At 44.9% G+C, this 288358-nt stretch overlaps 8 protein-coding genes and 1 long non-coding RNA gene across 13 annotated transcripts; 4 read left to right on the forward strand and 5 right to left on the reverse strand.

Moving 5' to 3' along the window:
* Positions 1 to 43263: 43263 nt before the first annotated feature.
* rab4b (RAB4B, member RAS oncogene family) lies at positions 43264 to 57054 on the forward strand. The gene is made up of 8 exons (XM_029714549.1): positions 43264 to 43496; positions 51455 to 51535; positions 52106 to 52220; positions 52342 to 52404; positions 53373 to 53527; positions 53762 to 53857; positions 55590 to 55766; positions 55849 to 57054. Exons 1-7 carry the CDS (start codon positions 43481 to 43483, stop codon positions 55703 to 55705), a joined length of 642 nt encoding a protein of 213 aa, XP_029570409.1. The 5' UTR covers positions 43264 to 43480; the 3' UTR covers positions 55706 to 55766; positions 55849 to 57054.
* A 1562-nt stretch (positions 57055 to 58616) lies between these two features.
* On the reverse strand, positions 58617 to 63972 carry ap2s1 (adaptor related protein complex 2 subunit sigma 1). Of its 2 annotated transcripts, XM_029714550.1 has the most exons (5): positions 63803 to 63969; positions 62691 to 62840; positions 62174 to 62287; positions 60848 to 60907; positions 58617 to 60187 (listed from the first exon to the last, which is right to left on the reverse strand). In XM_029714550.1, the coding sequence occupies exons 1-5, from the start codon at positions 63803 to 63805 to the stop codon at positions 60086 to 60088; spliced, it is 429 nt and encodes a 142-aa protein (XP_029570410.1). In that variant the 5' UTR covers positions 63806 to 63969; the 3' UTR covers positions 58617 to 60085. The 2 variants fall into 2 exon arrangements, with proteins under 2 accessions (XP_029570410.1, XP_029570411.1); XM_029714551.1 differs by lacking the exon at positions 62174 to 62287 and having other exon boundaries at positions 63803 to 63972.
* A 5965-nt stretch (positions 63973 to 69937) lies between these two features.
* On the forward strand, positions 69938 to 155450 carry LOC115162991 (rho GTPase-activating protein 35). 2 transcript variants are annotated; one of them, XM_029714547.1, is made up of 7 exons: positions 69938 to 70594; positions 129247 to 133062; positions 136429 to 136567; positions 144333 to 144410; positions 148100 to 148231; positions 150694 to 150799; positions 151152 to 155450. In XM_029714547.1, the coding sequence occupies exons 2-7, from the start codon at positions 129346 to 129348 to the stop codon at positions 151597 to 151599; spliced, it is 4620 nt and encodes a 1539-aa protein (XP_029570407.1). In that variant the 5' UTR covers positions 69938 to 70594; positions 129247 to 129345; the 3' UTR covers positions 151600 to 155450. The 2 variants fall into 2 exon arrangements, with proteins under 2 accessions (XP_029570407.1, XP_029570408.1); XM_029714548.1 differs by lacking the exon at positions 69938 to 70594 and adding an exon at positions 123225 to 123357.
* Positions 145354 to 146912, forward strand: LOC115162994 (uncharacterized). The gene is made up of 2 exons (XR_003869673.1): positions 145354 to 145929; positions 145981 to 146912. It is a non-coding gene; the product is annotated as an uncharacterized LOC115162994 (long non-coding RNA).
* Positions 155451 to 179187: 23737 nt separating the features above from the next.
* On the reverse strand, positions 179188 to 180340 carry LOC115163956 (golgin subfamily A member 6-like protein 2). The gene is made up of 2 exons (XM_029716138.1): positions 179822 to 180340; positions 179188 to 179666 (listed from the first exon to the last, which is right to left on the reverse strand). Exons 1-2 carry the CDS (start codon positions 180176 to 180178, stop codon positions 179304 to 179306), a joined length of 720 nt encoding a protein of 239 aa, XP_029571998.1. The 5' UTR covers positions 180179 to 180340; the 3' UTR covers positions 179188 to 179303.
* Positions 180262 to 181531, reverse strand: LOC115162787 (stress response protein NST1-like). Its single transcript, XM_029714213.1, has 3 exons — positions 181354 to 181531; positions 180313 to 181151; positions 180262 to 180275 (listed from the first exon to the last, which is right to left on the reverse strand). The coding sequence occupies exons 2-3, from the start codon at positions 181145 to 181147 to the stop codon at positions 180262 to 180264; spliced, it is 849 nt and encodes a 282-aa protein (XP_029570073.1). The 5' UTR covers positions 181148 to 181151; positions 181354 to 181531.
* Positions 181532 to 194058: 12527 nt separating this feature from the next.
* npas1 (neuronal PAS domain protein 1) lies at positions 194059 to 233513 on the forward strand. Of its 3 annotated transcripts, none has more exons than XM_029714553.1 (12): positions 194059 to 194525; positions 205482 to 205648; positions 207061 to 207299; positions 220351 to 220418; positions 221857 to 221946; positions 225079 to 225253; positions 225346 to 225464; positions 226003 to 226199; positions 226393 to 226499; positions 226664 to 226811; positions 230407 to 230519; positions 230794 to 233513. In XM_029714553.1, exons 2-12 carry the CDS (start codon positions 205554 to 205556, stop codon positions 231786 to 231788), a joined length of 2346 nt encoding a protein of 781 aa, XP_029570413.1. In that variant the 5' UTR covers positions 194059 to 194525; positions 205482 to 205553; the 3' UTR covers positions 231789 to 233513. The 3 variants fall into 3 exon arrangements, with proteins under 3 accessions (XP_029570413.1, XP_029570412.1, XP_029570414.1); XM_029714552.1 differs by having other exon boundaries at positions 194059 to 194499; XM_029714554.1 differs by having other exon boundaries at positions 194059 to 194499; positions 225346 to 225458.
* A 10003-nt stretch (positions 233514 to 243516) lies between these two features.
* LOC115162996 (transmembrane protein 160) lies at positions 243517 to 245913 on the reverse strand. The gene is made up of 4 exons (XM_029714555.1): positions 245463 to 245913; positions 245266 to 245290; positions 244891 to 244983; positions 243517 to 244751 (listed from the first exon to the last, which is right to left on the reverse strand). The coding sequence occupies exons 1-4, from the start codon at positions 245676 to 245678 to the stop codon at positions 244447 to 244449; spliced, it is 639 nt and encodes a 212-aa protein (XP_029570415.1). The 5' UTR covers positions 245679 to 245913; the 3' UTR covers positions 243517 to 244446.
* A 4152-nt stretch (positions 245914 to 250065) lies between these two features.
* On the reverse strand, positions 250066 to 278896 carry LOC115162998 (uncharacterized). Its single transcript, XM_029714556.1, has 6 exons — positions 278589 to 278896; positions 276290 to 277814; positions 261936 to 262055; positions 258764 to 258900; positions 252353 to 252420; positions 250066 to 252225 (listed from the first exon to the last, which is right to left on the reverse strand). The coding sequence occupies exons 2-6, from the start codon at positions 277559 to 277561 to the stop codon at positions 252173 to 252175; spliced, it is 1650 nt and encodes a 549-aa protein (XP_029570416.1). The 5' UTR covers positions 277562 to 277814; positions 278589 to 278896; the 3' UTR covers positions 250066 to 252172.
* Between the last annotated feature and the right edge of the window lie 9462 nt (positions 278897 to 288358).

The raw sequence follows: 288358 nt of genomic DNA on the forward strand, positions 1-288358 counted from the left end.
AGTTCAAATAAATATCAAGATGAACACATACCACGCTGCACCTTGGTCTACTCCTTTAGACGATCGTTACAATAAGACAATAATCACTAACCAAAACAGCAATAGACAAGACATATTGACATTAGGGAGAGGCATGTGTAGCCGAGTCATCATAGGGTCCAATGAGTAGCAATAGGTGAGTCAGGGAGCCAATTCAGTAGTCGCTACTACGCTAGGCGAGCTGGAGACACAACGATTCAGACAGCTAGCGGCCGGAGTTAGAAGATGGGCCTTCGGTGACGTCGCAACGCAACGTGTTGGCAGTAAAGGGTCCAGGCCAATTGGCAAAAGAGGTATTGTAGCCCAAGAATTAGCTGGTGGCCCTTCTCGGCTAGTCGGGATATGGGCCTAGCTCGAAGCTAGCTCAAGGCTAACTGGTGCTTGCTTCGGGACAGAGACGTTAGCCAGGAATAGCCACTTGGATTGCAGCTAGCTAGCTGCGATGATCTGGTGTAAAGGTTCAGAGCTTGCGGTAGGAATCCGGAGATGTGGTAGAGAAAAAGCAGTCCGATATGCTCTGGGTTGATATTGCGCTGTGCAGACTGGCAGGTGTTGACCGGTCTGAGGCTGGCGTCCGAGTTAACGGTGAAGACCGCTAGCAGTGGCTAACTGACTACCAGCTAGTAGCTAGTTAGCTGTCTAGCTTCTGATGGGGGTTCCAGTTCTAAAGTATAAAAATAGCAGATCCGTTCCCCATTGGGTGAGGCGGGTTGCAGGAGAGTATGTTCAGTCCGTAGATGGAAAGTGAGATTAAAATATATACAAAATATATACGAGAAAAAAACAAAGGAAAACTATATTTACACGAGACACGGCGGGACAGGACAAAACACACATCTTGGAACAACCTGTGAGAATTAATAGGGAAAGTTGGAGCAGAGAAAGGAGAGGAGAAGGATTTATTCCATTATGTTTCATTCAAACATGACCAAAATCAATTATTTGGATTGTTATATCATTGGAGAATCTTTAGAGGAGTTACTAATAAAGTTTATAGAAAAGCTCATAAAGAGGTTACATAGGAAGAGGGAAGAGGGTGAAATTGGGCATATATAGAGAAAGAGAAAGAGAAAGAGAGGGAGAGAGCAAGAGAGAGAGGGAGAGAGAGAGAGAGAGAGACAGCGAGAGAGAGAGAGAGATGGACAGTCGGGAGAGAGATTGAAGGCTTCCACTCCCCAGCCCCCTAATTACTCTCATTAGCATCTGACTTCCTGGTGTACGCACGCAGGCCACCGTGACCTTGGCCTTTGAAATGTAGACCTGCGTCGTCTCGTCTGAGGAGGGGAGGGAGGACCTGGGGGAACAACTGGGCTCTCTGTTAAACCAAGCTGTGGACGTCTGAGACAGTGTGCGTGCGTGCATAGGTGCGTACGTGTGTGTAGCGGCCAGCGTGTGCACTTGTTCGTGGGTGTGAGCGGGTTCATGGTGACCCCTCTGACGTAAATCTGATACACTGACACAGACTCTGTTTTCATGCTCGCTAGATAATACTCTGATGGTCTGAGACAACGATTAGACATCTTGGAGCAACAGTCTGTGTCCTTTACTACGATACCTATAACTCATTCATGCTTCTCCATCTGCGTTGCTTGCTGTTTGGGGTTTTTATCCTCGGTTTCTGTATAGCAGTTTGTGACATCTGCTGAGGTGAAAAGGGCTTCATAAATACATTTGATTGATTGATTCTATTCTATTTGTTCGCCGGACTCTGAGGTACATTGGGTTCATACGGCATAAAGTTGGAGGTTCATGTCTGGCTTCATAAACATGAAAGGGAAGAAGAGCAGCTGAGAGAGAAATTGGTCCCCTTTGCCCTGTGCTGAGACGACCAGCTGTCTAGAGACATCCATGATCCTTTCCTTGTGTTTCAGCCCAGCACAAAACACGGCTCAGCACCGGAGGTTCCCCATAGTACACAACATCCATCTCTCTCTGTCTTGCTCTCTCTCTCTCCTGGGAAAACAATGATCCAGTGTCCTCACTGACCTGTAAATCCACAGCAGTTATCCTGCTGGTTATGGGGAATCTCTACCGTTTCACTATTTTACACTCTCGTCCCTCTATCTCTCCCTTTCATTTGGGCCTACTCTGGTTCTCTCCATCCGTCCAGGCAGCATTGACAGTGTTTACTCAGTGACTATATTCACCAGCTGGTCCTAACATCACTCAGGACCTATAGATAGCCTGCCTCCTTTTAACTAGCAGTGCGGTCTCCATTCCCAAAACAGCTGATCTGACAATACACACACACACACACACGCGCGCACGCACACACACACACACATACACACACAGTGTATACAGTACACTGACTCCAATAAAACACACAACCTCGACTTGTCAGTACGGTAAAACCGGTTTTATATTGGCTACCATGTCAACCCTTTTCTGTTTTGGTGCTGTATGTGTTGATTTTTGATTGACAGTGGGATTGAGCTGAGTGTTTTGGGATGGAAAGTCAGCAGTACTGTGCGCTAATCGTACTGCATACTATTTCGAATGTACTGTTTAGTAAAAACTCCTTCAGTAAGCAACAAATATCATCATACTAGGCTCACCCATCCTGAGAATGAGTCATCTCATGCGCAATTGCGATGATTCCCGCCGTTGGTTCATTTGGGTACAGCGGGTCCCCTTGTCTCATTATCAGCTGATTATCAGCTGTTGTCAAACACACGTGGCTCTGGGAAGGCAATTTTCTTCCTCAAAAGTGTGCGGCGAATTCTACTAGATGAAAATCTGAAATTAGTCAAACGTCCTGGCTTTAACTAGATACTAGATTTTTCGAAATTTCGCATACCTAAAATGCCTACTATTTAGAACACAAGTATGGGTATACGGACTCGTCCACAGACACACCCAGATGGATTTAAACTGAGTGTACAAAACATGCTCCTTCCATGACATGACTGACCAGGTGAATCCAAGTGAAAGCTATTGTACCTTATTGATGTCACTTGTTAAATCCACTTCCATCAGTGTGTAGATGAAGAGGAAGGATTTTTAAGCCTTGAGACAATTGAGACATGGATTGTATATGTGTGCCATTCAGAGGGTGAATGGGCAAGCCCAAAGACTGAAGTGCCTTTGAACGGTGCATGGTAGTAGGTGTCAGGGGCAGCGGTTTGAGCATTTCAAGAACTGCAACACTGCTGGGTTTTTCGCGCTCAACAGTTTCCCGTGTGCATCAATAATGGTCCACCACCCAAAGGACATCCAGTCAACTTAACACAACTATAGGAAGCATTGGAGCCAACACGGGCCAGCATCCCTGTGGAACGCTTTCTACACATTGAAGAGTCCATGCCCCAACTAATTGAGGCTGTTCTGAGGGCAAAAGGGGGTGCAACTCAATATTAGGAAGGTGTTCCTAATGTCTTGTACATTCAGTGTATATTTAAGTTAGAATCCATATTTGGTGAAACTGACACGACTGTTTGGGATATTACTAAAACAAAGTTACTTCAAACAACGAACACAGTTTTTCCCCCTAGAGCAGCAGAGTAGCGCGGAAACAATGTACCGCACTGTCGAACGCTCCTCTCCTCCGTGTCGCCAACAAAACAAAAAGGCTCTGGGGCCAACGGTGGCGCTGTTTCACCAAATACAGATTCTAGTTTGAAACACCTTCACTCAGTGTGTGTGGAGTGACGAGGTCAAGTGACGTGACCAATGCTCCAGTGACCAGAGGGCAGGTCTGCTGTGTGTGGTGTGGGTGTCTGCGTGTGTGTTTTGCATGCATGCCCATGTGTTTCTTTGTGTGCATGCACGTGCGTGATGTTTGTGGACTTGTTTTTCTGCTTGTGTGTATCCGTCTCTCTGTTGTTTGTCTGTGTGTCTGTAGGCTGGTATGAATAGGCCTGGTGAGGTTGTTCGGGTGGGTGGTGTCTTGGGGTGGGCTATGTAACTAGCTACAGAGTGGAGGGGATGAGGCGGGGCGAGGGATGGGGTTGGATGTACAATGTGTCTCCATGCTGCGACATGTCGGCTGGAGCAAGGCCCCGTGTTCATCTGCATCCATGATTCCTAGCATCAATGGGGCTCTTTCAGAGACAGAAGCACACTGTGTGCCATTCGTCAACCTACTGCCCACTCCTTTCCACTGACCTCTCCCTTCTCACTGCCCCACTCAGTTAGCCTCTTAAGTGCACTGTCCGTACCGATGCCCGATGCATCCACCCACTGCACTCCCCCCAACCCCACAAACTCCCACCAAAAAACTGAAAAACACATTGTCAGAAAAATATTTAATTAAATTATCCCATTCACATGTCGACTTCACTACCCATACAAACACATATCGTTTATAGTAAAACCCCTGCATTTGCTTCATTTATTAAATAGATGGCTCTGGTATATAGCACACTACATGCATTCAACGTTTAAAACACATCATGCCCTAACAGGTATAATGAGAGCCTTCTCGGCTGCCCCTCACACACACACACACACACACACACACACACACACACACACACACACACACACACACACACACACACAGTCCCGAGAGTAGAAATACACACTCATATCGTTTATAAATGTAGAAAGATAAACAAACTAGACACCCCCAGAGATAGCGACAGACACACTGTATCCTAATTTGAAACACAAACACAAACACTCACTCTCTTTCTCCCTCTGTCTCAAACACATTTGTATGCATTACACTGTCTGGTTCTGGGTGGAAATAACCCCCCAGGGGAGGTGGAAAGTGGGATATGCATGCCTTTCAGGTCGAGTTCTCAGGTGAACTCTGTTAGTGTGTCTCCAACACAAAGGCAGGACTTTTTCAGGAGCCTGTTTGTAGAAGGAGGCCTGCATGCAACGCCATGTAGACAGTGTCATCACTCAGCCATCTGCTTGGATGGAGCCCAAATGGGCACTTAACCCATCCTGGCTCTCTACTGGTCAGTGTAGGGAGGTTTCTGTGTAGGGAGGTCTCTGTGTAGGTAGGTCTCTGTGTAGGTAGGTCTCTGTGTAGGTAGGTCTCTGTGTAGGGAGGTCTCTGTGTAGGGAGGTCTCTGTGTAGGGAGGTCTCTGTGTAGGTAGGTCTCTGTGTAGGTAGGTCTCTGTGTAGGGAGGTCTCTGTGTAGGGAGGTCTCTGTGTAGGGAGGTCTCTGTGTAGGGAGGTCTCTGTGTAGGTAGGTCTCTGTGTAGGTAGGTCTCTGTGTAGTGAGGTCTTTGTGTGGACGTCTATGGGGAGGTGAGGGGGGGGGGTCTGCTGTTGAGGAAGTGGGGAACGTTTCATAAACCTCAGGCTTGGTTTTAACAAACCAAAATGACTGCTGTACATAGGAGATATTCAGTAATGCAGTGTTGGAAGCACTATCTGTCAAAAATAAAAAATTGCAACAGTTTTAACTCGGCTGGCTGGGTGTTTGTCTGTGTGGAAACGGAGAGGAGGCAGCACAGACTCTCTTTTATGGGCGTCAGGTAGCCTAGCAGTTAAGAGCGTTGGGCCAGTAACTGAAACGTCGCTGGTTCAAATCCCAGAGCTGACCAGGTGAAAAATCTGTTGATGTGCCCTTGAGCAAGGCACTTAACCCTAATTGCTCCTGTAAGTCACTCTGGATAAGAGCTTCTGCTAAATGACTGGTTGTTGACAGGCACCGGGGGCTTTGGACGGATGGCTCAGGGATGACATAATAACGGGACGCAGGGTGACCCGCTGATGGACTCCCAGGACAGCTCAAGGCAGGACGCTCACCTTATGGGGAGGGGGAGGACATTATCGTAAATCTCCCGACAATAACGAATGCCCTGTCACATACGCCCGTGTGAAATATATTCCCCTGCCCCAGAAACAGTTTGAAGCTTTGACGTCACGGTTCTTTTAAGACAGACACTGCAGAAAGGGAGAGATTGGTAGTATCAGGACAGATTCGATTGCAGAGAGGGCAGCTGATGCCTCTCTGGTTGTTGTTTTGAAAAAACATACCAGCATACTTGCCCTAGCAGATCTTTACATCTGCTATTGACTGCAAGTCTTTATGGGCTGTTATGGTGTCTCTGCCCTTGGACTTTGGTACAGTGAGGGGAGAAGGGGCTCCTGCTCAGGAGTATAGTTTATATAAGCTAGATAAGCCTCTTCTACTTGCAGGGTAGGGGAAAGCTCCTGGGTATTCCACCCCGTCTATCAGTAGGGTGGAGCCCTCTGTCTCTGAGAGGGTGGCTTGGTGCTGAACATTCTATGGATTGGTCAAAGCAGAGAAGTTTCAAGTTTTATTAGTCGTACGTATGGGATACGCATGGTATACATCGAAATGAAATGCTTACTTGCAGGTTCCTTCCAGACGATGCAAACAACAATGAGAAATAATAAAATATAAGAATACAAACAGAGTAAATGGCAGTAGAATACAATAAACATATTAGCATAAGTATAATACAGGAAGGCACAATGTATAATGCAACATGTATACGTGTATTGCTTAAGAGGGGATGGGGGCAAGTATATACATTGAATATATAATAGGAGTCTGGTAGCAGCAGTTGTGATGTGTGTGTAGCATTTACATTTTAGTCATTTAGCAGACGCTCTTATCCAGAGCGACTTACAGTAGTGAATGCATACATTTCATATATTTTTTTTTTTTCCGTACTACTCCCCCATGGGAATCGAACCCACAACCCTGGCATTGTAAACACCATGCTCTACCAACTGAGCCACATGGGACTGTATATGTGTGTGTGTGTGTGTGTGTGTGTGTGTGTGTGTGTGTGTGTGTGTGTGTGTGTGTGTGTGTGTGTGTGTGTGTGTGTGTGTGTGTGTGTGTGTGTGTGTGTGTGTGTGTGTGTGTGTGTGTGTGTGTGCATGATTGAGTGCATGTGTACTAGGGTGCGGAGAATCAGAGCAGGTGGTCAGTCCAGTTCAAGTGTCCGACAGTAGGGGAGAGAACAGCTCGTGGCTGGAGGTTGTGTGGGGTCCTTGATGATGCTGCTTGCCTTCCTCAGGCAGCGTTTCGAGTAGATGTTCTGGATGAGTGGAAGCACGGTCCCAGTCGTGTACTGGGACGCCTTCACCACCCACTGGAGGGCCTTGCGGTTGTGGATGGAGAAATTTCCCATACAAGGCCATGATGTGACTGGTCATGACACAGTGGTAGTATTTGGAGAGGATCCAGGGCGGCATGCCAAATTTCTTCAGCCGCCTTGGGAAGTAGAGACGCTGTTGCGGCCTCTTGACAAGAGTGGTGGTGTTGTTGGTCCATGATGATGATGACAAGTCCCTGGTGATGTGGACGCCGAGGAACTTAAATCTCGAGACTCTCTCTGCTGCGTTCCCGTTTATGTGTTTCCTGAAGTCAACTATCAATTTGTTTTGCTGACGTTGAATGCTCAAAGATTCATCCACCCAGGACTCATCCATGAACATGGAGGAATGTACGTCATCAGTCACAGGCTTCATTAGGAAACGTGTTGATGATGTTGTACAGTACCCACAATTACAATCCGGACATACCCCAACCAAAAACCCTGGATAAACGGAGATATCCGTTACCATGCTGAGAGCCCGTACTGCAACATTCAATGTCAGCAGAACGAACCCAATGACTCGGCGGCGCGTACAAAGCAAGCAGACACGAGCTCCGCAAGTCCATTTGGGACGTAAAAGGACAGTAGAGACTCAAAGTTGCATGGATGTTCGATAACTCAGACTCGAGTCGCATGTGGCAAGGACTATAGACTATCACAGACAACAAAGGTAAATCCCTCCCTGATAACAAGTCATCTTTTGCTCTACAGTCAGTCTATCAGTGGTCTGTTGTGAACCTAAACATTTCTCTTTTTTCCCCTCTTGCAAGAGACACAGGTGTGTTCTCGTGTTCGTGTGGTCAGCCAGTATGTTGCTCACGTGTGATCTAGAGTTTGTGCTCAGACAGAATACACAGGGGAGGGTAAATGAGGGATGTTCCGGTTCCTGTTGTGTTTTCTTGGTCTAGCATGTGCTTTCTTCTGAAACCTGTGATCACAATCGCACTTCCGTTTCTCTAAATAACGTTTGAGTAGTATGAATAAAATGGAGGATGACAGCCTTTGCTTTCAACTTTGTTTTCATCATCATCATCATCATTTTCATCAATGTGTGATAACTAAATGGTTGATGTCATCTGATTTGTCAAAATGTGATACAGTATTTGCCCATATCTTTGAAAGTGTATTTTTTTTTTAAATCTGTAACATAAAGCTTATTGAAGAACACCAGGAATTCAACAACATTGGCTGGGCTGGTTCTTATTTAAAGAATTGGAGTGAGAATCCCATGAGAACTGGGCATGTCTCAATCAGACGTCTGTCCAATCGCCTATTAAGTGTCATACATGAACACAGAACGTGCAAACGCACACACATACACACAGTCCAGTCCCACTGCTCCACTATGTGACTTGTTGTTGCCACTGAAAAACAGAGTTCCTCTCATATTACACTCCGACATCTGCCACGTTAGACACAGATTGTAAGAAGAAGGGTGTTCTTTACACGCACGCACGCACGCACGCACGCACACACACACACACACACACACACACACACACACACACACACACACACACACACACACACACACATCCCTCTCACCCCTGCTGTCTGTGGGCCTCTCTGTTTTGGAAAGAGATATTGGACCTCCTCATACACTCACAGCGACCCTGTCTATATATCAGGAGAGACAGAGGGTTGGGCTGGGGGAGTGAGATTCTCCTCTGCTTCTCTTTACGTTTCTTATTCCAGACACTTCCACACAATGTCGGTCAATTCAGAGAGATTGTATTATTCCCTTAATCCATGTTTATTATTATTTCCCCTAGTCAGCGTTTATTCCCTACACACAACTAGAACTGAAGTGACCTCAACTCTGTGGCATGGGTGAAACTGGGAGGTAGTAGAATAGTTAGTGTGAAATTGCGTTCCCATGGTGAATGAAGCATGGTTGTATTCTCTCTGTATCCGGGTCAACATCTCAACATGAATTCAATCTGCCACTTAAGTGTAATTAAAGAGCATATCGAAAGGCCCAGTTGAAAGAAGTTATTACACTGAGGAAATTAGATTTCTGTGTTTATACCACAAGCTCGTAGAAAGACCACAGGGGTTTGTTTTACGCTATAATTGACTCGAGCCTGAAAGATTTCCTCTCCCTCTCTTCCCTACATCAATTAATCAGCGGGCCCCTCTATGCCAAACACACACACACACACACACACACACACACACACACACACACACACACACACACACACACACACACACACACACACACACACACACACACACACACGCACTCACACGCACTCACGCACACTTCAAAAGAGACAGACGCAGACTCAACCACGCATACACACACACATTCCTGTGCTGATATGAATGCCGGGCATTGATGCGTCTCCCTTTGAGGCCTGTTCCCAGTGTAAGTGTTGTACTGAGCAGGTAAACGGTAGTAGGTAAGCCGATCTGTCCCCTGGGCCCTCTCCCCTCTCCCAGACACACACATCGCTGCTATTGTTCCCGCTCCATGTTTTCCCATGTCTCCTTGCTTCCTGGGCCCCTCCGCTACCTGCCGGCACATTCCAGCCTGTCCATCTCAGCCCTTTGTGTGTTCTCTCTCTCTTTATCGCTCTCTCTCTCTCTATCTCTCTTTTTACTAACGACATGCCACTGACTTTGAGTAAAGCCAGAGTTTCTACCTATGAGGATGACTCAAAACTATACACGTCAGCTACTACAGCGACTGAAATGACTGCAACACTTAACAAAGAGCTGCAGTTAGTTTCAGAGTGGGTGGCAAGGAATAAGTTAGCCCTAATTATTTCTAAAACTAAAAGCATCGTATGTGGAACAAAACACTCACGAAACCCTAAACCTCAACTAAATCTTGTAATAAATAATGTGGAAATTGAGCAAGTTGAGTTGACTAAACTGCTTGGAGTAACACTAGATTGTAAACTGTCATGGTCAAAACATATTGATGCAGTAGTATCTAAGATGGGGAGAAGTCTGTCCATAATGAAGCACTGCTCTACCTTCTTAACAACACTATCAACAAGGCAGGTCCTACAGGCCCTAGTTTTGTCGCACATTGACTACTGTTCAGTCGTGTGGTTAGATGCCACAAAAAAGGACTTAGGAAAATTGCAATTGGCTCAGAACAGGGCAGCACGGCTGGCCCTTGGATGTACACAGAGAGCTAATATTAATAATATGCATGTCAATCTCTCCTGGCTGAAAGTGGAGGAGAGATTGACTTCATCACTACTTTTATTTATGAGAGGTATTGAACATGTTTAATGCACTGAGCTGTCTGTCTAAACTACTGGCACACAGCTCGGACACCCATTCATACCCCACAAGACATGCCACAAGAGGTCTCTTCACAGTCCCTAAATCCAGAACAGATTATGGGGGGCACACAGTACTACATAGAGCCATGACTACATGGAACTCTATTCCACATCAAGTAACTGACGCAAGCAGTAAAATTAGATTTAAAAAACAGATAAAAAAAACACCTTATGGAACAGCGGGGACTTTGAAGCAACACAAACATTGGCACAGACACATTCACACACACACACACACACACACACACACACATACACACATACACACACAGAGATATGTGGTATTGGTGGAGTAAGGGCCTGAGGGCACACAGTGTGTTGTGAAATCTGTGAATGTATTGTAATGTTTTAAAATTGTATAAACTGCCTTAATTTTGCTGGACCCCAGGAAGAGTAGCAGCTGCTTTGGCAGCAGCTAATGGGGATCCATAATAAATACAAAACTACAATTCTCTCCTTCCATCACACATTACACGTGCTTGGATTTCAAACACCGCTCCGGAAAGCTTTAAACTGTGGCCACCTCCCTGCTCAACCACATGGTCATCATGACCTGCAGTCAGACAAAAATAAGGCCACTTTCTTTGGATGTTTCATCAAATTATAAAAGTAAAAACAGATCCAGAATGATTTGTGCAGTAGTGATATGAGACATCCGGGAGAGGATGTCCAATACACCCACAACAACCTTTCCCAAATGACCTTACTCTGATGAACTTCCATGAATTGACTTTCTTCCATCATCTTCAAAATCCGCGTTAACCCCTGATCTCTGCTCTGAGAGAGGTAGGGGGGAAGTAGGAGAGATATATAGAAAGAGAAAGAGGTGGAAATATGGAAAGGAAGAAAGAAAGAAGAAGAGAGAGCGAGAGAAGGGAACTGGGACAGATGTCACTATTTAGGATCTGCCTGCCCTTCCTGTAGTCCTTAATGAAGTACTTAGTGAACCCCCCACTCACTAGTTTGAAGGTTTAAAGCCATTTTCACCCCTACCCCAATAACCCTCCACCCATCCACCCTGAGGCTCTTTCCCCCCTCCTAGTACCCCTTCTCTAATCTCCTCTTCCCTGCTCTAGTGCCAGTGATGGGTGGTCCTCTTTAAGGGTCAGGGGTCAGCCCCAGTGGTGTGTGGGAAACATGCTGCGGTGCTGTGAGGAAGTGGTGCAGGCAGCCCGGTTTACTCCCTGAACCTCCAGAGTTTGTTTAATTGGGCTCTCAGGGTCAGTGGAACACGGGCGGGGCGGCTGGTGTCTGTTACAGTTGTGATTTATTGGACCAATTTCTTCTCCAAATGTGCGTTTGTTTGGGTAGGGCCGAGTCAGAGCAGACTGTCTTAGGCTGGGGGCTCAACGGCGTCGCCATAGGATGATATGAGCACACATGTATGTATGCGTGTGTTTGTGTGTGAGAGAGAGAGAGAGAGAGAGAGAGAGAGAGAGAGTCTGTGTGTCTGTGTGTCTGTGTGTCTGTGTGTAAGGACTGACAGGTGCTTACCTATTACATGCCCACCTATTTACACACACAGCCAGCCAGCCAGCCAGCCAGCCAGCCAGCCAGCCAGCCAGCCAGCCAGCCAGCCAGCCAGCCAGCCAGCCAGCCAGCCAGCCAGACAGACAGACAGACAGACAGACAGACAGACAGACAGACAGACAGACGCACACAAGCATGCACATAAACACACCTTTTACCTTTTTTTTAATTGCATAACACAAGCCACTTTGAAGGCCCACTCTTCTTAGGCCTGATGTCAAAGGATTTTTATTTTATTTAACCTTTATTTAACTAGGCAAGTCAGTTAAAGATCAAATTCTTATCTACAATGACGGCCTACCAGAAGGCAAAAGGCCTCCTACGGGGACGACTGCTGGGATAAAAGAAATAAAAATAAGAATAAGAATTATAGGACACAACACACATCACGACAAGAGAGACACCACAACACTACATGAAGAGAGACCAAAGATGACAACATAGCATGGCAGCAACACATGAAAACACAGCATGGTAGCAACACAACATGACAACAACATGGCAGCAACACAGATTCATGCATCGATGCACAGATGGCACACATACATTGAGGAGTGTTTAGTACAGTACACTCTCATCCTTAGCACACAGACTTATGACAGAGGGTACGGGACTCAACATGTAGTGGGATACATAATCAGACACTAGATTGATGACCTGGTTCAGACAGAACGGCCTCTAATGTAGGGCTCTTCACCTCTTCCGTTCGCATACACATAATAACTATGTCAGTGTTATGTGTATTACTCTATACGTCAGTTTTCCATTGGAAACACGAGATGGAATGTGGTTTGTGTACTTTTGTTTTAGACCTGAGAGGCATAAATGGAAAATGTACCGATGGAAAACTTTGTGGGATCCTCTCATTCCAAAGCAAATAGTCTGATAACTGACAACGGCATATATGAAATAGGTGGTGCTTATATTTGTCCTGTTTCCCTGCATGTACAAGTGAGTAACCTGTACGAGTAGGAGATGGAAATGTGTTTTTTTGCATATCCCCGCTGAGAGTGGGGTCACGGCGACCGATCAGCCATTATTGACAGGGACCATGGAGCAATTAGGGTTAAGTGCCTTGTGCAGGGGCAGATTTTTCACCTTGTCAGTTCGGGGATTCAAACTAGCAATCTTTCGGTTACTGGCTCAACGCTCTACACACTAAGCTAACTGTAGCACATATGTAGTGTTCTTAATGTTCTTAAGTTTTTATACTGTATATTGAGAAGAATGGCAAACTTAATTATACATACTGTAGATGATCATAGAGTCAGAAGTTGGGCACTGACTTCTGCAGTCACACATATAGTGGCTTGCTAAAGTTTTCACCCCCTTGGCATTTTTCTTATTTTGTTGCCTTACAACCTGGAATTAAAATAGATTTTTTGGGGGGGGGTTGTATCATTTGATTTTACACAACATGCCTACCACTTTGAAGATGCAAAATATGTTTTATTGTGAAACAAACAGGAAATAAGACAAAAAAGCATGAGCGTGCATAACTATTCACACCCCCAAAGTCAATACTTTGTAGAGCCACCCTTTGCAGCAATTACAGCTGCAAGTCTCTTGGGGTATGTCTCTATAAGCTTGGCACATCTAGCCACTGGGATTTTTGCTAATTCTTCAAGGCAAAACTGCTCCAGCTCCTTCAAGTTGGATGGGTTCTGCTGGTGTACAGCAATATTTAAGTCATACCACAGATTCTCAATTGGATTGAGGTCTGGGCTTTGACTAGGCTATTCCAAGACATTTAAATGTTTACCCTTAAACCACTCGAGTATTGCTTTAGCAGTATGCTTAGGGTCATTGTCCTGCTGGAAGGTGAACCTCCGTCCCAGTATCAAATCTCTGGAAGACTGAAACAGGTTTCCCTTAAGAATTTCCCTGTATTTAGCGTCATCCATCATTCCTTCAATTCTGAACAGTTTCCCAGTCCCTGTCGATGAAAAACATACTCACAGCATGATGCCGCCACCACCATGCTTCACTGTGGGGATGGTGTTCTCGGGGTGATGAGAGTTGTTGGATTTGCGCCAGACATAGTGTTTTCCTTGATGGTCAAAAAGCTCAATTTTAGCCTCATCTGACCAGAGTACCTTCTTCCATATGTTTGGGGAGTCTTCCACATGCCTTTTGCCAAACACCAAATGTGTTTGCTTATTTTTTTCTTTAAGCAATGGCTTTTTTTCTGGCCAGCTCTGTGGAGTGTACGGCTTAAAGTGGTCCTGTGGACAGATACTCCAATCTCCACTGTGGAGCTTTGCAGCTCCTTCAGGGTTATCTTTGGTCTCTTTGTTGCCTCTCTGATTAATGCCCTCCTTGCCTGGTCCCTGAGTTTTGGTGGGTAGTCTTCTCTTGGCAGGTTTGTTGTGGGGCCATATTCTTTAAATATTTTAATAATGGATTTAATTGTTCTCCGTGGGATGTTCAAAGTTTTGGATATTTTTTTATAACCCAACCCTCATCTCTACTTCTCCACAACTTTGTCCCTGACCTGTTTGGAGAGCTCCTTGGTCTTCATGGTCCCACTTGCTTGGTGGTACCCCTTGCTTAGTGGTGTTGCAGACTCTGGGGCCTTTCAGAACAGGTGTATATATAGTAAGATCATGTGATAGATCATGTGACACTTAGATTGCACACAGATGGGCTTTATTTGACTAATTATGTGACTTCTGAAGGTAATTGGTTGCATCAGATCTTATTTAGGGGCTTCATAGCAAAGGGGGTGAAGTTATTTTTTTCATTTCACTTTTTGTGTATGTCCATTACATGAAATCCAAATAAAAATCAATTTAAATGACAGGTTGTAATGCAACAAAATAGGAAAAACGCAAAGGAGATGAATACTTTTGCAAGGCACTGTAAAAAAAATGGTGCCTTATAGGCCTAATATTAGCTGCTCAATGCTATCACACAGCACCCAGCAAGCACAGAACCATATGTTTCTTTTTTATTTCTTATATTTTTCTTTCACCTTTATTTAACCAGGTAGGCCAGTTGAGAACAAGTTCTCATTTACAACTGCGACCTGGCCAAGATAAAGCAAAGCAGTGCGACAAAAACAACAACACAGAGTTACACATAAACAAACATACAGTCAATAACACAATTTAAATAATCTATGAACAGTGTGTGCAAATGTAGAAGAGTAAGGAGGTAAGGCAATAAATAGGCCATTACAATTAAGCATTAACACTAGAGTGATAGATGTGCAGCTGATGATGTGCAAGTAGAGATACTGGGGTGGATCGGAGAATCACCAGAAGCAAGAGCGACATCACTGATATATACAGAGAAAAGAGTCGGCCCGAGAATTGAACCCTGTGGCACCCCCATAGAGACTGCCAGAGGTCTGGACAACAGGCCCTCCGATTTGACACACTGAACTCTATCTGAGAAGTAGTTGGTGAACCAGGCGAGGCAGTCATTTGAAAAACCAAGGCTATTGAGTCTGCAGATAAGAATGCGATGATTGACAGAGTCGAAAGCCTTGGCCAGGTCGATGAAGACGGCTGCAGTGAATAAAGCAGTGAATAAAACAAACATAGGGAGGAGGCTTCTGATGTTAACATGCATGAAACCAAGGCTTTTAAGGTTACAGAAGTCAACAAATGAGAGCGCCTGGGAAATGGGAGTGGTGCTGGGGATGCAGGTCCTGGGTTAACCTCTACATCACCAGAGGAACAGAGGAGGAGTAGGCTAAGGGTACGGCTAAAGGCTATAAGAACTGGTCGTCTAGTGCATTCGGAACAGAGAGTAAAAGGAGCAGATTTCTGGGCGTGGAAGAATAGATTCAAGGCATAATGTACAGACAAGGATATGGTAGAATGTGAGTACAGTGGAGGTATACCTAGGCATTGAGTGACGATGAGAGAGAGGTTTTGTCTCTAGAGGCACCAGTTAAGCCAGGTGAGGTCACCGCATGTGTGGGGGGTGGGACAAAAGGGCTATCTAAGGCATATTGGGCAGGGCTGGGGGCTCTACAGTGAAATAAGACAATAATCACTAACCAAAGCAGCAATAGAAAAGGCATATTGACATTAGGGAGAGGCATAATATAGCCGAGTGATCATAGGGTCCAATGAGTAGCAGTAGGTGAGTCAGGGAGCCTATTCAGTAGTCGCTACTATGCTAGGTGAGCTGGAGACACGGCGATTCAGACAGCTAGCGGATCGGGGCCAGCAGATGGGCCTTTGGCGACGTCGCAACGGAAGAGCCTGTTGAAACCACCTCGAGCGATTACATCGGCAGATCAGTCGTGATGGATCGGCGGGGCTCCGTGTCAGCAGTAAAGGGTCCAGGCCAACTGGCAAAAGAGCTAATGTAGCCCAAGAATTAGCTGCTGGACCTTCTCGGCTATCCGGGAGATGGGCCTAGCTCGAGGCTAGCTCAAGGCTAACTGATGCTTTCTTCGGGAGAGACGTTAGCCAGGAGTAGTTACTCGGATTGCAGCTAGCTAGCTTGCTTGTTCAGAGCTTGCGGTAGGAATCCGGAGATGTGGTAGAGAAAAAAAACAGTCCGATATGCTCTGGGTTGATATTGTGCTGTGCAGACTGGCAGGTATTTACCGAGCTGAGGCTGGCTGGTGTCTGAGTTAACGGTGATGACCGCTAGCAGTGGCTAACTGACTACCAGCTAGTAGCTAGTTTGCTGTCTAGCTTCTGATGGGAGTTCCGGTTCTAAAGTATAAAAATAGCAGATCCGTACCCCATTGGGTGAGGCGGGTTGCAGGAGAGTATATTCAGTTCGTAGATAGAAAGTGAGATTAAAATATATACAAAATCTATACGAAAAAAACGAGGAAGAAAACGATATTTACATGGGATGAGACGGGTCAAGACGGGACAAGACAAAACACACGTCCGACTGCTACGCCATCTTGGATACAGTTTCTGTAGGATAGTTGCCCGTGGTTTAAAGTACTTAAGTAAAAATACTTTAAAGTACTACATAGGTCATTTTTTTCTGTACTATTTATATTATTGCCAACTTTTACTTTTACTTCTCTACATTCCTGTCATGCCCTGATCTGTTTCACCTGTTTTTGTGCTTGTCTCCACCCCCCTCCAGGTGTCACCCATTTTCCCCATTATCCCCTGTGTATTTATACCTGTGTTCTCTGTTTGTCTGTTGCCAGTTCATTTTGTTCGTAGGACCTACCAGCATTTTGTTTCCCTGCACCCACCTGTTCCTTGCTCCTGTTTTCTAGTTTCTCGGTCTGACCATTCTGCCTGCCCTGACCCTGAGCCTGCCTTTTGTCCTGTACCTTTGCCCCACTACTCTGGATTACCGACCTCTGCCTGCCCTGACCCTGAGCCTGCCTGCCACCCTGTACCTTTGCCCCACTACTCTGGATTACCGACCTCTGCCTGACCTGACCCTGAGCCCGCATGCTGTCCTGTACCTTACAACCTCTATGGATTAATGACCCCTGCCTGCCTTGACCTGTCGTTTGCCTGCCTCTGTTTGAGGAATAAATGTTTGTTTCTTCAACACTGTCTGCACCTGGGTCATACCTTAAAACGTAATACATTCCTAAAGAAAATAATGTACTTTTTACTCCATACATTTTCCCTGACACCCAAAAGTACTCATTACATTTTGACAGGAAAACGGTTCAATTCACACACTTACCAAGAGAACATCCCTGGTCATCCCTGCTGCTTCTGATCTGGCGGACTCACTAAACACAAATGGTTTGTTTGTAAATTATGTCTGAGTGTTGGAGTGTGTCCATGGCTTTCTGTAAATTAATAAAATATTACAAATAAATGTGCCTTCTGGTTTGCTTAATATAAGCAATTTGAAATTATTTATACTTTGACTTTTGATACTTAAGTATATTTTAGCAATTACATTTACTTTTGATACTTAAGTATATTTTAAAACAAATACTTTTTGACTTTTACTCAAGTAGTATTTTACTGGGTGACTTTCAGAAACAACTCTAAGGGTTAAGTTTAGGTATAAACTACGAGTGGTTAAGGTTAGGGCAACGGTTTGGGGATAGCTTAAAACAAAATAATTAAAAACAAAGCACTGTTTCCGTTAAGTTTCATCAAGTATTCTCCCTATTTGCTAGAGAATTGTGAACTGCATATATTTTTGATACCTAAAGTGGTCCTAAAATTCAAAATCAAATAGCTGAATAATTCATGGTATGACCCCCCCATGGCATGCTAGCTCCATCCTTGTGGCGCAGTGGACTAATTCCATGGATACAGAACAAAAAATGTGAGGTTTGAATCTCACTGAAGACTTGCCACAATAAAAAAAAAGTATTTGTTTGCATGATTAATGCCTAAGCAAATACATTTCCAGTGGTAATATCTGTGCTTAGAGTTCAAAACAGTTAACCTAAGCCAGCAGTGTTATTAAAAGTCTTATTCAAACATGTTCTCAGAACATTATTTAATAACCTTCAACTAACCTATAATTCCCATTCTCAGAATGTTAATAAAACCTCCCAGGAACCCTTTCAGGGAACCAGAGTAAAACAGAACCTCCCTGCAACCTAGAATTAATGTTTACAGAACAGGCAAAATGTTCACTTACATTCTCAGAACATTTAAAAACATAACATTTTACCGGTCAGGAAACTTATGTCTTCGTTCCCAGAACGGGCTCCTGAGTGGCGCGGTGGTCTAAGGCACTGCATCTCAGTGCAAGAGGCGTCCCTGGATCGAATCCAGGCTGCATCACATCCAGCCGTGATTGGGAGTCCCGGAGGGCGGCGCTCAGTTGGCCCAGTGTTATCCAGGTTTGACCGGGGTAGGCCGTCATTGTAAATAAGAATTTGACTTGCCTAGTTATATTAAAAAAAACAAAGAAACAATGGGAAACCCAAAACATATGTCCCCACAACTTCCAAGGAACCAAATGTGCTAGCTGGGAATTCTAGTGATGAGTTATTTTAGCACTGAATTGTACTGTGGATTGCCTATGTGATAATAAACTATGGATTACACTGCCAAGTTTACACGAGGTGAATCTTAGAAACAGAGCCTGTGTCCCAAATGGGACCCTATTCCCCATGAAGGACACTACTTTTGACCAGAGTCCTGGGGAATAGGGTGCCATTTGGGACACACTCAGTCACCCTAGGCCAAGTAAAGGATTTCCTGAATCTCACTGTTTGATTCTCCAGAATGTAGAGGCCAACACAGAGAAACCGGATTATCTCCAAAACCCTAAACAACAGCAACCATGTTGAAGAGATCTTATCTGGACCACGTGACAGCTCTCAGTCACATTTCTCTCAGTGTTTGTTATGTTTCCATAGCACTCGGGTTGAATTACCACCAATATGTTACCTCGTGTTCTCTCTCTCTCTCAGTCAGACACATCATTTACAGTAAAGTAGCCGGATTCAGAGGCTATTTAGCTTCTAACGAGGCGGGAGGTTGGAAGGGCTTCTAGTGTAAGAGGGGGGATTGTGACATCATGGAAAAGTAAAGCATGTGTCATTGTAGACCCCAGGTGAGCTCTTTGATTAAGAGATTACAGAGGAAATTAAAGGTTTTCACACACACACATACAGTACATGGCCAGATATGATTGGGTCCTGACAGCGTGTATGTGTGTGTGTGTGTATGTGTGTGTTTGTGTGTGTGTGCCCGTGGTGGAGCTGTAGAGGGGAAGGCAGGTCGTTGGGGTTGCCTGCCCTGGCCTCCTGACAGTCTCTGCTCATTTTCATGAATGAGGAAGGCTTATTCAGCACAGCTACAGGCAAACCAACCCAAAATAAGCCCCCTCCTACCACACACATACACACACGCACGCACGCGTGCACACGCACGCACGCACACACACGCGCACACACGCAGTCAGGACCCAATCATATCTGGCCATGTACTGTATGTGTGTGTGTGAAAACCTTTAATTTCCTCTGTAATCTCTTACTCAAAGAGCTGAATTTGCTCTCAACTGAGATTTCACCTCACAACTCAGACGTTTTCCAGCTGAGTTGGATTTTCCATCATCTAAAAATGTGATTCTAACATCCTCCTCGGCCACCCTGTAGGGGCATGCTAGATCCTAGTTGGTTGAAGGGAGGATTACATTCCCATTGACTTCCTGGTCCTCTGGACACAGGAACGTGATTACCAGATTGGCCAGTCTAAAGGGCCACAGATGTGGCCCCCAGGATCCTATTGTGTACCAGGCTCTGGGGACGACTGGAGGATCTATCTCCCTCAGTATGGGGGCGGTACACCACTTTAACAGCGCTATTGTCTACAGGGTCAAGAAATGATAGACACAATGTGTGTGTGTGTGTGTGTGTGTGTGTGTGTGTGTGTGTGTGTGTGTGTGTGTGTGTGTGTGCGCGTGCGTGCTGTTGTCATTGTAACAGAAATATAAAACAAATGGCACTTTCTGACTTGGGATTAAAATGACTCCCCTTCACCTCTACCCGGTTTCTAAACCGGTCACCTCCGGTTTAGAACCTAATCCTTCTGTCCCATTGTGTCCTTTCACCTCCTCTCCCACCCCATGGAGGACAGCCTCTCAGAGTGGTGTCCTGTGCTAATCTAGTCCCAGGCTCTCAGGGTCTACTGTTTGGTGTGGGATTTAAGGCAATGTGTCAGTCAGCGCCACTCTGGCCCTTCAAACAATCCCTAATTGTTGTTCGAGTAAGGATAGTAGTGATGGAGTGGAAGACGGGGGGCTGGAAGAGGTTTTAACTTTTAATTGAACCTAGACGACATGATTGTGCCTTGTTTGCTGAGGGGACCTGAGGCTCAGAGAGGGGCAGTGAGAGAGGAGGAAGCTAAACGAAGGGGAGGGAACAGAGAGTCGGCAAACAGACAGACAGTCTCACTCCCACTGAGAGGGACGCAGACAAAGGCCCTTTTTAAACAACAAAACATTCACAAGAGTTATCAACAACAAAATTCCCACGGACACACATAAAGATGTAGAAGGAGTAGAATTGCCATGTTGAATAGGCAACTGCATAGCTACTGTAGTGATTCTATTTCTATGGAGACAGACACGTGAGGGACAGAGCAGACCAGACAGTCTCTGTGTGTGGAGATAAAGAGTCACATCTGGGGCCAAGGCTCTCCCCCAAACATAGACAGACAAGGTCCCATTCAAATAATGCCTCATTCACTCCCTGCCACCAAGTTTCAACATGCTCCCCTACCTGTGTGTGTGTGTGTGTGTGTGTGTGTGTGTGTGTGTGTGTGTGTGTGTGTGTGTGTGTGTGTGTGTGTGTGTGTGTGTGTGTGTGTGTGTGTGTGTGTGTGTGTGTGTGTGTGTGTGTGTGCGCGTGCGTGCGTCTCCCTGCATGCACGTGCATGGGTGGAATAGACATTAGAAACAGTAATTGGGCAACAAAGCCAGGCTTGCTGATGAGAGACAAGGTGAGAAAACCAAGGCAGGGATGCATGGAAAACAACCACACACGTAAACACACAAACACACACAGACACACACACACCACACATACACCTGAAACACCCACACATCTTTGTGTCTAGAATAACAGGGGAAAGACCATGACACATCTGTTGGTGCTATTATTACTAATAACAGTTTTTTTTTAAATACACACAAACACAGTACTCAGAAGAAAGGGAAGAAAGAAAAGAGATTTGGACGGGGTAGAATGGTGGCAAGTTGGAAAGTGTATGAAGAGAGCCTTTGAAGAGATGTGGGATGAGTACACAATTAGATAGGCTTTTAGGGAGTGAAGGGGGGGGATGGGCCACACACTTCCCTTTGTCCAAGCAGGCAGAGGGGAGCAGGTGTGGAGGTGGTGCACCTGGGGGACTGTGTCATAGCTCGCCTGAGACTGACCTGTGACCTGTGGCTGGAATAGAAAGGTCACAAAAGCAGAATTAGCAGTAAAAACAGCATAAGGAAAAATGTGATCCCTTCAGCAGTTATCTTTCAGGATCAGTCCACAGCTTCGTGTCACTGTGAGAACTGCTTTGTATGGCTATGAGAAAAGTGCTATCCGTTTGATGGACGTCTTCGCATCGAGTTGACAAGCTCTCGTTAGCATTCTTTAGATCAGGGCTCTCCAAAACCCTGTTCCTGGAGAGCTACCCTCCTGTAGGTATTCGCTTCAACCCCAGTTGTAACTAACCTGCTTTAGTCTATCAACCAGCTAATTATTAGAATCAGGTGCGCTAGGTTAGAGTTGGAGTGTAAACCTACAGGAGGGTAGCTCTCCAGGAACAGGGTTGGAGAGCCCCTGTACTAGATAGCTATGACGCCACGTTCTAGAATGATGGGTGGTTGTCTGGTCCCGTATCATGCCTCGTGTGATGCATCGTTTCCTCTTCAATGAGACCAGGACATGATCTGGTCTAGCTCATCCAAATGTTACACTGAACAACCGCCGTCCACTGTTCTGAACAGCTCTCCCTGGTGAGGTATAGGTAGTTCCCCAGAGCGGGTGTCGTCATGGTGAGTGAGTGTGCAGAAGTATGGCCTACATGTGGACACATGGACTCTGTGGTCAGTGAAGTCATCCCTCATGGCCCTGACATCATCCTCAGGGGACGACTGTTTTCTCTCTCTGACACTGCCGCAGGCTAAGTCTCTAGGACATGCACACACAGGGCAAAGCACATACTTTTAGACTGAGACGTAGAGACGCAGGCAAATGTGCACATCCATCTCTAGGCTTACGTTTAATTTCCCAGACGGAGTCTGTTTCACTGACCTAGATTACCTCCTGGACTGCTACTGTCCGTCTGAAAAATGGATGATTTGGACATTACTCCATCATTCATGGGGAAGACAATACTATAGCTTGGAAACAAACTATAGCTGAAATCATGGCTTTGTTTAACCTCACGCGCTTCTATTTCTTCCTGTTATGCAAATGTAGATGATTGACTGTCTAGTATAAAGTCTAAAATGGTTATGCAAGTACATAAGACGGTGCTACAATCGGGTAATTACGGGATTAGGATTTCTGTGTGGAGAGGAGGACTTCTCGGGCGTACTGACAAGTGACGGAGAAGATAGAGGGTGGGTGACAGAGGGTAAGGTGTATACCGTGCCTGGGGGGGGGCACCTGAAACTCCCCTGTGCTTCTCTCAGAGTGTGAGAGGTGAACCCTTGAGCTGCAGGTGTTAGTGTGGCAAATAGAGGATCAGAGGTAATCCCTGAGAGAGAGAGAGAGAGAGAGAGCGAGAGAGAGAGAGAGAGAATAAGAAAGCTTTAGAGACTAACGCTACAGAGTTTGTGGAAAATGTCAATTGTTGAGATTGTTTTTCCACTTCGTGTACGTGCAGTTTGGTGCATGAGTGAGAAGGTAGATTCTAGAACTGAAGGTGCTGAAAGATTGAGTGACATTGACGCTTGCATAATATTCCATAAGAAATATGAGCATTTCTGAAAGTTTGCTATGATGGAGGGAGTAAAAATAAAGCAATGCCTGGACACGAAACAGACAAGAGTTGAGTAGACCGCGAAACAGTCTGCGTTACATTTGGGCTGCCTTGGCCCTTGGGCCACCCTTTCACTCAGTGCCCCAGGGACCTGCCAGTTGAGATATTTTCCTTTGCAAACCCACAGTGTTCATGAATTCCACACATTTTGAATGACATCATGCAAAGATGCCTCAACGAGTTACATCCAGCATAGGCCTACACATATGTCGATTGTGTCATAGGGCTGAGGCAAGAATATGATTCATGGTTTTAATTGAAGGCACGTTTTTCTCTTCATAGTGCTTTTTATGGTGCTTTTCATTCTTGATCCCTGCTATATGATTGTCTTGCAATGTGCAATGACTTACGCAATGGTGCATCACGTCAACCCTATCTTGTGGAAATATGAATTGAGAAATAATGTGCTTCAACTATCCTGCAGTTTGTTACTTCTTAAAGGTTTTTAAGGTCAGAAAAACAGCACAGAGACAATTGATGCTAACTGCGGCGGTGGCTAATAGAAGTGTCTATGCTCATTCTGTGTAGTCTCCAGCTACATACTGTATACCACTGTGTTCTCTGTTAGCTTATTACGTAATGCTATAGTAGGCCATGCAGATTGGGGGGAAACCTAGCAACCGGAACATAAAACAACTCAACCAACACGAGTAGGGGGTCTGCCAACCACACTGTGTTTTCTTTCAGGATGTGGCTGTCATCACTTTTCCCTCATTGTTTCTCTTCCTGTCCCCAAACATTCTCCATCCTTCCTACCTCTTTCTTTATCTTCATGTTTCTCTCTCCCGTGACCAGATATCCACAAAGTACCTGTCAGCTACCTCAGCATGTTCTTTTACAGACTTAGCACACGTATACTAAGCGTACACATTAGTGTGCATATTGCGTCTGTCCATGAAACATAGATTAGTCCATGTCTCTGTCCCTTTCACCTCTAAATCGTTCTCTTTCTTTAAGAACACAAACACATTGTAATCAGTGTAAAGGTGGTGTAACCAAAACACTTCAACAGCAAAAAACGACTGCCCCCCCCCCCCCCCCACTCCCTCTCCTTTTCCCAGGGTGTGGTGTGACAGTGTGAAAATAGGAAAAAGAGAAGGAGGAAGGGAGGAGGGGGTTAGTGTGGAGGTGAAGAACGGTGAGTTTCCAGGCTGTAACTCATCCCTGATCAAGTAGGAGGCTACCGAAGGACAGATAGCGATCTGGGACTGAAGGGGTCAATGGATTCTTTCCACTAGACATGGCCTGGCCTGTCCATACCCTTAACCCCCTCACCTCAGCCTCCCTCCCTCCGTCCCCACAGCCCCAGGCTCCCAGGGTAACCCAGCCAACTGGCCAGAGAGAGGATGTGATAAACATGTGTCACGTTTAAGCATACAGGCCCTGCTTAGCACTCTGACGTCCACTCACAGTGTTACCATGGCGTTGGGCGGTGGTGAGAGGGGGCGGGGCTGTTACCATTTTAGGTTTCAGTAGATTCATATGGGATCATGTCTCTGTGTCGCTCAGCGGTTACTGAGTTCCACTGCAGAACCTCCTGCTGTCCCTAAGCTGCCATATTGTATGCATTTACACGTTTCATGAATACGTCAATGGAATGGTACCAACACATCCTCTGAGAGCAACTTCTCCCAACCATCCAGGAACAGTTTGGTGACGAACAATGCCTTTTCCAGCGTGATGGACGAGACTGAATTTATGACCAAAATTATCCTATTTACACTGCAGTCAATTTTGACACTAGAATAAATGTTTTTGACTCATATCGATGCCACATTGGCCGTTTTCAAAGGGATGTCTTGTTTTTTAGGGGAAGTCGTGCTTTAACAATTATCAATCCATACCATTCTTTATTCATGGCTGTGTTCTTAGGCAAAATAGTGAGCCCACTCCCTTGGCTGAGAAGCAACCCCACACATGAATGGTCTCAGGATGCTTTACTGTTGGCATGACACAGGACTGATGGTAGCGCTCACCTTGTCTTCTCCGGACAAGCTTTTTTCCGGATGCCCCAAACAATCGGAAAGGAGATTCATCAGAGAAAATTACTTTACGCCAGTCCTCAGCAGTCCAATCCCTGTACGTTTTGCAGAATATCAGTCTGTCCCTGATGTTTTTCCTGGAGAGAAGGGGCTTCTTTGCTGCCCTTCTTGACACCAGGCCATCCTCCAAAAGTCTTCGCCTCACTGTGCATGCAGATGCACTCACACTTGCCTGCTGCCATTCCTGAGCAAGCTCTGTACTGGTGGTGCCCCGATCCCGCAGCTGAATCAACTTTAGGAGATGGTCCTGGCTCTTGCTTGGACTTTCTTGGGCGCCCTGAAGCCTTCTTCACAACAATTGAACTACTCTCCTTGAAGTTCTTGATGATCCGATAAATGGTTGATTTTAGGTACAATCTTACTGGCAGCAATATCCTTGCCTGTGAAGCACTCTTTGTGCAAAGCAATGATGACGGCACCTGTTTCCTTGCAGGTAACCATGGTTGACAGAGGAAGAATAATGATTCCAAGCACCACCCTCCTTTTGAAGCTTCCAGCCTGTTATTCAAACTCAATCAGCATGACAGAGTGATCTCCAGCCTTGTCCTCGTCAACACTCATACCTGTGTTAACGAGAGAATCACTGACATGATGTCAGCTGGTCCTTTTGTGGCAGGGCTGAAATGCAGTAGAAATGTTTTTGGGGGGATTCAGTTCATTTACATGGCAAATAGAGACTGCAATTAATTGCAATACATCTGATCACGCTTCATAACATTCTGGAGTATATGCAAATTGCCATCATACAAACTGAGGCAGCAGACTTTATGAAAATTTATATTTGTGTCAAAACTTTTGGCCACGACTGTACACTGTTTGTATTCAACCATATTTCCAGTCACCTTGCCATGGTTAAATGCGGTGGGTCGCGCTTTCAGTTTTGGGCTAATCCTCTATCTACGGTTTCTGGTTTGAGTATTAATAGTGACAGTGGGAACAAAATCCCCTACACACTTCCTGATGAACTCAGTCACCGTGTCTGTGTATACATCAATGTTATTCTCAGAGGCTACCCGGAACATATCCCAGTCTGCGTGATCAAAACAATCTTGAAGCACGGATTCTGATTGGTCAGACCAGCGTTGAATAGACCTTAGCACGGGTACTTCCTGTTTGAGTTTCTGTCAATAGGAACTGTGGTTTGCCTGTCCTGCTGAAGGAGCCTATCATGCAGAATAGGTGGTTGGAGTTCGTTGGTCCCCAGTAGTGGTGAGTTTTTATTTTTTATTTAACCTTTATTTAACTAGGCAAGTCAGTTAAAAACAAATTCTTATTTACAATGACGCCCTACAACGGCCAAACCCGGACGACGCTGGGAAAATTGTGCGCCGCCCTATGGGACTCCCAATCACGGCCAGATGTGATACAACCTGGATTCGAACCAGGGACTGTAGTGACGCCTCTTGCACTGAGAGTGAGTGCCTTAGACCACTACCAGTAGGGCTCCCAAGTGAGTCTACCAGTAGCTTGAGCATAGACTGCCGGTTATGTCTCTGGTTATGTATATCATCATTATCGCTATCACCACTAGGATAGCCCACATTACCTAATTACCTAACTAGCTACCTAGCTATCTCGCTGGCTAACGTTAGCCTACCACAATACAACTCGGATTTGGCTTGGAAACATGATAACATCTCAAAAGAAGGCCCTAACTAAGATTGAGGGGACCACTGTATTTTAGCTAGCTAACATTAGCTTTGCTAGCTATTTTTGACTAACTTTGCTAGTAACAGTAATGGCAACATTGCCATCTCTCTAAAGTAAATTTGACGACATCATAATATGGCAAAATGACTTAACAATATCATTGTATTTCCATGCCACTCTAAGTTAGTGTAATTTAAACAGTTACGTCATTAGCCTCTGAGGTGCAACCCCTGTCTAGGGCACAAATTTGGTTGCAGCTATGGGGGTACTAGCTAACTCATGTCTGACTGCAACAGTGTACTAACTTGCAGAAACAAATTCAAACCATCCCAGGACCATAGCAAAACATGTCGCAGTTGGTTGCATAGAGTAAGGGTGTTACCGGCCTGAATCTAATCCAATCTGGAGCCAGTCAGTCTACATAGAATTAGCTTCCAAACGAGATGATGTAATTTCTCGATGTATGTTTATAATTGATAGCTGTTGACCCTGTTTTCTCTCTCCCTCGACTCAAATGAAAAGGACATGCCATCTTGAGGCCTCTGATAGTGACCCGAATTACTGCTCTGATGACACAGACAGCGTCATCAACAACGACCGGTAATGTGTGTTATGTGAAAGTTGTATTCAAAAGTACCCGGCGTGATAAACTAGTATGCTAATTCCCCAGCCAAGCAGACACAACTAGTAGAGTCATTTTGGTTGTGAAGTGCGTAAACAAAAGTTTTGGCCGTCTATATCACCCTGTCACAGGCTCTCCCAGTCAACATCACCTCATGCGATTGCCTGTTGCAGATGTTCGAGAGATGTCCAATTTGCAGCCAAACATGCAGCATAGAGAAGACCAGCAAAGGGGCCCTCGTCAGCATCATGCAGATATGACCTCACTGTGAGCATTCCTATGAATGGAACAGTCAGCCACATGTTGACAAGTATGAATACCTGGGATAGGATAAAGTAATCCTTCTAACCCCCCCCCCAAAGATTTAGATGCACTATTGTAAAGTGGTTGTTCCACTGGATATCATAAGGTGAATGCACCAATTTGTAAGTCGCTCTGGATAAGAGCGTCTGCTAAATGACTTAAATGTAAATGTAAATGTATCTGGCCAGCAGCCTTCACCTGTCAGCGGCAACAGCTTTCACAAGCTCACTACTTGTACAAATAAAAGAAGGTAAACCACTTCATTACTTCGACACATTTGATAACCCAATTGTAAAAAAATGTATGTAAACTGACATTATTTGTTGCTTATTTTCGACTTCGTAGATACATATAATGTTCAGAGCATAACCTAGCCTGGTGGAACCAGCCTGATCGAAGTGAATTACAAAGGTGAACGCAGCGACCATGTTGGTTCCACCAGGCTAATCATAACCACCACTGACAAGGCCGCAGGGCCAGACGGATTACCAGGATGTTTACTCAGAGCATGCGCAGACCAACTGAAAAGTGTATTCACTGACATTTTCAACCTCTCCCTGTCTGAGTCTGAAATACCAACATATTTCAACCAGACCACCATAGTCCTTGTGCCCAAGAAAGCGAAGGTAACCTGCCTAAATGATTACCGCCCCATAGCACTCACGTCGGTAGCCATGAAGTGCTTTTAAAGGCTGGTCATGGCTCTCATCGACACCATTATCCCGAAAACCCTAGACCCACTCCAATTCACATACCGCCCCAACAGATCCACAGATGACGCAATCTCAATCGCACTCCACACTGCCCTTTCACACCTGAACAAAAGAAACACCTATTTGAGACTGCTTTTCATTGATTATAGCTCAGCGTTCAACACCATAGTGCCCACAAAGCTCAACACTAAGCTAAGTATTCTGGTATTAAAAACCTCCCTCTGCAACTGGATCCTGGACTTCTTGACGGGCCGCCCCCAGGTGGTAAGGGTAGGCAACAACACATGTGCCAAGCTGATCCTGAACACGGGGGCCCCTCAGGGGTGCGTGGTTAGTTCCCTCCTGTACTCCCTGTTCACCCACGACTGCGTGATCAAGCACAACTCCAACACCATCATTAAGTTTGCTAACGACACAACAATGGTAGGCCTGATCACCGACAACGATGAGACAGCCTATAGGGAGGAGGTCAGAGACCTGGCAGTGTGGTGCCAGGCCAACAACCTCTCCCTCAACGTGAGCAAGACAAAGGAGCTGATTGTGGAATACAGGAACAGGAGGGCTGAACACACCCCCATTCACATCGACGGGTGTCCACATCACCAACAAACTATCATGATCCAAACACACCAAGACAGTCGTGAAGAAGGTACGACAAAACGGGCACGACAAAACCTATTCCTCAGGAGACTGAAAAGATTTGGCATGGGTCCCCAGATCCTCAAAAGGTTCTACAGCTGCACCATCGAGAGCATCCTGACTGGTTGCATCACTGCCTGGTATGGCAACTGCTTGGCATCTGACGATAAGGCGCTACAGAGGGTTGTGCGTACGGCCCAGTACATCACTGGGGCCAAGCTTCCTGCCATCCAGGACCTGTATAATAGGCAGTGTCAGAGAAAGGCCCAAAAAATGGTCAAAGACTCCAGTCACCCAACATAGACTATTCTCTCTGCTACCGACACGGGAAGCGGTACCGGAGCGCCAAGTCTAGGTCCAAAAGGCTCCTTAGCAGCTTCTACCCCCAAGCCATAAAACTGCTGAACAATGAATCAAATGGCCACCCAGACTATTTACATTGACACGCCACCACCCCCTTTGCTTTTACACTGCTGATACTTGCTGTTTATTATCTATGCATAGCTACTTTACCCCATCTACATAAAATAAAATGTTATTTGTCACATGCGCCGAATACAACAGGTGTAGACCTTACAGTGAAATGCTTACTTACAAGCCCTTAACCGACAATGCAGTTTTAAGAAAAATAAGTGTCAAGTAAAAAATAGATAAGTAAAACATTTTAAATAAAACAAACAAATAATTAAACAGCAGCAGTAAAATAACAATAGCGAGGCTTTATACAGGGGGTACCGGTACAGAGTCAATGTGTGGGGGAACCGATTAGTCAAGGTAATTGAGGTAATATGTACATAGAGTTAAAGTGACTTTAACAGCAGCAGTGTAAAAGAGGGGTCTGGGAAGCCCTTTGATTAGCTGTTCAGGAGTCTTATGGCATGGGGGTAGAAACTGTTAAGAAGCCTTTTGGACCTAGACTTGGCGCTCCGGTACCGCTTGCCGTGCGGTAGCAGAGAGAACACTCTATGACTAAGGTGGCTGGAGTCTGACAATTTTCAGGGCCTTCCTCTGACACCACCAGGCATAAATGTCCTTATTAAGTAAATATTTTCTCAACTCTATTTCTTGAACTGCATTGTTGGTTAAGGGCTTGGAAGTAAGCATTTCACGGTAAGGCCTACACCTGTTGTTTTCAGCGCATGTGACAAATACAATTTGATTCGATTTTTTGATAATGTAATGAGTGCTCTGTGTGTGTGTGTGTGTGTGTGTGTGTGTGTGTGTGTGTGTGTGTGTGTGTGTGTGTGTGTGTGTGTGCGTGTGCGTGTGCGTGTGCGTGTGCGTGAGACCAACCAGTATCTTTGATGAGGGGCCAGGAGCTGATCTACGCTGCTATGTCTGTCAAGGGGGCTCTGGCAAACACCTCACCTCCAGTCTCACCTCTTGCCTGCTCACCAACAGTCATCGATGGTGAGAACAGAATTAGGTAGGTTTAGTTAAACTTGTTCAAACTTCAACATAGTATACAGTGAAGGAAAAAAGTATTTGATCCCCTGCTGATTTTGTATGTTTGCCCACTGACAAAGAAATGATCAGTCTATAATTTTAATGGTAGGTTTATTTGAACAGTGAGAGACAGAATAACAACAAAAAAATCCAGAAAAACGCATGTCAAAAATGTTATAAAATTATTTGCATTTTAATGAGGGAAATAAGTATTTGACGCCTCTGCAAAACATGACTTAATACTTGGTGGCAAAACCCTTGTTGGCAATAACAGAGGTCAGACGTTTCTTGTAGTTGGCCACCAGGTTCGCACACATCTCAGGAGGGATTTTGTCCCACTCCTCCTTGCAGATCTTCTCCAAGTCATTAAGGTTTCGAGGCTGACGTTTGGCAACTCGAATCTTCAGCTCCCTCCACAGATTTTCTATGGGATTAAGGTCTGGAGACTGGCTAGGCCACTCCAGGACCTTAATGTGCTTCTTCTTGAGCCACTCCTTTGTTGCCTTGGCCATGTGTTTTGGGTCATTGTCATGATGGAATACCCATCCACGACCCATTTTCAATGCCCTGGCTGAGGGAAGGAGGTTCTCACCCAAGATTTGACGGTACATGGCCCCGTCCATCGACCCTTTGATGCGAAGAAGTTGTCCTGTCCCCTTAGCTGAAAAACACCCCCAAAGCATAATGTTTCCACCTCTATGTTTGACGGTGGGGATTGTGTTCTTGGGGTCATAGGCAGCATTCCTCCTCCTCCAAACACGGCGAGTTGAGTTGATGCCAAAGAGCTCCATTTTGGTCTCATCTGACCACAACACTTTCACCCAGTTGTCTTCTGAATCATTCAGATGTTCATTGGCAAACTTCAGACGGGCATGTGTATGTGCTTTCTTGAGCAGGGGGACCTTTCGGGCCTGTATAAAAGACACCTGGGAGCCAGACATTTTTCTGATTGAGAGGGGGTCAAATACTTATTTCCCTCATTAAAATGCAAATCAATTTATAACATTTTTGAAATGCATTTTTCTGGATTTTTTTGTTGTTATTCTGTCTCTCACTGTTCAAATAAACCTACCATTAAAATTATAGGCTGATCATTTCTTTGTCAGTGGGCAAACGTACAAAATCAGCAGGGGATCAAATACTTTTTTCCCCCACTGTATGTTTGTGTCAGATATCACCTATCCCGAACTGCCACTGGTAATGGAACAGCGACTGCGTGTATGTATCTCTCATGAGATGCAGAGAGACCTGGCACTCAACACATCCACAATAAGGTGATTACTAATAAACACAGTACAACACCAATGTCCAGTAATAGCAACACCCTTTACATTCCATGTCAATGGTGAACTCTGCTTCAACTCTGCCTATTTCTACAGATGGACTGGAGATGCTTTTGCCAGACGGCGGCTTCAGTCGTTTGATAGGGAGACCATAATTGGGTAGGTTTTATCTGACCTGTTCAAACTTCAACATAGTACCTGTGTGTGTCAGATATGACCTATCCTAACTGCCATTGGTAAATAGAACAGTGACTGTGTGTACATGTTCACATAAACGGGCTTGATACTGATGTCTCTGAATGGAGAGAGACCTGGCACTCGGAATAAACATTTTTCTAGACACGACCGTTTACTTGTATTGTCTTTTTTCCTTATTGAATTGAATGGTATCAGTCAATATGGGGAGAGAAAAACCCTGTGTATTCTGTACCAGGATCAGGGAACTGTTGTATACGGAACACCACATAGGAAGATATGACCGCTCTGACATGTTTGCCAAGGTAGCCCCATTACCACCTGACAAAATGTCGATAGGCACAGTGTCTGTATCAGCTGGGAATGACAATGAAAGATGAAAGGTGCACATTGTTATACAGTATTAGCAGAACACTGCTTCTATGGCATTATGTAAAGGGTTGATTATTCTACATGGACCTGTTACTACATTTGAAAGTTATCAAAACACTTAGTTTAGAATATCTACATAAATTGCGCAGTTGCATTCTTCTCATTATTCTGTAGGCTATTGACCTATTCAAAGCTTCCTCCGGCATCTCACCGTGCATCTGCCTGTAGTTATTGAAGTCAACCTGCAGGAGTTTTTTGTTGTGATTGAGTAGGGGGAAACAGCTGCAGGCAAGGTTCTGACAGATGGTTTTGTCTTGGTGGTGGCAAGGACTCACCCAGGAAACACCCTCATCAAACCACACCCCCAAGCCAACTCACGTTTGGCTTTGCAGTTCCACTTTAAATGTCTTGATGTGTTGGTTAGCGATAAAGAACAACAACTTTTTGTGACAGATTATGTTTCTCTATCTTTTCTCGTTCAAGTTCATTTCATTCCCCTAAGCGTACCTATTAAGCCCACCAAAATCTATGTTGAGATATTACTAACATATACTGCCCTACTTTCTTGTGAGATTGGGGGATATAAAATGTAAGATTAAGATCTCATGTGAACTTTTATGACTTTCCTTCCAGCATTTTTTTGATAACAAATATTTGATAACATGTGTGAAAAGTCCGGACTAGGCTCAATGGTTACTGAACGCACTCTTCAATCAAGACATGATTAGTTGAATCAGGTGTTATTACTTGTTTAGAACACAAACCTACACACACACGCACACCGTCCATTTGTGGATAAGATGCCATGCACAAAGACCATAACACACACAACTTTCAATGAAATATTTGAACGCTGATTCACATTTTCTGTGCTGCTATTCTTGTTAATTAGTTCAACTTGTCTTCCTAAAGCCTGTCTGAATACAGTTTCAAATCTCCCTCTCTACTGGTGTATTATAAAGCTACAGGTGGTTCACAAAAAAATGCAATCACCTGCATGAATGAAGGACAACAATATGACAAATCCCCCACCCAAAAATGCATGAGGAGTCACCCAATAGCACAGAATCATCTAGAATTTCATTGTATGCTGTAGTGTTAAGATTTCCCTTCCCCGGAACTAAGGGGCCTAGCCTAAACCCTGAAAATCAGCCCCAGACCATGATTCCTCCTCCACCAAACTTTACAGTTGACACTATGCGTTCTACTGCATCCACCAAACCCAGACTCCAAAGAACGGGTTTCCACTGCTCCAGAGTCCACTGTCTGCGAGCTTTACACCACTCCAGCCGACGCTTGGCAATGCACATGGTGATATTAGGTTTGTGTGCGGCTGCTCGGCCATGGAAACCCATTTCATGAAGCTCCTGAGGAACGTTGCTTCCAGAGGCAGTTTGGAACTCGGTAGTGAATGTTGCAACCGAGGACAGACGATTTTTATGCACTACGCGCTTCAGCACTTGGCAGTCCCATTCTGAAAGCGTGTGTGACCTACCACTTCGCGGCTGAGCCGTTGTTGCTCCTAGAAGTTTCCACTTCACAATAACAGCACTTACCGTTGACCGGGGCAGCTCTAGCAGGGCAGAAATTTGAAGAACTGATCTGTTGGAAAGGTGGTATCCTATGACGGTCCCATGTTGAAAGTCACTGAGCTTTTCAGTACGGGCCATTCTACTGCCAATGTTTGTCTATGGAGATCGCATGGCTGTTTGCTCGATATTATACACCTGTCAGCAACGGGTGTGGCTGATATAGCTGAATCTAAATACTTTTGGCCATGTAGTGTATTTCTGTATTTCATATTCAATATATTTCTAAAAACATGTTTTCCTTTGTCATTATGGGGTATTGTTTGTAGATGGGTGAGAGAAAAAAATATTTTATCCATTTTGAATTCAGGCTGTAACACAATAAAATGTGAAATACGTTAAGGGGTGTGAATACTTTCTGAAGGCATTTACATGGGGTTAATTGGAACAACAGTGATTTATGGTGAAAAAGACAATAGAAAAGACTACTCATAAAATATTTGGTTTGGGGTATAAATATACATTTCAGACTACAATATTATTACATTTACATATTTTAGCAGACACTCTTATCCAGAGCAACTTACAGTAGTGAATGTATACATTCCATACATTTATTATTTTTTTTTTCCATACTGGTCCCCCGTGGGAATTGAACCCACAACCCTGGCGTTGCAAACACCATGCTCTACCAACTGAGCCACACGGGACCAACACCCTGAACAATATTTATTTATTACCATTTACATTCTGTGCAGAGGGGGTGCTATTGTGTTATTGTCCCCTTTCATTTAAGCCCACTTAGGATAAATGTCAAATTTACAAAAATGGCATCTATGTTTAACAATGCAGGTTTATTTAACAGGAAAATAAGACAAAATGCATTCAAAGATGTAACCTGGGAATGCCTGAACAAGATCATACTACTGTTTACATACAGTAGTATGATTTGATATGTTTTCTTATTTTTCTTACAATTTTTATCCTGTTTTAGCATATAAGAAATGCTTGGAAAGATCAGAGGTTGGACCTAAGCAAGTGTTTAAATACTTCCCTACACATATAGAATATAAACAGTAGTATTATCTTGTTGTAGTTCACCAAGTTATGTTGCTACAGTGTGACTTTGACATACAGACATGACTGCTAGCATGAAAAACCCATATTTTTAATTGCCAATAAATAGTAATTAATGAATGTCCATGAAATATTGTCATGTCCTGACCATAGAAAGATGTTATTTTCCTTGGTAGAGTAGGTCAGGGCGTGACAGAGTTTTTTTCCCTCTGTTTTCTATTTCTATGTTTAGGTTCTAGTTTTGTATTTCTATGTCGGGGTTTTGTTTGGGATGATCTCCAATTAGAGGCAGCTGGTCCTCGTTGTCTCTAATTGGAGATCATACTTAAGTAGGGGTTTTTCCCACCTGGGTTTTGTGGGTGATTAATTTTGAGTAGTGTATGTTTCACCTCTGCGTCACGGTTTGTTGTTTTCGTCTTTCAGTTTATTTATGTATTGCATAGTTTCACAGTATAAATAAAATGTGGAATGACACACACGCTGCACTTTGGTCTACTCCTTTCGACAGCTGTGACAAATATGCTAATGCTAATATATCCACGAGTCACTTAATTTTACATTAAGTATGAACACTTATCTGAGAAGGTACTAAACATATCTGAAAAATGTGTTTATCTGAGGGTAGCCTCAACACCTGAAAATGTTTGTTTTATTCTTTTTTATTTGAATCCAAAGATGGAAGTGAGCTTAATGGGTACGTGGACTTAATAGGTACACTTACACTTTCCGGGCTGTATCACAACCGACCGTGGTTGGGAGTCCCATAGGGCGGCGCACAATTGGCCCAGCATCGTCCAGGTTAGGGTTTGGCCAGTGTAGGCCGTCATTGTAAATAAGAATTTGTTCTTAACTGCCTTGCCTACTTAAATAAAAGTTAAATAAATACAAATAAAAATAAACTTACCCTATCAAATTTGTCATTTGGTTTGTGTGTTGTCTTTACCACTGTTTACCCTGTACACCATTGTCCTTGATGCCTATGAGGCCACCTTAACCCTCACCTCAATGCCCTCTTGGACCCATCGCCCGGCCATGTCCTAGGATCACTGGGCTTACTGAACCAGAAGGGAAAGCAGGAACTTCGGGTGAGACTGAGAGACAGCAATAACACCCGCTGTTTACACTGTAAATTACAATGCCTCATGTGTTTCTTTGTTCTTGTAGTGGTGTTATAGTTATAGTCTTGTAGTGGTGTTATAGTGTTATAGTTATAGTCTTGTAGTGGTGTTTTCACTTAACACAAGTCTACATATTCAGTGGATTATCATCTATTAAGAGCTGCTATTCAGTTGACCATTAACAGCCCCCCAAAACACATGAAAGGATCCAAAAGAAAAATATAAGGAATAGATAAAAGGCCAGGCAGTCAGCGGTAGCAAAATAAACATCACGCCTTTTCCTGCTTACTGAAATACAATAGGTCTACGGGTAGGTTCCGATGCCTTGCTTATATTCTGGAACAACAGCCCGCATAGTTTCTTCCTGTTGTGACTATAACGAAATGGCACTTTTAGAATATGACCTTCACTCCAAAAGTCAGATTCTCAAAATAGAAGCAAGTTTCTCAAACCAGCTTCTCCAATCAGATGGGGGGGGGCAGTATGAGGGCATAACCAGAACCCTACCTATTCTGATCCTATTCCGATCTTGTTGCTACAGCAGGGTCCCATGAGCAGCTCTGGCAGTGCAGAGCTTCCTACCACTGACTTCAAACATAAACCACCTCTAATCTTTTATTCCACCTTTATTTAACCAGGAAGTCTTATTGAGATTAAGGAGATAAAGAATCTATTTTCTAAAGGAGACCTTTATAAAGTGGTGATAAACTCTGTGTATAGGAAAGAGAGGTGACGCGGAAGCTAAGGCCTTTCCAGTCTTAACCCCTCAGTGGTAAAATGGTAGGCTCATAGAGAAAGGGTAAAGGGTTGAACTAGAAATGGATGACAGCAGATTTACAGTATATTCCAAATACAGGCTTTTCCCTTCACTCTCCAATTTACAGTGACCCACGGAATGACTTTCAAGCATGCTCGCACGCTCTTTACTTTCCAGCATTTCTTCTTCAAAGCCTAATACTGTATCTCTCTTTGTTATGGTGTAATTTTCCCCTCATGTTTCTATGCTCCTCCGTAGCCTGAGGAGTCTGTGTCAGTCAGTGTGGCTAGGAGAGCACAGACACTCGGCAGCAGCAGAGTTGGATGAAGCTAAGCGGAGTAGATAGGCTACTAGATGCCATGGCATGCGCCACACAGACCCACAGTGTTACACAAGCAGAAGGCTCTGTAAATACACCCCCTCAGAGCAACTCAGAGCAGCTCTGTTCTCTCACCACTCATGGCGTAGTGTCTCCTCTCACTACTCTGACAGAAAATAGGTTTGAATTGAGTCATTATGTTCCTTTCCACACTGCCTCCAGAAAGCTCAGAGCTTTGTCAATGCTTTCAATAAACAGTACTTGCAATGTATGTACATATACAAAGTACATATCATCACAGCTACTTATTCAAGAACCACTTTGTCTCTCTTTAAATAGCAGGTGTTTCACTTTGTTCCTGGGATGACTAATGAAATGTATACCTTGTTGTTTATAGCCATGTCTGCCAAGTATTCTGTGATGCTCACCTGGGTTGATTGACTGTGGTTCTACAGTGGAAAATGACTCATTGTTGTTAACACCATAGATCTTGTGTGACTGTCTGAGCCTGAAGGGGGCCTCCCAGCTAGCACATAATGTTCTGAGAACCACATGTTTCTTAGAGCTTGATGAGAGTGTGGTTGTCCTATGGTTATTTCGCATACAGCCTTCCAACAATTTTGAATGGTGCAGGATGGTTGCTTGGATTTGGAACATTCTCAGCACATTTAAAGAACTTGACAAAATAATGTTTTTTTTTTGTATTTCATTACTTTAACAGAATGTTTCCTAAAAGTTAAAACATGGTTATATTTAATGTAATTTTTGGTAATGTTCTATGAATGTTCTCCAACTGGTGTGACAATGGGCATGATCTCAAATAGTTCAGAGAACGTTAAGAAACAACATTCTCCTATGGGAATTTCAATACTTCAGCATAACATATCCACCAGGTTTCCTCATGGTTCTATTTAAAGTAATGTTCTCAAATTATTCAGAGAATGTTAAGAAACAACGTTCTTCTGTGGGAATTTCAATACTTCAGCATAATGCTTCCTACAGGTTTCCCCATGGTTTTATTTAAAGTCAGGTTCTCACAGTGGCGTGTATTCATGGATGCCAAGAGAAGCCGGGCTTCCCCAAATATTTGACCTGTGTTTTCGTAATTTTCCATCAATTCCCAAGTGGCTGAATCTCACCGGAGAAATCATCCGAGCAAGGGAAACAGTGCACCTCAGTCTCAGTATGTGTATAAAATAATTTCATAATCAGTGTTGAGTTCAACTGTGGGTTGTCCTGGTGCAGCAAAACGCCCCCCAAAGGAGGCCAGTTTGGATTTGGCTTCACACCAATCAAATCACATCCTAAGCAAAACCTCATCTTTGTCAGACAAACGTGTCTGTTTCTGGTCTATTTGTGTTGATGTCCTTCAGTAGCTTGCTTGCTAAATTTGCCCTCTCCTAAGTCATGGATGGAGATGGGGATTTGGACTTGTGGTTTTGACTAATTCTCTGTACAGGCCAATGATTATAACGGTGATTCTGATCTAACCATAAATTCATATACTGTGCTACTGGCCTGAGACAATTGAAGTTCAATATGTAGACTAGATGTAGCTTAGTAGGCTCAAATTAACTAGCTAGCTAATTTAGCTGGTTCATTTTTGCCCATTCGAGGAAGTTTGGCTGGCAGGTAGCCTATGAAAACTAAAACTAAAAGCGTACTGTATAACAGAGCCATAGACCGTTTTGCCAACATGAAAGAGAGGAGGATGGCATTGGCATACTTCTATTTTTTTTAAACTTGTGCACGCACACACACACACACACACACACACACACACACAGAAATCAGTACCATGGACAGCCTCATGATATTTAGCAACATTGATTGGACTAAATTGTTTTTGTTATCTTAAAGTTTGTTTTCAGAGTATTAAAGTAAGCATATTCCGCCACTGTGTGACTGTTGTCTTTTTGTTGTCATTACCTTATTTTATATCACGGTGGCGTATGAACAAATGGGTTACAGAGCAAACAACTCATATATCACAACATAGGTTGTAATATGGCTATTTTATTGGCTTGGCTAGGCTTCCCAGTGATCTTACCCACGCACCGCTACTGTGTTCTCAGAACGTTCAGAGAACGTTAAGAAACAACGTTCTTCTGTGGGAATTTCAGTACTTCAGCATAACGTTATCTGCAGGTTTCCTCATGATTCTATTTAAAGTAATGTTCTCAAAACATTAAGAAAATGTTTCATAAAAAAACACAAGAAAACATTAGTAATGTTCAAAGAAAGTTCTAAGACTGTTATTGAAAAACATATACATTCCGTTCTCAGCGTCGACAAAACTCTCGCTATTCTCTATGTTGTTAAGTGTGTTCAGGTGTATCGGCCGCAGCTACTAATTGTCCACACCTGACCTTAATGAGTGCTTGTTTCCTTTTAAATGGGGTCTGTTTGAATAGATGAACAGTTTTGTATGAGTAAAAAAAACATGGCATGCTAGCTCCATCCTGGTGGCGCAGGGGACTAATTCCATGGATAGAGAACAGAATTAGTCCACTGATGCCGTACCACAATGAAAAATAAATGTGTTTGCATGATTAATGCCTAAGCAAATTAGTTTCCATGTGCCCTACCTACGCTTGGAGTTACAAACAGAACGTTAATAAAACCTCCCAGGAAAACTTTCAGAGAACCATAGTAAAACGTTCTCCGAACCTCCCTGCAACCTAAACATGTACGTTCCCAGAACATGCAAAATGTTCACTTCCATTCCCAGAACGTTTAAAAAACATTCCGTTTGAAATGGTCAGGAAACTTATAGGGGCCTATGATTTCTTAATCTGGCCCTGGAGACAGCATTGAGATAGGAGAACAGGGACTGGGAGAGAGAAGATAAGAGACAGGGTGTGTAGTAGACCTCCAGATGTTAGTGGATCACAGAAGAAGAAAAAAACATACTGTACCTTTGTTTCCCTCCAACCACACCTCAGACAGTGTGTAGTCGAGTAGAGACCCCTTAAGAAAACATCCGTTCCCCCACACGACATTGTGCCTTGCGCTTCCTTCTCTCTTTAATGTCAGTGAAAAGGCCTTTTAAACAGGGCTAGGGAGGCCGGGGGGGATCTGACAGGGCAGAACAAAGGCAGGGAGGAACCAGGGGAGACAGTGGTGGTGGAGGGCTCTCTCATTTATCACCTGTTGCCCTTGGGCGGTCCTCCCCTCCATACTGTGCTTTGAATGTGTGTGTGTGTGTGTGTGTGTGTGTGTGTGTGTGTGGGGGGGGGGGGGGGGGGGGGGGGGGGGTGTTCTAGACAGTATGGCAAGGTGATGAATGAGAACGCAGGCATTCTTCATCCAAACCTCAAAAGACTCTGCATTGTTGAACTTTTTCAAAAGAGAGGAAGAGTCAACTTGCTTGCCAGCCCCTGCAAGTCCCCATACCGAACACCGTCCTAACACACAACCAGACTTCCTGGTGAAATAAAGGTAACAGAAAGACTAAAAGACACTACCTAAACACACTTACCCACAAACCTATGGGACACTATACAGACTGGGCATATCATGTACTAGAGAATGGCTACTCAGATAGATATCACCAAAGAAAACACTGAGCAGTTTTTATTATGTTTATGTTCTATGCTAAAATAGTATAAACTTAAACAGTTGTATTAACGCAGGTTTAATGCCATGTCATATCAAATTATATTTAATGTCATTTCATGTCTTCGCAGGCCTGACAATGATTGGTCTAATAATTCTCAGACCGAGCGCAATAGACTTCAGGCACAAACCTTTATCTGTGCCTGCCATCGCGTGGCCAGCGGTTGCATCTACATGCAACGCAGAGCTGCGAACGCTCACGCATTGGCTGCGAGACACGCATTTGACCCTCTTCTCACACGCTCACACGCCACACCTTATATCTCATGCATTGAAAAGTACTGATTTGATTTGTCTAAATCCATTGTATAGTGCGTTAACTTTTTCAACTGTATACTGCTCCAACTCGTGTTCAAATCGGAGCATCTGCGACTGCAATTTAACATCCCGCGCGGAACCTGTATCATTGTCCTATGTTGCCACAGCAGTGTGAACTGCGGCACATTAAAGCATATGATTGGTCTAGTTATGTAACGGACCAAGGGGATTGCGTGAGCATTTTACAGAAACGCCCCTCAAGATTAGAGTGGCGCTGAACGGAGAGAGAACGTTCTCCACTAAATGTATAAAACTGTAATAAGAGCAGCACGGTAGCGCTGTTTTTTTGTACAATGTTGTCAACCAAATGAGGTTGCTGTTACTCCCGTCCCTATTGCAGAATGCAGCCTTTTGACAGCATGTACTAAAGTCGATTTAATCCACACTTGCATTAGTCCCTTCGTTTGGTGATTGGCATTTAGGCTTTGACAACCACATAGCAGCAGACAGACCTGCAGTCTGTTTTGGCAGGGAAGTTTGGTAGGGTGACCTGATTTTCCCCAAACGTGCAGTATTTTATTGTTCCACTTCTTCCCAGTTTTTCCAGTGTCTGATATACCTACTTGTGTCTTTGAAAATGAATTATATGAGGCTATTTATTTTTGCAGCCAATCGTGGACATTTTTGAATAAGCCCTTCAAATAAACATTGGATATGAATTGCTCCAGGCCATTTTAGTATTGTGCACGTGCTAGCTAGAGATGGTAGGGGGACTCACAAATCATAAACAGATAACATATTTTGTCTATGTAGAGTAAGATGATGTCAAGGATCTTCAACTAGTAGGGATATACCACCTGAATATTGATATTCATTTTTTAAAGATTGGGTGATTGACAAATGAATTGTTATAACAAGAACATTTATAAACACCCATTGGGAGACATGGATCAGGGGTGGCCAACCCTCCTGGAGAGCAAGTAGGATTTTCTTCCAGTCCTGTTTTAAAGAGATGGTTCACCAAAATTACAAATACAAAATGTTTGTGTCCTTACCTTGAAAGTAGTCTATGGTCAAGGAGACTGCAATCTATGATGTGGTTATCCACTGCCATCGACCATTAATATGAGTATTCCTGAGCATTCCTGCTGACCTTCCCACTGTTTCTCCTATTTGCCCGTCTCCCCATCTAATTTAGTTACTGTCTGAATAAAGTGTCAATCCACCTAAAAAAAATGTTTAATAAAATATTAGCATACTTTAAATTTCATCCCCCAAAAATGTCAAAGTTACAAAGTTGTCAAATGAGTGTTCATTTAATGTTCAAAGCATTCTGAATACACCTGACATGTGGTTTTTTGTCCTTGTCATGGACCTAAGCCATGTCAAAATACATAGAATTGCAGGAATTTAGCTTTAAAACAGTGCAATTTTCCTGGGGGGAAAACTTTCTTCAAAAGTTCCCAGACCTGGCAACGGCTGCAGTGTAGTGAATCACTAATAATAATAGCTGTCCTTAGATTAAATTCTTGACCAATTTGTTAAGTGACTGGATTCAATATACCTTCGTTACTCACCAAAATAAAGTGAAGAATGCAGAGGAAGATGGGCCAAGGGGGAGGTATCCTAAGAGAAGTGGTGTGAGTAATAGATCTGTACCAGTACAGAGTGATAAACCAACAACTGATATATGTTTCAGTAAGATTTTTAGCATTTATAACAATGGTTATCAACTGTACTGCAGGGATGGAACGTAAGTTGCAGAAAATTGAGGTTATGGCGGCAGCTGCAGAGATGTATTTGGGTGTGTGAGACTTGACGTCAGAAGAGTTACATGGTGTGTTAAGTGGCTGTTGGCCTGAAGTAGGACTAAATATTGGAGTATGGTGTTGATTTATTTATTTTGTATATTTAAAAAAATAGTGAGTGTAGTGTTAGATGGCAGTTCATATTTTATATATTTTTTCAAGCAATGTTATACTCCAGTCTAGTAGGTGGCGGTAATGCACATTTGTTGGGATGCCAACCGCTTTTAAACCTCATCGAAGAATACGTTGTGTTGTTGGAGGGAGGAAAGGAAGCGGTGTGGTGAAGTCAAAAATCTAAAAAGAGGAGTAATTGCTACATTAGAAAACAACGCAACATCATTTACATACGGTACGAAGAAATCAACGAAGAAAAGCCATCAGAAGTCCATCGTTTTTAAAGCGGGGGCCGACATGTCTGAAACATACGGTACGTTTAGTTAGCCTGTTAGCTAGCCGAAGATGGTGGAGAAATGAAGATAGTTGACTCAGGCCGCTTACCGTTGAACAAAAAGGATCAGTTCCGGTCTACTTAACGGGGTGGGTATCCCATAGAATAGCAGCTGGAGCTGGTCTACTTAGTTCATTAAACCAGAAAAAGACAGTGAGTGAAGTGTCTCGCTTTCTCTTCCGTCTTGGAGCTAGCTACGTGTGTAACTTCTACTTGTACCTGCTGGGATCAGGATGCTTGTTTGCAAATGCATTCAGAACCGTAATTTCCACTACGTATCTTGAAATCAACACTGTGTCGTGTCACCACTGTCTCGTAGCCAGAAGGAGTGGGTAGAGAGTAGCGGGGTGTGCTTCCTAAAATTGTCAAGAAGTAGTTTTGGTACACAACATCGAGTATTTTGTATTGGTTTCACTCCCAGAGGGAGTTGTCCCAAAGTTAGTCAATAAGTCACTTTTATATTGAAATATTACCAACAAAAAATTGGTATAGCTAATTTGGGTGGCTAGTTTACGGCAGTAAATTTAGTCATAGCTAGAAGCTGTATTTGCAGTCCTTTGGCTTAATTTAACAGACCTTTTGATTTAGCTAGTTAGTCATGTGTCCTTGGGATTTCAAAGTTGGAAGTGGTGGGGTTTGCTAACTTCTCAATTGATTCATTTTTGCGAACTACCGGGCTCTCCAACCCTGTTCCTGGAGAGCCACCATCCTGTAGGTTTTCACTTCAACTCTAATCTAGCGCACTTGGTTCTAATAATTAGCTGGTTGATCAACTTAATCCGGTTAGTTTTGAAGCGAAAAGCTACTGGAGGGTAGCTCTCCAGGAACAGGGTTGGAGAGCCTTGATCTGATGCATTTGCAATGACACCACTGCCCCGAGGTGCAGATAACAGCATCCTCGTCACCTTCATAACTACCTTGCTATATGAGATCATATCTGGAAATCATATAAACATTTCAAACAAGACTTGTATACTGTTTGCATGTGACTTCCTCTGAACTTTAACAAAGATGTCTTTGAGTTACATGCACACAATAATGCGATTATTGTGGCTAGTCAGATTAATATAATAGCTAGTTCGATTAAAACTATTACATGCTTTGCAAGCAGAACGATTTCCATAATAATCCTGTTTTACATGAATACATCTGAAATCGGCTATTTTTTGGGGGGGAAGCATATTTGATTCTCGGTTCGAACATGAACAGTTTGTATGTGGAAACTACTTCTAAGGCTACTTTTAAACTACTGCTAAATTGTTCTGAACACACTTCACCCTCGCTAAAGAGGAAGGCTCGTTTGGCTGGTGCTTGCACTTGCTCAGATCAAATACACCGCTGGAACGCTGATTTAAGGTGTTAATGTGTCCTAATAATTTGAAAGATTGCTTAGAAAACCAGGTGTTTTAGTCGTTGTATGCTTACTTCGATTTGGACCGTACACCGATTTTAAGATAAGTAGAGTAAGGTGTTTACATGACTATTGCATCATCTGCCTACTGCCATAATCAGTTTAATATCAAATGATTAATGTGCATGTAAACATACTCATTTTTAAGAGGTTTAAAAGCCTGACTGTTAAGAACTGTAGAAATCCCAAAACAAACATCTTGTTTTTTTGTGCATGCAGGTACGCTTGCTTGACTTGTCAGCTAGAATGGGGATTCTATTAATTCTATTCCACATTAATCTAATATCCTGAATGTTAACTCTTCTCATGTCACGTTTTAAACGACAATGTAACCTACATATTTTAAAATCAAAACAAGCTAGGGGTTTGTTGGTCCATTACATGGCCAATTCCATGGGGGCCAATCAAAGACATTTACGTTGGTGTTACTAACAAACAATCTTGTTTTTCTACTTTTATTTTTTTAAATTATATTTTATAATTTTTGGAACTTTCTACCCCCCTTTGTTTTGTTTGTGATATCCAATTGGTAGTTAGTCGTGACCCATCGCTGCAACTCCCGTACGGACTCCGGAGAGGCGAAGGTCGAGAGCTATGCGTCCTCTGAAACACGACCCCCGCTAAGCCGCACTGCTTCATAACACCCTGCTCGCTTAACCCGGACGCCAGCCGCACCAATGTGTAGGAGGAAACACCGTACAGCTGGCGACCAAAATCAGCGTGCATCCACCCGGCCGCCACAAGAAATCGCTAGAGTGCAATGGGACATCCCAGCCGGCCAAACCCTCCCCTAACCCGGACGGCGCTGGGCCAATTGTGCGTCTCTTCGTGGGTCTCCGGTCGCAACGCAGCCCGGGATCGAACCCGGATCTGTAGTGATGCCTCTGACACTGCGATGCAGTGCCTTAAACCGCGCTTGTTATTCTCACCAATGGAAAAAAATTACGTTTTATCTTCCTTTCACCACTGTCTTGGAATCTTTACGCTGAAGTATACATTTGAACCTTGTAAACATGCTTTGGACATGCTGTCTAATGGTAGCCAAGTGTTCTACTGTAGCCAGACCTATTCATTTTCTTATGCTGTGGCGAATGGATTGTTTTTTGTTTGTGTAACAGCACACCTTGGATACTCACCCTTCTCCTGTTGCAGCAGGAGTGTCTCTCCATCTGTCTCCCTCACTCGATAATTATATAGTCTCTCTTTTGCTCTCTCTCTGAAATGCTACACCAGCAGGTCAACATTAGAGGTGAAGTGCTCTACACTAATGGTATATAGAGCACAGCTGTAATTGATTTTACTCATGGGCTTTTTTCCCCCCTTCTAAGTACTAGAAGGGATAAAGGAAAGGAGGGCAGGACAACAGAGTCACAGGGGAGACACGTGACTACACAAAGCAGACTGTAGCAGAAGCGGCGTCCGCTAATTCACGTTGGCTCTCAGTGAAGTATTGTGCCTACTGTACTTTATTCTTTACCTAAACACAAAACGCATCACACAGTCTCTTGGTTAGGGGACTGGCTGACTTGGTGTGTACACTACAAGCCCAGCACAGTAAGATATTATATGGCTTAGCTCAAGAGGTAACACAGGGGTCTGATTCAGAGCAGGTAAAGAACAGGTGGATGTGTGTGTGTGGTCACTGGTCAGGCTGTTATTCCTACCAAATCCCGCCTGCTGTTTACTATAGCTTATACCCAACAAAATACTTGTGTTTATTATGGTGTAAATACAATATGACTCAACTATTCCCTTCCGGGGTAAGGCCTAGACAGGCTTTTCCATCGGTCACATTCACACACAGGTTGTCTTTGATAAGTGTTTCTGTTGAGAGACAGAAAACAAGGTGTGATAAGGCTTGTAGTGGGTACCTACCTTGCCATGAATGTGTCCTCACGGTTATGTTGCTTGAGTAAACCACACGCGCTAGCAGAAATAGGCCGTGGTTGATTTATGGGTTGGAGAATGGCTGGCTGCAGGAGAACTTAATGTGTTTAAATGTCACAGAAGAACAAAGGAGCGATCTCAGCCCCAGCTCTTTCCTTTCATCAGTGGGAGTCGAGTCATTTACTCGAGTTACAATATTGACTATTTGACTGGCCTGCTTTGTAGCCTAGCTGATTAGCCTACTAGCAGCAGAGCGGTCAACAGCATGCAATCTGCAAGTCAGTCAGAAAGTTGAGGTGAAGAGTCGGGCACTGACAGAGTTGGAAATGTAATTGAAATACAGTACCAGTCAAAAGTTTGGACACACCTACTCATTCAAGGGTTTTTCTTAATTTTTACTATTTTTTTTACATTGTAGAATAATAGTGAAGACATCAAAACTATGAAATAACACATGGAATCATGTAGTAACCAAAAAAGTGTTAAATCAAAATATATTTTATATTTGAGATTCTTCAAATAGCCACCCCTTGCCTTGATGACAGCTTTGCACACTCTTGGCATTCTCTCAACCAGCTTCACCTGGAATGCTTTTCCAATAGTCTTGAAGGAGTTCCCACATATGCTGAGCACTTGTTGGCAGCTTTTCCTTCACTCTGCGGTCCAAACCATCTCAATTGGGTTGAGGTTGGGTGATTTTGTGGAGGCCAGGTCATCTGATGCAGCACTCCATCACTCTCTTTGATCAAATAGCCCTTACACAGCCTGGAGGTGTGTTGGGTCATTGTCCTGTTGAAAAACAAATGCTAGTCCCACTGAGCAAAAACCACATGGGATGGCGTAATGCTGCAAAATGCTGTGGTAGCCATGCCTTAAATTCTTACAAAATCACCGACAGTGTCACCAGCAAACCACCATCACACCTCCTCCCCGGTGGGAACCACACATGCGGAGATAATCCGTTCCCCTACTCTGTCTCACACAAAGACACAGCGGTTGGAACCAAAAATCTCAAATTTGGACTCATCAGACCAAAGGACCGATTTCCACCGGTCAAATGTCCATTGCTCGTGTTTCTTGGCCCAAGCAAGTCTCTTCTTCTTATTGGTGTCCTTTAGTAGTGGTTTCTTTGCAGCAATCTGAGGTGCAGATATTCTAATGAACATATCCTCTGCAGCAGAGGTAACTCTGGGTCTTCCTTTCCTGTGGCGGTCCTCATCATAGCGCTTGATGGCTTTTGCGACTGCACTTCAAGAAACATTCCAAAGTTCTTGAAATGTTCTGCATTGACTGACCTTCACGTCTTAAAGGTAATGATGTACTGTCTTTTCTCTTTGCTTATTTGAGCTGTTCTTGCCATAATATGGACTTGGTCTTTTACCAAATATGGCTATCTTCTGTATACCACCCCTACCTTGTCACAACACAACTGATTAGCTCAAATGCATTAAGACGGAAAGACATGCATTCCAGGTGACTACATCATGAAGCTGGTTGAGAGAATGCCAAGAGTGTGCACAGCTGTTATCAAGGCAAAGGGAGCTACTTTGAAGAATATCAAATATAAAATATATTTTGATTTGTTTAACACTTCTTTTTTTGTTGTTGGTTACTGCATGATTCCATATGTGTTATTTCATAGTTTTGATGTCTTCACTATTATTCTACAACATTAAAATAAAAACCCTGGAATGAGTAGGTGTGTCTAAACTTTTGACTGTTACTGTAGTCTCCTAGTAAATGCAACCACTAGCCTTGAAACTCAGTGAGGGGACTGTGTGTTTCTCCTGCAGCTTGACTCACGTGTGTGTGTGTGAGAGAGGGGGAGAGAGAGAGAGAGACTTGTGCATCCTTCACTCTATAGTACTGCTGCCCCTTTCCACACACAGCCAGCCTCTCCCTCTTCAATTCCCCATTGTTCCCTGTATGGCTTGGTGGAACCCTGGCCTACGCATGCAAATGGCCCCTGGCCTATCTGTGGTCACGGCACAAAGGCCGTCTTTGGACCGCTCTCTGTCCCACACGTCAGGGCCTCAGCCAGACGGTCATGTGCGTAGGATGGGTCAAGTACCAGACCCGGTCCAACACACCACTAGATCTGTGCAGCTGCCCAGTGTAACCCATCTGTGTTGTGCAGATGTACTCGGCCGGTCGGCTATACATAGACTGTTTGTGAATAGACTGCCTGACTTGCTGTTTTTAAAGCACATTTTCTACAGTTCTACACATTTCTGCCATGGTTTATGCTGTGTTGTAATGCTATCTGAGTGACTCAAACACGATAACAAAATCAATGGGGGCCCCCATGCCATGACATTTTTAGGAATTTTAGATTTTAGGTTGTCTCGTTTTTATTTAGTTGTTTGTTAGTTCTCAAAGATGATCTTATAAAACAAATATACGGTTGAAGTCGGAAGTTTACATACACTTAGGTTGGAGTCATTAAAACTCGGTTTTTAAACCACTCGACACATTTCTTGTTAACAAACTATAGTTTTGGCATGTCAGTCAGGACATCTACCTTGTGCATGACAAAAGTAATTGTTCCAACAATTGTTTACAGACAGATTATTTCACTTATAATTCACTGTATCCCAATTCCAGTGGGTCAGAAGTTTACATACACTAAGTTGACTGTGCCTTTTAAACAGCTTGGAAAATTCCAGAAAATGATGTCATGGCTATAGAAGCTTCTGATAGGCTAATTGACATAATTTGAGTCAATTGGAGGTGTAGCTGTGGATGTATTTCAAGGCCTACCTTCAAACTCAGTGCCTCTTTGCTTGACATCATAGGAAAATCAAAATAAATCAGCCAAGACTTCTGAAAAAAAATTGATGACCTCCACAAGTCTGGTTCATCCTTGGGAGCAATTTCCAAACGCCTGAAGGTACCACACTCATCTGTACAAACAATAGTACGCATGTATAAACACCATGGGACCACGCAGCCATCATACCGCTCAGGAAGAAGACTCATTCTGTCTCCTAGAGATGAACGTACTTTGGTGCGAGAAGTGCAAATCAATCCCAGAACAACAGCAAAGGACCTTGTGAAAATGCTGGAGGAAACCGATACAAAAGTATCTATAGCCACAGTAAAATGAGTCCTATATAGACATAACCTGAAAGGCCGCTCAGCAAGGAAGAAGCCACTGCTTCAAAACCGCCATTAAATAAGCCAGTCTACGGTTTGCAACTGCACATGGGGACAAAGATCATACTTTTTGGAGAAATGTCTTGTGGTCTGATGAAACAAAAAAAGAACTGTTTGGTCATAATGACCATCGTTATGTTTGGAGGAAAAAGGGGGAGGCTTGCAAGCCGACGAACACCATCCCAAACGTGAAGCATGGTGGTGGCAGCATCATTTTTGCTTTGCTGCAGGAGGGACTGGTGCACTTCACAAAATAGATGGCATCATGAGGAGGAAAATGATGTGGATATATTGAAGCAACATCTCAAGACATCAGTCAGGAAGTTAAATGAGTCTTCCAAATGGACAATGACCCCAAGCATACTTCCAAAGTTGTGGCAAAATGGCTTAAGGACAACAAAGTCAAGGTATTGGAGTGGCCATCACAATGCCCTGACCTCAATCCTATAGAAAATTTGTGGGCAGAACTGAAAAAGCGTGTGCGAGCAAGGAGGCCTACAAACTTGACTCAGTTACACCAGCTCTGTCAGGAGGAATGGGCCAAAATTCACCCAATTGCTTGTGGAAGGCTACCAGAAACGTTTGATCCAAATAAATACAATCTGAAATAATTCATTCTCTCTAATATTGTTCTGACATTTCACATTCTTAAAATAAAGTGGGGATCCTAACTGACCTAAGACAGGGAATTTTTAGTAGGATTAAATGTCAGGAATTATGAAAAACACGTTAGCCAAATACATTTAAACTCTGTATGTAAACTTCCGACTTCAACTGTATAGACAGTCACAGGGAGAGTGTTTTTAAAAGTATTATTTAAAAAAAAAAATGTTTGTGGTTGCCATAATTTGAATATAGGGGAAACTACATCTGAATGTCAGTGGAACACTCAGGCTAGTTGCATGGAGCTCACCTGGCTAGGAGCCTGTCTGTCTAGTCAGGGGTTGCGCTGCAACATTGAGTCATCGAGCCCTTTGGTCATATTGGTGAGGGTGGTATGAGGTCAGAGGCTGGGAGACTGTTTGGGCAGGGCTCCTGGATGCTATCGCTGTCACTCAGCGTCCACTCCGAGACAAGCCACACCATACAGATAAGCTTGGCTTTTTATTGGGGGAAATCCACATTAATTCCAAAGCCTGAGGAGACCGACCGGATGATACAACTCAATCTCTCTCATAGCGAGGAGTGATGACCTATGGGATTACATCTCTCAGTGGTTGACAACACGACCTCTCATTGTTCATTTTAGAAGTCTCTTTTACCTCCATCCTTTTTAACAAGTCGCTTTGCAAATTAGCATCAATGTTAACACGCCATCACACTCACACGCAGGTAGCGATTAGCCAGCTAATTTGGGACCGTTGGCAACTCGGTGACAGTGAGCAGCTCACGATCACAGGGCGACTTAAGGATTGGTCTCAAGTTCAACAGTTTGAGCCGCTGGCGTTGTATTGATTTCTGTCCCCGCTCTCTCTCATTTCAGACTTCCTGTTTAAGTTCCTGGTCATTGGTAGTGCTGGGGCAGGGAAATCTTGCCTCCTGCACCAGTTCATTGAGACAAAGTGTAAGTAGTGCCGATGCTGGTTGCCCCTTGTCCTGCAAATAAACAACATCCACATGCATCGTTTATGTACAATAATATAGAAACGTTATACGCATCTCTGCACACTAACACACACACGCGCTCATGTAGAGGATGTCCACGCACAATGATGTGTAAATGAGATAAAGACCTCTAACTCCCAGTCCTGTCAGTAGCGTGAGAGAAGGGCTTTGACTGTGTTAATCTCTGGACCTGGGAGAGGCCTCCTTAACCCTCTGGTATGCTGATGAGACTTCTGAAGAGGCTTCTGAAGCTAACTGTTCTGGTCTTTTAAACAAGCACCACGCATCAGCACAATATAGATCAGCTCTGGGAATTAACCAGGAAATGTTTCTGTGAAGTCTTGGCAACTTAGGCCTAATAACTAGGCAGTCACACCTACTCTTTAGTCAAGGTTGTCTTTCACAAACCAGCCATCTGTAAAAACAGACATTTTAATAAAAGATGAGACATAAACAAACAGTGCGGTGATGATTGTGGCTTCTTTCCCGAATTTTTCTCTCTTTTTTTTTTTTGTCTCTGCCTGTGCAGTCAAGCAGGACTCCAACCACACCATCGGGGTCGAGTTTGGGTCCAGGGTGGTCAACGTCGGGGGTAAGACGGTTAAACTACAGATCTGGGACACAGCCGGACAGGAGCGCTTCAGGTAAAGATCTCCCATTGGTTACCCTGAGTGCCGTTACCGCTGACCCGTGCTCTCATTGGTTGACAGATTGTATTCTGGTTCTGTGATTGGTTAACAGTGTCTTCTGTCTGCCCTCCCCCAGGTCTGTGACTCGTAGCTACTACCGTGGAGCGGCAGGGGCTCTGCTCGTCTATGACATCACAAGGTAGGTGAACCAATGATCGTCCCATGACGAAAGCACACTGGTTTTACAGGCCACTTGTACACACACACACACAGGCATGGGAGTTAGCATAGAGCACGGAGAGACCGACTAGAGATGTTGAATTTCAACAGGCCTATGGAGAGTCTGTCAGGAGCACAAGACACTCTGAGTCAGAGATGGAGACATTTGTATGGCAGCACCAAGCCAAGAGTTTTTATTTAATAAGCCCAGAGTTGCCATGGCACTGCCTGTCTCATAATCAAGATAGAGTGAATGGTGTACTGTCAGGTGAGCTTTAATAAAGTGCGTGATGCAGAATGACAGGGCCTGTAATAAAGTGGCGTCTCCAGACAGGCGGCAGGCAGCCCGGAAAGCAAAACTCCATTAGCCAGAGTGTCAACCGAGCGAGAGAGAAGAGAGCAGGGAGGGAGGAGAATATGAGGAGAGGGAGAGATGGAAGCGTGTGGCGTGAGAGGGCTACACCGAGGCAGAAGAGGGGTCGTCATCCCTTACCTCTATGCTGACGTCATGGTTAAGCCGCCTTGCTGTGGGACATTAGTCTACACCCTTCTGCTCATTGTTCTCACGTCGCCATGGACACCAGCATGCTGTCACCATGGTGATCGGGGACTTCGCAACAACAACAAAAATGGAATGTGTGACGTGGTATCGGACTCCATCTGTCCTTGAGGAGTGGAAAGGGAGGGATGACGTTTCATATTTCCCTTCTCATTTGGAGCAAAAAGAACATTAGCCCACCGAGAGAGGTTGAAAAACTGCTAATATTCTCAACCTATCATCTCCCCCCCCTCATCCAAGTACTTCTTGTATTTGACATCTGATGCTGTCATGAGCACGCAGTTCACAACTCTGCTTTTTCAAAAGTAACGTCCCATTCCCTATTGAACATGCCTTTCCTAAGGAGACGTGATTTGAATCAGTTCTCCCCTCCTGTGTCTTTCCTCTAGCCGGGAGACGTACAACGCCCTGACCAACTGGCTGACAGACGCACGGACGCTGGCCAGCCCCAACATCGTCATCATCCTGTGCGGGAATAAGAAGGACCTGGACGCGGACCGAGAGGTCACCTTCCTCGAGGCGTCCCGCTTCGCACAGGAGAACGGTAACTGTCTTGTCTGTCCATCTCTCGCCCTCCTCTCCTCAGGCCGTTTCCCTGGCTCTCATTTCACAACGGTCTCTCACCCTTTCCGCACTCCATCGCTCCCCTTTTTTCCTTTCTCCCCTTTTTAGTCAACTCTCTAATCTCAGATAGTTGTAATTTCCCCTAGTTTTTAAACCTGTATTAGTTTCATAGGGATTAGAGTATCGAGTTGACTGACTGTGTTGACTGTTACAGAGCTGATGTTCCTGGAGACCAGCGCTCTGACAGGGGAGAATGTGGAGGAGGCCTTCCTCAAAACTGCCCGGAACATCCTCAACAAGATAGAGTCAGGTAAACAAACAGTTTACTTATGAGGTTTGTGTGTGCTAAGAAGGTGTATCCGTTTGCTTTTCAATCTTACTATCAAACAAGTTCAATGTGTGTGGTTTTGGGATGTCACATGTTGTTTACACCTAGCTATATGTGTGTGCTCTGTGTGCCTTTGTCTTTCTTGGTTTCATGTACGCTGAAGAAAAATATAAATGCAACAGTTTCATTTTTGCTACTGAGCTACAGTTCATATAAGGAACATCAGTCAATTGAAATAAATTCATTAGGCCTTAATCTATGGATGTCACTTGACTGGGAATACAGATATGCACCTGTTGGTCACAGATGCCTTAAAAAATTAAATAAAAAGTAGGGGTGTGGATCAGAAAAGCAGTCAGTATCTGGTGTGACCACCATTTGCCTCCTTCTCAGAGTTGATCAGGCTGTTGATTCTGGCCTGTGGAATGTTGTCCCAATCCTCTTCAATGGATGTGCGAAGTTGCTGGATATTGGCAGGAACTGGAACACGCTGTTGATCCAGAGCATCCCAAACATGCTCAATGGGTGACATATCTGCTGAGTATGCAGGCCATGGAAGAACTGGGACATTTTCAGCTTCCAGGAATTGTGTACAGATGCATGCAACATGGGGCCTCAGCATTATCGTGCTGAAACTTGAGGTATTTTAGCATGAAGATGAGTCCCAGTCTGTAATCCCCACATGTTTTAAGATGACCACCATCATCCCTGTTGTTAAGAACTCTAAGGCTTCATGCCACAATGACTCCCACCTAGTAGCACTCACTTCAGTAATCATGAAGTTCTTTGAGGGGCTGGTTATGGCATACATCAACACCACCATCCCAGACACCCTGGCCTAGACCCTCTCCAATTTGCATACCGCCCCAACAGATCCATAGATGATACATCCTCAATTGCTCTCCACACTGCCCTCGCCCACCTAGATAAGAGGAATACCTAATGCCTGATAGGTGGAGTCCTGCAGAGATGGTTGTCCTTCTGGAAGGTTCTCCCGTCTCCACAGAGGAACTCTGGAGCCATGTCAGAGTGACCATCAGGTTCTTGGTCACCTCCCTGACCAAGGTCCTTCTCCCCCCGATTGCCAACTTTCGTCGGGCGGCCAGCTCTAGTCTTGGTGGTTCCAAACTTCTTTCATTTAAGAATGATGGAGGCCACTATGTTCTTGGGGAACTTCAATGTTTTGGTAGCCTTCCCCAGATCTATGTTTCAACACAATCCTGTCTTGGAGCTCTACGGACAATTCCTTCGACCTCATGGCTTGGTTTAGGCAGGTGTGTGTGCCTTTCCAAATCATGTCCAATCAATTGAATTTACCACATGTGGACTCCAAGTTGTAGAAACATCTCAAGGATGATCAATGGAAACAGGATGCACCTTAGCTCAATTTCGAGTCTCATAGCAAAGGGTCTGAATTATTATGTAAATAAAGTTTATTTTTTATTTTTAAATTTATGTGCAAAAATGTCAACCTGTTTTCGCTTATATAATCCATTTTAGAATAAGGCGGTAACATAAACAAAATGTGGAAAAAGTCAATGGGTCTGAATACTTTCCGTAGTCACTGTATGTGTGTTCACATCCAGGCTGTATCACATCCGGCCGTGATTGGGAGTCCTATAGGGCGTCGTTGTAAATAAGAATTTGTTCTTAACTGACTTGCCAAGTTAAATAAAGGTTGAAAAAAAAATCTAATGCGCCTTGCCTCTGTCAGGTGAGTTGGACCCAGAACGGATGGGTTCAGGTATCCAGTATGGAGATTCTTCTCTGAGGCAGCTGAGACAGCCCAGAGGTTCCACCGCACAGACCAAGCAGCAGTGTAACTGCTAGGGGCCGGACACCACCCTCACTCTTCAGCCCCACTCCTACACGCACAGGACGTGCCCTAAAGGTCAGTAGACTGCCATGCTTCGATTAAATGTGTCTTTCGAGAATAATTGATCAGAATGTATTAACATTTCTCTCCCTCTCAGCTCTAGGCGTTTTGGGATGTGCAGGACTCTTCCCCTTATCCCTTCTGAAACCACTTACACACGTACTGCATACCTTGACCAGTCGCCATGGAGATGACCTGCAACTCATGACCATTGGTAAGAGACTATACTTCCTGCCAAGGGAGGTTACCCAGGCTCCTGGGTCCTAGGCTGGGAAACCCTGTGGTGTGAACTGTGCTGGGATCATAAGAAGAAGAGTCCATACCTGGGATGACTGTCAGGGTCAGGGGTTATGTGTAGGGGATTTCCTGTTTTTACCCTCCCATTGTGGTTTTTATCAACACATGCTTGCACACACACACACACACACACACACACACACCACCTGTAACAAAGTCCATGAAGGATGAAATGCAAACTTCCTCATTCATACGCAGCCTGTTAGACTGCACTATCAGGTTGCTTGATGATTGAAGTTCTTATGTTTTACCCATCACAACGGGAGCACTCCCCGTTCTTATGTTTTTATGAGTTGATTTTGAACCTTTGTTTGCACTGTACTTCTTATCAAGCCTGCTTGCAAACCTAAGTCTCCCCAACCCGAACTTGACTGCTCTGCAACCCCAAAAAGAGCCATTTACCCACAACACCCAAGCATGAGCAGATATTGGGTCAGTTGTGAATGCTTCCTCAGTTATTGTCCGACCATTCCCCTTGATTGTTCTCCTGGCTTCAGATGTACACTTGTAACTGATTCCACCGGTCTAAATGTTACCACATGTAACTCGACCTTGGGTATAAATGGTATTGATTCTAATCTAATGGACAAGTTGTCCAAGGTTTGTTTTCAGTTCATGCAATTTATCAAGTGGAGTACTGGCCTTAGAGGAACGTTTCTTGACATTGTGGATGTATACTGTCCCCTCAAACTCCCCCCAGTCCACATGTTTCTAAACTGTCATTACTAGCACCTCTCAAAGGGAAATCAATTCACTCCATGAGGCAATCAGAAAGGCCTGCGGGTCGTGTCCAAAGCACAAGGGTGAGTAAGGTTTCAGTTCAGTCTTATGGTTTTCCAAAGGACCCCAATGACCACTTGTTATTCCCCATTATCAGCTGCATATCTACTGCTTGCCTTTGCCATGTAAAAGGCTACGCTCTTGTCTCGTTCTCTGGCTCTATCGCGCCCCTGGAGAGGAATACCTGGGATAGGATAAAGTAATCCTTCTACCCCCCCCCCCCCCCCCCCCTTAAAAGATTTAGATGCACTATTGTAAAGTGGTTGTTCCACTGGATATCATAAGGTGAATGCACCAATTTGTAAGTCGCTCTGGATAAGAGCGTCTGCTAAATGACTTAAATGTAAATGTTATCTCTGAGAATTGTACCCCCATCTTGGCCCTCTTCATTTCTCTGCTGCTCTGTTCACGTGTAAAGACCGGAAGCTAGACTGGTTTCGCTGTCACTAGTGGGAAATATTCAGGTTACAGGGCCAGGCTGCTGTCTAAGAGTCAACTGCGCTTGTTGTTTTTACATGTCTTACACATGAAGTCTTGCCTCATCCACCTATCATTTTCTGGCTGTCGTTTAGAATTTCAGGCCCCATGTAGCCTTACCTAATTCTTAAGCAATGCTACTGTTTGCACTCCACTAAGAGCAGGTCGTTACACTGAACCAGCGTAGAGAAGATGGCTATCAAAATGCCACTGTGACGTCATCCTGAGAAAGAATGGTCCCATTTTGTGTTTTAAAAAGTCTGCTTTTGTTATTTTTGTTTCTCTTTTGCAAGTGCACTTTTTATTGAGATTTGTTTATATACTGTATCCATAGAATTGTAAGATTTGTATTAATTGAAAAATATGCTGTAATTAAAAAGAGCAATTGGAGTTAAGTCATTCCTTACTGAAGAACAACTGAGGTTATGTCCTTTCTCTCAGTGTTGACTGACCAGCCAGCTGTTCTATTAACCCTCTCCAGGGTTGTAGTAAAATGATTCCCTCTGCAATTTCATGTTGACCCATTTGTCTGCTGCCGTTGTAGGGACGATGTAACACTTGGGAGATTACGGTGACTTCCTGAGCCCGTGCGCAGACCAGACTGACCGCCATGTCTCACTCCATGCCGCTCGGCCCTAATACCATTGAACCCTGGTCTCAATAATGCATTGTGTATGCCGAGTATTCCATTGGCTGCATCGTAAGAACTTAATCCCATGGCCATCAGCCTATTATCATCTTCAGTCTCCTGTCATTTCTCGACTCGGAGCAGAAACTCAGTTGTTGCTTAGTAACCAATGTGATGGAATCATTTTAAGAACTACTGTACATGGTTATTTTTGGCAGGGAAGGGTTGCTTGTTCATTTTAAAGGTCTATTCTAAATAAACTTGGCTTTTTAAATGTGGTGAATTTGGTTTGAGGATCATGTCTTTTTAAATATGTCCACACGCGTTCATTGGTTCAACCTGGTTGCCTGTCCGCCATGGAAGCCAGACCACATGGAGACAGAGTACGGTTAGTGTATCAGGGAAGACTTCATGCTAGTCTACATGGTGAAAGCTTTGAGTGTCTGAATTTCTGTTTTGTGGGTCAGTGGAGTAACAGGCAGAGTGAGTTAATGTATCTGAAGTGGATATATTGATCACTGAGGCTGCTAGAATGACCTCAGAGGGCAGATTCCAGAACGTGAAGGCTATGCTGGATTAATACCACTAGATGGTGATATCACTACAAAAATGGATGTGTTTCCAATGTACTTATGTTCATCACAACAACAAAAAAATACATCTACAGTATAAAAAGCACAAGATATTTGTAACACTTTATTTAGTACTTAGATTTTTTTTGTATATACACTGACTGGAATAAAATGACTGGATAGTTTACCAACAGGAGACAGTAACACCTAAACTCACACCTTCCATCAATCTCACATGACAGAGGAGGAGAAGCAGTACATCTCTCACTATAGCCCCAAAAAACAAAACATTTAACAGACCATAAGTGATATGTTGGGAGGTGCAAGACTGGACATGGTTACAATGAGAAGTGGTACAAGGTGGCATCACAGACCTAGATAAGTACCTCTGGAGTTTGGCCTCTGGTTGATGTTAGAAACCCATTTTTTGTCGTATCAATGAGGTGACCAGCGAATATTAATGGAATGTCCCCCAATTCAGATCTGTGTATTGACGAGGCAGGCAGGAGAAGCTGGGGAAAGGCCTGGAATGGACGACAATGGTTTCACACTATATATGTACACCATACAAAACAAACTTCACAGTACTGCTTTATGTAAAATATATCACTAGATTCCTTATCAGTAATTTTTTTCTGTTGAGTTTCCTTTAACTTAAAGTAGTGTGTATTTAAATTTGAACACATCTGGGTGTGACTAACAAGCACCATATGTGGAGTGGAGACGCATTGTCTGATATACAACCTGACATGATATTAAGTTAAGACCAGAGAATCTCCTATTTAATATCACAGTAGATGCGACCCTTTACAGGTTGCCATTACCAGACCTCTCAACAGCACTCTTAGTAAGTGCACTCCATTGAACTGTGAACCACCACCCGAGGTCAATGGATTCAATGGGCATTCGTAGTGGTTTAGTCACTCTGCAGCTCAAACTGATTCTCCCAGGCAGAAGTACGGTGCAAAGTAGACAGGGATATCACAGGCTGTTTACAAGGGTTTTCTTGTTAGCTACTTTAGTGCCGCTCTGGGGTTGCCAGAACAGTGCATCCTTGTTATCCTCTCTCTCTCCACTAGTATAGGTGGGATACACAGGTGAATAACTGGCAACCCTAGTCTGCCGTAAGTGCAGCCTCCAGCTTGAGACAGGGAATAGAGAACATTTATTTTCAGTGGTGCGTACAGCTGTATGCTGTGCTGTAAATGTACTCATCCAGATGATTTTACTTGAACTGGTGGTTAAGAAATGAAATGTTAAGGGCCATATATCTGCCACGCATCACCAAAATAGTCTTTATGGGGCATAATCAGGAGGTTGAAAAACTCTTATTGTTGCAAATAGAAATGTAATGTGTAGAGCTGACTAGATTCCCAATTCTGCATGACAGAAATTGATGTCTGTTCAACACCATGCATTTCTATCTGAACCTTCTGTGACTTTGCAGCTTCGTGAATAAGCCCCTGGTTTCTGTAAGGGGTGGAGCCTGCTCCGTGGAGGCTGGCAAATGAGAGGGGTCCATTCCAGAGTGACATTGATGGGGGTAGGTGATGGACTGTTCAAGATGGCTGCTCTGTTGGCTACTCGAGGGACTGGAGCATTAGCAGCTGCTTGAGGACCTTGGTCTGGCTCGTCTCTCTGATCTCCCCTGCCAGGAACATCTCGTCCACCACCGTGTACACCTGGGACACAACAGGTAGAAGCGGGTTAGGACACAGGTCAGAGGTCAGCCTACTGCACCACGCAAACTCCCTGTACACACTTGCATGTATGCACCCCCCCCCCCACAGCTTTAAAAACAGAAGCGTTGGAGAACTGTACAGATCCTTCAGAGTCATCTTCACCCCATTATGTAAGTGGTCTTTCTAGCTGTGCGTAGGCCTTGCTGCTGTGGCACTACATCTAATAGAGAGGGGGTTGATGTTGAGATGAGCTGATGTTTGCCATCATGTCGCTTTCTGTTTTCTTTGACTCAGAAGAAAATCGCAGAGCGCAGCAACTTCCACCGTGGGCCGCGCTTCTTTAAGTTTCAGCGAGTGGGCGAATATTCAGAAATACCTTACGTAATTGACACAATAACTGCTTAAAGGGCAGTCAGGAGAGTCTTAATTGCTTAGCATTTCCTGTAGAGGAAAACCAATCGCCGCCAAACTAGTGTGGATGAGCCTAATTGACTGTTGTAATTATGCGTCCCATCCTTGTTGCCATGGCACCCCCCCATTGCAAGGAAAGAAAATACATTGAAATTGTATCTTCACCTCCCCTGGGTTTCTTCCGCTCCTTTCTGTCTTTCCTCTTAGCACTGAGTGTGTTTGGTTTTAAAATTAAAGCAACACTTTTACCTTGTAGAAGTTGAACACCAGGTCCAACTCGCATACGTTGTGGAAATACTCATTCAACACCTAAAAAAAGGGGGAAAAGGAAGAGGTCAGGTTTTGTTACATTAACAATTTAGTCTAATTCATAGCTAGGATACAGTGTAATCCATAGTACAAGGCTCTGGTCTGAAGTAGTGCACTAGCCTATATAGGGAATCATTTGAGATGAAGCCTTGGTCATTTAAGGGCCTGAGGAAGTCCAGCATTCCAGGACACGGTGCTCTTGAACAGTGTCGGAAATCTCAGCTGTTTTCCTTCACAGCCACATTCCGCCTGTCCCTCGGACGGGGAGAACAGTGCGAGCTGTTCTGCTGTTTCCCCTCGACCCGGGAGGAATGCCACCCAGGGAATATGAACAAAGAACACCAGAGATTCCCCCCCACTTTGTTTTGGTCTTTTGCAGCGAGGCAACATACTCTTTAGGGGGCGTATTACACTGGGTAAGAATGCATAGAAAATAGAGCCCCACAGTGGAGGTGTCATAATACCTATAAGACCTGGCGGTCAAACAGGGAAATGGTTCCAATAATTTCCCCACAGGGGATTTTAGGAACACTTAAAATAAGGGCTGTGTTTCGTGTAGGCTTACCCCAGAGTGACATTTTGATGAAGTACATTTCTCTCTGACAAGGTGACTTTTCAATATATTCAGCTCTATTTACTCAGATTCAAAAATGCTAATTGGCATCAAAGTAGACATCATGCAAAACTACAAATTTCTACATGTCATCTCTAGCTGACACCTTTGCTAACTGGTATTGTCAATTTTAAACTTGCACCAGACAGTTAACAGAATTGTCCATTTAAAGAAATGTTGCCAATTTATTTGTGTCTAAATTGAGATAGTTAATCCAGAGATTTGCCTCGATTCAGCAGTCTCGTCCAGATCGTCATGGCATTTGTAGTTCTTTACGATAGCCACGTTAGCATTTCATTTTTCTTCTTTATAGTTGAATATATTGATAAGTCATTGTCCTAGAGAGATTTACAGTTATCAAAAATCTCCTATGAGAAATGAATGGTGGAAAAACAAATGGAACCATTTCTGTCTGACCGCTCCGTTTCCCGGGTATTACGACTCATGCTGTGGTACTCCGTATTCCGAAGAGCTGTAGGAGCACATCGTTACGATAGTTTACTAATAAAATATGCCTAATCATTCAGCTATTAAGGTGGAAATTTGATTAGCCCACATTCCTTCACGTAACCAGCCGAAGAGTCATTGACCTAAAACAGCTCCCACATTGTATGGCATCATAATAAAACAGTCTATGCGTTCGTGTCAGATACCTCCACAAAGTTGTGAATGCCCTCCAGGTATGCCAGGTTGTTGTCCGTCACATCCACACAGATACAGAAGTACAGACCTGCATAGCGCCTATAGATGATCTTGAAGTTCCTGAACTGGAGACAGACAAGCATCTCAATGTGGTTTTGATTTTTCATCTAAGAATAATTACAGTAGAATTGAAATTGACTTGCAAGCAGTACTTTTCCCCATTTACAGTGAAATATTAAACTTGGTTAACCAATTAGTGCTACAGCATATCAGTAGAAAGTATAGCCTTTTATCCACCGTCTCTTCAGTGTCACAATGTATACTACAATTTAGGCCTACGTCACTGTAAAGCCAAATAAACTGTTGGCCAAATGCAGCTCCAGACCTTGAGTTATAGTCCCTGGTTGCTTCCAGCCATTCTAGAATGGCCAGATAGTGACAACGAAACCAATTGCCAGAAACCAATAGCCTACATTAGGGCACACACCAATGCACAGACGTGGCATCATGCAAATCCTTCTGCCTTACCTCCACAAAGTTGGTGTGCTTGGCATCACGGACAGTCACCACAGCATGTACCTCCTCAATCAGCTTCTGTTTCTCGTCGTCATCGAACTGCATGTACCACTTGGCCAGTCGGGTCTTCCCTGCTCGGTTCTGAATCAGGATGAAGCGGATCTGTATGACAGGGGAGGAGAGAAAATGAAGCGTGAGAAATGTTCTGCAGTCTAGTACAGGGGATCTCCAACCCTGTTCCTGGAGAACTACCCTCCTGTAAGTTTTCACTCCAACCCCAGTTGTAACTAACCTGGTTCAGTTTATCAACAAGCTATTTATTAGAATCAGGTGTGTTAGATTAGGGTTGAGTGACTCTCTGGGAACGGGGTTAGAGAGCCCTGATATAGTAACGTAGCTAGTTACATCCCTGCTATAGTAACGTGGCTAGTTACATCCCAATATTGTCTACTCGGCATAAAACGTTAGCCAAGCTAGCCTAGGCCTTAATGTAATGTAGTTATAGAACTTGATTTCGCCGTTTCTCTTGTCAGAGAGTCATAGGAGTTCTACACACCTCATTTCCATTTGAACATTCTGAAACCTTGAACCCTCGCTAGCCTTGTCATGGATATGCCTTCTCAGATCTAACTATGGCTTCACTGGACGTTATCAGCACTCCTATGCATCATCAGTTTCACCTCATACTATAAAGCCCAACAGTGCATTTCTGAGCATGGCTGGTTGGTTAAGAGTGTGCAGACGGATGTGCATTCCTTTACAACACCTAGATTACTAGCTAACGTTAGCTAGCCACGCCCTGTCAGGTAAAGATATATAGCTAGCTAGTTATGTTAGATAGCTAGCGTTAACTAGCTGGGTGGCTAACTCGTCTAACGTTACTGCTGACATAAATGCAAGCCAGGCAGTTGCATCGTAAAACAAAGTCGGGGGCCGGATATAGCTAATTGATTCATTTAAATCAATAGGTTTGTTTAATTCGAATATATAACGTTATCTAGCTGGCTATGATTTCTAGGCGTCTCATACATTTCACATGAGACTGGCGAACGACATTAGCTAGCTAGCTAGCTAACGTTAGAGCAAAGCAATTGGCCACAAAATGTACCCAATTGCAAACATACCATTGTCTTTTCTTTGAGTCGGTTGTTTTAAACGATATCAATTCCCGTAGCCTGGTGATTATATATATGATTTTACATAAATTCTCAAAATGATAGGATTGTTTTGACGACTGATTGCCCGCTATCTTCACGAGCAGGATGTACAGGAAGGGTGCAAGGCATTGTGGGAAATGTCGTTTTATTAGACCAGTAAAATCGTTAGATAAAAAGTAAAGAAAATTGTATTTCCCTACTAGAACCAGCATGCACCCCTCTCTGCCTTCTTGTGTCAGCTGCGGATTCGTGTGGTCTTGTCACATGAATATTTGGTTTAGGTTTGACCAATCAAGCAACAAAAAAAGTCAGAAAGGGAAAGTGCAAATTAAGCAGTATTAATCATACAGGCACTTTGACTTATTATTGTAACTTATGGCACATTACATTTTGTTGACATCACTTCAAGTATGTTGATAAAGTATCACTTCAAGCTAAGTGATATGGTTTTTGTGAGTTGTCGTAAGCTAGGAGGAATTCAATTATCTAAAATAAAATGGAAAATTGCGTTATAGTGTAGGTCGTCATTGTAAATAAGAATTATTTCTTAGCTGACTTGCTTTGTTCAATAAAGATAATAAAATATCTTAATAAAAAATAAAATATTATAGGCTGCCACTGTGCTTGACTATGAAAAGGAAAAAAGAAACAGATATATAATCAATATGTCTCATATAATTTTGACCTATTGCCTTATCATTGATTTCTGTTGACCCTATTAAACCCGAGGGAAGAAACCATGCTACTTTTACATTTTTCCATAGTCCAAATGAAACATACATTACAAACTCTCCGACATCATGCCTTCAACCACAAGGCCTATTTGCAGGGTGTAACATTGGCTATTATACAGGAAGATTGGGGCACAACACTAAATCTCAGCAAAAACAACAAAACACATGTTGTCTTTCAGCGCCTGTGACTTTCACACCGAAGGCAGGGATACCCTTTTCTTCCCAACCCCACACCAAGAAGTGACAAAATGGAGGGTCAGCCATTTGTGTTACATCACTTTGGCTGTTTTCTGCAAAGTCAGGGCCCATGAGTTTGTTAACTGGTCTGGTGGGTAGTCGATCCACTGCAGAACATTGTCCAGACAGTTTGGACAGCTCCTCTGTGCCGTGCGTTGGGCCAGGGAGGCCGAAGGGGGGAGGGCGGTTGATTGTCAGGGATTGCACAACTGTGAGTGGGAGGAATGTGCATGCCCCTGGGACCCAGAAATATTTCAGCTGCATAGAGAGAGAGTTGAGGTGGGATAGAGAGAGAAAAGGGGGGGAAACCAAGTAGAAAACAGTTCTTCTCTCGTTAGGCTGCTTTGCTGTGTTGTTTTCCAATGCTGTTGTGGCTTTAAATGAATAGGAGAGTATGAAACAGCTCAGAGCATTTCCCAAATGTCATACTTTGGTTAAAAACCGAACAACGTTCAGAAAGGTCTTGGTCAGAGAGATCGGTATAGTTGGGCCAGCTTGTCGTAGTGAGTGGCCAGTAGTAGTTCAGTAGTAGAGGAGAAAATGTAAAACAGGGACAGATTATGACTGAAACTTTGACCCCTGCTAATCTTGCTCTGTGTGACTGAGGTCATGTAAATATTGCTGTGAACTCACTGGCTAATATGATTGGACCGCAAGCAGCTTGTTGACTCGGAGTGCTGTACTTTCAACTTTGTGTTTAAAGGGAGGATGTTCACCTATCATAAAACATTAATACACAGATCAAGAGTAACTGGTAGAGTATGTGGACTGTTTAGAATTTTTAGCAAAGTAATTATGATAAAATGTTCTGCCAATAAAGCAATAAAGTTATCCAACCCTATTGGATGTTACTTTGTATGGGTGAACCACCCCGAAGAATACATAAGGATTTAGTCACAGCCTGATTCAGACTACATGTTGTTAGGTGTGTGTGTGGGGGGGTGTTCTCAGACCTTGCGGGGGGCCTCGCAAAACTGCGGTGTGTGTGTGTGTGTGTGCGTGTGTGTGCGTGTGTGTGTGTGTGTGTGTGTATCACAGGAGGTTGGTGGCATCTTAATTTGTGGTAATGGCTGGAGAGTAATTAGTGGAATGGTATCAAATACATCAAACACATAGTTTCCATGTGTTGGATGCCATTCCATTTGCCCCGTTCCAGCCATTATTATGAGCCGTCCTCCCCTTAGCAGCCTCCACTGTTGTGTGTGTGTGAGAGCGAGTCAGAGAGAGAGAGAGAGAGATTCAATGTGTGACAAAGTCCCCAAGCCACTAAACATCTGTTTGAGTTGTAGAACAACAATCATATTTAGCTTGCAATACATCATTTATCTCTCTGTGGAATCTCTATCTTTAACTTTCATGTGTTTGTGGTTTTATATTGTCAAGTCATATCCTCTTGGAGAAGGCAATATCATTTAAATCAGGACTATAATCAGGACTACTGAATTCTTCTCAGGTGAAAAGTTATCTCCAACAATTCAATAAACAGCCATATGAGTGATGTGGCATGAGTAAGTCTAGAGGACCGGGAATGAGCTTTGAGATTATTGATTTTCTGAATGGCTAAAAAAATAATACTCTCTCTCCCATTCTCCCTGTGTGCTGGATGAGATATATGATTCGTTAATATTGGAAAGGAAGATATGGGAGTGTCGTACATTAATTATTTGTGCATGGAAGTCAGTGAAGCCAGTAAGTTAGGCATTTGTTGCATTTTATATAAAATACATCAAATGCAATACAAGTATGCTATTTACTAGTTTGGAGAGAGAACTGAGTGTACTTGTGTGGTGAAGGCATAGCTGACATGACATTGTGAAAATGGTTTATGTCTATAATTGCCAGACATGGATACATCTGTTCTCCTGCGAGAATTGGGGTCAATTCCAGGAAATGGATTCAAATGCAATGAATTTAAAAAAAGACATACTAATTTGCTGGAAGTGTTTTTCTCCAGTTCTTGCAAGTTGCATCTAATTTCATGTCCTAAATTGCCTTTACCTATTTTTTGTGTTATTCTACCAATTAAGGGTATGTGCAGTTAAAGGGGCAATCAGCAGTTGAAACAATAACAAAGTGTTTTCCCAACCCCTGTTTTGGTCCAAAGCTGATGGATGAGGCTGGAGAAATGTTACCACTCTAAAATTCATAGACAGAGCTATGGATGCAAGGACTGACCATCCATGATATCAAAATCATACACTTAGTATACCCAACATTTGGAACACGTTCCTAATATTGAGTTGCACTCCAATTTTGCCCTCAGAACAGCCTTAATTCATCAGGGCATGGACTCTATAAGGTGTCAAAAGCATTCCACAGGGATGCTGGCCCATGTTGACGCCAATGCTTCCCACAGTTGTGTCAAGTTGGCTTGATGTCCTTTGGGTCGTGGACCCTTTTTGATACACATGGGAAACTGTTGAGTGTGAAAAACCCAGAAGCGTTGCAGATCTCGACACAAACTGGTGTGCCTTTCAAGGAGCAGGACTCTAACCCGGAAGCTTATAAGAAATCCCGCTATGCCCTCCGACGAACCATCAAACAGGCAAAGCATCAATACAGGACTAAGATCGAATCGTACAACACCATCTCCGACGCTCGTCGGATGTGGTAGGGCTTGCAAACTATTACAGACTACAAAGGGAAGCATAGCCAAGAGCTGCCCAGTGACACAAGCCTACCAGACGAGCTAAATTACTTCTATGCTCGCTACGAGGCAAGTAACACTGAAACATGCATGAGAGCATCAGCTGTTCCGGACGACTGTGTGATCACGCTCTTCGCAGCCGATGTGAGTAAGACCTTTAAACATATCAACATTCACAAGGACGCAGGGCTAGGCGGAATACCAGGACGTGTTCTCCGAGCATGCGCTGACCAGCTGGCAAGTGTCTTCACTGACATTTTCAACCTTTCCTTTTCTGAGTCTGGAATACCAACATGTTTCAAGCAAACCATCATAGTCCCTGTGCATAAGAACAATAAGGTAGCATGCCTAAATGACTACCGACCCGTAGCACTCACGTCTGTAGCCATGAAATGCTTTGAAAGGGGCTGATCATGGCTCACATCAACACCATTATCCCAGAAACCCTAGACCCACTCCAATTTGCATACCGCCCTAACAGATCCACAGATGATGCAATCTCAATTGCATTCCACACTGCCCTTTCCCACCTGGACAAAAGGAACACCTATGTGAGAATGCTATTCATTGACAACAGCTCAGCATTCAACACCATAGTGCCCTCAAAGCTCATCACTAAGCTAAGGACCCTGAGACTAAACACCTCCCTCTGCAACGGGATCCTGGGCTTCCTGACGGGCCGTCCCCAGGTGGTAAGGGTAGGTAACAACACATCTGCCACGCTGAACATCAACATGGGGGCCCCTCAGGGGTGTGTGTTCAGTCCCCTCCTGCACTCCCTGATCACTCATGATTGTACAGCCAGGCACAACTCCAACACCATCATTAAGTTTGCTGATGACACAACAGTGGTAGGCCTGATAACCGACAATGACGAGACAGCCTATAGAGAGGAGGTCAGAGACCTCGCCGTGTGGTGCCAGGACAACAACCTCTCCCTCAACGTAACCAAGACAAAGGAGATGATTGTGGACTACAGGAAAAGGAGGACCGAGCACGCTCCCATTCTCATCGTCGGGGCTGTAGTTGAGCAGGTTGAGAGCTTCAAGTTCCTTGGTGTCCACATCACCAACAAACTAACAAGGTCCAAGCACACCAAGACAGTCATGAAAAGGGCACGACAACACCCATTCCCCCTCAGGAAACTGAAAAGATTTGACATGGGTCCTCAGATCCTCAAAAGGTTCTACAGCTGCACCAGCGAGAGCATCCTGACTGGTTGCATCACTGGTAACTGCTCGGCCTCTGACCGCAAGGCACTACAGAGGGTAGTGCATACGGCCCAGTACATCACTCGGGCCAAGCTTCCTGTCATCCAGGACTTCTATACCAGGCGGTGTCAGAGGAAGGCCCTAAACATTTTCAAAGACTCCAGCCACCCTAGTCATAGACTATTCTCTCTGCTACCGCATGGCAAGCGATACCGAAGTCTAGGTCCAAGAGGCTTCTAAACAGCTTCTACCCCCAAGCCATAAGACACCTGAACATCTAATCAAATGGATACCTACACTATTTCCATTGCCCCTCCCCCCCTCTTTTACACTGCTGCTACTCTCTGTTATTATCTATGCATAGTCACTTTAATGACTTTACCTACGTGTAGATATTACCTCAATTACCTCGACACTGGTGCCCCCGCACATTGACTCTGTACCGGTACCTCCTGTATTTAGCCTTACTATTGTTATTTTACTGCTGCTCTTCAAGAATTTTTTGCTTTTATTTCTTATTCTTATTTTTTTTTGGTATTTAAAAAAACAAAAAAATATATAAACTACATTGTTGGTTAGGGCTTGTAAGTAAGCATTTCACTGTAAGGTCTGTTGTATTTGGCGCATGTGACAAATACAATTTGCCTGGCCCCTACTACCATACCATTCGAAGGCACTTAAATATTTTCACCCTCTGAATGGCACACATACACAATCCAAGTCTCAACTGTCTCAAGGCTTAAATATCCATCTTTAACCCCATCTCCTCCTCTTCATCTACACTGATTGAAGTGGATTTAACAAGTGACATCAATAAGTGTTCATAGCTTTCACCTGGATATGTCAAGGAAAGAGCAGGTGTTCTTAATGTTTTGTATGCTCAGTGTAATTTGACCATGTTTTGAGTTAGTGTTTGTTTACAATTACTTTGTTTACAAACATTGTAGTAAAACAAGCTTATATGTTGCGTTCTGATGGGGTATGACAGTTAAACTAAGTTCGTGAGGCATTTATAAGCTATATTCTTCAAGAGTTCATGGGAGCATCATTCATTTGTGTCCAAAAACTGGTCCAAAAACTATTGCAGATTGCCCCTTTAAATTGAAGAGTATAATTAATACAGCAAAATAAAACGAAGTAGGATGAATAACATTAACTATTAGGAGAATAAAAGCAATTATGTTATTTAGAAACAGAATGTCTGTGTGTTGTAATTGTGTCCAAGCGCCGCTGGGCGAGACTACGCTGTGGTAGGCTACAGCTCCCTCTCTCTATTCTCCGAATAGGACAGAGGAGGAGAGAGGCTGTATTCCGGAGAAGGGCCGGGCCGCCATTATTGGGAAGCTGTAAAAAATACACTTACACACTGTCATACATTTGGACAGTCTGGGAAGTGATACTCATAGGAAACACAACATATAGGGTTGCTATTGTTAAACGAGCACTGCGCATCACCTAACACGGCATATTCTGTGTACGCGTATGGGCAGACGTGTATATTGGACACAACAAAGGAAATAACAATTGGTCAAAACAACGTGGTGAACCAAGAGGCAAACACAACGACTCAAGCCGTTCTAACGCCCCCTCTTTCCTAACGCGAACATTCAGCGGACAAGAAACTGAAGTTCGACTGCATTTTTCGAGATAATTTAGAGAATTTAGTTGTGTGCAAAGGGAAGAGGAGGAACTCAACATGCAGATGGTACCGAAAACTTAATACGCTACTTGTGAAAATTGAGACTTGATTTCAGGGGAAAGAAATATACCAAGTGTCCAAAAGGGAAATATTTATGTGACTGTTAGAGGAGTAGAATTTCCTCTCTTTATTAATTCTATTCTCGAGACGTTGGGAGTGCTGTTTTAGCGAGTTGCGACGGAGGACATTGGAGAGAAAGGAGTGAACGAGAGAAGAGGGAGGAATGCTATGGTATGTACCAGTTCATTTTGCCAATGTTTTATTTGGCTAAACGGGTTTAAAATGAAAACAATTTACTTAAACTGATTATGATGGTGTGGCAATGAAAACAATGTTCCGTATAACAGTTATTTCCCAAGGTTAAATGGGTAGTAGGAGTGAAGTGGGGGTAATAAAAAGTGAATCTCGTTCAGACAAAAAAAATGTGCAGCAAACGGGTCTGCAATCTTTCTGTGTGGAATGGGGTTTGTCAGGCCAGGCCAAGCTCTTCTGGGAGATTTTCCCCTCTTGCACAAAACCAAAAATCACCTCTTAATTCATGTGCCCAAATAAAACGAATGTCATTCTGCAATAGATGGTTGTCAAAGGGTGATTTATCTGTGTCAATTACGTTCCAATTATGTTCCATCGTTTTTCCTTCATTTGTTCACAATTACATGTGAATGGACAGAAGGGAGCATTCATGGACAAAAATGTCTGGATCAATTTGGAAACATAAGGTCCCCATGCCATGCGTAATAGCCCTATGTTATGGGCAGAGAACGTGTAAATGTTTTTTTGACGTATAACAAATAAAATCCAATCTTTTTGTTGGCTACATTACATCGCCCAACAATCTGCTGTCATTTCCCCTCTATTCAAGGATAATTTTGGACTAGTGGTCAGTCAAGGCCCCATGTCATAAGATAGCTCTGGACGCATAGCATTCGTTAGTTACTGCGTAATAAGTTATTGGCTAGACTATCCTATAGATATTTCGACATTTTATTTTATGAATGCAAGTAGGTACACAGTAGCCCACTAGTTGGGACCGCTGGAGTGCAAGGCATGTTTTTAATCCGTCAACATGTTTTGACATTTGTTTCCTACAGAAACTGAACCGTTTCTTGAGGACGTTTTTATAGCCTTACACATCGAAATGTTATGACCTTTTAAAAAAAAATAATCTAGGCTACAATTCCCAATCCTACGAAGTTGCATGTCCCGAGTTCTTGAGTTTCTGTTTTCAGTGAACACGAATTTTGAACTTCAAAATGGAATGTTCATATAGACTGCGCACCATATCGATCATTGTTTCAGTGACGCGAGTTGCACCATTGTGTATCTAAGTGCCTTACAGAAGCAAATGTTGCGTCCAGTAATGTAGCTACACAAATAGGATGACGTTGCCATTTAATTTAAAGGCATTAATTTGTGTTTGCACTCACGAGAAACGCTTTTGCTGAGATTGCAAGTCCGCATTGTGGCCACTCCTATGTTACAGTGCACGTTGAATCGTGGAATACGCTATCCAAGATCGCTCAACGTTGTAGAGTTCAGTGGATTTGTGACGGTTTTCCTCTACGTTATAAAGGTTCTCTGACATGTTGACAAACAGCCACGGTTTGCTTGCCGTCCCTGTTCTCCACTCTGTCAAATTGTCACTGTTGTATTTCTGTCTGCCAGTAATCAAGTTCGAGACGGTCTTGTATTTAGACACACTTCTAGTTTTACGAGTTTTGGTGAAGTGTAGGCTATTGGGGCCTAGAGATTTTCTGGTTGCAAAACGACAATCTCTTTGCCTTTTAGAGGTCTGAGTCAAGTCTGACTGTTTTGTAGTAATTCAGCCGTGTTTGTTATTAGGGGATTTCATTCGTTTCGTTTTAATGAATAGTCAGATGGTTATGTAACATTATACAGGCCTGCGCGTTTGAGGAATTTGGTGACCACGGATAATTGAGTTGAAATGAGTCCACGTTCCTCAGCTAAGGTCACGCAGTCAAAAGTTTATCAAACCATGACGTGTGTTTGGTGAGTTTGCCCATTGCGGAGTTATTAAAAAAATGTATATATATGCTGATCAGTGGAGGCTGGTGGGAGGAGCTATAGGAGGAGGGCTCATTGTAATGATTGGAATTAATTACATGGAATTGATCAAACACATGGAAACCACGTTTGACTTTGTTCCAATAATTCCATTCCAGCCATTACAATGAGCCCGTCCTCCTATAGCTCCTCCCACCAGCCTCCTCTACAGCCTACCTATTCCTATTCATACAGCCATTCTATGTCTATTGGAGTACTGTATTAGTCATCTCATTATTATGCTGCTTCAGATGAATCAGCAAGTATGACAATACCATTATTACTATTCCTATTCATACAGCCATTCTATGTCTATTGGAGTACTGTATTAGTCATCTCATTATTATGCTGCTTCAGATGAATCAGCAAGTATGACAATACCATTATGGAGTTGTTGGTTTGGGTGCCAAAGGCTGGACTTTCCTAACATGACCCACCCCACACACACAGCCTTGGCCTACACTTCCACTATAGCCTCTCTCCTTCCTAGTGCTTCCAGGCCGTTTGACTAATGAAATAGTAGGCTCCCTTGTCTCTCAGCCCTGCTTCTGCAGATAGTAGGATCTAACTAGACGGCCTACCACCCAGGGTCTGTGATATGAAGCGCCTGCTAAGAAAGCAGTGCAGGAAGGGTTTGGCCTGCTCTGCTCTGTGCTGGGGGCCCTGAGAGGAGCCAGAGCAGGAATAATAATTATAATATTTTATGTTTAAAAAATGTTATATTGCTTTTAATTACAAACAAGAATCTCAGTCTCTTTGAATACAAAAATGGATGGATGGAGGGAGGGAGGGAGGGATTGAGCTCTCATTCCTCGCTCTGTGTGGAGAGGAGCAGAGAGGGTGTTCAGGTTTTATTTGAGGAGGAGAAAGTTACACAAAGGTCAAAAGAGGAAGTACAGTGCCTTCAGGAAATATTCACACCCCTTGACTTTTTCCACATTTTGTTGTGTTACAGCCTAAATTTATAATGGATGAAAAAATGTGTTACTGGCTTACACAAAATACCCCATAATGTCAAAGTGGAATTATGAGTCAATAAGGATTCAACCCCTTTGTTATGTCAAGCCTAAATAAATTCAGGAGTACAAATCTTCTTAACAAGTCACATAATAAGTTACATGGGATCACTCTGTGCGCAATAATAGTGTTTAACGTGATATTTGAATGACTACCTCATCTCTGTACCCCACACAATTATCTGCAAGGTCCTTCAGTCGAGCAGTGAATTTCAAACACAGATTCAACCAAAAAGACCAGGGAGGTTTTCCAATGACTCGCAAAGAAGGGCACCTATTGGTAGATGGGTAAAAATAAAAAAGCAGACATTAAATATCCCTTTGAGCACGGTGAACTTATTAATTCCACTTTGGATGGTGTATCAATACACCCAGTCACTACAAAGATACAGGTGTCCTTTCTAATTCAGTTGCTGGAGAGGAAGTAAACCTCTCAGGGATTTCACCATGATGCCAATGATGACTTTAAAACAGATACAGAGTTTAATACAGTTGAAGTCGGAAGTTTACATACACTTAGGTTGGAGTCATTAAAACTCGTTTTTCAACCACTCCATTTCTTGTTAACAAACTATAGTTTTGGCAAGTCGGTTAGGACATCTACTTTGTGCATGACACAAGTCATTTATCCAACAATTGTTTACAGACAGATTATTTCACTTATAATTCACTGTATCACAATTCCAGTGGGTCAGAGTTTACATACACTAAGTTGACTGTGCCTTTAAACAGCTTGGAAAATTCCAGAAAATGATGTCATGCCTTTAGAAGATTCTGATAGGCTAATCATTTGAGTCAATTGGATGTGTACCTGTGGATTTATTTCAAGGCCTACCTTCAAACTCAGTGCCTCTTTGCTTGACATCATGGGAAAATAAAAAGAAATCAGCCAAAACCTCAGAAATCAATTGTAGACCTCCACAAGTCTGGTTCATCCTTGGGAGCAATTTCCAAATGCCTGAAGGTACCACGTTCATCTGTACAAACAATAGTATGCAAGTATAAACACCATGGGACCACGCAGCCGTCATACCGCTCAGGAAGGAAACGCATTCTGTCTCCTAGAGATGAACGTGCTTTGGTGCGAAAAGTGCAAATCAATCCCAGAAGAACAGAAAAGGACCTTGTGAAGATGCTGGAGGAAACCGATACAAAAGTATCTATATCCACAGTGAAACGAGTCCTATATCGACATAACCTGAAAGACCGGTCAGCAAGGAAGAAGCCACTGCTCCAAAACCGCCATAAAAAAGCCAGACTACTGTTTGCAACTGCACATAGGGACAAAGATCGTACTTTTTGGAGAAATGTCCTCTGGTCTGATGAAACAAATATAGAACTGTTTGGCCATTATGACCATCATTATGTTTGGAGGAAAAAGGGGGAGGCTTGCAAGCCGAAGAACACCATCCCAACCGTGAAGCACGGGGGTGGCAGCATCATGTTGTGGGGGTGCTTTGCTGCAGAGGGACTGGTGCACTTCACAAAATAGATGGCATCATGAGGTAGGAAAATTATGTGGATTTATTGACGCAACATCTCAAGACATCAGGAAGTTAAAGCTTGGTCGCAAATGGGTCTTCCAAATGGACAATGACCCCAAGCATACTTCCAAAGTTGTGGCAAAATGGCTTAAGGACAACAAAGTCAAGGTATTGGAGTGGCCATCACAAAGCCCTGACCTCAATCCTATAGATAATTTGTGGGCAGAACTGAAAAAGCGTGTGCGAGCAAGGAGGCCTACAAACCTGACTCAGTTACACCAGCTCTGTCAGGAGGAATGGGCCAAAATTCACCCAACTTATTGTGGGAAGCTTGTGGAAGGCTACTCGAAATGTTTGACCCAAGTTAAACAATTTAAAGGCAATGGTACCAACTACTAATTGAGTGTATGTAAACTTTTGACCCACTGGGAATGCGATGGAAGAAATAAATGCTGAAATAAATCATTCTCTACTATTATTCTGACATTTCACATTCTTAAAATAAAGTGGTGATCCTAACTGACCTAAAACAGGGCCTTTTTACTGGGATTAAATGTCAGGAATTGTGAAAAACGGAGTTTAAATGTACTTGTCTAAGGTGTATGTAAACTTCCGACTTCACCTGTAGCTGTGATAGGAGAACACTGAGGATGTATCAACAATATTATAGTTACTCCACAATACTAACCTAATTGATAGTGATAAGCCTGTGCAGAATAAACGTGCATCCAGTTTGCAACAAGGCACTAAAAATGTGGCAAAGCAATTCACTTTTTTGTCCTGAATACAAAGTGTTGTGTTTGGGGCAAATCCAATACAACACTTTTTTAAAAATGTAACTAGGCAAGTCAGTTAAGAACAAATTATTTTTTACAATGATGGACTACCCCGGCCAAACCTGGACAACACTGGGCCAATTGTGGGACTCCCAATCACGGCCAGTTGTGATACAGCATGGAATCAAACAAGGGTCTGTAGTGATGCCTCTAGCAATGAGATGCAGTGTCTTAGGCCACTGCGCCACCCGGGAGCCCTTACTGAGTACCACTCGCCATATTTTCAAGCATAGTGGTGGCTGCGTCATGTTATGAGTATGCTTGTCATCGGCAAGGACTAGGGAGTTTTTTAGGATTAAAAATAAACAGAATAGAGCTGAGCACTGGTAAAATCCTAGAGGGAAACCGTTTAGACTTAAATCTACTTGAACATCTATGGCAAGACTTGAAAATGGTTGTCTAGCAATGATCAACAACCAATTTGACAGAGCTTGAAGATTTAAAAAAAAAAGAATAATGGGTAAATATTTTACAATCCCGGTGTGCAAGGCTCTTAAAGACTGACCCAAAAAGACTCACAGCCGTAATCGTTGCCAACGGTGGTTCTGACATGTATTGACTCAGGGAATACTTATGTGAATTACATATTTGTGTATTTCATTTTCGATACATTTGCTAAAAGTTCTAAAAACATGTTTTCACTTTCTCATTATTGGGTGTTTTGTGTAGATGGGTGAGAAAAAGCTGAGGTGTATGAATACTTTCTGAAGGCACTGTAGCAGAGTCTCCATACCAGATCATTGGTTTTACCAGAGATGTATGTGTCGATTTTGCTTTCTCTTGAGGCAAATTCAAGAACCTGTTCCAGATAGAGTAAAGGTGGACATGTAGAATCATTTTCTGGTATGTTGGTCTTTGATTTTCTGCTATATTGGAAAATGGATGACTGAATATTTCCTTGATCTCAATCAAGTTCATAGAAAATACTTTTCTCAATGGACACTGCACAAACCCATGTATCAGACTCATGCAATTGCCACCAATGGCATGGAGCGGCTATATGTAACTACTCTAAACACTTTACCAGTATTTAAATTGTACAAAATCCTTATCATAAAACATGTATTTTTTGTATGGTATTTTACCCGCTTTTTCTCATCAATTTCTGATCTTGTCTCATCGCTGCAACTCCACAACAGGCTCGGGAAAGGCGAAGGTGGAGTCATGCGTCCTTCGAAACATGACCCACCTATCCGCGCTCCTTAACACCTGCCAGCTTAACGTGGATTGGGAGTCCTTACTCGACTGGCGACCGGGGTCAGCCCACAGGCACCCGGCCCGCCACAAGGAGTCGCTGGAGTACGATGAGTCATGTAAAGCCCCACTGGCCAAATCCTCCCCTAACCCGGACGATACTAGGCCAATTGTGCGCCACTCGGGAGGCCCCTACATTCTACATTTTATCCATTTATCGATCAACTCTTCTCAGTAAGGGTCACAAGCTATATTACTCCGGTGAATTCAACGACACTCTTTTTGTTAGTTGCTCTTCCACTGAACCGATCACAAACACACTTTTGGTTTGTCACTCAGCTAGCCTGCCTGTCCGCTCCCAGGTAATGTATTAGCAGTCAGGACCTCCTGGTCTCAGCCTGATTGGGCCCTTTGCAGCGCAGTCACACCTCACCAGGAAGCCTCATCCCTCACTAATAGCTGTGCCATTTGCTCGAGCAGCAGGCCCTCCGCTCTGCTGTACCCGATCACCCTTGCCCCTCCCTGGGCCGCAGGTTGTGCCGCGAGTCCCTGGTCTGCCGCCTCATCCACACACAGCGGAGGGCCCAGGCCATGTCATAGACACCAAGTCCGGGACATACTGATTTGGGTCGATACAGTGATTTTTTTTATGCGAGACCTCACACGTTTCAGGGGAAAAGAGCATCAGAGGTCTTCAACTTCTCTAGGAGCAAGAGCACCACTCCACCTCTCATCATCGTCCTGTTTATTAGCAGGTCCTGACCCTCACAATACACCTGTAATAGATTCAGGAGAGTTATGACCATTAAGGCTTATACTATAAATGCTGTAAATCACGAGGTCCACTAGTTCTGAAACCTCATTTCCCCATCTACTAGCCCTCACAGCCATGCACACCCAGTCCTGTTGGTTCTAACAATGACCAATCAATGGGGTCTAACATCTATTGTCCAGCCTTCGGTATAGACTAACATTAATTAGCTGAATTGTGGGCAGAACACTATCAGCAGAATCAATACACACACTTAATGTATTGTAAAACCCTTAACTATATCCAACAGTAGCCGTGCGACATCTCATTAAGTGATGATGAGGACACAGACTCTAGTTCTTCAAACCACTTTGCTACTGAATGAAATAGTAGATTTTCACCTGTTCATTCACAGATCTCACATCGCTGCCGGCCAGCCACAGAGCGGGAGCTGTTAAATCGGCCCTGTGTCTTACTTGGAAAAGTGATGTTGAAAAGTTTGATTGAAAGTGGAAGCCTGTGTTTGATGGAGAAAGGAGCTAATTATAGGCAGCAGCTTTAGAATTTGTTGGCCAGATTACAGTGGCTCGCTTCTGAATGACTGCCTTGTTTGAGACCCGAGTATAAGGCAGGGGAACGGCATTAAGGAACGATTGTATCTGCACCATTAGAAAGTGTGCTTGTGTTGCGAGGTTGTTTTCTCCGCGTTTCTTTCCCCCCTCCATCATTGCCGATTCATGGATGACGATAGCTTGTTACAAAGGTTCTCCAGGTTCTTGTGCTGGTCCACAATCAGTTTGATCTCTGTCTTTGAGTGGTCAAGGCCAGAGTTGGGGGAGGAAAAACGGATCCCATTGCAGCATAGAGGACAATATCTCCTCAGGGTTTTATGGGGTTGAGTGATAATTGGTCCTGTCCTGCAGAAGCCTATATAACCAATGTTTCCTAGAAATCTTTGTGTCCACCCATAAGTGTGTAAAACATTTCAGAGGACATCAATCAATAATAAAGGGTATGCAAGGTCTCTTATCGGTCACAAATCCCCATCCCTCCCTGAATTGCAAAGATGGTATATGCCCACATTACAAATACTGCGAATGGAGCATGCCAGTGAAAGGTATGGGTGAGTTCTTGTGTGAATGGGGGTTATCAGCCTTTGTGAGGGCAGTTTGAATTGCCCGCCATGTCCTGGGTGACAAAAGGGGGCCATGATGTTTGGATGAATGGTGACCATGGAGATGAAGGCCCAGGATGTGGGCCACTGTTCGCTGCAGTGCTCCTCGAGACAAGATACAATTGGAGCAGAGGGAGAAAGGGGAATGAAGGCGATTAGAAACGAGAGCAAGAGAAAAAGGACGGATGAAACAAGAGAGGGAAAGAGACCAAGAGAGAATGCAGGATTTAATAAACAAGGAAAAATAACAAGAAAGAGGGAATTCAAAAGGAGTAACAAGAAGGAATGAGATGGTGAGCGAGGGGGAAAAAGTGACTGACAGAGAGAGAAATGCACATTTAGTGAGCTGTTCCAATGATGTAAGGCACAGTTGGCCTTTCAGGCTGTGTTCCTGGTATGTGTCCTCAGTTCTGTGCTAAGGGATCAGCAATCAATGGCAACTGTCAGTAACCCTGCTCTCTGGCTATTTGCCACAGGGGATTACTAAGCAACATTCAGCTGTGGCTATGAGTAATGCTGGCGAATAAGATGAGGGCTCTGAACTTTAATGGGCAGGATCAGCGATGTAGACATCCAATGGGAGTTCTCTAACGTCCTCTTTTCTGAAGCATTTTTTGGCCTACAGCAGTGAATGATTGACAGCAAATGCAACCTAAAGTATATCTCAGCGTAAATCGGTACAGTTCCAGTATATCTTATTGGGGCTCAGGAGCCTCTGTCTGTGGTTGTGAGCGACTGAGTGAGTCAGCTGTTTTATCTGGGGCACTTTGTTTCTGAGAGGATAGAGACCCACAGAAGCACAGTAGAGTGCGAGATCATGGGAAGAGCTCCCAGCCAGAGGAACTCTGATGCTTTCCACCCACACAGAGTTAGCAGGCTAACCCGGAGCACTTCTGTGTGTTTGATTGTGTCTGTGTGTTCACACGTGTGTGTCTACCTACCTGCATGTGCATAAATGCATCTTTCTGCATGTAGCCAATGTGTCCATATTTTTCTATAAGATGGTACTTTGCTTTGCAAAGGTGTGTGTGTGTGTTTGAAGATACAGACCCCTGTAGTGTTGTTTTACCCCTCTTTCTTCTTCATTTCTCCAGTCCTCTCCATCTATTTCCTGTGTGTGAGTCTGTCATGTTGTTGTTCGACTCTCACTGGAGATTCTCCGCAACGGAGCCCCTGGGTTTCCTCCAGGAAGCCCACCTAAGGGGGCCAGGTGAGGAGGGTAGGACGAGGGGGAGTCAACAGCAGAGGGTAGGGACCTAATTGAGGAGTTGAGGATAGTTGCTCTCTCCTCTCCTTTTATCTGCAATGGGTTAAATACAGTGTTTCCCTTCGGATTTTTTTCAGCCGCGGGGGCAAAGTTAGGGTGGGGGAGGTTGGAGAGGCGCGGAAGTGGGCGTGGCCAATGCCGCTGTTTCCAACCAAAATTTTAGAGGCCCTCCCCTTGACCGCAGAGACAAAATATTTCTGTTTTAAAACAAATTTCTGCAATTCTACACATCAATTTGCAATGGGGCGTAAACATTTCAGTTTTATAGTTAGTTTCCTGCAATTCTACACATTTTGTCATGGGGCTGAGAGAAAACAATTCGGTTTCATAGCTAATTTCCTGCAATTCTACACATTTTGCCATAGCATAAGAGGACAGCATAAGCCATCTGAATGACTCAAACATGATAACAAAATCATGCCATGACATTTTTTGAATTTGTGATTCTCCCTGACTGTCTAGTATTTTTATTTTGGTGATTGTTACTTCTCAAAGAGGATTTTATTTGAAAAACTACATTTCTCCAATATCGTTTCTACATACTTTATATCTGGTTTGAGTTGTTTTTAGGTTTACACTGAAAACATTTGACCATCCCACCGCTACTAAATTAATATAGAGAAAACACTGGAATGAGGCCTTCATTTCCCAGATTTGGGACCGTTCCCCTGGTGTCTGTACTATGTGCTTTCTGAATTTGGGGACCCTTCTAGAACATGACCTTTACTGATGTTTAGTTTGTATTACCTGTACCCGGCATCTGTGGGAATCCAGTTTCTCCTATGTACAGTCTTTATTCTAACTGTCTGGTACAACCCTACACCTGCAGCACGGAGAGCGAGCGAGAACTGTTCCACTTCCACCATATTCTAATTAAAGATGAAAGGTTTAATCACAGACTGATAAGCTGCCGGGAGAGGAGGGAAAAGAGCCCACAGACGACTGGAGGCCTTAAACAGACACTCTTCTGACCTTAGCGCTTCTTTCCATCTCTCTCCCCCCATTTGTCTCCCTCCCTCCATCACTCCCCATCTTCTCAGATAATCGTGGCGCTACATTAGTGTCAGCAGTGGCTCTGGACAGTGGAAGGGCACCACCTTGTCACAAGGCGTTAGTGTGGGATGCCATTTTGGGGAGTTCCCTTTACCACCTCTCCATTGGCCCAGGCAGACGGGGAGGAAATGGGCACACACAGGTTTCCTATCACACCAAGCGTGCAATCATGTTTTATGTCTTAAGGTCATTTCCGCGTTAAAGGACACATGAGCACCAACATGTGACGTTTATAGGAGCGTGTCAAATGAAAGATACATTTTCCATCCCAAAAATGTGGAATAAGCAAAGGCTTTGATTTCTGGTCACACAGATGGAAAAGGGGTCTTTAAAAAAAACATAAACTAAAAAAGTCTTACTGTATTAGAAACACATCAAAACAATGTTGAAGTAAAGGACCCTGCCAACTAATGTCAACATTAATATTTAATTTTGCAGAAATAATTTTCCTTCTGGAAGTTTTAAGAAACATTGCCTAGTTTAACCCCTGTGCGGCCTCGGGACGGACATCCAGCGAAAAATCCTATCGCCATTAGCATAACAAAATGTAATAATTGTTTTAAAAAAAATTTTTTTTCAAATTATATCGTTTTATAGATACACCTCTCCTGAATCGAACCACGTTGTCCGATTTCAAAAAGGCTTTACAGCAAAAGCAAAACATTAGATTATGTTAGAGGAGTATATCGTAAAAGTAGCCACATAGCCATTTTCCGACCAACCACATGCATCACAAATAACCAAAAAACAGCTAAATGCAGCACTAACCTTTTACAAACGTCATCAGATGACACTCCTAGGACATCATGTTACACAATACATGCATTCTTTTGTTCGATAAAGTTCATATTTATATATAAAAACAGCATTTTACATCGGTGCGTAACGTTGACTAACTATTTTCCCTCAAATGCATCCGATGAAACAACGCTACAATTTACTAAATTACTATTCGAAAACATTTTTAAAATGTAATATTGTCATTCTAAGATTTATAGATGAATATCTCTTGAAAGCACCTGTAATGCCAGATTTAAAAATAACTTTACTGGGTAATCACACTTTGCGATAAAAGGGGATGCGATACTCAGAACAATAGGCTAGCAATACTGGTCAGCGCCATCTTGGAACAATCGTATATCAAATCTAGTCTTGTATACTATTGTCAATAATCCCTTACCTTTGATTATCTTCATCCTTAGGCACTTCCAGGAATCCCAGGTCCACAACAAATGTATTTTCGTTTGAAAAAGTTCATCCTTTATGTTCCATTAGCTTGTTGTTGTTAGCGCGTTCTGAAGGCTGCACCAAAAGTTCCGACGTGCGCGGGGCTACTCTTTCAACAAAATGCATTTTTTTCTTATTTAGGTTCGTTCAAACATGTCAAATGTTGTATAACATAAATCTTTAGTGCGTTTTTCAACTCGAGCTCCAATAAGATTCGAGGGGGACGATTGCATTGCGTTTCAAAACGTTTCGAAAGGGGAGGGTAGCTAGGGACGCCGGCGTCATAATGGGGATGGCCCTCTCCGTGTGACCACGTTCCACAGCCTCTCATTCAGTCAGTTTTCACAGTAGAAGGCTCAAATCACTTTGTAAAGACTGGGGACATCTAGTGGAAGCAATAGGAAGTGCTCAATGAACCATAGCTCACGGCGTGATTAATAGGCAACGTGATGAAGTTGAGTCCGCAATTCAGAATTCCACTTCCTGTTTCGATCTGTCTCGGGGTTTTGACTGCCATATGAGTTCTGTTATACTCACAGACACCATTCAAACAGTTTTAGAAACGTTAGGGTGTTTTCTATCCACAAGTATTAATTATATGCATATCCTAGCTTCTGAGTTTGAGTAGTAGGCCGTTTAAAATGGGCACACATTTTTTTCCAAATGCGCTGTGGCGCCCCCTATCCTAGGCGACCGTCAAGAGGCTAAGAAATATTGTCATAACGTTAGCTTGTTAACTGAGCAAGGCAGTCACACACACTTCCTATGAAACGGATGGGCTGGTAAATGCAGCACAAGGCACACAACTCTTATTCAAAGACTGTACATGTGGAGATGGGCGGAAACTGCTTCTCCAATAGAAATCCCGATCACACTTGGTGACGTCATGGTGACGTTGGCTAGCTAAGCTCATGAGCAGAAATATGTCATCGGGTCTACCGGTCGTCTCGCGCCGAACTGAGCACGTGCTGGCCGTCAAATCGAATGTAGTTTTTGACTAATGAAAACGTGTCTGCTTATCACTTTCACGAGGTTGGAGTCATAACATGTTCAACTACTTAAGATATTGGCTCGACTCTAGATTTTGCCTTTAGATTCCGAGAAAATTAACAGCTAAGGAAGAATTTTTCACGTCTCTCATTGACTTCCCAAATCCCGGCCTGGCCTGGTCTGTTTCGCAATTGTTCCCAGAAGTCTTGCAGTGTTACGCTTCTGGGTTTAGAAACTCTGTGACTTAGCTAGCTTGGTAAAGCATTAATTATCTAGCAAGATGATGAAGAAATTACTTAAATTCACTCAGCTTACAAGCAGCTGCTTCATCATTTTTTTTTTTGAATCCATTGTGATTTAATTATAATGTTTATAGCTATGCTATTTATTTAGTTGTGGCCATCGGGCTATTATCAACAAGGACTTGCTACAAATTCTAACTAGCTATCATTAGCATTAGAACAGCCCTATGTGGCAGTGTGGAAATGACCTCAAGTGTTGTGCAGGAAATGCAGAAATGTATGAATGCTGCAAATAATTTTGGTTGAATTGAACAGTTTAAAACAGAGTGGAGAAAGAACCATTTGAAAATACTTCAAATGTATGTGTTGCACCCTAGGGTCACGCACTACTCATAAAGCAAATGTACAACTTTTATTATTAAAAAACATAAAATACCGTCATATCGTCCAAATATATTTTTTAAATACTCTGATATGATATGTTGGCCATATCGCCCAGCCCTAGTGTCTGACCCTTAATTTCTTTCCTTCATGAGGTAGACCTACCAATTTAGCTATAGTGCTTTTACTGATAACAATTTTGTTTGTGAATTAAGTGATTCAAATGCATCACTCTATTACCAAATCGGTAACAGAGTGACGAAAAATCATTAACAGAATGACAGCAATTGAATTAGCCACAATGGGAAATCATCATAATAATAATAATACAAGAATAATCTAAGTGAATAAAATAGAAAAATAGTTTTAAAAAACAAAACATATCTAACCATATCATGAAAGAAACAAAGTCTAGGAGGGAACAGTACATTGTTTGCTGCCTCCAGCCTTTTAGGGGATGAACTGTTTCAGTTTCACTGACCCAATATCTGAGGACAAAACATACGGAAAGGGCAGTAATTGGGAATCTCTACACAATCTAGCTAGCTATGCAGTCCCGTTACGTGGCTTAAGCTAGCTTATCTATTTATACAGGCCTACTTACTTAGTTATCAAGCCATATAGGCCGTCATTGTGAAATACGAATTTGTTCTTAACTGACTTGCCTAGTTAAATAAAGGTTAAATAAAAATTAAATATAGCTAGCTTGCTAAGTCCTTTAGCTAGCTAGAGCCTAAACGGACACGGAGCCTTGTACTGTAGCTAGCTAGCTGCTGGAAGGATGTCATGTTATCGCCTGGACAAGTGGGTGGGTGGCAGACCTTTCCCCCAACGTTTTATTTTCAGCTTTGGTGGCTACAGTTATTGGGATTAGCTACCAAGAAATGTGACTCCCTAAACTACCCATTTAATCAATCTTGAACGACTGTAAGCATTTCTCTTAATTGTCAATCAAAATGTATTTGGCATCGATCAAGTGAGCAGGCAGGTGTAACAGTGTAGGTTCCGTCCCTCTCTTCGCCCCAACCCGGGCTCGAACCAGGGACCCTTGCACACATCAACAACTGACACCCAGCGAAGCATCGTTACCCATCACGCCACAAAAGCCGCGGCCCTTGCAATGCAAGGGGAAACCCTACTTCAAGTCTCAGAGCGAGTGACGTCACCGATTGAAACGCTATTAGCGCGCACCACCGCTAACTAACTAGCCATTTCACATCGGTTACACTGGCAAGCTGTAAATCTCACTTAATTGTGGGTTATTATGGGATTGGGGCAGGCTGCAGGAGGCCGAGCAGGCTACTACTCCCCATTGTTTTCACTGTGTAATTTTGACCGTCAACTACGGGCTGAAAAAGTTTTTAAGGGGGTTTATCTGCCATCCTCTGTGCAACATTTTTGCTCATCTGGCTGAGGCTAACATCATCGTTGTTGTTGTGCATGGGCAACTGAGGGAGAGAGAGCCTACCTTTTTGGTTGTTTGATCAATAGGACTACATTTCCCAGAAGTAAGTCTCCCATGGTATTTTATATATTCGCAAAAAAACATTCAGGTTTCTTCTTGTGACTTTTTCTACTGCTTTCTAAACAAAGTCACGCTGTTCTGCTGCCTGTAAACAGTCCATTGCAGTGCAGCAGTAATTGCAAAGTGAATGGCACATGCCTGTATGGCATGGCCTATTTGCATGATAGGCCTACTCTAGCTGTGATTGGTTATGGCGCACCAGTCTGTATGAGTCCTGACCTGGACAACACTGACACGTTTTTATTTACCGCAGTGTCTTAATTGCCCAAACACACGGCAGGTTCCCTATTCATATAACTGCAGAATTTTCACAAATACCCGACTCAACGTAATTTCAAAACATTCCATGAATGTATGAAAACATGAAAAATAGCGTATCTACAATGCATTCGGAAAGTATTCAGACCCCTTGACATTTTCCACATTTTGGTACGTTACAGCCTTATTCTAAAATGGATTCAATTGTTTTTTCCCCTCAATCTACACACAATATCCCATAATGACAAAGCAAAAACAGTTTTTCTTTAAATTTTTGTAAATTTATTAAAAACAAAACATTTATAATATCACATTTTCATAAGTATTCAGACCCTTTACTCAGTACTTTGTTGAAGCACCTTTGGCAATGTTTACAGCTTCAAGTCTTCTTGGGTATGATGCTACAAGCTTGGCACCTGTATTTGGGGAGTTTCTCCCATTCTTCTCTGCAGATCCTCTCAAGCTCTGTCAGGTTGGATGGGCAGCACAACTATTTTCAGGTCTCCAGAGATGTTCGATCAGGTTCAAGTCCGGGCTCTGGCTGGACCACTCAAGGACATTTAGAGACTTGTCCCGAAGCCACTCCTGCGTTGTCTTGGCTCTGTGCTTAGTGTCGTTGTCCTGTTGGTAGGTGAACCTTCGCCCCAGTCTGAGGTCCTGAGCGCTCTGGAGCAGAATTTCATGAAGTTTCATCTCAGGACATTTCTCCGTTCATCTTTCCCTCAATCCTGACTAGTCTCCCAGTCCCTGCCGCTGAGAAACATCCCCACAGCATGATGCTGCCACCACTATGCTTCACCGTAGGGATGGTGCCGTGTTTCCTCCGACGTGTCATTCAGGCCAAAGAGTTCAGTCTTGGTTTCATCAGACCAGAGAATCTTGTTTTTCATGGTCTGAGTCTTTAGGTGCCTTCTGGCAAACTTCAAGTGGGCTGTCATGGGCCTTTTACTGAGGAGTGGCTTCCGTCTGGCTACTCTACCATAAAGAGCTGATTGGTGGAGTGCTGCAGAGATGGTTGTCCTTCTGGAAGGTTCTCCTATCAACACAGAGGAACACTGGCGCTTTGTCAGAATGAACATCGGGTTCTTGGTCACCTCCCTGACCAAGGCCCTTCTCCCCCGATTGCACAGTTTGGGCGGGTGGCCAAAAAGCTCTAGGAAGAGTCTTGGTGGTTCCAAACTTCTTCCATTTAAGGAGGTCACTGTGTTCTTGGGGACCTTCAATGCTGCAAAACATTTTCGGTACCCTTCCCCAGATCTGTGCCTTGACACAATTCTGTTTCGGAGCTCTACGGACAATTCCTTCGACCTCATGGCTTGGTTTTTGCTCTGGCATGCACTGTCAACTTTAGGACCTTTTCTATAGACAGATGTGTGTGCCTTTCCACATCATGTCCAGTCAATTGAATTAACCACAGGTGGACTCCAATTAAGTTGTAGAAACATCTCAAGGATAATCAATGAAAACAGGATGCACCTGAGCTCAATTTTGAGTCTCATAGCAAAGGGTCTGAATACTTATGTAAAAATATATTTTGTTTTATATATATATATATAAATTGTTTTATATATATATATTTCCATGAAATTCAAAAAAAACGGTTTTAGCTTTGTCATTACGGGCTATTGTGTAGATTGGTTGATGATTAAAAAAATGTATTTAATATATTTTAGTATAAGTTTGTAATGTAACAAGATGTGGAAAAAGTCAAGGTTTCTGAATACTTTTCCGATGCACTGTAAAGTATGTGCTTGCTTGTCACAAAAATAAAAGCGGCATATTCTTCCCAAGCTGCACTATGCAGAAATCGCTCTGCCATTACCTGGTTGCTAAAATTCTAATAGTTAGCCTAATTTCAGTGTATGTGACAAAATAGCCTAGTATATTGTAGAGAATCATTGTAACATAGTCATTGAAATATATTTTCCATAACCAATAATATTGTATTTTCATCAGTTTGAAGCTGGTGTACAAAACCGAAAGTAAAAGATGCAAAAACTATACTTAACAGGAAGCATAGTCGACATAGAACAGATCTACAGCTTCTTAGACTTGCTTTCTATGAGAATGACAGATCTATAACTGACATTTCTATGTGAATTTGCTCGGGTCGCCCAAAAAGTAAAATATTGCGACTTTAATAGGATTTGATGGTGCTAAATCTGTGTCAGCTCCTCTTTTGTGGCCTGCTTTAAAAGCTCAAATAGTCAGAACGGCCCTGAGATTATCTGGAAGGGCGTTCTATGTGCGTGGGAGGAAAAGACACTGTCCCCCATTGTGCGGCGCTGGGTCCTTGGGGTATGAGGCAGTTTGGACGTAGGGTGCGTGTAGTAGTCAGAAACCACAGTTGCAGTAGAGCATAGTACAGTAGAGTACTTTCAAGAACAGTAGAGAATAGTTCAGTAGAGTACAGAAGAGTAGAGCACACGAGTAGAGTACAGTATAATGTAATAAACGCTATTGTACTGTACTCTACTTTTCTTTACTGTAATGTACTATGCTCTACTGTACTGCACTCTACTCCTGTACTGTACTCTATTGTGCTATACTGTGATGCCCAAACTTGTGAAACATAGACATCTATGATTGGTACAGATTTTGTCCGGTCTGGACCAAGCAAATTTGGTCTTGTTTGGGTTGGAGGTCATTAGAATTATAGCCAGTGTGTAGAATAATACCATCAGGATATTCTATTTTTACACCTTTTGTGTACCTATTCAGGATACATCACCATGAAAGGATGACATTCATACTATAAATGAAATGTGCAACAATATCAGAGATTTTACTGAGTCGCAGTTTATATAAGGAAATCAGTCTATTGAAATAAATAAATTAGGCCCTAATCTATGGATTTCACATGAATGGGAATATATATATAAGGTAACAATACCTTTAAAAAAAAGGTAGGGGCGTGGATCAGAAAACCAATCAGTATCTGGTGTCACCACCATTTGCCTCATGCAGCGCGACATCTCCTTCACATAGAGTTGATCAGGCTGTTGATTGTGGCCTGTGGAATGTTGTCCCACTCCTCTTCAATGGAGGTGCGAAGTTGCTGGATATTGGCAGAAACTGGAACACGCTGTCATACACGTTGATCCAGAGCATCCTAAACTTGCTCAATGGGTGATATGTCTGGTGTTGTATGCAGGCCATGGAAGAACTGGGACATTTTCAGCTTCCAGGAATTGTGTATGGTTCCTTGTGACATGGGGCTGTGCATTATCATGCTGAAACATGAGGTGATGGAGGCGGATGAAGGACACGACAATGGGCCTCAGGATCTCGTCACGGTATCTCTGTGCGTTCAAATTGCCATCGAAAAAATGCAATTGTGTTAATTTTCTGTAACTTATGCCTGCCCATACCACAACCCCACTGCCACCCTGGGGCACTCTGTTCACGAAGTTGACATAAGCAAACCACTCGCCCACACAACTCCATACACGCTGTCTGCCATCTGCCCGGTACAGTTGAAACCGGGATGCATCCGTGAAGAGGGCACTTCTCCAGCCTGCCAGTGTTTTCTGGCAATCGTTCTGGTGGACATTCCTGCAGTCAGCATGCCAATTGCATGCTCCCTGTCAGGTGGATTAGTTATCTTTGCAAAGGAGAAATGCTCACTAACAGTGATGTTAACAAATTTGTGGGAGAAATAAGCTTTTTGTGGATATGGGATATTTCTGGGATCTTTTATTTCAGTTCATGAAACGTGGGACCAACACTTTACATGTTGTGTTTATATTTTTGTTCAGTGTAATTATGTATTTCTGTATAGTACAGATCAAGGACCCATGATGGCATTCTTTTACCTTCATTCTGTTACTGGTGTTGATCCACTTCCCTACTTGTAGTTCTTAAACCAAAATAGGTTATTTCAAACTCAAGGTGTCGTTATACAGTTGAAGTCGGAAGTTTACATACACCTTGGCCAAATGCATTTAAACTCAGTTTTTCACAATTCCTGACATTTAGTCCCAGTAAAAAGGCCCTGTTTTAGGTCAGTTAGGATCACCACTCTATTTTAAGAATGTGAAATGTCAGAATAATAGTAGAGAGAATGATTTCTTTCAGCTTTTATTTCTTTCATCACATTCCAAGTATGTCAGAAGTTTACATACACTTAATTAGTATTTGGTAGCATTGCCTTTAAATTGTTTAACTTGGGTCAAATGTTTTGGGTAGCCTTCTTCAAGCTTCCCACAATAAGTTGGGTGAATTTTGGCCCATTCCGCCTGACAGAGCTTGTGTAACTGAGTCAGGTTTGTAGGCCTCCTTGCTCGCACACGCTTTTTCAGTTCTGCCAAACAAATTTTCTATAGGATTGAGGTCAGGGCTTTGTGATGGCCACTCCAATACCTTGACTTTGTTGTCCTTAAGCCATTTTGCCACAACTTTGGAAGTATGCTTGGGGTCATTGTCCATTTGGAAGACCCATTTGCGACCAAGCTTTAACTTCCTGACTGATGTCTTGAGATGTTGCTTCAATATACCCACATAATTTTCCTTCCTCGTGATGCCATCTATTTTGTGAAGTGCACCAATACCTCCTGCAGCAAAGCACCCCCACAACATGATGCTGCCACCCCCGTGCTTCACGGTTGGGATGGTGTTCTTCGGGCTTGCAAGCCTCCCCTTTTTTCCTCCAAACATAATGATGGTCGTTATGGCCAAACAGTTCTATTTTTGTTTCATCAGACCAGAGGACATTTCTCCAAAAAGTACGATCTTTGTCCCCATGTGCAGTTGCAAACCGTAGTCTGGCTTTTTTATGGCGGTTTTGGAGCAGTGGCTTCTTCCTTGCTGAGCGGCCTTTCAGGTTATGTCGATATAGGACTTGTTTTACTGTGGGTATAGATACTTTTGTACCTGTTTCCTCCAGCATCTTCACAAGGTTGTTTGCTGTTGTTCTGGGATTGATTTGCACTTTTCGCACCAAAGTACGGTCATCTCTAGGAGACAGAACGCGTCTCTTTCCTGAGCGGTATGATGGCTGCGTGGTCCCATGGTGTTTATACTCGCGTACTATTGATTGTACAGATGAACGTGGTACCTTCAGGCGTTTGGAAATTGCTCCCAAGGATGAACCAGACTTGTGGAGGTCTACAATTATTTTTCTGAGGTCTTGGCTGATTTCTTTTGATTTTCCCATGATGTCAAGCAAAGAGGCACTGAGTTTGAAGGTAGGCCTTGAAATACATCCACAGGTACACCTCCAATTGACTCAAATTATGTCAATTAGCCTAACATAAGCTTCTGAAGCCATGACATCATTTTCTGGAATTTTCCAAGCTGTTTAAAGGCACAGTCAACTTAGTGTATGAACACTGACCCACTGGAATTGTGATACAATGAATTATAAGTGAAATAATTTGTCTGTAAACAATTGTTGGATAAATGACTTGTGTAATGCACAAAGTAGATGTCCTAACCGACTTGCCAAAACTATAGTTTGTTAACAAGAAATTTGTGGAGTGGTTGAAAAACTAGTTTTAATGACTCCAACCTAAGTGTATGTAAACTTCCGACTTCAACTGTAGCTGATGCTCGATTCTTTCTGCAGACATCTTTGTCTTAATTCAGAGTAGATATTGGTCACATAAAAAACAGAGGGAGATTTTACTGTTATTCTGTTACCAAACTTTGCATTTGCACCGTTCCTCAAGTGAATGTGTTTTAGTAGAATGTTCAGTGGCAATTGTTAAAGGTAGACGTCTGCATATAGGTGTATGGTTTGTTAAACTTTGCAATCAGAGGATTTTGCTTGCCGTACATTCTAAAGTGAAAATGGGAGTCATCGTCACTCTGTAACCGTGGAATTGCCCCTAACACACATACAATGAGGGAAACAAGTTTTTGATCCCCTGCTGATTTTGTACGTTTGCCCACTGACAAAGAAATGATCAGTCTATAATTGTAATGGTAGGTTTATTTGAACAGTGAGAGACAGAATAACAACCAAAAAATCCAGAAAAACGCATGTTAAAAATGTTATAAATTGATTTGCATTTTAATGAGGGAAATAAGTATTTGACCCCCTCTCAATCAGAAAGATTTCTGGCTCCCAGGTGTCTTTTATACAGGTAATGAGCTGAGATTAGGAGCACACTCTTAAAGGGAGTGCACCTAATCTCAGCTTGTTACCTGTATAAAAGACACCTGTCCACAGAAGCAATCAATCAGATTCCAAACTCTCCACCATGGCCAAGACCAAAGAGCTCTCCAAGGATGTCAGGGACAAAATTGTAGACCTACACAAGGCTGGAATGGGCTACAAGACCATCGCCAAGCAGCTTGGTGAGAAGGTGACAACAGTTGGTGCGATTATTCGCAAATGGAAGAAACACAAAAGAACTGCCAATCTCCCTCTGCCTGGGGCTCCATGCAAGATCTCACCTCGTGGAGTTGCAATGATCATGAGAACGGTGAGGAATCAGCCCAGAACTACACGGGAGGATCTTGTCAATGATCTCCAGGCAGCTGGGACCATAGTCACCAAGAAAACAATTGGTAATACACTACGCCGTGAAGGACTGAAATCCTGCAGCGCCCGCAAGGTCCGCCTGCTCAAGAAAGCACATATGCATGCCCGTCTGAAGTTTGCCAATGAACATCTGAATGATTCAGAGGACAACTGGGTGAAAGTGTTGTGGTCAGATGAGACCAAAATGGAGCTCTTTGGCGTCAACTCAACTCGCTGTGTTTGGAGGAGGAGGAATGCTGCCTATGACCCCAAGAACATCATCCCCACCGTCAAACATGGAGGTGGAAACATTATGCTTTGGGGGTGTTTTTCTGCTAAGGGGACAGGACAACTTCACCGCATCAAAGGGACGATGGACGGGCCATGTACCGTCAAATCTTGGGTGAGAACCTCCTTCCCTCAGCCAGGGCATTGAAAAGGGGTCGTGGATGGGTATTCCAGCATGACAATGACCCAAAACACACGGCCAAGGCAACAAAGGAGTGGCTCAAGAAGAAGCACATTAAGGTCCTGGAGTGGCCTAGCCAGTCTCCAGACCTTAATCCCATAGAAAATCTGTGGAGGGAGCTGAAGGTTCGAGTTGCCAAACGTCAGCCTCAAAACCTTAATGACTTGGAGAAGATCTGCAAAGAGGAGTGGGACAAAATCCCTCCTGAGATGTGTGCGAACCTGGTGGCCAACTACAAGAAACGTCTGACCTCTGTGATTGCCAACAAGGGTTTTGCCACCAAGTACTAAGTCATGTTTTGCAGAGGGTTCAAATACTTATTTCCCTCATTAAAATGCAAATCAATTTATAACATTTTTGACATGCGTTTTTCTGGATTTTTTTGTTGTTATTCTGTCTCTCACTGTTCAAATAAACCTACCATTAAAATTATAGACTGATCATTTCTTTGTCAGTGGGCAAACGTACAAAATCATCAGGGGATGAAATACTTTTTTCCCTCACGATAAGTGCACACACACAAAAATAACATTTAGCGAATAGTGGTGTGCATGTGAGGATCTATTTGTAACTGGAAGCTTGCTCAATGCACTTTAACCTTCCAAATTATTACCTATTTAGGGATGGATCATTTTTTTACCTAGTGGATTTCATCGCGGAGCACAGATACTCAGGGATTGGACACTGATATGTTGTCAATGAAGTCCAGGGACAGCTGGATTTTTGTTTTAAAGCAATCATAAGTACGTCTAGGTAGCACAGGTGACAGTGGCCGCAACCCATTACACACACACACACACACACACACACACACACACACACACACACACAGCTTTACCACTGACCCATCTTTACCTTCCCCCACCCTCTTACTGCTCCATAATGTATCGCTCAGAGTTGTTATGGCTGTTACATGACTGTGTGACAGAGGACATCATATCCTTTTTAAGGGTAGAAGATAAGGTGGATGTTCTTAGCCATTCTTTAGCATAGCGGTCGACACATCCACATCCCTTATCTCTCCCGGTTCCAGGCCAGGCCCAGGGCTGGCGGACCTCTGCTTGAGGATGGCTTGCCAGGCGTTATCGATCGGACCAACACGTCTTGCCATCCCGCCACCACTTAGCTAATGATGTCAGTGCTATCACCGTGCAGCAGGGAAAACGGTCATAAAACCGCAAGCGCCGCCGCCCGGAAGATGGATGGGGCGCTCCGCGGACAGGAGTCATGTGCTGCTCGACTACGCCCGCTTCAAACTGTCTCTCTCTCTTCTCTCTCATCTCTTTCCTCTCCCCTTTCTCCTCTCTCGCCCTCGCGCTTTAGTGTCTCTCAGACCATCCTGTGCAAATACCCTGTATTAGAAGTCTCTTCTTTGTTGATATGTTCAAGAATACATTTTGAATGATAGCTGTGAGATACAGTGTAGTGGCAACAAATAACACGTTGTCACGTCAAATCCATTATTACCCCAAGGAAGTAACCCTAACAGGCCTATGCTTTAGGCTAGCTGTGGTGTTGGGGAGGTGACGCGGCTCATCTATTGAGGGAAATTATCTTTCGGTACCCCGATTTCCCAGGATGCAGCAGGACTCCCAGGGTCCAAAGCTCTTACGTCACAGTTCATTTCCTGTGTAGTTTGGAGGATTTGGAGCGCCACCATTTTGTAACGGCCCTGTGAAAACTGAAGAAATTGTGACTTGGTTGATGGAGCAAGTAAAACATCACATTAGCGAGTAGATACTAGGTCAAAGGCTAAAGGCAGATAATGTCAGGACCGTCTTTTGCAAGTGGTTCATCATTGGAGTTCACCCCCATGCCAGGGAGGGCACCTAGTTGAACTGAAACTCAGATATAGACATTGGGTACAGATTAATATAATAGCTAGTTCGATTAAATCGTTTACAACCTTTGCAAGAACGATTTCATCCTTTTACATGGACATTGTTTACATGGACACATCTGAAATCAGGCTACTTGATGGCACTCTTATAAATGCAGAAAATCGGCGATCAGAATAAATGTCATGCCACAGTGACCATGTTATTTAAAGGAAGCTGATTTGTTTCTGAGTTCGGACATAACACGTTTTTATGTGAACTATTTCTAAGACGCATACTTTCCGTTTTTCCAAACTCATTTCACTTACACAAAAGAGGGAGGCCGGAACTCCGATTTTAAGGGGTTTACATGTCCTAATCGTTTGAAAGATTGCTCAGAAAACCAGGCGTTTTAATCGGCGTATGCTTATTCCGATTTTGACCTAATGTCGATTTTAAGATAAGCCGAGTAAGGTGTTTACATGACTAATGCCATACTCGGCCTACTGCCATACTTAGTTTAGCAAATTATTAGTGTGCATGTAAACATACTCATTGTCTGGTTCAAGGGAGGAAAAGGACCAGAACTCTGTTGTCTCTATTTGAGGTTATTTTCCACCATGTTGGTCATGTATAAGTCACAGATATAAAAGGGGGAAACATGGCTGAAGAATGAAAACATTCCTGTGGGACGGTTGTTTTGAAATGTGGAGGGGGCTGTTCAGGGCGCTAGCAAGCTTCCACGCAATGGATTGGATTAGTCACGGCCATGCAGGGGAACTAAACGGAGGCCTTGTCACCCAATCAGGTTAAAGGTGGTTCAGAATGCTGTCCGTCTGGTTGGGATGAGCCAGGCCTGTTGTTCTATTCCACTGTGACTGACTGGTTTGGTGACGGGAGGGTGTGATGACGAGAGAGGGAGGTATGGGGTGTTGACATAAACATGTCTGGTTTGTCACGTTGCTTTGAGTGTAGGTCAGTTGCCTGTTTGTGTGGAGGTTTTATATTCATGTTTTTTTTGTGACTTGCCTGCCCTTGAACCAGAGATTGCTTGAATTATATACTGCTCAAAAAAATAAAGGGAACACTTAAACAACACATCCTAGATCTGAATGAAAGAAATAATCTTATTAAATACTTTTTTCTTTACATAGTTGAACGTGCTGACAACAAAATCACACAAAAATAATCAATGGAAATCCAATTTATCAACCCATGGAGGTCTGGATTTGGAGTCACACTCAAAATTAAAGTGGAAAACCACACTACAGGCTGATCCAACTTTGATGTAATGTCCTTAAAACAAGTCAAAATGAGGCTCAGTAGTGTGTGTGGCCTCCACGTGCCTGTATGACCTCCCTACAATGCCTGGGCATGCTCCTGATGAGGTGGCGGATGGTCTCCTGAGGGATCTCCTCCCAGACCTGGACTAAAGCATCCGCCAACTCCTGGACAGTCTGTGGTGCAACGTGGCGTTGGTGGATGGAGTGAGACATGATGTCCCAGATGTGCTCAATTGGATTCAGGTCTGGGGAACGGGCGGGCCAGTCCATAGCATCAATACCTACCTCTTGCAGGAACTGCTGACACACTCTAGCCACATGAGGTCTAGCATTGTCTTGCATTAGGAGGAACCCAGGGCCAACCGCACCAGCATATGGTCTCACAAGGGGTCTGAGGATCTCATCTCGGTACCTAATGGCAGTCAAGCTACCTCTGGCGAGCACATGGAGGGCTGTGCGGCCCCCCAAAGAAATGCCACCCCACACCATGACTGACCCACCGCCAAACCGGTCATGCTGGAGGATGTTGCAGGCAACAGAACGTTCTCCACGGCGTCTCCAGACTCTGTCACGTCTGTCACGTGCTCAGTGTGAACCTGCTTTCGTCTGTGAAGAGCACAAGGCGCCAGTGGCGAATTTGCCAATCTTGGTGTTCTCTGGCAAATGCCAAACGTTCTGCATGGTGTTGGGCTGTAAGCACAACCCCCACCTGTGGACGTCGGGCCCTCATACCACCCTCATTAATTCTGTTTCTGACCGTTTGAGCAGACACATGCACATTTGTGGCCTGCTGGAGGTCATTTTGCAGGGCTCTGGCAGTGCTTCTCCTGCTCCTCCTTGCACAAAGGCGGAGGTAGCGGTCCTGCTGCTGGGTTGTTGCCCTCCTACGGCCTCCTCCACGTCTCCTGATATACTGGCCTGTCTCCTGGTAGCGCCTCCATGCTCTGGACACTACACTGACAGACACAGCAAACCTTCTTGCCACAGCTCGCATTGATGTGCCATCCTGGATGAGCTGCACTACCTGAGCCACTTGTGTGGGTTCTAGACTCCGTCTCATTCTACCACTAGAGTGAAAGCACCGCCAGCATTCAAATGTGACCAAAACATCAGCCAGGAATCATAGGAACTGAGAAGTGGTCTGTGGTCCCCACCTGCAGAACCACTCCTTTATTGGGGGATGTCTTGCTAATTGCCTATAATTTCCACCTGTTGTCTATTCCATTTGCACAACAGCATGTGAAATGTATTGTCAATCAGTGTTGCTTCCTAAGTGGACAGTTTAATTTCACAGAAGCGTGATTGACTTGGAGTTACATTGTGTTGTTTAAGTGTTCCCTTTATTTTTTTGAGCAGTGTATATTGGTGCACATAGTGCCTTCGGAAAGTATTCAGACCCCTTGACTTTTCCCACATTTTGTTACGTTACAGCCTTATTCTTAAAAGGATTAAATAAAAATTAAAATCCTCATCAATCTACATACAACACCCCATAATGACGAAGACAAAATGGGTTTTTAGACATTTTTGCAAATTTGTAACAAATAAGAAACTGAAATACCTTATGTAAATAAATATTCAGACCTTTTGCTATGAGACTCAAAATTAAGCTCAGGTGCATCCTGTTTCCATTCATCATCCTAGAGATGTTTCTACAACTTGATTGGAGTCCACCTGTGGTAAATGAAATTGATTAGATATGATTTGGAAAGGCACACACCTGTCTATATAAGGTCCCATAGTTGACAGTGCATGTCAGAGCAGAAACCAAGCCATGAGGTCGAAGGAATTGACTGTAGAGCTCCGAGAGAGGATTGCATCAAGTCATAGATCTGGGGAAGGGTACCAAAACATTTCTGTAGCATTGAAGGTCCCCGAGAAAAACAGTGGCCTCCATCATTCTTAAATGGAAGAAGTTTGGAACCACCAAGACTCTTCCTAGAGCTGGTCGTCCGGCCAAACTGAGCAATCGGGGGAGAAGGGCCTTGGTCAGGAAGGTGACCAAGTACCCGATGGTCACTCTGATAGAGCTCTAGAGTTCCTCTGTGGAGATGGAGGAGACTTCCAGAAGGACAGCCATCTCTGCAGCACTCCACCAATCAGGCCTTTATGGTAGATTGACCAGACGGAAGCATCCTCAGTAAAAGGCACATGACAGCCCGCTTGGAGTTTGCCAAAAGACACCTAAAGGACTCTCAGGTCATGAGAACCAAGATTCTCTGGTCTGATGAAACCAAAATTGAACTCTTTGGCCTGAATGCCAAGCCTCAGGTCTGGAGGAAGCCTGTTACCATCCCTACGGTGAAGCATGGTGGTGGCAGCATCATGCTGTGGGGATGTTTTTCAGTGGCAGGGACTGGGAGACTAGTCAGGATTGAGAGAAAGATGAATGGGGAAAAGTACAGAGAGATCCTTGATGAAAACAGGACATCAGACTGGGGTGACGGTTCACCTTCCAACAGGTCAATGACCCTAAGCACACAGCCAAGACTACACAGGAGTGGCTTCGGGACAAGTCTCTAAATGTTCTAGAGTGGTCCAGCCAGAGCCCAGACTTAAACCCGATCAAACATCTCTGGAGAGACCTGAAAATAGCTGTGTAGAAAGTAACACTCCCCATCCAACCTGACAGAGCTTGAGAGGATCTGCAGAGAACAATGGGAGAAACTCCCTAAATACAGCTTGTAGCATCACACCCAAGAATGTCTAAAAACCTGTTTTTGCTTTGTCATTGTGGGGTTTTGTGTGTAGATTGATGAGGGGGAAAAAACTATTTGATCCATTTTAGTATTGGGCTGTAACCTAACAAATTGTGGAAAAAGTAAAGGGGTCTGAATACTTTCCGAAGGCCCTCTGTACATACTCAGATACACACAGCATTTTACACTCAGTTTTACACTGATAATAGAGGGCCATTGAGTGCACAAAGTTACATACTCGTGCTATGTCATCTTTACATCCTATAGTGCCCACTACCAGAAAGTCCCACTATGTTGCCATAGCAGAACAGTTTCTGGGAAATTGTGCAATGCTTAGTACACACACATCCAACTTATGTAGCTCTGAGCCCAATAACACATCCATGGGGCCTCTCCCACCATCACTTGGGGTCAGAGTTCGTAGGAGACATGGACGGATGATATCATGGCCCCCTTGGGATTTGGCAGTCCTCATGGGTCGGGATGTAATTCCGGAATAAGGGCGGGAAGTGGTGGTGGAGGGGGAGGAGCAGCTTGCTGTTTCTCAGAGTTTGTCAGGTTTGGGCTGCGCTCTAAAGGCGTCGGCATGCTTCAGTTCGGCTGGCGACTAGCCGAAGTCGGCTAGGCGAACTGAACGGGTGTACTCGCAAACTCCCTTAAAAGACATTCGCTTGAAAAACTTGAAAAAAGTGGCAATAGTACTGTTTGTGCATTTTGAGACACAGTTGCATCCAAACAGTCGGAATTAATCTAAGATGACTCAAGAAATCTGTCATTAATTTTGACGTTTCAGCCGAGGAGATCTTAGTCGTTTGGTGCAGTATTTCTAAATGAAAAAATGTGCATGAAAACGAGTCGTCTCTCGTTGAACGGCAACAAAGACTTTACTGAAGAATCCCTACTGTTGACCAATAGCGGATGAAGGGGCGTAGACTTGCCTCACACTTTTTTGTGTGTGTGCCTGAACAACCAATAAAAACCTTAACAAAGACTAAAACAAACAAAAATGTCATCATAATATATGCACAAACTCTTACAAACTGTTTCAGCTGAACTGTGTGTGTGTGTGTGTGTGTGTGTGTGTGTGTGTGTGTGTGTGTGTGTGTGAGAGACGGGTGGAGAGAGTGTCTGTAGGGATATTTGACGTAATGAGCATTTGCGTTTTGTGCAGACCCTCTGCTTCTTACTGGGATCCTATAACCTCTAACCCCTGACCTCTAAGGCCCAGACGAGCAGTGATGACTAGATGGCCATGCTAGAAAACAAAAAGTATAATAAAAAGTCCAAGGGCACATACTATTTGTTCTTGGTTGAGGGTTTGAGTTAGTAAATGTTAGCGAAAGGGACGGGGTTCGGATTTGCCATGAAACGCGTGCTTAGGAAGCCACCCGTGTCTCACTCCTCCTCTATGACGTAATTGACCCGATTCCAGGACTATGTCTGCACAGCTTGGTCTGCAGTTTGTTTGTTTGTTCTTTTATCATCTATATTCTGTTGTGTTGTTTGGAGGGTGGGGGAGTTGTTGTTTTGCATGCTGCAGGGGATGTTGATGGCTCAGACTGCTGTAGGGCTGAAAGAGACTGTGGGGCTGTGGGCTGTGCTCTAGGGGCTGGCTGATGTACTATGGTAAATAATGCAACGTAATCACAGCTGGGAGAGAGAGCGAGAGAGAGAGAACGCAGGTGTGCTGTAAAATCCTGCGGCGCAGGACACAAACTGAAAAAGGACAAGCGAGCGAGGGAAGGAACGCAAGGAGAAAACTGATTATACACGTCAAACCTTCACACACACACACACACACACACACACACACACACACACACACACACACACACACACACACACACACACACACACACACACACACCATCAGTGTGTTGTATCCTGGGGCTTAAGACAGGATTTGATAGAGCTGTTATTACTATCTCCTGGATGTGTTTGTCTCTCAAATTCAGCTCATAGAGACAAGGCGGAGGAGAAGCGAGGGATGGGGTTTTGTCCTCTAATCTGGCGGCAGATCGGGACTGATGGACTTCAGCAGAATGGCTTCAGCAAGTTACTGTTCCAGCAATGGGCAAATCCCTCCTATCAGAGATGATCTCTCCCCTCCAAGTCCCTCTCTCTTTCTCTTTACTACATAGTCAGCCTCTGACATTATCTCTCCATCTCTACCTCGCCTTTGTTCCGCTCTCTCCCTTTCTCATCTCTGCCTCTAGTTGAGTCTTTATCTCTATCTCATTCCACTCACGCGTTCTCATTCCCACCTCTCTCTGTTTTTATTTCTTCCTTTTTGTATTTGGGCCTGTGTGGTGTTAGTGATGTCTCTTTCAGCCAAATATCTCTCTGGGCCATTTCTTCTCTTCTCTCCATGGCAGGAAATGCTTCCATTTGAGAGGTTGAAATGGAACTTCACAGATGAAGTTATGTGGATTCATACAGTCTTCTCATCAGTCCTACTAACTCTTGTCTTCTCATCCAGTCAGTGAGTGTTGAACTACGGTTAAAGGGATACTTCGGGATTTTGGCAATGAGGCCCTTTATCCACTTCCCCAGAGTCAGATGAACTAGTGGATACTATTTTTAGCATTTTGGTAGATAGACTTCCAGTCATTGCGCTAACGCTAGTTAGCATTGGATAGCGAAATTACATATAACTTACTTCATACTGGACATAGCGACATAGAAATGGTATCCACAAGTTCAGGGAGGTAGATAAAGTCCTGAAGTATCCCGTTAACAGGACATACCAGTTTCTGAGGCGGTGGCAATCTTGCCAGGCCCAGTGGTATAATCCATTGATGAAGTAACATCCTGTCTCGGTGACGGAGGTACTACCTGTGTTTAGGCGAGGGTGTGTGTGTGTGTGTGTGTGTGTGTGCCTGTGTGTACATGTTTTAATTTCCAAGCTGGCCTGAGGGAGGGAATGTGGCCTGGCGTGGCAAACACGCTGAAGCAAAACTTCCCCTCTGACCCCCTGATGTCTGAACAGCGCCTTTCGAACGCCGGCAGCCACATAAAGCCGACACGGCCACGGCTCCAGGGTGAAATATGGCAGCTGACGTCAGACGTCCAACCCCGCTGGCCTGCTGTTCCCTCTGCGCCTTTAACAGCCACCAGCCAGCTAATTCCAGGTAGCACAGACAGAGGTTCCTAGTTGTGATAACGACACAAACTGCTTGTTTCTCCGATGTCACAGGTTATCAACCACCTTTCGTCAATGGTGACATTAAATGGGTGGTTGTTTCTTTGGCGGTGAGTAGTAGCCTCAGCCTTGGTTGTCAAATATGACATTGTGTAGACGGTGTCATTATAAAGGCTGTTACTGCTTGTTATTGGTAAGAGGGAGGTTGCCAGGGACGACCCGCCATGTTGCGCACATCCACGCCCCCTGTTGTCTTGTCGAAGTGTCTGCCTGCTCCGAAAGCAGCCGCCTGAGCATGAAGCTAATCTCCTTGGCATATAAAGGACACGCAGAAGGAATTTGTGTAGCTTGCCACTGGAAGAAAAGGAAGAATGACGAAATCTTTTGAGCAGGTTGACAGATAAGGCTCTTCTCCTTTCTGTGTGGCGGTTTTAAGCCACATTAAGCTGCTTAATTAGTCATAATCTACAGGCCCCAGGCTGAGGCGGAACTAATGAAGTTGAAAGACGCAAATCCCATCCCACCATCACCGGCGTTGCCGCCCGCCCGCCGCCTGGAATTGGACATGACTGGAGGAGAGATGGAGAGACCCAAGAAGGAGGGAGGGAGGGAGGAAGAGGAGGGAGCGGGGACAGCACAAGGAGATAGAATGTGTAGGTGGAGTGAGAGGATGAATAAAATGGTCATGGTTTTGATAGGATAGTTGTCCCATTGGCTATTTAGGCACCACACCAAACCTTGTATGACCATTTCAGGCCCGCTATATGTACATGCTTTTGTGTCGGGGTCTGTGTGTGTATTAGGAGTGATATGTGTACTGTATAGGCCGTTAACCCTTTCTGTGTTGTGAGTGATCCTGCCCTGGGGTTGTGGCTGCCCTGCTCTCCCCTCCCCCCATGGTGGAAGTGCTTCTCCTGTTAGTGACACACTTCCTGCCTTTCCCGTCTGACCCAAAGGCTGCCATGGCCCTGCCCACTGGTGTGTGAGTGTTTGTCCTGTTCTCCTTTCCCTGGGGCTGCTCTCTCCTCTATCTCTACCCACTGTAGGCCTAACTAGGTCTCAGTCCATAGTCCCCTCTATCCCCTCCCCCACTGTGTATCATAAGGACTGTAGTCTTTACTTTCCCTCCCTCAACGCTTTCTATAGCAAAGAGGCTACATCCTAACATCCCAAACGGTCAATGAAGGATAAAGATGGGAAACGTAGGATGGAGGATGCAAAAATGTACTGTCGGTCTGCCCATTCCTCGTCCTTCATTCCCTCTTCCCCTACAGACCTTGATTGCCTCACTTGAGACCCACTAGTTGCAACGAATGGTCTTATAAATGATCATAACAAGCTCTGCAGCGACCGTCTGTTTTCTTGTGTGGCGTTTGTGACTTAGCCGTTATTCTTAGAACCGCAATCACTTTGTCTCAGACGAGTGGCCTCTGCGCTCGCTCCAAACATACCTCAGCTGTCCGAGAGAGATTTCAGTCGTCCATTTGAGTTTCATCGTCAGAATGAATGCAGAGCTTTGGTGGAGAGATGACCTCCCACATTTCTTTCTTAGGCCCTCTTTTTCTCTCTAGCTACCCGTCCTCCTCTCTTCCGTCTCTTCCGTGCACCACCTATCCAACTCTCTCTCTGCCTCTCTCGCTCTCTCTCCCCTTCTCTCTTTCTCCCTCTCGTTTTAAGGATGGAGACCATTCCCACTGTTCCATAATTAAGCAAAAAGGCCCGATGGGTCGTTGTATATGGCCAATATACCACGGCTAAGGGCTGTTCTTATGCACGACACAACACGGAGTGCCTGGACACAGCCCTTAGCCGTGGTATATTGGCCATATATCACAAACCCCCGAGGTGTCTTATTGCTATTATAAACTGGTTACCAACGTAATTAGAGCTGTAAAAATGTGTTTTGTCATACCCGTGGTATACCACGGCTGTCAGCCAATTAGCATTCAGGACTCGAACCACCCAGTTTATAATATCACATAACCACTCATTGAAGCATAGAGGGCTGCTGTATTGTGGTCTTACTTGATTAGACTCATTACTGTGTGTGATGCGGGAGGCTGCTTTGCTTTGCTGCTGAATGTGCCGTTCCACCGAGAGGAGAGGAGGAGAGCAATGACCTCTACTCCTTCGGAGGGGGAAGATGGCTCTGTGTGTTTAGAAATGCTTAGGTGGACAAAAGCCATATCTTCCACAAACACAACACCTGGTAGCCTGCCTCCTTCCCTTTTTATTCATTGACTCGGTGTGTGCGCGCGTGTCTCAGGGTGAAATGCACATGTGCAATTGCTTTGTACAAGAGAGAACACCCTTCAGTTCTTATTACATGGTAATGCGTTCTCTTTTACGTGACAGACACACGCACACGCACACACTGAATCCCTGCACTGCAGGACTTTAATACATGCATGGGGAGGTTTCCTGGCTTTTCTTTTAAGTAAAAATAAAAAAAGATTAAAAAAATGTTTTATTGTCACGTACACCAGTGAAATGTGTTGTTTTACAGGGTCAGCCATAGTATTACGGCACCCCTGCCTTGCTTAAAACCTCTCTGGGGTATGTGGGACGATTTCGTCCCACCTACGTAACAGCGACTGAAATTCCAGTGGCGCGATTTTTGAATCGTTAGAAATACTATTACTTCAATTTCTCAAACATATGACTATTTTACAGCTATTTAAAGACAAGAATCTCGTTAATCTAACCCCACTGTCCGATTTCAAAAAGGCTTTACAACGAAAGCAAAACATTAGATTATGTCAGCAGAGTGCCCAGCCAGAAAAAATCAGACAGCCATTTTTCAAGCTAGCATATCATGTCACATAAACCCAAACCACAGCTAAATGCAGCACTAACCTTTGATGATCTTCATCAGATGACACACCTAGGACATTGTGTTATACAATACATGCATGTCTGTTCAATCAAGTTCATATTTATATCAAAAAACAGCTTTTTGCATTAGCATGTGACGTTCAGAAAACGCATAACCCCCGCAAACTTCCGGTGAATTTACTAACAGTTTGCTAAATTACTCACGATAAACGTTCACAAAAAGCATAACAATTATTTTAAGAATTATAGATACATTACTCCTCTATGCACTCGATATGTCCGATTTTAAAATAGCTTTTCGGATGAAGCACATTTTGCAATAATCTAAGTACATAGCCCGGCATTACAGGGCTAGCTATTTAGATACCCACCCAGGTCAGCCTCCACCAAAATCACATTTCCTATAAGAAAAATGTTCTTACCTTGCTTGTTCTTCATCAGAATACACTGCCAGGACTTCTACTTCAATAACAAATGTTGGTTTGGTCCCAAATAATCCATCGTTATATCCAAACAGCGACGTTTTGTTCGTGAGTTCTAGAATGCTTCTTCACGGTCCCGCGCATGGCGCATTGGCGTGTCAAAAATGTCTAAATATTCCATTACCGTACTTCGAAGCATGTCAACCGCTGTTTAAAACCAATTTTTATGCCATTTAACTCGTAGATTAGTGATAATATTCCGACCGGGAGTATGCATTGAGCCTAAACAGCCGAATAAAATTTCTCCTCAGAAGCGACTCGTGCACGCGCCTCATTCAAAGGTCCTCGGAGCAGCCACTTACAAAAGGTGATAATGTGTTTCAGCCTGAGGCTCCCTCGTAAACCTTCAGGTTTTTCGCGGGTTCTGAGAGCCTATTGGAGCCCTGGGAATTGTCACGTTACAGCTAAGATCCTTACTTTTCAATAAAAAGATGCAAGACGCACGACTACTTGTCAGACAGGGTACTTCCTGCTTGAAACCTTGTCAGGTTTTTGCCTGCCATAGGAGTTCTGTTATACTCACAGACACCATTCAAACAGTTTTAGAAAATTCAGAGTGTTTTCTATCCAAACCTGAACAATAATATGCATATTCTAGCTTCTGAGTTGGTGTAGGAGGCAGTTAAAAATGGGAACATATTTTTTCCAAAATTCTCAATACTGCCCCCTAGCCTTAAGGAGACATCGATTTTTCAACTTGTCGGCTCGGGTATTCGAACTAGCAACCTTTCGGTTACTGGCCCAATGGTCTAACCGCTGGGCTACCTGCCACCCTAAACTATTGAGGGACGGGCCAGGTCTTCCTCTGTGTGAAGAGAAATACCAGCATCACATTAGCCTGTTACTTTGTTAAACACCATGTTAAACACCATACACACAGTTGAACACCATGTTAAACACCGTACACACAGTTAAACACCATATACGCAGTTAAAAACAATGTTAAACACCTTACACAGAGTTAAACACCATACACACAGTTAAACACCATACACACAGTTAAACACCATGTTAAACACCTTATACACAGTTAAACACCATACACACAGTTAAACACCATACACACAGTTAAACACCATACACACAGTTAAACACCATACACACAGTTAAACACCATGTTAAACACCTTACACACAGTTAAACACCATACACACAGTTAAACACCATACACACAGTTAAACACCATACACACAGTTAAACACCATGATAAACACCTTACACACAGTTAAACACCATACACACAGTTAAAAACCATGTTAAACACCATACACACTGTTAAACACCGTACACACAGTTAAAAACCATGTTAAACACCATACACACAGTTAAAAACCATGTTAAACACCTTACACACAGTTAAACACCATACACACTGTTAAACACCGTACACACAGTTTAAAAACCATGTTAAACACCTTACACACAGTAAAACACCTTACACAGAGTTAAACACCATACACACAGTTAAACACCATACACACAGTTAAACACCATGTTAAACACCTTATACACAGTTAAACACCATACACACAGTTAAACACCATACACACAGTTAAACACCATACACACAGTTAAACACCATGTTAAACACCTTACACACAGTTAAACACCATACACACAGTTAAACACCATACACACAGTTAAACACCATGTTAAACACCTTACACACAGTTAAACACCATACACACAGTTAAACACCATACACACAGTTAAACACCATACACACAGTTAAACACCATGATAAACACCTTACACACAGTTAAACACCATACACACAGTTAAAAACCATGTTAAACACCATACACACTGTTAAACACCGTACACACAGTTAAAAACCATGTTAAACACCATACACACAGTTAAAAACCATGTTAAACACCTTACACACAGTTAAACACCATACACACTGTTAAACACCGTACACACAGTTTAAAAACCATGTTAAACACCTTACACACAGTAAAACACCTTACACAGAGTTAAACACCATACACACAGTTAAACACCATACACACAGTTAAACACCATGTTAAACACCTTATACACAGTTAAACACCATACACACAGTTAAACACCATACACACAGTTAAACACCATACACACAGTTAAACACCATACACACAGTTAAACACCATGTTAAACACCTTACACACAGTTAAACACCATACACACAGTTAAACACCATACACACAGTTAAACACCATACACACAGTTAAACACCATGATAAACACCTTACACACAGTTAAACACCATACACACAGTTAAAAACCATGTTAAACACCATACACACTGTTAAACACCGTACACACAGTTAAAAACCATGTTAAACACCATACACACAGTTAAAAACCATGTTAAACACCTTACACACAGTTAAACACCATACACACTGTTAAACACCGTACACACAGTTTAAAAACCATGTTAAACACCTTACACACAGTAAAACACCTTACACACGGTTAAAAACCATACACAGTTAAAAACCATAGAACATGTTAAACACCATGCACAAAGTTAAACACCATACACACAGTTAAACACCATGTACCATGTTAAACACTTTTTTTTACCTTTATTTAACTTGGCAAGTCAGTTAAGAACAAATTCTTATTTTCAATGACAGCCTAGGAACAGTGCCTTATTCAGGGGCAGAACGACATATTTGTACCTTGTCAGCTCGGGGATTCAAACTTGCAACCTTTCAGTTACTAGCCCAATGCTCTAACCACTAGGCTAACCACTAGGCTACACCATACACCATGTTAAACACAGTTAAACACCATACACAATGTTAAACACCATGTTAAACACAGTTAAACACCATGTTAAACACAGTTAAACACCATACACAATGTTAAACACCATGTTAAACACCATACACCATGTTAAACACAGTTAAACACCAAACACCATGTTAAACACCATGTTAAACACCATGTTAAACACCATACACCATGTTAAACACAGTTAAACACCATACACAATGTTAAACACCATGTTAAACACCATGTTAAACACAGTTAAACACCATACACCATGTTAAACACAGTTAAACACCAAACACCATGTTAAACACCATGTTAAACACAGTTAAACACCATACACCATGTTAAACACAGTTAAACACCATACACAATGTTAAACACCATGTTAAACACAGTTAAACACCATGTTAAACACAGTTAAACACCATACACAATGTTAAACACCATGTTAAACACAGTTAAACACCATGTTAAACACAGTTAAATACCACCATACACAATGTTAAACACCATGTTAAACACCATGTTAAACACAGTTAAACACCATACACAATGTTAAACACCATGTTAAACACAGTTAAACACCATGTTAAACACAGTTAAATACCACCATACACAATGTTAAACACCATGTTAAACACAGTTAAATACCACCATACACAATGTTAAACACCATGTTAAACACAGTTCAACACCATACACAATGTTAAACACCATGTTAAACACAGTTAAACACCATGTTAAACACAGTTAAACACCATACACAATGTTAAACACCATGTTAAACACAGTTAAACACCATGTTAAACACAGTTAAATACCACCATACACAATGTTAAACACCATGCTAAACACCATGTTAAACACAGTTAAACACCATGCACACTTTATGCCCAGGACGCATCGGACATACAGGGCTTTCGGAAAGTATTTAGACCTCTTGACTTTTTCTAAATTTTGTTACAGCCTTTTTTTCAAATTTATAAATTTTGTAAAAATCCCTCATCAATCTATCTCATAATGACAAAGCAAAAACCGTTTTTTAGAAATGTTTGCTTATTTATTAAAAATAAAACAACTAATATCACATTTACGTAAGTATTCAGACTCTTTACTCAGTACTTTGTTGAATCACCTTCGGCAGGGATTACAGCCTCTATTCTTATTGGGTATGATGCTACAAGCTAGGCACACCTGTATTTGGAGAGTTTCTCTCATTCTTCTCTGCAGATCCTCTCAAGCTCTGTCAGGTTGGATGGGGAGTGTTATTTTCTACACAGCTATTTTCAGGTCTCTCCAGAGATGTTTGATCGGGTTCAAGTCTGGGCTCTGGCTGGACCACTCAAGGACATTCAGAGACTTGTCCTGAAGTTACTCCTGCTTTGTCTCGGCTGTGTGCTTAGGGTTGTTGTCCTGTTGGAAGGTGAACCTTCACCCCAGTCTGAGGTCCTGAGCGCTCTGAAGCAGGTTTTCATCAAGGATCTCTCTGTACTTTGCTCCGTTCATCTTTGCCTCGATCCAGACTAGTCTCCCAGTCCCTGATGCTGAAAAACATCCCCTTAGCATGATGCTGCTACCACCATGCTTCACTGTAGGGATGGTGCCAGGTTTCCTCCAGATGTAACTCTTTGTATTCAGCCCAAAGAGTTCAATCTTGGTTTCATCAGACCAGAGAATCTTGTTTCTTATGGTCTGAGAGTCTTTAGGTGCCTTTTTGGAACACTCCAAGCTGGGTGTCATGTGCCTTTTACTGAAGAGTGGCTTCTGTCTGGCCACTCTACCATAAAGCCCTGATTGGTGGAGTGCTGCAGAGATGGTTGTCCTTCTGGATGATTCTCCCATCTCCACAGAGGAACTCTAGAGCTCTGTCAGAGGGACCATCAGGTTCTTGGTCACCTCCCTGACCAAGGCCTTTCTCCTCCGATTGCTCAGTTTGGCCGGGCGGCCAGCTTTAGGAAGAGTCTTGGTGGTTCCAAACTTCTTCCATTTAAGAATGATGGAGGCCACTGTGTTCTTGGGGACCTTCAATGCTGCAGAATTGTTTTGGTACCCTTCCCCAGATCTGTTTTTTGCTCTGACATGCACTGTCAACTGTGGGACCTAGGCAGGTGTGTGCCTTTCCAAATCATGTCCAATCAATTGAATTTACCACAGGTGGACTCCAAGATGCAAAAACATCTCTAGGATGATCAATGGAAACAGGATGCACCTGAGCTTAATTTTGAGTCTCATACCAAACGGTCTGAATACTTATGTAAATGTTATTTCAGTTTTTTGTCAAGAAATCTAAAAACCTGTTTTCGCTCTGTCATAAAATGTTTTGATCACAAAGCCATCCACACTACTTTTGACCACCAATGTCTGGCTAACATAGACAGGTTATCACTGTCTTGTCTGTGACCCTGCTTACTAAGTCCAGTTCATATCAGGGGAAATGAGAGAGACTCTAGGGTCAGGTTGACAGGTGATGGGGTAAGGTATAGTGAGTGCTATTGGCTAGACTGAGAAGTCAAAGCAGTGTTACAGATGGGTCACATATATTCCGGAGTGTCTCAGAGTTCTCCCAGAACCTCATTGGTGTTACAAAGGTGTATTTTGGAGAAAGTAGGGAGATTATCCTTTTGATCTCCCTTTCTTATCCCTCCCTCATCTTTCTCTCCCCATTTTGGTTTCCTTCCTCTCTTCCCTTTCCCTTCATCCTCTGTCTCCTAGTTCCTTCCTTTGTTTCAGCTTCCCCCTCTCCCTTTTTGTAATTCCCCCCCCCCCTTTTTACTTCTCCGTCTCGGTTTGTCTGTCTGTCGCTTCCGTGTACAGTCAGATAGGGGGGAGAACGCACACACCCGCACACACCCGGAAGGCTGAAATAAAGAAGCCGCTTATCTTCCCCACCAGAGACTCAGTTCATGCGATCGCATGCAAATGAATAATATATGTCTCCCCGCCCCCTTTCCACACACACACACACACCACACACGCCCCACTGCGCTAGCTCTGTGGGAGCGAATGCACACACACAGGCTGTGCCTTGTGCTTGTGTGTGCTGTATGCTAAGCTCTGTGCATGTGTGATGCTGTATGCTGTACTGTGTCTTCCCAGCACTCTGACTCCTGTCACTATGAGGGGGATGCACTGTCTCCAGAGGCAGGCAGGGTGATGAATGGGAGTGTTGTCACAGTTGTCAGGTCCAGCTTCCTTTTGTGTGTGTGTGTGTGTGTGTGTGTGTGTGTGTGTGTGTGTGTGTGTGTGTGTGTGTGTGTGTGTGTGTGTGTGTGTGTGTGTGTGTGTGTGTGTGTGTGTGTGTGTGTGTGTGTGCGGGCATGCATGTCTTAAAGTGTGTTATGTACTGTATGTTTGTGGGGGGAGTTTCTCTTGGCAAATATGAATTGTGTGAGAATGTGAGCACGCTTCTGTGTGAGGGTTTGTGCCTTCACGTGCTGCCTTGTATGTAGTGTATGTGTGCCTCCCTGCCCGTGCTCGTGTGACGTCCCGTTCTGTCGCAGTCACACCTATAGTAGCATGTGACGGACGGCCTGTGGTCACGACCGCTGGATCAAATGAATGCTCTGTCCACTTGCGTGAGTAATGTAGGCAGGGATGGGGGAGAGATGGACCCCTGTCTCTCTCTCTCTGTCACACGTCTGTGAGTGAAGGAACCTTAAAAAGTGCCGTCATGGCAAGTGACAGTATGTCTACACACACATTGAGAAAAGGTAGTATGCATACATTTGCCCTACGGAGGCGGCATGATTAATGGCTGACGTGAAATGGGTGCATCTCCTGTTTTTACATGTCTTTTCTTTTTTTTTTTTTTACAACTGTTTGACGCTTGTATTCAATTAGCATCAGAACTGCTTCAAGAGAGGAGAATGAAACTCCTGTTTCTGTGGTCTCCCTCCTCTCCGACATTCTGTAGATCACTCTGGATCAGACTACGGAAGGAATGTTTCTCAACACTTTGGAACTGTGGCTGAGAGTCTGTCTGTCCTATCTCCGTTCGTCTGTCTGTCTGTATGCTTGTTTGTGTCTGCCTTGTCGGCCGGTCAACTGTGTCTATGGGTTAGTCCTGTCTGTGTAACCTTTCACTGGGCTGTAGGAACCTGTCTGTCTGTAACCTGTCACTGGGCTGTCGGAACCTGTCTGTCTGTAACCTGTCACTGGGCTGTCGGAACCTGTCTGTCTGTAACCTGTCACTGGGCTGTCGGAACCTGTCTGTCTGTAACCTGTCACTGGGCTGTCGGAACCTGTCTGTCTGTAACCTGTCACTGGGCTGTCGGAACCTGTCTGTCTGTAACCTGTCACTGGGCTGTAGGAACCTGGTCTGTCTGTAACCTGTCACTGGGCTGTCGGAACCTGTCTGTCTGTAACCTGTCACTGGGCTGTCGGAACCTGTCTGTCTGTAACCTGTCACTGGGCTGTCGGAACCTGTCTGTCTGTAACCTGTCACTGAGCTGTCGGAACCTGTCTGTCTGTAACCTGTCACTGGGCTGTCGGAACCTGTCTGTCTGTAACCTGTCACTGGGCTGTCGGAACCTGTCTGTCTGTAACCTGTCACTGGGCTGTCGGAACCTGTCTGTCTGTAACCTGTCACTGGGCTGTCGGAACCTGTCTGTCTGTAACCTGTCACTGGGCTGTAGGAACCTGTCTGTCTGTAACCTGTCACTGGGCTGTCGGAACCTGTCTGTCTGTAACCTGTCACTGGGCTGTCGGAACCTGTCTGTCTGTAACCTGTCACTGGGCTGTAGGAACCTGTCTGTCTGTAACCTGTCACTGGGCTGTCGGAACCTGTCTGTCTGTAACCTGTCACTGGGCTGTCGGAACCTGTCTGTCTGTAACCTGTCACTGGGCTGTAGGAACCTGTCTGTCTGTAACCTGTCACTGGGCTGTCGGAACCTGTCTGTCTGTAACCTGTCACTGGGCTGTCGGAACCTGTCTGTCTGTAACCTGTCACTGGGCTGTCGGAACCTGTCTGTCTGTAACCTGTCACTGGGCTGTAGGAACCTGGTCTGTCTGTAACCTGTCACTGGGCTGTCGGAACCTGTCTGTCTGTAACCTGTCACTGGGCTGTAGGAACCTGGTCTGTCTGTAACCTGTCACTGGGCTGTCGGAACCTGTCTGTCTGTAACCTGTCACTGGGCTCTAGGAACCTGTCTGTCTGTAACCTGTCAATTTGGTGTGGGAACCTGTCTGTCTGTAACCGGTCAGTGGTGTGTAGGAACCTCTGTCTGTAAGTCTGGTGTAGGACTCCATGTTAACAGGCCTGTTCCAGGGGCCTCTCTCACACCAGGTCTAATTATCGCGACTCGACACCTCTCCAAATTAGAGCCAGGCAGAGACACGGTACCTGCTTTGGTTCTTTGAATTATATAACGAAAAATGGTTGTCCGCATTTCATTTTCCACAGCCAAAAACGCGCCCTTGTTTGCCTATTCAATTGTTCAGCTTGGCGCCTTCAAGTTGTGAGTGTCACACAGGGAAAGAGATACGCATTCCCAGTCATTGTACAACAGTCTTAATGCAGTTGAGGGAAAACACACATTTGAAAGAAGTTTTGATGGCCACCGTTAAGATTTATAGTGTTACTCGTAGGCTACACTTATTTCTCAAACCCAAGACATTACTAGGCTAAAAATGAGTCATTTTAGCAGTGGCATGTTTATGCGCATTATCGCTCGCCAATGAATAACCTTGGTTTAATGTTTATATTTAACTAGGCAAGTCAGTTAAGAACAAAATCTTATTTACAATGACAGCCTACCCAGACAACTTGTGCAGTTGTGCTACAGCCTGGATTCAAACCAGGGTGTCTATAGTGACACCTCAAGCACTTAGATGCAGTGCCTTAGACCGCTGCGCCACTCGGGAGCCCAGTGTAACAGGCTACATTATATTCACAGTATATAATTCTTGGTTGGCTGAGTGCCAGTGGCAAGTTTTTTTGTTGTTGTTGTTGGGACATTCAAGTCATCAATATGTTAGCCTCGTGTTTAGACTTTTTACAGTTTGTGATTAGCTCAATGGGGTAAATGCAGATGGGCAACCCTCAGCATATTTATAGCCAGTATGCTGCATCAGATGGCCTACATCAGGTGCTAATGCTTATTGCTAATTGGCAAACCTGCTTGATGTTAATACGGACCAATATGTTATTGGGCTCATTTCCGGAGGGGGGAATGATATTGTAGGTATCAGCACAATTATATTTTCATACATTTTGGAGTCAAATGACCTTGTATCATCTAGGTCCCTCCGTTACCTGTAGTTTGCTGGGATATGTGCTTTTATCAGTATTTTATTGTTTAGGCTATTCTAACCCCCCCCCACCCCCCTCCCTCAAATCCCAATTTAACCACAGTGTGTGTGTGTACATACTCCGGGAGACTGTGCATGCCCCTGGGGATAAGGACTTGATTGAACACATACAGGGCTGGCTTTAAATGCTTTGGCTGTTGGTGTCTTTGCACATGGTACACGCCTTAACTGACATCTGTCTGCGTATCAGGTAGATGCTTTGTTCGTGGTAAGACGCCCTTGTTCTCTGAAAACACTACAGTCTGTTATGAAGAATAAAGCCAGCACTGTATTATTATTATATATATTTTTTAAATGCTGCGTATTTTGACCTTCCTGGGCGAAACAGTGCTTTAGCTAACCCCATTATAATATGCCTATTGGAGTGGAATCAATGGGACTGGGGGGCATAGCTACCCGTGTTAGTGCCTGGCCTGGGGATAAGGCTGTGCTTCTCTTTGCTTTTTAGGGAATCTAAATGGGAATCTGTGGGTGGACGTGGCTTGATGAGGTGCATGGCACACACAGAGACTGACAGACCGGCTGATAGCTATTGGCTACTCCGAGTAATTGACTGCTGAAATGGGCCAATAGGCACAGGAGGAAATGTATAGGCTCCCGACCTGCTGGATATTTATTGCAATAAGGCAACATTTTCTTACCGTTTAGTTTATCTTGCCTCAGCTGTTCTGTTGGTCCAGATATATGGGTTTATTTTTTTGCCACGGTCACTTATTTCAATCAAAATGTTTGGGATTTCTTTGAGTGTTTTATTTCGCTTAGATCTTTCACGTCTGTCTAAGGTTTCTAGTTGTTTTTCTCAGGCTGGAGACCTCAACACTAGAGGAATGGCCCTCGTGGGATATGGGCCAGCCACATTCTGCTGGTTACCACACCGTTTACCATAGCCACTAAAACATAGTTGGAGCATTCTAGGAACGTTGAGATAGCATATAAGAACATTTCACTGATGTTAGGGAAGTAAAGTTGTGTTAGAACGGGTGTTGTAACTGTTTTTTCGGTCTCTAGGGAAGACTTCCATTGGCTTCTCACCACTCTCTTTCTCTCTTTCGCCCAGTTCCTTTGAAAACCTTCTTTCTCCCGTTCTTTCCTCCTTCCTTCTTCTCTCATTCATGGCATTTGGTCTCCAGAGTGCAGTGGGAGCGAAGGTTTATCTGGCTTAATTCGTTTATTTGATTCTTTCCGGTCCTTTTCCCTCAGAGTAGATTTTATCACATTTAGTTGTTTTTTCCCCCCTCCTACGGCTGGCGTTGTGAATGAACTCGCTCAAGGTTGTTTGGTCAGTGTGGCTGCAAGTCTTACAAAGAGCTTGCACATATTTTCCTTATCTCAGAGAAAAATCTAGAAGTTGTTGACTGTCTCCAACCCAACACCCCCCTCCACTCCCTCTGTTCTCAAATCCCCATGGAGACAGAGGAGAGAGGGAGAGCGAAAGAGAGAGAGAACCTTAAGTCCCCTGGCGCAGAGCAGACAGCCGCAGCATAATCCTTTTTTTCCACCACATGACAATCACAATAATGACCTTAGCCAGGGCTCATCGATAGAGAGATAGAACCAGACAATGGCAGGGAGTTTTAGGGGGGTGTTTGTGTGCTTGGGGGGGGGGGTCTTTGACAGCACTTTGGCCTCTCCAATATCTGAGCTCCTGGATTAGAGGGCTTATAGGTGGAGGCCCAGGTGTGTGTGTGACATCACATCAACGACAAGAGTATCGGCGTGTTGTTGCATTACTGGCTGCGGAGGATGCAGTTGGATCTGTGTTTGTTTGGTTAGTGGAGTACAGGATAGAAATTGATCTTTATTTTGGCTGACCAAGAATCTTCAAACTTGAATCCTGGAGACTCTGGCCTTTCTGACCTCCATGAGGCTTTACACAATGTTTGAAATGTGTGTATGACCCCGCCCCCCCCCCCCCCCCCGGCGTCCATCCAACGACAACATTATTTTCCATTCCAGAAGCCTTTGATGTCATAGTAGGCTCTGCTGATTGGTTGGTGATTCAAGATGAGAACCCTGGGAAATGAGGTAACGGGGAGCAGCGGTGCCAGTCATGAGGCACAGACTGGGTTTGAGGGGGATAGGAGATGAGGGGAAAGGAGGGAGGAGAGGGGGTTGGCATTTGCGTGCTGCCTCCAAGCGAAGGAATTCAACAGGAGGGGTTCAAAACCACACGGATCAACACAACCAAGGCTGCTGTAAAATAATGTTTTTCATGCCGTTCCCCGTCCTCTCTCCCCTTCCGTCTTCTGAGACTGGCCACGAAGACAGGCCAGAGTGAGCCTGCTTGGCTGAGGAATGAAGAGGGAGGCTGGGTGGTGATGGGGGTGGTGTCTACGCTTCACTGGTTTAACACCCCTACCTCTTCTGCTCCATAGTAACCCTTGGCAGAGGAGTGTGGGTTTTTGCACAGACACTGTGGAACGGCTCCATGGGTGCTGGTGGCCTCCAACTGCCATAGTCATGAGGGGAGAGGATGGGATAGGAGATATTTGATTGATTTGGGCCTGATAATTGTACAATTCACACAACATTAGGTGTTTGTATCGCCTGGTCCAAGATCTGTTTGTGCTTTTGCCTACTCTATTGTAATTGGCAAGCCAAACATGGCATGACAAAATTCATAAGGATTTGCCAAGACAGCAGGAACAGACTGGCACCGAGGCTAGTTTTTGTTCTTGTGGTGTTAGTCCCTGACCTGTCCATAACAGTGAAAGCCTCCCTTAACACCCCCACCCAACCCCACACCAGAGATGACCCTTAACCTCAGCGAACAACATTCCTCTGAGTGTGTTGTTGGAGGCTGAGTCAGCTGGGCAGTGGACAGGGCCGAAGTGAACCCTAGCCCTCGACCGGCAGACGGAGAAGAAGCAGTCTCAGAGAGCAGAGGAGGCAGGAAGCAGGGCAGAGGCAGAGCCTCTAATGGCCGTGCTCGTCTCTTCTGTCTGGGGGCTCGTTTTAAAATGGATGAGTAAGCGTAACCCTCCAACCTCTGGACTGCTGTCTGCCCCAGGGCCTGTCAGCTTCCTCCTGTGTCTGCTCACGCTGGAGGGGAGAACAAACCGCAACAGAGTGGAGAAAAACGCGCACAAACACACACACACACACACACACACACACACACACACACACACACACACACACACACACACACTGGAGAGCGAGTTAGGCTGCAGGAGAAACCCACGTAGTGCCCCCTTGTTCTGGGTTTCAAGCTCAGTTGTTTCAGGTCTGGTTTCTTTGACATGAACCAAGAAGAGGATGCCATTTTAGCGAGGGGTTATTAAAGCAGGGAAATGGGCTGTTTATCTGTTTGCCTTTTAGTTCCTCCTACATGAATCACACTTTGGGGAGAGAGGGAAAGGACAAGAGAGATGAGAAAAGCTCTCAGAAGAAAATGAGTGGGGTGGGGGGTGGGGGGGAATCTGCAGCCATCTGCCTTTGCACCAAGAGTTGGTTACTGTGGCAACAAGTAAAAAGTCATTATCGCTAATTGACACTATGGCAGGTTCAGGTGTTTTCATTTGTATCGTTTGCCTTTCCCACCGCAGAGTGACTCACCGTCTTCTTTGGCTCCTCTCCTCCATAAATATGTTTTTTCAATTTTTTTCATCCCTCACTTTCTGTGCGCGGTGTGTATCATTTGGCAGCGCAGAGTGATTTAGGGCGTTGGTCCCTCTCGTCGCTGTCTGTGAGGTCCCTCGCCCCACTGCCTCGTCAATGTTATTAAACACACACGCAGAGAGAGAGAGAGAGAGAGAGAGAGAGAGAGAGAGAGAGAGAGAGAGAGAGAGAGAGAGAGAGAGAGAGAGAGAGAGAGAGAGAGAGAGAGAGAGAGAGAGAGAGAGAGAGAGAGAGAGAGAGAGAGAGAGGACACCGGTTCCTGGTTCAGGAGCTTTCCTCAACATCGGGGCTTGTCAGCGCATGAGCACTAAGTAGCCCTGTGTTTCCATTAACCAAACGCTAAGTATTTACCAGAAGCCTTTGTTAACCCTCCTCCTCACTTTGTCTTCCTATTTTTTCCTTCCTCATTTAGTCTTCCTCTGTGTTTTTGTTCGCTTTCTTTGTGCAGTTCCTCTTGCTCTCTTTCCCTCTCCATCCTATGTCCTGCTCCCTGTAGCCTGTGTCTGGTACATCATGTATTGGGCCTGCCCTTGCTGTGTATCAGAAAGCTTCTAACACCTAGTGTTGTGGACTGGCTTTATTACTCCTGCAGCAGGCTCCATTAGTCCTGTGTAGAGTGGAGGGAATGGAGTAGGGATTGGAGTGGAAGTGGTGCCTCTATTGCTTCCTGTTCCATTGACGGCAAGAGGTAACACAGGATGGCAGTGGTCCAGGCTACCATGTTGGCGCCCATAGCTGTCTCATACAACAACAAAAAAAAACATTTGATATGAACGTACCATATGTATGACGTCACCGTGCGGTGTTGTCACATGCAACATGTTAATTTATTCTGCTGTACTCGTTCCCTCCTCGCTCTCTCTCTCTCTCTTTCTCTCTCCCTCCATCCCTCGTTCCTGTCATATTCTGTTTTAATTGGTCTCAGGATTCAGTAGTGCATGAACGTTTCTTGGTGGAGGAGAAAAAAACACTTTATCTAAAACGCTCCCATTTTAAGTAGAGGGCATGATAGTTAATGTGGGGGCTTGTGTGTGAGCGGGTGTGAATCGCTGGTATCTTTGAGCATATGGCGTGCCATGAGTTTGTATGTGTGAATCTGTGTGTGTGTGTGTGTGTGTGTGTGTGTGTGTGTGAAGGCCATCTGTCACCTAGCTGTAGGTACAGAGCTCTCTCATTGGTGTTACTCTTTAAAACCTCCCCCAGGACTTCCCAACACATGTTTGGTTCCCACAAATGGTTGTGGGTTCAAAGTCCAGACGAGTTACTGCTTGGTAAGACTCCCAACATAGATAGCCTGCTGTGGTGAATATGAGTGGACACTTTGTGAAAACTGTCTACCGATACAAGTCACTCTGGTAGGAGTGCAGTCTGTTAATCATAATGATTATAAGAAATAACAGCAAAAAACTATTTTCAGCAGTTTTGTCTTCTCGAACCAGCTGGGAAATGCCCCTGACAGCTCTCATTAGCCCTGACTCTGGTTCAGTTTCACATCTCTGCTGCTAATAGTTTGGGTTACCATTTAGATATGGATCAGCAGGTGTGAGGTAAGCGATTAACAGTGGTTCTGATGTAAGCAGAGCCTCAGTGTTGTGGGGGTTATAGAGGTATGCCCCCTCTACAACACCTGTGTTGTCAGACCAATTACACAAGCAATTAGCCTGCAAAGCTCTGACAGTCATGTGGGCGACTGGCATCTGGATGGGGAGATATAGCTACCCCAAAGGAGGAGGGGGATGCTGGGATATTTACCTCTCTCTCTCTCTCTCGCTCTTGTCCCCATTTTGTTTTCTGTGTGGCTATGTGAGTGTGAAAGCTGAGTGCCTGTGTGTATTACCAGTTATCTGTGCCTGTCTGTCTGTGTGGCACATGGCTTGTTTGCGCTCCGTGTATTGCGTGTGACTGGGAGAATGGCTGTATACGGTGTCTCTTCACACCGCGTTCAGCTGACAACCCCTTTGCTCCAGAGTGAGTTCAGATGTGTGCTGATGCAAGCTCAGCGTGTCTGCTGGTCTGACAGGGACTGGGGCTGTAAGGTTAGGCAGGAAGACGCACAGCTCTGCTGGGAGAGACACCTACAAATGACTCTCTGTCCTGGGGGGTGTCTGACCTGCTGACGTGGCAGCTGCTGTTGTTGTAGCTCAAACCTGTTTTACCGTGTCGACAATGGGCAATTTGAGTGTTTTGTTTTAAATGCACAGTGACCCAGAGGATCTTGGGTAGCATGTTTAGCGGGCGCGGTATGCAGTGGGTTAATGTCGGCTGCGGGTCGTTGTAGGGAGTCGCGTCGTAGCTATGCCAACGCTTTTGCCCCGGCACTCCTCCACTCACACACCTCGTGCGTGTGGTCGGAGAGAGGGAAGGCTCATCACTGTAGAATGTGTCGTCTGTGTGTGTGTGTGTGTGTGTGTGTGTGTGTGTGTGTGTGTGTGTGTGTGTGTGTGTGTGTGTGTGTGTGTGTGTGGGTCTGTGGGATTAATAGCTGTCGCCGTGCATGTTCCTGACGCGTTAATTTTAGTTGTTATCGAAGAGGCCCCCCTGATGCTGTGGAAGGGTTCAACTCTGTGACGCCATTTTGATCTGCCCCACTCAGCCTCTCCCTCATTCTCCCCCCTCTCTCTCTCTCTCTCTCTCTCTCTCTCTCTCTCTCTCTCTCTCTCTCTCTCTCTCTCTCTCTAGTAGGCTCTTATCCCTCTTCCTCCCTCTCTGCTCCTCTGTGTCAACCATCAGTGACACCTTCCTTTTCCTCTATCCCTCACCCTCTTCTTCCTGCTGTGCAACAGTCATTCTCTTCCCCCCTCGTCCTTCTAGCCACCTCTCTCTATCTTTAACCAAACATGAATGATCTTTTTCTCTTTTTCTCTTTCCTTTTTATCTCCTGATCTGAAACAAAGCAATCCCCCCCTTGCCGTATTTCCCGCTCTCCTTCCACCTCTCGCTATATAAGAACACAGTGGCTTGCCCTAACACCAACTCTATCTCTGATGCCCCAGGCAGGGAGGAAAAGGAAATGACCTCGCAGTGTGGTGCCTTGTGTGACAGGGCATGGCAGGGTAAAGCCCAGTGAAATAGCTGCTGGACTTTGGCCTGGAAAAGGTCACACCGTACTCGGCTAGTAAACAAGCTGCTAGCTGGGAGAAAAGCCACTGCAGAGAGCTCCACAGAGAACCCTGCCAGGATTTGATGTACTACAGGCTTGTTTTATTAAGGAGTGTTAAAGCATTACAGATATTTTGTGTGTGTGTGTGTGTGTGTGTGTGTGTGTTATCCAGTGGTTTGACAGAGCATCCTAAGGGGATTTGGGGAGCGTATCTCTGGCTTGATGTTCCGTGTTACGTGAGCAGAGCATCAGATCATACTAATACATACTGCGATCCAGGAAATGTGAAGATGCAAAGAACCCTGGTAATCCAGTGTGTGTGTGTGTGTGTGTGTGTGTGTGTGTGTGTGTGTGTGTGTGTGTGTGTGTGTGTGTGTAATCCCACTGAGATCTGACTATCCCGCCTGGATTACTGCCCCTGTGATGTGGGTGCCCTGCGTGTGTGTGTGTGTGCACTGCAGTGTGTTATGTCTCTCTCGCTCTGTGTGTGTGTGTGTGTGTGTGTGTGTGTGTGTGTGTGTGTGTGTGTGTGTGTGTGTATATGTTGGTTAAGATAACATCAATACACTAGTACAGTGGTGACCTCTGGAATTTGTGAATACATGACCTGTGCTGAGTTTTAGTGGTACATGTTTGTTTACTAGGAACAATTTATGTGTGTGATATATATGGAAATGTCTGTGGTTTGTTTTAGTGTTTGCGTCTATAAACTGCATTACTGATAGTAAGTGTTAGTGTAAACTTCCTGTTGGTAAATGGAATACGGATTCATTGCATTAGTGAAAGAGGGTAATGAGTTATTTGTGCTTGCGTCACTGTATTAATGTATTACAGTGCATGTGTTTGTGTTGCACTGCATAAGTGTGTGTGTGTAGAGAATCCATGACCATTATGTTTGCAGATTAAGAGGCGACACAGGGAGTACATTCTCTGCTCTGGTTATGCAGAGCTGTCATCACCGACACACACTCTGAATTTTTCATCTCTCCCTTCTCTCCACACCCCTTCTGTTCTTCCCTCCGTCCATTCTCTGTCAGAGAGCCTCGCCTCGGCAGGAAGTGGTGTCCGTGTGAGAGTTCTCTTCCCTTATGCCCTCACTAATGGAAGGCAGGTCTCCTGAGAAAGAGAGAAGGAAGACGAAGAGAGAGCGAGAAAGAGGAGGGGATAAGATGAGAGCGAGAGTGGTATGGAGGGGATGAGGGAGAGCAAATAAAATAAATAGATATTGTCAGGGAGAAATCGAGGGCGGGAGAAGGAAGCTGAGACAGGATGGATGGATATCAAATCAAACTTTATTTGTCACATGCGCCGATTACAGAAAGCTTGGCCACAGTGATGTTCTGGGCCGTATGCACTACCCTCTGTAGCCGAGCAGTTGCCATACTAGGCGGTGATGCTACCGGTTAGGAGGCTCTCGATGGTGCCGCTGTAGAACCTTTTGAGGATTTGAGAACCCATGCCAAATCTTTTCAGTCTCCTGAGGGGGAAAAGGTTTTGTCGTGCCCTCTTCACGACTGTCTTGGTGTGTATGGACCATGACAGTTTGTTGGTGATGTGGACACCAAGGAACTTGAAACTCTCGACCCGCTCCACAACAGCCCCGTCGATGTTAATGGGGGCCAATTTGGCTGTTAGCAGTGCATTAGAGCAGGCTCAGGGAGAGAGAGAGAGAGAGAGAGAGAGAGATGGGCCCAGACAATGCATCATTCTCAGTAATGGGGGTTTACCTCCTGTTGTAGCACTCTGTCATCACCATCACAGAGCTTATGATTATTTTATCAACTATGGTATTGACAATGACAGCCCCCGGATATATGGAAACAGCGGCAGCTCTTTCTCAGAAACCACTGCGAGAGAGTTTTCTCTTACATGTTTCCTTTATATATAGTCTAGTGTGAAATATCGGAATCTCAGTCAGTGTGCACAGTGAAGTATTTTTTCCCCCTCTTAACAATCAGGCACAGCTCATAAAGATGTATGCCTTGCATACATAGGCTTAGACTAACATTGTCTTAGTTTTCATGGCGGTTGGTTCTCAGGGCTATGGGTTGTTTGACAGGCCTCAGGAGACCCGCTGTGCTCAGAGTCAGGCCTTGTTGACGGTCTCTGGCTGAAGCCCTGTAATGAACCATTGGAATGCTTGGCCCTCTGGCTAGTTAAGGCTGTCTCTCCCCCTGCCACCCTCTGACACGTGTGTTAGTAAACTTCACGCCCTGGTGGCCGCTCTCCAGTGCCCGGTCCCTATCGTTCCTGTGCTTCTGATTATGGAAGAAGTGATGCGCCTCGCCAGGCATAGCCCAACCCTCATCCCCGAGGGGAGGAGATCAGCTCACATGACCCAGCGCCCCACTCCCCCGCCCCCGGCCGACCCATTCCCTCATCCATGTATTTCTGGGTCGGAGGTAGATAGAATGCAGGCCCTAACCTATCCCCTTCAGCCAGGAGCTAGCGGTGAGTGTGGCAGGACATGCACACTATTCACACAGAGAGGGCCTCAGGCTGCACTGGAACACTGTCTCTGGCTGGACAAACCGAGGCCGGTTAGTATTTAGCTAGCACTGTACATTCTGTCCTTTACAGATAGCTTGGTAATCTGTCTTGTGGTAGATACTCTCGCAGGTAAGGTTAAGGCAAAAGCCTCAAGACAATAGTTTGGTTTATTTCGTAGTTGCTATTTAACCAGTAACAGTTTCTGCATTTTTTTTTTTAATGGTAATGGTCGTTATTTTGTCGGTTAGCATGCTAATGTGTCAGTGGCGATTTTCCTTTATCTCTGTGCTATTAACTGTGTCACAACAGTTTAGATGGAATGCTGCTTGTTCTAGTTCTTATTTCACCTGTCACTAGAACAGCCTGGAAAACAGGAAAAACTGTTTTGTTTGGCATTCTTCCCAAGGTTTTTGCTGAAAATATTGCTGAAATACCCGCTCTCAAGTATTGTGGCAGTTATAAACACGCGGGCAAACACACACACACACAAACCCGCACACACGCACTCCTTTTGGCTACCGAGGAAGCGCTTGGAAACGTACAGCTGGGATAAGTCAAGTAGATGTTAGCAGCATGTCTCCAGCGTCTGCTGAACAGTTGGGATGGCTGGTCCTACAGACCTGAGGGGAAACTATAGGAGAGGTCCCTTCATTTACACCAGTGACTCGCTCAATTCAGTTTGAGGCCATGTTAAACCGAGTCAATACATCTGACCCAAATGAGTGCATGATGATTAGTGCCTCGATCTCTCTCTCTCTGTGTGTGTGTGTGTGTGTGTGTGTGTGTGTGTGTGTGTGTGTGTGTGTGTGTGTGTGTGTGTGTGTGTGTACGGTTAGCCCAATCTGTGGTAACTGCAGCTGTCATAGTTATTTGTTAATGTAGCCTTTTCCACGGCACTCCAGTATTTTGCTACTGGTCATTTCCATGTAAAAGGACCCATGAGCACCAACATGTGAAGTGTAAAGGAGCGTGTCAAATGAAAGCTAAGAGTCTATGTTTTAGAAATTAAGAAATATATATATATGCATTTTTCAACCATTTTCCATCCCAAAAATGTTAACTATTTAGCTATTAGCATGCTTTATTGTCATGTCTGATTTTCTAAAATACCTTTCCACCAACACTCGTGTATTACCGCAGATGGCCAACACGTAGTTAATATGGGTGTGCAGTTCATGAAACCAATGCTGCTTACTCTGGTTGTAAGACCTCTCAAGTGCACAAAGTAAAAAATAAAAAAAATATTCTTACAATAGCCTAATTGACAAGTAACTCCTATGCTGTCAAGATACTCCTCTCCCCTATTTGACCTAGATAGTTTGTGTATGTATTGATATGTAGGCTACGTGTGCCTTTTAAACCCTTTCTTGATGTAGTTCTGTCCTTGAGCTGTTCTTGTCTATTAAAGTTCTGTATTATTTCATGTTTCATGTTTTGCGTGGACCCCAGGAAAAATAGCTGCTGCTTTTGCAACAGCTAATGGGCATCCTAATTAAATACCAAGATCACCCCTGAATACTGAATATTTGAACCTTACAAATAGATAAACATCTTAGTTAACTACCTTACCTTAGCCATTTGATCCCTGGTTCATTGAAGGAGTGAATTATTTTATAAAGACAAGAAGTAATTTGTTGTAATTGTAATGTTGTAGGGTGGCCAACCATCCTCCTGGAGAGTCCAGGAGAGCTAATGGGAGTGCAGGCTTTTGCTCCAGCCCTGCTCAAACACACCACATTGTAAAAGAAGTCAGCTTCTCAGTAGGATCTTGATAAGCTGATTCTGGTGTGTTTGAGCAGGGTTGGATCAAAAGCCTGCACACCCAGTAGCTTTCCAGATGAAGGGTTGACGAACCACATGTGTTTTATATCAGTGCAGTATTTTACTTTGTGGGGGTTAAGTGCCTTGCTCAAGGCCACAACGGCAGGAGGTATAATACATGGAATCAGAGACCAGCAGTCTTCCATTGTCAATAGCAGTAATAGTAATGAAGGTAAAAAAAAAATGGAAGTGGTTCCTTGCAGCATACAACACAATTATCAGTCACCTTTTTGGCCCATGGTGTTAGACAACTTTTTTGGGGGCGGGGACAAGTGGCAAAGGTCAAAGTGGCAAAAGGTCAATGTAAAGCCCTGCGCTGTACTCCACTGAACTCTACTTAGCTGTACTGTGCTGTACTTTGACGTCCAAACTTATACATAGACGTCTATGATTGGTTCGGACCAACCAAATTCGGTCTTGTTTAGGGGCAGAGCTCATTTCAAATAATAGCCAGTGTGTACAATAATACCCAAAGGAGGATATTGCACATTTATACCTTTGGGTAGGATACATCACCTGAAGAGAATGACATTCATATCCATAATCATGCCTTTCTGTGTATTACAGACCAGGGACCCATGATGAAATTCAGTTATCACAATTCCGTTACCGGGTGTAAATCCACTTCACTTACTGTAGTTCAATATCCAAAAGAGATTTTTTTCAAAGTCAATGTGTCATGTCATAGCTGACACCCCATTGTTTCTGCCGACATCGTTGAATCTTAATTCGGAGAAGATATTTAAGAGTTTTTGGAAAACGTGGAAACAAAAAACTGATGGAGATTTTACCAAAATTCTGTTTCCGAACTTTGCAGCTGCACAGTTCTTTCAGTAAATGTGTTTGTAAAATGTTCAGTGTCAATTGTTAAAAGCGGTCCTTGTGCATAGTTGTATGGTTTGTTGAATGGTTTTTGTATGGCATACATTTGAAGTGAGAAATCTGAGTCTCGGCTCAATTCCGTTTTTGTGGAACTGCCCTACAATAAAACATGCCATAGCAACACTCTCGCATAGCGACACCATTTTCAGATCACAACCCTGTTTATATTTAGCGTAGCCTGCCTTCTTTGCTTCACGGTGTTATGTGCCACCTGTTTACCACAGTGGGACAGGTCAGCCCAGGAATTGTCATCAGTGTACTATTATCAGTGGTAACGTAACACGGGGGACTGATAAATACTGTACATCTAATGAACTAACGTTTGTCTATGTGACGGGTACTCGTGCCTCTGATCTGAACCAGGTCGGCGAGTAAGTAGACAGGCAGCGAGGATGAAAGCAGGGGGAGCCTTGTTGTCCTTCAGCCTATCATTCGGCTCAGCTCAAAGCAGGTCACAGGCCAGTTTAATATGTAACTAATTGAGACGATGATCTCTGTAGTCTGGTCAGGACCCGGTCAGTGTTGAGGTAAAGGTTTCAGTTAACCCCGCTGATGATGACGGCGTTATACTGAAGGTCATATAAAACTGGAATGGTTATGGCTCTTTATTCCACCTGGAATGCGTTTGTCTATGCTCTCAATTTCTATGCCCTGTCAGTATTGTCGAACATTCTATCAACTGAGCACGGCCCTGCAGTGGGCATGGCTCAAAGTCAATGTATGCCGGATCTGTGAAAATGTGGTTGGAGGCTCCGTATGGAGGGTGTGACGCAATTGCGGAGGCGCACAGAAGCCAAATTGAGTTCCGTACCGCATCGCTGTGTGCCTCCCACATTTTGTAACGTTGCGGAGGGCACCGTATAGCTCCGCATTGACACGATTGGTCAACGGTAGATGGGGTGGGAGGTCCAGTATGAACACAAAATCACTTCCTTGACAACTTCCTTCACAACAGTCCCTGCCAAAATGTCTGAAACCCTACCCTTCAAAGAATATCTTAAATAAGACATCTGTCTTATCCCCCCCATAAAAATACAAATAAATTCACTTGTCTTTTCCTACTAGCACTGACTTTGCTGATAGCTACTTTATTGAGGAAAAATGTACTTACTACGACTGTGATGTGGTTGTCTCACCTAGTTATCTTATATATGTAATCCGCAGTAGGGGGAAACGGAACCACTGGCCGCCCCACCACCATTGTTATTGTTTGTTGAGCTGAGGAGTGTTGTCCTACATGGTCCCCAAAAAATTGCAGTGTCTATATTGTGCTCTTCTATCTCGCATGCAATGATGTCAGAGGGGGAAAAACAGTGTTCGTTGTTTTCCGTAACTTCTTTGTTGTTGTAATATCGGACGTGGTTGTTTCACCATTAAGGATTCCAGCTTTAAGATGAATGCACTACAACTGTAAGTCGCTCTGGATAAGAGTGTCTGCAAAATGTGTGTTGTCCTGCTCTCTCCCACTCTCCTCTGTGCTGTTTGTTCTATGTGAAGGGCTCATTGATCTCCGGGCTAATCACTGCCAGCCAGCCCAGAGCCCTGCAGCAGGATGTAGGACCATGAATTAACCATGGCTGCCCAGGTCTTATCACCAACCAGCTCTCTATCGACCTGCAGCCCAGGCGAAGGCTCCACACTCAGCCTCCCTTCGTTACAGAGACTGGTTGTCCTGGATCTCTCAGCCAGCCCCCTTTTGATGCATTTTTTCATACATGTTTTACTCTGCAAATATAAAAATAATATATATTGATCTCTTTTGAGCTGCCACTTGGTTATGCACCTAGTGTAGTAGGTGTGCGTTGCTGTAGTGTTACAGTAAACAGAGTCTGGGTAGATAGAACTTGCTTTCCACTAACTTTTGAATCCCCCATTTTATTGTCCCCTTTCTACTATTAAACCTACAATCGTCCTACCTGTGGTCGGGGTGTGTATATATTATCTACAGTGTTTGGATTCTCTCTCTCTCTCTCTCTCTCTCTCTCTCTCTCCCTCTCTCCTCTTTGTTCTGTCTTCACACTGACTCTCTATGACTAACTCAATTCAGTGAGTATTAAGTATTCTCCAAACCCTGCCTCAAAAGCCCCATTCATTCATCATTAACAGTGGTTTTAATGTGTTTACTAAATACATAGACGAATTAACATGAACTGGGTGTGGGTTCTTTTTACTGTACACAGCTGTGTTTAGTGCTTTGGGGCTTTGTCTAGTGGTTTTCTTGTTCACTACAAGCCTGTCTGTTTAGAAAGGGCCCGTCTATCAAAATGGTATGAATGTTATCTCCCTCCTTCAGTTCTACCAATAGGAGCTTTATTTATGGTTTGTAGGCCTGTGTTCTGCCAATAGGAGCTTTATTTATGGTTTGTAGGCCTGTGTTCTGCCAATAGAGTCTGTTGTGTAGTGGTGAAAGTGCTTGCTCTGACAACAGTGTGTGGGGCTTGGAAAGAAACATCTGCAAGTGATATCTCCAGACAGTGTGATGCCAAATTGAACAGCTATTACATCTAGGTAAATGTTACGAGACATGCAATTTGAGATCATAATTAGTGATGCTACATCAGCCAGTCCAATTTGTCCGCTGGAGTCTTTTTTTTCAGGAACCAGAAGAAAATGTGTTTTTTGTAGTTTTTTTTTTTTTTTATGGAGAGGAAAGCAGCCAACATTCAATGCAGCCTTTTGAAAGGCAGTTGGGCTTCCCTAGTTGCCCAATTAGTCTCTCTCCTCTCTACGTATGTGGATTTGTGTGTTAGTGAGAACTGTATCATCACGTCTTGTAGAACTGCTGCTGGCTTAAAGACAACACTGTTAGATGTGAGATAATTATGTATCCTCACATAAGATCCTGTTCTGCTGTTTTGAAACGTACAAAGCAGGGAAGAATGTAGCAAACAAGCCTCAGGAAACGACTTTTAGTATGGCGGGTAGTAGTATGTCAAAAAGAGTTTAAATGTGAAGGAATGCATCAGTTAATAGTTACTGACTGTACTGCAGTTGTCTTAAGTAAGTTGTAGCATTCCAACAGCTTTGCTTCTGACCTCAATCTCTTCAGGAAACATTCAGCGAATGAAACGGGATCACAGATTAAACATTATTAACATCACACAGCAACGATGTGGGAATTTTAAATGAGACATGGAACAGCCTACACATAATGAATTGAATAATGACAATGAATATTTCCACAGTCTTTTATATTATTTATTCAAAAAATCTATCTTTCTCTCCTTCTCTTGTAGAGTCGGACCCAAGGCCAGTAAGAATCTTTGCATGGAAAGACCGTCCTGCAGCCTCCTCCCTAGAGCTTGTGGGCATGGCAGGATGAGTGTCTGTGTTCGATGATGATGGCAAAAAAGCAAGATGCAAAGGCGCCCACCTACAACCTGGTCGTGGTGGGCCTGTCCGGCACAGAGAAAGAGAAGGGGCAGTGTGGCGTGGGCAAGTCCTGCCTGTGCAACCGCTTCGTCCGTCCCAGCGCCGATGACTTTTACCTGGACCATACCTCCGTGCTAAGCACCAGCGACTTCGGAGGACGCGTGGTGAACAATGACCACTTCCTGTTCTGGGGGGAAACGGGGCGGGTGCTGGAGGAGGGGCCAGAGTGCAGGATGCATGTGGTGGAACAGACAGAATTCATTGATGACCAGACGTTCCAGCCGCACCGTTCCACAGCCCTCCAGCCTTACATCAAGAGAGCAGCTTCCAACAAGCTGGCCTCTGCAGAAAAGCTGATGTACTTCTGCACAGACCAGCTTGGGCTGGAGCAGGACTTTGAGCAGAAGCAGATGCCCGAGGGGAAGCTGATGGTGGATGGCTTCCTCCTCTGTGTGGACGTCAGCAGGGGCATGAACCGCAACTTTGACGAACAGATGAAGTTCATCACTAATCTCTACAACCAGCTAGCCAAGAACAAGAAGCCAGTGGTTCTGGTGCTTACCAAGTGCGACGAGGGGGTGGAGCGCTACATCAAGGACTCGCACACCTTCGCCCTGGCCAAGAAGAACCTCCAGGTGGTGGAGACGTCAGCACGCTCCAACGTCAACGTAGACCTGGCCTTCCTCACCCTGGTGCAGCTGATAGACAAGGGCCGGGGCAAACCCAAGATCATCCCCTACTTTGAGGCCTTGAAGCAGCAGAGCCAGCAGATCGCCTCAGCTAAAGACCACTACGAATGGCAGGTCAGCCGCATCGTGAAGAACCACAATGAGACGTGGCCCAACATAAACCGGCGCATGCAGACCTCCCCAGAGTACAAGGAGTATGTCTTCCTGGAGGGCACGGCCAAAGCCAAGAAGCTCTTCCAGCAGCACGTCCACAGGCTCAAACAGGAGCACATTGAGCGAAGGCGGAAGGTCTATCTCAGCACCCTGCCTCAGGCACTGGTTTCCCTAGTCCCTGAGCTGGATGAGATCGACCACCTGAGCTGGTCCGGGGTCCAGAAGGTTCTGGAGACCAAGCGGGACTTCTCCCATTGGTTCGTTGTGTTGGACGACACCCCCTGGGAGACCACGCCACACATAGACAACATGGAGGACGAGAGGATTCCAGAGGATCTCCTGGAGACGCCTGTGGCCGAGACGATTTACGAGAGCCACCTGGAGCACCTGAGAAACGAGCGCAAAAAGGCGGAGATGAAGTGGGAGTTCAAGGAAAAGCTCAGTGCCTCTCCCTTTATCACAGCAGGCAAGCCCTGGGAGGAGGCACGCAGCTTCATCATGAATGAAGACTTCTATCAGTGGCTCGAGGAACAAGAGTACCTAGACATCTACAACAGGCACCAGAAGGAGATCATCGACCGAGCCAAGGAGGACTTCCAGGAGCTACTGCTGGAGTACTCAGAGCTCTTCTATGAGCTGGAGGTAGACGCCAAGCCAAGTAAGGAGAAGATGGGGGCCATACAGGAGGTGTTGGGGGAGGAGCAAAGGTTCAAGGCCCTGCAGAAGTTACAGGCAGAGAGGGACGCTTTGGTGCTCAAGCATATCCACTTTGTCTACCACCCCACCAAGGAGACCTGCCCAAATAGCCCCCACTGTGTGGACTGTAAGATCGAACAGGTTCTAGCCTCCAAGTTCCCCACTCGATACTCCTTCTTTGATAGCCATAAACCGGGTGACGGTAACGCAGATCGGATTAACCTGGTCATTCTGGGTAAAGACGGCCTGGGGAGAGAACTGGCCAATGAGATCAGGGCTTTGTGCACTAATGACGACCGGTACGTGCTGGATGGGAAAATGTATGAGTTGTCCCTCCGGCCCATAGAGGGCAACGTTCGGCTGCCGGTCAATTCCTTCCACACACCTACCTTCACCCCCCATGGCGTCCTGTGTCTCTACAACTCTAAGGAGTCACTATCCTACATTGTGGAGAGCATTGAAAAGCTCAGAGAGTCCACGCTAGGCCGAAGGGAAAACAGTCTATTTCAGCTGCCCATGAACCTTCTCCTAGTCACCAAACGGGGAGTAGGGTCCGTCAGGGACATTGGGGGGGAGACGGCCCACACACTTATCCTCCAGGGGCAGCAGGTGGCTGGGAAGCTACAGTGTGGTTACCTAGACCCCGCCTCCCCTGGGGTGGGCTATGGACGCAATGTGAACGAAAAACAGATCAACCAGGTGTTAAAAGGTCTGTTAGAATGCCGTAGGCCCCCTGGGAGCATAGGCAGCAGCTCCCCTCCTTTACCCCCTTCTTTCAGAGACTCTCACTCCCAGCCCATCCCCGAGACAGACCTGCGGATAGTCATGTGCCTGATGTGTGGGGACGATTATGACGTGGAGCAGCTCCTTTCGCCTCTCCTGCTGCCCCAGCACTGTCGGCCGGCCTCCAGCCTGAGCAGTGGAACGTCCGTGCTCCTAGAGCTCACAGTGGGGGCTCAGAGGCACACCATCGACCTCTCCCTGCTCTCCTTCCACTCCTCATTTGCCCTACGGAAAAGCCGGCTGGTGCACGGCTACATCGCTGTGTATTCGGCCAGGCGCAAGGCGTCCATGGAGACCCTGTGTGCGTTCCTGTGCGAGGTGCAGGACATCATCCCCGTGCAGCTGCTGGCGGTGGGGGAGAGTCAGGCTGAGCTGTCGGACTCTGAAGCGGCCAGGGAGCAGGTGAGCCAGGGGGAGGAGCTGGCCCGGGAGATCGAGGCCAGGTTTAACACAGTAGTGTGTGGGCCCGGAGGGGTGGTGGGAGGCCTGCACAGGATAGACCTCTTCCAGCCCTTCCTGAAGGAGGTTGTGGAGAAACGCACCATAGTGGAGGCCACACACATGTACGATAATGTAGCAGAGGCCTGCACCACTGAGAGCATGAGCCCGGCCCGCTGCAATTCCCCCAGCCCCATTAACACCCTGCTAGACTCTGAGGAGGATGTGGAGCCCTCGCCCCCCTACCCCGATGGTACCCCCACCTCCCACCTGGGGGGTTTCAAGCTCCCTGACCTGGAGTCCAGCGACGCCTTCTCGGTCATCTCCGAGATCAGCACCTTCGAAAGCAAGCTCAACAACAAGGTGCCCCCGCAGGTAAGGCCCAAGCCCCCCGTACGGAAAGTCAACCTGGGGCCCTACATGGACCAGCAAGGGACCAACCGCCGCTCCTTACCCCCTGCTGTCACCTGGGCGCCGGGCAGCGACGGTGGCTATGACCCCTCGGACTACGCCGAGCCTGTGGATGCCGTGATCAAACAGCGGCCCACGGAGGAGGAGAGCATCTACTCGGTTCCCCACGACAGCACTCAGGGCAAGATCATCACCATCCGCAACGCCAACAAGCATTCTAACGGTGGGGGCAATGGCTCGGATAGCGAGGCTGACAGCAGCTCCCTGGAGCGGAGGCGGAAGATGTCTGCTCTGGGGGTGAAGCCGCGGCTGTACCGCGACCGCTCGAAACGCCTGGGCAAGTTCAGCAGCTTCCGCACTAGCTTCTCTATCGGCAGTGATGACGAGCTGGGGCCACCGAAGGCACCAGAGGAGCTGGGCGGGGCGCACAAGGGGGACAACTCTATTAACGAGGAGGGTGAGGACCCCAAGAGGAGGAACATCCTCAGAAGCCTGCGCAGAAACACCAAGGTATGTGCCCCAGGGTGGGTGGGTGCGTGTGTGTTTGTGTGTCTGTTTGTGTATCGTTCATCAATACGGTCACATCAGATTGCATACTTTCAGTTTTTATTCTTCATACCGGTCACATATTGTACATAGAGAAAGAGATAAGAAAGAGATTCATTGAGATTTCCCCCTATGAATGACTTAATCTTTTTTAATGTATTTATTTATTTAACTAGGAAAGTCAAATTCTTATTTACAATGATGGCCTACACCGTCCAATGCTGGGCCAATTGTGCGTCGCCCTATGGGACTCCCAATCCCGGCCGGTTGTGATATAGCCTGGAATCGAACCAGGGTGTCTGTAGTGACGCCTCAAGCATGCAGTGCCTTAGACCGCTGCGCCACTCGGGCACAATCTCTATTAAGCTATTATAGACTACTTAATAAGTTTCATCTGTTTAATAGTGTTGTCTTCACTTACCACCGTTATAAAAGTTACTTAGCAGCAGTGTTTCTATTGCATTGTTCAGTGTTTATTGCTGTGTTTTTCCTCACCTGTGTGCGTATATGAGCTGTGCTCAGAATAATTAGCACTGTGCTCTAAATGTGTTGCCAAAGGGAGGCTTCTGTGCTTGTCTCTCTGATCACTGGAGCCCATCTGATTTGAGTCTGACAGGCTATAGAGGGTCTAGGTTTCCTTCCAGGCTCTTTAAATCGGTTCTGCCTTCTCTCGCTCTGTGGTCCTACTTTTCTCCTGCGCCGCTGGAGTCCTCCAAACTAGCCCAATCATGGCCCGGAAGCAGAGGGAAACTTCGGCTATTGATCTCATCCAGCTTGGAGAAACTGTTTAATGTGTTTCCCTGAATGTACATGTGTTTATGTGTGTGGTGCTGTCATTATTTCACAAATGGACAAAGTTCTCAAACTTTAACCCATGCTGACATAGCTCATTATAATCTGACACAAACACCATTAAAACTGAAGTTACATTTTTGCCAGTTTAGTTTTCCATTTCTTTCACTGGTCACCTGAATGAGGGCATTAACGAGAGTAAAAAGGACAGAATTATTTTACCGCCCCCTCTCCCCCCTCCACACTGTCTCTCTGTACAGCCGTTGTGTTTGATCTCAGATAAAAGCATCCCTAGCTCTAACCCACTCACTCATCCCAAATTACAAACCTGTTACTGCTACAGCCCTAGTTGCAGTCCCATAGGCTGGCTAGTTTTTAAAACGCTCTCTTCAGTAAGTAGATCTGTGCAGAGTAAACCCAACAGGTTTATGACATGCCCTGTTCACAGGTGGGCTGTCTCTCTAATCCAGAGAGTTCCCTGTTGCATCAGTGCATGAAGTCAGACCTGCCCTAAGAGCGTGATAGGGGGCAGTCTCACTGAATAAAGTGAATAGAGAGTGATTGGCAGCTGAGTGGTCCAACTGTGCGGCATGTTTTCAGCAGTGCTCTAGTGCTGCAGAAAAACATGCCCAGAGACTAGTGAGACATGCCCTGGGTTTATTTTCTCCTCCTCCCACACGTTCTCCTTCCCTTCCTCATTCCCCGACTCTGCCTCTCTTTACCTCCCTGCTGATGAAGAGGGATTGAGGGAATATAGGACTCAGACATGGGCATCAGCCTCACTTTGCCCTCCCTCCCCTCTCTTGCGCACTCTGCACCCTCCCTCTCCTCAGACACTCTGCAGTGAAACATTTGACCCAGCGCAGTCAGTCGTATCTGCCTGCCATAGTTCCCGTTCACACAGAAAGGCTGACATAAGTGCCACCTAAGTGGGAGCGAAGGCAGTGTATATGATTAGACTGGCTGGGAGAGAGACACAAACCACCCTGTCGCTGTGTGTCTGCATGCCTGGCTGTGGGTGATAATTACCATTGGTGTCAGTAGGGAGGACAGGTGATTTATGTTTTCACACACAGTGATGATGTCCCTCGACGGCATAAACTCTATAAGAGTGTTTTGTTTTATATATCCTGAATGATGCCGCGTAACATCACACATCTAGAGAGAATTAGTTGGCGGAACCAGTATAGGGGGAAATTAATTTAACCACCCAAAACAAATAAAACAAAACTGCCTAATGGGACTAAGCTAGCTACTCCCCTTACTGCAGAGCACAGCCATCGGGCTGATCTGGGGCCTGTACCCTCGCTCCACTTACATTAGAGTCTTTATTACTTAATGGGAGCCAAAACAAGGTCATCGGGTTCCCAGATCAGCTGTCTCTCTATTGATGAGGGTCACCATAGAACCAGCTGTAGCCTAGCGTGCCCTTAGGGCACCACACATGTGGGTCATTATAATCAACAAAGAGTGTCACTGTAAGTCTGACCTGAGGTCAGGGTAGAACCAGCCAGTTCTGTCTCTGCCTGGCTGCCGTTAGGCCTCAGCAGTGAGTACACAGTGGAAACAAACTAACCCTCTCTCCCTGTTCATATACATTCACCTCAGACTGTGGCTGGCTGACTTGCCAGAGGTCTCTCTCTATCTTGTTCTTTCTCTTCTCTCTTCGCTCTCGCTCTGTCCACCGGGAGGGGGGGCGTATTGCAATGCGTAATTGGCTAAAGAGGTGGCGCTGTTCTCAAATCAGTTAAACGAAAGGAGAGACAGATTGCAAGGACGGGGCCTCATAAAACAAGAACAATAAGGCAGGCGAGAAAAGCAGCGTTTTGGGGGTTGTGACTGTAGCCAGGGGAATGTAGGGTGGTGGGCAGGGCGGTGGCGGTGCGTAAAGTAATGGAGCGGGGTAACCGGAGCAGATCGGCCGGACAAGGGCGGCTAGGCTCACCCCGAGTGTCATGCAGCTCCGCTCCGCTCTGCTCTCTGCCTGACAGTCCTCCGGCCCCAGTCCCTAGCCAACCATGGAGCTCTGCCTCAGTTCTCAGCTCAGTCTGTCTGAAAGGCTTGAATGGCACAGAAGTAGCTGTAGTGGCTTACAATATAGAATTGAATTCTGATAACAGCAGTAAGTTAGGGACCTCTTAGAAACTCTGAATGTTTTCCGGGTTGGGGTAATTCCCGAGGGATGCGGTGTCATGGAAAGGGAGAGGAACGAGAGTGCGGAGGATAAAGAAAACATAGAGAGGTAAAAAAGTGGAACGGAGACGTGTATCACGCACACAGCTCGAGACAGGAATGTATGATTCTTATCAGCTTAGGCCTTGAGAAGAGTCTGCTGCAAGGAATGCGTATGTGGGTTGTGTTGTGTTGGCTGATGCAGCCGATGCCCATGTCAAGAATGAAAGTATGGTGATGTGTGTGTTAATATTGTGCCCGTGTCTATGCTCTGAAAATCAATCCATGTCTCGGATGGATAATGAACAGAAGCGAAAACGCTGCTCTCCTCGTTCTCATCGATCTCTCCCTCCGTCCCTCTCTCAGAAACCGCGGCCCAAGCCCAGGCATTCCATATCCAAAGTAGAAAGCAACTACTTTGGCGTGCCGTTGGCCAACGTGGTGACACCTGACCGACCCATCCCGCTCTTCATCGACAAGTGCATCCGATATATTGAGGCAACAGGTAAGCTTACACGTATTACACAGAGGCTACAATTGTTGTTTTGAGTGGATGCTATTGATTACTGAGACTGTGGAGATCTATACAAAGGTCACAAGCAGTTTCTGACCTCAGTATCAGCAAGGTCTCGCTCTCTCTCTCGTTCTCTCTCTCTCGCTCTCGCTCTCTCCCTCTCTCTCTCGCTCTCTCTCTCGCTCTCTCCCCTTTTCACAGTTTTCACTTTCAGCCCACGTACCTCTACCTTTCCGTTCTATTCCTCTCCCTCTCCTAAGAATCCCCAGTCAGTGATTTATCAGTAGTTTCTGGTGGGACTGTGGTTCTCCCCAGAGGAAGCTTCTGTAGTTTTCTCTAAGTCAGAGCTGTTCCTGTGATAAGAGAGCAGGATGTGTCTCTCTTTTCCCCCCCTCTGCTTCTCTCTCTCTGTTGGAGTTGTTCTGCTTTTCGTGTTTGCCTGTGGCGCTGTAGGTGGCCTTAGTGACAGTCAGCAGCGGCCCTGGTCAAAAGTAGTGCACTATATAGGGAATAGGTTACCATTTGGGAAGCGGCCTCTGTGTTGTGTTGGACACCTCCTAATAACAGTGTTCGTGGTGCTGTGTGGTCTGCATTAGTTCTGTACAAGGGAGAGTTTTATGCAGTGCTTCTGGGTTAGTGTGTGTTTGCGTGGGCGCGCATGCGCGTGCACATTGATGTGTGAGAGAGTTTGAAAGGGTGTGTTCGTGTGTGTGTGTGGAGCAGGTTGACTGTCTCTCTGTTTGTGTGTGTATCTCCCTCCCTCTGTGTGTGTCTCTCTCTCTCTCTCTCTCTGTGTCTCTCTCTCTCTGTCTCCCTGTGGAACGGGGTGCACAGATGGGCCTGGGCTCAGTTAACCCTGTTGCCACGCTCTGCCCTAATGGTCCTCATGCTACCTCTGCCCTGGGCCCACAAAGGGCACGTCGCTCAGCCTAACACCAGCTGTTACTCAAGCACCCTAGGAGACGTGTGTGTGTGTGTGTGTGTGTGTGTGTGTGTGTGTGTGTGTGTGTGTGTGTGTGTGTGTGTGTGTGTGTGTGTGTGTGTGTGTGTGTGTGTGTGTGTGTGTGTGTGTGTGTCGGGAAGGTGGTTGAAGTGACAGGTCTGAATACACAGGGGCATTATTATATGAAACACCTTTGATTCTCAAGCAGAAAAAATGCTTCCATGAAGCAAATGAGTGCATTCGGTGTAGAATGCACAGTGGAGATCACAGTATTCTGCGTGTTGTTGTGTTTGTGTGTGGATGCCAAAGCAATGACGTGCCTTATTGACATTTTTGGCAGTGCATTCCTGGGCAAGCTCTTGTCGGATTAAACCATTCCCACACACGGATTAAAGTCAGACGCATCTGTGCTGCTGTATGTGGGTAAAGGGAGCGGAGATACGCATTTGAGTCAGGGCACCAGTGAGGCTCTCGCTGCCACCCTCGCCCACCTGAGTGCATTTAGCTACCACAAGGGGCATAGTGTAGTGGGACACACACCACCTCCTTGGTTTCTCTCCTGCCTGCCTCCGTCTCTTTTCCCCTAATCCACCATTTCCTCTCCTCTCTTCCCCTGCAGATTCCCTCATGTCCTCCTTTGCCCCTCTCTCCATCTAGTCTCTTTCTTTCACCACTCCTCTCTTCCCACTGTCCTCATAGTTTTCCTATACCCCCGTCTCTTTTCCTTGCCCCCTCTGCCCCCGCCTTTCGCTGCCTCTGTCTCGCGCTGCCTCTGTCTCGCGCTGCCTCTGTCTCGCCCTGCCTCTGTCTCGCCCTGCCTCTGTGTCTCGCCCTGCCTCTGTGTCTCGCCCTGCCTCTGTGTCTCGCCCTGCCTCTGTGTCTCGCCCTGCCTCTGTCTCGCGCTGCCTCTGTCTCACGCTGCCTCTGTCTCGCCCTGCCTCTGTGTCTCGCCCTGCCTCTGTCTCGCGCTGCCTCTGTCTCGCTCTGTCTCGCCCTGCCTCTGTGTCTCGCCCTGTCTCTGTGTCTCGCCCTGCCTCTGTGTCTCGCCCTGCCTCTGTCTCGCGCTGCCTCTGTCTCGCCCTGCCTCTGTCTCGCTCTGCCTCTGTGTCTCGCCCTGCCTCTGTGTCTCGCCCTGCCTCTGTGTCGTGCTGCCTCCTTGCCGCACTGCCTCTGTGTCGCGCTGCCTCTGTCTCGCGCTGCCTCTGTCTCGCCCTGCATCTCTCTGTCTCTGTCTCTCTCTCTCTCTCTCTCTCTCTCTCTCTCTCTCTCTCTCTCACACTCTCTCTTGCTCTCTCTCTGTCTTTGTCTGTGTTCAGAGGCAGTGGGGCAGTGGTAATCCTCGGGTCCGATAGCTCCCTCCTTCAGATCGATATCGCAGAGCAGGAAATTAGATCAACCTTTGGGCTCAGCTCTTTTCTCTGTGTGCACCAGGAGGGAGAAGGGACCCACTGCGGCAACACAACACACAGCCTTTCACCACAACCTCCGATTACACTCTCGCTACGGAGTCAGTACACAAACGCAAACAAATAAAAGGCATGCGCAAAAATACGTACACACGCAAACACGCTCAGGTGGCGACACACCCAAATGCTTTACACGAGAAGCATTAGAAACACTTCACAATGTCAAACACACTCACACACTGACATGCACACTCCGACTCAAACTTAAATGTGCCGTCCAGATTTATTTAAGTCATGGAGGCTATTTAAGGGTGTTGTTGCCAACGTGACATACATTTTTTTTGTTCATTACGGCATCCTGACATTCAATGGTGCCCCTCTCTCGTCTGTCTGTCTGTCTGTCTGTCTGTCTGTCTGTCTGTCTGTCTGTCTGTCTGTCTGTCTGTCTGTCTGTCTGTCTGTCTGTGGAGTGAGAGTTTTTGCTTTTCACAGCAGTTGTCATGAATTGGAACGATGAATGAGTGTTGGGAAGCGAGAGAGAGCTGTTCACACAGGTTTAATGCTTATCATGGATGTATGTGTTTGGGACGTCACTTAATGGTGTCGATGTTATTCTGTAGATGGAAGAGAAATGGGTGAGATTAGGGGAAGAAAATGTCATGCGAATATAATATTGTCATGATTATGTGATAAGATGGGATAGTCCTGTAGAAGCAAGAGATGATCGCTCAGACAGGATGTAGGTTACCTGTACACAGGAAGTGCTCGTGTTTGGTTTGACACCGGTCGCTGCAGATGAAAGGAAACCGGTCCAGAGCTGCTCTCAGAACAAAGAAGGTGATGGAAGTTAACCTCTACATCACGCTCTCTGACCTCTGAATTTCTTCTGCCATCCTCCCCCATGTCTATATCTCTCTCCCCCTCCCTCCCCTGTCCTTGTTGCCTCACTCTGGCTCTCTATGGTACGAGCGTGAAGGTAGCATGCCAGAGTAGGGCTGTGGCGGTCATTACATTTTGTCAGCCGGTGATTGTCATGCCTACACCATAACAATATATCCATGATTTATTTTTAGACCTGCCTCCATTTGCTTCATGGAGGCAGGTCTAAAAAAAAACATGATATGAAGGAGGACAGAATAGCATATTCTGAGTCGTCTTTGTTAGGCCCTGATCTGGTTATGCCATATGGTTGTGGGCTACACTAGTTGATTTGCCTATAATTTCCAGGGCATTATTTTATAGTAAGAAGAATACATTTGAACATAGCTGAATCAAATGTAAATTATATTTTTCAGAAATAATTTCCATGGGAGTGTGCACATGCGGCTATCCTGTGTTGAGTGGTTAACAAAGAAACAGGTCCTTCTATAAGCTTAATTTAAATATTTATGCAACTTTAGTTGTGATACAAACATTAGGCTATATGTTTTGATTTGTAATACATTATAAAGTTACATAAAAGACATGAGCTCTGCTATGTTTCTTGCACAGGCTGCACACACTTCATCAGTCTCTCATTCACAATTTGACAAGCACTTCATTAAGGCCAGATCTTTCTTCAAGATTTGTTCAAACGTTCATAGATGACCAGCAGGGTCAAATAATAATCACAGTGGTTGTAGGTCAGGTCAGTGCCTCAGGAGTAAATGTCAGTTGGCTTTTCATAGCAAACATTCAAAGGTCGACACAGCAGGGGAGGAAGAGGAGGGGAGAGTCGAAAACAGCAGGTCCGGGAAAAGGTACAACGTTTGGTGAACAGGTCAGGGATCCATAGCCGCAGGCAGAAAATTTGAAATTGGAGCTGCAGCACATCCAGGTGGACGGTCCTGGAGACTGGCGCAGCCAGGAGTCGTCAGGCTAGGTAGTAATTACACCAGATAGGACAGACTGACCCTAGCCCCCCGGCACATAGACTATTGCAGCATAGATACTGAGACGGGGGGTTCGGGAGGCACTGTGGCTCCATCCGACGCTACGCCCGGACAGAGGGAGGTGTATACCAAACATTAGGAACACCTGCCCCCCAGAACAGCCTCAATTTGCCAGGGCATTGACTCTGCAAGGTGTCGAAAGAATTCCACACGGATGCTGGCCCATGTTGACTCCAATGCTTCCCACAGTCGCATCAAGTTTGCTGGACGTCCTTTGGGTGGTGGACCATTCTTGATACCCACTAGAAACTGTCGAGCGTGAAAAATCCAGTAGCGTTGCAGTTCTTGACACAATCTGGCTGTTGCGGTGACCGTATTACCGCCACACCGGCGGTCACAAGTCATGAAGGCAGTCAAATTCACGGTAATTAGGCTTCTCTAAGTTCTGAAGCTGCTGATAGTCATTAGTAGCCTACCAAACTTGCTAACTATCTGGTACTCATCACTCTAATGTCCCTCTAATCACTCTGACGTCAATGCAAATGTATTTGAAAATCTAATCAAACACCTCATGAGAGCCCATGTTGCGCACCATTTATGTAGGCTATGCACTTGCGAGCTAAAACAGAGGGAGAGCGACTAATAAAAAGAGGAGGATCCCATCAGCTTCTATAGGCTAGGCCTAACATATTTATTTCTCAACTTTCCTAATATTAAGCACATTGCTTATATTTACAACAGGAGAATAGCCTACCTGGCTGGCATGAAAATGAACCACGGGGAAAAGCGTCCTCCATTCGCTATTTAAGTGCATAGATGACATGTTTCAATACAGGTGCATGATAATGGTCCATTCTAAATCAAAACAAATGTGGCACATATATTATTTAGTACATGTAAAGAGAAGATTAAATCAAGAATAGTCTGATGGGTGACAATATTAGCCTGTCACTTGTGAATGATATATTATCACTTGTGAATGATGCGATAAGAAACTATGCCTTTTTTTTTGCGACTTGTTCAAATCATAGCCGCACACCTCATGTAGGCTGGCCCATAGGCCAATGTTTTAATAAGGTTTGTATCACAACTAAAGTGGCCAAATAACTTCTTAAAATTAAGCACATTAATCCGCTTTACAAGGGGTGTAGAGCCTAATTGGCATATATAACCAGCGAGTGAGTTTCAAGTTTTAGAAATTTATACCATGAAAATGCATGCATAATTTGCGGTCACTTTTGATAATGCTGTTTTCCGCTAATGGAACGTTCACGCTTATAGCCTACTACCATGTACGCATTGCTGTGCTTATAATGTGAATAAATAGCCTAATAGTTTATCAACATTTTAAACTAAACTTTCTAATCTGTTGCGTCAGCCCCATTGCCTAAAAAAGTTTTTTTTAAGCTAGTGGTTGTATTAATTTGGGATCTATCGCATCCCACAACTGTCCCAGACTGTTTGGAATAATTATTTATTGCACAGAATAGGATAGGGACTTTTGTACTATGGGGTATAGTAGATTGACATTAGCTAGTGCTTTTGCTTTTTGTTAGGCCTACTCATCTTGTTGGCTGACGAAAAGTAAATGTGAACAGTTCATTCAATATCTTCAATACGCAGCTCGGAATTGGATAAGGACGCGCTCAGTTGCGTCCCCCGATGTGTCTGTCTTCACTTGTAGCCTGTGAGAAAGACTTGATCACGTGACGGAGAGCCGTGGGAGTGAGAGATGCTTCGGATTGCGCAGCACACTCAGGGAGAAGGGCACAACGCAGCACTCCGGGCCGCAAAAGACATGGATTATTTTAGGGTGACATTACAGCCACAAAGGGGATACCGCGTGAAATTCGAGGAATTATCAAGTGCTTGTTAAATTGTGAATGATAGACTATTGGAGTGTGTACAGCCTGTGCAAAAAAACAAAGCAGAGCTCATCCCTTTCAAGTTACTTTTTTTCAAATCATCATTAGTCTCATCATGCAGCCTTACAATGTATTAGATCCTCCTCTTTTTAATAGAGGCCATCAAACCTCTCATTTCTCACGCAATTGCATAGCATACCCTATAGAAATGTTGAGCAACTTTGGGCTATAGAAACACTTATTTCATTCCATGCATCAAGCAGCTATGAGGAGCTGTCTCTCGCTGCGCAACAGGTGATCCTATTCCGCTCAAACTCTGAATGACAGGGCTCTAATTAAGTGTTTGATTGATTTGATTGTATTTGCATTGATGTCAGAGTGATTAGAGGGACAATAGAGCCCTGAGTACCAGGCCATTAACGACAGGCCATTAGCGACTGGCCGTTAGCCAGTTTGGTAGGCTACTAATGACCAGCAGCAGCATCAGAGCGGAGTTTTGGAGAAGACTAGTTACCCGTGACTCCAGCGGTCACGCGGAATTTGATTGCGGTCGTGACTCGTGACTCTGTTCATGCCTCGGGACTGCCGGTGTGGCGGTAACCATAACAGCCCTACGCCAGGGTCGTGGGTCCGGTTCCTGCTGGGGCCACTAATGCGAAAGTGTTTGCACTCACTGTTGTAAGTCGCTTTGGATAAAAGCCTCTGCTAAATGGCATGTATTATTATGTAGTATATCTCTTCCTCCTCTCCTTTTGTTATTCTCTTCTATTTCTCTCTTCCTCCACGCACTCCATGTCTCCCCTCCGTTTCCCTCTGTCTCCCTCCTCCCCCCTCTATCTCTCTCCATCCCTTGTTCCCCTGGAGTCTGGCTAGAAAAGCTTTTGTGGATAATTGATCAGCAGAAGGAGGGGATCGATGCCGCTCGTCTTGACAGAGAGCCTCCTTTCCTACCATCTCTCCCTGTGTCTGGATTTGTCTTTGTCTCCCTCCCTCCTTGTCTTCCTCCCTCCCTCTCTCTCACTCTCTCTCACTCACTGTCTGTCCACACCCTTGTCCTCTCCATGTCTGTGGTAAAGGCATGGATTGCAGAGAGAGGAGAAGATGATGAGCAAAGAGGGGAGGAGAAAGAGAGGGATGATGAACAAATGGGACCAGAGTTCATTAAGTCATGTTTATGGATCTTGAACTATAGAAGCCCCACCGGAACACTTTCTGCTAGCCTGCACTGATGCTTTATAAGTTTCATTGATAGTGCTTATGTTCTGTCTCGGTGGGGGGGGGGGGGGGGGGGGGGGGGGGGGGGGGGGGGGGGGGACACAAGGCCAGGCCACCAATGGTCTCCACTGTCATTACTACACAATCTCTGCATAGAACACTGCTTCTAACAGCACTCTCTATTGGAAGTCCTTACACAGAGGCTATAGGAGGACTTGTGTTGTTGTTGATGTCTGTGTGTGTGTGTTCTGACTGTGAGTTGGATGGATGAAAAATGTTATGCTAATAGTAAAGTGTACTGTTGTGGATAAAGTGTACTGAATCTCTCTTCTCTCCGCTTTTTTTCTCTCTCATCTCTCTCTCGATCCTCTCTCTCGCTGCTCTCTCTCTCTTGCTGCTCTCTCTCTCTCGCTGCTCTCTCTCTCTCTCTCCTGTCTCCTCTCTCTCTTCTCTCAGGTATCACTACTGAAGGGATCTACAGGGTGAGTGGAAACAAGTCAGAGATGGAGAGCATGCAGAGGCAGTTTGACCAGGGTGAGACACCAGAACCTCTCTTTTGACCGTAGACATTGAATACAAAACCCACACACACCAACAATAGAAATTGTTAACAGTATGTTACAAATTACACTCTGTGGCCAGTTTATTAGGTACACCTACATCTCGTTCACGAAGATGGTTTGCTCCTACAGACAGTGAGTCACGTGGCCGTGGCTTGCTATATAAAGCAGGCAGACATCGAGGCATTCAGTTACTGTTTGATTGAATGTTAGAATGGGCAAAACAAGTGACCTCAGTGACTGAGTGTGGTATGTATCTCAGAAATGGCCATCCTCCTGGGCTTTTCACACACGACAGTGTCTAGGGCAGGGTTTCCCAAACTCGGTCCTCGGGACCCCAAGGGTTGCACGCTTAAGTTTTTTGCCCTAGCACAAGCTGATTCAAATAATCAACTAGTCATCAAGTTTTGATCATTTGAATCAGCTGTGTAAGTGCTAGGCTAAAAAAACGAAACGTGCAACCCTGCACGCTGGTCTAGGGTTACTGAGAATGACGCGCCAAACAGAAAACATCCAGTCAGGGGCAGTCCTGTGGGTGAAAACAGCTCGTTGATGATAGGTCGAAGGAGAATGGCAAGAATCTTGCAAACTAACAAGCAGGCCACAGGCAACTAACGGCGCAGTACAACAGTGGTGTGCAGAACGCCATTTCGTAAACGCACAACTCAGCGGTCCTTGTCACCGATGAGCTATTGCAGCAGACGACCACACCGGGTTCCACTCCTATCAGCTAAAAACAAGAAGAAGCTGCTCCAGTGGGCACGTGATCACCAACACTGGACAATTGAGGAGTGGAAAAACATTGTCTTGTCCGACGAATCCTGGTTCCTGTTGCGTCATGCTGATGGCAGAGTCAGGATTTGGCGTAAGCAGCATGAGTCCATGGTCCCATCCTGGTGTAATGGTGTGGGAAATTGAGCAATGTTTCCATGCCCCGAAGAATTCAGGTTGTTCTGGAGGAAAAAGGGGGGACTGACCCGGTACTTGATGGGTGTACCTAGTACACTGGCCACTGAGTGTAATTATTGTAGGGTTGTCAGACCCCATGCCACCTGTAGTCAGTGTCTACATGTACACATACTGACCTATGCACACACACAAACTCACCAATACACAGAAACACACTCCCATACCTAGGCACAAACAGGCCACAGCGGTGCAGTGTTAGTGTGTTGTATCTATCCAGAAGCCTGTTGTCCAATGGATTCACCTAATTAACCTGGGAGCATCTGTAGCATTGATCTACAGGAAGGAGAGGCCTTCCTCCGTAGCGTAGCTTCTGTGTGTGTGTCCATGAGTATGTGTGGTGTGGGCCGTTAATTACCTCCAGATTGGTTTGGTTAATGAAGCATGCTTGCTGGTATATACCACTGCACATACCACTGCACATCAGTAAGGCTGAATCCAGGCTGAGGTAATCAGAAGCGAAGTCCTGTGTCCAATCGATCAGGACGCTAGACCAAGGTGACAATACAATTACACCTACAGCACAGGTAGACCATAGCCACCAATCAGCTATTACCTAGCCACCCCTTATAGCACAGGTAGACCATAGCCACAAATCAGCTATTACCTAGCCACCCCTTACAGCACAGGTAGACCATAGCCACAAATCAGCTATTACCTAGCCACCCCTTACAGCACAGGTAACCCATAGCCACAAATCAGCTATTACCTAGCCACCCCTTACAGCACAGGTAACCCATAGCCACCAATCAGCTATTACCTAGCCACCCCTTACAGCACAGGTAACCCATAGCCACAAATCAGCTATTACCTAGCCACCCCTTACAGCACAGGTAACCCATAGCCACAAATCAACTATTACCTAGCCACCCCTCACAGCACAGGTAACCCATAGCCACAAATCAGCTATTACCTAGCCACCCCTTACAGCACAGGTAACCCATAGCCACAAATCAACTATTACCTAGCCACCCCTTACAGCACAGGTAACCCATAGCCACAAATCAGCTATCACCTAGCCACCCCTTACAGCACAGGTAACCCATAGCGATAGAACCACACACCTGTTGTGTTGGAGGGCCCTAAAGCCCAGTTCAGACAAGACGGTTTTATGCAGTTATGGAATTAAGTTTTCTTGATCCGAACCGTCTAGTTTTAGAACGTCTCATGTCGGTTGTTGGAGGCTCAACATGTCAGATCTTAGCTAAAGACTTGGGGTGAGACAGATCCGTTTAGCCAATCAGAGAGCAGTGTGCTGACGTTCTGCGTTTAGCCAGGCAGACTGCTAGCTAGTTATTTTGCTGCTGTTAGTGAGCCCAGCTTGCTGATATTTATCTCACAAGTCACAAAATGTGCCCTGTTTCTGGTGCATGTATTTCATGATACTCGTTTTCTACAACAGCGTGCTACGACAAGTGGAAACGTTGTATCTTCCCTGTAGCTCAGTTGGTAGAGCATGGTGTTTACAACACCAGGGTTGTGGGTTCGATTCCCACGGGGGGCCAGCACAGAAAAAAAAATGTATGATATGTATGAAATTGTATGAAATGTATGCATTCACTACTGTAAGTCGCTCTGGATAAGAGCGTCTGCTAAATGACTAAAATGTAAAAAATGTAAATGTATCAAAGTTGTATCGAGTCATTGAGTCACTGTTACCATGGAAACAGTCTCAACCGCTCGTCTCCTCTTCTTGGTCTGAATGCCCTGTCTTTAGTCGGCTGTTCTTCAACACAAAATTCTAAAACTGGCTAGTTTTGTCTCGTCTCTCCTTATGTCGGCTGTTGTATCTGAACCGGGCTTTAGGAGCACTGAGATCTGGAGCTCACGCTGAGGCCTGGTCTGGAAACCGGTCTGAACCGTAGAGCACTAGGCATTACTGGGTCAGAACTGACTTGGGACCAGTGTTATCACTGAATCTGGTCTGTTATGTTCACCACGGGTCCTCTTTTCCTCCACTCTTTTTTTCCCCCATCTCTTTTTCATTCTTCCTTGCTATCCCCTCACCATCGCTGTCTATCTAACTCTCTTCCACTGTCAATCCCCCCCCCCATTCTATTTCCCCCATCTCCCTAGATCTCTTTCTCTACGTTTGTCATAGATAGGAGAGAGTAATCCGAGAAGGGTTTTTAATAGTCTCATTTTCTTATCCTTCTCCCCCTCTCACACTCTTTCTCTTTCTCTGTGTTTTGTACAACAAGCCTGTGTCAGCAGGGCAGGGGTCACCTGTGATTACTCTTGGTTTATAGTTTTAATCATCAGTTTGCTTCTGGTGCTGAGAACTTTGTTCCCAGTCTCTCCCATGTGGTCCTTTATACTGAGCTGCCACACTGAATAATGGAGACTCACTGAGGAGCTGGAGACAATTGGGTGCAGTTCCTTCTAACGGGATAAGCAGTGATCTGCATTTCCCGTTATACAGAACTTTGGTTGTGTTGGGGTTTTGTTTATGTTGGGGTTTGTTTATTCAGGTATTTCAGTCTATCACGAGGTGGGATGATACTATAGCAGTAAAACGAATGAGTTTAAGGCAGACTTTTGTGTGTGTGTGTGTGTGTGTGCGTTCGAGTGTGTGTGTGTTTCATATTGTTGTCTCTTGCAGATCATATCCTACATCAGGGGTCTCTTCCATGTCTTATTCTAACGAATCCCCTCTCTCTGTCTCTGTCTCTCCCTCACTCTCTGTCTCCCTGCTAGACCATAACCTGGACCTGGTGGAGAAGGACTTCACTATCAACACGGTGGCCGGGGCCATGAAGGCCTTCTTCTCTGAGCTTCCTGAACCACTGGTGCCCTACAGTCATCAGATTGAACTGGTGGAGGCCTTCAGTAAGACATGGGGCTGGGCTGGGGAGAGAGGGGGTGGGGAGAGGGGGGCTGGGGAGAGAATGGATTAGGGTTGTCCTTGCTTAACCTAATTGGTCTCTATGAAGAAACCAGTGCCGTTTAAGATGGAGGACACTTTTTTTATGAGCATGGCCTTATTTCTATTACAGCATACTGGATAACTGTCATTCATATTCCATTCACCCAGCTCAATGTAACATCAATAGGTTTAGGCTACTACATGATACAACATTTTTCCCTATACCCATCATGAGGTTGCTACAACCTATGAATGAAAGTTTACAACGTAGGTACACAGGTCGAGAAACATTTGAGTAATCAAGGTAACAGACGTTGACACATTCAATCCCGCCTTGCACACTCTTGCCTGCATCTAGCTGATCTAGAGTGCAAACATTAGTCCAACTCTTGTAAACAAGAGTACCTGTTGGACATATTCAGGTACGTTTATCCCAGTTTCATTCCGTTTGCTTCCGTTTAAGAAACATTTTTTCAACAGAATCGGTGGGAAGAATACACCCCTGATCACACGCAAACACAGTTCACTTTCATAGCAGCCACATACAAACAGCATGATCCCATTGATCGCTGTATAATTCCTGCTCGCATCTACCTGCCTTCCTCCTCTCACATTTTCCCTTCGCTTGTGGACTTCAGTGCACAAACACATCAGCAGTCTGTGGCCAGGAGAAAAAACCTTTCCAAGCCAAACCGCCAACCACTCCACACAGCGGCCTACATTGTTGTCACCATATTAACGTAGTGGTCAACATAGCTACTAGAACTAACACATTTGTAAACTCGCTACTGTCATGCAGTACAGTGTACAGTCAACAGCAAGCAGTTTATCAGTTACACCGGTGGGCCCCGGTGGCAATACATTAATAAAACCAAAAGCTTACCTTGACTTGGACGAGTTCCAGTGTTGGATAGCTATAGCCAGCTATCTAACAGTTTCCCTCTGTTTGAGCCGGTTGTTTGTTTAGGCTAATCTAGCTAGCTGCATTCACTCGCTAAGTAAGTGAAAAGAAATACAACTAAATATAGCTATCTCTCTCTTGCTTCTCCTTCATTTTTTAATAAATTAATTTGTTCAAAACTATTCAACTATTGTCTTTCTCTCTCTTTGAGTCAACTACATTTTATGCAGTGCTAGCTAGCTGTAGTTATGATTTGAGTACTAGATTCATTCTCTGATCCTTTGATTGGGTGGACAACATGTAAATTCATGATGCAAGAGCTCTGATAGGTTGGAGGATGTCTTCTGGAAGTTGTCATAATTACTGTGTAAGTCTATGGAAGGGGGTGAGAACCGCGAGCCTCCTAGGTTTTGTACTGAAGTCAATGCACCCAGAGGAGGACGGAAGCAAGCTGTCCTCCGGGTACACCACAGTACCCTATAGAGTGCTGTTGATGCTACTGTAGACCTTCAAAATAGTGTGTTTTAATACATTATTTGGTGACGCGAATATATTTAGTATAGTTTTATCTAAAAATAATCACTTAATGTTTCACTATTTTATTTTTATGAAATTCACTGAGTAGGATGGTCCTCCCCTTTCCTCTTTGAGGAGCCTCCAATGGAAGACGCATACATTTCCAGTGAAGAAAGACAAACACAATGATACAGAATGTCAGATTAACAAGTGCACTTCTTTCCACTCCCATTCTGTCACTCCCATTACGTTTTGTAATCCGTCGTGGTGGAGATTTAAGGTGTAGCGTCGCGGCCCAGAGATGTACCTGTACTCTGGAGGCCGGCCGTCACTCAGTGAGCGGATTGTGTATGCGAGGCCCTTGAGCCGTGACAAAGCCCTGACGAAACCCTGCAGCCTGCAGCAGGAGAGAGACACTACACACACTGTTTAAAGAGTAGTTAAAAAAGAAACGCTTACAGGGTGGATTGCAGAACTCTGTGTATGACTGTAGACTGCAGAAGAAGTGAACACAGCTGGGTTTTGAAGGAGCTGGAAAACATGTGAAAGTGTGTGTGTGTGTGTGTGTGTGTGTGTGTGTGTGTGTGTGTGTGTGTGTGTGTGTGTGTGTGTGTGTGTGTGTGTGTGTGTGTGTGTGTGTGTGTGTGTGTGTGTGACTCCATCTGCCTCGCTCACATGGAGACACACAAGACAGGTTGTGTTGGAGTGCTGATATCAGCATGTCTGACTCACTCCTACCGTTGGGCTCAGCACACCCAGAGGACCTGTGTGTGTTCATGTGTGTTTGGGTTTATAACTGTGTGTGTGTGATCACTGGTATGCTTTGTTAAGTCAACGCTGACTCTCAGCTGCGATTTCAGTTTGTGTCAGTGTGTGCCATGCTTCCCCCCCTCCCTGTCCCTGCATGTGTGGGACCTTCCTCTGGTTGTGTGTGTGTGTGCGTGTGTGTGCATTCATGTGCTTTCATTCTTTCTCTCTAACCTCTCCTGTCTCCTGTTGCCGAATCAGAGATCAACGACAGGGATCAGCGGGTTCACGCCATGAAGGACATCCTGCGCCGCTTCCCCAGGGAGAACTACGACGTCTTCAAATACGTCATCAACCACTTGAACAAGTGAGTGGCTTAGGTGACAGCTGTGACAGCCACGCTGACTACAGTAACAGTCGTCCACCCTGCGACCTTTGACCTTCCACCCTTGCCTGCTACACCCCTGGCTCCAATGAGTCAGCTTTAAATTCAGTCGGGGCACGAACCCGGCAGTTTAGATTTCTAGATGATGTCACTTTATGATTTCTTGAACAATTTACATTGTGTTTTCTCTCTCTCTCCCTGTCTGTCTCTCCCTTAACCCTCTTTTCCTCTCTCTTTCTCTCTCTCTCTCTCTCTTTCTCTCTCTCTCTCTCTCTCTCTCTCTCTCTCTCTCTCTCTCTCTCTCTCTCTCTCTCTCTCTCTCTCTCTCCCCCAGGGTGAGCCAGAATAACCGTTTGAACCTGATGACCAGTGAGAATCTGTCCATCTGTTTTTGGCCCACTCTGATGCGGCCCGACTTCACCACCATGGACGCCCTGACGGCCACGCGGACCTACCAGACAATCATCGAGTCCTTCATCCACCAGTGTGCTTTCTTCTTCTACAATCAGCCCCTGTCTGACACCCCTAGCGGGCACGCCTCCCCCACTGCCACCCTCTCCTCCCACGGGGGAACCTCGGCCTACTCCTCCTTGGCCTACAGCTCTCCCTCCCTCACACCTGCCCCGGCCCCTTACGTTATGCCCGCCACGCCGCCCGTCATCCCCCACTACGGGATGCCCCATACCCAGATGTCCCCGCCACACACCCCCCAGTCCCCCATCCAGGCCCTGCTGCCCCCCCTGCACCCCCATCACCCCCCCACGGAACAACACATGCTGTAAGCCAGGGATGGAAGGAAAGAAAGAGATTAGCGAGGGAGAGATGCAGAGAGTTTGAGATTCAGAGGGAGGTATGAGGGAGCGGTGAGAGAAGAACGTAAGTGGGAGAGATTTTGAAGGGGTGGTGAGAAATATGGAGGGATAGAGAAGAGAGTGAGTTTTAGGGACAGGGAAAGCAAAAGAAGATGAGCAGGTGAGTGAGATGCAGTACATATAGGGAAAAACTGTTGGGAGAGGGGGTTATCCAACCCCCATTGCGTTTAAAGATATACACACACACACACACACATGACGCAGGGGAGGGGGTGGGAAAGAGGAACTTTTGAGCCACAAGAGCCACGACTTGTCCTCCCATACCACTGTAGTCTCTTGACTCTTCTCTCTTCTCTACCACTTCTGTCCCCTTCTCCACTGCCTTAGAGAGTACCTTCCCCTCCAACACACACTCTGCTGCCCTCCCACTGGAGCCTCGCCCGGACACCCCTGTATCGCCAGCCCGTGTCATTTGGGCTCAGTGAGGGAGTAACACCCAGGGAAACACCATGTGTCATGTCCCTCCCCAAACATAAAAAAACCTTCAGAACTTCTGACCGTAGCTAGGCAGGGTGTCTTTGGGGGAAGTGTGCGAAGAACATGAACTATATGGACCTTCTAGCTGGACTCTAAAACCACTCCCCAGTGCCCCACCTTCCTCGCCTCACCGCGACGGGACTGTGGATTGCCAGCGACTGCCCTGTCCCACCCCAGGTTGATCCTGGGTCAATGTGGAGGGAGGACCTAACCAGTAGCTTCTCAGCGTTTATTTGACCATTGTTGCCAGGAAATGGACTAGAGGCAGGCGTCACCTCTCCCACGTGGACCAGCTTCCACTTCAATAGACTCATTCCTAAACCCCCACCCCCTCCGCTTCAGTGTCCGGTACAACCAGAGATAACGCCAAGAACAAGTCTCAACTAACTGGATCTGCAGGGAGGCTGGAGCACAGAAGTTTGGGTGATCCCACACCCTCGGCATCTTGGGAGACCTCCTCCGTTCCTTTCTCTCTTCTCTGACCCCATGCCCCCGAGCCTCCAGGCAACGTTGGAAGACTGCTGTTTTTCTTTTGATTGAAGAGGATATCTTTACTCCCATTTCTTCCTGATGTTTAATGTTGTTCCACCCATCCTTTCTCTTTCCCTCCTATGCTTCCATTTTGATTTTCAAACTGTGGATCAGTTTTGGAGAGTGTTCCGTTGATGACTGACCGATTAGAATGCACTCTCACACAGCAAGTCCCTCCTGCCAGATGTCCATGCTTACTTCTCATTGGCCCTTCTGCTTTCTGTGAAGGGCGGGAATAACTGGCAGGGAGAATTAGGAGGGATAAGGATAGGGATTGGCAAGGGGTGGGATTCAGGGATGCACTTTACGGACTCTGAAAAGCATTTAGGGCTCTTCGACACGGAATGCAGAGAGGAACAGCCACAACGATTCCCTTAAGGATCTCAGGAGGCATTGGGAAGTGGTGGCAGGGATTTCCCTCTTCCTCCTGTTACCCATGAGGGGTTTGGAAGCCTGGAGAGACATGGGAGCATGACCTGTGTGTGTGTGTGTGTGTGTGTGTGTGTGTGTGTGTGTGTGTGTGTGTGTGTGTGTGTGTGTGTGTGTGTGTGTGTGTGTGTGTGTGTGTGTGTGTGTGTGTGTGCGCACATGCTTCTAATATGGTAGAGAGCAGGATAATCATTAGTGTAGAGCTCTCTGAAGTTTATTGAGATTGAGGGACTGCAGAGCACTTTTGGGAGCCTCTTTAGTGAGAAGTGCGACAACACTTTCTCACCACGTCTAATGCGTTGTGAAGTCATGTAGCCACCTCTCTGAGAACACACCACTGCCATCTGGTGGACAACATAGTTACTGCAGCTATGACCTCACCCACCACTGCATGGGCGGAACACTACCCCCCCTCCTTGTGTGTAACAGATTTTTTTACATGCATAATCCCCCATATTTATCTATTGAATGTCAAGTCAAATGGACATATTGAGCCCAATAGGAATTCTTTGTATATAACATAGATGGAGAGTCTATACTATGAAAGCCATTTGAACTGCATTGAGATTAGCCTGTGGATGATCATATCTGTTGTGTTACTAGGCTGCCAGCACTTTGCTACAGATATATACTCTCCAGAGTGTGGTGTTGAGGAAGTGTATGACAACATAGATGTTCATGTCAGCTGTCCATGATGCAGACAGTCCAGCGACTAGTCTAGTGTCCAGCTGTGCAACTGCTAGTTGGCAGTACTTGGTGATGTGTAGTCATGTGTTTTTGTACTGAGGCTGGCTCAGGATAGCTGTTCACATCCATTCAGCTGAGTGTGACCGGGAGCACACGAAGGAAAGGAGATGAGGAAGCAAGTTTAGAGTATTGAAACACAGCCAATGGTGTTGATAGTCCCTCAGTGCCATCCTATGTTTATTGGTATCCCACTTCCTGGTTGGCACCACTTGGTATCCCTGCCCTCTTTTGACACGACTTTGTTCCCTCGTCCAGAGAGACGCTCCGGGATGGAGCAGAACAGACAGTCTATTCATCTGTGTTGATGACTGCGGAATTCCATGGTTCTGTCTGTGGTTGTCATAGAAACCTGTTTGATCGTTAGTGCGTGTGTGTGTGTGTGTGTCCGCACACATTAGAAAGAGTGAAACCAAGGTCATGTAATTTGTTTCATTTTGACCATCGGCTTTACACACTCATGCCTGTCTCCACGTCTCTCCAGCTCCCATTGTCTTGACTGACAGGCCTCCCTGCAAATCACTGAAGTTATACCCTGACGCCGACACAATGACCTCCTGTCGGTATACACTACCTATATGACATGTTGGCTTGTCTGTGTTAGGGACTGATGTCATTTGAGCTGTCAGTAGTAGCCAGACGTCAGTGTAACTCAACCCTAAAGAAAGACCATGTCGCTTACAGTGGAGACTGCATTTATCCTCACGGTCATTACCCCACTTAATGTAACCTGGACCTGACCACAGTTATCCCCTTAGCTAGCTATAGGTTTACTTTTCACAGATGGAGAGTGAGTGAGTGAGTGAGCGAGAGAGAACGAGAGCGAGAGAGATGTGAATGGGATCATTATTTGGGAGATGGAGGGGGGGGGGCAAACTTTGGTACTTTTGAATGCCGGTCAGTGGAATTCCCTGTGTATATCAATGTGTTAATACTGAACAGACTGTGAGGCAGCCAAAGACTGTGCAAAAAAAATGGGTGGGGGAGAGAGGAAGCAAAGCGACAAATGGAGAGGGAAAAAAAACAATCGTATTAAAAATGTGACTTTGGTTCTGCGATCTAATGTGGCTGCGTCGCTTTACTTTTTCATTTATTCTTTGCAACAATGGTGACAGGTGGTCTGTTAAGTTAAAATGAGAAACAAGCAAACTATATTCAAATGGTTGTTTATTTGTATGTTAGGGGGTCTAACACTTTGCCCTTTAGTCAATGGTGATAGAATTGTTTTTCTTTTTCTTTTAATAATTAAAAAAACAAACAAAAAAATGTTTTTTAACAATTTTGTGAATGGTGAAGAGACCAGCCCAGTATATAGTGCATGATTTTTGCCCAGGCAAGCGAGGGGGCTCGACCACTCTCAGTATTTAAGACAAGAAGATAAAAAATGTAATGATGGAAAACAATTGAACCTGTATAAAAGATTGAAAAAAAATGTAAAAAAGTAAACTGAAAAAATACATCAACACAAAAAAATGCTGTCATTATTTGCTAAGAGTATGGTAATTTGTCTCAATAGGAATGGTGTATACAGCAAGGCCTTACATGACCTGTATTATAGTTAATAAATCAATCTTGTAAAACCTGCCTCCTGTCTGTCTGTGCAAACCCGCCGACTCATCAAAACCATCCACGGCTTTCTGGAAATGAATGAACGAATGAATGAAAGGAATTAATACAACTTATTTCCACAGAAAGATTGGCTACTCCAAGAATGAAATTCAGAAAACTGCCCAATGTCGAGTTCGCTGGAGAAGCCGGCGTCATTGATGGCCTATGCTCCTCATGGGGCGTTGGGCCTGAGTAAGTAGTTTTCTACAGTTGACAGGTGTTTAATCATTATTAACTTTTAGTGTAGTCAAGTGACTTTTCCCAATGAAAACTGCCTAGAACACTAGAATAGCTTAAATATTTACTTTACTATTTATATTTTTTGACAACTTTTACTTTTACTTCACTGCATTCATTAAGAAAATTATGTACTTTTTACGCCATACGTTTTCCCTGACACCCAAGAGTACTCGTTACATTTTGAATACTTAGCAGGACAGGAAAATGGTCCAATTCACACACTTATCAACAGATCACCCTGGTCATCTCTACTGCCTCTGATCTGTCAGACTCACGAAACACACATGCTTCGTTTGTAAATGATGTGTTGGAGTGTGCCCCTGGCTAGCCGTAAATTTAAAAAACAAGAAAATAGTGTCGTCTGGTTTGCTTAATATAATTTGAAATGATTTCTACTCTTACTTTTGATACTTAAGTATATTTTAGCAATTACATTTATTTTTGATACTTAAGTATATTTAAAACCAAATACTTTTAGACTTTTACTGAAGTAGTATTTTACTGGGTGACTCACTTTTACTTGAGTCATTTTCTATTAAGGTATCTTTACTTTTACTCAAGTATGACCATTTGGTACTTTTTCCACCACTGGTCTCTTCCTATGATGGGTCTGTTTGGAGGTCACAGTGGCACAGCAATTCCCCTAGTTCCCGTGAGGTTGCAGGGTTGTGTGCCATTTTGGGGTGCCCTTCCTCTGACCTTTTCATCCAGTCAAATGCAAAGTAAATCCATTTCCATGACCTTTGTCACGCGTCTCTTCATTCTGGTGCTGGGAAAAAGAGGTGCTGATTGGGACTGAAAAGGGCAGCCTCATGAGCACACAGGAAGACTGACCTCTGACCTTTAGGGGGTGTCAAGGGGGAGCCGTGGATGGTTTGATGACCTTGAGATGGAGCCACCATCGCATTAATGATCAGGGTATAGGGACTCGGTTAGAATAGAGGTGGTGTCTAGTACTCCCCTCCTCATTTTTGAAGGTCTGGATACAGTGAGGAAAAAAGTATTTGATCCCCTGCTGATTTTGTACGTTTGCCCACTGACAAAGAAATGATCAGTCTATAATTTTAATGATAGGTTTATTTGAACAGTGAGAGACAGAATAACAACAAAAAAATCCAGAAAAACGCATGTCAAAAATGTTATAAATTGATTTGTATTTTAATGAGGGAAATAAGTATTTGATCCCCTCTGCAAAACATGACTTAGTACTTGGTGGCAAAACCCTTGTTGGCAATCACAGAGGTCAGACGTTTCTTGTAGTTGGCCACCAGGTTTGCACACATCTCAGGAGGGATTTTGTCCCACTCCTCCTTGCAGATCTTCTCCAAGTCATTAAGGTTTCGAGGCTGACGTTTGGCAACTCGAATCTTCAGCTCCCTCCACAGATTTTCTATGGGATTAAGATCTGGAGACTGGCCACTCCAGGACCTTAATGTGCTTCTTCTTGAGCCACTCCTTTGTTGCCTTGGCCGTGTGTTTTGGGTCATTGTCATGTGGACAACCCATCCACAACCCCTTTTCAATGCCCTGGCTGAGGGAAGGAGGTTCTCACCCAAGATTTGACGGTACATGGCTCCGTCCATCGTCCCTTTGATGCGGTGACGTTGTCCTGTCCCCTTATCAGAAAAACACCCCAAAGCATAATGTTTCCACCTCCATGTTTGACGGTGGGGATGGGGTTCTTGGGGTCATTGGCAGCATTCCTCCTCCTCCAAACATGGCGAGTTGAGTTGATGCCAAAGAGCTCCATTTTGGTCTCATCTGACCACAACACTTTCACCCAGTTGTCCTCTGAATCATTCAGATGTTCATTGGCAAACTTCAGATGGGCATGTGTATGTGCTTTCTTGAGCAGGGGGACCTTGCGGGCACTGCAAGATTTCAGTCCTTCACGGCGTAGTGTGTTACCAATTGTTTTCTTGGTGACTATGGTCCTAGCTGCCTTGAGATCATTGACAAGATCCTCCCGTGTAGTTCTGGGCTGATTCCTCACCATTCTCATGATCATTGCAACTCCACGAGGTGAGATCTTGCATGGAGCCCCAGGCCAAAGGAGATTGACAGTTCTTTTGTGTTTCTTCCAGTTGCGAATAATCGCACCAACTGTTGTCACCTTCTCACCAAGCTGCTTGGCGATGGTCTTGTAGCCCATTCCAGCCTTGTGTAGGTCTACAATCTTGTCCCTGACATCCTTGGAGAGCTCTTTGGTCTTGGCCATGGTGGAGAGTTTGGAATCTGATTGATTGATTGCTTCTGTGGACAGGTGTCTTTTATACAGGTAACAAGCTGAGATTAGGAGCACTCCCTTTAAGAGTGTGCTCCTAATCTCAGCTCGTTACCTGTATAAAAGACACCTGGGAGCCAGAAATCTTTCTGTTTGAGAGGGGGTCAAATACTTATTTCCCTCATTAAAATGCAAATCAATTTATAACATTTTTAACATGCGTTTTTCTGGATTTTTTTGGTTGTTATTCTGTCTCTCACTGTTCAAATAAACCTACCATTAGAATTATAGACTGATCATTTCTTTGTCAGTGGGCAAACATACAAAATCAGCAGGGGATCAAATACTTTTTTCCCTCACTGTAGGACTTAATCATTTTAGTTTCAACCAATCAAGTCATCACAAAGAGAGACAAGGACAGTGATGCTAAGGTTTCCTACCTAGACCACTTATCAGCAGGAAATATCATTCAGATTGAATGTATACTGAACAAAAATATAAACACAACATGTAAAGTGTTGGTCCCATGTTTTAATGAGCTGAAATAAAAGATCCCAGAATTTTTCCACACGCACAAAAAACGTATTTTGCTCAAATTTTACATCCCTGTTCGTGCGCATTTCTCCTTTGCCAAGATAATCCATCAAATTGACATGTGTGACATATCAAGAAACTGATTAAACAGCGTGATAATTACAGTTGCACCTTGTGCTGGATACAATAAAAGGCCACTCTTAAATGTGCAGTTTTGTCACACAACACAATGCCACAGATGTCTACATTTTAAGGGAGCGCACAATTGGCATTCTAACTCAGGAATGTCCACCAGAGCTGTTGCCAGAGCATTGAATGTTCATTTCTCTACCATAAGACACCTCCAATGTCGTTTTAGAGAATTTAGCAGTTTGTCCAACCGGCCACACAACCGCAGACTACGTGTAACCAAGCCAGGCCAGGACCTCCACATTCGGCTCCTTCACCTGCAGGATCATCTGAGACCAGTCAACCGGACAGCTGATGAAACTGAGGAGTATTTCTGACCTTTTATGGGGAAAAACTCCTGATTGGCATGGGACTGGCTTCCCAGAGGGTGGGCTTGGCTCCCAAGTGGGTGTGCCTATGCCCTCCCAGGCCCACCCATAGCTGCACCCCTGCCCAGTCATGTGAAATCCATAGATTAGGGCCTAATGAATGTATTTCAATTGACTGGCTTCCTTATATGAACTGTAACTCTGTAAAATTGTTGAAATGGTTGCATGTTGCGTTTATATTTTTGTTCAGTATAGTTTGATTTTGAGAGTAAAGTACATGTATTTTACCACATTCAAAAGGAAAACAGCTGATACCTACCCATGTGTTGGCCTACACACCAATTATTTATATATTAGTGATGCACAGGTTGACTCATAACCCATGGTTTTATACGCTGGGCAGCCAGGTTTAAGGTCATTAAATATGGTGTGGATGAAGGGCGGTTGGCTGGCAGGCAGGTTGAATAAAGAAAAAACGATACCTTAAAAAAATCCATAAATGTATAATTATTGTGCAATTTATATCTATAGGCTACATTGAGGGTTTTCTTTCATTATTTTAGGCTATCTGGCATTAGTGCATAAGCTTTAGGGCCTAACTACATGCTCAAATAGCCTACAAGCCAATCGCCAAATGCTGTTGGTAACAAGCAGAAAAAGCTCATGTCAATCCACAGAGACAAAAAGGACAATGTTGGAGTCAGTGCCATTTAAGATAAAATAATTTTAAAAAAATTGTGAGCATGGCCTTATTTCTATTACAGCATATTGGATGACTGTCATTCACCTCTCTGATTCAGAGGGGTTGGGTTAAATGCGGAAGACACATTTCAGTTGAAGGCTTCCAGTTGTACAACTGACTAGGTATCCCCCTTTCCCTTTCATTCATATTCCATTCACTCAATGTAACATCAATAGGTTTAGGCTACTACATAATACTAACATTTTCCCTATACCCATCATGAGGTTGCTATACCCTAGCCTACAAATGAGAGTTTATAACGTAGGTGCACTGGCTGAGAGAAAAGTTTTATTAATCAATGTGACAGACAGTGACACATTCAATACCGCCTTGCGCACTCTTGCCTGCATCTAGCTGATCTCGGGTGTAATCATTAGTCCAACAGTTGCAAACGAGAGTTTCTATTGGATAAAATCACCTGCAAACACAGATCACTTTCATAGCAGCCACATACACTTTCCTTGTCGTATAATTCCTTCTCACATCTACGTGCTCTCCTCCTATTACCTTTTCCCTTCACTTGTGGATTCATTGCACAACACAACAGCTGTCTGTGACCAGGCAAAAAAAGAACTACCACAACCAATAACCACTACACACAGCCTACTTCCTTGTCACCATATTAGCGAACGTCATGGTCAACGTAGCTACTAGAACTACCGTGTCAGTAAACCTGTTCCAATCATGTAGTTTAGTGTATAGCAAGCAGTTTAGCAGTTACACCGGCAGGCCCCGGTGGCAAGAAATTCATAAAACCAAAAGCTTACCGTGACTTGGAAGAGTTCCAGTGTTGGATAGCCATAGCCAGCTAGCTTACATAACATCCCTCTCTATTTGAGCTAAACTAGCTAGCTGTATTCGTTAGCTAAGGAAGTGAAAATGAAAAAAGATAACGAAACATCCCTCTCGCTGTCTCTCTCTCTTGCTTCTCCTTCATTTTTGAAGAAATTAATTTGTTCAAAACTGTTCAACTATTGTCTGTCTTTGAGTCAACTTCTCAACACATTGTATGTACTGCAGTGCTAGGTAGCTGTAGCTTATGCTTTCAGTACTAGATTCATTCTCTGATCCTTTGATTGGGTGGACAGCATGTCAGTTCATGCAGCAAGAGCTCTGATACGTTGGAGGATGTCCTCCGGAAGTTGTCATAATTACTGTGTGAGACTATGGAAGGGGGTGAGAACCATGAGCCTCCTAGGTTTTGTATTAAAGTCAATGTACCCAGAGGAGGATGGAAACTAGCTGTTCTCCGGCTACACCATGATGCTACCCCAGAGAAGGCTGTTGAGGCTACTGTAGAGCTTCATTGCAAAACAGTGTGTCTTCATTAATTATTTGTTGACATAACTTTTTTTTATGTTTCACTATTTTACTTGTATGAAATTCACTGAGGAGGATGGTCCTTCCCTTCCTCCGCTGAGGAGCCTATACTGGTCAGAGTTTAAATTCAATAAGAGAAAAGCTGCAAAAGGAGAGTTGAAAATAAAGAGAAGGGCGGATCAGAAAAGTCATGTTTGGGACAGATTTGGTGAAGTGGTGAAAGAGGGTGATAGCAGTGTTATGTGTGATGATTGTGAGGCGCTATACAAATTCGACAGTCACAAGACCTCAAATAGGCCTATGGCACATCAAGGTATCTGTAGATTACAGTTCATATGGGTTAAAAATCTGGACACTGACTGTAGGTCTTTAACCTCTCAGGTAGCCTTAATTTTAACTCCATCAGAATTCAGCATTTTTTGCAGTAAAATTATACATCAAATGTAGGCAAAATGTTTACTCAGTAAGAGGTGTGTAGAAATGTGATTTATTTCAGCATCTTGAGAGAATGCAAATGCTCAGTTAAATACCGTCTGTAGAGGTGCTGTCTTTATCAGCATCATAAAAGCTGATAGTATCTCATTTTTTTCCCGGTCCCTAAACGTCTTTTCTCCGCAAAAGAAGATGACAGAGAAAATTGTACCGATGTCAACTAGATTGAAGCATTCGTTCTATGGATTTATTCTGGTGAGCAAGGGTTGATTTCGTATTCTAGAGTAACAGAAGAGAAGCTGCATGTATCTAATTATAGACTAATACTAACGTATCTAAATTGACTAACGCACAGCCTATCAAAATGTCGGACATTCCTAAGCCGAAACATATCTAAATCATGCCCCAAAAAAATCCTGCACCCCTGTGAAATAATCGTTTCGACGTTTTTAATTGCAGGCTATAGCTGGCCTCAGATTTAATTTTATAATAGTCCCGCGGTTGCGGATGAACAAACAGCTGACCCGCGCACCACAGGTATATATACCGGTAATTGGTCTGTACTCACTACAGGGCTGTGCTGCGCTTACACAAGGCTACCATTGGGCGGCTTCCTTGTCACACGTTTAGATATTCTGTCCTATTGCTTCTGTGCATTATCCCCTATGAGACAGGAGTGCGTGGGCCGATGTTTGGGTGTTAACTCGGGAGACAACGCTTTATACCGCACGTTGGGATCAATGTAATTTAATACGGCCCATATCAGATTTATAATCTTGACGTTAAACCTTGACTACTTCTCTCACAGCGTGAACCGTGAAGTTAAACCCTAAAAACGGTAAATGCAGCAGGTAGGCCCTCTGCACAGTGCTCACTCCAGAGATGGTAAAGAATACTTAACCTACTTTAAAATACAAAAACATACGTACCGTTGTTTTACGCCACAAGGTGTGATTGAAAAGTCTGGGGAAAGTGGAGGAGAAACAGAGAGAAGATTCTTCGTTCTGGTCCGGCTGCTCTTATGATCAGTCGAGGCACGTATCTCCGTTCATCCGTGTCTTTCTGGAGCTCACTCGAAGCTGCTGAGGGTATTGAATTCAGATGCGGCCCTCTCCGGCTCACGCGCTCCCATCCCTACAGGTGGAAATGGCCTTATCAATAGAGCTGTCCGTGCCTGACTTGGGGCCGATCACTCTCATTGATGCATTTTGGTGCCCTCTCTCTCCCCGAGGTGGGCATTGATTGTCTGGGTCACTGTGGTATTTCGGTATTGATACCTCGATTGATGACGGCACTCGCTGGGAACGGGCCCTATTGACCAGCTGAAAGTGAGATGGTTGGATGGATGTACACGTTAATGGGAGTTGAGGGTTACATATACGTGGTGGCAGCAAGAAGGGTCATGGACACTTGTCAAATTCCAGTGGCAGTCAATGCCGATTAAGATTAAGGAGGATGGACACATTTCTGTTACAGCATATTGGATGACTGTCATTCATATTCCATTCACGCTCAATGTAACATCGATATGTTTAGGCTACTAAATAATACATGAATTTGCCCTATAGGCCTACCCATCATGAGGTTGCTACAACCTAGCCTAGTTTAAAATGTATAAAGTAGGTGCACATGTGTAGAGACAAATTTGACTAATCAAAGTTACAGACAGTGATACAGTTGAAGTTGGAAGTTTACATACACTTAGGTTGGAATCATTAAAACTCGTTTTTCAACCACGCCACAAATTTCTTGTTAACAAACAATAGTTTTGGCAAATCGGTTAGGACTTTAAACAGCTTGGAAAATTCCAGAAAATGATGTCATGGCTTTAGATGCTTCTGAAAGGCTAAGTGACATAATTTGAGTCAATTGGAGTTGTACCTGTGGATGTATTTCAAGGCCTACCTTCAAACTCAGTGCCTCTTTGCTTGACATCATGGGAAAATCAAAAGAAATCAGCCAAGACCTCCACAAGTCTGGTTCATCCTTGGGAGCAATTTCCAAACGCCTGAAGGTACCACGTTCATCTGTACAAACAATAGTACGCAAGTATAAACACCATGGGACCACGCAGCCGTCATACCGCTCAGGAAGGAGATGAACGTACTTTGGTGCGAAAAGTGCAAATCAATCTCAGAACAACAGCAAACCACCTTGTGAAGATGCTGGAGGAAACAGGTACAAAAGTATCTATATCCACAGTAAAACAAGTCCTATATCGACATAACCTGAAAGGCCGCTCAGCAAGGAAGAAGCCACTGGTCCAAAACTGCCATAAAAAAGCCAGACTACGGTTTGCAACTGCACATGGTGACAAAGATCGTACTTTTTGGAGAAATGTCCTATGGTCTAATTAAACAAAATATAGAACTGTTTGGCCATTATGACCATCATTATGTTTGCAGGAAAAAGGGGGAGGCTTGCAAGCTGAAGAACACCATCCCAACTGTGACACATGGGGGTGGCAGCATCATGTTGTGGGGGTGCTTTGCTGCAGGAGGGACTGGTGCACTTCACAAAATAGATGGCATCATGAGGAGGAAAATATGTGGGTATATTGAAGCAACATCTCAAGACATCAGTCAGGAAGTTAAAGCTTGGTCGCAAATGGGTCTTCCAAATGGACAATGACCCCAAGCATACTTCCAAAGTTGTGGCAAAATGGCTTAAGGACAACAAAGTCAAGGTATTGGAGTGGCCATCACAAAGCCCTGACCTCAATCCTATAGAAAATTTGTGGGCAGAACTGAAAAAGCGTGTGCGAGCAAGGAGGCCTACAAACCTGACTCCGTTACACCAGCTTTGTCAGGTGGAATGGGCCAAAATTCACCCAACTTATTGTGGGAAGCTTGTGGAAGGCTACCCAAAACGTTTGACCCAAGTAAAACATTTTCAAGGCAATGCTACCAAATACTAATTGAGTGTATGTAAACTTCTGACCCACTGGGAATGTGATGAAATAAATAAAAGCTGAAATAACTCATTCTCTCTTCTGTTATTCTGACATTTCACATTCTTAAAATAAAGTGGTGATCCTAACTGACCTAAGACAAGGAATTTTTACTTGGATTAAATGTCAGGAATTGTGAAAAACTGAGTTTAAATCTATTTGGCTAAGGTGTATATAAACTTCTGACTTCAACTCTACATTCAATACCATCTTGAACATTTGCCTGCATCTCGCTGATCGGGGGTGTAATCATTAGTCCAAACACTTGCAAACCATTCCATTTTGCAACTAAAACAAGAGTTTCTTTTGGACAAATTCAGGTTGGTCCATCCCAGTTTTGTTCTGTTTGCTTCCATTTATGAAACGTTTTGCAACAGAATTGGCGGACTACACCCCTGATCACCTGCACACACAGTTCATTTTCATAGCAGCCACATACAGCATCATCACTTCAGCTGTCTCTGACCAGGCGAAAAAAACCCTCCAAGCCAAACCTTCAAACCACAACCGCTAACCGCTACATCATTGTCACCATATTAGTTAACGCCAAAGTCAACATAGCTCGCTATTAGAATGAACATGTTAGTAAACCCACAATCCAGTCCATGTTTACAATCATGCAGTGTACAGCAAGCAGTTTAGCAGTTATTGACCCGGTGGCAATAAATTAATAAAACCAAAAGCTTACCTTGACTTGGAGGAGTTGCAGAGTTGGATAGCCTTATCCAGCTAGCTAACATAAATAGCGTTCCATTCTGTTTGATTCAGGTTGTTGAGTAGGCTAAATTAGCTGCATTAGCTAAGTAACTGAAAAGTGAACTAAGAAGAAGAACAAAATACAACGAAATATAGCTGTCTCTCTCCTGCTTCTCCGTAATTTTTTGAAGAAATGAATATGTTCAAAACTGTTCAACTATTGTCTTTCTCTTTGAGTCAACTAACTTACCACACTTTATACACTGCAGTGCTAGCTAGCTGTAGCTTACGCTTTCAGTACTAGATTCATTCTCTGATGCTTTGATTGGATGGACATGTCAGTTCATCCTGCAAGAGCTCTGATAGGTTGGAGGACATCCTCCAGAAGTCGTCATATTTACTGTGTAAGTTTATGGAAGGGTGTGAGAACCATGACCCATGGACCCAGAGGAGGACGGAAAATAGCTGTCCTCCGGGTACACCATGGTGCTACCCTAGAGGGTGCTGTTGAGGCTACTGTAGACCTTCGTTGCAGAACAGTGCGTTTTAATCAGTTATTTGTTGATGTGAATATATTTAGTATAGTTTTATCTAAAAAGGATCACATTTTTTAATGTTTCACAATTTTTATTTTTATGAAATTCACTGAATAGGATGGCCTTTGCTTCCTCCTCTGAAGAACCTCCACTGTTTTCTAATAGGCCAATGCCGTTGTCTGTAAAATGTGCAAATGGAACGTAACATAATAGTAAAGACCAAACAACAAGTTTTTGGGACTTGTGCTGGTTGTTACGTCCATGTCATGAGGGGGGGAAAGTGAAGAGGATAATGTGAATAATAAACCATTAAGTCGAACTGATACAGGGGCACCTTTAGGGGTCAGTGGTCCATCAAAATGGATGGCTGGTCTAACTGTCGTGTGCGTGTATTAGTTGGTCCCAACATGTGTGCTGATTGCATTTTCCTGAAGTGGAAAAAATGCAAATAATAAATGTATGAGCTACAGTACGTGCTTGTTTTTTGCTTGATTAATTATGCTGTTTAATTCTAGGTCCACCAAGCTCTGCCGTAATTTCCCCATGGTCTTCTACTGTTTCTTCTCCCTCTCTCCCTTTCTCCATTCCGAAATCAATCATGGCTCCAACCGTGCCCACCCAGGGGAGAATGGCGTGAAAGCAAATGAGCTGACCGATCATGAGAAACAGAGTTTCTACACACAGATAGACCGAAAATGACCTGGCTCATCATGTTGTGAGGCAACATTATGGCATCTGTGGTGTAGCTCTCGTAAAGTCAGAACAAACATAGGCTTGTATCTTTATCCACACCTTCCCTCAAGTCATGAAAAAAGACTTCATACTTATGTGGGAGACACAGAGTGCCACTCACATCAACCTGCCCCTACCATTCCTAGGCTGGCCGCCCCTCCCGCTGCCTGCTGACAGTTACAAGTTAGCCTTTCCCCTCTCTCCCCCTTGTTCTCCCTTCTCTACCCATGACTCTCCCCCTTCTCTCCCCCTGGTTCTCCCCTCTGGCTCTCCCTGGTCCCTCCTGAGAGTACTGTTCAGATCCAGGCCTCTGAGCCCCAAAGCCGGCCCTAATCCGCCCCATCGATCGCCCTGAGAATTTCCTCCAGGGCACAGCAAGCCTCCACTCCACAGCACAGACACACTCCCCGACCCGACCACTTGCTCCCAGAAAGTGAAGGAGAGGGAGAGAGAGATAGACATAGAGAAAGGGTAAAAGGTTTTGCAGATTTTTTAAGTGGGCGTTGCATCATTCGTGGGGGACGACACGTTTATTGTTGCCTTGTTTAATATTGTGTCGTTGGAACAGTCATTGTACATTTCTGGCAGGTGCGGATGGTGTCTTGCAATTATCTATAGTTGTGATCAGAGGCTCTCCTCTTCCAGGGTTGTGTCTGCAACAGATTCAAACAGTAACCACAGGCAACCGATATTAGCATCTTCAGCTGTGGGAGGTAGGCCGTCGCGGTGGATGTTGCAGTGAGATGACAGAGAATGATGGTAGCCTATGGTGTGATTGCCCAGGATGGGGCTTTTGTTAACATTACATTTGAAGATATAAAGCCGGTAAAACGGTATTTAGTATAGGCTTGTTCAACGAAAATCACAAGCAGAATGATGAAAGGGACATAAACTGAACTGAGTCAAAATAGAAGTAGGCTAGCACTCTTTCAAAAGAAGACACAGGCTTCAAACATGCTGACATGTCCCCTTGTCAGGCCAAGACGGTAATGACCAGGTTTAAATAAGACACACCTTACCCAGAATGCAACCAGAGCATATCAATTTCCTAATTAACCATAAGCAAAAATAGAACATAAGGATAGAAACATGCCCTCCCTGGGAATTAGAAACATTAGCCTGACCAGCAACACTGGATAAACCTACCCTCAAATGCACTTCAGTTTGCCTGTCAAACTGCGACCGGAAACATGACGAATCCCAATTTCAAGGGAAATGTAGCTCAATGATTTAAATGTTAAACACAGTCACATCGTAGTTGTAACTTTTAATTAACAAATGCAAGAATGGAAACAGTAGGAATATCTAATGAGCCCAAACAAAGGTTTAGCGCCAAAACCATTATCGGTGAATGCAACCATAAACTCTCAGACATGTATCTCAAACTCTCATAGGCTAAACAATTTTATTTTCAGGTGATCAGTAATCAAAATAGCGAAGACCCATTGCTGCGAAACAGCACGTCTTTTCAAATCAGAACCGTTATAAACTATGGGCCTAGCTGTTTGCACCATAAGCCCCATTCTATTTTGGGACTGGAATGTGATGTGGCATATGTGTTACAGAATGACCGAAAGTCGTCCGAGCCGATATACTGGGCCGATATTGGCCTTTTGTAGTCTATGGGCTATCGGCCTTTCTCTATCAACTTTGTTTGGGTAGCGGAATGACTTTGGCTTCCCTCCAAGCCTGAGGACAAACAACTTCCTCTAGTCTCAGATTAAAGATATGACAGTAAATTATCAATGCATGAATACCATGGCTCACTGTTCATTGTTGGCATTTCTTGCTTAAGTTTGCCCACTTTGCCAATTAAGTCATCATAAAAATAATTGGCAATATCAAATGGTTTTGTGATGAATAAGCCATCTGATTCAATGAAAGTTAGAGTTGAATTTGTACATCAAAGTTTTTTTCTCCATCATTCTTTATATCATTGATCTTGGCTTCATAATACAGTTTCTTCTTCTTTTTGTTAAGTTTAGTCACATAACGTATAAATATGCAGTAAATCAGCCAGTCAGATGTGCAGCCAGATTTATTAGCCACTCCTTTTGCCCCATCTCTTTCAACCATACCGTTTTTCAATTCCTCATCAATCCATGGAGCCTTAACAGTTCTAACAGTCAGTTTCTTAACAGATGCATGTTTATCAATAATTGTAAGAAGCAATTTCATGAATTAATCAAGTGCAGCATCTGGATGCTCCTTATTGATCACATCTGACCAACAAATATTTTTTACATCAACCACATAAGAGTCACAGCAAAAACTTTTGTATGATCTCATATACACTATTTTAGGCCCAGCTTTTGGAACCTTGGTTCTTCTAGATATAGCCACTATATTGTGATCACTGCATCAAATGGGTACGGATACAGCTTCAGAACAGAGATCTACAGTATTACTAAAAATTGTGATCAATAAATGTGGATGATCTTGTTCCTGTAGTGTTTGTAAACACCCTGGTAGGTTGATTAATAACCTGAACCAGATTAGAGGCACTGGTTACAGTGAGAAGCTTCCTCTTGAGCTTGATGAAAACCAGTCAATATTCAAGTCCCCAAGAAAGTAGACCTCTCTGTTTACATCAGAGAGCATTTCACACACATTATTTAGACACTGACTGTTAGCACTTGGTGGCCTATAGCAACACCCCAAAATAATAGGTTTTCGATGAGGCAGGTGAACCTGCAGCCACAATACTTCATTAACACTTGACATGAGATCTTCTCTGAGCATTACTGGGATATAGCTCTGAAAAATAAAATAATAATATATAGATACACACACACACACACACACACACACACACACACACACACACACACACACACACACACACACTACCGTTTGGGGTCACTTAGTTTGGGGTCACTTAGAAATGTACTTGTTTTTTTAAAAAAAGCACATTTTTTTGTCCATTAAAATAACATCAAATTGATCAGAAATACAGTGTAGACATTGCTAATGTTGTAAATGACTATTGTAGCTGGAAACGGCAGACTTTTTTAATGGAATATCTACATAGGCGTACAGAGGCCCATTATCAGCAACCCTCACTCCTGTGTTCCAATGGCACGTTGTGTTAGCTAATCCAAGTTTTTCATTTTAAAAGGCTAATTGATCATTAGAAAACCCTTTTGCAATTATGTTAGCACAGCTGAAAACGGTTGTCCTCATTAAAGAAGCAATAAAACTGGCCTTCTTTAGACTAGTTGAGTATCTGGATTATCAGCATTTGTGGGTTCGATTACAGGCTCAAAATGGCTAGAAACAAAGTACTTTCTTCTGAAACTCGTCAGTCTATTCTTGTTCTGAGAAATTGCCAAGAAACTGAAGATCTCGTACAACGCTGTGTACTACTCCCTTCACAGAACAGCGCAAACTGGCTCTAACCAGAATAGGAAGAGGAGTGGGAGGCCCCGGGGCACAACTGAGCAAGAGGACAAGTACATAAGAGTGTCTAGTTTGAGAAACAGACGCCTCACAAGTCCTCAACTGGCAGCTTCATTAAATAGTACCCCCAAAACGCCAGTCTCAACGTCAACAGTGAAGAGGCTACTCTGGGATGCTAACCTTCTATAGTTCAAGTAACAGACACATCTCAACATCAACTGTTCAGAGGAGAGTGGGTGAATCAGGCCTTCATGGTTGAAATACTGCAAAGAAACCACTACTAATGCACACCAATAAAAAGAAGAGACTTGCTTGGGCCAAGAAACATGAGCAATGGACATTAGACTGGTGGAAATCTGTCCTTTGGTCCGACAAGTCCAAATTTTAGACTTTTGGTTCCAACCACCTTGTCTTTGTGAGATGCAGAGTAGGTGAACGGATGTTCTCCGCATGTTGTTCCCACCGTAAAGCATGGAGGAGGAGGTGTGATGATGTGGGGGTGCTTTGCTGGTGACACTGTCTGAATTCAAGCACACTTAACCAGCATGGCTACCACAGGACTCTGCAGCGATACACCTTCCCATCTGGTTTGCTCTTAGTGGGACTATCATTTGTTTTTCAACAGGACAATGACCCAAAACACACCTCATTTTCCCAAGAAGGAGAGTGATGGCATGCTGCATCAGATGACCTGGCTTCCACAATCACCCGACCTCAACCCAATTGAGATGGTTTGGGATGAGTTGGACCGCAGAGTGAAGGAAAAGCAGTCAACAATTGCTCAGCATATAGTTGAAGTCGGAAGTTTACATACACCGTAGCCATATACATTTAAACTCCGTTTTTCACAATTCCTGACATTTAATCCCAGTAATAATTCCCTGTCTTAGGTCAGTTAGGATCACCACTTTATTTTAAGAATGTGAAATGTCAGAATAATAGTAGAGAGAAGTATTTATTTAAGCTTTTATTTCTTTCATCACATTCCCAGTGGGTCAGAAGTTTAGTATTAGTATTTGGTAGCATTGCCTTTAAAACTGTTTAACTTGGGTCAAACATTTAAAGTAGCCTTCCACAAGCTTCCCATAATAAGTTGGGTGAATTTTGGCCCATTCCTCTTGACAGAGCTGGTGTAACGGAGTCAGGTTTGTAGGCCTCCTTGCTCACACACGTCTTTTCAGTTCTGCCCACAAATGTTCTATAGGATTGAGGTCAGGTCTTTGTGATGGCCACTCCAATACCTTGACTTTGTTGTCCTTAAGCCATTTTGCCACAACTTTGGAAGTATGCTTGGGGTCATTGTCCATTTGGAAGACCCATTCGCGACCACACTTTAACTTCCTGACTGATGTCTTGAGATGTTGCTTCAATATATCCGCATATTTTTCCTCCTCATGATGCCATCTATTTTGTGAAGTGCACCAGTCCCTCCTGCAGCAAAGCATCCCCACAACATGATGCTGCCACCCCGTGCGTCACAGTTGGGAGGGTGTTCTTCAGCTTGCAAGCCTCCCCCTTTTTCCTCCAAACATAATGATGGTCATTATGACCAAACAGTTCTATTTTTGTTTCATCAGACCAGAGGACATTTCTCCAAAAAGTATGATCTTTGTCCCCATGTGCAGTTGCAAACCGTAGTCTGGCTTTTTTATGGCGGTTTTGGAGCAGCGGCTTCTTCCTTGCTGAGCGGCCTTTCAGGTTTTGTTGATATAGGACTCGTTTTACTGTGGAAATAGATACTTTTGTACCTGTTTCCTCCAGCATCTTCACAAGGTTGTTTGCTGTTGTTCTGGGATTGATTTGCACTTTTCGCACCAAAGTATGTTCATCTCTAGGAGACAGAACAAGTCCCCTTCCTGAACTGTATGATGGCTGCGTGGTCCCATGATGTTTATAGTTTCGTACTATTGTTTGTACAGAGGAACGTGGTACTTTCAGGCGTTTGGAAATTGCTCCCAAGGATGAACCAGACTTAGAAGAAAGAAATTTGTGGAGTGGTTGAAACGAGTTTTAATGACTCCAACCTAAGTGTATGTAAACTTCTGACTTAAACTGTATGTGGGAACTCCTCCAAGACTGTTGGAAAAGCAATTCTCGTGAAGCTGGTTGAGAGAATGCCAAGAGTGTGCAAAACTGTCATCAAGGCAAAGGGTGGCTACGTTGAAGAATCTCAGATATAAAATATATTTGTATTTGTACACTTTTTTGGTTACTACATGATTCCATATGTGTTATTTCATAGTTCATAGTCTTCACTATTATTCTAAAATGTATAAAATAGTAAAAATAAAACCTGGAATGAGTATGTGTGACCAAACTTTTGACTGGTACTGTAAGTGGACGCACAAGGCATTTCAGTAACTAAAATTTTTCGGGGGGGGAGTTGTGTGTGGGAGAGCTAAAAAGGTTATTCCATCAAACTTCAAATGATTAGAATAGTAAACAACGCAGAACAGAACAACCAGGTTGAGGGTCAGTGGCCAAAGCCCGCAAACAGGAATATTCCAAGTTCAGACAGAAGGGGGAGTCAGATCGCTATGATCGCCAGGAACTTTACTTTTTGTGTCCATTTTTAATTGTTGCGCTACTGGTGCTGCCTGTTGATGTTAGGTAGGCAGCTACAGTAGCTGAATGATGTTAACATCTTCGGGTTTTGTTTCATTAAATGTATTTTATTTCATCTGGGTGCTTGCATCACCTACTAACACCCTGGTACGACCCGTAGCTCACGTTCTCAGTCCGAGAAAACACAGAGATAAAGGTATGTGTTGCAGATACCTCATTTGTAGAAGTCCATAACGTGAAATAAATAAAACATCCCAAGGTTAATGCTGTAGATGTTGTTATAAGGGAGTGTGAGACTATTGAAACATGTAACTTTCAGAGTTTTATTGTTGTTATTAATATAGTTTACAGAGTGCTAAAAATGCTGTTGTTGCTAGCTAGCATGCCTTCCTGTGATGCAGATGGTTAGCTGAGCTGCCGACTGGGGATGGCGTTGCATTATGGGATATGTAGTTCTGGCCCTCTAAGGTCTGAATGGGATAGAGGCGATTTCACGTTGTAACTTGTTTGTGTTGCAGTGTTTTTGTACATGAGTTATTGTATTTTGGAACTGTCAACACTGAAAGCACCTAGCAATGTATTGGGGATGTGAGACAGGATATGTGTTTTACCTTTCTTCATGCTCCTGTATAGAACAACTTGTCAGGTGGTGCATTGGAGACTGATGTGTTCCTGTCCTGTCTTTTCACAATACTATTGCAGATCAACATAAAAGCCAAAAAGACAGCAGTGGTGTCGCTCTTCGTTTCTTGGTTCTCCTGTGGTACATTTCAGACCCGCTACATGTGCCTGTTGTCATAGAGCTAGATAGAGGACTCCTCATGGATATAGCCTGTTTTAGCATGGACCTTGCCTTTGAGGGCTTCCACCGTTTTTAAGTAGAGAGATAGCCTCAATGGCGCTGCCAATGCTGTCACAGACGCTCATAAAGATGAGTTCTCTATCTATGGCCTGTTGTTCACATGCTTATTTTCCCTCTCATTGGCTACAATGGTCCCACCTGATCTTGAGCGGTCACATGTCTATCTTGTCAATATAATAGACTATCTTTGATGTAGTGCAGGGTTATTCAAATCTTACCCTACAAGGTCTGGACTACTGCTGGTTTTCTGTTCTACCTGATCATTAATTGCACCCACCTGGTGTCCCAGGTCTAAATCATTCCCCGATTTAGAGCGATGGGGAAAAAAGCAGCGGAACTGGCTTCGATGTCCAACATTTTATTTGAGGGATGTAATGTGTGGAGGTGAGACGAATACCGCTCCCCTTTTTAAGTTTATATCCCCTTATGAGTTATGCAGAGTCTCAGCATTAAAGGTTTCAGTCTAATGCACTGATGATGCTTTGTGTGAGCTTCTTCAACTACAACACCAACAATCTTTATAAAAGTAAGAAAATGTAAAATGCACTACTGTAATTTTTCTCTGGATGAGAACGTCTGCTGAATGACAAAAATGTCAACTGTAAATGTATACTATCAAAACAGGTGACAGACTTTACAGGATAAGTAGGCTAATGCTGTGAGCTTAAACATTATTATCTTAATTGCATGAGCCGAAACAGCTTCTTCTATAGCGCTAGAAGGCTTGTGTTTGAGTTCTTCTGAAAACAAGCTAGCTATAGACTGAGCTTCAGTTCATCTGCCATAAAGAAGGTCTCCTCCACCCCTACACACAGTGATGATGATGATAGAGAATGAAGCTGGTCTGTTGAACTCTCTAGAAGCATGAGTCTCATGGCTGTCTGCACTCCTCTCGGGAAAAGTCTCAACCAACACTCTTTCCAATGATACATACATGGTCATCATTTAAGTATGAAACCCCAAGTGTGTTTTACCTAGCAACGGTTCCTGCACACTAGAAATACTTCCTTGCTTTTATTGAGAGCGGATGTACTACACTTTGTGTCTGGTAGCCCTTTACACTCGTACCCGTATACAGGTTGAAAATGGCAGATTTGATAAGCGGCTAAATTGGAACACAGCGGCTGTACAGTAACATGCTATAGATGATGTCTGAGCTCTCTGGCTTTCCGCTTCACAGCTCTGAATGGGTTTTGACTGACAGCCTTTCTGATCTTGAGCACTGCGCGAGACAAGAAGTTGCCCTCATTCCTCCCGCTAATTGGGCAACTTTTGTGAGTGAGGAAAATGACGTAAATTACAAGGACTTGATATATTTTGAAATATGAGATGTTGAGGATTATAATAAATACCGCTTTGATGTCATACAAGCCAAACACCCGTGAGTCCAAATGTGCACTTTACATTTCCATATCATAAAACTCATGTCATTTACAGTTTCAATGTTTATGATCGCAATGTTTGATGCACAGTTACATGGCGTTATACACTAGGGTTTTCCTGGTTGTCAGGTGGACTGCTGTGTTGAACCTTTAGTCTAATAATGGGCCCATCATCTCCAAATGGTTCCCTTTTAATTGCTACCATAGTTGTGCATATGCTTTCCATATTTCTTCTGTAAGAAACATTTCAATTTAGCCCTATTCATACAGGCCAATTCCCACAAGTGTAAGGGGTTAAAGAGTTATCAGTGTTTTACATGACTGAATAGCCTGGGATGTTTTATGAACTTGGCCTGCCTCTTATACTGTTCTTTTTAAACAGGTTGCTGTACTCTCTCTCTCTCTCTCTCTCTCACACACACTCTCACTCTTTCTCTTCTCACCCTTCTCTCTCCTTTTTTTGAATCTCTTTCCTCACTCGCTCTCCTCTCTTCTGCCGTCCCTCTCTCTCCCTTCTTCCTTTCACCTTACGTTTTTCTCCGCTTTCTCCCTCTCCCCTCTTTCTCCCTCTCCCCTCTATCTCCCTCCCTCTCTTTCCTTTCTCCCTCCCCCTCGCTTCCTCCCTCTCCTCTCTTTCTCCCTCCCTCTCTTTCCTCTCTCCCTCCCCTCACCTCCTCCCTCTCCCTCTCCTCTCTTTCTCCGTCCCGCTCTTTCCTCTCTCCCTCCCCCTCGCTTCCTCCCTCTCCCTCCTCTCATCGTCTCTCTTCCTCTTCATTAATTTATCAGGTTGTTATTCTCTTTGCCTAGCTGTGCTAATGAAGACGGGATGCAGATGAGGGCGGAGGTCATCTCCGTAGCGTTCGACCCCGGCACCCGCAGCATGCCACTCTGACTGCCACAGGTCAGTGGCAGCTGTCAATCAAAGACACACACACACACACACACACACACACACACACACACACACACACACACACACACACACACACACACACACACGAAAACGACAAGTATACTCACCGTAATGTCCATGTACTCACACTGCAAATACATTGCATTGCACAGCACCTGCGGCCCCGTCGGATTTACCACAGCGCAGTTAGACACACACACTCCTTCTTGACCTATCTGAAATACACTGTAAAGTAAGGCTCATTGGCTACATCGTTAGTGTGCCCCACTGATATACAGGGTCAGAGTTCACTGCCCCCCCCAGTCCCACCATACCCCCTGTGTCACTGCCCTGTGAACAGGTGAGGCCCTTCCTAATGTCCCTCCCAGCCCACCGTAGCTCATCAGTCACTGGGCCACAACCTCTGTTTTTCAACCCAGCAGGCAAAGGAGTCATCATAGACTCTTTGTTTCTGTGTGTGCGTGTCCTGTTATGTGTATGTACTGTACAATGTATGCATATTGTAATATATGTGCAATATGCATTTTAATCTATATTAACACGTGTAGATTGGTGTGCATGGGTATGACTACGAGCATGCATGTCTATGCGGACACACATGGGCACACGCACACACACACACACACACACACACACACACACACACACACACACACACACACACACACACACACACACACACACACACACACACACACACACACACACACTCACAAGCACATACACGCACCAGCACACATGTCTCTATTAGCAGTAGTGGCATAACACCACCTATCCTCCGTGGCTCATATCTATGCAAAGCCGGGGTCCTGCCAATCAGTCACCCTGTTGACACGGAGCCCCACCTCCCCAATTAGAGCTGACAGGGCAAGATTAGGAGGGTGCCCGCCCCCACCCACCCACCTGCCTACGTGTCAATCACGCGCCCGGGCATCCGCACGCCTGTTTACTGTCAGATCCCATCTCCGTCTGTCAGACGCCACGGCAACCATCACCGAGGGAAGAGAGCAGGGTGGAAGAGGAGTTAGGGAGGCAGGGGGTGGAGAGGAGATCTGATCTGAATTAACTATGCTGCTCCCCACAGACCGGCCGTACTTTTAATTCATGAAAGGGATGAGAGGAGAAGGGGAAAGATGGAGAGAGCGAGACAGAGAGAGGGGAAGGGAGGGAGGGAAAGAGGGTGGGGGAGCGTTTAACACCCTGAGCAGGATTGTCTTTGAAAGTTTTGGAGTGATATTTCCTTCCTTCTCTTCCCTGCCAACCATCCCCCGGTCCTGTCTCTCTCCCTCTGTCTTCTCTCAGAGGTGGAGGCTGTCTCTGTGAGGGAGAACACGGTGTCTTGTGGGACCTCTCAAATGACTATTTAACACTGGTCTGTATGACGATGAGTAGGATATTCCACTCCTTGACAATCCTTGTCATTCCAAACATTGCATGACAAGGAGTGATGTTAGCACAACAGACTGGATTTCTACATGCTACCACATATGTTGGGTTCCCTCATAAATGGTAACTGGAAGAAAAGAAGATATAGAATTTGGTACATACAGAAAAGATGGTTGTTAACATATGGTACCTGCATGGGGTTATTTGCACTTTAATGACTTGAATAGCTAACATTGAACCTGAAATTGTTCCCTGTCTATTGTAGTGTAGAGGTCAAGATGCTGGACCCATTGTGAGACCAGTGTGTGAGCGTACGTGTGTTTCAGGGTAGTTAGGGGTTTTAAGCTGTGGCCTGTGTACACAGTATGTAAATGTGTGTATGTGTTTTCGAAGGCATTAAGCAGTGCTCTGTTTACACTTATGCAAATAAGGATGTGTGTGTGTGTGTGTGTGTGTGTGTGTGTGTGTGTGTGTGTGTGTGTGTGTAGCCATTGGTCCCTGGTGTGTCTGTCTCTGTTCTGTGTTGGGGCCCCAGTGTGAACCCTAACTAATCCCTGACGGGGGCCGATGGGGGCTTGATGGGGGCTTGGCCGGGGCCACTGCCAGGATTACAGGGCCACAGAGTCAACCCTCAGGAGAGAGGAGGAGAGAGATGGAGAGAAAAATGAAAGGTAGAGAGTGAAGAGGGAGCAGGAGAGAGGGCCAGAGAGGGATGGAGGAGAGGGGACAGGAGAGAGGGCCAGAGAGGGATGGAGGAGAGGGGACAGGAGAGAGGGCCAGAGAGGGATGGAGGAGAGGGGACAGGAGAGAGCCATTGATGGGGGATGAGGGGGTAAGAGCAGTGTTGCTCATCGGAGGCACGTCCACCACCGACACACACCAGAGGAGGCTGGTGGGAAGAGCTATAAGAGCTATAGGAGGATGGGCTCATTGTAATGGCTTAAATGGACCGGTGTAAAACATATCAAACAAATGGAAACCACATGTTTGACTCCGTTCTATTAATTCCATTCCAGCCATTACAATGAGCCCGTCCTCCTATAGCTCCTCCCACCAGCCTCCTCTGACACATACATATACATAAACACACTAGGCATTCATGTACCTAAGGGTATTCTGTTGATGTACTACTGTTGATGCGTTTCTGATGTACTGTACCAGTCAAAAGTTTGGACACCCCTAATCATTCCTGGGTTTTTCTTTATTTTGACTTTTTTCTACATTGTAGAATAATAGTGAAGACATCAAAACTATGAAATAACACATATGGAATCCTGTAGTAACCAAAAAAGTGTGAAACAAATCAAAATATGTTTTATATTTGAGATTCTTCAAAGTAGCCACCCTTTGCCTTGATGACAGCTTTGCACACTCTTGGCATTCTCTCAACCAGCTTCATGATGTAGTCACCTGGAATGCATTTCAATTAACAGGTGTGCCTTGTTAAAGGTTAATTTGTGGAATTTCTTTCCTTAATGTGTTTGAGCCAATCAGTTGTGTTGTGACAAGGTAGGGTTGGCATACAGAAGTTAGCCCTATTTGGTAAAACACGAAGTCCATATTATGGCAAGAACAACTCAAATAAGCAAAGGGAAACGACAGTCCATCATTACTTTAAGACATGAAGGTCAGTCAATCCGGAACATTTCAAGAACTTTGAACGTTTCATAGAGTCCTTTGGTCTGATGAAGATTGCCAAAGGTGTGCAAAGCTGTCATCAAGGCAAAGTGGCTACTTTGAAGAATCTCAAATATAAAATATATTTGGATTTGTTTAACACTTTTTTGGTTACTACATGATTCCATATTTTTGATTTCATAATTTTAATGTCTTCACTATTATTCTACAATGTAGAAAATAGTCAAAATAAAGAAAAACCCTTGAATGTGTTCAAACTTTTGACTGGTACTGTATGTATTGGTAATTTACAGAGATAGTAGCTGTATCATGAACATATTTCCTACGATACCATGTGGCAAGCAGCACTCATAATCAGAAATGTCCAGGTTGTAAGTGTTGCTGTTGGACATGTTCACAGCAGCAGTATTAGTGGCCTGTTCGCAATGTATTTATTAAGCACAGTCTGATACAGAGCCCAGGTGCCTCTCTCTCTCTCTCTCTCTCTCTCTCTCTCTCTCTCTCTCTCTCTCTCTCTCTCTCGTTGCATCCAATGGCAGTGTACGCGATAAGCTAATGCAATGCGCTGCTTGTGGATTTGACCTCTCTAACGCAGTTCCACCTCCGATCTGATAGAATCTATCCTTTCACATTGCATTATACAGTAACCACATCAACCTTTAATCCGTATCTTATACTTTTCTTAGATTTTGTGTGTTCTTTCTTCCCATATGGCAATGAATACTGACAAATATCTCAAATGCTCATAATATTTTATTGATGATGTATTCCACTAAATTAAAGAAGAGATAATTTAAATTTGGACCAATGCCAGCTGAGAGTATTTACTTTTCCATCTGTGTTGCATTCTGACATCTTCAGTTTGATGTCTGGGATGTACGCCATGTGATTTTCTTTGCCATGTGCCTTGTTCAACAGCTTTTCTCTTTCCTTCTCCCTCTGTTTCTTTTCGTTATAGTTCCTTGCCACCTCGTCCAGGTGGGCTTTCACCTTCTCCTTATTCTTCCTCACTTCTTCCTTACTCGCTGCTTTTCTAGCTCTGAGCAGCTCTTTCACGTTGTTCTTCTCCAACATCTCTCTTTCTTTCCTCTTCTTTTTCTCGAGCTTTGCCCTGACTCTCTGGGCAGTTTTAGTTTCCTTCTGAAAGAGAAAGTCCATACATGTTAATCAGTGATCTGAGATATTAGTCATTCTCTAGCATGCAGTCAACTTAATCTATTGAATCTGATAGTATAACCATAAGGAGGTGACTTGTGACTGCCCTGAAGTGTGACTGGTTAAATGGAGTACTGTACCTGTGGCTGCTTATGCTCTCCGAACCTCAGGGCAGTCTGCATCTGGTACAGCTTTATGTATGCCTCCTTCATCCTCTCCACCATATCTTTCTTCTCTATTGCACATCTGTCTTTCTCCCTTTGCATTTTCTCAATTTCACTATTCGTTCTCTCCCGCTCCCCTGTAATCTCCAACTTCTCCTTTTCCATCACTCTCTTTTCCATCTCCCATCCCTTCTTCTCTTGTCCATGCTGGCAAAGAATCCTCAACTTTTCTCTTTCCAGAGCCTCTATCGCTCTCTCCTTTTCTCTCAGTTCAATCATCCACTCCTCTGCTGCCTGTGTGCTCCTTCTATTAATCTCCTCCTTCTCCTTCATCCATCTTTCCCCCTGTTGATCCCAGATTCTTTGTAGGCCAGCCTTGGCCTTGGCCCATCTCCCCCTGTCCTCCTTCCAGCCTACTAAGGTCTGTTTCCTTTCCAGGTCTGCTTTGGCCAAATCTGTCTTCAAACCATTTCTTATGAGGATCCATCCATTCCTCTCTCTCACCCTCTCCTTCACCACCCTTTCATTCTCAGCTAACAGTCTCTTCTTTTTCTCCACTCTCAACTTCCATAACTTGGCAAAGGACATGTTCACCTTTAACATCTTGCCCATCAACGTTTGTGTGTCGGCTGCTGCACTTTCTCTGTGTTTGTCCAACACGTCTCGCTGCCTTTCATTCTCTGCTAACAGCCTCGTGTTCTCCACGGTCAACTTCCCTATTCTGGCCAAGTGCAGTATGTTCTGCATCGTCACCTTTGTCATCTTGACTTCTAGATTTTCTTTGTCTGCCTCTAAGCTTTCTCTCTGTTTCTTCAACATCTCTCTCTCCCTTTCATTCTCAGCTAACAGCTTAGTACTCTCCACTGTCACCTCTCCTATCTTGGCCAAGTTCAGTATGTTCTGCACCTTCAGCGTTTCCATCTTGAGCTCCATCTTCTTTCTGTCTGACACTACGCTCTCTCTCTGTTTCTCAAACAACTCTCTCTCTAGCTTCCGTTGGTTGCGGTGTACCTCAATAGAAGCCTCAGTCACCCTTCTCTGCCTCAGCAACTCTTCAATTAGCCTTTCTCTTTCTTTCTCTGGTTCCACCCTCACCTTGGTGACTTTCTCCAACACCTCTCTCTCCAGCTTCCATCGGTTGTGGTCTACCTTGTTACAAGTCTCAATCTCCTTTCTCATTCTAAGCAGCCCCTCCATTTCTCTTTGTCTTTCTTTCTCTCGTTCCGTCCTCATCTTGTTGCCTTTCTCCATCTCCTCACTTTCAGTCATCTTTTTCTCCGTCTCACTGACTCCTCTCTGCATCGATCTATATTGAGAAACATGTATTCCTTATTTATTTTTAATTTTTTTCCTGTCATTTTCTTAAAAATGTCTGGCCATGCCTGTTTTCCAACTTCAGTTACCCTCAAGCTAATTTGTATAATTTCTTAAATGCTAATAAGTAGGCCTACTTTCACGGATTTGCTTAGAAGTCAAACACTTTTACACATTATTATTTTCTGACTCACCTGTTTCAGTGTCACCTCTCCTCCGCGATTTCTGTCCAGTTATGAAGATTTAATAAGGTATTCACTTCAGAAGTTATGGTGTGGTGAATGGATATGCTGGTTGTTTTCTTTGGTTTTGAACTTCTTGTAGCCAAGTTCTAATTCCGAATTCTATGGTTGTAGCCAAGCCTACTTGTTGAGTCATAATGAGATTGGAATGTTGGCTTGAATTCTTTATTATGGCCAAAAATCTCAGAATTCTGAAGATTTTAGAATTATATTTCAAAATTCTTGGTTGTGTCATACATTCTATATACAAAATTTTAGCCCATGGATGCTGTCTAAAAGTTATAAATCTTACATTCTCAGCCAAAGAAATGTCATCTGTTTCAAAAAGATTCAAAATAAAGATGACTTTGTAAGTATTGGTTGTCATGGTGCCCTGAGGACGCCTAGGTAGTCCCGAAGCCACTCCTGCATTGTCTTGGCTGTGTGCTTAGGGTCGTTGTCCTGTTGCAAGGTGAACCTTCGCCCAGTCCGAGGTCCTGAGCGCTCTGGAGAAGGTTTTCATCAAAGATATCTCTGTACTTTGCTCCTTTTATCTTTCCCTCGATCCTGACTAGTTTCCCAGTTCTTGCCGCTGAAAAACATCCCCACAGCATGATGCTGGCTCCACCATGCTTCACCGTAGGGATGGTGACAGGTTTCCTCCAGAAGTGATGCTTGGCATTCAGGCCAAAAGTTCCATCTTGGTTTCATCAGACCAGAGAATCTTGTTTCTCATGGTCTGAGAGTTTGTAGGTGCCTTTTGGCAAACTCCAAGCGGGCTTTTGTGCCTCTTTTACTGAGGAATGGCTTCCGCCTGGCCACTCTACCATAAAGGCCTGATTGGTGGAGTGCTGCAGAGATGGTTGTCCTTTCTCCCCCGATTGCTCAGTTTGGCCGGGCAGCAAGCTCTAGGAAGAGTCTTGGTGGTTCCAAACTTCTTCCATTTAAGAATGTTTGAGGCCACTGTGTTCTTGGGGACCTTCAATGCTGCAGAAATGTTTTGGTACCTTTCCCCAGATCTGTGCCTCGACATAATCCTGTCTCAGAGCTCTATGGACAATTCCTTCGACCTCATGGCTTGGTGGGACCTTCGAACTCAACTGTGGGACCTTATATAGACAGGTGTGCCTTTCCAAATCATGTCCAATCAATTGAATTTACCACAGGTGGACTCCAATGAAGTTGTAGAAACATCTCAAGGATGATCAATCAAAACAGGATGCGCCTGAGCTCAATTTCGAGTCTCATAGCAAAGGGTCTGAATACTTAAGCAAATAAGGTATTTCTGTTTTTTTTTAATACATTTGCTAAACTGATTGCGCTTTGTCATTATGAGGTATTGGTGTACATTGCCGAGGATTTTTATTTATTTAATCCGTTTTTGAATAAGGCTGTAACGTACCAAAATGTGGAAAAAGTCAAGGGGTCTGAATTCTTTCCTAAGGCACTATATATTTAACTATTTATTTATTTATTTGACTATTTTTTGTTTTATTTGATGCACTTCGAGGTTATCATAGTATAATGAAAAATACTTTACAAATGTAATAAATAATACCAATAATTATTAGTATTATTCTTACGGAGGAGCCTGATGAAGAGCTCTAGGCCTGCCTGTCTGACAAATGTTTCTTACTCCCTGGCTGGTCCATTGACACCTCCTCCACTCAAGCCTTTACTGAACTGTATCATCATGTAGAGGTGAAAGACCATTTTTTTTCGCTGTATTTTTTTAAAGCAACTTTGTCATTCTGTATGAAACGCTCTATTTAAAATATTCCTATGATTGTTATTATTCATTAACAATAAAAGGCCTTAGCGTTCTTTTTTTTGGAAAATGGTCATGTATAGTTTGTCATGTTTAGTCCATTCATTGAGATGTGTCCAGATTAGGGCTTTCCAAACCTGTTCCCGGAGAGCTACCGTCCTGTAGGTTTACACTCCAACTCTAATTTAGCACACTTGATTCTAATAATCAGCCGCTTGATAAGGTGAATCGGGTTAGTTACAACTGGGGTTGGAGAAAAAAAACCCACAGGAGGCTACTGTAGCTATTCAGGAACAGGTCTGGTCGAGATGTCTCTGTTTAAGGCCCTGTTACTGGGTTGATGATGTGAGGATCTGATAGTTAGGAACAGTTTACCTGGAGACAGCCAACAGAGAGAGGGAGAGAGTGAGGATCTGCATTAGCCAGGGAGCTGGGCCCGTACTCACAAAGCATCTCAGAGTAGGAGTGCTGATCTAGGATCAGGTCCCCCACATTTTCACTCTTTGTGATCTACAAGGCTAAATTGATCCTAGATCAGCAGTCCAATTGTGAGATGATTTGTGAATACAGGCCCTGATGGTTAGGAACAGTGGTCCTGGAGACTGAGCCCAGTCCAGAGAGAGACAGAGGGAAGACCTGTATTGGCCAGGGCAGTTTGATGCCTTTAGCTAAATGATGGTGGCAGATGGAGGGATTGCTTTGGGAAGTTGTAATCCATCATGATTTCAGATGGACTCACAGCAGCGCTATGTTTTTGGGGTTATTGTCTGGAACTGTGATTGATGTGACATGGAGGCTGGTGTAGTGTGTGTGTGTGTGTGTGTGTGTGTGTGTGTGTGTGTGTGTGTGTGTGTGTGTGTGTGTGTGTGTGTGTGTGTGTGTGTGTGTGTGTGTGTGTGTGTGTGTGTGTGTGTGTGTGTGTAGTGCAGGGGAGATGGGAGTATCAGGGTGGACTGCCCAGCTTGGAAGTATAGGTTCCCAGAATGGTTCTCTTGTGTTATTAGAGATCTTATCTTATGGGAAGACTCTTGTTATAAAGGTTTCTGTAAATCAATTTGTAACCGTCACTGCAACATTTCTCATTATGTTATACAAACATTTGCTTGAATGGTTAGGAACTGTGGTTTGACTCTATGTGGTGTGTGTGTGTGTATTTTTGCCTTTCAGCATTTCCACTGTCTAAATGTACACATACAGTTGAAGTTGGAAGTTTACATACACCTTAGACAAATACATTTAAACTCAGCTTTTCACAATTCCTGACATTTAATCCTAGTAAAAATTCCCTGTCTTAGGTTAGTTAGGATCACCACTTTATTTTAAGAATGTGTAATGTCAGAATAATAGTAGAGAGAATTTCAGCTTTTATTTATTTCATCACATTCCCAGTGGGTCAGAAGTTTACATACACTGCATTGCCTTTAAATTGTTTAACTTGGGTCAAACGTTTCGGGTAGCCTTCCACAAGCTTCCCACAATAAGTTGGGTGAATTTTGGCCCATTCCTCCAGGCAGAGCTGATGTAACTGAGTCAGGTTTGTAGGCCTCCTTGCTCGCACACACCTTTTCAGTTCTGCCCACAAATGTTCTATAGGATTGAGGTCAGGGCTTTGTGATGGCCACTCCAATACCTTGACTTTGTTGTCCTTAAGCCATTTTGCCACAACTTTGGAAGTATGCTTGGGGTCATTGTCCATTTGGAAGACCCATTTGCGACCAAGCTTTAACTTCCTGACTGATGTCTTGAGATGTTGCTTCAATATATCCACATCATTTTCCTCCTCATGATGCCATCTATTTTGTGAAGTGCACCAGTCCCTCCTGCAGAAAAGCACCCCCACAACATGATGCTGCCACGCCTGTTCTTCATGGTTGGGATGGTGTTCTTCGGCTTGCAAGCCTCCCCCTTTTTCCTCCAAACATAATGATTGTCATTATGGCCAAACAGTTCTATTTTTGTTTCATCAGACCAGAGGACATTTCTCCAAAAAGTACGATCTTTGTCCCCATGTGCAGTTGCAAACCGTAGTCTGGTTTTTTTATGGTGGTTTTGGAGCAGTGGCTTCTTCCTTGCTGAGCGGCCTTTCAGGTTATGTCGATATAGGACTCATGATATAGGACTCAACTGTTTCCGCCAGCATTTTCACAAGGTCCTTTGCTGTTGTTCTGGGATTGATTTGCACTTTTCGCACCAAAGTACATTCATCTCTAGGAGACAGAACGCATCTCCTTCCTGAGCGGTATGACGGCTGTGTGGTCCCATGGTGTTTATACTTGCATACTATTGTTTGTACAGATGAGCGTGGTACCTTCAGGCGTTTGGAAATTGCTCCCAAGGATGAACCAAACTTGTGGAGGTCTACAAAGTTTTTTCTGAGGTCTTGGCTGATTTCTTTTGATTTTCCCATGATGTCAAGCAAAGAGGCACTGAGTTTGAAGGTAGGCCTTGAAATACATCCACAGGTACACCTCCAATTGACTCAAATTATGTCAATTAGCCTATCAGAAGCTTCTAAAACCATTACATCATTTTCTGGAATTTTCCAAGCTGTTTAAAGGCACAGTCAACTTAGTGTATGTAAACTTCTGACCCACGGAATTGTGATACAGTGAATTATAAGTGAAATAATCTGTCTGTAAACAATTGCTGGAAAAATGACTTGTGTCATGCACAAAGTAGATGTCCTAACCGACTTGCCAAAACTATAGTTTGTTAACAAGAAATATGTGAAGTGGTTGAAAAACGAGTTTTAATGACTCCAACTTATGTGTATGTAAACTTGTGATTTCAACTGTATGTGTACAGCGTGGTACGTGGGTGCACTCATGCATGTGAATGTGTTAGCCACGGTTTGCCAGGACGCTCCCTTGCCATGTGTGTTATCGTATTTCTTTAAGCTGAAGCATTTGTCGGTGTCTCTATCTCTTCCCCCTACAGGTTGAAGTCACACCCAAGTTAATTCTTCAATTAGCATGAGCCAGATATTCGAGGAAGATCGGAGGGCCCGCCAATCGATGTCCAATTAGCGAGGCCTCGTGGACCAGGTGAGACCAGGGGAGAGGGGGACCTCACCGGGCAAGTAAGCGGTGGGGGTGCTGGGGGGGGGTCTTCTTGAGGGTGTATGTGGATGGATGTTAGATTCTCCATCAAGCTGTGCTGAGACCAGTGTAATTAATCAATTTAAGATGGCTGATTGCAGATGACTTTGGGAATACAGGAGTAGAGCCCTAGAGAGAGAGAGAGAGAGAAACAGAAAGAAAAAAGAAGAAACAAAGGGAAAGAGTGAAAGACAGAGAAAGAGCACGGCTGTGTATTGGCATAATCATCTGTGGAATTTGTATATTAGGTACCATTAAAGTAAAGGGTTAGCGTATCTGCTCGAATATGTAGTGTAAAAATGTAGAAGTGACAGGAGGAAGCGCAGCCCCTCAGCAGATGTCTTTTTGTTCTTGTGAATTAATAGGTCGATGGATGGATGAGCCACGAGTGTCTCATTATTCCAACGCTAATATGCTCCGAAGGCACTATCTAGAGCTTTGTTAATAGACTGTTTGTTTTAATGCATTTGTGCCTGCTTTTTGACTACTCCTACAGTATGTACTTGTTTTCCTTTAGTTCAGCTACCGTTGCACATTCATCTTTATGATTTGCACATTCAATTGTATGATTTGTACCGTTTAGAAGCCGAGGCACATATTTAAAATGTTTTTGTTGAAGCTGGGCTGAAGTGCGTTTAGGGAAGCTTTCATTCTATCTCAACAATCTAATTTAAATACAAATGTCATATTTTGGGGATTGGGAAAAGTGCTTTATGAATGGAATACAGTGATTCCTTATTGCAGTATTATGAGTCCTCGACCTCGGTACAGTGACCTACAAAACGTCATGTTTTACACTTGTTCTCTGTGTGACAACGTTTAACGTCACCTCTAATGTAGAGCGTTATTGTACGGGAGAAGAGCACGATCCTGTATGTGTGTGCGTGTCTGTGTGTCTGTCACCTAAGCTTGCTCTAGCAGTATGTGTCAGTAAATGTGAATATCTATTGATTAGTTCTGGCACTGTCTGATAGACAGATCTGTGTTAATACCACTCAAGACAGCCACAATGTCACACGTACACACACACACACACACACACACACACACGCGCATACACGCACACACACACACACACACACACACACACACACACACACACACACACACACACACACACACACACACACACACACAGCCAGCGACTGTGGCTTGAGGCATCCTATTCGCCCACGGCTCTCCCAACTGAACAACACTAGCTGATTAGAAAAAGACAGACAGAGGCAGGAAGAGAGAGAGAGGGAGACAGAGAGACGAGGCAAAGAGTTCTTGATAGAAATAGGTAAATAGAGAGTGAGAGGGGGAAGAGTGAGAAAGGGAGAGGCAGAAAAAGAGAGCGAGAAAGTGAGGACGCAAGAGAGTGTCCGCCTCTCTCCGCTGCCGCCAGAGGCGAACAGACAGCCACTCCGCTGCAGGAATGCTAATTCAACAAGCTGTTTCTTTTTCTCTCATTTTACTTCTCTTCTCCTTTCTCAGAGACGAGACTGTTTTATGGGCTTTGATGAGGATGATGGTGCTGCCACTAACATACATGATGAAACAAGGTGTGTGTGCGTGTTCGCGTGTGCGTCTGTGCGTGTGTGTGTGTGTACGTGCATGCGTGTGTGTGTGTTTGGAGTCTGGGACGGACACTCTTTCACCCCTACACCCTCCTTGTTTCCACCTCTCTCCCTCCATCCTAAAGGTTTCCCTATCTCCTTGCTTCACTTCCACAGCCCAATCTGCCCCCACCCCCACCCCTCGGCTCATTCGCAGGCATCAGGTTTGTCTGCGGCTCAGTGGCCATGGCGACAGTGTTGTCGGTGGGAGATCGTGGGGTCAGGGGCCAATCGCAGGTCACGTAGTTGACTATCTGTCTGTGTCACAGGGTGGTCACCTTTGACCCGTGCCTTGCAGCCCCGTCTGAAAGATGAGACAGAGAGCAGTTGTTTCGTGAGACATCCAAGAGGATAAATGTCTGTTTGTTTAAACACCCAAGCCAGTCATTCTATCATTTGAAACATTCACATCACAGCGCAATGCCCCTGCCCAGTAAAAACTAGTATTATTTCTCCCTTGAACTAATGCACAGAGCCCTGCTGTTCTAACTGTCATCTGTTAAATTTCAGGACGTAACCTTGAGTCTAGCGTCTCCCCCCATCTCCCCCTGGCTTTCAGCAAGCCCATGGCATCTTCAGAGGTTGGAGACTCTTGAAGTGTGATCCATTTAGATAGTGGTTACTTTCTTCCTGTGCACACAACCACTCATGCACACACACACACACACACACACACACACACACACACACACACACACACACACACACACACACACACACACACACACACACACGTGTGCCCGGACAAACACACTCACACACACACAATCACGTACATGCAGTCATGCAGTTTTTTTGGTTGAAAGTCATCCCAGATAAGCTTGACAGACAGGTAGTAAATGTTTGGAAAGTGTATGTCGTGAGTCTGCTAAATGACTAAAATGTAAATGTAAATGTTATGGTTATATGCTTCTTTAGGTACATTTATACTATTTACAGTTTTAAAATAGACAAGCAATAACACCATTATAGTGTTTTATTTTCAGGGTTTCAACTTCGATCAGTTTGAATGTCTGCTCATTGCTTTCGACTTCATTCAAATACATTCTGTTGTCCAAATCATCCCCATATGGTCCATATCATCCCCCGCACGCTGTATGTGAAGGTTTACATTGAACATTCCAGCCTTGTATATCATCTCACTTACATTCGCCTCACTCCAGCCCCACATCTCCCCATGCTCCATCCCTCTATTTTCTTATCTGTTTTCCTCCTCTCCTCTCTCTCTTTCTCTCTCTCTATTTCTCTCTCTCTCTCTTTCTTTTTCTCTATTCCTCTCTTTCTCTCTCTTTTTCTCTCTCTTTCTATCTCTCTCTCTCTCTGTCTTTCTATCGGTCTCTCTTTTCTCTGGCTCCTCTGGCTGGTCCCCCTGTGGCACACCGTGTCGTGTCCCTAATTTATTTATAATTAGTGCTCTTTGTCGGGATGCGCGGGGAATGTTAAAGTACAAGCCACTCCGCTCTGGGTACAAATGGGCTAGTGTTCCTGCCTCTCCTCAACCCACCAACATAGCGACCCACCGGCCAGTAGGGAGAGCTCTGCTGCTAGCCGCAACCACAGCCCCAGACAAAGGCCAGCACCTTAGGACGCAGCGGCACACACACGCGTACACGCACGGACGGACGTGGGCATATGCACACACGCTCACACAGATCTACCGGTAAATGGTTGAGACTGAACGGAAAGCGACGTACAGACTGCTTTTCTGCGTTAGTAATAGGTGTTTGTTATTGCGTTGCAATTTTGAACATTATTTAGGGCGTATTTGAAAAGGGTCCTGAGTGAAATGTGAACGTGTTAGTGCAGAGCGTTCGTTTCTAGGTTTGCTTTGGTTGTTGGTGTAGTAAGACTGGGTATGAATTATCACTGTTAGCATTTCTTATCACGTCTATTAACGTCAACTCTGTCATACTTCATTAACCTCACCAAGAATGGCAGTAGTGACAGGACACACACACACACACACACACACACACACACACACACACACACACACACACACACACACACACACACACACACACACACGCACACGCACGCACACACACACACACACACTTGTGATCAGCCAGCAGGAAGAGCTTTTGTCCTTGGGCTGGGAGGGCACCTGGCTCCTCTCCCGTCCTTGTGATCCCTCCGTTCCTTCCCTCTCGTGCGTTCTATCCCTCCTCTATCCCTCTCTTCCTCTTCCCCCTCTCTTCTCCTCGGATCCCTTCATCCCCCCCATCTCTCTGTCCTCCGCCCAAGGCAATGCCGTCCTGCAGGCTTTGATCAGAGGGCCAGGGAGGAGAGAGGAACTGGGTCAAAAAGTTGTGCTGGAGACTGCAGGAGAACAAGGGTGGAATATCGAGTAGGTGAGACCGAGAGAAAGGGAGAGATAGAGAGATAGAAGGGAGGGAGGTAGAGCGAGATGGGGAGCGTAAGATGGGGTAATCTAGAGAGAGTAGGGAGGGAGAGGGTCGGGATGAGGGGGAGATCGGGAGATACATAGAGAGGGAGGGAGGGAGTGAGGGAGAGGGGGAGAGAAGGGAAGAGGATGCCTGAACCGAGGGAGAGTAGAGAAGATAAAAAGAAAACCAAAGGAAGCAACAGGAGGGGATAGAGGAGAAGGACGTGGGAACGGAGAGGTGTCTTAATTGAGTGAAAAGTAAAAAGACAACACGTTTATCTTGGACGTGACGCTCAGCATGTACGCAGTGGGTCAGAGGATCGGGCTTTCACTACACCACACTGTTATAGGACAGTGTGTGCCTGCGCGTGTGAGTCTGGCCCTGTTTGACTTGGCTCTGTGTTTTTAGCTCATTAGGATGCATGGTTTGTTAATATTCAGATCGATGGATTAATATGCGTCTGGTGTTTCTGCCCTCCTTGTGTCGTCAGCTCACCTGGGGCTGAGGAGGGCTGAGGGGGAGAGGTGGAGGAAGGGGATATGGTGGAGGGCAGATTGGGGAGAGGAGGGGTAGAAAGGGTTAGAAGGGGAGGGTAGGTTGGGGTGCGATCTGGCCAAGGAGGTTTATGGGGCTGGGGCTGTGCGGTCTGTCACTGGGGATGGTGGGGGGGGAGGGGGGAGGAATTTAAAGGGGAGGAGGGAACCAGAAGTGTTTGGTTCTGGAGTAATTGGACCAAGGGGAGGTTAACCATACGCTAATGCACACACATGCACAATCATACACAGGCATGCACAAATACACTAGTGCATACGGTATACACATGCAGACACACACACACATGCAAACACACACACACCCAAATATCCAGGCGCTTACGAGCCACTCAGGCTATTACAAACGAGGACAGCAAATGAAAGCGGTAATTACTTTTAAGAAGTGAAGGATTGTGTGGCGGAGAGCAATGGGTCACTGTTGAATGGAGAACAGGAGATCAACGAGACAGTGGGCGAGACAGATACACATCTCAATGAAATGTAGAGCAGTTCGCTCAACAAAGGGGAAAAAAGCGGTTTAATGGGTACATGTCCTCTAAGAATATCTTCTGAAAGATTTGGAATCATTTCCATGAAGCAGATTCTGTCTTCCATGTTCCCTCATGCATATTGCATACAGGCCAGGGATAATATAGAAAGCGTATTGTTATTTTGCTATATGCCACCTGGTGCAATGTATTTTATAGGGCTCTTACAGTCATTAACACCGTCGTTGTATTTTACGGTTTTGTTTTATAGTCACAGCGGATAACAACACATCTGTTTTTTTGTTTTTTTTGGCACTGGGAACCTAAGTAAACAGATTTGAGGAATGTAACACTTCACATTAAGGTTCTTCACTTCTTGTTATTAAAAAAGAATGACACATTTGTATTATTAGTCAAATATAATATTTCTCAAGACTTTGTTGGAGATTTTTTTTATCTATTTCCCCAGAATACGTTTTGAGCGTGCTGGGCGGAGCCAGGTGAGGTCAGAGGGTATAGGGGCGGGTCTCTCTTAGCGTCCAATAGGGTCACACACATCAATATCAGTGATCATATGGGCAGAGACGAAAGAGGAAGCGAGACGTCCCACTCCCTAAAAAATGCTAAGGTTCATACACAGTCAATGAACTAATAAGCAGACCAGACCCAGCTGCTAATGCACTGGTGCCTATGGGAGAGCCATAAGTACGTTAAGCGGACTGGAACTGAAAAGTTTTCCCAATGTAAACAGAGTGGGACATCTTCATTTATTCACCATCTTTGATATGGGTCATTTAAGTCTGAATGACACTAACTCCTGGGGGTGCCCTAAGGCAATGTTGATACTTGTGCTCATGACTGTTCCCAAGGTGATATTTTTAAGACACAAGGGGGTTCCTTGTTTTGATATGGGAGTGCCTGGCAACTCTGTACAGACCTGTATTCCGAACCCTGTGCATGATGATTATATATGGAGACAGACACAAGTCCCCATGAGTCACTCCTTCAAGGGCGTTGCAGGAAGGCTTGGAGGGCAAAATCACCCACTCTGTCTCTCCGTCTCACAGCGGATCTCTTCTAAAACAGACAGAAGAGAGGAGTAGACGCACACAAACACAACCCCCAAAAGGCCCTTCTCTCGCTTTGGGCTTCTTCTTTTGAGTGGGGGAACTTTTTACTCCCGTGCTCAGTGTTGTTTTTGTTCTAGTGGCTGGGCTGTCGGCTGTTTAAACTGCTGAGGGGTGGGGGTCCACTGGGGGTGTTTGAGGACTTTACTGGCCCCTCTCTCTCACTCTTTCATTCACGGTCGTGGCTGCCTTCACATCAATGAGCCAGGGAGACCAAAACACTGAATGTGTCTTCATTTGCCTGAACTTTTCACACGCCTCTCTTTTTGTTGCTACGAGTCAGCTCGTTTCCGTCGCCCGCTACCAAAGTAGCACTTTTCTTCTCCCTTCTGTCCCTTTCCGTCGCACAATGTTAAGCTCATTTTTAGCTTGACATAATCTAAAATGGTACTTATCTGATTTTATGTCCACCTCAATGCATTAACTTCAGCTATTTCCCCTTTATGTAGCTGCTTTTCTTTTTTTGGTGAGTGCAGTGAGAGGGGGGGGAGAGCGAGAGACGGAGGGAGAGAGGGAGAGAGAGCGAGGGAGAGAGAGGGAGAGAGAGAGGGAGAGAGAGCGGGGAAGAGAGAGAGAGAGGGGGAGATTTGAGACCCAGACCACGGAGTAGACAGCCTATCAGTATTCAGTGGAGAAAGTGAGTGATGGAGGGAGAGAGATGGAGAGAAAAAAGGAGGGGGATGTATCAATATTCTGAGTAGTGTTTGAGGGCAAGGGGAACGAACAGAGGGAAGGGGGGAAGGGGGGACCGAGGGTGGAGGAAGGGAGGGAGGTTGGCGGGAGAGTACTTGAGTGAGTCTCTGAATGTGATTATTTGCTCATGTATGCACATGCTTGTGTGTGTGTGCGCATATGTGTGTGTTTGTGCGTGCATGTGTGTGTGTGTGTGTGTAAATGATTGTTCACGTGCACCCTCTGTGTGATTGTTTTGCAGATGCTCACTTGGGTGCGTAATGTGGACGTGTTTGTTGGATAGACTTTGTATAAGACCAGGGAAACAGTTTACAATGTGTTTGTATGTGATGGAATCTCCCACTTGCTTCAGTTACACATGCCCTCCCTTCCTTCCTTCCTTCCTTCCTTACTTCCTTCTCTCCCTCCCTCCCTCTTTCTCTCTCTCCCCCTCTCTCTCCCTCTCTTTTGCTTGTCTTTTACTCTCCCTGCTAATCAGCATTTGAAAGGCAGCTTTGACAGAGAAAGAAAGTGAGGGGCTGTGGGAGGAGGGGGTAAACGAAAGCAAGAGACAGTGAGTGAGAGCGATAGAGAGAGAGAGAGAGAGAGAGAGGAAAAGCGAGGGAGACCGAGGCAAGAGCTGTACAACCATGCCTTTTATATTTACTAGCGACTGAGGGGAAGAGAAAGCGAGAGAGGGTGAAGAGAGAGACAACCGGTGTGCGCAGCTTTCCCAAGAGGAAATTAAAAGAAAGAAGCTCAGCAAAGAGAGTGAGAGAGAGAGAGAGAGAGAGAGAGAGAGAGAGAGAGAGAGAGAGAGAGAGAGAGAGAGAGAGAGAGAGAGAGAGAGAGAGAGAGAGAGAGAGAGAGAGAGAGAGAGAGAGAGAGAGAGAGAGAGACGGAGAGAGAGAGAGAGAGAGAGAGAGAGAGAGAGAGAGAGAGAGAGACGGAGAGAGAGAGAGAGAGAGAGAGAGAGAGAGACGGAGAGAGAGGGAGAGGAGGAGGAGTGAGAGCGAGAGGGAGCATGCCGGCAAGAGAGCGAGGGAGAGAGAATCTCACGCTGGCTGTCTCCTAATCCTAGTCCATCTCTAAGAAGTGGCAGAGGGAGCAGAGTGTTAGTGAAGTGATCCTGAGCCAGCATAGCCTCTCTTCTCCACCAGCTAGCACCACTTGCGTACTCTCACACACACACACACACACACACACTTGCAACAGATTCCGCGGTGGGTCCGCCTGCCTGCGTGTCCAGGTCTTTTGTGAGTGTGAGGGGATTGCCTCCAGTCGGTCCAGCCTCTCAGCCCAGCCAGCCCACCCCCAGTGCGTTTGGGAGCAGGGGACCCCAGCCGGGCCGTTTTGGGGGGCACAGGAGTCTGAAGGATAGAGGACGAAGAGGAAAAAGTACGTCCACTCAGAGTAGGGGAGTCAACGCTGGAAATGCCCATCAGGTGAGGCCATCCTGGAACAAGTTCTGGTCAGTGTACACACGCTCACACACACACACACACACTTCCACTGTTTGATGAAGTTGATTTGATGTTGTAGAAACTGGATGACATTCCAACAGTCATGTGAGTGTTATGTACTTAGATGGTTATGTCAGTTTGAGAGTGTATTTAAGATGTCATGTTTATTGAATAATGACAAAGTTACTTGTTTCGGAGCGTTTTAGGGGAAGTCTCCCTTTTTGCATGTTGTCTACTCTCCTCATTTCTAAGCAAAGTTTGGGAGATGTCATGCATACTGACACATGATAGTCCTCTGCTCTTAGAAAAGTGTCTGATCCGTAACAACACGCCATTTACGGGTAAATATTCATCTTTGAACTGGATTAATAGCGTCTGGGGAAATATCAGTGTGTATCGTTAGTTCAGCTTACCTTGGACAGGAAAACAATATAGTTACAAGAAATGTGAAATAGTGTATTTTAGATTTAGAACTGGATGGATATGTGATATTTTTGGTCATGGAGAAGGAAAACACATTGGATATAAATATATGTGTAAATATCTGCTTAGTTTCTTTTGTCTGTTCGGGACTGGATGTATTGTCTGTGTATTTACCCTCACTCTCTAAAGTAAACTGGATAAAAGTTGTTTCCATAACAGACATAAGAAAAGTACTTGCTTCCTAAGTTGTTTATTTCTGCCAGCGCGCTGAACGGTCAACATCTATTATTCTAATTATTATCATTAAGCCATTATCGTTTTTTCTATACAAATATGGTCATTTCCTGTCCTCTGTAGCTCGTTCAGAATAGTATTAGTGAGCTGCTGTAAAGGAACGAGAGAAAAGCCCAGTTGGCTGGACGGATGATTGTAGTGCTTTAGGGCACTAACAGCAGGTGGCCATAATTGGGTAAATGACTGTTACAAAATGCCTGTGTAATCTGGTGCCTAGTGATGAAGTAGTAAATATCTCCAATGTTTTTATATAATGACACCAATCAACAGAACGGGGATCATCAGGTATGTTATGCTTGACTATGTTGTTCATCGAAGGCTCTGTAAGCTGTGTGTTTGTAGAGACGCAGCACAACTATATAAAAGGGAGGATGGAAGAGTGACTTAGGAAAGACGTTAACAAGCAAGTGTGTGTGTGTGCACAAACAAACACAGGGACCAGTGTTTTTACCCAGGTGTGTCCTGGTCCGCCTTCATGGAGTGTGTTGTTTGTTGACGGTAATTGAATGTTTCTGTGCTGTGTGAGTGTGCTGTGAGGTATAACAGCACATGATCCTACCACCACCACCATCTATAGAGCTCCACCTGCTCAGTCACTGCAGCTGTGATGAGAAATCCCTCCACCCAATAATACACAACCACTTCATAGACCACACTAAAAGTGTTGATTTCAGAAGATGTTTTCAGGCTGTGGTGGTTGTGTCTGTATCACCAAAAATATTTGAAAACCGCTCCAGACATGATTGGTCTCACAGACGCTGGCTATTTCTAAGGTCACTCGTTCCTATAGGCTCTGAAAGGAGAAGATGCGCATTGTGTCCGTCAATCAGTAATAGCTAACGTTAGTCCTTGTTGACCGCGGACCGTGTTCAAACCAGAACTTGCCTTTTTTTGATTTGTTTCTATCTCTGTCTGTTTTGGGGATTTGACATTCTGGACCGTGTCCTTTTCTGTACTAGCGAGAATACGCAGTCGAGCTCGCAAAATGACTTTTACATTTTTTCCACGATATGGAGAGACGCTCGGGTGAAGGGATCGTCCTGGGCAACCGGGCCGTGATGTATTTTGCTCTGTTGAATGACATGTCACTGGACTAACCTTATTGCAGTGAACGGGGGTCTGAGAGGCAACAGTCACGTAGAGGGTCGGAGATGTCTGGAACCATTCTAGATCTGACAGGTTGACATTGGGATGGCGTCAGTAGTTGTGGATGGGGAAAGACATGTTTGAAGACCGTCAGATAGTCATTGAAATGGCCTTTTCTGAAGACTTTCTTCAGGGCCAAGAATAGATAAACATGTAGACAGACGGGTAGACGTTCTCGTTTGTCTGACTGTTGATTCACCGTCAAAGAGGACAGACAGACAGACACTCACACACAGAGATGTCTGACTGTTGACACACACACACACACACACACACACACACACACACACACACACACACACACGAGCGAGAGAAGTGTGCGATTGGCTGCGTCAGTGACAGAGGGTGTCAGCTCAGTGTCAGTGAGATGTGTTTAGTGTCACACTCTGCTGACCTGATCTCCGGTCAGACTGTCCACTCTGTCCCGCTGTGGCTCCTTACATAACCCATGCTGTCATTCACACACTGCCCTGCAGGGAGCCAGCGGCCCGAAGATTTACACACACACACGGACGCAGACACACACACATACATACACACACCGGACGGACGCATGCACACACATACACACATAGATTCACGCACACACACACACGGATGCAAACATGCATACATACAGGTAATTGCCAAAATCATAGAAACACTGGTGTAAATGGGGGATACAAAACTCATTGAAAGCAGGTGCTTCCACACAGGTGTGGTTCCTGAGTTAGTTAAACAATTAACATCCCATTACGCTTAGGATCATGTATAAAAATGCTGGTCATTATTTTGGCTACCATGGCTATGTCCCCATAGGATGACAATGCCCCCCACCCACAGGGCATGAGCGGTCGGTTTAAGGAGCGTGAAAACGTTGTAAACCAAATACCATGGCCGTCTCAGTCACCTGATCTCAACCTTATTGAACACTTATAGGAGATTCTGGAGCGGCGCTTGAGACTGCGTTTTCTGCCACCATCAAGAAAACACCAAATTATGGGAATTTCTTGTGGAAGAATGGTGTCGCATCCCTCCAATAGAGTTCCAGACACTTGTAGAATCTATGCCAAGGTGCATTGAAGCTGTTCTGGTTCGTGGTGGTCCAACGCCCTATTAAGACACTTTATGCTGGCGTTTCCTTTATTTTGGCAGTTACCTGTACACTGTACAGGGTTTCAAAAAGAGTTATTTGGCTGTCCCCATAGGAGAGCCATTTTGGTTACAGCTAGAACCCTTTTTGGTTAAAGGTAGAACCCTTTTGGGTTCCATGGAGAACCCCCGGTGGAAAGGGTTCTAAATGAAACCCAAAATGGTTCTACCTAGAACCAAAAAGATTCCACCTGGAACCAAAAAGGTTTCTTCAAAGGGTTCTCCTATGGGGACAGCCTTCACCCTTTTAGGTTCTAGATAGCACCTTTTTTTCTGAGAGGAGACATAGATGTACGTAGATATAGATGTACTATTGTAAAGTGGTTGTTCCATAAGGTGAATGCACCAATTTGTAAGTCGCTCTGGATAAGAGCGTCTGCTAAATTACGTCAATGTAAATGTACACACGCGTGTCGTCATACACACAAATATTTTCAAATGTCGACAAAATGAAATGCACTAGACAAGGTGGGATCTGTAAAATGAATTATCCGTGAAACGGCGGTGGAAACGCCTTTATGTGCTAATATTGATGTAAGTATCATCGAAGTAAACTTGGAGTCACGCAACGATATGTTGTGTGGTTCTCCCAGGCTTCCGCTAGGACTGGGGAAAGCTGCAGTCTATTAGGCTACAGATGAAATAAGTTACGATGAACTTCACAGGGAGGTGAATGTGCTCGGTGATGAGCTTGATGCTCCTTTCCAATAAATATCCAGGGTCTTATTCTGGTGACATGATGATCTGTGCTTGGCTGCCATTTTGTCCATAATAACCTCATCATGTAGTAAACTATACCTGCACACGTGCCAAGAACAGAGTGGACACATCTGCACTATATAACCATTTTGTTTGTGACGAAACCATCAGTAGAGTTGAAAATGTGATGGAAATACATTTCATTTGTTTCTTTTGTTTTTTTTCTTTCAGTACATGGGAATTTAACCGTAAAAGTTATTTTTATGTGTACTTTGTCATCACGCACAGCCTTTTATCCACAACAAGTCAATTTGATGGAAACACATCTCTGGTGGGAATATGAGCATATTGTTTTTTGCAGATTTTTGAATTATTTACATGAGAATCTGTCACCATTTGGATGAAAATCAAGCTATATTTACAAACATTTGGTTCCGGTATTTATATACTAATAGAGTGATTCCTCACGAAACCCAGACAAAAAAACACCACGATTTTGAGGGATTTTCACTAAATGTAATCCATAGAATAGTTCTATGGAGGAAGGATTGTTGACATATATTTGACATTTGTACCTAAAAGCATAATTGAGAAATAATTGATCAAAGTTGACATATTTATGACATTTTGGCCTTACCCAGGCCTCCTGTAAGACTCCATAATGTTTTATCTGTAGAGGCTACAAAGCAACATTGGTGTAATATGAAGCTTGACTGCTTGCTCTGTTGTATGAGTAGTATTTTGATTTCCAATACTTTTTTTTACATTCGTTTATGAATATTTAAAGATATAAACATAGCATAAAAAAAAAAAAATTGGCAAATGTTTTTATATATTTGTTGAACAAAATATACTCTACGAACATATCAAAGTTCCAGAGTGGGATCTCTGCTACTTTGAGTTCTGATCCAATTTGGGTGCGTTCGTAAATTCACTCTGGCTATCTACTCCGATTTCACAGCACTCTCGTCTGAGTGTGCCAGAGCGCAGAATAACTGATGAATTTACGAACGCGCAACACCTGTTGAATATGACCGGTGTCAGTAAACGAGGGCAGATTTGTATATTTTTTCCCCCCAGGAGCACAGTCGCAGTCACCAACGCTCTAGGCAACGTGAAAACAGCCTAACCAGCTCTGCTATGGCGAGTAAAATGGTCAGAGTGAGGTGTTCTCTCATTTGTGTCTGGAAGTAGCTAGCAACTTTAGCCAGTTAGCTTGGGTGCTTGACTGGCGTTGGGAGGTTGGGAACGCTCGGATCAACCTTACTCCCCGGCCAGAGCGTCCAATTTACAAACAGGCAATCTGACAAAGCTCTGAAATTACAAATACCCAGAGCGCACTCTGAACGCACTCTGGCACTCCAGAGTGAATTTACGAATTTACCTTTTGTAAGCATTACCAACAGAGTAAATGTGAAAATGGATTCAAAATGGCCGCCCTCTGCTGGTGATTTGCAGGATATTCAATGACACAAGTAAAAGGAGTACTGTGATTGGTTACATTGCCAATTACATTACTATGCCAATTTCTCTCTATAAAATGGGCCATAACTTTAAAACTAGCAGAGATCCCATTCTGAAACTTTGATATGCCCATAGAGTATATTATGTTCAACAATATATTGAAATATTAATGTTTATATTTTTCAATATTTGTAAATGATTCTAAAAAAAAAATATATTTATTGAAATGAAAATACTACTCATATTTGCAGCACCTACAGAAGAAACACTATGGAGTCTTAAAGGAGGCCTGGGTAAGGCCAAAATGTCATAAACTATGATCAATTATTTCTCAATTATGCTTTTAAATACACATTTCTAATACACGTCAACAATCCATCCTCCAAAGGACCATCCTATGGATTACACTAAGTAAAAATCCCCCAAATCATGGTATTTTTTTTCTGGGTATTTGAGGAATCACTCAATACGAATAGTATTTACCTGTATATTGAAAAAATATATAAAAGCTACATGCAACAATTTCAACTATTTTACTGAGTTACAGATCATATCAGGAAATCAGTCATTTGAAACAAATTAATTACGGCCTAATCTATGGATTTCCCATGACTGGGCAGGAGCGCAGCCATCGGTGGCCCTGGGAGGGCATAGGCCCACCCACTGGGGAGCCAGGTTCAGCCAATCAGAATGAGCTTTTCCCCACAAAAGGTCTTTAGTACAAACATAAATACTTCTAAGTTTCATCGTCTATCTAGGTGGCTGGTTTCAGATGATTCCGCAGGTGAAGAAGCCAGTTGTGGAGGTACGGGCCTGCGGTTATGAAGCCGGTTGGACATACTGCCAAATTCTCTAAAACAAGGCTTATGGTAAAGAAATTAACATTAAATTCTCTGGCACAAATCTGGTGGACATTCCTGTAGTCAGCATGTCAATTGCACACTCCCTCAAAACAAGACATATGTGGCATTGTTTGTGTAACGAAACTGCACATTTTAGAGTGGCCTTTTATTGTCCCCAGCACAAGGTGCACCTGTGTAATGATCAGGTTGTTTAATCAGCTTCTTGATATGCCACACCTGTCATGGATTATCTTGGCAAAGGATAATGCTCACTAACAGGGGTGTAAACAAATTTGTCCACAAACTTTGAGAGAAATCAGCTTTTTCAGCTCATGAAACATGGGACCAACACTTTACATGTTGTGTTTACATTTTTGTTCAGTATAAATGTACACTGAGGATATTCAAACACACTCTCTTTAAAATATTGTACTGTACATAAAGGACAAGGATACAATATATACACACTGACAAATTACGTAAATATTCTTGCTCACTCTTACATACTGCCCCCACAGAAATACAGACCAGTACATCTGCCAAGAAAGAACAGACAACGTGAATAGACATGCATGTGCTAAACCAAGTACAGGGCAGGTGCATTGAAATCCATTCTGCACTGGAACTCACCTACACAACTTATGCAACCCTTGTAAGCCACTGATACTGGACTGAACTCTCTGATATTTGTATACATGTATTTCTATTTAAATGTATTTCTATGTTAATGTGTCAGCACTTGTGTGTGTGTGTGTGTGTGTGTGTGTGTGTGTGTGTGTGTGTGTGTGTGTGTGTGTGTGTGTGTGTGTGACCCTGTGTGCTAGTGATGCACGGTTCAGCTGTTTGTTCACCCGAACCCACCCGCATGTGCGAATAACCCATCTGCAACCGTCCGACTATTTGTAATAAAGTGAAAATCTGAGGCCCGACCCCAACCCGACCTCCAACCCTCCAATATAGAAAATTCTCTGAACAGTTCCCGTGCAACTTTTTCTCCTCAAGTTCCCAAAAGCATTTGGTGAATGGTGTGTATCTGGCGCACACATACAGTTAGGCCGTAAAGCTTAGGCTTATGCACTAATGCCAGATAAAAATAATGAACGAAAAACTTCAATGTAGTCTATAGACATGAATTGCACAATAATTATACATTTATGGATATTTTATGCCTTTTTTTCTCTTCATTCAACCCGCTCGCCAACCACCCGCCCTTCACCCACACAATATTTCATGACCCTAAACCCGCCCTGCGGGGTTATGAGTCAACCCGCGCATTACACTGTGTGCTGGGCTATGGCATGTGGTTATTTAAAGGTCAGTGGTGATGTTCTCCCTGCCCGAGGGGAGTGGATTTAGTGTCTTTCTTCTAAACTGTTCCCAGATAAAAAAAAATGATCAGGTTCAGCAACATTATGCATCTCTCTCTCTCTCTCTCTCTTTAAGTCCTTTCTCTTTTCCTTTCGGACGGTTTAGGAGATCTTTGGTGAATTTGTCACAGTTCTGACTCAGAAGTGTTGCTTCAACTTTATATCGTTAGATTTCTAAAGCCTTTACCAATACTTCTGTATATCTATATAACTCTAATGCAATTGTATTCATAAGAAATCTTATTTCCCTGCTTATTCCCCTCTCTGATATTAATCTACCAGCTGTCAGGGCTACTACTTTCATCTAGGACTGTTAAAGTTGGTCTGTGGTGTATCGACAGTGTTCACGTACAGTATTACCATGCTATCTCAGAGCTCCAGCCCCACGGTGGATCATCATCATTGAAAAGCATGGATTTTCTGTTGCAGCGTGTCCGTGAGGACTAGGACATCAAAGAAAGCCTACTGAGGCCCTGTGAAATAAGAGGAGGGAGAGAGCTATCGATTAGTAGAGGTAAACATGAGCAAACTTCCCTCTCCTCGTTTTGCTCTCTCTATCCACCCCTTTCTCTATCTCCCTTCTCTCGTTCTCTTCACCGATCCTTCTCTCTCTTTATCCCTCCATCACTCTCCATCCATCCACCCCTCTCCTCTCCGTTCATCCTTCTCTCTGGAAGGTTCTACAGTAGACCTCTTGGTTCTGTGGTCATTCAGCTGTAGGTAGGGCCTGTTTTAGGAATGAATGGTTAACCCAAACTGCTCTGGTTCTCTCGTGGCCGCTCTCTTCGTTCCGTTCCATCCCTCCTTCCCTCCTCATTGCCGTGACGATACCTGGGGGTGGGCATGGTCACTCTGGTCTAATCTAACAGCGTATTGATTCCATTAGATAATTAATGACCTGGTTGGGGGTTGGGGAGGACAGGGAGGGGTGCAGTGGGCGGAGGGAAGTGCTTAAGCCCTTGAGAGTTGGAGAGAACCTTGGTCCAGGAATGAGTCAAGGTCAGACGCAGCCGGCGCTTCGATGTGGAGGTGGCTTGCCGGCTGAGGACCGGAATACCGAACCTTAGAGAGACAGAGAGAGCAAGAGAAAAGTATAGACAGAGAGAGAGAGAGAGAGAGGCGAGAGAGGGAGAGAAATCATAATGTCCAACGATCCAGTGTAGCAGTGGATTGATCAGTAGTTGAGTAAAAAGTAAATAGAGAAACATCTACCCATGGAAGACCAGAAATCTGAGCTACCTCTTTATGGACACTCCAGCCACTCATCAAGGTCTATTCACCTATGTGATAATATCCCCCACTGAAAGAAAACATTTCACATTCTACAAGTGAAATATTGCGCTAGTCTACAAAATTGATATGGATGAGTTTTTGCCTCTGTATGGTTTGGGTGTTTTCACACCTCTACGGTCCCTCGCGCTCTCTCTCTCTCCTTCTGTGAGTTGGGGAACCAGCTGTCCTGTCAGGTGGTTGAGGGACCAGTCATACCGCATAGTAAACCTTTTAAAACAGACAGTATTTCATCGTGGTAGGAGGAGTAGAAAGAGGGGAAACGGGAAGATAAGGAGAGGCTGTTGTCTTTCCCAGTGTCAAAGCAGACGGCCTAACTGTATCGCTGCACCGGCCAATGTTACTCGGCTATCGCGGGCACTCATTTATTTTGTATTTTTTAACGAGCGCATTCCATTCCATTCCGTTCACTTCCATTCTATTTTATTCTATCCTATTCTATTCCAACTGACATTACCAGGGCTGACTGTGTCCCTGAGGTGTACAGTTAGGTGGGTGGGGGTCTTAGCTGGTATTTAGACCCAGCTCCCCCCAGCCTTGGCCAGGTCATCTGTGGGGCTCTAGGGGAGAAATGTGAGGCATACAACAGCCATTTCCCTGCAGCCTGGGGAGCCAGTGGCATTCCAGCAGGCAATTGTCTGCGTGCTGTTTGCCTTAAATGTGTTCATTTGCCCGACTCCCCCAGTCAGAGCTCCGTGGGGAGGGTCGGAGCGCTCTAACGAACCTCTGACAGCTGGAGGCTCTAATTAAACGTCCCCCGCTGAAAACAGACAGCGGAGCGGCCAAACGAACTAACTCACCGACCGACCAACCCGACGGAGAGGCTCTGAACGGCGAACGCCCTCCCTCCCAGCCCTGTGCTGTCTACACGAGAGCCAGCCGCAGAGCAGAGAGCAGGGCAACCACAGCATGAGGGGATCACACAGAGATACACACACAGATGGAAGCACATGCACTCACATGTCCCACACACAGGTGCTTGGATACACACGTACGTACGCACACACAATACTTTTAGGTTCTGTATACCAAAGTCATGCTGTTTTGGCAAGGCTACAGTATGTTTTATATCTGAATAATCTTTTGTTGTTTTCAATAACCCTCCACAGATGACACGGTTGACATAAGAGAGCGTTTGGCGCGGTCCGTTTGGGGGGGAGTGCATTAGTAGCCTCCCAACCTGCGACAAGGTTATGAAGCTGATTGAATAATTAGCGCTGAGGCCCCGTCCATTACAGCCCACGCCGCCGCTGATGTGCTGCCGGCCTTCTGTCTATAGAGATAGAGACGCCCGGTCGATAGAGACACAGATTAGATAAGGACAGATAGGGTCAATTAAGAGATAAACATACAGGTACGGGACAGTGTGTGTGTGTGTGTGTGTGGTGTGTGTGTGTGTGTGTGTGTGTGTGTGTGTGTGTGTGTGTGTGTGTGTGTGTGTGTGTGTGTGTGTGTGTGTGTGTGTGTGTGTGTGTGTGAGAGATGAGTGGAAGACACATTGTGTGATTTTTATTTCCCCAGCACACAATGCGATGTACTCAGCTAGCAAGGTTGGGGAGGGTGATGTAAAATGTCATTGTTACACACGGCTCAGGGATGGTGTGTCGGCTACAGAGATTCTACAGTGATGTGATGCCGGGTTGGGAATTGGAAGGTACAGCATGTGTGGTCACAGTCATGTTAAATGCACTAGAAAGTGTTCTCATGTAGACCGACTAAGTAAACATCTCACCAAATGATGCTAAATTATAGTTCTGGATTACCAAGATTAAATAGAAAGTCATTTTATTGAAATCTCAACATAACGTGATGGCTTGGCCCGGCCCGGTCTGGTTCTACATATCCCAGCTCCCTACACCAGCCTGACTCTATTCTACCCAGCCCAGCCTGGTTCCCCTCCCCTGGTACTGTTGACCCAGCGGTAGAGAGGGCACCCCTGGCCGCAGGGCAGGACACCATGCTGCTGCAGGCCACGTTGACCTTTTAAAGGTCACCAGAGCACAGAGGCAGAGAGGGGGAGGGGAGAGGGAGGCCAGCCAACTGGCACCGCTGGTAGAACTGGGAGCCAGAGGGTGAGTGTGTGGGGGAGGCAGGGGGGGGATCTTCTACTGTCTCTGCTTTGCCCTGTCTTTGCTAACCGGAGTGAGACTTCTGTACTGAATGGCTTTTTTAGCACTGGACGTTCTTCAAAGCTTTTATAGAGACATGCATACCTAACTAACCATAATTCCCCCTCTCTCTCTCTCTCGCTCTTTCTTTCTCTCTCTCTCTCTCTCTCTCTCTCTCTCTCGCTTCCTCACTCCTGCAGGGGGTCTGAGCCTGTCACAGCCTCGGCCAATCGCAGCCTCCGTTAGAGGTGGCGGCTGCGTGTGATTGGAGGATGGCGACCATGCCGTTCGTCAGCGAGGGAAAGTGTGTGAGCGTGGAGTGGGACTTCCTACAGGGACTACTGGCCAAACCCCCCACCCTGCCCTGGTGAGAAACACACACACACACACACACCCACACACACACACACACACACACACACACACACACACACACACACACACACACACACACACACACACACACACACACACACAAATACTTACTCATATTCTAAACCATCACACCTACACAGCCCCTGTCACACACTCTGTACTGTATAGTAAAATGGTTATTGCTCTGTAGCCTTGGCTGTCATGGCTGTTAATCCCTTTCCCTTAGTGGGAGATTATGTACATTTGGCTGGGATTATTAATGGGACGGTCATTTATAGGCGGATATAAAAACTAAGCAGAATCAATGGGTGAGTATCGATTGTTCTCTCAGATGAGTTGAGCTCGTATAATAATGAGACGTTGTGGAGGACAGAGCTATTCTTAACACAGCTGTTTACACACCCTGGAGAACACAGACCGACTGGGGAAACACGGATGTGTTGGCCGATGAGGACAAATACCACAAACATGCATGTAATAGCACAGAAACATACACACACACACACGGAAACATGCGTACACACATTTTATTTCCTCAATTTCTCTCTCTCTATTGCCCTCTCTCTCTCTCACACACACACACACACACACACACACACACACACACACACACACACACACACACACACACACACACACACACACACACACACACACACACACACACACACCACACACACACACACACACACACACACACACACACACACACACACACACACCCTCCCGTGGCAGGCAGTCTGCAGGCCCGGAATGAGAATCGATGTCACAGACACGGGGGAGAAATGCTGTTTCTTTATTCTACCACAGACACAAACTGTGGAGTCGCCGTGACAACATAATTCTACCACTCAGGCCCCATTGAGGGGAGTCGATACCCAATCAGAGAGACAGGCTACCTGGGCCCCCACTGCCACACGGCCCCTCCCCCTCCAATTGATCCCTCAATCACCGCTGCAGCCCAGGATCCGCCAGCCAGTCGCATGGCTGTGTGTGAGACGGAGAAAGAGCGAGAGTGTGGATGCTAGTGTGTGTGTGTGTGTGTGCGTGTGTGTGTTGGAAGCAGAGACTCTAGCTGTGCTGTGTAATAGTCATGTGTATACCAGTGTGACAGGGGAATAGACCCTGGTAGATAGAGCACTTTCTGTCTGTAATTACACAGACAGACAATCTGCTGGCGACGGTTAGAATTGAGATTGGTTCACTAACATTGCAGGTGTCATTATATACCTTTTTAAATGACTATTCTCGGGTCATTGTCAGCATACACGACCAAGCCCACAGGTGGTCGTTCTGCGGTCAGTTAGGATTCCTTATCAGTGCAGTTTTGGCATGAACCACACACCCTTTTCACCTACAGTTCCCCTCTACCTTCTGTTTCCTATCATTCCTCTCCTCCTTCAGTTTGCAGAACCTGCGGAAGGAGAAGTCTCGTAATGCCGCTCGTTCCCGTCGCGGCAAGGAGAACTTTGAGTTCTTTGAGCTGGCCAAGATGCTCCCTCTCCCCGGGGCCATCACCAGCCAGCTGGACAAGGCCTCGGTCATCCGCCTCACCATCAGCTACTTGCACATGTGCACCTTCGCCAGCCAGGGAGACCCGCCCTGGTGCCCCCTGCTGGAGGGGGAGAACCACTGCAGCAAAGGTGAGCTCTCACCCTTACCTTACCCATGACCTTAACCTGGAATGACTGGAAAACTCAGTGACCGATGGTGCAAACAAAAGCAGTTTGCAAATGTTACTGTAGGTGTATCAGCATTGTAACAGCACTATAATATTCTATGTAGTCCCTCACCCAACGCACCGCACAGACACACATCTCCCTATACCTGATTGACCTTCCCCTCATCACAGAAAAGGAGAGAGAGAGAGAGACAGAGAAAGAGACAGAGACAGAAAGATAGGGTGAGAGAGGGAGACAGAGAGAGAAATAAAGAGAAGTAGAGAGACAGACAGACAAAGAGACAGAGAGAGGGGGTGAGAGAGACAGACAGAGCGAGAAGCAGAGAGACAAAGATAGAGAGATGATACACAAAGGAAGGAGGAGCCTATTGGTGCGATTGGTAATTACAGAAATTAGCTATATAATGAGGAGAGTGTGATTATAAAGGTTGTCTAATTGCTACTGTTACTGAGGGGAAACAACTCAGCAACAATTAGGTGTGTGTGTGTGCGTGTGGGTGTGTGCGTGTGTGTGTTTTATAAGAGCACCTGTGAGGAGTGTGCGTGTGTGTTTTATAAGAGCACCTGTGAGGAGTGTGTGTGTGTGCGTGTGTGTGTGTTTTATAAGAGCACCTGTGAGGAGTGTGTGTGTGTGCGTGTGTGTGTGTTTTATAAGAGCACCTGTGAGGAGTGTGTGTGTGTGCGTGTGTGTGTGTTTTATAAGAGCACCTGTGAGGAGTGTGTGTGTGTGCGTGGCTGTGTCAATGGTTGCAGAAGTGTTTGTCTGTGTGGGTGCGTTATCATTTTTTTGCACCAGTGTGTGTGTCCCCGTTACTCTCAGCAAGTCCTCCTGAAATGGGACGAACCCATGATAGCTCATTGATACTGTATGAGATATGAACGTATATGGAGATATGGATAAGTATGTACCTAACAAACAAGGGCAGTCCAGTTCTCATATGCCCATACGTTCGCTTATTTTACAAGAAAGTCTTTGAAGGACTCATAGACTTACTGTATGCGATTTTATTACCATTGTTTGGTGAATATGTTTTTCGAGGAGCCGGCCTTGGAAGAGGCCTTGCAAGACGTGGACATCTCATTGAAAAGCACATCTCTCTATTCAATGCTTCGATCAATCTTCAATTGACGTTCATGTACCATGGAAACGCGTTCAATCCGCTAGCAGATGTTCTAACAAAGCCTTACAAATGCATCTATGGCAGTCTAGAGCCGTACTGCTGTATGTACGCAGTACATCTAACCATTGATCTATTTTTAATGTCTGAAATCTATACTGAAGTTCCATCTGGGGGAAAAAAAGAAGTAATTCTCCTCTATACATCAGCCTTCAGCAAACGGGAAAGTATGACGCACGCACATAGGTTAATGTTGAGCGTGATGCTGGACTGGATGTCATCTACCTGTACCCGAGACCCGAGCGGTTCCGGATCCAGAATTCTAAATAATGACACAGGTCTGGGTCGGATCTGATATGATTGTCTCGGGTAGTTGTAACTGTAGGATGAGAAAGCTCATGCGCTGCAGCCTCAATTAGCATAGCGAGCTAACGTTAGCGGGCTTAATTAGCTAGTCCCGGTTTGATGCAGTCAAGATAAGTACTATGTGATGATATTTGAGGATAAATAATGGTCTACTATAGCGCGAGGCGGCTTGTTTTGTTGCTGCCCTTTCGGAAAAAGATTTCAGTCAGAGTGCACTATGACTGCATTACACTGCAGTACAACTGCAGGTCGAGTGCAGTACAACCGCAGTATGCTGCAAATACTGCGTCCAAGTGACACCATTTTTTTTACTGCAGTAATTTTGCAGTGTAACTGTTTGCTGATGATCTGATGCTTTTGTCCCCAATCAAGAAGGGCCTACATCAGCACCTAGATACATCAGCACCTACATCTACACAGATTCTGTCAGACATGGACCCTGACAGTAAATCTCAGTGAGACAAAATGAATGGTGTTCCAAAAAAGGTCCAGTTCCCAGGACCACGAATACAAATTCCAACTAGACACCATTACCCTAGAGCACACAAAAAACTATACATACCTCGGCCTAAACATCAGCGCCACAGGTAACTTCCACAAAGCTGTGAATGATCTGAGAGACAAGGCAGGAAGGGCCTTCTATGCCATCAAAAGGAACATAAAATTAAACTTACCAATTAGGATCTGGCTAAAAATATTTGAATCAGTTATAGAACCCATTGGCCTTTATGGTTGTGAAATCTGGAGTCCGCTCACCATCCAAGAATTCACAAAATGGGACGAACACCAAATTGAGACTCTGCATGCAGAATTCTGCAAGAATATCCTATACGTACAACGTAAAACTCCAAATAATGCGTGCGGAACAGAATTAGGCTGATACCCGCTAATTATCAAAATCCAGAAAAGAGCCGTTAAATTCCACAACCACCTAAAAGGAAGCGATTCCCAAACCTTCCATAACAAAGCCATCACCTACAGAGAGATGAACCTGGAGAAGAGCCCCCTAAGCAAGCTGGTCCTGGGGCTCTGTTCACAAACAGACCCCACAGAGCCCCAGGACAGCAACACAATTAGACCCAACCAAATCATGAGAAAACAAAAAGAGAATTACTTGACACATTGGAAAGAATTAACAAAAACACTGAGCAAACTAGAATGCTATTTGGTCCTAAACAGAGAGTACACAGTGGCAGAATACCTGACCACGGTGACTGACCCAAACTTAAAGGAAAGCTTTGACTATGTACAGACTGAGTGAGCATAGCCTTGCTATTGAGAAAGGCCGCCGTAGGTAGACCTGGCTCTCAAGAGAAGACAGGCTATGTGCACACTGCCCACAAAACGAGGTGGAAACTGAGCTGCACTTCCTAACCTCCTACCATATGTATGACCATATTAGAGACACATATTTCCCTCAGATTGCACAGATCCACAAAGAAATCAAAAACAAACCCAATTTTGATAAACTCCCATATCTATTGGGTGAAATACCACAGTGTGCCATCACAGCAGCAATATTTGTGACCTGTTGCCACAAGAAAAAGGCAACCATTGAAGAACAAACACCATTGTAAATACAACCCATATTTATGTTAATTTATTTTCCCTGTAATGTCTTTATTCTTTTGGAACTTTTGTGAGTGTAATGTTTACTGTTAATTTGTATTGTTAATTTCACCTTTGTTTATTATCTAGTTCACTTGCTTTGGTAATGTTAACATATGTTTCCCATGCCAATAAAGCCGTTAAATTGGAGAGGGAGGGGGAGAGGGGGGGGGGGGGGGGAGAGAGAGAGAGGTGGTGGAAGACGAAAAGAAGTACCGGTAGAAAGGGAGAGGACCAGTGAAGTAAAATGCTTTTTTCACAAATTGTCTGTGGTGGGGGTTGGGTCTACAGTAGAGTGCGTTAGTCCTGAACCTTTCATTTCATGTATTATTCAAGACTACTGTATATGCACAGGTGATTTGAGCTTTTGAGAGAATCTCTCTTTCAGATATGACTTCCACCTTGTAGAAATGCCAAATATTAACCTGTCTATTTTCAGAAACATCTCAGTATTTAGCCGTATTACAATATTGTAGAGATGTTTTCTCATGACAGAATACACTGACAGACAACACAAGCCTCTCAGATCCTCTAAGGACTACATCCAGCAATTAGGGACCAGCTGGTTGTGAGGTCAAACTCACCTCTTTTTGTCTCTCTCTCTCTCTCTCTCTCTCTCTCTCTCTCTCTCTCTCTCTCTCTCTCTCTGTCTAGCTGTCTCTTGACATTTAGTCTGCCTCTCATTTCTATCTCTGTCATCTCTCTCTCTCTCCCCCTCTCTGTCTTACCATCTCCTGATCACCTCTCCTCTGTCTCTCTCCTTCACTTTCACAATGTCTGCCTCTCCCCTAATTCTCAGCGTTTAAAGTGGCGATGGCTTTTAAGGGAAGTTAATTGCACTCAAATTATGGTCGCCCACAGGAGTGAGGGAGCGACAGAGAAAGAGACACAGGGAGCGAGGGAGGGAGCGAGCGAGAGAGGGATTGCAGAGTGAGAGGATAATTGCGGTGGAGAAGAACGTTGCGATTATGGCCGCTCTTTCTCACCCGTCTGTCGCCTCAAACTCTGTCTGTTCCTACAGGGGTAACAGACACGCACACACACACACTCTTGGATAACCATCAAAATTGGAGCTCAGTAAACAAGTTTCTATGTGATGAGGTTCACATATGAAAAGACAACTAGCGTAAGCAAACTTGAGTAAAAAAGAGAAAATGAAAGAGATAGCCCACCACGTGTTTTATCTACAGTCAGGTCCAAAATTATTGGCACCCTTGATAAAGATGAGGAAGAAAAGACTGTGTCAAATAAATAATACAATAAACTATAATGTATGCTTAAAAAAATGGAAAACTATATTATTTTAAACAATTTCTCAGAGAACAATTCTCAAAAATATAGGGGTAAAAATGATTGCCATCCCTGTTTTTAAAAACTTTCACTGAGACATTTTCTGAAATGTTTTACGAAATTGGAGGACACATTTGGGAGGGATCTTAGACAATTCCACTGGTGTGCGTGGCCAAAGAGCTCTATTTTCATGTCATCCAACAAATGTAAATGCCTTGAGTTTGCTAAACGGCATTGGCACTTGGATTTGAACCGATGCTATGGTAAAATTACATGAAAATACAGTCCTTTGGCAACGCACAGCAGTGGAATTGTCTAAGATCCCTCCCAAATGTGTACCTCGTACCTACTGTAAAATATGGTGGTGTATCTTTGATGTTATGGGGTTATTTTTCTTCCACTGGTCCTGGCACCCATGTTAAGGTTATAACGGTATCATGAACTTTACCTAGAACTGGGACATTTTAGCCAAAAACCTGGTCGCTTCTTTTAGAAACATGGCCACTAGTGGATCTTCCAGCAAAGACAATAACCCCAAGCACACATCAAAATCCGCAAAGAAATGGTTAATTGGCTACAAAATCAACAATGTGCAATGGCGATCTCAGTCTCCGGCCTTGAACCGCATTGAAAATCTGTTGTTTGAATTGAAGAGGGCAGGTGAGGAATATCAACTGGAAAGATTCTGTATGGAGGAAGGGTCTAAGATCTCTAATAATACAGTGCCTTCAGAAAGTATTCAGACCCCCTTGACTTATTTCAAATTTTGTGTTACTGTCTGAATTCAAAATGGATTAAGTAGATGTTTTTTTCTCACCCATCTACACACAATACCACATGATTACAAAGTGGAAACATGTTATTGGAATCTTTAGCAAAATTATTGAAAATTAAATACATAAATATCTCATTTATATACAGTGCATTTGGAAAATATTCAGACCCCTTGACTTTTCCACATTTTGTTACGTTACAACCTTACATGCTGACCAGACCGGACACGTCACGTGCGCAAGCGTCACAAAATAAATTTAGAAATCCATGTTATTCAATAATTGCACCCACACTGCTCGCACGCGCCAACGAGCGTCTGCGATGCCAAGGGCTAAAATAGAACACCTTTCTATTTCTGACACAGATCGCGCTGAAAGTCCTGCCTCTCCCTTCTCCTCATTGGTTTATAGAAGCAGGTACCCACGTGTCATCTCCTCATTGGTTATAACCACGTGGGTGATTGAAAGATGAACAGTTTTGCCGGTCATCGTGGTAATACGATGAAAGTTTAGATGCCGATCACCATATAAGTTCAAAGATGAAAAAGCCTGGAAGGAGGAGAGATGACTAGAAACGATTCGGTTGGCCGTTTTATGTGTGGATTAATTGTCGGAGTAGAGGACCTTGTGCATTTCAGGTAAAATAACAACTCAATGTTTATATCCCAGGACAAATTAGCTAGCAACAGCAAGCTAGCTAAATAGGGCAAATTAGCTAGCAAGTGCAAGCTAACTAGCTAAATTGCCATACATGTTTAATGCTTTTCGACCTGTCCCCAAATTAATGTCATTGGTTCAGAGTTTGTTTTGATATTTTAACCTGCGTGTCGTGATCGCGTTTGGTGTAGGGGGACAAAATACATTTATGCACGATATCGCACGCGCACGGCCGGTTTGGGTTCCGTGTTATTCTAAAATGGATAAATAGTTTTTTTCCCCTCATCAATCTACACACAATACCCCATAATGACAAAGCAAAAACAGTTTTTTAGAAATGTTAGCAAATGTATTAAAAATAACAAATGGAAATATTACATTTACATAAGTATTCAGACTCTTTACTCAGTACTTTGTTGAAGCACCTTTGGCAGTGATTACAGCCTCGAGTCTTCTTGGGTATGATTGTACAAGCTTGGCACACCTGTATTTGGGGAGTTTCTCCCATTCTTCTCTGCAGATCCTCTCAAGCTCTGTCAGGTTGAATGGGGAGCGTCGCTGCACAGCTATTTTCAGGTCTCTCCAGAGATGTTCGATCGGGTTGAAGTCCGGGCTCTGGCTGGGCCACTCAAGGACATTCAAAGACTTGTCCCAAAGCCACTCCTGCGTTGTCTTGGCTGTGTGCTTAGAGTTGTTGTCCTGTTAGAAGGTGAACCTTCGCCCCAGCCTGAGGTCCTGAGTGTTCTGGAGCAGGTTTTCATCAAGGATCTCTTTGTAATTTGCTCCGTTCATCTTTCCCTTGATCCTGACTAGTCTCCCAGTCCCTGATGTTGAAAAACATCCCCACAGCATGATGCTGCCACCACCATGCTCCACCGTAGGGATGGTGCCAGGTTTCCCCCAGATGTGATGCTTGGCATTCAGGCCAAAGAGTTCAATCTTGGTTTTATCAGACCAGAGGATCTTGTTTCTTATGGTCTGTCCTTTAGGTGCCTTTTTGCAAACTCCAAGTGGGCTGTCATGTGCCTTTTACTGAGGAGTGGCTTCTGTCTGGCCACTCTACCATAAAAGCCTGATTGCTGGAGTGCTGCAGAAATTGTTGTCCTTCTGGAAGGTCCTCCCATCCCTGCAGAGGAACTCTGGAGCTCTGTCAGAGTGACCATCGAGTTATTGGTCACCTCCCTGTCACGCCCTGTCCATAGAGAGTCCTTGGTTCTCAATGGTGTTGTAGGTCAGGACTTGGGTGGTGTTCTAGTCTGTATTTTCTATGTTGGTGTATTAGTATGGTTCCCAATTAGAGGCAGCTGTTTATTGTTGTCTCTAATTGGGGATCATACTTAAGTTGTTCATTGTTCCCACCTGCTTTGTGGGATATTGTTTTGTGTATGTGCATGTAGCACCACTACTTTCACGTTTCGTTGTTGGTTTATTGTTTTGTAGAAGTTTCACTGTTTATTAAAAGATGTGGAACTCTAATCACGCTGCGCCTTGGTCCGTCTCTCCTCACGATCGTGCCAGAATATCCCACCAAACAAGGACCAAGCAGCGTGCAACGGAGGGAAAAGTGAGTTGGACCTGGGAAGAGATCATGGGAGGATGCGAGACCCTTCCTTGGCGGGAGTCGCCAGGAAATCAGGAAGGACAGCGACGACGCCGGGGGGCGCGGCCACAGAAACCACAAGATTTTCTTGGGGGGGGCACGAGGGGTGGTCGGACGAGCCAAGGAGAGAGCCAGAGCCCGCCTGGGAGTCAATGGAGCAGTGTGATGAGAGATATCGGAGAATGACTTTGGCGAGGAGTATGCTACAGCGCAGGCGTGCTGAAGAGCGTGACACCAGTCCGGTGCCATCTGTGCCAGCTCCCCACACTCACCCTGAAAAGCCAGAGACCGTCAGGAAGGCGATGGAGAAGTTGGGGGAGAGAGAGATGTTGGTCAAGTGTGTTCTGCTCAACATTCGACCTGAAGAGCCTGTCAGCAGTCTGGTGAAGTCTGTGCCGGTTTCACGCATCTGGCCTTCAGTGCACCTCCCCAGTCCGGTACGTCCTGTGCCAGCTCCCCGCACTCGCCCTGAAGTGCGTGTCACCAGTCCGGTGCCACCTGTGCCGGCTCCACGCATCAGGCCTCCGGTGTGCCTCCCCAGTCCGGTACGTCCTGTGCCAGCTCCCCACACTCGCCCTGAAATGCTTGTCACCAGTCCGGTGCCACCTGTGCCGGCTCCACGCACCAAGCCTCCAGTGCGCCTCCCCAGTCCGGTACGTCCTGTGCCAGCTCCCCGCACTCGCCCTGAAGTGCGTGTCACCAGTCCGGTGCCACCTGTGCCGACTCCACGCATCAGGCCTCCAGTGCGCCTCCCCAGTCTGTGTCAGCTCCCCGCACTCGCCCTGAAGTGCGTGTCAACAGTCCGGTGCCACCTGTACCGGCTCCACGCACTAGGCCTCCAGTGCGCCTCTCCAGCCCGGAGCGTCCTGTGCCGGCTCCACACACTCAACCTGAGGAGCGTGTCATCAGTCCGGTGCAACCTGCGTCGATGCCCAGTCCAGGCACGGCGTCCAGTCCCGCTCCCTGGCAGGAGCCTTCCTCTGCTCCGGTGCCCAGTCCAGGCACGGCGGCCAACCCAGCTCCATGGCCGGAGCCTTCCTCTGCGCCGGTGCCCAGTCCAGGCTGTGTCCAACCCAGCTCCATGGCCGGAGCCCTCCTCTGCACCGGTGCCCAGTCCAGGCACGGCAACCAGTACCGCTCCAAGGCCGGAGCCTTCCTCTGCGCCGATGCCCAGTCCAGGCACGGCGTTCAGCCCAGCGCCATGGCCGGATCCGGGGTCTGGGCGAGGGCTGTGACCCACACCGGAGCCGCCACCGACACTAGTCACCCCCCCACCCTCCCCATTTGGTTTCAGGTTTTGCGGCCGGAGTCCGCATCTTTGGGGGGGGGGGGGGTACTGTCACGCCATGACCATAGAGAGCCCTTGGTTCTCTATGGTGTTGTAGGTCAGGGCGTGACTAGGGGGGTGTTCTAGTCTGTATTTTCTGTTGGTATATTAGTATGGTTCCTAATTTGAGGCAGCTGATGTTCGTTGTCTCTAATTGGGGATCATACTTAAGTTCTCCATTGTTCCCACCTGCTTTGTAGGATATTGTTTTGTGTATGTGCATGTAGCACCACTACTTTCACATTCCGTTGTTGGTTTATTGTTTTGTAGAAGTTTCACTGTTTATTAGAAGATGTGGAACTCTAATCACGCTGCGCCTTGGTCCGTCTCTCATCACGTTCATGACACTCCCTGACCAATACCATTCTCCCCCGATTGCTCAGTTTGCTCAGACCGGGGGGCCAGCTCTAGGAAGAGTCTTGGTGGTTCCAAACTTTTCCATTTAAGAATGATGAAAGCCATTGTGTTCTTGGGGATCTGCAATGCTGCAGAAATGTTTTGGTACTCTTCTCCAGATCTGTGCTTCGACACAATCCTGTCTCGGAGCTCTACGGACAATTCCTTCGACCTCATGGCTTGGTTTTTGCTCTGACATACACTGTCAACTGTGGGACCTTATATAGACAGGTGTGTACCTTTCAAAATCATGTCCAATCAATTGAATTTACCGCAGGTGGACTCCAATCAAGTTGTAGAAACATCTCAAGGATGATCAATGGAAACAGGATGCATCTGACCTCAATTTCGATTTTCATAGCAAAGGGTCTGAATACTTATGTAAATAAGGTATTTCAGTTTTTTTATATACATTTGCAAACATTTCTAGATTGATAAAGAAAATGTAATCCATTTTAGAATAAGGCTGTAACGTAACAAAAATTCAAGGGGTCTTAATACTTTCCGAATTTACTGTAAGCATTCACACCCCTGAGTCAAAACATGTTAGAATCACCTTTGTCAGTGATTACAGCTGTGACTCTTTCTGGTTACGTCTTTAAGAGCTTTGCACACCTGGATTGTACAATATTTGCACATCAATCTTTTCAAATTTCTTCAAGTTGGTTGTTGATCATTGCTAGACAGCCATTTTCAAGTCTTGCCATAGACCTTCAAGCCGATTTAAGTCAAAGCTGTAACTAGGCCACTCAGGAATATTTCATGTCATCTTGGTAAGTAACTCCAGTGTATATTTGACCTTGTGTTGTAGGTTATTGTCCTGCTGAAAGGTGAATATGTCTCCCATTGTCTGTTGTAAAGCAGACAACCAGGTTTTCCTCTAGGATTTTGCCTGTGCTTAACTCTATTCTGTTCATTTTTATCCTAACAAACTCCCTAGTCCTTGCCGATGACAAGCATACCCATAACATGATGCAGCCACCACCATGCTTGAAAATATGAAGAGTGGTACTCAGTAATGTGTTGTGTTGGATTTGCCCCAAACATAATGCTTTGTATTCAAGAGATAAAGTTAATTTCTCTGCTACAATTTTGGCAGTTTTACTTTTGTGACTTATTGCAAACAAGATGCATGTTTAGGAATATTTCTATTCTGTACAGGCTTCCTTCTTCTCACTCTGTCATTTAGGTTAGTATTATGGAGTAAATGCAATGTTGTTGATCCATCCTCTGTGTTCTCCTATCACAGCCATTAAACTCTGTAACTGTTTTAAAGTCACCGTTGGCCTCATGATGAAATCCCTGAGCGGTTTCCTTCCTCTCCCGCAAGTTAGGAAGGATGCCTATATCTTTTGTATGCAACTTATTATGTGACTTGTTAAGCACATTTTTACAACTGAACTTATTTAGGCTTGCCATAACAAAGGGGTTGAAAACTTAATGACTCAGGACATTTCAGCTTTTCATTTTTTATACATTTTTTAAATGTCTAAAAACGTAATTCCACTTTGACATAATGGGTTGTTGTGTGTGACACAAAATCTCATTTGAATCCATTTTCAATTCAGGCTGAAACACAACAAATTGTGGAAAAATTCAAGGGGTGTGAATACTTTCTGAAGGCACTATTTTATTTTATTTAACTAGGCAAGTCAGTTAAGAACAAATTCTTATTTACAATGACGGCCTACCAGTGAACAGTGCCTTATTCAGGGGCAGAACGACTTTTCGGCTACTGGTTACTATCCAATCTCATATTTTGTTTTTAGAAAAAGGCTCAGTGCCGTTATCCTCGCATGATGAGGTATTAAAAAACAGGCTGCCAATAATGTAGACCCCTATAAGGTAGACCCCTATAAGGTAGACCCCTATATGACTTGTTAAACTAAACTATTTATCTGAGCAATTGTAATGGTATAAAATACTATAATAGTCAACAAATGTTTTGCGTACATACAATATAGCTCAGTATTTGTATTATTTGTTTACTAGTTTTTTGCTCATCTTTTTCAAGGGAGCCAATAATTTTGGACCTGACTATTTGGTTCCCGTGGCAACTTCATAACTTGTTTAAAAGGTCGACAGCTAGGGGGGTGGAAAGTAAAAGAAAGAGAGGTGGGGAGGATGAGTGAACTTGGACTAAATTATGTATAGAACAGAAGCATAAAAATCAAGCAATCAAATTTCTCTCTTCTATCAGTGCAGAATGTCAGGAAGACCCCAACATTGACCTGCGAGTCACACTGTAATTAACGTGGACGCTTCATCCCATTCCTCAAATGAAATTAAACCATGGAGAGCAAATCTAGCCAAGCTAATGAAAAGTCAATGTGATAGAAAGTACCCCAAGAGCTCTCCTATGACACACACACACACACACACACACACACACACACACACACACACACACACACACACACACACACACACACACACACACACACACACACACACACACACACACACACACACACACACACACACACACACACACACACACACACACACACACAACCTGTTGAGGCTGTTTTGGTTTCATGGCCACCCAATTGTGTGACCCCAGGCATGGCAGGCAGGCGGGTGGAGTGACTAGTAAATGGATCTGTGTGTAGACTCATCCGTCAGCCCCACTGGCCTCATGTCACACCCACCATTTCCTCAGGCCCCCTGACAGTATTCATCGCCACTGATCCCCAGCAGCATCTCCAGGGACACACGGGGGGGTGTGATGCTGTGTGTTATGATGATGGGGGTTGGTACCATATCCCCAGTGGGCCAGCCCTCTCCCGTAGCCCCACTTGGGTCCAGGCAGGCAGGCAGAGCGACAGGGTCCCCTCCCCCTCTGGGTTAGCTTCTGAGTTGTGGCTGTAAGGTCCCCAGCCTCAGACCCCCTTTCAGCCTGAATGGACCAGCCTCATTGATATTCCTACGCTTTCACACAAGGGGAGCCCAATCTCACAATGGCACTGTGGCTTTGTCCGGCAACTGTGTATTTATGTGTGTGTGTGTGGGGGGGGGGGATTTGTATGTGTGTACAAGTCTACTGGAATGCCTTCTGTTCTGTTGGCTGACCGATGGCAGGGACACGACAAAGAGACGGATGGGGGATGGATGTGTGCCCCCCCACCCCCACCTCCGTGTTCAGTTGTAACCCAGAACAGCACTTTAATTTTGCTGTCATAACGTGTATTGATTTCCCAAAGCCTTGCAACGACACATGGACGTCTGGCGATCCCTACACACACTCACGCACTCGCACGCATGCACACACACATTAACACACACACTGCCGCTGCCTGCTCAGAGCACAGTGTTCAAAAACAAATCTGGTAGAGTCACATGCACACGTACGCACGCACACACACGCACTCTTTATGAAATAAAACGGTAAAAACGTGATTTGTGGATTCATCCCCCGTCTCTCTCCTCTCTTTCTCTCTCTCGCTCTCCCTCTCTTACACAGTCACACACACACACACACACATACTCTCTATCCATCTTTCTCCTTCTCTGTCGCTGTCTTTCTCGGTTTCTCTCTCCGTCTCTTTTTGTTCTATTTCTCTCTTCCTGTCAGTTGTAATTACCTCTGTAAACAGGTCTACTTTGATGGCAATGCTTCTGTGATAGCTTGTGTTTGGTGAGGCTGTGTGGAGCGTGCGTGTGTGTGTGTGTGTGTGTGTGTGTGTGTGTTAAAAACAGCCATTTCCCAAGGACCAGCTAAATCAACTACACTACTATTCCAAAAAAAGATTGAAAGTATAACTTTAAGTTGCAGGCTAACAATGAAGCATCTGTTAAAAGTGATTAGCTGCCTCGTGTCTCTGATCTGTGTTGATCAGTGTGTGTTGATCAGTGTGTGTTGATCTGTGTCCCTGCAGTGCGACGCTCCTCCCACTCTCTGGCCACTGACATGTTCGAACAGCACCTGGGAGCACACCTGCTACAGGTAAACATCACACACACACACACACGGACGCGGACACACACACAGGCTCCTCTAAAATCGGCCTGTTTCATCTCAAATGGATTTATTATATTAACCTTTATTCACGTGTCATTGAGAACAAACAGTATTTTAGAATAGTACACATTAAGCCAGGTTATTCAAGAGGTACATTCTCTGAACTTTTGTTCGTTGCCACATTTAATCTATTTAAATGTTTTTCCAACAATATTCAAATATTCAACCATGTAAATATGATTATTGTTATAACATGCTGTAATTGTTCATGGGATAAGGTAGCCATATTTATTCCCGTGACAGTCTGACAGTGTGATGCTGCTTCTCTGTGTTGCGTCTCCTCCTGCGTTTACAGGCGTGCGTGAGCCCCCTCTGATGTCTCATTGTGATCAGTGCTCGCTAACCGTCTGCACTCCAGCGAGTCAACACTCGTAAAAAGAAACAAAACAGCCGGCGCCGCCCCGCCGTAGTACTGTCAATGACCGCCAAACACCAATAAATGACTGTGGAGTACAGAAAAGAGAAAGAGGGCGATAAAGCGAGGGAGGGGAAAGAAGATAGAAGTGAAAGAGGCGGGGTGTATAGAATGTCCTGAATGAGAGAGGTATGCCAAGACAAAAGGCTGCCGTCTGCGCCGAACGTTCTGAGGGGGAACGGCACTGATGGAAATCAAATTAGCGCTTCAGAACACGCTAGGATTCTTTCCTCTTGCCGTCCTCTGTCAGTAATAGCTTGATAATTGCACTTTATTTCTCCGCCATTCAGCCGGGCTCGCCGCGCCCCACCCCCCGGCCACTGCATTTGCATACTGAATGTGTCAGTTGCATAAATTACCGCCACTTTAGCACCGCCGCCAAAATAGCAATCTTTCTTTGGGGCAAAGTGGCCCTAGCTTCCCAGGACACCACTACTCAGTTGTGTGGAAGCTTGTTATTACAACAAATATTATTCTGTGAAGGAGTCCTTCCTAATAGGGTGGCTGTATATCTTATCACTTCTCATCATAATCACCCCTCCCTGGCTCTACCTCTGTCTCTACCTACCTACCTACCTACCGGTGTCTCTGGTCAGCAGACAGACACAACACAACAGGAAACACCATGGCGTCCTACTGTTATTAACACTGATTTAAAGAGCTCCGTTGGTGTCTGCCTGCTCTGTGTTTAATGTGCCTTGTTGACTCTCTGAAAAGGCTGGTGGTGTTTACCAGTAGTGTGTCGTGTGTACCTGAGGGGCCAGCCAGACAGGACTGTTGATGGGGGGGGGGGGGGAGACTGGGAAGACTGAGCGGTGAAGGGCTGGTTGTTGGTGGTTCTCCAGCGGCAGGCAGCAGCTCATTGTAATTTGCTCAATACACACTAATTGCTCTAATTTGTCTGTCTGGCTGTGCGTGTGTGTGTGTGTGTCTGTGTTGCTTCCACAGTCTCTGGACGGCTTTGTGTTTGTGGTAAGCTCGGAGGGACGATTCCTCTACATATCAGAGACTGTTTCCATCTACCTGGGCCTCTCACAGGTAAGGCCTTCTGTACACGCGCACGCACACGCACACACACACACACACACACACACACACACACACACACACACACACACACACACACACACACACACACACACACACACACACACACACACACACTCAGTCACTCACATTGTCACTCATACAGGCTACTCCCATCATCTCTCTTTTCATATCAGATGTTGTAATGTGTTTGGAGGTGTTCCCACCTTTGTGTGTGTCTGAATGTCTTTGACTGTTCTCTTGTGCGTGTCTCTCTAGTTCCCCCGCTCTCTCTCTCTCTCCCCCCCACCTCCAGGTGCTCACCTCTGTTGATTGCCTGTGGCCTCTTGCACTGTGAATGTTAAGACCTGCCATTTCGACCAGATGCATAAATAATAACAGTAATTACTGGCCCAGCAATCAAAGTGTCGCCCCTGCGCGCAGGGCCTGTCTAGGGGAGCAAATCGATAGGCATCTTAAAAGCCCCATTGATTGTGGGGAGGAGAAAAAAACACCAAGGGGGATGGGGAGACAGATAGGGATAGAGAGAAAGAAGGAGGAGAGGAGTGATAAGACATGTTTGGAAGAAAAAACATGGAGGATACAGAATGAGAGCGAGAAAAGAGGGAGGATATTACAATAGCGGTGGTATTTGAGTGGATTTTAAAAGGGGTAATTTGGGTGTGATTGGGAGTCCGCCCCAGTTGGACTGTCCTGGAGATAGCGGTGTTTGCGTGTGCGTGTGTTCGTGCCGGTTCGCTTGCGTCACAGTTCGGTATTTCTCCTGTTAACTGTTGGTAAACACAAACTTAAAATCTAATTATGAAATATATCTGAACAGATGTGAAAAGACTACACAGCCAAATGGCAATGGATAGAGAGAAAGAAATAGCGCACTGGGGATTTTGGTATGCAAATAGAGCTTAAATGTGCAGTTGAAGTGAAATGCATCATGGGACTGAATAGGTAAACAACAAAGGCCATTCTTATTCATTAAACAGATGGCCTCACTAGTCAAATCTTCTCAAACAGAACTAAACCCACCGGCCTTAAAACGAAATTACAATCGAGATTTACCTTAACTCCAAAACACACACTACCACATTTAGAAACTGACAGAGAGAGGACTGAAAGACAAAAAGAGAGAGAGAGAGACTGAAAGAGGGATGTAGGTGGGAGAAAGGGCATGCACACTTTAATAGAACAAATCCCTGTCTCTCAGGGAGGAGAGACGGAGAGAGAGAGAAGAAAAACAAGTGAGAAGGGAAATGTAACTGGTGGTTGTTGTTGGAGGACATGGATCTCCCTGTGGACCGCCCTGTCCTGTCCCCCAGCCTAACCCCTCTGCCCCGGCTTACCCACGGGGCCCCTCTCCAGACAGTGGGGTTTCTTAGACAGGCTTATCCCAGGTCAGGCACCTTGACCAAGGGCACAGCCCACCTTCCGCTCCCCTGCTACCTGGAGGTGATCATGTCCCTCACCCCGGTTCTCCTGGCCGGAGAGGCCAGCTCTGAACCCGGGACCCCAGGTCCTACTACTCAACCCCCCTTACCTCCTACATGGCAGGAGGGAGGATGGAGGATGGGGGAATTGATCCTGGACTGGTTAGTATGCAGCCCCTATCACTCCCCCTCCCTCTCTCCTCTTCCATCCGTCAGCAGCGGGCTGAGAGTGTGTTGTGGACGACTGCCCGGATGCCTCATACATATTAAAGCACCCTGCTATTCTTTATATCAGGTCTCCCCCCCCCTCGCTCAACCCCCCCAGCCCCCACCCACCCACCCCCCACACTATACCTGTGTCTTTCTCTGTCTCCCTCTCTCTCCTTTCACTCTCCTCTCTCTCTTCCTCTATTTTTCAGCTGTCTCTTTTCCCAATAGTTTTCTCTCTCTCCTCCTTGTGACTGTAGACTGACAGGTAAAGTACCATAGACGTCTGTATTGCTCTTTACTGAAGGAGGACAAAATGACTGTGGGAAGCCTGGGGTACTCCATGGCTGACTTCCTGTCTCTGCCAGGGGATTTGGGTCCGTTTACGTCTCGTTTAGCTCTAGCAACTCATTAACATCGGGCTGTTTTAAAACTTTTATCTCTCCGCTGATCCCTCTTACTTACTCCCCTCCTCTTCCCCTCTGTTTTTTTACACTTTAGAGGAGCTAGCCTTCCTTTTTTTCTCTTTGTTCACACTTAATCTGTGCTCCCTCGCTCAGCTCTCTGGCTGTGATGTCCTTGAAGGCCTGCTGGAAATCCCATAAAGCCCACACTAAATGGATCTAATCCTTAATAAATGGGTTTGTCCTACAGACAAGGGTGTGAGTCTGCAGGCAGGCAGTCAAGCAGGGAGCAGGCAGCCAAGCAGGGAGCAGGCAGCCAGGCAGGCAGGCCGGGATCAAGGCAGGCAGGTCGGGATCAAGGCTGGCAGGCCGGGAGCAAGGCAGGCAGGCCGGGAGCAAGGCAGGCAGGCCGGGAGCAAGGCTGGCAGGCCGGGAGCAAGGCAGGCAGGCCGGGAGCAAGGCTGGCAGGCCGGGAGCAAGGCTGGCAGGCCGGGAGCAAGGCAGGCAGGCCGGGAGCAAGGCTGGCAGGCCGGGAGCAAGGCAGGCAGGCCGGGAGCAAGGCAGGCAGGCCGGGAGCAAGGCAGGCAGGCCGGGAGCAAGGCAGGCAGGCCGGGAGCAAGGCAGGCAGGCCGGGAGCAAGGCAGGCGCTTTATCAAATGGAATAGAATCTAACCCACTCTCATTGTGTTTTTATGGATGCCATGCCAGAGCCTTAAATGCTGTTATTATTACCTTCAATGTTTAGAGTAGGATACTATGATGCAGGAGGATGATAGCTGGGAGGTGTTAGTGGTCTTTATCCCTCTCTGAGAGTGGGCTGGATACGCTCATGCCTATGAATTAATAGGGAATGAATGAACAGATTAAAATAGTCAAATCTGACCTTCAAAGATGCTGCATGCCTGGTGTCTCTTCGCTTACTTTAATCACCAAATAGATTTTTATCCTTCCGATTTCATATGTGTATTACTGTAATCTGTGTCTGGCCCCCAACTCAGGGGTGTGTGTGCGACATGCGTGCGTGGTGGTCATGCACGTGTGTTTGTGTCTGCGCTACAACCTGTCTCATCTCTACATTTGATTGTGTTTAGGTGGAGTTGATGGGCAGCAGTGTGTTTGACTACATCCACCCAGCGGACCATGTGGAGATGGCAGAGCGTCTGGGCATCAGGCCCCACCTGAGGGCCGAGGCTGGCTGCCACGTGGCCCCCGAGAGCGCCTCCAGCTCTGCCTCCACATCCTCCCTGGCAGGGACCCCTGAGCCTGGTATGTCTCACGTCCGTAGGCCTGGACGAATGTGCTCCAAATGTGATTGTTCCTAAGTTAACTCTGTCCCCCCACCCCGTCTCTCTCCATAGCCCCCTCAAGCCCTCTCTCTCCAGGGAACGAACCACCTGACCGAGGCTTCTTCATCCGTATGAAGTCCACCCTCACCAAGAGAGGCCTCCACGTCAAGTCCTCGGGCTACAAGGTCAGAGTAAGAGACATATATAGAGATATCAAACTCTCCATTCCTAAAAATCATGAAGACTGTGTGTAATGTATAGAGATATCAAACTCTCCATTCCTAGAAATCATGAAGACTGTGTGTAATGTATAGAGATATCAAACTCTCCATTCCTAGAAATCATGAAGACTGTGTGTAATGTATAGAGATATCAAACTCTCCATTCCTAGAAATCATGAAGACTGTGTGTAATGTATAGAGATATCAAACTCTCCATTCCTAGAAATCATGAAGACTGTGTGTAATGTATAGGGTAGCAAAATTCCAGCAACTTTCCCAAAATTCCCTGGTTTTCCAGAAATGCTGGTTGGAGGATTCCCAGATTTCCTGTTTATTCCCTCGTAAACCCAGGAATCTTCCAACCAGAATTTCTGGATAATCAGAGAATTTTTTAAAAGTTACAAGAATGTTGCAACTCTAGTAATGTACACCTCACCATTCATTTAGTAGAGACACTGTACATATCCAACCATACAGGTTGTTGTAAACTCTATTCTCTTCCTGTCAGGTGATCCATGTGACCGGGCGAATCCGCTGTCGCCCTGCCATGGTGCCAGGCTCCGCCCGCTCAGTGCGTCGGCCAATGGGCTTGGTGGCCCTTGCGCACACGCTCCCTCCCTCCACGCTGAACGAGGTGCGCATGGAAAGCCAAATGTTTGTCTTCAGGGTCAACATGGACCTGCAGGTCACCTACTGCGAGAACAGGTACAGCTACAGCGACACACAACGACACAGCAACACGACAACACACAGGGACAGATGTCTGCACGGGGTGCATATATGGTGGTACTGTGAAGATGTATGTGGGTGTATTTGATTCAGTTAAGATGGTATGCGTTTGTTTGCCTGTGTCTATGTGTTTACATCATGTGGATAATACCATCGTTGTTCCCTGTAGGATCTCAGAGTACATGGACCTGAGTCCGGCAGAGGTGGTGGGAAACACCTGCTACCACTTCATCCACGTAGAAGACCTGGATAACATCAGACAGAGCCATGAGGACTGTGAGTCACTGCCCACCCTGTGTGTGCATGTGTGTGCCTTTTGAACTGCTAACATTTTTGACTAATTTCATATTTTGCAATCAGCGCCCTCTGCTGCTAAAGTCCTGTAGTGCTATGCCAACTCACTCTACTCTCTCTTCTTTCTCTTTCTCTTCCGCCCCCAGTGTTGAGGAAGGGTCAGGTGGTGACCGGGTACTACCGTTGGCTCCAGAGGAGAGGGGGTTATCTGTGGGTCCAGTCCTGTGCCACCGTCTCCATCAACCACAAAGCCCCCCACGAACGCAACGTCATCTGGGTCAACTACGTCATCAGGTCAGCCCCGTCACTAGTCAGCCCCGTCGCCAGTCAGCCGTGTCACTAGTCAGCCCCGTCGCCAGTCAGCCTGTCACTAGTCAGCCCCGTCGCCAGTCAGCCCGTCACTAGTCAGCCCCGTCGCCAGTCAGCCCGTCGCCAGTCAGCCCCGTCTCCAGTCAGCCCCGTCTCCAGTCAGCCCCGTCTCAAGTCAGCCCCGTCTCCAGTCAGCCCCTTCGCTATTCAGCCCCGTCTCCAGTCAGCCCCGTCTCCAGTCAGCCCCGTCTCCAGTCAGCCCCGTCGCTAGTCAGCCCCATCTCCAGTCAGCCTCGTCGCCAGTCAGCCTCGTCGCCAGTCAGCCTCGTCTCCAGTCAGCCCCGTCTCCTGTCAGCCCCGTCTCTATTCAGCCGTGTCACTAGTCAGCCCCGTCGCCAGTCAGCCCGTCACTAGTCAGCCCCGTCGCCAGTCAGCCCGTCACTAGTCAGCCCCGTCGCCAGTCAGCCCCGTCTCCAGTCAGCCCCGTCTCCAGTCAGCCCCGTCTCCAGTCAGCCCCGTCTCAAGTCAGGCCCGTCTCAAGTCAGCCCCTTCGCTATTCAGCCCCGTCTCCAGTCAGCCCCGTCTCCAGTCAGCCCCGTCTCCAGTCAGCCCCTTCGCTAGTCAGCCCCGTCTCCAGTCAGCCTCGTCGCCAGTCAGCCTCGTCGCCAGTCAGCCTCGTCGCCAGTCAGTCTCGTCTCCAGTCAGCCCCGTCTCCTGTCAGCCCCGTCTCTATTCAGCCCCGTCGCTAGTCAGCCCCGTCTCCAGTCAGCCTCGTCACTAGTCAGCCCCGTCTCCAGTCAGCCCCGTCTCCAGTCAGCCTCGTCACTAGTCAGCCCCGTCTCCAGTCAGCCTCGTCACTAGTCAGCCCCGTCTCCAGTCAGCCCCGTCTCCAGTCAGCCTCGTCACTAGTCAGCCCCGTCTCCAGTCAGCCCCGTCTCCAGTTAGCCCCGTCGCTATTCAGCCCGTCGCTAGTCAGCCCCGTCACCAGTCAGCCCCGTCACCAGTCAGCCCCGTCGCCAGTCAGCCCCGTCGCTAGTCAGCCCCGTCCCCAGTCAGCCCCGTCACCAGTCAGCCTCGTCGCCATTCAGCCTCGTCGCTATTCAGCCCCGTCGCTAGTCAGCCCCGTCGCCAGTCAGCCCCGTCACTAGTCAGCCCCGTCTCCAGTCAACCCGTCACTAGTCAGCCCCGTCGCCAGTCAGCCCCGTCACTAGTCAGCCCCGTCGCCAGTCAGCCCGTCACTAGTCAGCCCCGTCACCAGTCAGCCCCGTCACTAGTCAGCCCGTCACTAGTCAGCCCCGTCGCCAGTCAGCCCCGTCACTAGTCAGCCCCGTCGCCAGTCAGCCCGTAACTAGTCAGCCCCTTCGCTATTCAGCCCCGTCTCCAGTCAGCCCCGTCTCCAGTCAGCCCCGTCTCCAGTCAGACTCGTCTCCAGTCAGCCCCGTCTCCAGTCAGCCCCGTCGCCAGTCAGCCTCGTCCCCAGTCAGCCCCGTTGCTAGTCAGCCCCGTCTCCAGTCAGCCCCGTCTCTAGTCAGCCTCGTCTCCAGTCAGCCCCGTCTCCAGTCAGCCCCGTCGCCAGTCAGCCTCGTCCCCAGTCAGCCCCGTCGCTAGTCAGCCCCGTCTCCAGTCAGCCCCGTCGCTAGTCAGCCCCGTCGCCAGTCAGCCTCGTCCCCAGTCAGCCCCGTCGCTAGTCAGCCTCGTCTTCAGTCAGCCCCGTCACCAGTCAGCCTCATCGCCATTCAGCCCCGTTGCTAGTCAGCCCCGTCTCCAGTCAGCCTCGTCACCAGTCAGCCTCGTCGCTAGTTAGCCCCGTCTCCAGTCAGCCCGTCTTCAGTCAGCCCCGTCACTATTCAACCCCGTCGCTAGTCAGCCCCGTCTCCAGTCAGCCTCGTCGCTATTCAGCCCTGTCGCTATTCAGCCCCGTCGCTAGTCAGCCCCGTCGCTATTCAGCCCCGTCGCTATTCAGCCCCGTCGCTGTTCAGCCCCGTCGCTATTCAACCCCGTCGCTATTCAGCCCCGTTGCTATTCAACCCTGTCGCTAGTCAGCCCCGTCTCCAGTCAGCCCCGTCGCTATTCAGCCCCGTCGCTATTCAACCCCGTCGCTAGTCAGCCCCGTCGCTAGTCAGCCCCGTCGCTATTCAGCCCCGTCGCTATTCAGCCCCGTCGCTAGTCAGCCCCGTCGCTAGTCAGCCCCGTCGCTATTCAGCCCCGTCGCTATTCAGCCCGTCGCTAGTCAGCCCCGTCGCTAGTCAGCCCCGTCGCTATTCAGCCCCGTCAGTAGTCAGCCCCGTCGCTATTCAGCCCCGTCGCTAGTCAGCCCCGTCGCTAGTCAGCCCCGTCGCTATTCAGCCCCATCTCCAGTCAGCCCCGTCTCCAGTCACCACAGTAGCAGGTCAAACACAGTGCACAACATGTCCAGCATTATGCTCCTAGACAAGGCGTCCCACTCCTTCAGTCTACCGTCATTTTTATATACTGAACCTTAATGACAGTATATACATTTTATTACAGAATAATGTATAGCTTTGTTCATTTACAACACCGATATGATACAAGTATTCGCACGTGGATTCAAGGAAATTCTATATTTTCCTTTGTCTCTGTCTCAGGACCCACAACCCCCCAGCCTCTAAACACACATACGCACTCAAAGACAAACAGACACACATGCACGTACAGAGCAAGAGAGGAGTCAGACAAAAACAAGGGGAACAGGCTGAATTACAATACTAATTGGAGCAGCGCTTTATAATTACAACAAATGGATGTCAGAATGTTGGGTCTGAATGGTGTTTTAGTTAATTAGTGCTGTAATTACTAGAGCTCATTAACTTCTCCAGCAGCAGCCCCCCCCTGATCCTGTCTGGGCTCTGTTCTTTACGGGTGGGCTCCTGAGTGGAGCGAGGCCGGCTATGGGAGAGCAGGGGTGGCTGGGGTGTGTGTGTGTGTGTGTGTGTGTGTGTGTGTGTGTGTGTGTGTGTGTGTGTGTGTACACAAGTAGGGGGGTTGTTGGATACAGCATTGCGGGTTGGGGTAGCTGATGGGGGGTATTCATGGAGAAGAGGCTGGTTGTTGTTGATAGATGAGGGTAATGGTTAGAAGGAAGTTGATGGGAGACAAAACAAATACACAATTTAATCTAAGACCATATACGGCTCTCTGTAAAGTACTCACTGCACCCATCTTGCTAAATCAGGAGACATAAACAGTGGTTTGCTGCAACACTAAGAGCTGTAAAAGGTGACTTTGTCTTTTATTTACCCTCTCTCTCTCTCTCTCTCTCTCTCTCTCTCTCTCTCTCTCTCTCTCTCTCTCTCTCTCTCTCTCTCTCTCTCTCTCTCTCTCTCTCTCTCTCTCTCTCTCTCTCTCTCCTCTCTCTCTCTCTCTCTCTCTCTCTCTCTCTCTCTCTCTCTCTCTCTCTCTCTCTCTCTCTCTCTCTCTCTCTCTCTCTCTCTCTCTCTCTCTCTCTCTCTCTCTCTCTCTCTCTCCTCTCTCTCTCTCTCTCTCTCTCTCTCTCTCTCTCTCTCTCTCTCTCTCTCTCTCTCTCTCTCTCTCTCTCTCTCTCTCTCTCTCTCACTCACAGTCGGACAGAGCTCCCAGACACTCCCCTGGATCTGCTGCAGCTCCCAGAGAGTCTGAGGGCGGAGCGTCTGAAAGCCAGCTCCTCCCCTTCGGAACTCTCGCCACAAGCCCGGGGTAGGGAACCACACACACACGCAATCACTCACACATTTATAGTGTACATTGAATCATTCACACAAACATACTTGATGGGATGGGAGGTAGACTAGTGATTAAGAGCAATGGGCCAGTAATCGAAAGGTCGCTGGTTCGAGACTACTAGGTAAACAATTTGTCGATGTGGCCTTGAGCAAGGCACTTAACTCTAATTGCTCTGGATCAGAGCGTCTGCTAAATGACTAAAACGTCAAATGTAATGACACATCCACAACTCTTTTCCCCTCCCCAGGTCCACAGCCAATGAAAAGCTCTGTGTGTAAAGGTGACCCTGACTCTAAACTGAGAGAGATCTATAATCCCGGAGTCCAGTCAGGGGACAGGAGGAAGCGTCCACTGCGGTCTGACTCTGAAGGTGCTCTACCGGAAACGCGGCGTCGCCTGGAAGAGTTCCGCCAGAGAGAGGGGAGTGTTTCCGCCTCCTCAGACCTGGGCAGTGAGAGCGAGGGAGAGGAGAGAGCGTGGGAGCAGGGGGGAGACAGCGCGAGGGTCAAACGAGAGGAGGGGCCTTCGAAACGAGGTGGGGAGACCCCAGTGAGGGGCGAGAGGGGTGGCAGGGTGCACAACGGTCGTGCGGTAATCCAGCACCTGAAGAGTGTAGTGTCCTCGCCTCTCTCTGGTCCCCACAACATCAAGACTGAACATGAGGCACTGGCTGCAGGGGGTCGCTGGACACACACACACACCTCCTCACACACACAACCCCCACCCTCACACACCCCCTGCGGCAGCCTGAACGGCGACAGTCCCCCGACCCCTATCCCAGACTCCTCTTCCAGCAGTGAAGCCCCACCCAAAGGTATTTTCACCCCTCCCTCCCCCGCCATGTCTCCTCCCATGTCCGGCTCCTCCCCTCTACCCTTTGAGGAGCGGGGAATGTTGTCTGGAGGCCGGGGGGGCGGGCCTGACTTTGAGCTGTTGCAGAGACTGGCTGCGGGGGGTGCTGCAGGACGGGTGCTCTTCCACCCCCTGACCCTCGGCCCCCAGGGGCCACAGAGCCTGTACGCCCCCAGTACCATCCGCTATGCGCCCCCAGAGCTGCCCCCCTCTCACCCCGGTGCTGAGGGGCTGCGCTCCGACCACCACAAGGGACCTCCAGCCTTCTTCCCCCACCTCCAGAGGCTGGCCGGCCTGCCCTCCTTCAGTGGGTTCTCTGCCTCGGACAATCCCTTCAACCCCTTCTGTATGAACGGACTGAGGGGGGCCGCAGGGTCCGAGGAGGACTAAAAGAGAGGAGGGGCTAGAGAGAGACATGGGGGCAGGACATCGGGACATGTGGGGTTGGGAAACTGAACAAAGGACCATTTGCACAGCTTCCATGGGGAGTCAGATGGTGTCCAACACAGGTGACAGGATGGGTGACACTCAAAGTGGACTTTGACACTTGACTTTACCCCACTAGCTGTCCAAGCTTTGTCCCCCTCTCTGCTCTACCATATCCTCTCTCCACTGCTGTTAAATGACTGTGCAGTGTTTCATGTCCCTTTCTTCCACTCAGAAAAGCCATATTGTACATAGAGACAGGACCATACATACCTTCACTACTCCATCCTCAGTATTATACCAACTGTTCCTGAGCCTGTCAGACTGACTTCTGTGTGAATGAAAAAAAGAGAAGGAAAAAATGGATGACATTTTTTCACTTGTTTGTGTGGAACACTGAATCATCTCTTAAACAGAGTTAGAAATTATACTCTGACACAATAGTGGAAATATAGAGGTCTGAGCCTATCTCATGGACGCCCAAAATAATATTTGAACACATCTCGGGTAATCCTTCCTTCCATAATGTGAACCCCGCTGAAGAGGGTTTGGAACACTGAAAGCACAGAGGAGTGAGAGAGTCCCAGATACATTCCATTCCACTCTGAGACTGTTCCGTCTGGGAAAGAAAGGCATGGGAGGGGAACGTACAATACCTCTACTGGATGGTCACTTTGTAATGTTTTCAGTCTTGTAAAAACTGAAAATGGTCCTACAGAATGACGTGTTGTGAAAGTTAAAGACGATGGGCTGTGCTGTGTACGAGATGAAAGCCATATTCCTATTATATTGTCATGTTGTTGTCATAGGGTGAAGTGGGAGAGGTGTAAAAACGATTGTCTTACTAGAGGACATACTTTGGGAAATGCCACAGTTCAATTCAGAAACCCTCAACAAATGTATTAGAAATAAAGGGTTTGGGGAGGGGTGGAATCTTTTTTTTTGTTTTTACAATATTTGTCCTGAGCACTTACTGAAATTTGTTATGAACACATAGCACTTCATCTTTTGAATTTCCTTGTGTGTATTAAGGATTAAATACAAGAGTGGTCAAGATGAATACCATAAACGGACCACAAAATGTAGGGTCATTAAAGAAAGACCACAGGAGTTTAATACATGGCCATTAAACATGTGGGCATTCAAATATGACCGTGGGGATTTAGTACAGTTGGTGGTCAATAAAAAAGAACTAACTTTTTTCTCTCAAAGTGAAACATCCATATTAGGTCATTAGAGGTGGGGAGGAAAACAGGGGTCAAATATTCATATATTAAATCATATCAAATATATACATTTTTATACTCATCACCAGAAATTCCATCCAAAATATTGTGAGGTCATAAAAGAAAGACATCCCAAACTGATATTAAAGAGAGATTAAAATGTCCCGATCCTAAATCGCTATCCTGGTGATAAAGTAAGCAGTACTGATGGACTGGGTTGGATGTCGGCTGTACAAGGCATTATCTGTCGTACAAGGGGATGTCTGTGCGTCCGTTCTAATTCCACTGGCGCTACTACAATATGACCAGATAAAAACACTAAGCATCACTGTGACTCTAACCCGTTTCTGTTCAAATATTTGTGAATAAACCATCCACTACTGATCTTTAAATTAAAATGTACCAATGTATAAAAACTATCATACAGATGACGATAATAAAATATTCCATTAGATGAGCACAAGAAAGATTTCTGATATCCTTGTTCTAGTATCTGTTCTAGTATCTGACTGACTGTCGATAAGAGTGGGCCGAGGTACCGCCTGGCTCGAAAACATGCCTTCAAAATGTATCTTAAGATGTCTTGAAAGGTCTCTAAGTGTCTCAAGTCGTCTCAACTTCATCTCAAGATGTCACAAGGTGATGGCTGAGTATGTACAGTTCCAGTCAAAAGTTTGGACACACCTACTCATTCAAGGGTTTTTCTTTATTTTTACTATTTTCTCCATTGTAGAATAATAGTGAAGACATCAGAACTATGAAATAACACATATGGAATCATGTAGTAACCAAAAAAAAAAGTGTTAAACAAATTAAAATATATTTTATATTTGAGATTCTTCAAAGTTGCCACCATTTGCCTTGATGACAGCTTTGCAGACTTTTGGCATTCTCTCAACCAGCTTCATGAGGTAGTTACCTAGAATGCATTTCAATTAAAAGGTGTGCCTTGTTAAAAAGTACATTTGTGGAATTTCTTTCCTTCTTAATGCGTTTGAGCCAATCAGTTGTGTTGTGACAAGGTAGGTGTAGAACACAGAAGATAGCCCTATTTGGTAAATGACCAAGTCCATATTATGGCAAGAACAGATCAAATAAGCAAGGAGAAACAACAGTCCATCATTACTTTAAGACATGAAGAACTTTGAACGTTTCTTCAAGTGCAGTCGCAAAAACCATCAAGCACTATGATGAAACTGGCTTTCATGAGGACCGCCACAGGAAAGGGAGATCCAGTTACCTCTGCTGTAGAGGATAAGTTCATTAGAGTTACCAGCCTCAGAAATTGCAGCCCAAATAAATGCTTCACAGAGTTCAAGTAACATACACATCTCAACATCAACTGTTCAGAGGAGACTTCGTCTTCATGGTCGAATTGCTGCAAAGAAACAACTACTAAAGGACACCAATAAGAAGAGTCTTGCTTGGGCCAAGAAACACGAGCAATGGACATTAGACCAGTGGAAATCTGTCCTTTGGTCTCACGAGTCCAAATGTGAGATTTTTGGTTCCAACCACCGTGTCTTTGTGAGACGCAGAGTAGGGGAATGGATGATCTCCGCATGTGTGGTTCCCACCGTGAAGCATGGTGGAGGAGGTGTGATGGTGCTTTGCTGGTGACACTGTCAGGGATTTATTTAGAATTCAAGGCACACTTAACCAGCATGGCTACCACAGCATTCTGAAGCGATACGCCATCCCATCTGGTTTGCGCTTAGTGGGACTATCATTTGTTTTTCAACAGGATAATTATCCAACACACCTCCAGCCTGTGTAAGGGCTATTTTACCAAGAAGGAGAGTGATGGAGTGCTGCATCAGATGACCTGGCCTCCACAATCACCCGACCTCAACCCAATTGAGATGGTTTGGGATGAGGTGGACCGCAGAGTGAAGGAAAAGCAGCCAACAAGTGCTCAGCAAATATGGGAACTCATTCAAGACTGTTGGAAAAGCATTCCAGGTGAAGCTGGTTGAGAGAATGCCAAGCGTGTGCAAAGCTGTCATCAAGGCAAAGGGTGGCAACTTTGAAGAATCTAAAATCTATTTGTTTAACACTTTTGTGGTTACTATCGTTTTTATGTCTTCACTATTATTCTACAATGTAGAAAATAGTACAAATAAAGAAAAACCCTTGAATGAGTAGTAGGTGTGTCCAAACTTTTGACTGGTACTGTACACCTGCCCACACAACAATATTAATGAAAAAGTACCTGATGTAATATCCATCATCCAAATTGGTCCCTGTGGACCAGGTTTGAGTGTCCCTGGCCTGATGTGGTGCAGATGGAACATGCCCATTAGACAGTATATATCCAGGTTTATGAGCCAAAGCTCTCTAAGTAATAGCTCGGAAGATATAGACAAAGGGTGTGTGTGTGCACGTGCATGTGTGTGACTGAGGAAGTGTTTGTGTGTGTGAGTGCGTGTCTGTCTGCCTGAGGCCGTGTGTATGCATAGAGTGTGTTGTTTGAATGGCCGGTGTATCTGTGTGTGCGTATGCCAGAGTGTGTGTGTTACCGAGGGGTCGTACGTGCGTATGTTCCAGAGCGGGTGTTGTGTTGTTCCAGGCAGCCCTAGGGAGGGGCTCTGACATTGAAGACGGGTTAAATCTTGTTTTACATTCAAGTGGCAGGCCCCAGTTCATTAGAGTGAGGATCATTCCTCCTCAAGACCAAAGGAAGTGCATACTAAACAAGAGCAGTTGTTGGGGAGAACATTTGAGTGTACGTGCGTGTGCCTGCCGTGTGTGTTTATGTGCACGTCTGCTGTGTGTGCGTGTAAAGAGAGTTCAGAAATGACCTCAGGTTCCTCTCTCACTTCTTTTCTCAGGTGTGAGTTCTTCAGCTGATAGCCTGTTCCATGGTGGGTGTAAAGGTGTGTCTCTACATCTCAGATAGGGACTGTGGGTTTGTGGGGACATGGGCGTCTCTCCTCAACTCTATGCCCTGGCTGTCTGTCTGTCAGGGACTTTGAAGGCTTACAGTGCATTCGGAAAGTATTCACAACCCTTGACTTTTTCCACATTTTGTTACGTTACAGCTTTATTCTAAAATGAATGAAATTGTTTTTTTTCTCTCATCAATCTACACACAATACCCCATAATGACAAAGCAAACATTTAAATATCACATTTACGTAAGTACTCAGACCCTTTACTCAGTACTTTGTTGATGCACTTTTGGCAGTGATTACAGCTTCTTGGGTATGCTTGGCACACCTGTGTTTGGGGAGTTTGTCCCATTCTTCTCTGCATATCCTCTCAAGCTCTGTCAGGTCTCTCCAGAGATGTTCGATCGGGTTCAAGTCCGGGCTCTGGCTGGGCCACTCAAGGACATTCAGAGACTAGTCCTGAAGCCATGGGATGGTGCCAGGTTTCATCCAGATGTGATGTTGGCATTCAGGCCAAATAGTTCAATCTTGGTTTCATCAGACCAGAGAATCTTGTTTCTCATGGTCTGAGAGTCCTTTAGGTGCCTTTCGGCAAACTCCAAGCGGGCTGTCCTGTGCCTTTTACTGAGGAGTGGCTTCCGTCTGACCACTCTATATTAAAGGCCTGATTGGTGGAGTGCTGCAGAAATATTTATCCTTCTGGAAGGTTATCCCATTTCCACAGAGGTACTCTGGAGCTCTGTCAGAGTGACCATCGGGTTCTTGGACACCTCCCTGACCAAGGCCATTCTCTCCCGATTGCTCAGTTTGGCCGGAAAGCCAGCTTTAGGAAGAGTCTTGGTGTTTCCAAACTTCTTCCATTTAAGAATGATGGAGGCCACTGTGTTCTTGGGGACCTTCAATACTGCAGACATGTTTTGGTACCCTTCCCCAGATCTGTGCCTCGACACAATCCTGTCTCGAAGCTCTACGGACAATTCCTTCGACCTCATGGCTTGGTTTTTGCTCTGACATGTACCGTCAACTGTGGGACTTTATATAGACAGGTGTGTGCCTTTCCAAATCATATCCAATCAATTTAATTTACGACAGGTGGACTCCAATCAAGTTGCAAAAACATCTGAAGGATGATTAATGGAAACAGGATGCACCTGAGCTTAATTTCGAGTCTCATAGCAAAGGGTATGAATATTTACAGTACCAGTCACAAGTTTGGAGACACCTACTCATTCAAGGGTTTTTCTTCACTTTTACTGTTTTCTACATTGCAGAATAATAATGAAGATATCAAAACTATGAAAGTGTTAAACAAATCTAAATATATTTTATATTTCAGATTTTTCAAATTAGCCAGCCTTGATGACAGCTTTGCACACTCTTGGCACTCTCTCATCCAGCTTCATGAGGTAGTCACCTTGAATGCATTTCAATTAACAGGTGTGCCTTGTTAAAAGTTAATTTGTGGAATTTCTTTCCTTCTTAATGCATTTGAGCCAATCAGTTGTGTTGTGACAAGGTAGGGGGGTATACAGAAGATAGCCCTATTTGGTAAAAGACGAAGTCCATATTATGGCAAGAACATCTCAAATAATCAAAGCGAAACAACAGTCCATCATTACTTTAAGACATGAAGGTCAGTCAATCTGGAAAATGTCAAGAATTTTGAAAGTTTCTTCAAGTGCAGTCGCAAAAACCATCAAGCGCTATGATGAAGCTGGCTCTCATGAGGAATGCCACAGGAAAGGAAGAACCAGAGTTACCTCTGCTGCAGAGGTTAAGTTCATTAGAGTTACCAGCCTCAGAAACTGGCAATTAACTGCACCTCAGATTGCAGCCCAAATATATGCTTCACAGAGTTCAAATAACAGACACATCTCAACATCAACTGTTCAGAGGAGACTGCGTGAATCAGGCCTTCATGGTCGAATTGCTGCAAAGAAACCACTACTAAAGGACACCAATAAGAAGAAGATACTTGCTTGGGCCAAGAAATACGAGCAATGGACATTAGACCGATGGAACTATGTCCATTGGTCTGGTGAGTCCAAATTTGAGATTTTTGGTTCCAACCGCTGTGTCTTTGTGAGACACCGAGTAGGTGAACGGATGATCTCCGCATGTGTGGTTCCCACCGTGAAGCATGGAGGAGGAGGTGTGATGGTGCTTTGCTGGTGACACTGATTTATTTAGAATTCAAGGCACTCTTAACCAGCATGGCTACCACTACATTCTGCAGCGATACACCATCCCATCTGGTTTGCGCTTAGTGGGACTGTCATTTGTTTTTCAACGGGACAATGGCCCAACACACCTCCAGGCTGTTTTTCAACGGGACAATGGCCCAACACACCTTTTACCAAGAAGGAGAGATATGGAGTGCTGCATCAGATGACCTGGCCTCCACAATCACCCGACCTCAACCCAATTGAGATGTTTTCAGATACGTAGGACAGCAGAGTGAAGGAAAAACAGCGAACAAGTGCTCAGAATATGTGGGAACTCATTCAAGACTGTTGGAAAAGCATTCCAGGTGAAGCTGGTTGAGAGAATTCCAAGAGTGTGCAAAGCTGTCATCAAGGCAAAAGGTGGCTACTTTGAAGAATCTAAAATTAAAAATCTATTTGTTTAACATTTTTTGTTACTACATGATTCCATGTGTGTTATTTCATAGTTTGATGTCTTCACTATTATTCGTCGTTGTTGGTAATCAAGCCTACCACTGTAGTGTTGTCTGCAAACTTGATGATTGAGTTGGAGGTGTGCATGGCCACGCAGTCATGGGTGAACAAGGAGTACAGGAGAGGGCTGAGAACGCACCCTTGTGGGGCCCCCCAGTGTTGAGGATGTTGTTTCCTACCCTCACTACCTGGGGGCAGCTCATCAAAGTCCAGGATCCAGTTACACAGGGCGGGGTCGAGACCCAGGGTCTCGAGCTTAGTGATGAGTTTGGAGGGTACTATGGTGTTAAATGCTGAGCTGTAATCGATGAACAGCATTCTTACATACGTATTCCTCTTGTCCAGATGGGTTAGGGCAGTGTGCAGCGTGATTGCGATTGAGTCGTCTGTGGATCTATTGGGGTGGTAAGCAAATTAGAGTGGGTCTAGTGTGTCAGGTAGGGTGGAAGTGATATGATCCTTGACTAGTCTCTCAAAGCACTTCATGATGACAGAAGTGAGTGCTACAGGGTGATAGTCGTTTAGCTCAGTTACCTTAGCTTTCTTGGGAACAGGAACAATGGTGGCCCTCTTGAAGCATGTGGGGACAGCAGACTGGGATAGGGATTGATTGAATATGTCCGTACACACGCCAGCCAGCTGGTCTGCGCATGCTCTGAGGACGCGGCTAAGGATGCCGTCTGGGCCGGCAGCCTTGCGAGGGTTAACACGTTTAAATGTCTTACTCACGTTGGCCGCGACGGGGCTGGTTTTCCTTTTGTAATCCGTGATTGACTGTAGACCCGGCCAAATACGTCTTGTGTCTGAGCCGTTGAATTGCGACTCTACTTTGTCTCTATACTGACGCTTAGCTTGTTTGATTGCCTTGCGGATGGAATAACTACACAGTTTGTATTCGGTCATGTTTCCGGCCGCCTTGCCATAATTAAAAGCAGTGCTACGCACTTTCAGTATTACGCGAATGCTGCCATCAATCCACGGTTTCTGGTTGGGGAAGGTTTTAATAGTCACCGTGGGTACAACATCACCGATGCACTTGCTAATATATTCTCTCAACCAAACTCGCTCACTTGCTAATAAACTCGCTCTGAGGCTATTCGGAACATATCCCAGTCCACGTGATCGAAGCAATCTTGAAGCGTGGAATCCAATTGGTCGGACCAGCGTTAAACAGACCTGAGCACGGGCGTTTCCTGTTTTAGTTTCTGTCTATATGGGAGCAACAAAATGGAGTCATGGTCAGATTTGCCGAAAAGGAGGGTGAGGGAGGGCTTTGTATGCGTCGCGGAAGTTAGAGTAGCAATGATCCAGAATGCTGCCAGCCCAGGTCGCGAATTCAATATGCTGATAAAATTTCTTTTCAGATTAGCTTTGTTAAAATCCCCAGCTACAATAAATGCAGCCTCAGGATATATGGTTTCCAGTTTACAGAGTCCAATGAAGTTATTTTCGCTTTGTCATTATGGGGTATTGTGTGTAGATTGAGGGAAACATTTTATTTCATCATTTTTAGAACAAGGCTGTAAAATTTGAAAAAGTCAAGGGGTATAAATACCTCCCGAATGCTCTGTTATCTCAGCCCCTGAATGGAAGGGCAGTCTCTAGGGAAATACCTTTGCACATGGGCCTGCCACTGAAACTGAAAACATTAGGGGAAATATTTGAGTGAGAACTGAAGGTTCCTTTACATCCCCTCTCCTCCCTCCATCCTATCCCCAACTACACCACCCGTACCACCTCTCCTTTACACTATTAACCCTCCTCCTTCAATCTCTCCATCCCCATCCACACCGCCTGTTTCACTCAGTCTTTCACTGCTGCAGCCCCATCCCTCTCCCCTCCTCTATTCTGTCCAGATTGTGAGGGGAGGGTAATATGCTCATCTATAACCTGCCATGGTGCCGTGAGGTGGGTTGGTGATGGGTGTTGTGAGTCAGTCCATGGTCCGGGTGTTTGTCAGTGTGGGCGCGTGCTGCTGGGTAGCCATGCCCTTTAGACGCGCCAGGCCCCAGGAGCCGCCTGCATGCCAAACAGAGCCGCCTGCGCAGTCAGACGCACCCGAGGAGGAGGGTGGGGGGGGGGGGGTGCAGGATGCAGCACCCAGACACACCCTGCATGAGAAACAAACTGCGCCAAAACGCCTGGGTTGGAGTGGTGGGGGGAGAGAGAGAGAGAGAGAGAGAGGGGGAAAGAGGAGAGGGATGGTTAGTAAGATGCACTGCAGTTTACCTGAGTGACACAGACTGATATAGAGAGAGAAAAAGTGGGATTAATCGAAAAAGCGGATGGGCATCTGACCTCAGGACAGAGAGGAGTCTCAGCAGCTCATGCCTCGACCCGAACCTTCTCACCTCTCCAGTGAATCAATCGATGGATGAGAGAGATAACCCACACCTGGGCAGTAACCTATTAAGTGATCACTATCATCACCCTCCCTGTGTTATCCAGACAGCACTGAAGTGCTGCTCTGTGTGTAGTGTACCCAGAGAGGAGGATGGAGGAATACGTGGCATCAATGCTTGGTTGAGTGAAACGAACGACACAACACGGTTTTAAATGAAGGGAATGTCAGCCATTTTGATTTCATATTCTCACTCCATTTCTATGGTGTCGCATCTAGATAAGCCTACATTTGATTGTGCAAAATTCTGATCTCTTTAAAAGGTGTTATAATTTCACAGCAATTTAGATGGTACAATGATTCCCTACTCTATTCAGTGCTTGTTTTCGCACATAAACTGAAATTGAGCGAACAGTGTAGAATTTTATCAACCAAGGAAATTACAGAGCGATTTCCACTATATAACACAGCCACAAAGTCAGAACAGCTTCCCCATTTTGACAACAGATGCCGCTCCGGAGGGAGTTATCAATAGGCGAATATCACAGCCAATCACAATACCGGTGGGTAAGTAATATTGTGAAAAACAATCATTCCACTATTAGCGCAAAATATATTATGGACATTTCCTGAAATTACAATGCAAAAATTCAAGAAATCCTGCAAAGCACCTTTAAGTATTGACCACAAACATACATTAGTCTTTTCACGTAGGGGTCAAACACACAACACCAGTTTGATTTTGTAACTGTGTTTATGTACATATTCATACATAAAGTCAAATGATATACAGTAAGTTGTACTGAAGGCCATGCAGAAATCAAATACATCACACTGCAGCTCCATACAGATTATCTCTGACCCAGTGACTAACTCGCCTCGTTCCACCATCCAGGTCTCGCATGCTAATGTTCTGTAGCGCAGCGGTCAGGTCAGGATGGTGGATCAGGCTAGAGGCTAACCATACCTACAGTGCATTCGGAAAGTATTCAAACCTGTTGACTTTTTCCACATTTTGTTACGTTACAGCCTGATTCTAAAATGGATAAATGCTAACATTTCCTCGTAATCTACACATAATATAACAACGCAAAAACAGTTTACATTTTTTTTGCAATGTATAAAAACTGAAAACAATTATTTTCATAAGTATTCAGACCCTTTGCTATGAGACTCAAAATTGAGTTCTGGTGCATTGTGTTCCCATTGATCATCCTTGAGATGTTTCTACAACTTGGAGTCCACCTGTGGTAAATTAAATTGATTGGACATGATTTAGAAAGGCACACACCTGTCTGTATAAAGGTCCCACAGTTGACAGTGCATGTCAGAGCAAAAACCAAGCCATGAAGTCAAAGGAATTGTCCATAGAGCTTTGAGACAGGATTGTGTCGAGGAAAAGATCTGGGAAAAGGTACCAAAAAAATTGTCTGCAGCATTGAAAGTCCCCAAAAACACAGTAGCCTCCATCGTTCTTAAACGTAAGAAGTTTCGAACCACCAAGAGTCTTCCTAGAGCTGGTCGTCCGGCCAAACTGAGCAATCGGGGGAGAAGGGCCTTGGTCAGGGAGGTGACCAAGAACCCGATGGTCACTCTGACAGAGCTCCAGAGTTCCTCTGTGGAGATGGGAGAACCTTCCATGACAACCATCTCACTCTACCAATCAGGCCTTTATTGTAGAGGCCAGACGGAAGCCACTCCTCAGTAAAAGGTACATGACAGCCCAATTGGAGTTTGCCAAAAGGCACCTAAAGGACTCTCAAACCATGACAAACAAGATTTTCTCACCTGATGAAACCAAGATTGAACTCTTTGGCCTGAATGCCAAGCGTCACGTCTGGAGGAAACCTGGCACCATCCCTACGATGAAGCATGGTTGTGGCAGCATCATGCTGTGGGGATGTTTTTCAGCGGCAGGGACTGGGAGACTAGTCAGGATCAACAGAAAGATGAACAGAGCAAACTAGAGAGAGATCCTTGATGAAAACCTGCTCCAGAGCAATCAGGACCTCAGACTGGGGCAAAGGTTCCAACAGGACAATGACCCTAAGCACACAGCCAGGACAATGCAGGAGTGTCTTCGGGACAAGTCTCCGAATGTCCTTGAGTGGCACCGCCAGAGCCTGGATCTAACATCTCGGGTGAGACCTGAAAATAGCTGTGCAGCGACGCTCCCCATCCAACCTGACAGAGCTTGAGGATCTGCAGAGAAAAATTTGAGAAACTCCCCAAATACAGGTTTGCCAAGCTTATAGCGTCACACCCAAGAAGACTCGAGGCTGTAATCGCTGCCAAAGCTGGTTAAAAAAAAATAAAAAAATAAACAATGTCTAAAAACCTGTTTTTGCTTTGTTATTATGGAATATTGTGTAGATTGACAAGGGGGGAAATTATTCAATCAATTTTAGAATAAGGCTATAATGTAACAAAATGTGGAAAAAGGGGTCTGAATACTTTCCGAATGCACTGTAAATGTACTCCATCTCACACAAACACACGGGTTATACAAATATTATAGTTTCTCACTAAAATCTCTCCCAAAGGTTCATGGTGGTATTTTGAGTAAGTTGTGGCTCCAGCTTTCAATCCTCGACTGAGTAAAGGTATGAAATAACGTTACTTTACAGTTAAACTACACTATAGAAATCGACTATCAAGATAGCATTGAACATGTTTAAATTAAATATTATAACTTATAGCACTTTGCCATGGTTTTTTTTTGTCATTTGCTTTGTGACAAAACTATATGAAATCACAAAACCCTTTGGAAAAAAACAAGTCAAAGCTTTAAAATAAACTTTGCAATCTAAAATAACAGAACACAGAAGAAAAACCCACAGACTTTTACACACAGAGAAAATCGATTACACAAGGATAGACCATTGCTAATTACTTACCTACAGTATTTATACCCTATATCGCAAATTCACATATGGCTAGTTCATCCATTCAACACCGCAACATGGACTACATCTCATTCTACATCACCAGCATGGATTACTACAGAGAATCCAAGTAGTCCTTTATATTCTACATCACCAGCATGGATTACTACAGAGAATCCAAGTAGTCCTTTATATTCTACATCAACAGCATGGATTACTACAGAGAATCCAAGTAGTCCTTTATATTCTACATCACCAGTATGGATTACTACAGAGAATCCAAGTAGTCCTTTGTATAAATATAGAATAAACCGATTTAAAAAATTACATCAATCAAAACCATATTTAGGTGAACACAGCATGAGTTGGCTCAGAGTATGGCTTAGGAATTGTACAGGGCACTTTGATTCATAAAGTAAACATTACCAGGAGTAAATATACTCAAACCAGGCACTCTCACAGAGTGTGTGTGCAAAATAAAACTACATTAAAATAATCTAACATTGATATTATGAATTTGAATGTCATACACACTTCCTCTCAGTCCTCTCTCTGTCTCACTCACACACACACACCTCGTCACCTTTGCCACTCACACTCTCTACTTGTCTTGGCCTTTGTTGCTGCCGTGGTGCCTGTTGCCATGCGAGTGGTTGCCGCGGTCCCGACAGTCTGGACACTCCGATCCGTCATCGTCCTCGTCCTCCTCATGTATAATCTCCACCTCCAGGCGTCCGATGTAGAGAGATACCGCACACAGCCAGAAGAGGGCGATGCTGCTCACCACAGCAACGTTCAGCAGCACCGCTGGCAGGGAGAGAAGCATCATCCTCCTCAGCGAAAACAGGCTGCCCACGTAGGACGCCCCGCCGAACGATACACACACACCACCCAGGATGAAGAAGGCTGGGGGTGGGGGGAGAGAGAGGTGGAAAGACTGATGACCTAAAGAAGTAACTTGTGTTTATAATGGGTGTGTTTCAGTAACCTTAAGGCTGTTTTCTTCTCATAATTAAGCTTTGCTCCAATATAATAGTCTCCTTACCATATCCTGCCTCTCGTCCCACATCACTCTGGACGAAAGCGATGACCCCGATCCCGGTGGCCAGGAGACCGTTCCGAAACCAAGACAGGAACCCTAGAACAGAACAACACGGAGCTTTACAGCCCAGTCCGAAAACAACCCCTCACCTCTTTCTCTAACCCTACCAGTGTTTGCAGTCAGGAGCTTTTCCCAGATTGCTCATGTTTCTGGATTCAGATGTGTAAAACACATAGCCTACTAATGCATGTATATCTTCTTTCACTACAATAACTGGTCCAACTGGGCCAACAGGAATTCTAACAAACTGCATAGCAAAGTAATTCAATAAATAGTCTACGTCTTTGAACCTCTTCCTAATCTAAAATGTGCAGTTACCAGTTTCGTGGGACTTTTTCAGCATCTGCAGAGCAAAACAAAAATACCAGTGATTTAGAAAGGTGGTTCATGTCAGCACGCACAGATAATTTCTCTAATGCAGGACTATAATCAAGTCATTTGGAAAAACAAAAAGGTGAATCAAGTCGAACATGATTTCCTAGAATGGCAAGACTTTACTCTCACTTTCAACTTACCAAGGCATCCGCCTTATCGAGTTCTGTCAGATGATACTCTGGCATCCGAGCCTTGCCCCATGGCCCCTTCTCAGCCACCCATTTCCGCGAAGACGCGTGGACTCTCCTCACCGGCAGTCCCCCGAGGTACTGAGGCCTGACGTGCTTCACAACCCAGGCGAACCGATTTGCAATCCGCGGCAGCTGTCTGCACGTAAACCAACTCAAGGCAGCCATAGCTCGCTAAAAACACAACACGACCTTTGCATGCCCTGTGAACCTTCACACTGCAAACGACACACGGAAGGAGGCGGTGCCCCCGTGCAAACATATTATTGTAGCGCCGTCCAGCGTTTGTTATTGTAAAATAAACCGTGACATATTCTTCCTTTAGGACTGTGTATTTTATTTTGTAAATGTTTAACGTAGGCTGTTTCTCCTTGACTACCAGATTTCCTCTCTAGGCGCATCCTGTTAACCTTCTACTTTACCCGCACCTTGTGTTTAGCGCATTTAGCCACCAGAGGGCATCACTAGACTACAAAATGGATTCCATTATCATAGGGCCAACTAAACAGTTTTAGGGTTTGAAATTGTTTGTGTGTCATGGTTTCTCCTAGGACCCTAAATTAGTGGGGAACATGTAAAAGGTATAAAAACAACCCTTGGACACGGTGGAGCTTTCAACTTTTTCCAGAAGGTTCAGTGTAGAGTCTGTGCTGCTTTATTGGCTGTGCCCGGCTGTTACGCACATGTGGGCAACCATTTTGGGGGACCATGCATTCTGATTGAGACGAAATGTGGTCAATTGTAGTGAGAAGTTACGTGTTGAATTTGGTTATCAGTGTTTTTTGTTTTTGTTTAACAACATTTCCAATGTTTTTGTAAAGTTATGCCTCTACGGTAATGCTTTTTAGTTTCTAGTTGGTTTGTGTTTGGATAGGCTTTAGAAATGTGCTTAGAATCTCTGACTCTAAATATGTTACAGAAGTGTTGATGTTAGGGGTGTGAATGTTCTGCATTTGAACCTATGCAAGGCCGTGTAAAGTGCCTTCAGAAAGTATTCACACACCTTGTTCCACATTTTGTTTTGTTACAGCCTGGATTTAAACTTGATTAAATGTAGATTTTTTTTGTCACTGGTCTACACACAATACCCCATAATGTCAGTATTTTTTTTTTTTTACAAATGAATTAAAGATGAAAAGCCGAAATGTCTTGAGTCAATAAATATTCAGTCCCTTTGTTATGGCAAGCATAAATAAGTCCAGGAGTAATAATTTGCTTACGTCACATAAATTGCATGGACTCACTCTACGTGCCATAAGTTTTTAACATGATTTTTGTATGACTACCTCATCTCTGTACCCCACACATACATTATCTGTAAGGTCCCTCAGTCGAGCAGTACATTTCAAACAGACTCAAGCACAGAGACCATGGAGGTTTTCCAATGCCTCGCAAGGGCAACTATTGGTAGATGTAAAAAAAAGAAAAAATAAAGACATTGAATATCCCTTTGAGCATGGTGATGTTATTAATTACACTTTGGATGGTATATCAATACATCCAGTCACTACAAAGACACAGGTATCCTTCATAACTCAGTTGCCGGAGAGGAAGGAAACCTTTCAGAGATTTAACCACGAGGCCAATGGTGACTTTAAAACAGTTACAACATTGTAGTTACTCCACAATACTAACCAAAATGACAGTGCAAGGAAGGAAGCATGTACAGAATACAAATATTCCAAAACATGCATCCTGTTTGCAATAATGCACTAAAGTAAAAGTGCAAAAAAGAAATTAACTTCATGTCCTGAATACAAAGCGTTATGTATGTATTTTAAAGCATGGTGGTGGCTGCATCATGTTATGGGTATGCTTGTTATCGGCAAGGACTAAGGACTTTTTTAAAGATAAAAAGAAACTGAATAGAGTTAAGCACAGGCAAAGTCCTAGAGGAAAACCCGGTTCAGTCTGCTTTCCAACAGACACTGGGAGACAAATTCACCTTTCAGCAGGACAATAACCTATAACACAAGGTCAAATATACACTGGAGTTGCTTACCAAGACAACATTGAATGTTCCTAAGTGGCCTAGTTACAGTTTTGACTTAAATTGGCTTGAAAATCTATGGCAAGACTTGAAAATGTCTGTCTAGCAATGGTCAACAATCAACTTGACAGAGCTTGAAGATTTAAAAAAAAATAAAAAAGTGTAAATATTGTACAATCCAGGTGTGCAAAGATCTTAGAGACTTATCCAGAAAGACTCACAGCTGTAATCGCTGCCAAAGGTAATTTGGGGTTGAATACTTATCTAATCAAGATTTATTTGTTTTATTAAAAACATAATTTTTTTTTTACAATTGCTAGAATTTTTCTTCCACTTTGACATTACATAGTATTTTGGGTAGATTATTGAAAAAAAAGGGGATTAAATAAATGTTTATCTCTCTTTGTAACACAACATTTGTTTTGAAAATGTAAAGGGGTGTGAATACTTTCTGAAGGCCCTGGATGTGTCAATGACTGTGTAGCTTACAGCTGCTTTTGGATGTGTGTGTGCATGCATGTGTGACTACGGTGTGAATACTTTCTGAAGGCCCTGGATGTGTCAATGACTGTGTAGCTTACAGCTGCTTTTGGATGTGTGTGTGCATGCATGTGTGACTACGGTGTGAATACTTTCTGAAGGCCCTGGATGTGTCAATGACTGTGTAGCTTACAGCTGCTTTTGGATGTGTGTGTGCATGCATGTGTGACTGGTCACTGTAGGAGAAGTGAGGGACCTCTTCCTGTCGGTCTCTCTGTGCGGTGGGCCCTTTGTCTCCCTGCAGTCCTTGGGGACACCGACCGACCATGCCCGCCCTACCTGACAATTGTTTAGCGTGAGGAGCACGGGGAGGCAGACGGGGGGTCTCAGGAACAAGGGTGTGTGTGTGTGTGTGTTAACAAGGGGCTTTCAGGAAGGCCAACAACCCTTTGATGTGATGAGCAGCTGACACTCTGGTCTCAGTCACGCCACCCTACTACTGACCATGCTGGACACACACACACACACCAGTTTTAAGATCAGTTTTAGTGTTTACCTGAATAATGCGCAGGGCTAGGGACTGGAGGAAATCTGATTAGAATCCAAGAGTAATGGAATGAACATATGAAGTAGGTGAAAGCTTTAGGTGGGAGAACCTCTTTAGTTGAAGTGAATGGCAGAAGTGTGCTCCAGTACAGAACATACCTAGACCTCTCAGCAGTCAATATCCTGGGTTAGACTAAATGGGTGTCCTGTGTGGCTCACTTGGTAGAGCATGGCATTTGCAATGCCAGGGTTGTGGCTTTCGATTCCCATGGAGGACTAGTATTAAAAAATGTCCTTACTACTGTAAATCGCTCTGGATTAGAGCAACTGCTAAATTCCGTAAATGAGAAGATTCCAGGGTTTTAATTTATGCTGATCACACTTAAAATGTAAATGCTTTTATACTGTGATAATTGAAGGGCAATACACCACGGTATTATTCCAACAGGAACAGTCCATTCAACAAGGCAGCCTGCTGGTCTGGATGTCTGGGACCATATCCACAAAGCACCTCAGAGTAGGAGTGCTGATCTAGGATCAGTTTATAATCTCATTAATATGATCTTAAAGGCTAAACTGATCCTAGATCAGCACTCCTACTCTGAGACGCTTTGGGAGATGGGGCCCTGAACACTGAGCAGTGAGATGTTGTGGTTGTGGTTATCAGAAGAAGTGCTTGTGTGGTGACCATATACTTCTGGACTGGCTCCAGGCGTGAGCAGAAAAATAAGTGGATGTGAATTAAGTTTTTTTCCAGACGAGAAGTGAGAGGCACTAGGACCATTTGTGTGCGTTTGTGTGGCTGTGTTAATCTTTCAAATTATGTGTGGGCGTGTGTGTGTCTCGCTCTCCCTCTGTGTGTCTCTCCGTGTGTGCATCTTTGAGTGTGTGTGAATGGGTTTATGTTGGCACATACTGTAGCAGCCGTGTTGGTAGATACGTGATACGGTTACGTAAAGGGGGCTGAGGCTATGAGCAGCAGGGTTATGAAAAGAGGTAGTAGAGACGAGCAGGAATGGGGTTAGTATATGGGGAGGGGCAGATTAAGGGGATCTCATAGACTACGTCCCAAATGGCACACTATTCCCTTTTTTGCACTACTGGTCAAAAATAGTGCACTGCATAGGGAATAGGGTGTCATTTGGAATAGAACCCTAGAGTTTATTCCGTTCTTCAAAACAATGTGTGACCACATTGTAATCTCAACTCTTTAGTGACATGCAATCTGCCAACCTTACCACAGTTTTATATTCCTCTCTCCGTTTCTCGGTCTCTTGCCATTCGTTCCATCGTTATACCTCCCTATTCTCCCCTCACTCCTGCTGAGACAGGTCTGGGAGAGGAAATGGCTGCATGATTGTGGTTAGAGAGAGTGGATTTCTTACTGTATGGCCTCAGTGTGTGTGTGTGTATATAAATAGCATCCATAATTCCCCTGAACGTCCACAGTGAAGGTCCATGCTCTGTGTGATATCAGTGACTCTGTCCAGAATCAGAAAGCAGTACTCCATACTCAAGAAGGCAAAAAAAAAACAAGTCTTCTTATACAAAAACACATTTTAATTAAATACTGCAAAATTCTGAAAAAAATGAGGCAACTTTTTTTCTTCTCATTGTTTTAGTTACTATTGCATCTCAATAACCATATTATCCACAGCATAAAAGCATTTTCAAAATTGCCATTGTTATCATTTACAGATAGCATTTCTGAAAAGTGATATTTTTTACTTCTCTCTTACCCAGTCTGTAACACACACACACGCACGCACAAAGTCAAGCGCATCCTCACCCCCATTCAAGGCCAGGGTGCACACATGCACAAACAGTCATGTTTAACTAGCCTTGTGGGGACACGCAACTGATTCCCTTTCAAAATCCTATTTTCCCTAACCTAACCCCAAAACCTAACCTTAACCCCTAACCATAATTCTAACCCTCATTTTAACCTTAACCCTAAACCTCATAGAACTATACTCATGGGGACTAACAAAATGTCCCCAGTTGGACAAATTTCTGTTTGTTTACTATTCTTGTGGAGACTTCTGGTCCCCACAAGTACAGTTAAACCAACACACACACACACCCTGCAGTAGTTTCACACAGACCCTTCTGCGCATTAACATTTGCTTCTGTGGAACAGGGTTGACTGAGGTTTTGGGTTAGGTTAGATTCAGATGTTGTGGTAAACCGTGTCTAATCTATTGTATGATTGAGTAGACCAGAATGCACTGTAGGTGTTGATAGTGCTGATGCAGCCTCTAGTCTGGGTACAAGTACCGTTGGGGCTTACAGGTGCATTTGGGACCACTAAGGTACTAGTAACAGGTTTGCTTGTACAGTACATTTTCTTACACTCCCTCACACACGTACACAGATACACACAGTCCTACACACGTCAACAAAATACACCCTATAACATTCAGCAAACCCTGTTTCGCCCCGCCTACCGACGGCTTGCACAGGTTCCAGTGTTTTTATGGAAGCGTCTGTGTGAGCTTTGTGTAGGTGCCGTCTTCAAAACATTTCACAAACAAAAACACGCTCTTGGAATTGTTACATTGCTTTCCGACATTACACACTCCGTAGATTCTTCAGTATGTTTCTCACCGACTGTCGCATGAACAAACAAACATTATTGACGAGGCTGTGAAAGCACTTTATCTGTTGACTAGTTGAGTTAAAAGTCGAGTTAAGAGAGAATCTTCATGCTTCTCTGCGTTGAAGAGAGTCTTCAGTCTTCTCTGTACACTGGTGGCAGGTGGCTACCCTACAAGTTTCTCCAACAACATGACTGCTGGGAGAGCTGAATGCCACCCTACTGTATGATATGTAAAGGACCATTTCCTGTGAGGTCACTTCCTCTTTAACGGAGCGTTGTTGATTGATGGCTGGATGTAGCTGAGGCAACATGCTGGATGTGTCACGATGTGTGTGATGGTCAGGACCTCCAAACACATTTCCCTAACTGTCCTGTTCTAACCTGATGAGAGAACCAAAAAATGTTGGGGGAGGATCTCTTCTGCACTGTTGAACCAATGTAGTCAATTTGGAGGAGGAGTTAAGATTGTTAACGTCCAAAAGTGGAAGTCGCGTCACAGGCTCTCTTTCCATTTCCCCTGAAAACCGGATGCAATCGTTTTCCTCCGACCCTACAGAGGGTGCTCCTGTCTCCTTAGGCCTGCTTTCTGATTGGACAAAATACCCTTATCTTTTGACTGAGCTGAGCAGAGAAGATTGCTTTCTGATTATAATATAACAGTGATGATTATTGAAAGGGCAAAAACTGAAAAACAAGAGCCTGTCCAATCGGTTTCTTGTCTCAAATGATTTTTTGACTTCTCTGATGAAGAGGAGTCATCTTCATCCTGTTCGGCCCTTATGCCACCTGAGTTAGTCTGACCCTGCCTCGCTCTTCTCACCAACTGATTCCCCGTGTTCCATCTCCGCCCCCTTTCCTTCAACCGCCCAATCAGATGCTGCCGTATTTCCTCACAGCCAATCAAGAGCTGTTTCAGATGACTGACAGAGTGGGCAGGGCCTGCTGGGTTTACAGCGCCCCCCCTCAGAATAAAATGTCCAATAGCAGCACAGGTAGGCACATGCACATCCAGAAAGCACTCAGGGGGAGGGGGGGATTGGACGAGATTTAGGTTTTGTTGTTTTGAGTGACGGGCACTTGAACACCTTTCTGCCTGGTTGCTATGGACACAAGAAATGGCAGAGGAGACGAGTCTGAATACTTTTTGAAAAATGGACTGTACAAAGTGCATAAACCGTTTCAGGCACACTATTACATGTAAGTCAGACATTCAGAACTGTAACTCACCCAATCTGTACTTCTCTTTGGCCTCGGCCCGCTCCTTGGCATCAAAGTACCAGACAGTGATGGCATAGCTGTAACACACAGATCTGATCAGACTGACAACAGAGATTCTCAGCTCAGGAGGAAGTACAGACCAATTCAGTACAGTATAGTACAGTACAGAGTAGGAGAGGGTTGTGCTATACAGTGCATTCGGAAAGTATTCAAACACCTTGACTTTTTCCACATTTTGTTACGTTACAGCCTTTTCTCTTATGGATTAAATACATTTTTTCCCCTCATCAATCTACACACAATACCCCATAAAGACGAAGCGAAAACAGTTTAGAATTTTTGCAAATGTATAAAAAAAGTTACATAAGTTATCAGACCCTATGCTATAAGACTCGAAATTGAGTCCAGGTGCTTCCTGTTGCCATTGATCATCCTTGAGATGTTTCTACAACTTGATTGGAGTCCACCTGTGGTAAATACAATTGATTGGACATGATTTGGAAAGGCACACACCTATTTATATAAGGTCCCACAGTTGACAGTGCACGTCAGATCAAGAACCAAGCCATGAGGTCGAAGGAATTGTCCGCAGAGCTTTGAGACAGGATTGTGTCGAGGCATAGATCTGGGGAAGGGACCAAAACATTTCTGCTGTATTGATGGTCCCCAAGAACACAGTGGTCTCCATCATTCTTGAATGGAAGAAGTTTGGAACCACCAAGACTCTTCCTAGAGCTGGCCGCCCGACGAAACTGAGCAATCGGGGGGAAAAGGGCCTTGGTCAGGGAAGTGACCAAGATCCGATGGTTACGCTGACAGAGCTCCAGAGTTTCTCTGTGGAGATAGGAGAACCTTCCAGAAGGATAACCATCTCCGCAGCACTCCACCTGCCAGGCCTTTATGGTAGAGTGTCCAGACGGAAGCCACTCCTCAGTAAAAGCACATGACAGCCTGCTTGGAGTTTGCAAAAAGGCACCTAAAGGATTCTCACACCATGAGAAACAAGATTCTCTGGTCTGATAAAACCAAGATTGAACTCTTTGGCCTGAATGCCAAGAGTCACATCGGGAGGAAGCCTGGCACCATCTCTATGATGAAGCATGGTGGTGGCAGCATCATGCTGTGGGGATGTTTTTCAGCATCAGGGACTGGGAGACTAGTCAGGATCAAGGGAAAGATGAACGGAGCAAATTACAAAGAGATCCTTGATGGAAACCTGCTCCAGAACACTCAGGACCTCAGGCTGGGGGTGAAGTTCACCTTCCAACAGGACAACGATTCTAAGCACAGCCAAGACAAAGCAGGAGTGACTTCAGGACAAGTCTCTGAATGTCCTTGAGAGGCCCAGCCAGAGCCCGGACTTCAACCCGATCGAACATCTCTGGCGAGACCTGAAAATAGCTGTGTTGGGACGCTCCCCATCCAACCTGACACAGCTTGAGAAGATCTGCAGAGGAGAATGGGAGAAACTCCTCAAATACTGGCGTGCCGAGCTTGTAGCGTCATACCAAAGAAGACTTGAGGCTGTAATCGCTGCAAAATGGGCTTCAACAAAGTACTGAGTAAAGGGTCTGAATACTTATGCAAATGTGATTTCAGTTTTTAATAAATTAGCAAACATTTTAAAAAAAAAACTGTTTTTGCTTCATCATTATGGGGTATTGTGTGTAGATTGATGAGGGAAAAAACTATTTAATCTATTTTAGAATAAGGCTGTAATGCAACAGAATGTGGAAAAAGTCAAAGGGTCTGAATACTTTCCAAATGCACAGTATACTGTATTGGCAGTGGAGGATTAAGTCAGAGCTGCTTTTGGACAGTGGAGGGTTAAGTGAGGGTTCTTGCCTCTCCTGTGAGGCTTCTCAGTGGGGTTGTGTTGTTTATTCCTGTCTCTCTCCCTCAAGCCCGAGAGCTGCAATTGAACCGACGACTGCCCCCCTACCTCCCTCCCTCCCTCCACCCCTGAACCCAATCCCAGTCAGGAAATACGTTCTTCCTGTCCTGAGCCCCACCTCACCCCTCAGCTGTCAGACAGGACTAACTAATGAACTAGAATCAAGCCAATGACGTGTCACATTTTTGTGGTGTTCTTCTGACTAATGCGTTCCAGGATTCAGCGCGTAGATGAAAACAATCTTGTGCATGATCACAACATCACGCAGGAATAAGCTTTGTCTGAGTTCATACTTCTCTTAACAGTGAGAGTGGATATATAAACTGTTAAAGTGATACTTTGGGATTTTGGCAATGAAGCCCTTTATCTACTTCTCCAGAGGCAGATGAACTCGCAGAAACCATTTGTATGTCTCTGCGTGCAGTTTGAAGGAAGTTGCTAACTAGCGTTAGCGCACGCTAGTAGATACCATAGACTGCCAGTCATTACGCTAACGCTAAGTAGCATTGAGGCGCAAAACTACCTCCAACTTCCTGCATGCTGGATACCGGGACATAAAAATGGTATCCATGAGTTCATCTGACAAATCCAAAGTATCCCTTTAATAGAGCAGGTAAACGTTTCCCCAACAACATTAGGAGCCTTTAGTGAACATATACTGTACTGTACTGTGTGTGAAGGAAGTAAAGTGGGTTAGAGGTTGTAAGGGCTCAGCAGAGAGAAGAAGTGTGGGGGTGGTGAGTGGATGTGGTTATGTTCAAACCATGTGGCACAATTCCAAATTAAATGTATTTGTCACATGCGCCAAATACAACAGGTGTAGGCATTACAGTGAAATGCTCACTTACAAGCCCTTAACCAACCATGCAGTTTTAAGACAAATAAATGTCAAGTAAAAAATAGATAAGTAAAAAATGTAAAAAACTAATAGTTAAAGAGCAGCAGTAAAATAACAGTAGCGAGGCTATAAAGAGGGAGTAGCGGTACAGAGTCAATGTGCGGGGGCACCGGTTAGTTGAGGTAATATGTACATGTAGGTAGAGTTAAAGCGACTATGCATAGATAATAACCAGAGTAGCAGCAGCAGCGTAAAAGAGGGGGGATGCAAATAGTCTGGGTAGCCATTTGATTAGCTGTTCAGGAGTCTTATGCCTTGGGGGTGGAAGCTGTTAAGAAGCCTTTTGTACCTAGACTCCTGTACCGCTTGCCATGCGGTAGCAGAGAGAAACAGTCTATGACTAGGGTGGCTGGAGTATTTGACAATTTTTAGGGCCTTCATCTGAAGAGAGATCGTGGATGGCAGGAAGCTTGGCCCCCCGGTGATGTACTGGGCCGTACGCACTACCCTCTGTAGTGCCAGATGGTCGGAGGCCGAGCAGTTGACATACCAGGCAGTGATGCAACCAGTCAGGATGCTCTCGATGGTGCAGCTGTATAACTTTTTGAGGATCTGAGGACCCATGCCAAATCTTTTCAGTCTCCTGAAGGGGAATAGGCTTTGTCATTCCCTCTTCACGACTGTCTTGGTGTGTTTGGACCATGATTGTTTTTTTATTTTATTTTTTTGTTAGGGGTGATATGATAGTTTGTTGGTGATGTGGACACCAAGGAACTTGAAGCTCTCAACCTGCTCCACTACAGCCCTGTCAATGAGAATGGGGGCGTGCTCGGTCCTCCTTTTCCTGTAGTCAACAGTCATCTCCTTTGTCTTGATCACATTGAGGGAGAGGTAGTTATTATGGTTCCACATGGCCAGGTCTCTGACCTGTCTCCACTTTGTCGGTGATCAGGCCTACCACTGTTGTGTCGTTGGCAAACTTAATGATGATGTTGGAGTTGTGCCTGGCCATGCAGTCATGGGTGAACAGGGAGTACAGGAGAGGACTGAGCACGCACCCCTGAGGGGCCCCCGTGTTGAGGATCAGCATGGTAGATGTGTTGTTACCTACCCTTACCACCTGGGGGCGGCCCATCATGAAGTCCAGGATCCAGTTGCAGAGGGAGGTGTTTAGTCCCAGGGCCCTTAGCTTAGTGATGAGCTTTGAGGGTACTATGGTGTTGAACGCTGAGCTGTAGTCAATGAATAGCATTCTCACATAGGTGTTCCTTTTGTCCAGGTGGGAAAGGGCAGTGTGGAGTGCAATAGAGATTGCATCATCTGTTGGGGCGGTATGCAAATTGGAGTGGGTCTAGGGTTTCTGGGATAATGGTGTTGATGTGAGCCATCACCAGCCTTTCAAAGCACTTCATGGCTACAGACGTGAGTGCTATGGGTAAGTAGTCATTTAGGCAGGTTACCTTAGTGTTCTTGGGCACAGGGACTATGGTGGTCTGTTTGAAACATGTTGGCATTACAGACTCAGTCAGGGACAGGTTGACAATGTCAGTGAAGACACTTGCCAGTTGGTCAGCACATGCTCGGAGTACATGTCCTGGTAATTCGTCTGAATGTTGACCTGTTTAAAGACCTTACTCACATCGGCCACTGAGAGCGTGATCACACAGTCGTCCGGAACAGCTGATGCTCTCATGCATGCTTCAGTGTTGCTTGCCTCGAAGCAAGCATAGAATTAATTTAGCTCGTCTGGTAGGCTCGTGTCACTGGGCAGCTCGGGCTGTGCTTCCCTTTGTAGTCTGTAATAGTTTGTAAGCCCCATCACATCCAACGAGCGTGTTGCCTGTAATCCACGGCTTCCGGTTGGGGTATGTACGTATGGTCACTGTGGGGACAACGTCATCAATGCACTTATTGATGAAGCCAGTGACTGATGTGGTGTACTTCTCAATGCCATTGGAAGAATCCCGTAACATATTTGTCTGTGCTAGCAAAACAGTCCTGTAGCTTAGCATCTGCGTCATCTGACCACTTCTTTGACTTCTTTAAGTCCCCGGCCACTAGGAGCGCCGCCTCTGGATGAGCGTTTCCTGTTTGCTTATGGCCTTATACAGCTCATTGAGTGTGGACTTAGTGCCAGCATCGGTTTGTGGTGGTAAATAGACAGCTATGTGGTCTACAGCTTATCATGAGATTCTCTACCTCAGGTGGCCAAAACCTCGAGACTTCCTTAATATTAAATTTTGTGCACCAGCTGTTACAAATATACATAGACCGCCACCCCTCGTCTTACCGGAGGCAGCTGTTCTATCTTGCCGATTCAGCGTAAACCCTGCCAGCTGTATTTTATCCATGTCATCATTCAGCCACGACGACTCGGTGAAACATAAGATATTACAGTTTTTAATGTCCCGTTGGAAGGATACCCGTGATCGTAGCTCGTCTATTTTGTTATCCAATGATTGTATGTTGGCAAATAGGACTGATGGCAGATTACCAACTCGCCACTCTGTAGCCCTATATACAGTACCAATGGGACATGTGTATGTGTGTGTGTTTGTGTGTGTGTGATTGAATACAGTGCGTCTCAGTGAGCATGCAGTGACTATGTAAGTGTACATACTGTATCACCTATCTGACCCGGTGTGAGTCTATGTCAGTGTGTGTGTGTGTGTGTGTGTGTGTGTGTGTGTGTGTGTGTGTGTGTGTGTGTGTGTGTGTGTGTGTGTGTGTGTGTGTGTGTTGGGAGAGGCCATACGGGAACGCCTGGTGCCCAGACTGATGACGTATGTCACGTAGCTGAGAGTCGAGTGGATAGGTTCAGTCAGTCATCCTGATATGCCCTTCGGAACTAGCTAATTTATGCTGGCAACAACAGCAGCAGTATGGTGCTAGTTCAAACTTGTAAATGAAAGAGATATTTATTTCGATTGGCGAGGGAGAAATAACTTGTCGTGTTGGTCACCATCTGAATGTCACCGTGACAAGCCAATTAGCTAACGTGACGACAAGCAGGTGCAAATGACCATTGCAACGCTGTTGTATCGAGGTGCTATGTAGTTGCTTTCCACTCGGCAGCTGTACCACATGGTCGCTGGAGGGAGTTCATGTAGCCAATTTGTTCCATCCAACTTGATTTTACTTAGAGTAGAATAGCAGCCTACACAAGAAGAACTTGTAATACTGCATTGGTAGTAATCATCTGGATGTCACCATGATACAGTCTAACGCTACTGCTCAACGGGGAGAGTTTGTGTCGCATGCTGGCAACACAACAACACAAAGGCGCACAATGTCCTTTGCTCCCGCCCGACGAGCACTGCCGTCTGGCAGTGAGGAGAGGGAAGTAGCTAAATAGCGTAGCCAATATCAGGCCAGGATGACAGGTAAAGCATAGTTTTCACCGAAAATGTACAACTACGGCATTAACGTCTACAAAAAAAGGATTCTGAACACTCTCCCAAGTCACAACTTCGGCAGACAAGTTTCGAATTCTCACTGAACTTTCTAGCCACAAGCATAAATTAGCTGGCTGGGAAGGGCTCATCAGGACGACTGACTGAAACAAATCCGTTCGTCTCCACTCGACTCTCAGCTGCGTGACATACGTCATCAATTTGGGCACCAAGCGTGTCCGTATATAGCCTTTCTTGTGTGCGTGGCTGCATGTGTGGTCACAGTGGTTACTCACCGTGTAGCGTAGGCTGGCTTAACCTCGTGTGGGTTCCTGCGGTCGGACCAGAAGATAAGCAGACGGTCAAACAGCGGTTCTATGTTGGCCACCACACTCTTCCCCTCTGGATAGATCTGCAGCAGACCTCCTTGAACCTGACCCCACACACATACACATAGGTTTCCTGTTAGATGCACAGTGTCTTATCCATAGCCTTGAGGTTAGAGAGGCAGGACAATCTGGTGGGACTGTAAAGTACAGTATATCAGATTAAATTATTTTTTTCACCTCTATTTAACCAGGTAGGCCAGTTGAGAACAAGTTCTCACTTACAACTGTGACCTGGCCAAGATAAAGCAAAGCAGTGTGACAAAAACAACAGAGTTACACATGGGATAAACAAATGTAGTCAATAACACAATAGAAAAAAATCTATATACAGTGTGTGCAAATGTAGTAAGATTAGGGAGGTAAGGCAATAAAAAGGCCATAGAGGCAAAATAATTACAATTTAGCATTAACACTGGAGTGATAGATGTGCAGATGATGTTGTGCAAGTAGAGATACTGCGGTGCAAAAGAGCAAAAATAAATAACAATATGTGGATGAGGTAGTTGGGTGGCCTTACAGATGAGCTGTGTACAGGTGCAATGATCGGTAAGCTGCTCTGACAGCTGATGCTTAAAGTTAGTGAGGGAGATATAAGTCTCCAGCTTCAGTGATTCTCGCAATTCGTTCCAGTCATTTGCAACAGAATACTGGAAGGAGAGGCGGCCAAAGGAGGAGTTGGCTTTGGGGATGACCAGTGAAATATACCTGCTGGAGTGCGTACTACGGGTGGGTGTTGCTATGGTGACCAGTAAGCTGAGATAAGGCGGGGCTTTACCTAGGAAAGACTTATAGATGACCTGGAGCCAGTGGGTTTGGCGACGAATATGAAGAGTGCCAGCCAACGAGAGCATACAGGTCACAGTGGTGAGTAGTATATGAGGCTTTGGTTACAAAACGGATGGCACTGTAATAGACTACATAACTATCTAATTTGTTGAGTAGAGTGTTGGAGGCTATTTTGTAAATGACATCGCCGAAGTCAAGGATTGGTAGGATAGTCAGTTTTACGAGGGTATGTTTAGCAGCATAAGTGAAGGAGGCTTTATTGCGAAATAGGAAGCCGATTCTAGATTTAATTTTGGATTAGAGATTCTTAATGTGAGTCTGGAAGGAGGGTTTACAGTATAACCAGACACCTAGGTATTTCTAGTTGTCCACATATTCTAAGTTAGAACTGTCCAGAGTAGTGATGCTAGTCAGGTGGGCGAGTGCAAGCAGCAAATCGGTTGAAGAGCATGCATTTAGTTTTACTTGCATTTAAGAGCAGTTGGAGGCCACGGAAGGAGTGTTGTATGGCATTGAAGCTCGTCTGGAGGTTTGTTAACACAGTGTCCAAAGAAGGGCCAGAAGTATACAGAACGGTGTCATCTGCGTAGAGGTGGATCAGAGAATCACCAGCAGCAAGAGCGACATCATTGATATATACAGAGAAAAGAGTCAGGCCGAGAATTGAACCCTGTGGCACCCCCATTGAGACTGCCAGAGGTCCGGACAACAGGCCCTCCGATTTGACAGTAGTTGCTGAACCAGGCGAGGCAGTCATTTGAGAAACCAAGGCTGTTGAGTCTGGCAATAAGAATGCGGTGATTGACAGAGTCAAAAGCCTCGGCCAGGTCGATGAAGACGGCTGCACAGTACTGTCTTTTATCGATGGCGGTTATGATATCGTTTAGGACCTTGAGCGTGGCTGAGGTGCACCCATGACCAGTTCGGAAACCAGATTGCATAGCGGAGAAGGTATGGTGAGATTCGAAATGGTCGGGGATCTGTTTGTTAACTTGGCTTTCGAAGACTTTAGAAAGGCAGGGCAGGGTAGATATAGGTCTGTAACAGTTTGGGTCTAGAGTGTCTCCCGCTTTGAATACGGGGATGACCGCGGCAGCTTTCCAATCTTTAGGGATCTCAGACGATAAGAAAGAAAGGTTGAACAGGCCATTAATAGGGGTTGCAACAATTGTGGCGGATAATTTTAGAAAGAGAGGGTCCAAATTGTCTAGCCCAGCTGATTTGTAGGGGTCCAGATTTTGCAGCTCTTTCAGAACATCAGCTATCTGGATTTGGGTGAAGGGGCGGGGGGGGGGGGGGGGGGGGGCTTGGGCAAGTTGCTGTGGAGGGTGCAGAGCTGTTGGCCGGGGTAACCAGGTGGAAAGCATGGCCAGCCGTAGAAAAATGCTTATTTCAATTATCGATTATCGTAGATTTATCGGTGGTGACAGTGTATCCTATCCTCAGTGCAGTGGGCAGCTGGGAGGAGGTGCTCTTATTCTCCATGGACTTTACAGTGTCCCAAAACTTTTGGGAGTTTGTGCTACAGGATGCAAATTTCTGTTTGAAAAAGCTAGCCTTTGCTTTCCTAACTGACTGTGTATATTGGTTCCTAACTTCCCTTAAAAGTTGCATATCGCGGGGGCTATTTCATGCTAATGCAGTACGCCACAGGATGTTTTTGTGCTGGTCAAGGGCAGTCAAGTCTGGAGTGAACCAAGGGCTATATCTGTTGTTAGTTGTAAAAAAAAATGTATGAGGCATGCTTATTTAAGATGGTGAGGAAAGCACTTTTTAAAGACTAACCAGGCATCCTCTACTGATGGGATGAGGTCTTTATCCTTTCAGGGTACCCGGGTCAGGTCAATTAGAAAGGCCTGCTCGCTGAACTATTTTAGGGAGCGTTTGACATTGATGAGGGGTGGTCGTTTGACCGCGTTCCCATTACGGACGCAGGCAATGAGGCAGTGATTGCTGAGATCCTGGTTGAAGACAGCAGATGTGTATTTAGAGGGCAGGTTGGTCAGGATGACATCTATGAGGGTGCCCGTGTTTATGGATTTAGGGTTGTACCTGGTAGGTTCCTAGATAATTTGTGTAAGATTGAGTGCTTCTTGCTTCGATTGCAGGACGGCCGGGGTGTTAAGCATATGCCAGTTTAGGTCACCTAACAGTACAAACTTTGAAGATAAATGGGGGGCAATCAATTCACATATGGTGTCCAGGGCACAGCTGGGGGCTGAGGGGGTCTATAACAAGCAGCAACAGTGAGAGACTTATTTCTGGATGTACGAGACTCAATTTTCCATTGTACCTTGACATCCCAGTTCTTGTTGAGATAGTAAATGCAGGTGATGCAGCGGCCGTCACCGTTAGGGTTGTCCACGTGACGGATGTACCCCGTGCCATTACCTGGGTAACAGGCCACCATAGCCTGAGGAGAGAAGGCAGGGATGTTTAACAGTCGGTTACAGTAAGAACACACACCTCTCAAGACTGCCCTTAAAAAGAGTGACTACCACAACAAAAAAAAAACTAATCCCCTTAAACTGCATCGATGTGAGTCAGAAACATTTATTCTAGTGTCAAAATTGACTACAAATTGTAAATATGATCATTTTGGTCATAAGGTCAGTCTCGTCTAAAATGGTGTTTGGGACCTCCACCTCCGCCTACTTCGCCACTATGGTTTGTATGCCCTGCCGAAGGACCCTATATCATGCAGAATAGGTGGTTGGATTTCGTTGGTCCCCAGTGGCGGTGAGTATACTGGTAGCTAGACAGACTGCTGGTTATGTATATTTTGATAATCATTATCACCATCCAGGCTGTATCTCAACCGGCCATGATTGGGAGTCCCATAGATTTGTAGTTTTGCATGATGTCTACTTTGATGCTAATTAGCATTTTCGAATCTGAGAGTAAATAGAGCTGAATATATTGATAAAAGTCCCCTTGTCCGAGAGAGATTGACATGGTTAAGAACGTCACGCCAGGGTAAGCCTACACAAAACATTGCCTTTTATTTTAAGTGTTTCTAAAATCTCCTATTGCAAAAAATGAATAGTGTAAAAACTATTGGAACCATTTCCCTGTTTGATCTCTAGGTTTAATGGGTATTATGACTCATACTGTGGTACTTTATGGTGTATGTTGGTGGTGGCAAGGACACACCCAATAAACACCCACATCAAACCACACCCCCAAGCCAACTCACGTTTGGCTTCTGTCATGGCCGCAAGCATTTCTTGAGGAGCAAGCTAAAAAACTAGGCCAAATCAGAAGGTGCAGTTCCCCTTTAAGACACCAGACTGGGTGTGAAGCACGCACACCCAGTCTGCGCTGTGAAACGAAATGCTGTACCTTTAAGCCACGATGGCCGGGTATGGCAGCCATGTTGTCACCCCCCATTCCACTGAGCCTGTACCATATCAGTGGGCGGAACCCTTTACCCACCAATCAGGTAAGAGACTTTAGGCGGTGAGCAGTGGTATGGCTCTGCTGTGTATACGGTTACTTAACCCCTTCACTGGTGTTCGTAGGGATGAAATTCCACTCCATGGGGAACCATATAGGTTACTGTACTCACTCACAGTCCTGTGGTTCTGTATAGAGACAGTCAACATCCCAGTGATTTCTCTGTGACATAAAACACTGTTGTGTAGGCCGGCTACAATTCTACATTACAGGTCACACATTTCTATAAACCCTGACTGTTCTAAGAACTTTATCACGGAGACGGAGAAGGAAATGGGCTATCGTCTTCACAAGACGGTACTCCAAAACTCTTAACTAGCTGGTCCTGTGGAGGACAGGCCAGTGAGCATGTAGCTACTCAGCTAATGTTCCAACCGCATCTGTACTGGACTGGAAACAGTCCTTTGAGTATTAGTAGAGTAACAATGGCCTCTGGCTGGCATTTCCCCCTGCTAGGCAAGGCTGTGTTAAAGCACATCATGTCCATGTGCTTCTCTAGGGATGTGTGTGTCTGAATGGGCTTGGGAGTACACATTCCTCCGCTGCACGCAACTCTGTGAAAAGCTCACAGACACTAACGCCACGTATCACACAGGCTGCATTTACACAGGCAGCCCAATTCAGATTTTTTTTCTCTTCTCACTAATCAGATCATCTCTGATTAGACCTGATGTGATTGGCGAAAAGACTCATTAGCGGGAAAAAAGATCAGAATTGTGCTGCCTATGTAAACTTAGCCATATTAGCACATCATGTCCAAATCCTTGTTCAATACTAATCCTAATAATAATACTGCGTAACAAAAGCTCTGATCCAACACCTCCAGAACACCAAGGGGTGGTTTCCCAGACACAGATTATTTTACCTTTATTTAATTAGGCAAGTCAGTTAAGAACAAATTCTTATTTACAATGACGGCCTACCAGTGAACAGTGGGTTAACTGCCTTGTTCAGAGGCAGAACAACAGATTTTTACCTTGTCAGCTTGGGGATTCGATCTAGTAACCTTCCGGTTACTGGCCCAACGCTCTAACCACTAGGCTACCTGACGCCCCTGCGCCGGTTCTACAGACACAGATTAACACTAGTCCTGGCCTAAAAAGCATTTTCAAAAGATTCTCTTTTGAACTTGCTTTTTAGTCCAGGACTAGTGTTAATCTGTGTCCGTAGAACTGGCCCCAAGTCAAGTCTTAGTCAGCTCTACAGAAACACACCAAGGTCAGAATACGGCGGACCTGTAGATACGTCTGCCACACCTACATTTATTCCATTTCCGCCCAAAACAAATAGCAGGTGAATAGCACGCTATCCTCACGCTTAAAAGTCAGAATATGCACAGAGAAGTGCATAAACATTTATTTACATCACGGTCCCCTAGCCTTTGTATCTCTGCTGGGGAGGTTGTTTGGGTCAGGTTGTGTGTGTGTGTAGGAATGTGAGCCATCAGGGTCCCGGTGACGTGGTGTTCTGATACTTTATCACGATACAGGTCAGAACTCATCAGACCCTGGAGAGTACTGGACACCTCATCCCCTCACCGACTCTAAAACAACCTTTTCTCCCTTCGTTTTACTCTGAACTTCCTCTCGTCTCACTCTTCCACCTTCTTTTCTCTCCGCCTTCCTTTGTTTTCTCTCTCACCTAGTCTTCCCTTCTCTTAATAATGATATCTTCTTCTTTCCTCTCGGTCTTAACCTCTCCTCTCCTCTGTTCCTCCATAGATCCTTTCTCTCTCTTCCCCTCTCCCAGCCCATCACCGAGTACTAGGGGGAGGAGGAAACACTGGGGAAGAGCGGCGGACTGCGTTCCTCTTTCACTCCAGCTAGGCTCGCTTACACAAGTATTGGCTCAGTTATCAGCAAACAATGAGGCGTGAGCAGGGAGAGAACATAGTGTCATTCAGTGTCACCCCTTGAAGTGGCAAGCCCAGAAGCTTCAATACAAAGTGACGACAAAGTCCTTCACTTTCAGATCCACACAATCCATTACAGTGTCGGTCAGCCGTTTGCATACTGACCGGTGAAAAGCAGCTGTGTCAAACACACACCTCAATAATCAGATCCGACATAGAGAACAGTCACAGGAAACCAAAATGACACGCAAATACGCCCATCTGTAGTCAAACCATGAAATCTGGCTCAGTCTCATTATGGAAGAGTGATACAGGCCAAAGTACAAGTGTTCCCCTCTGTCTGTGTGACTCTCTGGCCAGCCTGCCGGCCGCCATTGTCTCGCCTCATTACCGCGCGACGCTCACATGCTGTGGGAGTTCATTAACCTCTGACCCCAGCCCGCTGATCTCTACCCTCCAACAAGTCCTGCACGCACACACACACACACACCAGAGCCAGGCCAGAGCTCATCTGAAGGCCCTCCAGGAGTCAGAGGACCGACACATGACCGTAACCCAGTGATTTACTGTACTGGGACTGCTGAACGTGGCTACATAACTCAACTGATAACATTGTTGTGTATAACACACAGGACATGGGCTGTAAGGAAGACTTGATTAAGGATTTGGCAAGTGAACATATACAGTATAATCAGTACAGTAAAAACACTCAGAATAGGGCAGGTTGCTCAAATCTTATGTATTGTGTTTTGACAGATGGGTGTGTGTGTGGGGGGGGGTGAGAGGGTTCGAGGCTCACAGTTAGTCGACGGTGTTCACGCCAGGGTCAGGGTGACCCCCTTAGTGGGCCATGCTGCTTCTGGGAAATGCGACGTCCTCAGCACCACGGGTGGTGGTGTTGCATTCTGGGAAAGAAATGGCCTTACTAAGGCATTTGCGTTGCGTCTGACTTCCGCTGTGGCAGAGCTCTTTATCTGGGATTGAGATGAAAAATCCCAATGTCTCCATTCACTCTGCTCTGTTGCTAAGCAATCAGTGTCAGGGCACAGAGAAACGCTGGTAAACATTTATATGTTGTGAAGCGCAGCCAGCGGGCTTCCAGAATGTTTTAGTCGCTAATAGTCACATCCTCTAACCTCGCGTCCTCTAACCTCACTCTTTAACCTTACAAAAATGTCAACGGAACAAAAAGGGAAAAGCACTATAGAGGTAGATATACAGCCAATAGATGTTTGATGCTTGCACTGACCCCACTGTATGTATTAGTGTCTAATCTTTTACAAGTCGTCTTTCTTGGCATGAGAGCATGTGCAACTGTCGCATTCTTGATGACCCTACTTAACCACAATTAACATGTACCGTGCCACAGCACGGCCCTAGCCTGGAGAATATACACGTGGACGCACACACACACACACAGCTGATAACAAAGTTATTGTACACCAGCGCACACATAGACATGAGACAGTCCAAACCAGAGCCAGTTCAGTTCTAAACCAGTAGTCAACCAGAACTGTGAGAGTCAGTCAAACCGGCATACGAATGTCACAAACGCCGTCACCAACAACGGCATCCCAGTCGCTTGCCTCTCCTGTTGCTCCCAGCCCCGAGTCAGTCGAACAGCGTGACGACAAGCGTGACCCGACGTGTCGCGATCATATCAGCCTTCTTCAATCTCTCTGCGCTTCCTTGCCAATCTAATGGGCACCACTGGCACCAGCATTAATGCCCTAATAGCGTTGCCTCCTGTCTCAGCCCGCATGCCTGCCTGCCAAGATGAAGGCCAGAGAGAGAGAGAGAGAAAGAGAACAGGCTGTTCCTGGAAAGGAAAATAAAAGGGCTGAGCACGCAGGCATAGCATACTGCCAGCAGATAAGAGGCATGGAGGACAGAAGCAGGAGGGGGGCAGGGCTGAACAAATACAGGGCCTGATGCTGACGAGACAGACACACAGACAGACAGGAGAGAGCATCAGGGTAGTGATACGCTAACTAGGTAGCACTGGGATAGGTTGGTGTATTCTGGGCTGGGATGGGCTGGGGATTTGCCAGGCTGAGCTTAGCTGAAGTGGGCCTGTGTGAGTTATACTGGACTGGGATGAGGTGAGCTGTGCTGGCAAATTCTGCGTCGATCAGACAGTGATAAATGTTAGACTGAGGTGAACTCTGTGTGCTCAGCTGGCTTGTGTATTTCCTGATGAGTCAGTAAGGCTGAGCTAAGGACAGACGGAGCCTCATCGGGTTCTATGGCTCTCTGTGGACTAGAGGTCGGCCGATTATGATTTTTCAACGCTGATACCGATGCCGATTATTGGAGGGCCAAAAAAGCCGATGCCGATTAATCGGCCGTTTTTGTTTTGTTTTTTTGTAATAATGACAATTACAACAATACTGAATGAACACTTATTTTAACTTAATATAATACATCAATAAAATCAATTTAGCCTCAAATAAATAATGAAACATGTTCAATTTGGTTTAAATAATACAAAAACAAAAGTGTTAGAGAAGAAAGTAAAAGTGCAATATGTGCCATGTAAGAAAGCTAACGTTTAAGTTCCTTGCTCAGAACATGAGAACATATGAAAGCTGGTGGTTCCTTTTAACATGAGTCTTCAATATTCCCAGGTAAGAAGTTTTAGGTTGTAGTTATTATAGGATTATCTCTCTCTATACGATTTGTATTTCATATACCTTTGACTAATTGATGTTCTTATAGGCACTTTAGTATTGCCAGTGTAACAGTATAGCTTCCGTCCCTCTCATCGATCCTACATGGGCTCGAACCAGGAACACATCGACAACAGCCACCCTAAAAGCAGCGTTACCCATGCAGAGCAAGGGGAACAACTACTCCAAGTCTCAGAGCAAGTGACGTTTGAAACGCTATTAGCACACACCCCGCTAACTAGCTAGCCATTTCACATCAGTTACACCAGCCTAATCTTGGGAGTTGATAGGCTTGAAGTCATAAACAGCGCAATGCTTGAAGCACAGCGAAGAGCTGCTGGCAAAACGCACGAAAGTGCTGTATGAATGAATGCTTACGAGCCTGCTGCTGCCTACCACCGCTCAGTCAGACTGCTCTATCAAATCACAGACTTAATTATAATAAACACACAGAAATACGAGCCTTAGGTCATTAATATGGTCGAATCCGGAAACTATCTCGAAAACAATAGTATTTGATCTAACGGGTGGCATCCCTAAGTCTAAATATTCCTGTTACATTGCACAACCTTCAATGTTATGTCATCATTACGTAAAATTCTGGCAAATTAGTTCGCAACGAGCCAGGTGGCCCAAACTGTTGCATATACCCTGACTCTGCGTGCAAAGAACGCAAGAGAAGTGACACAATTTCACCTGGTTAATATTGCCTGCTAACCTGGATTTCTTTTAGCTAAATATGCAGGTTTAAAAATATATACTTCTGTGTATTGATTTTAAGAAAGGCATTGATGTTTATGGTTAGGTACAGTCATGCAACGATAGTGCTTTTTCCGCAAATGCGCTTTTGTTAAATCATCCCCTGTTTGGCGAAGTCGGCTGTCTTTGTTAGGAAGAAATAGTCTTCACAGTTCGCAACGAGCCAGGCGGCCCAAACTGCTGCATATACCCTGACTCTGTTGCAAGAGAAGTGACACACTTTCCCTAGTTAAAAGAAATTCATGTTAGCAGGCAATATTAACTAAATATGCAGGTTTAAAAATATATACACTTGTATATTGATTTTAAGAAAGGCATTGATGTTTATGGTTAGGTACACGTTGGAGCAATGTGTACCTAAGCGATTATATGCAACGCAGGACAAGCTAGATAAACTAGTAATATCATCAACCATGTGTAGTTAGCTAGTGATTATGATTGATTGATTGATTGATTGATTGCTTTTTATAAGATACGTTTAATGCTAGCAACTTACCTTGGCTTCTTACTGCATTCGTATAACAGGCAGGCTCCTCGTGGAGTGCAATGTAAAGCAGGTGGTTAGAGCGTTGGACTAGTTAACCGTAAGGTTGCAAGATTGAATCCCCGAGCTGACAAGGTAAATATCTGTCGTTCTGCCCCTGAACCAGGCAGTTAACCCACCGTTCCTAGGCCGTCATTGAAAATAAGAATGTGTTCTTAACTGACTTGCCTAGTTAAATAAAGAAAAAATAAAATCTGCCAAATCGGCGTCCAAAAATACCGATTAATCGGCCGACCTCTACTGTGGACCTACTGTAAGCCGTCTGTCTCGAGCCTGAATAACCAGCTGAGCTGACATTGACATGTTGATGAAGTAATGCACCATGCCTGTCTGAATTATTGGAAGAAAATAGGAAAAAATAGGAGTGCATTGTTACAGGTTTATTTCTAGTGATAGAAACTATTGGATATTCAACCATTAAATCAAATTATATTTCCATCTTTCTCCTCACCTCTCTAATCTTCGTTTCCATACTAAAAATCAACTCTCTCACTTTCCCTCCACTGCCGCTGAGTGTATACTTGTTAATATGTCAAGTAGAAAACAACTGATCAGCCTTGATGAGTCATGCCTGGTGATGGACCCCCTCCCATCTTGCGTGAGTCACACCAACCACAGGCTTGAGGGTGTGTGTGTGTGTGTGTGTGTGAGCGAGCTTCCCCCAGTAACATGGCAAAGCAGTCATTTACACTATGTACACTCTCAATTTAAATGTTCCTACACTGTCTCCCCTGCCCTGTACATCAGAACATCACCCTAACCACCAGTGACCCTGCATGCAAACACATACCCAACCAAGCCAGCCTACATCTCGAGATCGGAACGCAAACAAACACAATCTAAAACGCACCGGCATTCACACACACATTCAAACACCATTCAAACACACACAATGTCAAACCCAAGATGGAATGCATTTGGCCAGTGCTCTCTGTATGAGAGAATCACTTGAAAAAAAGGTGGGTGGGTTAATGTTTAGCATAGGACACCGAACCAGATTCCCGGACTGCCCTCAGAGTCCGTATGAGTCATCAACCCCTGCTGTGCAAAGCTCCAAAACAAGATGAGATCACATGAACCAGGCCCATCCAAAGCCTACTCTCCCTGGAGAAACAACAAGCACTAAAATCTCCTAGGAGGCCACCCAGAGAAAAGTAAATACTCTTTAAAACTATTTTGCATTCAAGTGCAATGGTTACATTATCCTTCTGCCTTCTGTAAACTGAAAGGGTTAGGACAGAAAGTGAAAGCAGTGTGATCCTCTTAGTACCTTAAAGCCTAGATGAAGCTCTCATCATTTGGTTTTAGATATCTCTTTGTCTTAGCAGCTAGCATGGTACTGCACCGTGTGTGCGCAAGGCAAAACGCTAGTTGCTAGCATCTCCCTGGCTGATCCTGTGTGCAGCGGCGCGGCTGGCTCTCTGGGAGGGGCATCTGAGGGCACGCTGCACCAGACACTCATTATGATATGGCTGCCGCATCACGCTCCATCTATCCCTCCTCTCATCTCACGCTTTCGATAAGCACATCCGTCTCGCCCTATCTAACACATCTCCCTCCTCTTCATCTACTACTACTACTACTCTCTCTATCCATCCCTCTCTCCGCCGCTCTTTCTCTCTGCCTCTTTTCTGGTGATATACCGGCGCTGCTGCGTTGCGCTTGGATGCAGCTCGAGCTGGTGTGTGTTTGTCGAGCGCGCATTGGGTTGAGCTCTAGCTGGTGCTATTGGTGGCATTATTCTGGGCACACACACACACACACACACACACACACACACACACATACACACACACACACACTGCAGTGCTATGCTCTGTATGGCCCCGTTACCAAGGAAACGGAGGGGAAATAGTTTGGCAGACAAGCTAGAGAGGGGCTGATAAGACGCAGGAGAAAGGGAGTGGGAGAGAGGACAGAAAGAGAGAAGGGGGGGAGAGGGAACAATGAGAAAGAAGGACAAGGGAAAGAATATACAACAATAGAGAGAAACCATAGTACTTACTGAACCATATAGACAGTAGGCTATTACAGATTGGCGCTACGTACAGATCGACATAGGAAAAGGAAAGCAAGTTTCAGATTGTGGAAAGGGGGTAAATGTGTATATATTTTGTTGTGATTCAAAAAAAACTATAAATAAAAAGAGTATTAAAGCTACAATATGTAACTGTTTGGGAGACCCGACTAAATTCACATTGAAATGTGAGTTAAAGATCTGTCATTCTCACTGAAAGCAGGTCTAAGAAGCGGTAGATATGTTCTATGTGCACTATTTCTATGCTTCTCTTAAGTTTAATTTAGCTTTTTTCTTTTTTTTTTACACTTTCGGTTTTGTGCACCAGCTTCAAACAGGGGAAAATACAATATTTTGGGTTATTGAAAAGATATTTCACAGCGGTTTAGATGGTACAATGATGCTCCACACTATAAATTGCTTGTTTTGTCACAAACTGAAAATAGGAAAACAATTTCTGCATATTGCACCCTATTTTTTCGTCTTCTGTGCACTACCGTTCAAAAGTTCGGGGTCACATAGAAATGTACTTGTTTTTGAAAGAAAAGCAAATTTTTTGTCCATTAAAATAACATCAAATTGATCAGAAATACAGTGCAGACATTGTTAATGTTGTAAATGAGCATTGTAGCTGGAAACGGCATATTTTTTATGGAATATCTACATAGGCGCACAGAGGCCCATTATCAGCAACCATCACTCCTGTGTTCCAATGGCACGTTGTGTTAGCTAATCCAAGTTTATCATTTTAAAAGGATAATTGATTAGAAAATCCTTTGCAATTATGTTAGCACAGCTGAAAAATGTTGTTCTGATTAAAGAAGCAATAAAACTGTCCTTCTTTAGACTAGTTGAGTATCTGGAGCATCAGCATTTGTGGGTTCGATGACAGGTTCAAAATGTCCAGAAACAAAGACCTTTCTTCTGAAACCTGTCAGTATATTATTGTTCTGAGAAATGAAGGCTATTCCATGTGAGAAATTGCCAAGAAACTGAAGATCTCGTACAACGCTGTGTACTACTCCCTTCACAGAACAGCACAAACTGGCTCCAACCAGAATAGAAAGAGGAGTGGGAGGCCCCGGTGCACAACTGAGCAAGAGGACAAGTACATTTGTGTCTAGTTTGAGAAACAAACGCCTCACAAGTCCTCAACTGGTAGCTTCATTAAATAGTACCCGCAAAACACCAGTCTCAACGTCAACAGTGAAGAGGCGACTCCGGGATGCTGGCCTTCTAGGCAAAGAAAAAGTAACATCTCAGACTGGCCAATAAAAATAAAAAAGATTAAGATGGGCAAAAGAACAGACACTGGACAGAGGAACTCTGCCTAGAAGGCCAGCATCCCAGAGTCTACTTTGGAAAAATGACTTGTGTCATGCACAATAATTGTTTACAGACAGATTATTTCATCTATCATTCACTGTATCACAATTTCAGTGGGTCAGAAGTTTACATACACTAAGCTTTCAACAGCTTGGAAAATTCCAGAAAATTATGGAAGAAAAAGGGGGAGGCTTGCAAGCCGAAGAACACCATCCCAACCGTGAAGCACGGTGGCAGCATTATATTCTGGGGGTTCTTTGCTGCAGGAGGGACTGGTGCACTTCACAAAATAGATGGCTCATGAGGAAGGAAAATGATGTGGATATATTGAAGCAACATCTCAAGACTTCAGTCAGGAAGTTAAATGGGTCTTCCAAATGGACAATGACCCCAAGCATACTTCCAAAGTTGTGGCATATGGCTTAAGGACAACAAAGTCAAGGTATTGGAGTGGACATCACAAAGCCCTGACCTCAATCCTATAGAACATTTGTGGGCAGAAATGAAAAAGTGTGTGCGAGCAAGAAGGCCTACAAACCTGACTCAGTTACACCAGCTCTGTCAGGAGGAATGGGCCAAAATTCACCCAACTTATTGTGGGAAGCTTGTGGAAGGCTAAATGAAATGTTTGACCCAAGTTAAACAATTTAAAGGCAATGCTACCAAATACTAATTAAGCGTATGTAAACTTCTGTCCCACTGGGTCAGGCTTGAAGAAATAAAAGCTGAAAGAAATAATTCTCTACTATTATTCTGACATTTCACATTCTTAAAATAAAGTGGTGATCCTAACTGACCTAAAACAGGGAATTTTTACTCAGATTAAATGTCAGGAATTGTGAAAAGCTGAGTTTAAATGTATTTGACTAAGGTGTATGTAAACTTCCGACTTCAACTGTATATTAGAGTGAATAGAACTGCTGGTACAATGACCTTGTAATTTAGCAGCACGCCTCCTTCCGTTCTGTTCCTCAGTCTAACCTTTGCCTCACGCACTTCCACCTCCTCAATTGATTCCTTGATCTATGACTCATTCCTACTGTTCGATCGACTTCCACCACACTATTTAACACCCAGCAAGGACATTCTTTCCATTCAAGATGGCACAGTATGCCAAAGCTAGATTAGAGGAGTTGGGTATGGAACATATAGGTAGCAACATTGGCTTGAGACTCAACTAACCCATTTACCATCAGCTGCCTGCCTGCCACACTTATGGAGCAGAGCAAGCGTAACATTTGACCTAGAGGCATAATAGTCAGTTCCATGACAGAGGAGCAAAGGGCTGATGTCTGGGAGAGTGACATCTCTGTTAAAACACATGGTGTCTGGGTATTACACAAAGTGCCTCACTGTGGGAGTAAGGTGCGCCTCTTTACTTCTCTGACTGGGTCACCTCACAGCTATGGTTTGATTATGTAGTGTGCATGCGAGCGCACACACACGCACTGGGGTGATATTGACTGCAGCCCAGGTGAGGTGTAGATCCCAAACGTATTCTGACAGCTCCTACCCACTGAACACTGGTACTGCTGCTACCCCTCACATCTCTACTGCACACACCCTGGAACTGGTGCCCTGCTCTCACGCTAGCCTAAATCCACAACTACTGCAGTACCACTACGACAACTATCCTACCTTACAGCTACTACTACTTCTAAGGCTACAACTACCACTACCCTACCTTACAGCTACTACTACTTCTAAGGCTACAAATACCACTACTACTACTACCCTACCTTACGGCTACTACTACTTCTAAGGCTACAAATACCACTACTACTACTACCCTACCTTACAGCTACTACTACTTCTAAGGCTACAAATACCACTACTACTACTACCCTACCTTACGGCTACTACTACTTCTAAGGCTACAAATACCACTACTACTACTACCCTACCTTACAGCTACTACTACTACTAAGGCTACAACTATTACTACTACCCTACATTTCATCTGGGCAATTCCACAGTTAGAAAATTACACTGAGACTCTAAAATGTACACCAAACCGAAAAAACATTGATTTCAAAGCTCGAAGACTACTTTGAACAATTTACACAGTAAATCAATAAACACATTTACAGGAAAAACTGTGCCGATGCAAAGCTTGATAACAGAGCTACGGTAGCATCCCCGGGTTTTTTTCTCGGTTACCAAACTTTGTATCGGCACAGTTTTTCATGTAATGCGTTTTTGTAAAACTTTCTGCATGAAATGTTTCTAAGTAAACTTTGAAATCAATGGTTTTTGTTTGGTATACATTTTAAAGGGAAAATGTGAGTCTCGGCATAATTGCCTTACCATGGAATTGCCAAACTACTACCACTAGTGAGACTACAACTACCTCAAATAGCTCTGTCCTACAGTACATTACAGCTACTACTACCACAACTATTACTACTACCCCCTCTACTACTTCTAGAATGACTACTATCCCCACCACCACTACTTCTGCTACTCTAAATATTTCTATTAAATATTCCACTCCAACCTCCTAGAGTAAATGTGGCGTAACAGAGTCTAGACGTTTCTGCAATGGCTAACACCACTGATAAGAGGTAGACCCTGGGGTCAAGGTGCAGTAGTGAACAACTGAGATAATATGTTAATGTAACATAGTCACTAGGTAGCAGATTGTATCAAAGCGACTTACAGTCAACACATAGGGTTATATTCAGTATAATGTATGGCGGCTTATGCAGGACTCAAGCCATGCTCTAGTCTAGTTGAACGAGGACTAGATAGGTCTGAACCCTGCTTTAGGAGAGGGCTGAGTGGGCTGAGAAACTGGTTCAGGGTGGGGTGGAAACCTGGGGGAATGCAGTGAGAGTGGGTGAGACCGACGTAGGACCGTGACATAACCTGGCTCAAATATCCAGACCTGCGTCACTGAGTAAGCTCACTGACAGCTTACAGCACTGCGCCAACTTAGGCTCTGTACGGCTAGTAGGATGGGGCAAAATCAACTACCACTCTTTGGTCATCAAGGTTGGAGTCAATTCTAATTGAAGTCAATCAATTCAGGAAGTAAACTGAAATTCCAATTCAATAATTGAAAAAGGCATTTTATTTGTAGTGAATTCTCAATAAACTTAAAAGGAGAAAGTACTCATTTGAAAATGTTAATTTTGTCTTTGTTTGTTTACTTCCTGAATTCAGTTCAAATTGTCAACCCTGTTTGTCATGTCTGGCCATTGTCTAAGCTTGTAAAATCAAAGTTTGATGCTATGCTAAGGAAGGTTAAAAATAACCCCTCTTTCATACATTCATATTCTCAAAACGCACAAAGACGAAAACAATCCAAACAAGCGCATACATACATGGCCATACAAATAGCTACGATTGGCTAGGCAAGCAAACAGTCAAACATACTGTACACAGCCATCCAAACAGACACCAACTAACCAAACAAACACACACACACTCTTACCAAACCAGCCACAAGAATACCTTGTTTGTGTACGGGTGAGAGATACAGATTGAAAGAGTTGCCTTCAAATCTAGTGAAACATTGGCATAAACAGTGGCATGACAATAGGGGCATACCGGCATACACAGTAGCATGGGAGAAGTCAGGGACATATAGGACAGCTATGGCCCCACTTACCTGAGTGTGTGGCCCTATCACAATGAATCAGACAGGGAGCAGAACATGGAATTACATGCCTACCCTTTATCAGTGAGATGACAGTGACAGCTCAACATCACAGTAGATGATGTAATCAAAATGCGACTCCACAGCTTATCACCCCCTATCTATTGAGTAGAATTATATAAAACGTTGACTTTGGCACTAATCCTTTCTATTTCAGTCAGCCTCCCCTCCTCCTTCTCCTCTCGGCGGGATATGGCATTTGATGACATTGAGTCCCCAGCTCACACTGTTCCCTTCCACAATTCTCTATTTCTCTCTTCCCCAGCTTCTCCCCCCATCTTGGTGCTCCCATTGATGACGCCATCCCTTCCTGTCCCCAAACCCACCACCTCAGTCCTCCCGCCGCCCTCCCCGTTCACTCACCTTGGTGCGCCCGTTGATGACACAGTCCCCCAGCTGCCCGTTGGCAGCGCTGTGCATCACGGCCTCGTCGATGTGTGCCATCAGCGCGGCGATGCCCTCACACCCCGACTCGTGCCCCTCCACCCAAGCGATCTGGTCTCCGCGGATACTCCGCGAAGGGATGCTCCTCTGGCTAACCAGCTGACCCCCGTGGAACTTCCCGCTGCGATTCAGACTCTCCACCTCGCCCATCACCGACTCACCCAGCCGTGGCCCCAGGAAACTGTCCTTCACACAGATACCGTAGGAATTCATACAGGGCACGATGTACTTCTGGGCGATATGCTCCGCCGACCAGCCCGCCCCGGCCTGTAACCGTAGAGACGGGATGCTGTTGGACTCTACTGGGGACGTCTGGTCTGGAGCGGCCCCGGTGCTCAGCAGTGTCACCTTGTGTACATTGTGGTGCAGCTTGTTGTTGTGAGGGGCGGGCAAAGGGGGGTGAGGGGTGGCCCCGTGGTTGTGGTTGCTTAGGTTATTGTTGATGCCGTTGTCGCCATTAGCAGCGAGCGGAACCGCCTTGCCTGGTTTGGAGGGCTCTGCTTTGTGAACGTCGCTCTCCGCCACTAGTCTCCGTTTGCAGTCCAGGGTTATCGACTCTCCTGGTCCGTTGAACATCATACCTTGAGATCCTAAACCTGACCCCACTGACAAGCCACATCCTTTGGGCGTCTCCAGACCCATGTCCCGGTTCTCCCCGCCTCTCCGCTTCCGATGGTGCTGTTTGACCTGCGGGTCACCATTGGCCCTCTTCACTAGAAGAGCACATTTCTCATGTTGTGTTCTGTCCCCATTCTCAACGAGGCGTGCCCTGTTGCCTAGGGGTTGCGCAAGGCCATTCGGTGTCTCCCCCACCCCCCTCACTTGCGGAGGACAACCGTTGGGAGTTTGCGCCAAAACCCCACTGTGGCTGCCCTCATTGGTTGCGGACGGAGACACGATCCCGCCGTTATAGAACGGCAGCCCAGTATTCGGCTGCTTCTTTAATACCATGATTCCGGAAGAGCTTGCTTTGGAAGCCAGACCTGACAGTAACTCCGCAGCCGTGGCGCTCCCAACAGGCGTCATGCCCGGGCAGTACCCATTTAGTCCCATGTTGGTCTGGAAAGGGTGAAGCTCGGCAGCTCCGAATATGTGTTCACCGTTTGTCACTCTCTCATGCGAGGCTGAAAGACGGTGATGTCCGTGGGAAGAGCTTGGATTTAAAAGGTCCGTGTGTTCCAAGCTCTCCATTTCATCTCGTCTAGTGCTGGATGTGCACGTAGCCCACGTCCTCGCCTCATTTTTTACCAGAGCCACTGTGCGAGAGGGAGTGTGTAGTACAACTGCCGGGTCTGCGAGAGAGGAGCGTTGGAAAGTTTCATATTAAAAAGTCCGAATAGCTCCGAATACGCCTCAGTTTCTTTCATTCGTGGTTTGTCTTGAAATGGTTTCACGTTTGTCTTCTATTGAAATGTTTTCTGATATTCCGAAGCTTGAGATGTTTCTGAAACAAAATACAATAATTACTTGACTGTGATTACCGTTAGGCTAAATCGTATCTACCCACAGGTTTGGGACGAAATACTCAAGCTAAACACAAAGCAGTCTAATTTTCAAACCAGGCCTAGGCTATTCACACTCCCTAAATGAAGAAACCTGTAAGGGACCCGAAACTTGCTCGACACATTTCATTGTAGACCTAATATATGATGTAGCGTGGCCTACATTTATTGACAAACTTTAAATATGTCGAAATTGCTTTAAATATTCTTCTATAATATTCGAATAATATATTATATTCAGACATTGGGCTATAGTGGCTCGGGTAGTTAAATAGTCATTGATTTGTTACGGCAATTCAATTCTAAAATATCAACGCAAGGGTCGCTTACAAAAGGGCTTGTGTAAAGCGTCTACATTTATATGAAATATTTCAGGCAATAACAACACGTTACAGTAATAATAATACGGATATCTGTAAGAATAATTCCCCACCTCTCGAAGAGGGGGTAAGCACATTGTGAGAGCAGCTACTCTGAAGAGCACATGCCACTCCACTTTGTTATTCAACCCTATTACTTAATGTTTAGCCTGTATTCATAGTCTATAACTTAGTAATATAGCCTACACGTGTTGTGTGTCCCTTCCATACAAATAGCCTATATTGGATTATTTGAGTGAGTTTAGCTGTGACTTTGAAGTCAATTCAATAAAGTGCATAATAATAGTAACCCGGGTAAAATATAGCCCTCTATCTGTCAGCTGGTTGTACACTTACCGATCTGTAACGCAAAGCTCCAGTAGCGTAGCCTACGTGACCGGCTGAGGGTACGTCTGTTATTTCCGGGATTGTCTTGCTGTTGTTCCAGACGATTTTCTTTATGTTCAGCTAATTAATATCCCGAAATGTCCACCACCCAGGGTGGAATTTGGAAACTGATGCTTGTCCTTGGGAGAGAACGACCGCTTCTGCCTCGGGAGTCACAGTAGGTCCCCCTCAATCACCAAAAAGTACGGTCCATTTCTCCACCGTGTCTCTCCGCTGGTAACTCCCCACAGCGTCTCTCTCCGCTCGCTCGCTCGCCCTCTCCTGTCCATGAACGATCCTGTCAGTTCCACGTGCACATGAACACGTCATTCAGAACCGTTCAAATCAGGGCCGGTTGAGTGCACAGTTGTTGACATTCTTTGCTAGTTAGCGAGTTATCAGCTCCGTTCTAGATAAGTATAGGTAGTAATGGGGTAGCCTACATATATTACTAGAATTGTCTGTATGGTAATAATATATATTTTTGTAAAGTGGTTTCTTGCATCATACAACAATGCAATTTACAGTAATCTATTTGGACCAATGTGTTACAGACTAAGTAAAAAATGTCAAGCCCTTTTATAATGTAAAAACGTTTTAAAGTCTCATGCAATGTAGGCCTGCATTGAATACCGCATATAGGCTACTGTAGGCTATATCATAGAAATCAAAGCTATTTCCATGTGAAAATGTTATGGGTTTTGTTGGTAGGCCACTAGGCCGACATTATTCTCAAATAGCCACAATAGACTATTGGCTACTGTCTTAAACTGTAAGGGTTCAGCCTCAGTGTTCACTGTAAACGGGCACCAGAAGTTGCACAAAATTCTCACAAGGTTCAAGTATCTGCTCACAAGACCTAAAATTTGCTCAGGGCCCCAAAAACAAAATAATTGAGGCAACATTGCTGGAGAGACGTTGCTCTTCGGTTTTTCTTCGGTTTTGTGATGAAGCAAACGTATGTGTAGTTGCAGTGGTGAAACAAGTACCCAATTTTCATACTTTAGTAAAAGTAAAGATACCTTAATAGAAAATGACTCAGGTAAAAGTGAAAGTCACCCAGTAAAATACTACTTGAGTAAAAGTCTAAAAGTATTTGGTTTTATATAAACTTAAGTATCAAAAGTAAATGTAATCGCTAAAATATACTTACAGTTGAAGTCAGTAGTTTACATACACTTAGGTTGGAGTCATTAAAACTTGTTTTTCATCCACTCCACAAATATCTTGTTAACAAACTATAGTTTTGGCAAGTCGGTTAGGACATCTACTTTGTACATGACACAAGTAATTTTTCCGACAATTGTTTACAGATAGATTATTTCACTTATAATTCACTGTATCACAATTCCAGTGGGTCAGAAGTTTACAAACACTAAGTTGACTGTGCCTTTAAACAGCTTGGAAAATTCCAGAAAATGATGTCATGGCTTTAGAAGATTCTGTTAGGCTAATTGACATCATTTGAGTCAATTGGAGGTGTACCTGTGGATGTATTTCAAGGCCTACCTTCAAACTCAGTGCCTCTGCTTGACATCATGGGAAAATCAAAAGAAATCAGCCAAGACCTCAGAAAAAAATGGTAGACCTCCACAAGTCTGGTTCATACTTGGGAGCAATTCCCAAACGCCTGAAGGTACCACGTTCATCTGTACAAACAATAGTACGTAAGTATAAACACCATGGGACCACGCAGCCGTCATGCCGTTCAGGAAGGAGATGCGTTCTGTCTCCTAGAGATTAATGTACTTTGGTGCGAAAAGTGCAAATCAATCCCAGAACAACAGCAAAGAACCTTGTGAAGAAGAAACCGGTACAAAAGTATCTATATCCACAGTAAAACAAGTCCTATATCAACATAACCTGATAGGCCGCTCAGCAAGGAAGAAGCCACTGGTCCAAAACTGCCATAAAAAAAGCCGGTTTGCAACTGCACATGGGGACAAAGATCCTACTTTTTGGAGAAATGTCCTATGGTCTGATGAAACAAAAAATAGAACTGTTTGGCCATAATGACAATCATTATGTTTGGATGAAAAAGGGGGACGCTTGCAAGCCGAAGAACACCATCCCAACCATGAAGCACTGGGGTGGCAGCATCATGTTGTGGGGGTGCTTTGCTGTAGGAGGGACTGGTGCACTTCACAAAATAGATGGCATCATGAGGTAGGAAAATTATGTGGATATATTGAAGCAACATCTCAAGACATCAGTCAGGAAGTTAAATGAGTCTTCCAAATGGACAATGACCCCAAGCATACTTCCAAAGTTGTGGCAAAATGGCTTAAGGACAACAAAGTCAAGGTATTGGAGTGGCCATCACAAAGCCCTGACCTCAAACCTATAGAAAGTTTGTGGGCAGAACTGAAAAAGTGTGTGCGAGCAAGGAGGTCTACAAACCTGACTCAGTTACACCAGCTCTGTCAGGAGGAATGGGCCAAAATTCACCCAACTTATTGTGGGAAGCTTGTGGAAGGCTAAACTCAACATTTGACCCAAGTTAAACAATTTAAAGGCAATGCTACCAAATACTAATTGAGTGTATGTAAACTTCTGACCCGCTGGGAATGTGATGAAATAAATAAAAGCTGAAATAAATCATTCTCTCTACTATTATTCTGACATTTCACATTCTTAAAATAAAAGTGGTGATCCTAACTGACCTAAGACAGGGAATTTTTACTAGGATTAAATGTCAGGAATTGTGAAAAGCTGAGTTTAAATGTATTTGGGTAAGGTGTATGTAAACTTCTGACTTCAACTGCAAGTATCAAAAGTAAAAGTACAAGTATAAAACATTTTTACTTCCTTAAATGAAGCAGACGGACACATTTTCTAGTTTTTTTTACATTTACAGATGGCCAAGGGTACACTCTGACACCATTTACAAACGAAGCATGTGTTTAGTGAGTCCCCCAGTTTAGAGGCAGTAGGGATGACCAGAGATGTTCTCGTGATAAGTATGTGAATTAGACCATATTTTCCTGTCCTGTTAGCATTCAAAATGTAACAAGTAATTGTGGGTGTCAGGGAAAATGTATGGGGTAAAAGTACATTATTTTCTTTAGGAATATATTCAAATAAAAGTGGTCAAAAATATAAATAGTAAAGTAAAGTACAGATACCCCCAAAAAACGACCTAAGTAGTACTTGAAAGTCTTTTTCCTTAAGTACTTTACACCACTGTGTAGTTGAATGTATTCCACCACTGTGTGAATGTTGTATTTTTGTTGTCACAGCCTTATTGTGGTGTATGAACTAATGGGTTATAGACCAAGCAACGCAAATATCACAACATGGGTTGTAATATGGCTTTTTAAATGGCCTGGCTTCCCCAGTGATTTTACCCAAGCACTGCTACTGCAGGGGAAACTTCTGTGATACAATGTAACTGTTTTGAGGAAGTTGCCTATCATGAGTTTGGCAACAATGTAGGCTATCACATTCCTGTTTGTAGGAAATGGGTCCAAAGGTCAATGATAGTCAGTGGCTATTAAGTTGTTCCCAGTGTGATGACGAAAAGCCTTTGAAACCTTTTGAACTTAAAGCTGACATTTACAACCTCGAAATTTGGATTTGTTATGGATTGGGCCTAAAAGTAGGCCTACAGTATTGCGATGGGTGCACTACTATATTGAAAATGTTTTACTTAAACTATTATACACCATATATACAAAAGTATGTGGACACCCCTTAAAATGAGTAGGTCCGGCTATTTCATCCACACCCGTTGCTGACGGGTGTATAAAATCAAGCACACAGCCATGCAATCTCCATAGACAAACATTGGCAGTAGACTGGCCTTACTGAAGAGCTCAGTGACTTTTAACATGGCACCGTCATAGGATTCAACCTTTTCAACAAGTCAGTTCGTAAAATTTCTGCCTTGCTAGAGTTGCCCCAGTCAACTGTAAGTGTTGTTATTGTGAAGTGGAAACATCTAGGAGCAACAACGGCTCAGCGGCGAAGTGGTAGGCCACACAAGCTCACAGGATGGGACCGCAATGTGCTGAAGCGCGTAGCGTGTAAAAATTGTCGGTCCTCGGTTGCAACACTCACTACCGTCGGGAGCTTCATGAAATGGGTTTCCATGGCCGAGCAGCGTCAGTGTAGTGGTGTAAAGCTCGCCGCCATTGGACCCTGGAAACGCTTTCTCTGGAGTGATTAATCACGCTTCACCATCTGGCAGTCTGACGGACCAATCTGGGTTTGGCAGACGCCAGCAGAACACTACCTGCCCCAATGCATAGTGCCAACTGTAAAGTTTGGTGGAGGATGAATAATGGTTTGGGGCTGTTTTTCATGATTTGGGCTAGGCCCCTTAGTTCCAGTGAAGGGAAATCTTAACGCTACAGCATACAATGACATTCTAGACGATTCTGTGCTTCCAACTTTGTGGCAACAGTTTGGGGAAGGCCCTTTCCTATTTCAGCATGACTATGCCCCCGTGCATGAAGTGAGGTTCATATAGAAATTGTTTGTCAAGATCGTTGTAGAAGAACTTGACTGGCCTGCACAGAGCCCTGACCTCAACCTCATCGAACACCTTTGGGATGAATTGAAATGCCGACTGCGAGCCAGGCCTAATCATTGCCCAACATCAGTGCCCAACCTCACTAATGCTTTTGTGGCTGAATGGAAGCAAGTGGAAATTACACATTTTAGAAGCTTTTTAAAACCTAGAATACACTAAAAGTTAGCATTTCCTGCAATGCAGGACATTTCCTACAACAACAGCGTGATCAAATGAAGATCATACATCTACAGTGGCAAGAAAAATGATCTGAACCCCTTGGAATTACCTGGATTTCTGCATAAATTCTTCATCAAATTTGATCTGATCTTCATCTAAGTCACAACAATAGACAAACATAGTGTGCTTAAACTAATAACACTCAAATTATCTATATTGAATACATAATTTAAAGGGTTAAAAAGTGTCTCTAAAAGCCTTGATGTTCATCAGTCCACGGTAAAACAGATTGTCTATAAATGGAGAAAGTTCAGCACTGTTGCTACTCTCCCTAGGAGTGGCCGTCCTGCAGAGATGACTGCAAGAGCACAGCACAGAATGTTCAATGAGGTTAAGAAGAATCCTAGAGTGTCAGCTAAAGACTTACAGAAATCTCTGGAACATGCTTACATCTCGGTTGATGAGTCTACGATACGTAAAACACTAAACAAGAATGGTGTTCATGGGAGGACACCAAGGAAGAAGCCACTGCTGTCCAACAAAAACATTGCTACACGTCTGAAGTTTGCAAAAGTGCACCTGGATGTTCCACAGCGCTACTGGCAAAATATTCTGTGTACAGATGAAACTACAGTTGAGTTGTTTGGAAGGAACACACAACACTATGTGTGGAGAAAAAAAGGCACAGCACACCAACATCAAAACCTCATCCCAACTGTAAAGTATGGTGGAGGGAGCATCATGGTTTGGGGCTGCTTTGCTGCTTCAGGGCCTGGACAGCTTGCTATCATTGACGGGAAAATGAATTCCCAAGATTATCAAGACATTTTGCAGGAGAATGTAAGGCTATCTTTCCGCCAATTGATACTCAACAGATGTTGGGTGATGCAACAGGACAACGACCCAAAACACAGAAGTAAATCAACAACAGAATGGATTCAATAGAAGAAAATAGGCCTTCTGGAGTATCCCAGTCAGAGTCCTGACCTCAACCCGATTGAGATGGTGTGGCATGACCTCAAGTTAGCAGTTCACACCAGACATCCCAAAAATATTGCTGAACTGAAACAGTTTTGTAAAAAGGAATGATCCAAAATTCCTCCTGACCATTGTGCATGTCTGATCTGCAACTACAGAAAACGTTTGTTTGAGGTTATTGCTGCCAACGGAGGTTCAACCAGTTATTAAATCCAAGGGTTCACATACTTTTCCCACCCTGCGCTGTGAATGTTTACACGGTGTGTTCAGTAAAGACATGAAAACGTGTAATTGTTTGTGTGTTATTAGTTTAAGCAGACTGTGTTTGTCTATTGTTGAGGCCTAGATGAAGATCAGATGAATTGTATGACTAATTTATGCAGAAATCCAGGTATTTCCGAAGGGTTCACATGCTTTTTCTTGCCACTGTATATGTGTTGAAGGAAGAGGTGAGATAATGTGACCCTGTGGCCCGTGGATTAGTGCTCCACTCTGTGGGATTAAAGACAGGGAGGTGTTTTGTCACCGCAGAGCATGCCACTCTCGTCTACCATTTTCCAGGAACAATGGTACGGGCAGGGGCCGTGTGAAGTGACTGGGTTACCAGCCTCACTGTCCATCCTCACACCTCAGTAGACACACACACAGAGAGAGAGAGAGAGAGAGAGAGACAGGCAGGCACATGTGCAATACTTACAGGACAATACAGACAGAAAAACAGACAGACAGAAATGCACACAGACCAGACAGACAGACGGAGAGATGGAGAGACAATAAGGCAAAGTCTAGAGAGGAGATATGCCCGATAGTGTAAGCCTACAGGCTAGACACAGGGATCAATGGGGAAACCAAACAAACCGTGATGTCATAGGTTACAGGGTCAGCAACTCTGTGACTGACACTCATGACCATTAGGAAGTGGTATACATGGTATGGGGCTTTCCTTAGGGACTTTCCACAGCCTTCAGGCTTAAGGAAAACTCCATTCCAAAACAATCTTTTGGTATATTTCCATTAGTCCCCTGTTGATACAGTCCCAAGATAATGGACTTTCAAGCAGTGTCACTTGCCACATCATTTGACTGTTGAGACACAAAATGTCACTAGCACAAAGCAGCATTATGATGATGTGGCAAGTGACATTTTGCATCTTGAAAATCCAATATCTTGAAAACTTGACTGCTGCCATGCAAAATATGTTGGGACTGTATCAAAAATCGGTGGATTTTTCCTTTGATACTCATGGACAATATTTTCACCACATAGGCCTACACACTACTTTATAAAATAAATCTGTGCAAGGTTATCTGTATTTTTTGTCTGTCAAAGCCGTTTCAGGAACTGAAACAAGTGTACCAATATACAGTGCCAGTCAAAAGTTTGGACACGTACTCATTCCAGGGTTTTTCTTTATTTTTACTATTTTCTACATTGTATAATAATAGTGAAGACATCAACACTATGAAATAACACATATGGAATCATGTAGTAACAAAAAAAGTGTTAAACAAATCTAAATATGTTTTAGATTTTAGATTCTTCAAAGTAGCCACCTTTTGCCTTGATGACAGCTTTGAACACTCTTGGCATTCTCTCAACCAGCTTCACCTGGAATGCTTTTCCAACAGTCTCGAAGGAGTGCCCACATATGCAGAGCACTTGTTGGCTGCTCTTCCTTCACTCTGCGTCTAACTCATCCCAAACTATCTCAATTGGGTTGAGGTCAGGTGATTGTGAAGGCCATGTCATCTGATGCAGCACTCCATCACTCTCCGTCTTGGTCAAATAGCCCTTACACAACCTGGAGATGTGTGTTAGGTCATTGTCCTGTTGAAAAACAAATGATTGTCCCTCTAAGCGCAAACAAGATGGGATGGCGTATCGCTGCAGAATGCTGTGGTAGCCATGGCTGGTTAAGTGTGCCTTGAATTCACCAGCAAAGCACCCCCACACCATTAGTAATGGTTTCTTTGCAGCAAATCGACCATGAAGGCCTGATTTACACAGTCTCCTCTGAACAGTTGATGTTGAGATGTGTCTGTTACTTGAACTCTGTGAAGCATTTATTTGGGCTGCAGTTTCTGAGGCTGGTAACTCTAATTAACTTATCCTCTGCAGCAGAGGTAACTCTGGATCTTCCTTTCCTGTGGAGGTCCTCATGAGAGCCAGTTTCATCATAGCGCTTGATGGTTTTTGTGACTGCACTTAAAGAAACTTTCAAAGTTCTTGACATTTTCCGAATTGACTGAACTTCATGTCTTAAAGTAATGATGGACTGTCATTTCTCTTTGCTTATTTGAGCTGTTCTTGCCAAAATATGGACTTGGTCTTTTACCAAATAGGGCCAGTATACCCCCCTACCTCGTCACATCTGATATTTGTTTAACACTTTGTTAGTAAATTATTCCATTTGTGGTATTTCATAGTTTTGATGTCTTCAACTATTATTCCACAATGTAGAAAATATAAAACATATAGAAAAACCCTGGAATGAGCAGCTGTGTCCAAACTTTTGACTGGTACTGTATATATGTAGAGAGAGAGAGAGACAAAGACAGAGAGAGACACAGAGATAGAGAGACAGAGACAGAGAGAGACACATAGAGACAGAGACAGCGAGAGAGAAAGCGAGAGAGGGGGGGGGCGGTTAGATGTGCTGAGCAGCACTCCTCAGTGAATGCAGGTTGGGGGACTCCAGTGCATCTGTATAGGGAGCAGTGACCTTGGAGATTGTTACAATGTTTTTCTGCTCCGGGAAATAAATGTTAAAGATAAGTGTCGGTCGATATGTAGTCTACACTTGGGGCGGCACCTAGTGGTTAGAGCGTTGGACTAGTAACCGAAAGGTTGCAAGATCGAATCCTCGAGCTGACAAGGTAAAAGTCTGTCGTTCTGCCCCTGAACATAGGCAGTTAACCCACTGTTCCTAGGCCGACATTGAAATTAAGAATTTGTTCTTAACTGACTTGCCAAGTTAAACAAAGGTCAAATAAATAAACACTGTACAACCAATGTATGTGCACTCATCTGTTACTTTGTTTCCATAGATGTACACAAAAACATTTGCTTTCAGTTATCAGATCGAAGTTCATGGTTTAGGTAGCTTATTACAATGTAACTACGTTTTATTGTTAGTGTTTTTCTCCTCTCAAACAGATACTGTAAGTCGTGTTCCAGTTGGAACGCTACAGGGAACAGGAAGCTGTGGGAAGAATTATTTATGGGCACAGGTGTGTGTTCCATCCTTTGTTTTCTCATCTAATTCTGACAGGTTCCTTTTGCTCTTCCTTTACTTTATTTCATAGTTTATTTTGGGATGTTTTGAAAGATAAGAATGTTCTGTTCATCGGTTCAACGTCTGTGTGTGTGTGTGTGTGTGTGTGTGTGTGTGTGTGTGTGTGTGTGTGTGTGTGTGTGTGTGTGTGTGTGTGTGTGTGTGTGTGTGTGTGTGTGTCAATACGTACTGTGCATTCGGGAAACTATTCAGACCCCACATTTTTGTTACGTTACAGCCTTATTCTAAAATGGATTAAACGTATTCTAAAACCAACATTGAACTCTTTGGTCTGAATGCCAAGCGTCACATCTGGAGGAAACCTAGCATCGTCCCTACGGTGAAGCATGGTGGTGGCAGCATCATGCTGTGGGGATGTTTTTCAGCGTCAGGGACTGGAAGACTTGTCAGGATCGAGGGAAAGATGAACAGAGCAAAGTACAGAGAGCTCCTTGATGAAAACCTGCTCCAGAGTAATCAGGACCTCAGACTGGGTCGAAGGTCATTGTCCTGAGCACACAGCCAAAACAATGCAGGAGTGGCTTTGGGACAAGTCTCTGAATGTCCTTGAGTGGCCCAGCCAGAGACCGAACTTGAACCTGATCGAACAACTCTGGAGAGACCTGAAAATAGCAGTGCAGCGACGCTCCTCATCCAACCTGACATAGCTTGAGAGGATCTGCAGAGAAGAATGGGAGAAACTCCCCAAATACAGGTGTGCTAAGCTTGTTGTGTCATACCCAAGAAGACTCAAGGCTGTAATCGCTGCGAAAGGTGCTTCAACAAAGTACTGAG

The sequence above is a fragment of the Salmo trutta genome, chromosome 26 (assembly GCF_901001165.1).
Source record: "Salmo trutta chromosome 26, fSalTru1.1, whole genome shotgun sequence".
NCBI lineage: Eukaryota > Metazoa > Chordata > Actinopteri > Salmoniformes > Salmonidae > Salmo > Salmo trutta.

Coding starts and splice junctions, on each gene's coding strand:
- LOC115162998 (XM_029714556.1), bottom strand. CDS start 277,561: ATGGAGAGCTTGGAACACACGGACCTTTTAAATCCAAGCTCTTCCCAC. Junction 258,901..261,935: donor ACAAGAACTGGGATGTCAAG/GTACAATGGAAA, acceptor GTGTGGGGTCAG/GTTCAAGGAGGTCTGCTGCA. Junction 252,226..252,352: donor CAAAGAGAAGTACAGATTGG/GTGAGTTACAGT, acceptor TTGTGTCCATAG/CAACCAGGCAGAAAGGTGTT.
- LOC115162996 (XM_029714555.1), bottom strand. CDS start 245,678: ATGGCTGCCTTGAGTTGGTTTACGTGCAGACAGCTGCCGCGGATTGCA. Junction 245,291..245,462: donor TCGATAAGGCGGATGCCTTG/GTAAGTTGAAAG, acceptor TTTGCTCTGCAG/ATGCTGAAAAAGTCCCACGA. Junction 244,752..244,890: donor GGGACGAGAGGCAGGATATG/GTAAGGAGACTA, acceptor CCCCACCCCCAG/CCTTCTTCATCCTGGGTGGT.
- npas1 (XM_029714553.1), top strand. CDS start 205,554: ATGGCGACCATGCCGTTCGTCAGCGAGGGAAAGTGTGTGAGCGTGGAG. Junction 225,465..226,002: donor CCTCGGGCTACAAGGTCAGA/GTAAGAGACATA, acceptor TCTTCCTGTCAG/GTGATCCATGTGACCGGGCG. Junction 230,520..230,793: donor ACTCTCGCCACAAGCCCGGG/GTAGGGAACCAC, acceptor TCCCCTCCCCAG/GTCCACAGCCAATGAAAAGC.
- ap2s1 (XM_029714550.1), bottom strand. Junction 60,908..62,173: donor GCATTCACAACTTTGTGGAG/GTATCTGACACG, acceptor CCCTTTTTTTAG/GTGTTGAATGAGTATTTCCA. Junction 60,188..60,847: donor TGGTGTTCAACTTCTACAAG/GTAAAAGTGTTG, acceptor GTTGTGTCCCAG/GTGTACACGGTGGTGGACGA.
- LOC115162991 (XM_029714547.1), top strand. CDS start 129,346: ATGATGATGGCAAAAAAGCAAGATGCAAAGGCGCCCACCTACAACCTG. Junction 148,232..150,693: donor TGAACTGGTGGAGGCCTTCA/GTAAGACATGGG, acceptor TTGCCGAATCAG/AGATCAACGACAGGGATCAG. Junction 150,800..151,151: donor GTCATCAACCACTTGAACAA/GTGAGTGGCTTA, acceptor TCTCTCCCCCAG/GGTGAGCCAGAATAACCGTT.
- rab4b (XM_029714549.1), top strand. Junction 52,405..53,372: donor CTCGTCTATGACATCACAAG/GTAGGTGAACCA, acceptor TCTTTCCTCTAG/CCGGGAGACGTACAACGCCC. Junction 53,528..53,761: donor CCGCTTCGCACAGGAGAACG/GTAACTGTCTTG, acceptor TGACTGTTACAG/AGCTGATGTTCCTGGAGACC.
- LOC115163956 (XM_029716138.1), bottom strand. CDS start 180,178: ATGAAGGAGAAGGAGGAGATTAATAGAAGGAGCACACAGGCAGCAGAG. Junction 179,667..179,821: donor GAGAGCATAAGCAGCCACAG/GTACAGTACTCC, acceptor TTTCTCTTTCAG/AAGGAAACTAAAACTGCCCA.
- LOC115162787 (XM_029714213.1), bottom strand. CDS start 181,147: ATGCAGAGAGGAGTCAGTGAGACGGAGAAAAAGATGACTGAAAGTGAG.